The sequence below is a fragment of the Mustela putorius genome, unplaced genomic scaffold (assembly GCF_011764305.1).
Source record: "Mustela putorius furo isolate JIRA1106 unplaced genomic scaffold, ASM1176430v1.1 tig00000095_pilon_pilon_pilon, whole genome shotgun sequence".
Lineage (NCBI taxonomy): Eukaryota > Metazoa > Chordata > Mammalia > Carnivora > Mustelidae > Mustela > Mustela putorius.
Window position 1 is genome coordinate 20,419,721 of NW_025421280.1, and position 286,127 is coordinate 20,705,847.

Genomic DNA, 286,127 nt, shown 5'->3' on the forward strand with positions numbered 1-286,127 from the left:
CTGAAAATCTGAATAGACTGAATCGGTAATCAAAAACCTTTGGGACCAGGTGGCTTTACTGGTGAATTCTACCAGAGATTTAAAGAATTAACACCAATTTTTTTCAAACTCTTCCAGAAATTAGGAGAGAACACTTCCTAACTCGTTCTATGAGGCCAATATTACCCTCATACCAAAGCCAGGCAAGTACTGCAAGAACAGAAAACTGTGGATCAATATCCCTTATGAGTACAGATGCAAAAATCCTCAACAAGGGGCGCCTGGGTGGCTCAGTCAGTTGAGTGTCTGCCTTTGGCTCAGGTCATAATCCCAGGGTGCTGGGATGGAGCCCTGTGGCTGGCTCCCCGCTTCTCCCTCTCCCTCTGCTGCCCATGCTCTCTCGCTTCCTCATTCTCTCTCTCAAATGAATTAAAAAAAAAAATCCTCAACAAGATACTAATAAAGTAGATCCAAAAGCTCATTAAAAAAATTGTACATAATGACCAAGTGAGCCCCAGAATTTAAGGGCGGTTCATCATATAAAAACCATTTTTAAAAATTCAATGTAATACAACACATTAACAGAACAAAGGGGAAAAAAATCACATGATCACCTGCACTGATGCAGTGAAAGCTTTTGACTAAATCCAACATCCTTTCATGATAAAAATAATTCAGAAACAGGAATGGAAGATCTTCAGCATGTTACAGTTGATACACAATGTTACATAAGTTTCAAATAAAAAATCAACCAATGGCATTTTGACAAAATTTCTTTGCTCATTAATAGGGTAAGATAATTAAAAACAAAGCTACAGAGTAAAGATTCTCATTACATTTACCTGATAAAGAATTCATCCTGAATCCATAAAGCATTCCTACAAAACAACATTAAAAAATAAATCACCCAATAAACTCGGGCAAAAGATTTGAAGAAGTACTTCAAAAAAGAAAATACAGGACAGCCTAAAAGAACATGAGAAAATGCTCAGTATAATTACCAGAGAAACACAAATTAAAACCACAATAAGATGCCACTACATATCCACTACAGCTTAAAAGGACTGACAAGAGGCAAAGAGTATCTGGAATTCTCATACATTGCTGTTAAATGGCACAATCACTTAAGAAAACCATTTGGAGGGGCACCTGGGTGGCTCACTGGGTTAAGCCTCTGCCTTCAGCTCGGGTCATGAACTCAGGGTCCTGGGATGGAACCCTGCATTAGGCTCTCTGCTTGGCAGGGAGCCTGCTTCCCCCTCTCTCTCTGCCTGCCTGCCTGCCTGTCTGCCTACTTGTGATCTCTCTCTCTCTGTCAAATAAAAAAATAAAATCTTAAAAAAAAAAAAAAAAGAAAACCATTTGGAAATTTCCAATAGAGATTTTAAAGAACACTGACTCTATGACTCAGCCATTCCACTCTTTGGCATTTACTAGAAAAAAAATGGAAAACCTATGTCCACAGAAATGGTTGCTCAGAAGTGTTCAAAGTAGATGTATTTATAACAGCCTTAAAAATTGGAAAATTCCAATGTTTATCAACAGCAAAGCAGATAAGGGAATTACAGTGCATTGGTACAATGGAATACTATTGAGCGATTAAAAAAAAAAGTACGAAGATCTGACTCTCACAACAACATGGATGAATCATGTAAACAGACCAAGGGAAAATGTCAGACAGAAGAGTACATACAGTGTGATTCCACTGATCTGCTCTAGGAAGAGGCAAGACTGGACAATGCTGATCAGAATCAAACAACGGTTGTCTCCAGGAGGTGGGGGTGGAGGGGTGCAGGTACCTTCAGGAGTAAGGAGAAGGTTCTACTTCTAGATTTGCCTGACGCTTACCTGATCAACAGACTCGTACCCCTTAAATCCGTGCCTTTTATACCACGTAAATACCACTTCATATTCATTTTTAAAATCAGACGAGCATCAAACTTCCCTACAGCAACACTCAAGGCTAGAAGACAACGGAGAAACGGTCCACCGAGTTCTGAGGGAAAGAGTGTGGGTCAGGAGGAAGGTGGTGGAGGGCACAGGCTTCCAGCTGGAAGGTAAGTGCGTGCTAGGATATCACGCACCGCATCTGCTATGGGGCATAGAGGGAAGCTGTTAGGAGAACCGATCCCAGGAGATCTTGTCCCAAGGAAAAAAGGTTTTTACAAGGGGGCGGGAGTTGTTTTTTGTTTAAATAAGCTCAATGCCCAGCGCAGAAGCCAATGCAGGGCTTGAGCTCAGAACCCTGAAATCAAGATCTGAACTAAGATCAAGAATCCCACGCTTAACCCACTGTGCCACCCAGGCCCCCGCCTCTTCTTTTCACTGTTCTGTCCACCAGGTAATGGATGCTAACTAAATTCACTGCCCTAATCACTGCGCGGTATTCCTAGCACCACTCCACTCTACCCCTTAGGCTTACACAGTGATCTGGGTCCATTTTATCAGTAAAACTGGGGGAGGGAGGGTATACATATATATTTAAAAAATCACAAATTTTTAAAAAAGATTTTATTTATTTATTTGACAGTGATCACAAGTAGAGAGGCAGGCAGAGAGAGAGGGGGAAGCAGGCTCCCTGCCAAGCAGAGATCCCAGGATGCTGGGATCCTGACCTGAGCCGAAGGCAGAGGCTCAAACCACTGAGCCACCCATGTGCCCCGCCCAAATCACAAATTTAAAAAAATAAAATAAAATAAGAGCTTGTCGGGTGGAAAATTGGTGGCGGACAGGGAGGGCAAGGAGAGAGGGACGAAGAGCCAGGCCGCTCCAAAGTGGTAGGTGACAAGTTTAAGAAACAAGCACACTTACAGGCTCGTCCAGGCGTGTCCGGGATCTGAAGTCCTAGCCCTCGGTCTCAAACACCCCACCCCCCCGACCCCCACTCCCTGGTTCTGGAGATCTTAGGACCACGCGGCTGCTTGTTCCAGGGTTCCTCCTTGAAAATGGCTGGGAAGATGGGACAGTGGGCGGGGCCTGAACCTCTGAGGTCCCCCGCCACCCCCCAAACCCCCCTCCAGCTGCAGCCTCCGCGGTATCCTGGGTGGGATCCTGGAACAGAGGAAGGGTGTTAGCGGAAGACCAGGAAATCTGAATCAACTATGGATTTTTAGTTCATAAGAAGGTATCAACATTTGTCCAGTAATTGTAACAGATGTTACTATTTGTTACTAATTTACTCACGTCAAATCTGGGTGTTGGGCATGGAGGAACTATCTGTATTATCGTCACAATCTTCTTATAAATAAAAAACTTTAAAAATAAAAATAAATAATACATACATTAATAAATAAAATAAAAATAAAAGGATATCAAAATGAAATAATATAACATCAACTTTTTTTAAAAAGATTATTTATTTATTTATTTGACAGAGAGAGATCACAAGTAGGCAGAGAGGCAGGCAGAGAGAGAGAGGAGGAAGCAGGCTCCCTGCCAAGCAGAGAGCCTGAGGCGGGACTCGATCCCAGGACCCTGAGATCATAACCTCAGCTGAAGGCAGTGGCTTAACCCACTGAGCCACCCAGGTGCCCAACATCAACATTTTTTAAAAAGCACATGTATCCCATGCGCTGAATCCCGTTTTTATTCAAGTAAAAAAGTTAAGAAGAAAATACCCCCATCACTAATCTGGGTTAAAAGATGTGTCCACTTTGTGAAAAAAAGTCATTGGGATTTACCTCTATGAAATGAGTGCATTTGTCAAAAAAAACCCTTTTGTTTCACGACTGTGTAATAGGTGTATTAAGAGAGTGCACCTAACATTGGATTAAATGAAACAACATAAGTACAATATGTGCAATAACATATTTCTGTACAGTAAGTGTCCAGAACACAGTATATGCTCAATAAATGTTGTATATTATTTTAATTAAAAGGATAAGATTACACCCTGAATTTTACATTTAAAAATTCAAGAGGTGGTGGGAGGAAAAGAATGGACATCTATGTGAAAAATTATTGGTCAGAGATTAATAATTCTAAAAGGTAGCAACAGGGTTCATGGAAGCATTCTATGTTTTTTTTTAATGTAAATAAAATTTTCATAGCAAAGAGGGGAAGTAATCATTAGAGACGAGAGTATCTTGAATTACATTAATATTTGGTAAAATAAAAAAAATCGGTAAAATAAGCTAACAAGACAAAATCTTTGTAATAACATTCACGGAAAGTTGGGGGAAAGGGCCTTGTCAAATATAAAAGAACTCGGAATATGTGGGCCACGAACCTTCCATGAAAAAGAAAATCTACGTAATAAAATTCCAACAATTAAAAGTAAGTCAGAGGGTGCCTGGGTGGCTCAGTGGGTTAAAGCCTCTGCCTTCAGCTCAGGTCATGATCCCAGGGTCCTGGGATCGAGCCCCGTATCGGACTCTCTGCTCGGCAGGGAGCCTGCTTCCGCCTCTCTCTCTGCCTGCCTCTCTGCCTACTTATGATCTCTCTCTGTCAAATAAATAAATAAAGTCTTAAAAAAAAAAAAAGTAAGTCAGAGTTGGATCTCAGGAATGTGGAGGCTGAAATAAGAGGACAGGAAGCGACCTGTGGTACATGCATGGGACAAGGAGTGAGTGCGGCCTAAGTAACCTCCTTTTACCAAACAGAATTTGGACGTGGTCAAACTGGACAGTGTCAAACTACTCGCTAATGTTAATGTTCTCAGTTTCTCAACAAGGAGCCAGTCCATAGGGTCTACAGTGAAAATGTGGTTAATAAAAACATCATAATGCTGGAAGGCTGCCAGACTGGGTTTCAGATGTTGTGACCAGGAGGCTGGCCCAGCACCCAATTTATTTTGCCTGGAGAAAGGCTGCACCCCAGGGCCCTCAGATGCCCAGACACGGCCTCTCACGCCACCACACCCAAGGGATGGGAACCGATGTGAGTGCAGGCAGGTGAAGGCCAGGCCCTCATGGCTGAACTGTGTTAGCCACGGGGCCCCTGTGGGTGTCTGCCTCCGTGCGACTATGCATCATGGCTGTGTAGACGACAGTCCCCCTGGAGAGACGCCGTGTGCTTGGGGAAGGGCCCACCCTCCTTTCCTTCATGGGGCAAGGCCAACGACGAGGTCAAACTCTCCTCAGATTCCCTGAGACTACTGGCATGTTTATCTTTAAATGTCACTCTGTCTCTTCAACTCATGGGGATCCTTCAGGGGAAACATCTCTTATGTGATGAAGAAATGTCTGTGAAGTTCAAGAATTCCTTCAATTTTACTTCAGATTCATTTTCTTCAATTAGAATCAAGTAAAATTAAATTTTCACTAAAAAAAATAGACATATGGCATGATCCCATTTTTACGAAAGTATTTCTATCCCTCCTCCTAGCTGTAAAAATGCATGGAAATATGTCTGGGCTGCTATACCAGAAATGTTAATGATGGTTATATTTGAATAATGGAACTGGAGCTAATACTTTTTTTTTTTTTTTACTTTTCTGCAATGCTTAAACTGTTTATAGGGAGTGTATATTGTTTCAACAAAAAAATAAAGTGATTTTTCTTAAACAAACAAACAAACAAACCTGACTTCTTGGCGTGAGCCCTCGGGGTTCAAAGCTTCTGTTTTCCTTTCTTCTTCAGCTGCCACTGGCTCCCCCCACACCCCTTCCATTTCTTGCCCCTCCCTTTGCACCCACCCAGCTTTTCACCCCCCTTTGACACCCACCTTTCTCTCTCTCCCCCCACTGAGGACACCCCATCTTTAGTACTTAATGGCCTCCTGGCCCCTGCGGGGAGGGAGGCCAGACTCCTTTCCTTTTCTGCAAGAGGTTGGGGTGGGGACATTTTCGGAAGCTTTTTTTGAGACCCTCAGTGACCCCTTCTTTTCCCTCTACCTCTCATGAACCCCGACACCAGGGGAGGAGGCAAGAGCAGCCCAGGGGGTTTGGGAGGAATGGAGAGAGAACTCTGGTAGGAATGTAGCTCTGAGGTGAGTTTCCCCACAGGACCCTGGGGATGTGGAAGAGTTTGAACTTTTCCCCGGGCTCCACATCATCCTCTTAGCTCTGTTCTTTTGTTTCCAACACCTTTGCTCAATACATCACTTACTTCTTAGATTTCAATATCCCATCTCAAGGGTCTCCTCTGGAGAGGGCTCACTCTCCCTCTGTGCCATGATGGGGGGGGGAGCAGTAAAAGAGTGGCCTCACCCAGGCCTCACCCAGGCCACGGGGCCTCCCAGTTGAGAGACAGAGCCAGCCCCTCTCCCCCAGGCAGGACCAGCACAAGGGACATGTGAAGGGGCGGCAGAGGGGCAGAGAGGGGCTGTGAGCCAAGCCATGGGAGAGGCCACAATGCCCCACAGTAAACTCGACTGCCCAAGCGAAGCAGACTCCTGGTTACCTCAAGGACAATCAGTTCATCATGATGGGCGGCTCTGTCTGGGCGGAGAGAACCCCACGTGTTTGACATCCCTGCTGTTAGGCCCCAGAAAGGGCCAGGCTCTCCTTGGAGGACTCCCGAGCCTCACATTAGCAGGGCCAAACCAGAAGGGATCCCTGATCCCCCACCAGGTTCCCAGACAGGGAGTCAGGGCTTCGTGGGACATGGACGTGGTACTGAGGAGGAGAATAGACAGAAGCCCAGGCCAGTCAGGACAGGGAGGAGGATGGGGTGGGGGGAGGGGGAGCTGGAAGGGCCTGGTTGAGCAGCATGTGCTAAGGACTGAGAGTTGAGGAGTGAAGGTCTGGAGATTCTGGGCTGACAGGGCTATGGGCGTGAGCAGGGCAAGGCACAGGGCGGCCGGAAGGAAAGAGGTGTGGCAGACCAGCCTTCAGGACCAGCCTTCAGGAACTCTGGATCTATCTCCTGCCCGCAGGGGATGGGTGATTCTTCACTGAATATCCCATGTACCTCTTTAGCCGTGAACCATGTTAATCACTACCTTTTGAAAACTACTACTACTATTATTACCATTATTATTATTATTATTATTATTATCCCATTTTAAGGTAAATAGCTGAAGTCACAGAAAGGAGGGTTGCTTTCCAGGTGCAAAAGCGTCAGAGCCCACCTTGGCCTGTCCAGGGGCTGGGAAGATGAGGAAATGTTTCCCGGTCCCATTTGGCAGAAAGACTCAGAAAAGGCCACACTGGAAGCAGAGACCAGCACCACAGGTCCCATGGGACACTGACCGGGTGCTCAGCCACTGAGGGCTACCCCCAGGCCTGGGCCATGTAAGACAAGAAGTCTGGAAAAGATGCACTCTGAGAGGCTTGCCAAAATTAGCAAAGGGAAATACAGGATGCCCAGTTAAATGTGAATGTCAGATAAATCACAAAAATGTTTGGTATAAGTGTGTCCCAAATATAGCACAAGGCATACTTACACTAAAAAATCATTCGTTGTTTATATGCCACTCAAATTTAACTAGACATTCTGTATGTTCTGTGGCACCCTACACTTCAGGAATCTGTTGGAGAGGAAATGCTGTTCCTACAATTTTCTTTTTCAGTTTTCTGTTTACATTTTTTAAACTGTTAACCCAAATTTCCACAGCCTTGCTGGCCTGTAAATGCAAATGAGTTAACTTCAAAATAGCCTATGTCCCTGGCCTGCCCATCTCCCAACACAGGCCCTTGTCCCTGACACCGTGGTGTGGGGTTCCCCAGAGGCTGCCAGGATCTGCTCCAGTTGGCATCTGTGCCCACTGCCTCCTACGCCACAGGAGGGCAGTGGTTGCCTGGCTGAGCTTGGGGGGCCGAGGATGTGCCACTGTGCCCTCTGCTGGTGAGCCCCAGACTGCAACGCGGCGAGGGGGTTGGGTGCTGCTGGAAGGCTCTGGGCTCCACAGCCCTGCCGTTGGGTGAGAGCTCCTCCAAGACCGGAGAAAGCCTCCTTCTCCCACCTCTCACAGAGTCCGACAGTGGATGGCCTCTCCAGCTGCCCAGCCTCTGTTCTTCCTGCTTCATCTCCTCCCTCCTCGTGAGCTCTTTCCGGCTTTGTATGGGCTACCTGAGCAGGCCAGGTTCAGCTCTGTGTCTCCCCTTGGTTCCCTCCATACCAACACTCAGCCTGGTTCTGTGCTTACCGGTGGCTCCTCCAAGTCCAGGTAGGCCAGTGTGGAAAAGCCCACAGTTCGATCGGTCACTGTCCGCTGCCCCTCCTGCCCCACCGCCCTCACCATCCAGGTCTTCCCTTGGATGGTCGGATGAGCCTACGTCCACCAAAGGCCCCTGCCCTCAGTCCACTGGTTCCTGGGCCACTCTGCCGCGATTCCTTTCAGAGGGTGGCTTTTTCTTTTTTTTTTCTTTTTTAAAGATTTTATTTATTTATATGATAGAGAGAGATCACAAGTAGGCAGAGAGGCAGGCAGAGAGAGAGGAAGGGAAGCAGTCTCCCCACTGAGCAGAGAGCCCAATGTGGGACTCGATCCCAGGACCCTGAGATCATGACCTGAACTGAAGTCAGCGGCGCCCCAGAGGGTGGCTTTTTCATTTTCTATCTCCCCATCACCCATCATGCAAGGCTGCATTTGTCTTGCTCGCCCCCGGATCCGAGCATCTGGTACAGAGCAGAGTTAACAAATATTGTCGAAAGGAATGTTGGGAGGCTCTGGAGGGCACTGAGGGGTCTCCCTGGGCCAAAGGCAATGAATGATTTTTTTTTTTAAAATAAAGACACTTTATTTACAGATAGTACAAAATAAACCACAGGACAAACTATTATGCAGGGGGAGGGATGTTCCCCACAAGAACCCTCCTCCCCATCCCGGAATAACTTATGTAAAAAATTAAAAAGGCCCTAGGAGGAGGGAGGGACAGGGCTGGAAGCACCTTTGCTGATTGGGAATTGGGGCCAGCAGTCCTCAGCCTTCTTGTTCCAGGACCTAGTAGACCCTGGCTTGCTCCCTTCCGAGTCTGGGCCTAGCAAGGAGGGGACACGCTGCAAGGACAGTTGGTGGCTGTTGCAGAGGCTCCTGGGCCAAGGACCCTGACTTCTGACTCTGAAGGGCTGGAGTCAGTGGGAGAGTGGCTTGGGGGCGGGCACGGGACTGGCCTTATTGCAGTGCTCTAGCTGACTTCCTCCTGGGCCTGGATGCAGATCTGCACCAGGTCCCAGGGAGCAGCTGTGTCGGGACAGGAATGCGGGGTCCTCAAAGCGACGATGTTGTTGAATCTACCACCTCCCGGCCGTTGCAAACGGTGGGGACAAACTGGGAGCCAGACCCTAGGAAAGGAAGCCAGAGATTGGAGCCAATCCAAGGCCCTTTGTCCTTCCCGGAGAACGGGTAGCAGAGGAGGCAGGAGAGTGGAAGGAGGCTTCCTCCCCTGGGACCCCTCCCTCTCCTGGCCAGCCTCATCTCGGGAACCCTCCGCCTCCAGCCAAAGAATCCCAGCAACCCAAGGAGTGGGCCCCCCCCTCGCCCCCCCGGCAGAAGAGCTGAGGCAGACCAAGGACTGCTCGGGGTGAACGCTGACCTTGGGCAAGGCTGGAGCTGGCCCTGGTGGCGGCGCTGCTGAACCGGCTGGTGGGTGCGCGGTGGCTAACCACGTTCTTCTGCGGCTGGAAAAGGATGATGTGAAGCTTGGGTGCAAAGAGACAGCCGAGCACCACCGAGCCGCTGAGGCTGACTGACACGCACATGGTGGTGGTCTGTACCTGGGATGAGGGAAGTCAAGGATGAGTCTGGCCCCAGGACCCAGGCCCAAGCTGGGGGCGGGTGCCAGGAGGCGAGGGTGGGGGGAGGGTAAGCATCCAATGCTGGGCCTTGGTCCATTCACCAAGCCCCAAAGGATTTCTAGGAAGGTGGGCACAGTCCCAGCGTCAGCCTGTGGACCACCTTCCTGGGGAGACGAAAATTCCAGCTGAGGGGGTGAACATGCAGGGGAGCAGGGGCATGTATGTGCATTGGAGTGTGTGTGCTGGTGTGTGTGTGTGTGTCTCTCCATGCATATGTGTGCAGGTGTGTGTGTGTGTGTAGGAGTGTGCGCGTAGGAGCCTGTGTGCACGCGTGGGTACTGTGTGCGTGTCCAGGTTGGTCCTTAACCACCTAGGATTGGCATGCAAATGCAAATCATATGCAAATGCAGGCTGAGTCAGAGCAGATTCCCTCCCCAGCGCTGGCCTCCACCAACCAGGCAGGTGGCCCAGCAGGTGCAACAGCAGCCAAGCCCAGCAGCCCTGGCCCCCAGCACTGCCCACCATACCTCTGTCCTGGGGGAAAGGGCCTTTGCAGGGGCTCTTGTCTTGATTTTCCTGCTCCTTTAATTGTTAAGATTGTCAGTTCAGACCCTGCTCTACACTCCCAAGCTGAGTGACCTTAGGCAAGGGATTGAACCTCCCTGAGTCTCCGTTTCTTCGTCTGTAAAATGGGGAGAGCCATGGAGTTTACTCCAGCATCATGAGGACTCACCAAGATGCTCCTCCTATTGTTCAGAGCTCAGCTCACCTGTCACCTCCTCCAAGAGGCCCTCCTTGACTGCCCCATCTGAAGCAGCCATTGCCCCCTTGAAGCTGAGGAGACCTACTGAGACACTCAGTGCCAGCTGGAACTTTGCCTGCAAGCCACCAATTGGGGTAGAGTTTCCGCCTGCTTTCACCTTCCTCAGCCCTCCATCCCAGATCTGCTGCTGCTCTGGGCTTCACCCTCTCTGCCTTCCCTGCTCCAGGGGGCGCCAGGCCACAATGCACAGCTCTGAGGGGGTTCAGAGCATTGTGCCCTCTGGGGCTGCATGGTCTGATAGCCCAGCTATTCCCATTCCCTCTTTGCTTACCTTCACCTCCGCCCACTTTCCACCATTTGTGCCTCACCTCCTCAACGAGGGGGTCAATGTGTACCCTCTGCTCCAGTCAGCCTCTGTACTGGCTGCCCCCCACTATCTTCCCCATCCAACCTATTCAAACCTCCCTGTCTTGCAGAGACCAGTTCAAGGACTGGTCTGCGCACACACACACATGCACACCATATACACACCTTCCTCTTGCCTGCTCTTACTAGGACATTTGTCAACCTAAACAAGTCAGCAACATTTCCTGGCTTAGTTCTTTAGTTGATGCCCTGATTGCCCACCCACTGGACTGGTTCTCCCCTTCTGCAGCCAGCCCCTCAGGGGAGTAGGGAGGCTCATTTAGGCATATATGAGCACACACATCTCCTCGAGCTTAGAGGGTGACATCCAAGTCCCAAAATCTGAGCTTTAACTCCTCCACCTCCTTGGCCATTGCCTAAGGCCCCACTCAACCTTCCCACCTCCCCCTGGGGTCCAGTCCCAACTGGGTCACCGTAAGCTGTGTGCCCCTGGGTGAGCATTCAGCCTCTTTGGAGCCTCAGAATGATCAGAAGAGTAAACAAGAGACTGGGAAACAGAAGGTCCAGTGCTGCCCCACCCCCCACTGCCACTCGTTGCCAATAGCTTACCCGGTAATCACTGGAAGTGACATAGAAGATGGGCAGGAAGGCCAGCCAGATGATGCAAGTGGTGTACATGGTAAAGCCTATGAACTTGGCCTCGTTGAAGTTCTCGGGGCACTTGCGGGTCTTGAAGGCATAGAGCGTGCAGAGTGCTATGAGGAGCACGTTGTAGGCGAGTGAGCCCAGCATGCTGGCGTCCCGATGGTTGCAGCGCAATGTCACCACCTCCCGCCGCTCTGGGGCTGTCTCCTTGCCCGTGCCCGGTGCCTCCACCACCAGCCAGGCGGCCACAATGAGCAGCTGGCCCGAGATAAGCGCCAGGCAGATGGCCACCTGCGAGGCCGGGCTGATGAAGCGTGGCCGCTGGGCTCCCTCCCGAGCCCCGCCGAAGATGCGCGCAATGCGGTTGGTCTTGGTGAGCAGGGCTGAGTAGCAGACAGAGAAGGCGGTGCCCAAACCGAGGCGCCGTAAGGTGCACACTACTGTGGACGGCTTGGCAATGAAGACGAAGGTCATGCAGTAGCAGAGGAAGACACCGCCCAGCAGGATGTAGCAGAGCTCCCGGCCCGAGGCCTTGACCACCGGCGTGGCATTGTGCCGCACAAAGACCCCCAGCACAAAGAGGGTGGCCAGGGCTCCCAGGCAGGCGATGGTGACGGGTCCCACGGCCCAGGCATCGCCCCAGCGGATGTACTCCTGAGGCAGCTCGAAGCAGCCAGTTAGGCTGGCGTTGGGCCAGTAGCCCAGGCCACAGTCAGCGCATGTGAACTCGTCCAGCCGGTACTCGTATGGCTGGCACGGGATGCACAGCCAGCAGCAGACCTCTCCCGGCTGCACGCTCTTCACCTCATTCTGGAGACAGGGCTCACTGCAGCGAGAGGCCGGCAGGGGGCCGGCTGAGGGTGAGGCCCACGGGATAAGGCTGGTGTCCAGGGTCAGGCCTTCTGCCCAGTAGCCCACCTTCTGGTAGCGGTAGCGCCCACTGCCTGCCCGCAGATACGTGAAGATGTTGTAGCGTCCAATGCCATCACCAAAGCGGTCAAAGCGAACCTCACTCTGCGTGTCGGCCGGGCGGAAGGGGGCTGGAGTTGGGGAGGGAAGAGAAGGTGGAATTGGTGGGTAATCTTGATGTGACCTCAACCATCACCCTACATGGAACCCAAACCCCAGACCTGAGGCCACTCCTCGTTCTTCCAAGCCTCACCCCAACACTAAAGCTGGCTTTCCCCCCAACAGCCATTTTTCTAAATGAGAAACTACCACAAATCTCAACTCTAACCCCCAAATAGAATCCCAACCTCAAAGCCCAGGCATCTCCTCAAAACTAATGCCCATACCAATCCCCAACCATGACTCCCCAAAACCTAGCCTTATACATAGTCTCCAATACCTTCTAATCCAGACCCCAACCTTATCACAATACACACCACAGCCCTCTCCCCAGACTTAATATGGACTCCCTCACAGCTGAACTCAGCCTCAGGTCTAGTCCTGGCCCCACTTAATCTTCCCAATAATAAGCCAGCCCCTCTAGTCCTAATACTGACCCCACTGCTAGCTGAACCCCAACATCAGTGATCACCTCTAACCACTGATGTTCACCAGGATGTGCTCAGCGGGCAGCTCCCCTTGCCCAGGAACCTCACATCTCCCAGCCAAGCTCAGGAGGAAGCAGGACCCGTGTCATCCCACGTCCCAGTGAGAAGTTGGGGTTCACACTAGCAGATGATGTGCTTAAGGGCCCATGGTGAATGGTACAGCCTGGAGGCTGGCCTGCTCCTTCCAGCCAGCCTCAAAGTCCTCAGCATCCAACTTGAGCCCTCCCATATATCCCACCCAGCCCAGCAGGCTGAATGGAGCCTGGCTCTAACAGCAACCTGAGGCACTTGAACCAATCCCAACCTCTCCTCCAGTTTCCCACAACTCCAAATGTCAATCTCTTTGGAATTATTATTTGTCTTAACCCTGGGCCACTAGGTTTTGGGAGCCCCGGCCCTCCCCCACTGCACCCACAGTGATGCTTCCCACAGCATAGTGACAATTCTGAGGCATTTATCATTCATAAAGCTGGAAGGCTGATTAAAATAAGTTTTGGTATGTGGGGCTTCAGGGTGGCTCATCAGCTAAGTGTCTGACTGTTGATTTTGGCTCAGGTCATGATCTCAGGTTGTGAGAGCCAGCCCTGCTGCATCAGGCTCCGTGCTCAGTAGGGAGGCTGCTTTTCTCCCTCGCTCTCTGCCCCCACTCATGTGCACTTTCTCTCTCTAAAATAATAAATATATTTTTAAAAGTCTATAGGGGCACCTGGATGGCTAAGTTGGTTGAGCATCTGTCTTTGGCTCAGGTCGTGGTCCTGGGGTCCTGGGATCATGGCTCCCTGCTCAGTGGGGACCCTGCTTGGCCCTCTTCCCCTCCCCCCACTTGTGTACTCATTTGGTCTCAAATAAATAAATAAAATATTAATAAACAAATGTCTATAAAAACAAATTTTGGTATGAAGAGACTGTGGCCACCTTAAAAATATCAGGTCAAAGAATAGAATTTTCCCAGAAAATGGAGTGTCCCCTGTTGCTCACTCTCAACCCACCCTTATTCGGACTCTCGCTGTTTTCTTGCCGGAGAATCAGCTTGAGGGCCCCCAGTCCCTGCTCCCTGCATGATAGAGAGGCAGGAAGAGAAAGAACAAGACCCAGGAACTAGAGACCCTCAAAGTGTAGGATCAGGCCAGAAAGAGGAACCCCAGTCCCGGCTCCAGTGGGAGTGCCCCCTGTCTAGCCATCCTTGTCCTGGCTATGCCAAGCCCCCCCTGGGGGGCTCCTTGACTTGCTGTAGGTTACATTCTCTTAGCCAGGTAATGGAACCTGAGGGCCCATCCCTCTCACCCTCCAAAGGGCAAGAGCCTGGTGGCCATTGGCCAGCCCCATTACCATCAAACTTGACGTTCAGCACAAAGTCCTTGTAGAGGCGGCGCCCGTTGACAGGCCGCATTGCATCGCAGAGCTGGGTGGTGTTGGGGCAGAGGGCTTGGTGCATGTTGTGCAGCGCGTGGGCCATGGCATAAACCGCATTGACCACGAACATGATCTTGGACTCTTGCTCAAAAGGCACCGCCCGCAGCGAGTGGGCGGCGCAATCTCGCTGCCGGAAGCTGCAGTGGAACCTCTGCTCCCAGAACTCCCGGAACCAGGGGTTCCGGCTGTTGTTCCAGGGGTCCAGGCTTTGGAAGTAGGAGGCAAAGTCGCTGATGGGATAAGAGGCCAGCTCGATAGTGATGGCGCCCTCAGCAGCACCCTCGCTGCCGGCCACCACGCTCTCCAGCGCCCCCCAACCATCGCTGGCCACCCAGGTGAAGCTGGCATTGAGGCGCTGGGTGGCGGCGAGGAGCTCGCGAGCGTCCTCGGAACGGGTGAACAAAACAGCCACGCGGGCGCTGGGCTTCTGCAGCAGGGCTCGCACCACACCCTCAAAGGCTGCGCGGCTCATGGCACGGCCCACCTTCTCCGAGGTGGCCACGCAGATGTTGCGGGCCCGGGCCTCTAGCTCAAAGGCTTCAATGCCTGTCTCGCCATAGTCGCCCTCAGATGCCACAGTGGACACATAGGTCCAATTGAAGAAGCGGAGGATCTCAGCCATGGCCTTGGCTTGGAAGAAGTCGGGGGGCACTGTGCGGGCAAAGTAGTCATAGCGGGACTTGTCGCTCAGCTTGGCACTGGTGGAGGCATAGCTGATCTGTGGAATCTGAAACAGCCGCAGGAGGTTGGCCACCTGGGGGAGGGGCAGAGCCAGCCAGGATCAGAGATCAGATCAAACTCAGACAGATGTGCTCTTCACAGCTACTCGACCTTGGGATCAAGTGTCTATGTAGTCAGCCTTGCCATCTCCCTCACCCCAAAAACCTCTATCCTGTCTTGATATGTCTTTCCTTGGAGTCGGGGACAGGGAGTTTTCCACCCCTTCCCAAGGGCTGGGAGAGAGAGAGGACCTGGGGCTGAGACACCAGGCTACTGAGCCACATGAGGACCCCTCTACTGCCCCCTTCAGATGCCTAGCAGTAGCAAAAGTAGGGAGGCAAGAGAATCCTGAAACTGGGAAGAGGCAGGCACTTGACTGCACAGGGCAGGGGCGGGGGACACTAGCTGGCATGTGGGATGATCAAGGCTCTTAGGTTCTCTACCTATTTGGAAAAGCTATCCCTTCTCCAGAGTCCATCCTCATGGAATGATGGAGAAAGAAGGAAAAGGCTTCCCCAAGAAAGAAGGCCCAGATCTGAGGGCCCTATGGGCCTGAAAGGCCAGGAGTTGGTCTCCTTTGGACGGGTGAGCTCAAAATAAATAAGGCTTCCTGCTTACCACTGTCTGCCTGGGCCCTGCCCCCGAGAGTGGGGTCCAGACAAGGACCTGGTGTGTTGGGTAGGTGAGAGCAGGACAAAGCCCAGTTTCCACGGCAGGGAGTTAGGTCCTGTCTTTGCATCTGGGCACAGTGCCCTCTCCTCTTGTACTTTCTGCCTCTGTGGCCCTGGGAACTTTAGCAAACCTCCCTGAGCCTCAGTTTCTCATTCATGCCTGACAAGGTTGCTGAGCAGATAAAAACGAGAATGCCTCTGAGGCCACAGTGCCTGACATATGGAAGATGAGAAGGATCTGGGCAGGAGGCAGGAATGAGGAGGAATGATGAACAGGCAGGTGCAGCCTAAGGATGAAGGGCTGGGCCTTGTTTTGACTCAGACAAGGAAAAAGCAAGCCGATGTTGAAGTGTGGGCCCTGCTACGGGAGGCAGACAGCTTGGGGTGGGAGGAAGGTAACTGAGCTCCTGGAGATGATGCATGGAGCTCTGTAGAGAACTATGGAGAGGATGGGTGCTAGGAAAGCACCCCCAAGGCCCCTGAAGACATCAGGTGGCAGGTGGCAGATGTAGGAGCTGGCACAGCCACACCTGTCTAAGCTGCTACCGGCCACCTCCGGTTAGCTGGGACTAGCAGAACTGGTAATTGGCTGCCTGCAGTAGGGGGATGAGCAGGCATCCCTGATCCCAAGCCAGAAACTACCTCCATGGTTCAGACCCCTGCCTCATTTCTCCTGAATAAGCATTCCAGGTCAGGGGTCCTGGCCCTGCCTCTGATTGCAGTGCCCTCAGCCAGCCTCCTAAAAGAAGCTAAAGCTCCGGCCAAGGCCCTCCTTGAAAATCCTGACTCTGATCCCAGTTTTGGCCTCATCTGGCAGTCCACTCTGGGCACCAGGCAGGCAAGGGTCCACCTACGAAGTGGGACCTGGTCCAGGAGGGGAAGGATCCCACCTGGACTAAAGCAGCCAGGTATGCCCCGGGGTGTCAGCTAGGCCAGTACCCTCCGCTTACCTCTCATGAGAAAGCAGGAAGAGGGAGGGTTCCTCACCTTGCCATCCCTTCAAATCCTGGACACCCTGAAGACCCTAGGGGACCCTCCCCCTGCCACACACATTCGGCTTCTCTTCCTCTGGGGTCCCCACCCCTGTTTCTCTTCCCTGGGCTGCTCCTGGCTTCTATCTTCCACCCCTTTCTAGCCCATGGAGAGATGATATGACAGAGCTGGAGGTCCTTGGGCAAGAGCCCGAGGGGAATGTCTCCACTTTGCCATCACCTGCCTCTCTTCAAGCCTCAGTTTCCCCATTTATAAAGCAGGGTAATAATAACAGCAGCTAATATTGAGCATGCCTCTGATACATGCTTTGCATGTAAATTTCTACCACAACCCTAAGAGTGGCAAACATTTGGAGTCCTGTTAGTCTCTAAGGAGGAAATGGAGGCACAGAAAGGAGAAATAATGTCCAGTCACATAGTATATAGGGAAGCCAGGGTTCAAACCTGGAGTTCTGACTCAAGAGGCCTGGCTACTAAGCTTCCCAGGGCTGTTTAACCTCAGGTGTGTGTGTGTGTGTGTGTGTGTGTGTGTGTGATATAGACCGGGGGTGTTTTCCTTACACAATCTCTAAAAATCAAGCCCCATTATGCGACAGGGGCACTTTCTTAGTATTCCACAAAAAGCTACTCAAAGGAAAAGCTCCTAGCCCCTTTTCAATGCATGGCAGCCTGGTGCCCCTGCTCAAAGGGAACTCTGGGCCCCGCCTCCAGATTCCCTCCCTAGCCCCTAGGTGGGCAGCCCCACGTACCTGGATGGAGACATCACTATAGGAGCCGCCAATGACACCAGTGATGGCAGTGGGAGCATCACCGTGGGTGGCATAAGAGCCGTCGGGGCAGATGTGGCGTGAGCCGTCGGCACCACGGCTAAGCGAAGCACGCACGAAGTCGAGTGCCTGCTCCAGGGCATGTGTGTCCTTGGAGCAGCTGTCGAGTATGTGCGCACCTATACGCACACCCGGCAGCAGGCGTGGGTCACGGTTGATGCGGTCCAGTGCAAAAAGCATGGCCTCCAGGCGCTGGATCCCTCGATGCTCATTGACAGGCCCACATTCCTCTGCTGGGCCACCCTTCTGGTGTACCGGAAACAGCCCACCCAGGACCAGATCCCCCTCCAGGGTCAGCACCTTCTTGGTGGGGCCCTCAGCCACAGCGCCCCAAAGCAGCAGCAGTGCCAGAAGCCCAAGCAGTGATCCCATAGTCCCAAAGGGGATGGATGTGTCCAGCAGACCTGGGCCTCCAGGGGATGAGGGTGGAAGCAGCAAAGGCAAAGAAAGGAGGAAACAGGGACCAGGAAAGGACAGGCAGGAAGAGAATTAAGAAGGGGCCCAGCTCCTGCAGAGAAAGAGACAGACAGACAAACAGGGAGAAGTGGAACCCGAAGAGTAGCTACCCTTCTAACTCTGCCTTCCCCAAATCCCTTCCCTTGGAACTTTTTTCTAGGGAACCAGGGATACGTAGTATCACAAACTAGGCTGAGAAGCTCCCAGACACCCCTTGGCCTGTTTCTCAGCTTTGCCCTGAGCTGGGTCTATAGATAGGCTCTGTGTCCATTGCATACTCAGCATAGAGGGAGGGAGGCAGAGAATAGAGGACTAGACAGAAGTCAGGAGACCCCAACCAACACCAATCCTGTTACGAATGAAAGAGTTCCCAAGACGTTGCACAAACTTCCCAGGACCCCTAAGTCGAGGCCTTTGCAGCAGGGGCCAGGGTAGAGTATAAACTTAGGGGTCGAGTCCCTATCCTGAGCCTTGCATTTCCAGAGATGGGCCACTGTGGCTGAAACCCACCAGGGAAGAGGAAAGGAAAAGTCTCCAAAGGGTAGTTTCCAACTCCTAGAGGGACCCGAGTCCAGGTAAGCACCCAAGGGTCCTAGCCCCTAGTTCTTAAAAATCCATGGAGCCCCCTGTGGAAGTAATAGAGACTCTAGGCCGTGGGAATTTGACAGCGAGGTGGAGAGGTTGGCCTCAGGGAGGGACACTGAAGTGGCCATAGATCTTAGATCATAGATCAATAGGGAAAGCAGATCAGATGTGAGCATACGTGTGTCCAGGGTCAGGGGCAGTTCATATGGTCAGAATTTGAAAAACAGTGCTCAAGGTGAGACTTTTGGACAGCTTAGCTCTGCATAGAATGCTGTTTGAGACTTTATGCCCCTGTGTTTTCTTCAGCTCAGATCCAAGCAGAGAAAGTCACCATTTCTAATCTCCCTATCCTCATCCTCTCCCCATCCTGTCCACCCTGGCCCTAGCCCTCAGGGACTCCTCCTTTCCTCTTCCACTCTCCGCTTCGTTTGTATCTCAGCTATGCTCCCAGATACCAACCCACATAGGCTCTCACAATCATGTAGGCTTGGGAAGGCTAGGAGAAGGAAACTGAGGCTGAAGAAGGCCTCTTCTGAAGATGGCCATTAGTTCAAGGACCCCGTGTCCTGGCCACAGAGACTGGGATTCCTCACTTTGCCCCTCAGCAACTCAGGGTTAATCTTCCCCCTCATGCCATGGCAGGGAGACTGGGATCCTGCGGGTACCCAGAAAGAAGCAGCTCAACCAGGCAACCAGGAGAGAGAGGCAAGCGTGAAGACCAGGACAGATGGGGAAGGGACCCATGGGGGCTGAGGCCCAAACTGGTCAAGACCACAAGCCTCCCACAGGGGCAGCCAGGACCAAAATCTGGACAGGGACAATACCCTGAAAAGAAACGGAACCCCAGAGGGGCGCAGCCAGGGGGCCTGGGCAATGAAATCTGGGTAGGGAGTGATTGAACCCCAGAGGCTGACACAAAGACAGAGGCACAGAAAGACAGACCAAAGGATGAAAGGAGAGGAGGAACGAAAGAACGTGATGCAGGGTGTGCGTTCTCTGGGGAAGAAAGGCGGGATGCCTGGGGCAGTCTTCCCGCTTCCAGGAGCTCCCGGCAGCACTGTCTGGACGCCCCGGCCCGGGAGCCCCAGAACTCGAGGGCCCTGCGGGTCTCCGGGACATGGGGTCAGGATCGATAAGGTTGGCTACGGCCGCGGCACCACGGGCTTACCCTACCTGGCGTGCCCGACTCCGGCGCGGAGAGAAACGGAGAGGAGCCGGGGGCGCAGGGTTCCAGCTCTCGCTCGCTGGCTTGCTCCCTCGCTCGGCAGCTCTGCGCTCTCCGCCCGCCCGCTCGCCCGGCCGCTTTCAATCGCGGCCCGCCCCGCCCCTGGCCCCGGCCCGCCCCCAGCCCCTCCCCCGTTCCTCCCCACTCCGGATCTCCCGCTCCCAACCGGGCCTCCGCCTCCCTCCAGACTCCTGCACCGCTCCTTGCCCTGTGCCTCCGGCTCCTGGGTCTTCGCGGGGCTTCCGTCCCGGAGCTGTCCACCGCGTGGTGCTGAATCCTCCGGCACTCCCGCTCTGCGCAGGAGCAGGTGCCTATCAGCCCCCTCCACCCCTCGGTCAGAACGCATGCAGCCCACAGAGCAGCGGGCACGGGACACGGGGCTACGAAGGTCACTGAGCCCCAGGAGGTGCACGCAGTGTTATGGGCTCCCATCTTTGAGAGCAGAGGGGCTAGCCTTAGGGTTGCAAGGTGCCACTGGGAGCTGGGGAAGGGGGCATGTGGGAGATAGGTAGCTTAGCCTGCTGCGACAAGTCTGTCCCTGTCCTCACATCCATTCTCTCAATCCACAGACTGCAGCTCAGTCCACATGCCAGGCTTGGGGTGGGGGCATGTGTCTTTGGCCCCATGTGAGAGCGGGGCCTGAGTCACACTAGGAGGAAGAGATGGGGGGTGGGTGGTCAGAGGAGGATGGGGCCTCCTCTTCCTGCAGATGACCTTTAAAGCTGCTACCCAACCCCCCCAACACACACACACCCAGCCCTGACCTCCTCTCCCACCAACCTCACTAATCCCCACCCTCACATACAAAGGGCATTTATGGCAAAGATAGATCAACCTGGAGAGTATGGGGGATGCTGCAGGGCCAGGGGCTAGGGTCAACCCTAAGGGAACGTGGTGGGGCTGGCAGGGGGATCTGGGAGGGCAGGGGAATGGAGAAGAGGCTCCTGAAACTGGCTGATGCGTAGGAGGGAATGGGAGCTGGAGCCCAAGCAGAGGGAGGACAGCTCTGAGAAGATGCTCTTGACTCTTCTTCCCTCCTGCAGCAGAATGGAGGACACCCCTGGGTAGAAGGTGGTGGATACACCAGCATCCGCTTGTGCTGAAGGGTCTGGAGAGGGGCCTGTACCTGGGTTTAGCCCCAGAGCCTGCACACACACTAGGTGCCAAGGCGCACAACATCCCTGCCTATGCTCCCAGGCACTGCCCTTTCTTCCACAGGTGTCACTAGAGGCAAAGCTAGCGCAGACACATGCTAATGAGCACATCCAAGCCCAGGTCCCTCTGGCACATACATCTACATATGCGTGTCACAGTTAGGGGGGAAAGGTATCACCAAGGAAGGACCGGCTTTGTCCCTGGACACAGAAACCCAATGCCCCACTGTGCTGGGAAAAGCACAGCTGTGAAACAGACAAATACACCAAAACCAAACAAACCCAAACCCCACTGCTAATGCGAGGTGAGGTGACAGCAGGATGAGGGTTCAGGGTTGTCAGACAAGGCTGGTGACAGATACACTGTCTTCCAGCTCTGGCTAGTTCAAAGCAACTGCTGCCTGGTGTCGGTGAGTGAGGAGCTGGGCCCTTGGAACAGAGAGGCTGGTAGCAGCAGGGTGCTGAGGGAAGAGGAGCCGCACAGCAACCCCAGCCCTCTCACTGAGGTAGCCTCACAGAAGACCTCAGGGCTTTAGACCAGCACCAGTTCCAGAGGCGCACTCTGCAGACCACAGCAAGGGACTAAGCAGCCCTGTTGCAGCACCCGGACCTGCCCCCAGACATGTGGCCACCACTCCCAACTGTGTGCACAAAGACACCCAGCCTTACAGAGCTGTGCGTATGCACACGGCCACACACACAGAAGTACTTGCAACCTCACACATAGCTGTGCACACAGACGCAGCAGTAACACATAAATTTACATGCAGACACACAACTGTATTCATGGACACACAGTCCCGTACACAGAGCCATACATATGGACATGTCTACACACAGATAGCTAAACTCACACACACAGCTGAACTGACCTACAGCTTTACATGTGGACACACAGAAAAGCACACGGCCTTACACATGAACACAGAGTAGTACAACTGTACACAGACACATAGCTACACCCAGATAGCTGCGTATGGACACAGCCCCCAGAGCAACACTCCTGGCCAGCCAGTCTCTTGCAGCCCTGGTAGCAGGGGCCCACACAGTTAGCAGCATTCCGGGCACATCACCACTCAGCCGTCCACACGAACGCAGCCACACCCAGCCCCAAGCACATCCTAATGCCTGCTGGGGCACAGCTTGCCAGGGCCACTGCAAGCAGACGCAGCCATGGTTACACACACAGAACCAAAGGCCCGTGTGCATGTATACACACAGGTACATAGACATGGGCAGGCACAGTGGGGATGGCCTCACCTGCTGAGCAGACACCAGCATGAGTGCAGACACACTCGAAATACAGACAATAAGGCATCTCTTGGAAGCAAAGGCAGGCTCTGTGAGCTCCCTACTCCCAAGCCCTGAAGGGCACCCCCCATGCTTGGTTCTCACTTCCCCTGATCTGCTCTGCCTGTTTCCCAGCAGCCTGGGGGAGCCTCTGGGGCTGCTGCAATGAAGGAACAGCTGTTACCCAGGGCCACAAAGCCGGGAGTGGGGGGCCTTCAATACCCCTTTCCTCCTCTCAGCCCAGAGTCCCTTGCCACACTTCCTCCTCTCCTTGGGCTGGGGTGCTCCTGCCCACTCCCAGTCTATCTGCACAGGGCTCCTCGAGGTGAACATACACACACACACAAATGCACAGCCCAGGTCCAGGGGAAACGAGAAAACCATCTGCTTTATTCTGAGTCCTGGAAGCTCTAAAGTGAATCTGAAAAAACACGTCAGAGGGGCAGGAGCCCCGGGGTCTGGGTGCAGAACACAGTCCTTGGCTCCTTTAGCCCTGGGAGCCGAGAGGGCAGTAAGAAGGCTTAGCGAGAGCCTGGGGCAGTGGAAATCAGGTCCCACCTGGGACCCCTGGCCCCAGCCTGGGCCTGAGAGGTGAAGGAGGAAGAGGGCCGGAGAGTCTGCTCAGTTCCTTAGCAAATGCACCCCAGGAGGATGCAGGCCTAGGGTTACTCCTCACCCTTCTCAGGAGTACTAGGTTCCCGTGGCCACTTGGAAGTCCCCAGGGGCTCAGCCTCAGGGCTCAGCCTTGGCTCTCCCAGGGGTCCCTCGCCTTCCAGGTCCAGCTCCTCAAAGGATGAGCCACTGGCGCCTGACTCGCTATAGCTGTGCTCACTGCGGGTGTCACCGTCGTCCCAGCCACGGCTGCTCACCCCAGGGGACAGTGTGGCAGCTGAAGTCTCCCGGCTGCCAGGACCCACCTCCAGGCTCACAGAACTTGTGTCACTCGTCGTATCAGCTCCTGAGCCAAGAAGAGGGAGCACACGTGAGCTAGGACCCCCATCCCCTCCTCCGGGGAGAGGAACTTGCTCGGGAACCAGCATGCACAGTGTGCTCATGAGTAATAAAGTGGGCCCTACCTCAAGAGGCTCATTCCAGCTGCCCTCTGCCCTCTGCCCTGGCCAGAGCTGCACTGACAGGGCAAAGGGAGGGATGGAGGGAGAGAGGACAGCCTGCTGTGCACTCCTCTCCCTCCCCTTGAATTAGCCTCACAAGTCCCTGTGCTCCCACAAAGCCTGCTGCCCCCCCAATCCCCCAAGAGTCCATTAAGGACCACTCAGCCCTGAGGTGGAGAGCTAAGGGTAGAACAAAGAGATTCAAGTAATGTCCCCTCCTCCACATCCCATTTCAGGCTTGGAGAAAGGTTTGTCCAAGGCTAGCGTGCCCATAAGGCATGAGGATGGGAGAATGGACCAGAAGGCCTACTCTCTTGCCCCATCCCCCATGCAGGGCTCTCCAAGGACAGCCACATCCAGGAAGGCAGCTGGCCTCAGCCTCTGGCCCCACTGAGCCCTAGTTTGAGGAAGCAACGAGGGCAGAGAGAAGTGGGATAGAGAAGTCCAGAGAAACCAGTTGCAAGGAAGGGGGATACCAGGATAAAGCATTTTAAGGGCTTTCATCCCCTATGGATGGGCCACCCGAGAGGAGCCTTAATTATCCCCAACCATTACTGGTGGTTCCTGAGCCACAAAGCAGCAGAAGGTGACCATGAGAGCACTGTGCTGGCAGCTGGAGAGCCCTGAGACAGGGCTGAGGGTCCATATCCCTCCCAGTATGTTCCTCCCACCCCTAACACATCCTCCAGGCAAGAAGACACTTCATTTGCCCTGTTCAGGAGCAACGCCTCAACTCACGTCCACAGATCAGAGGTACTAACAACAGTTGGGGGAGGGGAGTAGGGAAAGGAAGGGACAAAGAGCTCAGGCCCCCGTGTAGGAATCCAGATTGAGAGAAGGCTGATATGCACCCCCTTCTGTGTGAGAGGGAGAGGGGCAGCTGTCAAACATCACAGAGGTGAGGGGTGGGCCAATTTCCCCAGATCCTGTCTCCATGGTGATGCAAGCCTGAGCCAGGAGCAGCTGGGAACTGCTTGGCTTTTGGACTTGACCTGGAACTTCCACTGTGCCTCAGATGGGGACTAAAATAAGGGTGGGGGGATTTGGGGGTCTGCTCCTTCAGTTCCCTTGGCCCTAAGAAGATATCCCTTGGGCCTACTGGCAGAGGTGAGGTAGGCTCTGGAAGTGCTAGCCTGCTGGCCCAGGGCCCTCTTCTTGCTGGGGCCCCAGTCATGGTTCCCAGAATAGAGGCAGCTAAGAGTGAGCTTGGGCTATATCCTGAGTTATGGGTGGTTCCTTCTAACTTTAGGGCATGACTCCAGCCCCTTATTCACTCCTTCAGTGGGGATAATCAGTGCTCCAGAGGCTGCAGGCCTGAAAGAAGCAAATGAAATGGGGCTCCCAGGCCCCATTAAACTGTCATGTTCCACCAGCCCACCTACCCAATGGCTCTCTTGGGACCTGCTTGCCAGGAGGCTGACTCCTCCCTGTCCCAGCTCCTGGGCTAGGAACGGTCAGAGGATGGAGTCCAGGGGTGGCCCTTTAGGTTGGGGCCCAGGATGCTCAGATGAGGCCAGCCCCTGGGGGGATATGTGGACACTTCTGGCAAATGAGTCCAAGGCAAGGAAGTGGCATCCCTCCAGCCCCACCATGGTCTGCACCAGAAGAACTTCCAGAGTCTTAGGCCCCTCTCCCAGGACAGAAAAGTCCAGGCAAGGAAGAGCAGAACCTATGTCTCTAGGGCTGCCGGGGCAGAGAATGAAGCTGCCACCTTCACCCCTGTCCCTCCCTCCCCCAACTGCCCACAGCCAGTGCAAGGAGATCAAATATTCATTGCCTCTCTGGAGCTAAATAATACATCAATGTAATAACAGGCATAAGGCAGCTAATCACCCCCTTTCACCTCCTAGCCCAAGCGGGGGCCCCAGTGGGGAGGCAGTCAGGGGCAGGCCAAGCCCTGGGCAGCCAGGCACCCCGCACACACTGCTGTGCAAATGGCATGCACCTGGCAGGCACATACTCAGAGTCCGCCCTGGGTGTCAGGGCAGATGCTGTCAGAGGTGGGCAGACTCCACGACCCCCCTGCCCAGCAGGGAGTGGGTGGGCAGGCTAGTGGGGAAGACAGGCCAAGGCACTGGGGGCGTGGGAGCTACGCTGCAGCCAGCTGTAGCGGGTGCCAAGCAGTTCTTCAATACCCCTGGCAGGCAGTGTTTGGGAGAAAGCTGGGGGGGTGGGTGGGCTGAGGACGGGAGTGTAGATAGCAGAGGGAGGTCGAAAGAAGGTCAAGACACTCCCCCTTCCTGCCCTAGAGACTGCCTGGGCCTGCTGACCTTGTGCCATGTCTTGTGCTCACAGTAGGCGCACTGAAGAATGTCTGCCGGGCATTACCAGGCGGGTGGGAACAGTGCCCCACGGAGGTAATTAAACAGCAGATGAAGTTAACTGTGTTGGACACGGCCTCTAGGGAGTGGTGACTGCCTCTCAGTACCCTTACCCCCCGCCACAACATATGCCTTTCTAGGATGACCTTGGTTATTGAAGATTGGCTGGACAGAGGAAGTCTCCCAAAGAAGGAGGGATAGCCGCTCTCCTCCCAGCTATCCACTGGGGGGGTGTGCCACTCCCACAGGTGATGGGCCTCCATCACCACGGACTAGGGCTGGGCCCCTTGGGATGTTACTAGCAGGCCCTCTTGCTCCTGGGGACAGCCTGGCAGGGAGGTGGGTTGAAAGCCAGCAAATTACCAGCTGGCCTGGACCTGGAGGACGAAGGCTAGCTCTGGTGGAAGGGGCAAGGGGCTGATCTCCTGGCACCCTTCGGCATGCTCTCTGGTTGTTCTTCAGCAGGGAGAAAGCAGCTGCCTCTGGGTAGGGCTCTGTACTGGGAACACCCTGTTCTCTCCTCTCTACCTTCCAGATCCAGGGCCAATCTTATTTTCTGATGAGCCCCACCCAAGTGATACCTTTCCTGAATAGCCCCATCCCCTGGGGTCCCAGGAGCATCTGTTTCCAAAGGTACTTCTCGTTGCATCCGCAGGGTCTTTGTATCTGTATTGCCAGGGCTAACATGTGTGAACCCAATCTGCATGGATCCACGTATCCAGAAATAGGCAATTCTCATGTGGGTTGTGGGGTGGCAGGTCTCCTTCCTCCACCTCTGCGCAGGGCCCCACCCCTCCATACCTGTGCCATCCATCTGGGTGTCACTGGCCTCTGCAGGCCCCCGGCTTTTCCGCTCTGTCTCCTTCACCTCAGGCACATAGAAGTCTCCCTGCCGTGCCAGTGGGCACATGAAATAGATCTGGTCTTGCTGGTAGATCTCCAGCCGAGGGTGGGCACACAGCTTCCGCTCCTTGTCAGAAATGGCAGAAGGTGAAATGAACCCTACAGGTCTTCTGACCCACCCACCCCTAAAAGGCCCTAGGAACTATCTATTGTTCACTCCCTCCCAGAGGGCTGGCTCTGCCTCTTGCCTCGATCTCCCCCAAGTACCAAACCCCTGCTGAGGGAGGCACAGACAGAGCAGCCTAAGGGCAGGGCCCCAAACTCCAGGAAGCAATGATCTAAGGACCCAGAAGTCCTTGGGACAACACCCTGGGACAAGTGCTACTTGAATCCAGGGGCCTGGCACTGCCCATGGCACCACTAAACCAACCTATCCATATGTCTGACCAAAAGGCTGTTCCAGAAAGCACTAGTCTCAAGTAGCCATGATGCTTAGCTTCCGACTAGCCCAGGGACAAGGACTCCAGGGATTATGGCCCCAGGCACCCAAGCCCAGCCAAGCCAAGTTCTGACCTGCTAAACTTCCCATCTCAGCATCCCCTGGCTGTGACCTCCTCCCCACCCTGGACAATGTTGACTGACCCCGATATCTCAGGAAAGGTCAGGGCCCCTGACCCTCAGGCCTCCGGCCCCTGCCCTCACAGACATATTACTGACGGACCATGGACAGGGGCTCCAGGCCAGCGAAACCCTTCTTTCACTCCCATTTTCTCCTAGTTCAAGTCTAAGCCAACCTCCAAGACTATCACATGTGCTTGGTTCCCTGCCCTCTGGCACCTGCCCAGACTTTCGGCCAAGGAGGAAGAGGCAGATCCTAGGCTAGAGGGGTAGGCAGGACAAGCAGAACTAGCACTGGACATTACCCATCTGGCTGAAGTACCAGTTTATAGGGCCCCGAGTCCTGAGACAGGCACTCCCCTCTGCCTGGCCACAGAGCCTGAGGTGTCCCTCTGCCAGTGTGTATGGAATGGCACACAGACACATGCCAGAGCTGCACCAAGGCAGGCAGGAACAATCAGGACAGGGGTCAAGAGCATGCTGCTCCCCGGCCTGCCCCCCTTTCCTGCAATGGAGCTCAATTATCCACTAGGATGACTGTGAGGCCCCTGCCCTGTCGCTGCTCAGCCGCCAACCTTCACAACACAACTATTTATAGCACCCGCCCAGCGCTCACCACAAGCTCGGAAATGAGCCTTCCACTTAGCAGTAATGAAAGACTTAGCACCTGGTAGGGAGAAGCCACTCTAGGACTCCACTTGTCCACCTGCCTGCCCAACATTAGAGCTGAGGACCCCTTCCAATTAAAGCAGAGAAGGGTATAAAATGAACCCCCCAGCAAAGACAAGAAGAAAGGTGAGCCTGAAGGTTTATGAGTCAGGGTGTTCAGCAGCCACTGGGGGACAGGGTATGTCTAGGAGCTCACAAGGGAGGTGGGTGGCCTGCCCAAAGTCTGGTTGCAGCTCAGCTAGCCTGACCACATGGGTAACCCAAGCAAGGCCCTTCACCCGAAGTCTCAATGTGCTCAAACACAGAGAGGGACACCCCAACCCTGACATCCCAGGATCAGTGAAGGAAAGTCATTATTTTTAATACTTTTTAAAAAAAGATTTTATGGGGCGCCTGGGTGGCTCAGTGGGTTAAGCCGCTGCCTTCGGCTCAGGTCATGATCTCAGGGTCCTGGGATCGAGTCCCGCATCGGGCTCTCTGTTCGGCAGGGAGCCTGCTTCCTCCTCTCTCTCTCTCTGCCTGCCTCTCTGCCTACTTGTGATCTCTCTCTGTCAAATAAATAAATAAAATCTTAAAAAAAAAAAAGATTTTAAAAAAGATTTTATTTACTTATTTGATAGAGAGATCACAAGTAGTCAGAGAGGCAGTGGGGGGGGGGGCAGGCTCTCCGCTGAGCAGAGAGCCTGATGCAGGGCTCGATCCCAGGACCCTGAGATCACGACCTGAACCGAAGGCAGAGGCCCAATCCATTGAGCCACCCAGGTGCCCCTATTTTTAATACTTTGAGGCCAGTTGTGTTTTTTTTGTTGTTTTTGTTTTTGTTTTTGCCAACCTGGGTGTTCTTCATCCCACCTCACAAATCCACATGCCCAGCTCCTCCCATCTCCGCACACACTGACAGCTGTCTCTGCTTCTCCAGCTGCCCACACACTCACCCGTCCCTGGTCCTTGGGAGGCTGAACAAGAACACAATGTCAGGAAGCAGGAGCTACCAGGCTCTGGAGCTTCCCTACTGCCAGCACCTGGGAGTGAGCAACTGCGAAATCTGAGCTCCACTCAGTGAACTGAGCCATGTCACCAAGCCCAGGGTCAGGGGGTTCCCGGGAGAAGGTACATGCCCTTCCCCAGTAGCTAGAGGGTAGAAAAATACCCCCAAACCTAATCAGGGCATGGCTTTCACCAACACGCGCATGCCCTCTCTGGGCATTTAACAGTCCAGAGGAAATTTGCTAAGTGGTCATCAACCTGGTAGCCTGTCTCTCAAGGGCCGTAGACATTTGGCTTTGGGGATGCTCCCAGGAAGCAGAACCTGTGACCACCAAGAAATTCCAGGGATAGTGGAACCCTACCCCAACCCTTATCAACAGTCAAGCCACCTCCCTAAAGCTTCCCTTCTGGAAGTAACAAGGATAATAGGAGGGAGTAGTCCTCTTTTCCCTCTCTCCTCTAGGCTGGGCATCAGGGTGGGCAGGACCAGGCAACCACCCTTACCACCTGCTCTGCCAGCCCCCTCATTGGCAGGCGGGAGGCAGCTCTGTCACTGCTCTGCACAGCTGCCCCCTCCGGAGAGCCCGGCTCTGAAGTTGCCTGGCTGTGGACAGCCCCGTTACCATGGAAACTGCATCCTCCATCCTTGCCGTCGCCTTCATCTCAAAGCCATTGGGGAGAACAGAGGAACAGGGGAGACAGAGGAGAGAGAGAAAACTGGCCTGGCTACACAGCCCTTCCTTCCCTGTCTAGCTCTCCCTCCTTGCAGCATCCCACACAGGGAGTGCCAGCTGCCCAAGCCTGCCCCCAGGCCCCTGCAGAAGCAGCCTCCCACCCAAACCCAGCCTACCACCCCTACCACCTGGGGGCCCAGGCCCTCCCCAGTGGAGGGAGGCATGGAGCTAATTAAAAATCTCATTGACAGCTTAGCCTCGAATCATTTTAACACATGCCGGGTCCTGTCAAAATTCAGACTCAGGGGCAAAGGAGAGGAGCAGGAAGAAGGCAGAAGTGCAAACCTCCAACTTAGGCCCACAGGCAAAAAAGGGGTTTATAGCTGTCTGTGCAGCCTCTCCTCAAGATCGCCCCCCAACCATCCCTGTTCTGCCCCAGAGCAATAGAGCCCAACTGGAACTGGGGCAGGGGCAGAGGGACAAGACTAGCCATAAGCCCTGTCCCTAAGTGACAAGGCATAGGACAAGACCTTTCCCTCCCAGCCAGGTACAGACTCTAAGCAAAGAGAGGGCAACCATGGGCCAGTTCTCAGGTCCTCGGTACACAGCAGGAGCTGTGGCCTGTGTCTCATGTCGATGAGCTGATAAATATTGGAAAATCATTGGAGGAAGGCAAGACCAGCTGCTTCTCCCTCAGCTAGCCCCAGGGAGCCCTTGGAGAACAGACTGCCAAGGGCCAAGGACACCAAGTCAATGCCACGCTGGACTGGTACTGCTGGGGAAAGGGGTGTGGATGGGCCTGGCATCCTTCCAGCCCCGGGGATACCCCCTCCCACAGCCCAGACAGCCAGACGCTCCAGGAAGCATAACCAGGACGGGGAGCCTGCTCTGGCCACTGAAGCTACTGGCCATCTAATGAAGCCACAACCCAGAGCAACTCACTCTTGCACAGAATCAAGGGGACCACAAGGTCTCTCTCCAAGGAAGGAGAGATGCAGACATCCACAATGCTCCCCACCTAACAGGAAGAAGTCACCGTGCTAGTGCCAGCAGCGACTGCTAGAAGTGGGATACAGGAGCTCTAATCCCTCAGACACATCTCCAAGTTTTGCTCTCCACAGCAGAAACAAGATGGGGACTTGGAACACCACCCACAATGCAGGGATTTCCAGGGGACCTCAGTCTGCAGCACCTCCCCCAATACCCCTGCTGCACTGACAGGGGCTTACCCCTCCACTGCCAGGGGTGCGGGCAGACAAGGGAATGAGCGGCACACAAAGGCCACCATGGTGCCGCTGCCTCAGCTATCTGGGGAACACACCACACATTCTGTTCGCACCTCAGGCTGGACTCATTCCTGGGTGGGGGGCACAGATTTGGCCCACCCAGCTCAGAGCTCCTGCAGAGGCTCAGATGGCTAAGGTTTCCCCACAACACCCACAGTGCTGCCCCGGGGAGTTCATACTACATCAGGGGAAGGGAGGAGGGTGGAGAGAGAAGACCTTAACTACGCCCTTCTGGGAACGAAGCAACCCATGCCCTGGCTTTGGCGAAGGGTGGGGAGGGGCTGTGGAGCAGAAAAGTTCAGGTCCAGGTGGAAAGTATTCCCAGGCTGCCCAGAGGCTGGGTCTGCACGGAGCCAGGTGGCCTCCAATCCCCAAAAGGATGAGGCAATGGGAGCAGGCCAAGGACTGGGTCTTACATCCCCCAACTCCACTTAAGCCCCAGAAAAAGAGGAGTTCTTCTCTGTCCTCTCTATGTAATCATGGCCCCTTAACCTCCTGCCTCCTGGCGTGGAAGGCCCTGGGCCTCCCTGCTCACCCTGGGCTGCCCGGTCCTAGCCATCCCTCCACTGCAGGCTGGACAGCTGGGCTGCCACACAGCCCGCAAACAGCTGTTGCATCCCACCCGAGGTGGTGGCGTGTCCTCACTGGGTGAAGCGAGGCGTGCTCATTTTTAATTACACACATACCAACGTGCACCCGCCCGCACACAGCGCTCCCTGCAAGTGGGGGCTCAGACCCTGGAGGCCCCTCAGGCAACTGGTCTGCATCGCACGTGCGAAGTGATGGGGGAGGCACAGCAGGCACCACTGCAGCTAGGATGTGGCACACTGTTATTATTCTGCCCAGGAACTTCCGTCAACTTCCCTCTCTCTGGCTGCCTCTCATCCCCACTGGGCCTCCAGACAGCCTCTGGCCTAGAACCTAAACCTGTCTGTGGGGTGGGAGGTGACAGCAGGAGACGGCTCTGGGGGCCTTGCCGTGCCAGCAGGGAGAGCCTGCAGAAGGGCTGGTGAGCACCCTCCTCCTGGGAGGAGGGCCCGGAGCTACGAAAATGATGGGCAAAGGAGACAAGGAGAGAGATGGGGCTGCCGCAGAGGGAAGTGAGGGAGCAGAAGTGGCAGAGAGAGCTCGGGCAGGAGTCCAGAGCCTCGCCGCTGACAAATAGGTAGCTTCTCCTTGGGTTTCAATATTCCCAACTGTAAAATAAAGAGATTGGAACAGATGATCCCAAAAGAAGTGAGAAACTGGAAAAGGTGAATAAAAACACCATCACTGAAAGATAAGATAATTATATACTTGAAAAACCCAAAAGGATTCAATTGGAGAAATTACCACAAGTGTTAAGATCGCAAAATTAACAAACAAGCACAGCCCAGTTTTCTGTGTACCAGTAAGCCAGTTAGAAAATGTAAGAGAAGCAACAGATGAGGGCCCTCTTGGGGTCAGGTCTATATGGAGGGCCCCCACTCCATGGCAGGGGAGGGGATGGCAGAGGAGCCAAGCCTGGGCAGGAGGCTGGGGAAGACGGCAAAAAGGGGTAGGTGTGAGGGAGAATGGGCTGGGGAAGCAGGGCGCTGTGCCTGTTGGCACCACTGCCTCAAGACTTTTCATTTTCACCTCAGAGCTGACAGCTTGCCATGCAATTTACACCTCTGCTCGTATTCCTGTGCACCCAGGCCCTGGTTTCCTGGGCAGCTCAAGAGTGGGCCTCAGCAGCCATCAGACCAGGGTGGGCTGGGGCACTGAGGAGCAGGGCGGGGGTGATTCCCTCTAAGCAGATGCAGGGGACTCAGGCCCTTAAGCACCCTAGTATCTATCTGGACCCGGAAGCCCCCGACCTCGCACCAAGCCCAGTCTTTCCCTTCGCTAGGGCCCAACCCCAGCTCAGTCCCACTCTGGATTTCTTGGACCCTTGTGGAGCAGGACCCAGGGACAGGGAGACTGAGGGTGAGTACCCTCTGGGAGACTTGGGGGGCTCAGGCCTGGGATCCCCCACTCTCCCTTCCAGATCTGGGAGGGGAGCCACAGACTCCCAGATGCTGCTGCTACCATGGCAGGCTCCACAGCCCACCCCTCTCCAAGACCCAGCCATTCTCTGCAGCATCTGTGCAGTCAAGGACCTTGAGCCCCGTCCCGTTCACAGGCCGCCGAGAATGCTACTGATTGATTATCCAACAGCAGGAACGCTGCTCAGTGCAGATGGAACCATGAAGCCTAGCACCTGGGAGCCAGAGGCATCAGGAAGTGCCAGAGGGGAAGGACAGGTGGGCAAAGAAGGATGGAGAGGAGAGGGTGAAGGAGAGGAGGTAGATGAGGAGAAGGCGGCCCTGAATTTCTCATCTCCAGCTGGTACCTCTGATTTCTGCCCTCTGCTTTAGCATCCCCCCACACCCTACCCCGGGGAAAGCCCAACTCCTGGAGCTTTAGGTGTCCTGTTGGTATAACCAGACAGCTAACCTCTCCTGATCTGACACCTCTGCTAAAGCGCAGAGTTTTTCTGCTCTGGAGGGAAAGACCCCTCCTCAAAATCTCTCCCCCTTCCCTTGTTCCTGGAATCCCAAGCTTCCCAGAGAAAAGCAACAAAATCCTTCCTCGGAATTCCCATCTGCCTGGGGAAGACGGCTCCCTCAGGATCCGTGACGGCCCCACCCCACAGTACCATCCAGGCAAGCCTCAGCCCCCAGGGTCCTGCAGGGCTGCCAAGCTACCACATCTGAGCTGGTATTTCAAGAGTGGTGGCTCCCACGCCCGCCCCAGCAAAGGCTGGCTTTGTGTTTTTAGTCCTGAGGTAGGGGAGTGGGGAGAGGTGAAGTCAAGAGAGACTGAGGAACAGGTTGCAGGGCCTAGGCTGGCAGTGAGAGACCTGGCCTCCTGTAGGTACTCCCCCACCTCAGCATCCAGGGGCAGCCCCCTAAGGGGAGTAAGGGAAGCCAAGCCCTGATAAGGTGGGGGGCTTCTCTTGGCTTGAGAGCATCTGGGAGTAGAGAGTCATTCTGAGCCTCAGCTCCATGGCCTCCAGCTCTCCCTCCCCATCTCCCTATGCTAAAGTCCTATTCCAAAGCCCAGCCTGGAAGCAGTCATTCAATTGCTCAGCCACCATCAGTGGATGTGGTACCACAAGGTACCTAAAAACCACACCCAAATCTGTGACTCTGCCTGACCTGCCTTTTCACCTGGAGAATGCTACCCTTCCTTCAAGGCTGAGCCCAAATGCCACCATCTTCCAAAGGTGGCTTTGCTTTCCGTGGTGAATCCATTCCCTCCAACCCCACTCTCCCTGGGCATGGCTAACTTCTGTGGCGGGGGGAAATGGGCGAGGAAAGAATTCTGGAGGCCCATCACTCAGCCCCAGGGCCTGGCACCGCTGAGAGTACTCTCCTCACTAAGCTGAGACAGGCCAATTAGCAGGGGGCAGCACTGGCAAGTGAGCTGGCCCTGGAGCTCCAGTAAGGCACCTGCAACAGCTGCTTCCTGTGCCCAGAGCAACCGCCAAGGTCTCCCTTAATGGGCGCCTGGTGGGCAAACGACAGACAGGCGCTTCCTGCCCTTCGCTTCTGGCTCCCTAATCTGACTCCGAGAACAGCAGCTTCAGCCCTGACTACGCCCACCAGGCCTATAGACAGAGGGTCACACTTAGATATTGGTCCACTGTACTACCATCCCAAGCCCACCCTGGGGACCATCGCAAGTATATCCCAAGTTCATGACAGGTCCTGGACCTCTTGGGCCCAACCCCACTCATGGACGGAGCAAAGTGTCAAAAAGCAAGTAGTGGCCTCAGCCCAGGCCACCCAGTCTGGACTCTGGACTCAGCCACTGCTTCATCCATTGACCTTGGGTAACCTCCCCTCCCCAGACCTCCATCTCCCCATTTGTTACAATGATTGGAATGTAGGCTTTGATTATGACCCTGTGATTGCCTTCTAGCTGCTTCCCCCATCCCCTGAACAATGCTGCATAAAAGAGGGCTCAGTAAGTAACTGTTGGGTCAGCAACTGAGCTGACATCCTGCCAGGGGGGTGCTTCCTTATGAAAAATAAAGTTCTGAACTCTCCCTCTTTGCTCAGCAAGGGTAATGGGCATGGAGAGAGAGATGACCCCAGATTTCACAACCCACTGGGGCATCCTCACCTGGATTCCCACTGCGAGGGTCATGTTGCTCCCCACTGGTGTTCTAGCCCCAGAGTGGGCTCAAATCCGCCCCCCACTGACTCCCTCAAAGTTACCAAGGCAGGTTAAGGGAAAGCACATACAGAAGATTCTAAGCCACTGGACAGGACCCCAGGCTCTGACCATGCTGCTGGGAGAAAGCAACAGAATCCCCAGCTCAAGAGGCTGACTCACTCCTGCAGGCGCCTTGCTGAGGCCCCTACTCCTTAGTTCCAAGCTGGCTACCCTGTGACAACACCATCCCGTCACCCACCACTCAAGAGTTCAGTCACCACCAGCCCAGGGAGAACTGCAGGGCTCCCCTCAGGTCCAACTCCCAGTCAGTCATGCTCCCCAGAAACAACGGCTTCTCCTGGGGGCCCTGGCCCTGCCTGCACACGGGATGAACCCTGCTGCCCCTGGCTCCGCTCACACTGCAGCTGCCACAGTGTTCTCAAGACCCGCAACAGAAGTGCAGCGGGCCAGGCGTGGAGGGGCATCTGTCCAGCTGTGTATCTCTGAGGACAGAGATTTCAAACCACTTAAATTCCAGATGTCCTCCTCCAAAAAGCTCACGACCTTGTGAGCCAGAGCTACTCCAGCTGAAGCAAGCATCAGTACAAGTGCAAGCCCTAGCACCTGGCAGCCAAGCCACGGAGACCCCTTAGCACAGCCCTAGGCTCCTGCCCCAGAGAGGTCTGAGAACTCTGAGCTAGGACTCTTGCCCATTTTAAACCCCCTAGTGAGACAACCTCACCATCCCAGCTGTCCCAGAACTTTACCATCAAGACTGCCCCAAACCAACCAGCTCACTATATCCACCCGGACCCTACTTCCCCCAGCTTCTCTACCATTCTGTGGAGGAAGAGCCAATGTCTTACCCCAACTGCCCGCCCTTCCCAGCTAACCAGCTTCCACATGGGCAATGTCCTGTGTCTCCCTAAACTCAGGAGAAGATATCCAACCACCACAAGGACCCTCCCCTGAGAACTCCTGGAAAGCAGAGACCCTGGGGAAGAGGATTTATGAAGATTAGGGATCCTATTGAGAGGAAGTCGGGTATGGGGTCTTGGTTGGGCAGGTTAACACTCTCAATGACCTCCCCTCCAACTGCTATAGAGAGCTGTGGGGTAGGAACTGAGCTCGGGGGCCTCTCACGCACAAGGGATCCCCGGACCTCTCACTCTCCTGGTCTGCTCCAGGTGCCCCAAGTCTTCCCTGGACACTCATTAAGATTGGTTCTACCCTGCAGTAAATTCTGGGGCCTTTGCCTATTGCTCTGGGCTGACACCAGCCTGGGTCCCATTTCCTACAATTTCAAGGAAGCTCAGTTCCCTCCTGCAGCTGCCAGCAGACCCTACTTCCTGGGGCTCAGGGGGTGATCTCCTCCTGCCCAAGGACACCACCTCTTTGGACTCTGGTGGAGCAGCCTGACAAAGCTGGGGCATCTCCCACATAAAATGATAGTCACATGGTACCCAGGCATCCCCTCACACAGACACTGTCCCAGATGGCTCTGCCTGGAGCCCCCCAGTGGTTTATGTGAAGAAAGGCAGTTTTAGCCCTTCCAGCTCAGCTGGCCAGGCTGCCAAGCTGGGGAGGGCTGGCCAGAGAGTCAGAGGCTGCAGTACAAATTACAAAGCTGGGATCTATATATCATTCTAGAATCCCCACAGAAACCTGACAAATGTTTCTCTTTGGGTTCCTTACAGTGACCCCCAGGACCTTTCTGTCTCATGAGGTCAATTCTGCCCCAGTCTCAGGCATGTCTGCAACTGCCAGGACAGCAGATGCTCTCCACCTCCCCCACCCAAAGCTCTGAGATCATTCACCCCTGCCCCCTGCCAAGCCTGCCAAGCCCTCTCCCATCCTTCTGGTATCGGGGCTACTGGCCTCCCCCTCCCCCTCACGCCTCCTGAGACAGAAAGCAGATGGCTGCCATCATTCCATTTGAAACACCTCCACAGCAGACCCAGCCTCAGATCCAGAGAGAAGACAGAGAGGTGGAGGAAAAAGAAAGGTACGCACACGCGCGCATGCGTGCACACTTAAAGGCGGCCAGCTGTCAGAGCTAGGAGAGTCAGAAGAGCCCACGGTCTCATTAGCAGCGTCTTTCCTCTGGTCCCAGGCTAGTGGGGAAGAGGGCAGGTGTGGGAGAGAGCTTTATGTTCTCTTCTCTCTGTTTCCCAGGCTGAGAGAGGCACAGGGCCACCCCCCAGCCACTGCAGGCTCAGCCCCTTTGTTTCACGTGGTAAGAACATAAGATCAGGCTAAGCACAGGGGCAGAGATGACCTCTGCCTCCAGAAACCATCAGAGCACCTTGGGCCATGCCTCTGCTGTGGGCAACCTGGCATCTCTCTCACTCTCCCAGCTGGTGGCCAAGCCCACAGCAGTGTGCCTGACGGACATCTCTGGTGAAGCCCCTTGCTCTCTTGTACCCTGGCTTCCTCATCAAAGGCAGGAAAGAGAATGGTAGCCCTCTGCTCCAGTCCCCACCCCAGGAGAATCAAGCCCAGAGCACAGCTGACAGGCTCCCACGGGAGGAGGAGGAGGAAGGAGGAAGGGCTTTCATCAAAGAGGTGACGTCAAAACCAGGCAACTTGTGAAGCTGTCAGGGGCCGGGAAATTTGGACAAAGGTGTCTAAAAATAAACCCCTGAAGCCAGGAAAAGGCTTTGGTGGCTGAGTTGCTCGCCACCACACTACATGCCACATGTCCTGTTCTGAGGTCTGGAACCCAGCAAGTCTCTTCCCAGGGGGGCTCCTCCAACCCTGAGGTTGAAGACAGCAGCGACAGGACTGGAGACACTGCCCAGTAACCTTTCTTGGGTGAAACGGTTGAGGCCCCTTAGGACGCACGCTGAATGGGCCTCAGGCGCCAATGTCTGCCTTCCTGCCCTTACCACCAGCCAGCGACCCCACCTCCTGCGTCACCTCGCCCTCAGCCTCCAGCCCAACTCACCCCCAGGCAAGCACCTCCTCCCCAACACCCTTCTGGCTGCCACCGTGCAGCTCACAAAGGAACTCCACCTCTATTCTCCCAGTGCCTCTGCCCTACCACAGCGACAGCTGTCCTGTTTCTTCTCTTCCTGTCCTTGACCACCAAGGCCACAGCTGGTGACCCATTTATTCATTCCCCAGCCCTGACACCAGATTTTTCGCCTCCTTAACCAAGATCTGTCTGAGCTCCCATTCCATCACCAAAGACCCTCCCCCAGGCTGCTCTAGAGAGCCCTCAGATTCCTTTGAATCCACCAAATTAAAACTCCTCCTTTCTTCTACTGTTTGTTTCTCAGGCAGCTCCGTACTACACAGACTCCAGAGCTGGTTACCCTCCCAGCCCCTCCACAGTCTGATCCATTCCAATCCATGCATCAGTCCACCAGTTCTACCTTCAAAATAGATGGTAAATTTCCACTTCTTCAGCATCTCTATAGCCACTGCCCCAGTTCAAGCCACCACCATTCACGTGGAAATCCTGACAGCCCCATAAGCACCTCCACTGGCCCCATGGATCTGGGATCCAGGCCCACCCTGGGCAGGATGAGAGCTCCTATCTTGTACATGTGTGGCTAAGAGGCTCAGATCACGTGTTACTTTCCAGGCTGGAACACTGCAGTGACTTCCCACCATCTTGCTCCCACTCTGCTCTTCCTGGAATCTTCTTACCCCCTCCTCCAAGGGCTCTTTCAGGGTTCCACCTGAGAGATTATATCCTCTGAGAGGCTGTCCCTGACCACTGTATCCAAGTTGGTGCCCTGCCCTTTCTTACCATTCTTTTCTAGCATGTATCTCATTTTTGTCTGACATTTTTAAAAAAGATTTTATTTTTATATATTTTTATTTTATTTTATTTTTATATTTTTATTTTTATATATTTTTAAAAGATTTTATTTTTAAGTTATTTCTACACCCAGTGTGGGGCTCGGACTCACATCAGATCAACAGTTGCATGTTCCACCAACTGAGGCAGCCAGGTGCCTCTTGTCTGACACTAATTACCTGTCTCTAACCACTTGCTGTAAATGTGTATTTCATACACCAACATTTCACACTGTGTCCATCACAGTACATGGCACATAGACATTCAATAAACTCAAGTTGAATGGATGAATAAACAATTGCTTTCAAGCCCAACTGGGTCATTCCCAAGTACCCAAGTTTACAAAATGTTCTGGAGGAGCAGGGATGTGCAACAGGGAAAAATTTTTAAAAAATCTCTGTGGACACAGAGACCACTGACCAGATCAGGAACCAGATCTGCCCTGTGCTCAGGGAGCAGGTGCACAAGCCTATCCAGCGGCCAGGCCCAGGACCACACATGAAGACCTGGGGCCTGCCACCCACAGGAAGCCTCAGGGCTCTTGCTCTGTGGGCCTCAAGCAGGAAAGGGTCAGGGTGGACCTGCCCATCCATCTGAGCCTGGAGCAGAGGCTGAGACCTAATGTCTCTGGTCCAAGCCAGAGCCGAACTGACCAGGCTACGTTTGTGAACAAGCTCCCTATGCTCCTAGTAGATGCTCTGGCACCCACAAGTCTCTGGCATTTGGGATAGATGCCAGCAGCATCTGCCTGTCTTCCTAGACCCACAGGCGCCTGCTCCATGGGGGCTCCGGGGTGCTGCCTTCCCGAAGGCAACTTTTCCTCCCAGACTTGAGCAGTCCTTCCCATCTCCCAGCTGAAGGACTGGCTATCCCCCATCACACACATACACTGGGCCTGTCTCTCACCTTGATGTAGGCATCCAGGGCAGGATGGACACGGCGGGTAGCCAGCCAGATGGACAGGCTGGAGGTGTAGGGGAAGGTGGCTGTCACCACATGGCTAGGTGATGGGAAGGAGAACACATTGAAGCCAAACTTCTGGTAGAGCTGGATGAGCTCAGGGGAGGGAGACTCCTCACCCTCACTCAGAATGCTGCCCACTGCACAGCGGCACTTCTCAGGGGGTACCTGGAAAGGAAGAACAGGGGTGTCAGCATTGGGCAAAGGAAGGAGGCTCTCAGAACTCTTGCTACCTGGGTTTTGTGCCAGCTCAGGCCTGGCAGAACCATGAGCTCCAACATGCCACAGCCCCAGATACCATGATGGAGAACAGTATTTTCCTTCTGGAACTTATCTGTGGCCCCAGCCTCTGGCATCCTGCTGCAGAATTCATCCGTCCCTTCATTTACGTCTCTACCAAATATGCCAGACCCTGTGCTATGGAGGGTCACTGGTCCGGAAGCGGAACCACACTGAACTCTGGGTTGCTGACAAAACTGAGCTCCTCTTCCCCAGTCCTTCAGATTGGGGCAGCCACCATCACCAGAGCCCCCAGACCTCCTCTCCAACCCATGCCCCATCCCAAGCCCTGCCACACTTGCCAAGTCTCTTCCTGGCTCAGCCAGAGACTGTTGGTTCCCCTTCAGGTTTCCCTGGGCTCCCAGTACCTGTACGTCACTGCACTCTGCTCCCCTCCCTAGTTGCCCTCCTTCTCCTCTCCCTCCCATAAACCCAAAGAGGGTGGGGTTCCATGTGAGTCTCTAACACTTCCTAGGCCTGGCCCCAGGCCTGCAAGGCCCAGCACTCACCTCTCCTCTGGCATCAAGGGGCCCCACTTTGTCTCATCTCCTGCCACCTGAGTCTACAACAGGCCCTGATACCTCCAGGGGTATCTAATACTGAATCTAAGACACTCATCAGAGACCGTGTGCTGTCAATCTTGGATTTCCCTCAACTTGAAGGTCCCTTTCTCCCACTATCTGGGGCCCACTGATGCTTAAATTCAAACTCCCTCTACCTCCAGGTGCTTCTTTTGGCCTACCTTCCAAGCACCATGAAGTCATTTTTATGTGTTCTTGCTTCTGCCCTCTCGCCAAGCCCTGTCAACAATACCCTAGGGGTTTCTCAGCCCAGCCCAGCCCAGCCCAGCTCTGTCCTTGGAGTCTCACTTTGCCTGGGACTTAAGCACCAACTCCAGGTTCTCACCTCCATGCAGTCCCTGGGGGTCACTGCTAGGTCTCTGCAGCTAGGGCCCCCTTGCTGCCCCCTTGAATCCTATGTCATTAAGTCTAGCCCAGGACTTTACGGGCAGGCAATACGGTGCAGTGGTCAGGACCACAGCTTCTTGAGACACACAGGACTGGGAGTGAGTAGTGGATCATGTAACTCTAGGTAAGTCCCCTGGTTTCTTGGAGCTCAAGCTCCTTGCAGAATTGACAAATTGAATGAGATACTTCATCTGAGGGCCCGGCCTGGTGCGGTGCTCGGCAAGTACTGGAAGTGCTGTTGTTTTATTAGCAGCTACAACAGAGGCCAAATAAGTGACCCCTGGCCCGCAGCCATGCCTTGGCCCATTCACCCAAACCTCCCAACACGTAGTTCCTCCCTGCCCATTCTCCAGGTTCAAGTGCTCTCCTGGGGAGTCTTTCAGGGTAGCTGGGTGCCCCCCACCAAAGACACATGTTTCGCTGTTAACTCTTGCCTCCATCAACTCTACCTGGTAACAGTCACATCCCTGGCCTGACAGTCCTCCCACCCTACCCTAGCAGAGGCGCTGGAGCCAAATGCAGTGCCATCTCTTGTCTATAGATGGTGCAACCGCTCCATTCACACCCAAGGCTTGAGGCAGAGATGCCTGGTGTCTGCTGCAATGCCAGTCACCGAGATCCTGACCCCGGCGACTTATCATGTACAAAAGAAACACTCAATATAACTTAGATGGAGAAATGGATGGAAAACCACCTGACTGATCATCTCTGGCCCTCCTGGGATTGAGTCCCTGGGTCTTTTCCAGGATCACTTCAACAGCCTTTATGGATGGACCTCCCGGGCTCAACATCCTCCTTGATCCTCAAGAAGCACAACACCTGTGACCACCCTGCTTATAACTTTTCAATGGCTCCCAATTCTGCTCTAGGATGAAACTTTCGAGCCCAGCATTCAACACTGTTTTAAGTGGTCCATACAATAGTGCCTGGATTTGTCCACACACTCGCCTAGCACTCTTTTTGTCATCCCCAGGCCCCAGTAGGGGCCAGAACCCAGGTGAGCAAGTGTCCACTGAGCATCTGAGTGGCAGAGGGAGGGACAAAGGCAGGCTCTGGCCCAGCCCGCCCTGCCGGCCTCCTATCCTACCACAACCCCGCACACACCCACACGGAACTATTTGCAGCTCCCCAAACATGCCACGTCCTCCCATGCTTCCTGCCTTGGCGCAAACTACTTCCTCTGCCTGGAATGATCTTCTTCACCCTACTCCAGAGTCCCTTCTGCCTGGGAAACTCCCGCCCATCCTTCAAGATTCAGCTCAACCCTCCTCCTCAAATCCTCCTTGCCAAGCAGCCCTTCCTCTCAGATCGCAAATGCCCACCCAAAGGAGCAGGTCTTGTGCTGCACAGTAACTGATGGTTCCTCTATCTCTCCCCCCTCACTTCAGGCTTCTAGGCAGAAAGGTACAGAATCCTGTGCACACAGTAAGTTTCTTGGGGTATCTCAGCAACACCACACGCACACCTGCACATGCACACACGGGCCCTGCACGTGAGCTAAGCTCTTCTTCCTCTACCTTGAAAGAGGAACTCCCATCACAGGGAAAGGAAGCTAATAAGGGACGGGACTCCTGAGATCCTGGAGGTGTGTCAGCCTCAGGTGCTCCCTTTCTGCATGAGGAACCCCTCAATTCCACAAGTGGGATACCTCCTGCCCCATTCTGCCCTGGCCAGTGGCTAAGGGGCAGCCTAGGAAGTTATTCAGGAAGCCCACCACCTGCAAAGCAGCCCTGTACCAGCTGGAGCTGCTGGAGTTCCGCACCTGAACGAGGCACTGGCAAGGAGATGGAACAGACCCTAAGACCAGCTGGGGAGGGGCAAGGCTGGTCCGGAGCAGGGGAAGGCTTCCCTGGGCTCCCTGGAGAGCCCACGCCCACCTCCAGGAGAAATGGCCCACTGAGGTCAGGGGCCTAGAAAATAAAGGGAGTGTCCTGATAGCTAGAAACCCCACCCACCTTGGTTGATGGCAATGCCTCTATTTGGGCCTGATCCTAGGAAGTCAGCCTGGGCCTCCCAGTTCCATCCGCTTGTTCACTCTCCTCCCTATATCAGTCATTTCTCTAGGTACCAGTGCCCAGAACAAGAGCTGTGAGGCCTCTTCAGTCCTGGCAAGTGAGAAGAGGGCAGTCTACTTGGAACCTAAAGCTTCGAGTGAAAAGAGAGTCCCTGCCTGGCTAAGACTTCAGTACGTCTAGAAACTGGACAAGACTAGTATCTTCCGGGATTCAGGAAGGAAAAATGGTGTCAGTCGGTCCAGACCAAACCCAGATGTTGGGTTCAGTCGAAATGGCCAGCCCTGGGGTGCTGGGTGGCTCAGTCAGCTATGCATCTGCCTTTGGCTCTGGTCATGATCCTGGGGTCCTGGGATTGAGCCCCGCTCGACTGGGCTCCCTCCTCTGCTCTCCCTCTCCCTGCCACTCCCCTTGCTTGTATGTCCCCTCTGCCCCGTGTCAAATAAATAAATAAAATCTTTAAAAGAAATGGCCAGCCCTTGATCCATAACCTGCAACATCTGATGAAGTCCAGCTGCGATGCCTACAGATCCAGGCCCGGCGAGCTGCTTCAACACCTCCCTGGCCAGCATACCCAGCCCAGAGCTACTCAAGGTAAGGGGACAAGTAGGGACAGTGACCTTCACTGGCCTTCACTGAGGGGGAACAGAGCAGCCACAGCTATTCGTTACTGGAGGATGGGTTCATTTAACCTTCAGGGTGATGCAGGTCAATACACCAAGCCCCACAGGTCCAAGTTCCCCAAGCAGGTGGTCTCCAAAGGCAAAAGCTGGTCCACACTAGTCAGGACATGGGTGATAAAGACAGCAGGGCCAGAGGACAGGACCTGTATTTCAGGCTGCAGGGGAGGGGAGTAAGCAGGATGCCAACCTCCAAAGGGGCTTTCTGGGAACTCTCACTTAGAAGTCTTTCAGGGCTTCTTTCTTTTCACCCCCAGGCATAATCCTAACAACAGCTGGCACCTGACAGTGTGCTCACTGACTGCCCTACTTGCTACCTTCCACCTATCAGTTCATTCAATCCAAACAGCGCTGTGCAATAGCTACCGTCATCCACTCTGTTTCTGAGACCCAGACAGCAAAGCTATTCAGAAAGAGCCACACGGCAAGGCAGTGTTGAAGTCTGGATTCGAACAAAGGCAGACTGGCTTCAGAGCTGCACCACAGGACCCAAAGCCATGTGGGAGCCAGAGAAGCAGGCCCTGGCTAGGCAAAGCCTGCATAATGATGTGTCCCTATGCTGCGCTCCTCTGACGGCCCAGGCGTCCTGCAAGAGGCTAGGCTAGAGGCAGGCAAGCAGGGTTCCCCAAAGTAAAGAGTCCTAGCGCATGAGGCCCAGGGGAGGGGGTGCCAAGAGTGCTAAGCATCTACTGGGGGCCAGGTTTGGGGCCTTATCCTTATTATTTAGTCCTCAGAAAAACAAAACCCCTGAGGTAGGGATTCTCAGAAAGACCAAGTGACTCCCTCAGAATCACACTCTTAACAAGGAGCAGAGCCTTGATTCAAACCCAGAAAGATTCAAAGCCCTCTCCTCCCATACCCCAGCCCTCCTCCCTACCAAAGCCAGCTCTGCTGGGAAGAAAGGGCTGTGCTTTTCCAGGGCTCCCCCACACAGTTGACCTGCTAAAGAGCAAAAGCCCAGACTCAATCTAGATGAAAATCATCATGGGTGATTGGGATAGGGAATGGCCTGGGCCCCTGGAAACACCAGACAGCCCTCATTCCCACTGCCCTTGTTGAGGGGTCAACCCTGGGCAATCCCAATCCTTCCCAGGCCCCATATGGTTTCAGTGCCTCTAGGGATCGCAGGGGAGACCCCCCCATCTACACACACACACACACACACACACACCTCTAGGGATCGCAGGGGAGACCCCCCCACCTACACACACACACACACACACACACACACACACACAAAAGGAAAGGAAGTGTGGCACAGGCCTAAATCAACACTCTTACCAGCCTAAGCCCATGCAGATGTGGTGGTCCCAGGCTGACTCTCAGTGGACTAGGAGAAAAAAGGAGCTTCAATACAGTCTAGTTTACTAAAGGCAGAACCCAGGAACCACCAATTCCCCCATCTGCCCCATACCTGGGGCAAACACCCCTTCCTAGGCCTCCATCAGGTAAACTGAACTTGCTGCCACACCCCACTTGCCTCAACCAGGCTCCCCACAAGGGCAGCAGACAGGTTGCTTAAGGCCCAAACAGCAGTGGAGGCGGAAGCAGCAGGGGTGGAGAAGAAGGTGGAGGGCCAGGATGGCACACAGGACAGCTCCATGGGCACAGTGAGGGCAGCTGACCCAGAAAGGGCTATCACAGGCCAGAGCTGGCCAGGATCAAGTTAGCCACTCGGGTCCTCCCAGCTCTTTCCCTCTCCTCCAACACCCCAGGCTCTCAGAGGGATGGGGCCACAGACCCCGCACCCCGCATCAGTAGCAGGGCTGAGGGCAGAACAATTTTGACTCTTTTCCAGTTTTACAAGAAAAGAACTGGATGTGTGTGTATGTGTATGCACACACGTGCACGCACGCGTGTATTCACATGTACACTGGGGTGCTCGCTTCAGCAGCACATATACACATGTACACTGGGGGGGTTGTGGTGCAGGCAGAGATCGGTGACTGACTCGAACTCACCCTCTTCCCTTGGTATTTAGAGGAAATGGCTGCACTCCAAGAACCCTGGGCCCAAGAGGAGAACACCTATAAGCCACTACCAGGGTCAGTCCACTTCCTGTCACATGTTCCCTCATTCCTCCTCCTCCCTCTCCAAAGGCCCTCAGGGATGGAGAATGGAATCCTTTCGCTTGCCCAACAAGAACCAGTTCCAGAAACTTCTTCCATAAGGAACTCCAGGATCTAAAGTTGACTGACACATATATGCTGACGTTCCAGGACACAGAGCTGATGAGGTATGTATGTCTGAACAGCACCTGACGTGAAAGAGCCCACAGTGATTGCCAGGGCCTTGCCTTGGTGGTGCCCACCCTTTCCTGTGTCACTCCTGGGTCCACAGCCAGACCATGTGAGGCCAGGCCTTTCTCAGAAACGAGCCTCTCCCTGTCCAGATGAGGCCGGGTGCTGAGGCCTGGACAGGGAGTGGCTAGAGAGCTGTCAGTCCACACTTCATGGGGGAGGGCAGCATTAATAGCTGGTCTCTCACCTGGTCACTCCCTGCTCCATTCACAGAGCCTGAAATAGCCTCACTGCTCCCTACACTCACACAGAAGCAGGTTCTGGCTCCCACTGTGCTCACTGGGGAGGGAGAAGGTATGGGGATGGGCCACACAACAGCTCAGCCTGCATCCTGTCTGTGAACCAAAATATGCAGGGCCCCATGCTGGACACTGCTTAGGGAAGCAGCCTAGGGAGAAGGCTTGGGTTCTTACACTTTCCTAGGACTGGATGGGGTCTCTCAGCCAGACCCCCCTGACCCCCCTACACTGAGAGGCCCCGAGGGCTGGGCCCTTTGGTCTTCACAGTACCCCAGTGCCCAGCAGTGCGGCACAGATTAGGTGCTCAAATGTTCGTTAAATAACAGCAAAAAGTGTGAGTGAACTATGTGAGATCAATACCTCAGCTCTTGCTGTCTGATCCTCAGTGTCCTCTTCTATCACATCAGCAGTGTGGACCCTGGGGCCCCAGGTCCTTATAGACCAGAGAGTCTGGGATAGCCATGAGCACCTGAAGTCTGGGGTCCATGGTTCCCTGAACCCTCTGTGAGGATCCCTGCTAGGCAGAGAATATACTGTCCACCTCCCACAGCAGGTGGAGTCTAAGCATCCTGAGCTATCCCAGGTGTTAGGGTATGACCTAGCTCTGAATGGGGACACAGCTATCTTCTGGAGTGACCCAGGACCGAGAGGGATAGGACCAGAGGGACCACTCTGAGCTGTACACTCATCCTCTGAGCCAGCCAGTGTCCACAACCAGGCCAAGGGTCTAGCCCTGGGTCATAATGCTCAGCCTAATGCCTCAGTGCACCAAATTAGCATGAACATCTTGTCCACCCTTTTTTTGTTTTTGTTGTTGAACAGCTACTGGAGGCCAGGTGGTAGGATGAATGCCTCACCTATATCACCTAATTTAATTCTTGCCAGACAACATATGAAGCAGATATCTTAACAGAGCTCTATAGATGAAGAAAGAGAAGCTCAGAGAGATTATGTGATATGCTCAAGATCACACAGCATGACAGTAACGAAACAGAATCAGAACCCAGAACTGCCAACCTTGAGGCTGTATTCTCAGGCTGTGCATCCCCCACGCCCAGACTGACACCCAAGTCAGGCTGCACCCAACCAACCCTGGACACCCAAGCCCACCGCCCCTCGCCCTCACCCTGCCAAAGACGGCTATATGGTGCGCTGCCCGGAAGCAGTGGCTGGGCCAGGAGGCCATGGGGAGAGCACACCATGCCAAGATTCTTCTATCTGACTGTTCCTGGGTCAGCCACCAGCGCTGATCCCAAGGTACACTGCTACCTTGGCTCTTTCCTACCTTGGAATTAGCATTTCCAACCCAAGAGCCAATGTGTTGCTTTAGGAACAGGACATGCTGTTGAGGAATGAGGCAACTGCAAGGGCTATTCTCCTTCCCACTGAGGCCTTACAGAGGGCTTGAACTGGGCCAGGTGTGGAAGGAGGGGCAGGGACTTACAGAATAGAGTTCTGCAGGAGGCAGTCTAACATCTGGTGGAGGAGCTTCCCAAAGCCCAGCTCCTGCTCCGTGTCACCTAGGCTCCAGCGCTCTTGACTCCCACTTAGCGCCGTCTCCCAACCGTGTGACCTCAAATCCTCACTGTCTACTCATCCCTCAACCAGGTCAATGTCACCTCTCACCTGGACCTAGCTCAATCTCCTCAATGGCCTCCCTGCCTCATCGCCTCCCCTCCTTCACCTGCCATCCAGTTAGATTCCTAAAACAGAGGGGGCAAACTGTGCTGCCTCTTGCCTCCCAGACTGCTCTTCCTCACAATGCCTGGCCCAGCAAACCTTTCTACCACTTTCTTTGCCTACCACATGTCTGCTGGCCACACTTCCCCTGTTATCCTATGTCTGCAAGCCTTTACTGTAGTACTTCCCTAAGTCAGGAGGCCCCTCCCGGCGGAGCAAAGTTCTACTCATGGGAGAAGGCCCAGCTACCGTCCACCTCCTCTGTGAACCTCTCAGGCAAACTTGGTGTATCTTTCCCAAACCCAAAGCTCAAAGCTCTGCAGGCATCAAGTACAGTGCCTATGACAGACCCATATGTATGGTGCTGACTTGCCAATCACATGAACTTCTTCAAGGGCAGGGCCAGGTGTGCTCATCTTTGGAGTGTAGTTGTCAAGCAGAACCCAGCACAGAGAGTCAACCCACCCTTGTTTCTAATGAGGCTTGGTAGCAGACAGTGGGTCGGCTGTAGGCCTTGCCTACTTGAGCTCTACAGGCAAGGAATCCAGAGCTGGGGATTCCAAGGCTCAGAGCTGAAGGCTGGACTCCTGGTAGAGCTGCCAGCCCATGCAGCTGCAGACAGTACCACCCCATGCATGGCAAGAGGCCACATTGGTGAGCCCTGACTCACTACAGTCTGTAAGTACAGCCAGACGCCCACAGGGTGCCAGTGATGCTGGGCTCATCTCTGACCCCAGCATCCTAGACATTCAGGGCAGCTCACGTGGCTCCACTTGCCCTCCCACCCCACTTAGGCTCCAGTGCTCTTGACTTCCACTTAAGCCTAAGGGGGAGGGGCCATCTCTCTCCAAACTAGGCAGCTTAACATCCAAAGAAATGCCATATCACTGAGGCAGGGGCCACCAGAATGACTGAAGAGGTAAGATTCTAAGCCCCATGCCCAGGGTCTGCTGTCTCAACCCTTGAGGAGTTGTAGCCACAGCAGGAAAGCTGAAAGAGGGAAGGCACAGAAACAGTAAGGTATGGCTCCAAAGAAAGGGTAGAATCTGAGCAGCCTGGCCTTACAGCACTGGTCTCAAATGGGGATAAAAGAGGGAGGCACAGCAAGAAGAGGCAGGGGACCAAAGCCCCGGCACAAACTAGAGACATGCAGTAGTATGGCCCCATGCAGTCAGAAGTCCATGGGTAGCCATGAGCTGAGAACCAGACCTGGACAAGGAAAAAGGATGTCTGGAGCAGGAGTCCAGGTTAAATCTGGAAGGAGCTTCAAGCTCAGAGAGGAGGTGGTGTGTAGGACCAGCTCACATATTTTCCCACCCCTTCCCTGGAAGCTACAACACCCCTGCCCCATGTCCATCCATGGGGCAGAACCCCAGCCAGGGCATGGGAGGCTCCTTACCATGTAGGGGTTGTCGTAGTAGACGGCGATGGAGCGGAGCTTGGGGGAGACACTGCAGCTCTCGGTGAAAAGCCGCCCAGTCTCGCTGTAGGGCCCCATGTGGAACTTGTAGGCCACAGTGACATTGCGGATGGGAGGTGAGCCGGCACTCACCGCCACCCTGGCCAGCAGCCCTGAGTACCCAGCAAAGGCCAGCAGTGTCAGCAGCAGCAGCAGAGTCAGGCCCCCAATCAGGCCCAGGAGGAGCAGGTCAGACATGGCTCTGTGCCCCCGACACTGTGCCCCAAGAGAGCTGCAAAGGAGACAGGAGGGAGAGAAGGCTGGTAGCCTGCTCTGACCAATGTGCCCACTTGCCCGCCAGCTACTTCTGGCCCAATCTCAGCTGTGTGTTGGGTGCTCTGACCCCGGGTGGGGGAGGGGCCAGGGTGTTTACACACAGAGTGACCTAGAAGAGAGCTACCAAGGATGACTGTAGCCACAAGCCTCTTTATTTCTTAATCACAATTGTTGAGGCTCTCAGAACAGCTCTGCCTGTCAGCTGGCAGCCTTGGTCACACCTGGGGAAACTGAGTCATAGAGAAGCACAGGAGTGAGTCAGCCAGGGACATACTCCCAGCCCTGACCAACCTCTCCCAAGATGGGTAAGACATCAGCCAGCCTGCCTTTTCCCTACTTTACCTCTTCCTTCCCACACACTGCCACACTGCCTTCTTGGCCTCCCCAAGCCTCATGGACCACTGCCATGGGCAAGTGCCAGGGTACGATCACTTATTAACGAATAGGGAATACATGAGGGAAAAAAAAAAAAAAACCCAGGGGGAAAATGTGCCACAGGAAGAAATTCTCACATGAAGCTTTCCTTTGCTAAGCACATCTGGCCCTCGGAATCTTGCTATCCAGCAACCTCACCCAACTAGAACCAAGGAAAGATCAGATCAAATCAGCCTGAGCAGCCAGAACAAAGTCCAGCACTGCGCTTCTCAGACTTGAACCATTGGTGCTAACAAGCTACATCCCACTTTACCAGCCCATAGGTTAGAAACGAGGAAGAAGAAAAGCTTGCTAGAAATGGAAACACATCAAGAAAAACAATTACTCCCTGGCCCAAGCAGTTCATCCCATGGGGAAGGGGGTGCTGGCCTGGTGGGGAGTCACAGCTGGGTCCACTTGCTGCACTGTTCCTTCTCTCCACCAGCATCTCCAGGTGTTCAGAATTATTCCTTGTGGTTTTGATCCTGCCACCCCCCCTCCTCTACTAGGTAGTTCACAGAAAGGCATCCTGGGGTGGCGTGAGGGGGTCTTTTTTTTTTCCTTTTTGTGTTCATGTCATTTATCTGACAATTGTCCCTCCTCCCCACTGGCCTTTCCTCATTCCTCCTTTCTGTATGGTATAAGCACTAAAGACACTCATTTCAAGGAAGAAAAAAAAAAAAAAAGGCAGAGAAGCTATCTAAGAGAGACCCAGAAACACAACAGAGCTGGTGTGTGAGCCACTCAAGGCAGACTGTTCAGCCCTCCATGAGGCATGGGGCCACAAGCCTAACCTTCTTATACAGAGGGCTTGACCTGAGCCACCGGGGGTTGGGGAGGGAGTGGGGGGAATCCACACAGAGAAGACTGTTTAAAGAGGAAGGGAAACATGTGACCCATTGGAGGGACAGTCTCACCCCAAGTATTTAAAATTAACATGTAGGGGCACCTGGGTGGCTCAGTGGTTAAAGCCTCTGCTTTTGGCTCAGGTCATGATCCCAGAATCCCGGGATGGAGCCCTGCATCTGACTCTCTGCTCAACAGGAAGCCTGCTCCCCCCCCCCCACCTACTTGTCATCTCTGTCAAATAAATAAATAATCTTAAAATTAACATGTAAAATTTAAAAGATTTGAAAACTGAAGGTCAACATTTCAGCCCTATGGAAAACTTAGCTCTATGGAATAATTTGTTCCCTATGGGTTTTGGGTATCAAAATTTTTACTGAAAAATTGTCTTTGGAGTCAATGTACACACAGTGTTAGCCTCACAAAGAGGGAACTAAACTCCTACATCTCTGATATCATAAAATTGAGATATATCACACTAGTCTTCTTACCCAACTGCCTCACAGCTGTGGGTTTTTTGTTTTGTTTTGTTTTGTTTTTTGATGCATTCGCTGTCCTACTCATCTTGCCTCCAATTAGTTTCATTCCTGTTTTCTTTGGTGACGATGATGATAAATCTTTTACCGAGTACTTACTATAGGCCAGGCACTATCTAAATGTTGAAACACAGCTACTTTATTAATTCTCAAGACAAGGTAGGTATGAATCAGGAGGTTAAGTGACTTGCTCAAGATGACACAGGTACTAAATAGAGCCCTAGACCAAAATGCAGGCAATAGGAACCCAAGTAGTCTGACTCCAGACCCTATTTCTATCTCTTCCTTCCTGGTGACAAGGTTTTTAGAGAAGTTCAAGCATCTAATCCATGCTGGGATATCTCTGAACCCACGGCTCTCAGCTGGAAGCTGTCACTCAGCTGATAGGTCTCCCCATTGCCTCAAGAGTGACCACCTCTCTCTGACCTACCCTCTCAGGTAGGTCACTCCCCATTCTCCTCAAGGCAACTTAGTTCCCACCTCCCTCTTCCTCTCACCTCCTACACTACCCAGAAGACAGGGAAAATGAACCCCAGAGCTTAGGTCTGCACAGGAGGGAGGCGGGGCAAAGTGAATTTCCCCATACTCAAGAGAAAGGGCAGAAGGGCTGGGGAAGCTCACCTGAAAAGACAGGCTCACTTTTAGCAACTCATGGCATCCAGCGCCGCAGGGACCAAGTGCTCCAAGCGCTCCTGTGCTGGGGGCAGAGAGAAAATCACCACTGAGCTGGGCACCCTGCCTTGACTGTTCCTTTTCAGGGAACTAGAGCCTCTACAATAACTGTCTTCACAAGGCTGCTCCTCTCCCTCGTCCTCACACCCCTTACGGAAATCAGAAGCCAAACCAGGCCTCATAACGTGAACTCTTACTGGGGCCAGGCCCCTGTTCTTGGAGAGCCCTCTTCCTGGAGGGTTCCAGCCACCGCGCCGGGCTCTGAAACAGCCCCTGCCGCTGACATCGGGGAGGCTGTTCCCTTCTGGCCTCTGTTTCTCCTCGGGTCAGGGGAGTGGTCGCCTCTGGCCGGGTTCCGGCGAGGGGTTGGGTCCTCTGTCCCGCGCCGACTTCCTGGAGCTGCTCACTTGCACCGCGGAAGCGGGCCGAGCCCTTAAACTTCGGTGCCAGAGGGGAGCGAAAGACCGGGGTTTCGAGGGGCCTGCGCGGGAACGAGGTGCGCCGCCTCCCACTCTGGGCTTCCAGCCCAGCTTACCCGCACCTCGGTTATTTACCCAGCCTCTTTCTTTTCAGTCACAACCTCACCGGGCCTTACACACCTCCGTAACTTATGAGACGCTAAAGTTTGTAGCCACCGCTGCGAGGGCGGCCTCCACGGGCAGGGGAGGAGTTAAAGTACGGTTCTTGCCTCAGTTCCCCACCCCCACCCCCCCGCTCGGGCTTCACTGCCTCGGGACGTGCCCTGCACCGGAGGCCGAAGCAGGGGCGACCCGGGATGGCAGACTTGTCCAAGGTCGCGTTCGGGCCCCTGGACCGGTCGGGGACCAGCTGCGGGCGAAACAAGATGCAAAGAGCGGCCTGGGCCGCGGGGGTCATGGAGGGGACGCCGGGGCCCCTGAGGTCGCGCCCAGGCGGACGGAGGTTCCAGGCCCTCACCGAGCGTGGGGCCGCCCCGTCGGGACGCCTCTCCTCCGGCCGGGCCCTCACCTCAGCGGCCGCCCGCCGCGGACGCTGATCCGCGAAGGCGGCTCCAGGCTAGGTCGCGGAGCCTGCGCGCGCCCGCCGCGCACGTTCGCTCCGCCCCCTCTCGCGGCGGGACGTGGCCGTGGCCGTGGGCGCGTGCGCGCGGGACCCGGAGGGCGGAGGACTGCCCCGCCCGGTCTCCATGGCAACGAGCGGCGCCCAAGTGACTCCCAGCCACACGCACACCCCCAGCCGTCAGGGGCGGAGCCCACTGAGCACCTTCCTGCCTCTCACAAACTTACCCGGTCCCAGCAGTGGGAGGCGGAGGCAAGTCAACTTGGTCGCCCACAGCGGAAAGCCAGGCTGGGTTCCAAGGAAGCCCTCGCCGGAGTGGAGCGTTTGAAGAGGCTTGGGAAGTTCAGCGCAGCAGTATCAGCCCCTGGCATGTATCTGTACCACCCTTCGTCTTGCCACTTTCTCTCACTGAAGCTTCTTCCCCAGAGACCTGGGAACTCAGCAAGGCAGGGCCACTTGTCCCCCTTTTACAACTGAGAAAACCGACGCCCAACTTGGACTCAGGGAAGAAGCGAATGGATGGATCCAACCTTTGGAACAGCGCAAATGCCGGTCACGTCTCCAACACTCCACCCCACCCCCAACCAGAGCACAGGAGGAGTGGTCATTCATCCACCCAACATTTACTAATCCCTGCAAGGATAGTTCTAGAGGCTGGGGATACTGAGTAAACAAAACCAAAGCCTCGTCCTCTTGGAGCTCACCAAGAATCGCCCCCCTCCAGGCTCATGGGTGAGACTGGACTGCCCATCTAGCTTAAGGTATATTAGGAAACTTTCCCGTCAAGTGTAAGCCCCTTGAACATAGGTTGAATCTTCAGCTCATATTTCTGAGGACCTACAAAGTACTCTTCCAGAGCCCTAAGGATCTAACTTTGCCCTCCTGAGAGGCCCCGGGGACAGCTGTGCTCCTGAGTTTGGCTGCAAGACCAGCTAGGCCAAGAGCTACCTTGGTGCTCCTGACAGAGAGGACATGTATTTAGAAGGGGAATCGTCTTAGCGTGGACTCCACTACTGCATTAGCAAAGTGCAGATGGGGCACACAGAGGCGCTCGTAATCCTGGCTTCCTTTCCCACTACTTCACACAGTTCCTTCCACAGGCAGGAAATGATGACCCTCATCCATTGGGCCAAGCCTGTCCTCAGCTCTCTGGGCAAACACTGGCAGAAACTCACAGGAACTCAGGGCTGGGTTGGCAGGGTCGTGGCAGTTCTTCTGCTTATGAATATCAAATACATGATCAGACCCTTCAGGTGCTCCAGGCAAGTGGGCTATATATATACTTGGAAACATTTCCTATGAGATAAGGGCCAGTTCGTGGTTCAGAGACCAGACAGCTTCTGCCCACAGTGTTTGGCTGGTCCTTTTTCCTGTTTCTCAGAATCTGAGGAGTTTCTCCCAGGAAACCACTTCCTTCAGGCTGGTTGGGAATTCCAGAGGCCTGCATCAGAATTCAGGGGGTGCCTTAGTAGCTTCACCACCTCTGCTGTGGAGAGTCTGCCTATGACTGAGGCGGCTGGCCATAAGCCACCCTTCCCAACCCTTGGCAGGGATCTCTGCAAGACCTCTGCTAGCCACCAGGAGGCAGCAGCCAAAACAAGGTGCCAAAAGAGGTGTTCCTCATCCCTCTTGAATTTAGTAAGACCTGTTCTGCCATCTGCCCAACACGCAGTGCACTCCCAGCCCCCAAGAGCATATATTCTCTTATGAGCCCAGACTTGGCCTTAGTCTCCTCCTTTTTTCTGTCCAAGAAACCCCCAGAGCCTCTTTAATTCTCGCTCAGTAAACTTCCAGAGACTGATTCCCTAGGGCTCCTTGCCTTACAGGGACCAAACTCGGAAAGACAAAGTGTAGACTACCCCCACCTTCCCTTCCTCCTCATATTCCAAAGCCTGGATAGTTCTCTGTGAGGCTGTGGTTAGACCCACTAACTCAGATGACAAAGGGTGGAGGACTATGCATTGTAAGATGGTCTGCAGATCCTGCTACCAGCCATCTCCCACCTGCTGAAAGGCACTGATGCTGCACCCAATCCCCAGTCTGGTTAGGGGTGCCCCAGCAGAACTTGCCATGATTATGGACCATCTAGCCTCAGGCCACTCTGAGTCTGTTTCACTGTTTCCTCTAGAGCCTGGAAATGCGGTCTTCTTCAGGTGAGCAAAGGCAGAAAAAGCCTAGCGAACACCACCGCAACAAAGCCTGTCAGCAGTTTACCCTCTATTCCTCCCTCCCTAACCCCACCCTACCCACCCTGTGTCATCTCAATGCCCACTATACTCTAAGTTATATCCTTTTCACCACCCAGCTGAACAGTTGTTCAGACAATTCCTTGATCAAAAAACACTGCCTTCTTGAGTTTAAATTTTATTTTACAAAAAGAGAAATAAAGAAAACTGATAGGCAGTTATACTGACTTACAATTGTTCTGTTTGCTTTTTTAAAAAAGTGACATGAAACACAAGTAAAAATAAATACGTCATAGAAACAGCCAGTTGCCCAGTCTCTGGGGCAGGAGCACCTGCCCTGTTGAGAGAGGAGGGAAGCCCATGATCACACCAGCAGCTGGAGCACCCAGCCACAGATGCTCCTCAAAGCCAGGCGCAGCAGGTCCCGGGCCTCAGGGGGCATCCTGAGGAAAGAAGACGGAAAACCAAAGCCAGGTGCCAGGTCCCTGGGGCCATTTCATATCCCCCCACTCCTCCCGGCAGCAGTGTGGCCTTTAGTGGTTATCCATTGCGACCCCCTCAACCCACCTGGACCCTCTTCCCCTGACCCTTCTGGAGAGGGTACAGGAAAAAAAATCAGTCTTGGGCAGGCTGAGGGGATTTTTTCCCGTGAGTCCCCAGCCCACCCTGAGTAACACAACCAGATAACAGTTTACACCCGTGTGCATGAGTGCACACTCTATCTTGCATGTGCAGACGCACACACACACATGCACACACACACACAAGTGCACACACACCTGGGCTGAGCTCTCTTCCAGAGGAGGGTCCTGGGTCAGGTCACAGTATGAGGTCCCCTCTTCTGAATATCATCCCAGTAGTGGTAACAGAGTACCCAAATCTCCTCCAGCCCTCTGCACTAGACTCTGCAGCCTACCTGGCTACCTCTTCCCAATGCAATAGATGACTATATCCAACCAACCTGTGAGAGGAAAGGGGCAGACTCAGGTCCCTGAAAAATGAAGAAGTTGGACACTGCCTGCTTGGGAAGTTCATCGTTAAGACTTGGGTATTCATAAAAGGCCTAGGGCCAAGCTAGTGGCACAAAAGAGACATGAAGGGGTCACATCGGAACACAAAGGGCAGAAGAGTCAATAGAAGGGGACAGAGTCTGCAGGTGACTGACAGCGCAGCATTCTCAGGTCTCGAGGTGCAGATTTCCTGGGTAGAAGTCAGAGGAGGGTCAGAAAGTCTGCTGGGGGGGGGGGGTCCGTTGAGGGGCAGAGCTCTTCTTTCAGAGGCGGCTTACTGTGGGGAAAATGACTTAGCTGGGTGCACAGGCCATGGCTCAGAAGGGAGACCAGTTTTCTGAGGAATCACAGGAAATTGGGAAGTGGGAGAAAGGGGGTCATGGCCAGGAACACTAGGAATAAGGAATGTAAACCCCCCTCCCCCCACCAGACATTCCCCATGGGATGAGGACTCAGATCCAAAGCAATGCCAGTATTGAACCGACTGAGACAGAGGGCCTTGCTCTGTTGACAGCTTTGGGAGCGACAGTCTCACCCAGACTGCTAAAGTATGGTTGAGTGTTTCAACCTATCAGCAAAACTTTTACCCCAGCAATTTGCTTAACACACTGGAGAAGGGAATTTCATATTTAGTTGTGAATCACAAGTATACAGAGAGATACCACACACTAATTCCTAGGGAAGAGAGTTCCAAGGACCAAAAAGAGATGCTCAAGAAGCACAACTTGAAGGGGGTGAGGATTTGGTAGATATCCAATGATCTGATCCAACATGGTTCACTTACTTTCTTACTGAAATGGCTACTTTGTCTCTGGCTCAATTTTTACCCACAACAATACTAAGAAAAAGAAACCGAGTATCATTACAAATGGTAATCCTGAATCATTATGCAGTACTATATTCCCTAGCATGAGGATTTAGGCTAAACCAGATGGGTGGGGCTTGAGAGCCCCTTGAAAACATCCTATGGAAGACAATGGTGAGGGAAAATGCTGAGAGGCCTAATCTGCTGATCCCTCCTCTTACCCCTCCCCCCCATATACCACCCTTCCCTCACTCAGGCCTGGATGGTAGGTGGAAGCCACCATCAAGTGTTTCTGCTCAAAGAGGCTGTAAAACATGGTTCTAAGGCTCTGAGACATTTCCTGCTTCCCTCACACACATATTTAGTGTGCATGCACACTTGCCTACCACCAAACATAGAGAGATAGCAGATTAAAAAACAAAAACCTACAGCATGAAACTAGTAGCATTTCAAGTTCCCATGATCCCACCCCATACCCCCTATACAATATAAGCTGCACATATTAAAGAAAGCCTTCTCTAGCCAACTCAGCCTCCCAAAACTATTGCCTCTTCTGACCTGAAGCAAGACCCAGCCCCTGGAATCAGTGAGTAGAGAACACGTATATACTGCCTCTCAGAATACCCATTCACTTCCTGGTACTTTCAAAGGCCCATCCTTCCAGTAACTGGTTTCAATCCCTTGCTGACAGTTTCCAGATTCTCAGCGCCTACTGCTAGGACTTCTTTAGAGGTGAACACAGACATACTCCTCCATCCCTACCACACACACACACACACACACACACACACACAGTCTCTGGGATCCTAGTATACCAGGGCCTTAGAGGCTATCATTTGTAGCCCAGGTTGTGAGTGTGCTCTGCAAATCAGAGATCCAGGCTAGCTCTCTCCTACTGCACCAGTCTCAAACCTGAGAGCTCACTCCAACTGAGTCCCTTCAGCATCCATTCTTGGGATGCATCGGGAAGAAAAAGCACTGGTTGGAACTGCTATTTTAAAATTATTAAAATAATTTGCATAGCTAAATTGTAGATCTAAGGCTTCTATGAGTAGGAGAGTTAAGTGTCTGATAGGGTACCTATGAAAACAGAGAGTGAAAGCTCCATAAGTTCCACTTTTGGTGCAAGCAGACAGCACACAAACGCGCGCGTGCGCACGCGCGTGCACACACACACACACACACAAACACACGCATGCAGCCCCATCAGCCATCTCTTTGTCTCTTCTCTGAGGACAATACCTCAGAATGTGCTAAAGCCCTCCAACAATGGACACGGGCTGGTCAGAAGGGTTGCAGAAGCAGCTACTATGAGGGACCTGGCTAAGTTGCCCCCGAGGTTGGTAAGAGGCAGGTGCAGCAGCTGCTCAGTGAGGAAGGACCCATGAATAGGTGGCAAAACTCTAAAGCCAGACAGGTTTGTTCATCATAAAGAACTGCCTAGCAAAGTCTTGGTGACAGGAGGGAAAAAAGAGTCAATAGGAAGACAGCCAGTGTTTATGCTTAAAGACTAGATGCCCCCTCCCCTGCCACTGGCAACAAGAAAGAGGAGACCCAGAACGACTGATGTATTTTTTCAGACAAAAGTCAGACTTAAGGCTCCTACAGAGGAAGGTCTGCCCCGTGTTCCTTCTAAGAGGACAGAGATAACAGACACCCATCCCATAATGATCATCTGATAGGCTGGGGAGGCCAAAACATTTCCCAGCAAGAAATCAATAGTCTATTCTTCCAACCCAGCAGTCACCTACGTATGCACAGCTTCACTATTCAGTACAGAGGGCCTGCCTCTAAGGTCATCCCAGGAGGACACAGCGCCAAATCTGGGGTCACTGACTTCCCAGTAGCAAACTCCATGATCCCAAGTTTCAATCTCTGTGGAATGAGTCTCACCCCCCACTAACTATCCAGTCACAAGATTCTCTCATCTTCCTGAGAGGCCGTTTCCCGAAAACATAGTCATTTAGTGTAAACTTTGGTCAAGCCTAACTCTCTTTCCTTGGTCAATTCACCATCTACCTGGGATTTACTTACCCCTATGGGGTCTGGGGGATCTTAACACTGCCCTTCCTAGCTCCTACCGTGCCCAAATCCACCCCCCCCCCAAAAACAAGACACATGGAAAGTCCAAATAATAAATAATTGCCCATAAAAAATAAATTAACATGGAGCTTTCTAGCAGGGAAGCAAAGGAAAGGCAAGGCCACAAGGACAGGCAGGTGGGGGCTCAGTTCCATCCTTGTGAAGGTCTATTCTGGTCACACTCCATGGCTTCTTGCTCACACACCGCAGTATGCCCATCCCAGCCTCTGCACACAAATCTCACACCCTGTGAAGGGAGATCTGCTCAGAGACAACCACTGGGGAAAGACACAGAGATTGGTAATGCCCATTTTCTCTCCTAATTTCCCCCAAATTCCAAAATAGATGTGGCTATAAAGACCAGGGACTTGGATTAGCTGGGCCTTCTCCTCACCCAACTAGAAGGAAACTTAAGCGTTCCATGGCTCTTCTCCTGGGCTCAACACGATGTTCATACTAATAGTTGCCATGAACCACCACACACCAATTTCCATTTAAAAAATGATAAATTCATTTTTTAGTTTCCCCCTTCGTCTCTCCCACCCTCCCCTCCCACCGCCACCCCTGCTCTGTTACATACACATATAGACATAAACACATACACACACGCGCACACAAACATACATACCTGGTTTGCTTCTTTCCTGTCCCTAAAAGGACTCCATTTCACATGAAATCTCAATCTGCTCTCCCTGCCCACCCTCCTTCACTTAATCCTTCTTCCCTCCCCTCCCCTCTCTAGGCCAAGCTAAGTCACCCAGTAAGGCAGCTCTCTTGGGAGAGAATGTTCCCAAAGACAGAAATGGGATGTGAGCTTCTACACTCAGATGGCAGGCAAGCAAGCAAGCACACAGCATAAGCAAGGCAGGTAGGAAGAGAGGCAGGCTGCCCTGCCCCTCCATTCCTGTTTTGGGTCCCTGATTTCCTGCTATTGCTGCTCTGTTGGCTTTTTTTTTTTCTTCTCCTCTTTTGTTAAATAGCAACAGAGCCCTGCCATTGTGGTCAACCACCTTTCTTTGTCCTCTTCCTTTTCCCTCCTGCCAAGTGCCCTATTCTCAGAAAGCCCAGATTGCTGCCTTTCAGCTTGGTGGGCAACCTGCCGGGGACCCCAAGTGAGGTGGAGAGGGGCTCCCCAGCTATTTCCCAGTGACCTCTATCACATCATCGTCCTTATCCTCATCATCATTGGAGCTGAACCCCACCTCAGCAACCTCGTGAGAGTCAAATGGAGGCACCTGGGACCGGAGGAGGCCGCCAGCTGGGTAGCCTGCATGTGGGGACATGTAGCCTGGGTAGACAGACATGCCCCGTGAAAGGTTGCTGGGTAAGACAGGGGAAGGAAAAGGCGCGAACATCCTCGGCTCGGACAGGAGTGGCTGTGAGAATGGGAGTGAGTAGCTGGGTAGTATCCCTGGAACAGAGGGGTTGAGCATGAAGGTGGGGTTGCTGGCAGTGACTGAGGTAGCCGTGGAAGAGGAACTGACAGGGCCTGCTGGCACCAGAGGGTCAGTAGTCACTGGAAACACCAGGCGGGCATCTGCCAGCAAGTTGGACAGCTGGTAGTAGGAGGGGGTACTGCCCATAAACAAGGAGTTCTCCCCAGCCTGGGAGGTGAAGGGAGCGGTGAGGTTATGATTTAAGGAGACGGGTGGCATGGCAAACCCGCCAGAAACTGGATACCCGTGTTCATACGGCTGCACGGGGGCTGGCAGGTGGCCCTTCCTGGACCGCCGGCGGGCTGACTCCTGGGCAGCAGGTGGTGTGGCCAACTTCCGCTTATGGCCCCGTAAGTCCAACACCGGGTTCCTGTCACCACAGGGCTGGCCGGTCACTAAGAGGGAACTATTGAGGCAATGACCCCCATGTCGAGGCTCAGTCCCGAGAGCTGTCCCAGGAACAGCACTGCTGTCCACAAGTTGGGCCGGGGGGCCAGGCAGGGCAGCGTTGGAGCTTGGGGAGCTCTGTTGGGATTCCCTCGCGGCAGCCACATCTGCATACTGCTGGAGCTCACTGATGATCTCTGGGCTGTCTGGAGAGACGGGCCTGGCCAGCCCCTCAGGGTCGGGGGCTTTGGGTGATGAGGCACTGTGTCTGCCATTGCTTGTGGATTCGAGAGAAGGCCCCTGGGAACCTGGGGAGTAAAATGTAGGTAACTGAGAATCAGAATGGCCAGGGAGATAAGGAGGGTATAGGAAAGATTCCATTAAAAAAAAAAAAATCAAAACAAACAAAAAATCTTGTCCTGTGATTCCCCAAATTCAAAGAATCTGATGTCCGAACAACATCCTCCAGTCAACTTTTCCCAGTCACAAAGAAAGAAATCCTTTGATCTAGGAAATAAGATGTGTAACTCTGCACCCCAGTTACCCAATCTGTGAAACTCAACCAAGGTGAATCCTAGGAGATAACGAATATCAAATGCTAATAGGTCATTCTTATAATGAGCTGGACTCCTTCTGAGAAGGGACAGAGACAACCAGTGACCAGGATGGGAGAAAAAAGGAAAATTAAGTTTAAACAGCAGTCCACCCTAGTTTAAAAACAAAACCAAATCCACAGCCCTGGAAGACGACTGGGACAAGCTGCGATATGGCCTGGATACTAGGTAGTACTTTTAGTGTGATAATGGTGTAAACTTTTGTTTTAGTGTGATAATGATATTTTGGCTAGGAAGAGAATGTCCTTACTCTTAGGAGATGTGTGCTGAAGTACTTAAAGGTAAAATGACATGACATCTTCAACTTTCAAATAGTTCCAGTAAGAGGAAGGGAGAGACAGAAGAAAGTTTATGAGAACAGTGACAATCACTGGATCTAGATGTGGGGTACATAGGTGCTGCTCTTTCAACTTGTCTGTAGGTGTGGAAATTGCTGTAATAAAAGTCAGAAACAAGAGCAGGGTAGTGCTCATATGACAGGATAGATGAGAGCCACTCCTGTAGAAGGGAACCTGGTTGGACCTCCTTACGTTGTTAATATGCCACACACACACTCTTTGACCTGCTCCCTCTCTCTTAAGTAAATAAATAAATCTAAAAAAATATATATAGAGAAAAGTTATGTATATATATTTAACACAGAGACTCAGATACACACAGGTGTGCACACACATTCCTCTATGTGTGTGATGTATCTCTGAAAAAAAGCAAATGAGAGCAGCACTGCCAGAAAGGAGCACTAGATGACTGGGGGTTTTGGAGGCAGAGAGATAACATGCCTTTCACTTTACTCCTCTTATGCCTTTTGAATTGTGAACCATGTACACATTATTCAAAAAATAAAGTAATTACAGGGGCACATGGGTGGCTCAGTGGATTAAAGCCTCTGCCTTCAGCTCTGGTCATGTTCTCAGGGTCCTGGAATCGAGCCCCACATTGGGCTCTCTGCTCATTGGGGAGCCTGCTTCCCCCACTCTCTCTGCCTGACTCTCTGCCCACTTGTGATCTCAGTCTGTCAAATACATAAATAAAATCTTAAAAAACATAAAAATAAAGTAATTACAAACAAAAATAAAGTAATTACAAACCAAACCAAACCAAACCAAACAAAAAGTGCTGTGCAGGTCAACAGAAAGTAGAAGCCACTGTACCTGAGGCAGCCATCCGACCATCTTCCGGGACCTTCGGTTTGCCTGTTGCCCGGACAGCAAAGATCCGCCCGTCACTGGTGCGGATGTACGTCCCTAGAAGAAATAGGAGGAAGACTGCTAGGAGCCAACATGCAATCAACCAACTCTGGGAAAGTCCAGAGCTAGGCACCATGGGCTGGGAAAAAGCTATAAAATTAGGTCTCACACCCTCTCTCAAGAACCCTGAAATGATAAGTGGAGTGGCTGAGCTGTGGCCCCAATATTATTCATTCATTCCACAAACACGGCACAACTACCATGTATGAGGCATTGTCCTAGACGCTGAAGAACACAAGACAGAAAAGGGCCCTGTCTCATGGAGCTCAGCCTCTGGAGGGAACAGACAGAAAATGATGCCAGAAAATACCATGAAAGGTTAATGACATGGAGGAAATAAAGGGGTAGCTAGCACAGACAGCAGTTGGCTGCCTTGGTTTTGGGCGAAGTACTCTCTTGATCTGAGGGGTCTTCCTCTTGATCTGAGGGGAAAGAGCCTCATTGCCTCAACACCCTCTTCTCCCTTGGTAGGAATAACTCAAGAAAAGCCTTCTATTCCCACAGGATACTAAACTACCTTCTCCATCTTTTGATCAATCTCCTGGAAGGTCAGGGCTGCCTCCAGGTCAGAAGTCAACAAACATTTTCTTAAAGGCCAATTAGTAAATATTTTTGCCTTGTGGGCCAAAGTGTTACAACCACTCAACTCTGTTACTATAATGAAAATGGGGGGGCAGCTGTGCTCGAAAGATCTTTATTTATGGACATTGAAATGTTAATTTCATATAATTTTCAGGTTCTACAAAATATTATTATTATTATTATTATTATTTTTAACCAATTAAAAATGTATAACCCATGCTTAGCTCACAGGTAGAGAAACAGGAAGCAGGCAGGATTTGGACCATGGGCCATAGTTTGCTGACCCATGCTCTAGGCTAGGAAGAGCCTAGTAAGGGGGCTGGGTATAATCTTCTCTGTGTGTCATGTGCTTCATGGCATCTTTTCCCAGAGCCTGAATGTACCTTTGACCCAAAAGAGGCTAGGGTGAAAGCTCCTTGCTGAATAAAGAACCTCAGGGAGCCTCATACAGTAAAGGATGATATGAATGATAGGCTCAGATTACATCCTGACAATTACAGATGACAATTACATCTGGACCAGATGGTCCATAATTCTCATTCCAGCAATCTCATCTCCCTCTGTAAGGAGGCCAGAGGCAGCAGGCTTTTTAAATTACTACACTCAAGGGCCACCTGGTTGGTACAGTTGGTTAAGCATCCAACTCTTGGTTTTGGCTCAGGTCGTGATCTCAGGGTCATGGGATTGAGCCCTGCACTGGGCTCCACAGTCAGCAGGCAGTCTGCTTAGGACTCTACCCATATCCCTCTGCTCCTCCCCTACCCCTCTCTAAAATAAATAAATAAATCTTAAACTACCACACTCAAAATATGTCTTGTAACACACATGTACTAATTCATCTTCCCAATGTACTTCCTAGTTGGGAGATCTCAACCCCACTCTGAGCAAGTGGGTAAGATGACACACTAACATACACATTAGTTTATAATCCATTCCACAGCTCCCTCCCTCCACTTCTGGTGTCCCTGTATGTAGTTCAAGTGCTAGAAATTAAGCTTTTGATGGTCAAGGTAATCTATCTCGAATAAACCAACCACCTGTATGACACAGCTACTAGCTGAACAACTAGATAAGGAACCAGGATGTCCCCATCCATGAAGTTCCCCTTTCAGAAATGCCAGAATAATCCAGAAAACTGAACCTCGAGTGACCCTGCTTTTCCCTTCCCATGCCCTAATTCCCACTCTTATGTTTTAAATTCACCAATAAAGAGTAAACCCACATACCTCTAACCACCCCAACTTCTGGACTCTAACATAGACCCAGGTCTTCTCACCCACAATCTCTCTTTACCCATGACCTCACTGTGTGGCCCTGGGGTGCTGTGTACCCTCTAGGATCTGTGATGAGTAATATTAACCCTGTTTTTTCAAAGTTCACTGATGGCTGCTATTGAGGTAACATCTTGCAATCATAGTAAGAACCACATGTGCCAGTCCAGCTATGACAGTGGCTCTGGCAAATGTCTGTGGAGGCTTGCCACAATTGCTAGGTGAGTGGTGAGGGACTTCTAGCTGATAGCACCACTATCAACAGGCTGAGAGTGACATAAAACATAGCATCTATCCAAACCCACCTCAAGATTCTCTATAAAGGGCGCCTGGGTGGCTCAGTGGGTTAAGCCGCTGCCTTTGGCTCAGGTCATGATCTCAGGGTCCTGGGATCGAGGCCCGCATCGGGCTCTCTGCTCAGCGGGGAGCCTGCTTCCCTCTCTCTCTCTCTCTGCCTGCCTCTCTGTCTACTTGTGATCTCTGTCAAATAAATAAAATCTTAAAAAAAAAAAAAAAGATTCTCTATAAAAACAATGGTAAAATATGGGAACACAGGGACCCCAACTCTCTCCTTTTAAGTCACTGACAAATATCTTTTGGGCCCACTACAACTCTGCTAAGCACCTAGAAATGTCTTCTTCTCATGCTTCTCCCACATGTGACACTTTTATAGGATAACTCCTATCCTTCCTCCAGCTCAAGCCATATGTGTATCTTCTGCTTCCCGGCCCCACACTGAACCAAAGGTAGAGGATGGGCATCTTAGTCAGGCTCTCACCTTTTGTCCCACGGATGATATGGATGCTCTCACCAGCATTAATTCTTGCCTGTACATCTGTGGAACTGTTGAGTCCAGGAATAACAATATCTAGTGAAGACAAAGACCTCAGATTTAGATGACCTGACTGAGAGGGAAAGAAGATGCAAAGTCCACATCCATGCCTGTTCCTCAGTGACTTCCCTAAAGCCTCTCAGGGGAGCGGAGATCTGAACCAAGGAGGACGAGGCAAGCAAGGCGTCTCTCACAGTTGTACGGCAAAGAATACTCGGAAAACAAGAAACTCTTTAGAAATCCAATTATCTTTCTGATCAATTTCCTCTGATTTAATTAAAAACTCACATAGTTTTAGTGTGGAGAAAGTTCTAGTTCACATGGTTATTTCTACGTTTGCTTATTTTCCTCCTCCCTAAGCTATCTGCATCCCTTTGCTCCACATCACTTTAGGCTCCCAAAGTAGCCTCATTCTCGTCGTTGCTGGCATTGCTTCACACCTAACTGAAGAGTAAAAAGTATGTTCAAGAATCAGCAGAGAAGTCGTCTCTCAAGAGGCTCTCTTTTTGTTTTTTTCCCATTTCACAATGATTTTACAATGGACACACATTATTTTCATATTCAAAAAACAAGATATTTTTATTAAAATTAATGTACTATGAATATTTCTAGATAATATGATGAAACAGCTCCAGAAAATGCTTTCCTTCCCAATTACCCTGAATCACAGAACCAATCGCAGAGATAGACAGGCTGCCAGTCTCCTACCACAGGCTCACCATGCTCAACCCATATCAAGCTCACCAACAAGGGAGCAAGTGACATTCAGGTCTCCTAGTTAAGTAGGGAGGTTGACAGTCATCCTTTATACACAGCTGACCCTATAGTCAGGCAGGACTCAACACACGCACACCTCTCTCAGACTAACCCTATGTCCCAGTGACATTTCCACAATCTCTGCCATGCTCAGAGTCTATCCCACACATCACATTTAAGAAAACCCAGTACTGTGTTATAATTCTTAAGATATTCCATTAGAATGCAAATTCCTCAAGATCAAGGACTATCTTCTCTGTTTTTACCCACAGTGCTAATGTAGTAAGGCCTAGAATACAAAAGGTGTTTATTAAACACTTCCTGAAAGAAAAAAGTAAAGGGACAGACAGCCCTGGAAGAGAACCTAGGAGTTCCCAACCTGTTGTGGTGACCACCTTCTGCACAAGGACCCCCGCACGCTGCAGGTAGTTGATCGGGAAGTTCATAGCTGGATTTGTACTGGAGGCAGAGCTTACACTGCCTCCCAGTGGGACATGCCGGGGCATCATGGGGATGGGGGTGGACTGCACAGGGCGAACACTGGCCACAGGCTTCTCATCACTCTTCAGTGTTGGCTGCCTGTGAGAAAAGAACACACATACCTAAGAGAATTTGGCAGAATGGCCCTTACTTACCTTTCTGCAAAGGCTGCAGAACTTCTCCAGATACCCCCATTCTGTAGCCTCACTCGCTCCTGAGAAGGATCAAAGAATCTGCAGAGTATGGCCAATTCAAAAGGAGACTAGGGGCAGGACCAAGACCAAATGGCAGCAAGGGATAAAGCCTCTCAGAATCTAATAAGAAAAAGATGTTGGTGGAATAATACCTTTTTAGAGATGTGAGGTGACATTTGCTCCTTTAGAATTTAGACTGTTTATGTACATTAGGAATTAGTCCTTGGAGGGAAGTTAGGAAGAGGTAAAGATGCAATAAGGGAGGAAAAGTTCTTCAAAGCACAGTGTATGCCAAGCTAAGACAAATGGATGGAATTTTCCCACTTTCCCAAGGGAAAGGGCCACGTGATGCCACACATTCAGGTGATCTTGAGGGAGCATCTGCCCAACTTCAACCATCTTTACTCTCTGGAACCTCAAGTTTCAATAAATAATGCAGACAGTTCTCTCTCTCTCTCTCCTTTCATGGGCTCCTGTGTCCAAAGTGCCCCTCTAAGTCATGACTACCACAAAAGCAGTGGCCACCAAAAAGCTGTTCACAGATCCAGGCATCTGAATAGTACACGGCCATGGCCAGCCTGAGCACTGGCTGTGCATGTCTTATGCCAGCGTGCCAAAATGCTACCCCATGGCCAGTGACGCACTCCTCACTCTCCACCTTCTTTTCAACTGGAAGTTGATACCTTGAGAAAGCTACTCCTGATTTAAGATTTTTTTGATATTAAGACCCGGTCTATAAGCTTTTTGAAGTTTTGTGCCTTTGGTCTTTAGTTTTGGGAGAGAACCTCCTTGAACTGGCATATTCTTCCTTACCTAACTCAAGAATGTTGCTCTGAAGTTGCTACAGGCACCTATGGCCCCTGTCTGAATTCCCACATTCCCAGACAGGCCACACAGCACAGCAAGTTTACCACATCTGGGTCCCAATTCCTCAATGTGCCCAGGGTGGCTTTGCAGGAGCTAGGGGCTCTGGTCCGATGTCAGTGGGACTCTTTCCAGGATCCAAAGTCAAATCAGGGTGAAAGTCAGGATAACAGGAACCTAGCCCAAGCCCCCTACTCTGGAGGAGCTGAAGCAAGGAAAATTGGGAAGGAAACCCTCCTCATATACACCCAGACAGGATGAGGAATCAGCAGGATCATAGTATGGCTCATCAAGCCCTGTGAGAGGCTAGTGCCTCCCACAGGGCCAGAGCTGGGCCAGAAAAGGAGCTGACATTGCCTCAAAAGACCAGCCCATTTGTCACATCTTCCCGCAACGTGGCGTTTCTCCCACTGGGTTCATGCTTTGTCCATTCCTGCTGTTACATGGGAAAGGCCAGAAAAGAGAATAAAAGGGGTGGAGTACAAGAAAGGAGAACATTCCCAGGCAACAGTATCCTAGAAAATGACACAGAAATAAAGTCGGAAGGTTTTCAAAGAGAGTAACATTTTCTGGAGAGCACCTTGTACATAAGCAGCAGCAAATTTACTCATCAAATATTGGAAGTCTTCCATAAAATTTACATGGTTTCAGTTCCTTTAGAATCTCATTTGTCGGGGCGCCTGGGTGGCTCAGTGGGTTAAGCCGCTGCCTTCGGCTCAGGTCATGATCTCAGGGTCCTGGGATCGAGTCCCACGTCGGGCTCTCTGCTCAGCAGGGAGCCTGCTTCCTTCTCTCACTCTCTATCTGCCTGCCTCTCTGCCTACTTGTGATCTCTGTCTGTCAAATAAATAAAATCTTAAAAAAAAAAAAAGAATCTCATTTGTCAAGTTTTTTTTTTTAAACATGGAATCTTCATAAGAATAAAAGTTTGAGGGCACCTGGGTGGCTCAGTCTGTTGAGCATCTGCCTTTGGCTCAGGTCATGATTCTAGGGTCCTGGGATCGAGCCCCACCATGGGGCTCCCTGCTTAGCCAGGAGCCTGATTCTTCCTCTCTCTCTGCCCCTCGCCCCCATTCATGCTCTTAACATACTCTGCTCACTCTCTAATAAATAAATAATCTTTTAAAAAAGAAAGAAAGAAAGAAAACAGTTTTAAATCTATTCCCCTCAAATAATATAATCATCTTTAATTCAAGATAATAAAAAAGTTTTTAAACAAACCGCTCAATCAAGTGGCTAATCTGGTAAGGCTTACGAGGTACTTTGTCTTGAAATGAAAAAAAAAAAAAAAATTAAACATAGATGGTGGTTTTTTAATTTCTTACAAAGAGCTTCTCTCTTCACTCAGCAACTGACTTCCAATGTGTTCATACTCTCAACAGTTCTAAAAGTTGTACTCAAGAAAAAGATTTTTTTCCTCAGGATCGAGGCACAACCACAAAATGAAATCCCATTAAGAGCAGGAGAATTTCTTGACTGCAATCCAAGACTCACAAAAGACCTGCCCTTCACCCTTGAACTTCACTGCTTAAGCAAGATCTATGACCAAAGCAGTATGGATATGAAGGCAGCTGTGTGGGAGGGTTGGGCCTCTGTGTCTTAGGAATCTGCACCTTCTCCAGGAGTCCAGAAAGACTCTTCTGAGTCACAAGGCCAGTGACTCACTCTTCCAGCCAGAGCCACTACTTAAAACACCAAGGCTGCCGAACTGCTTTGGCACCTCATCCAAGAGCAAAACCTGTCAGTTCACAACAGCCAATGAGCGAGTTGCAGGCTCTCCCTTTGTTTAAAAACAGAACCAGCCAAAAGGTTTGGGTCTGGCCCAGTAGCAGACCTTCCTCCCCTTTCAGGGACTCACCAGTTTCTCTGACTGAAAGCAGGGATGCTGGTCAGGCTCTGGTCACTGGCGGGGTAATACTGAGCATATGACGGGCGGGTGTAGGGGACGGATGTGCGCTTGTCTTCCTCATAGCTTTTCTTTGCTGCTTTTTTCTCAGCCTTGGTCAGCTTGTGATCCTTTCGGTTAAGGAGCAATGACTCATGCTCAAAAGGCTCCTAGGGACACAGGAGGATGTTGATTTAATTACCAGTCTTTGTGCCAACATGACTGATATATAATGAAGCTTCCTCTGACAACAACAAAGGGCTATCTCTAGCAATTGCCAACAGCCTGCTCACAGACACACAGGCAGGTTTACTGTCTCTTTGTCAAGAGTGTAATTCACAACTCTAACCCAGCCACACCTTTACAAAACCCAAGTCTGCCTTCTGTATCAAAAGGATGGGAGAGTTCAGAGAATTAACAGAATACATTTCTAGAATTTCACCCCTTCTTTCTGCTAGGAAAAACTCACACTGGCCAAATTACTCCACATGGCTGAGCTGAGCACTCCAAGGACAAGACTGGGGTGGGAATAGGTGGCTGGGGGACTACATGGGGTAAGGAGAAGAATCAGCTGAGTTCAAGTCCTCTGCATGAAAAAAAAAAAACCTCAGATGAAGGAAACAGGTCTGCCAGATAAGACTCCCTCCGGGTTCTTACCTTGGTGATGAGGTGAGGGTACTTCAGACAGGCAAGTTGCAGGACTGGTTCCTTGATCCCCTTTATGTTCAAGGATGCTTGGGGAGCTGGCTCCTTCTCAACAAAGTGCAGCAGGTTCTCCACCTCCTTCCGGGTAAAGTTCAGCATTGGATTAAGATCATCTACCACTCGATCTGGAAGGGAGAAGACACGGAGAAAGTTACTACATGGCGGAGAAGACCCTAAAAGCACAGCTACAAATACTGGGAGAGAAGAGAGGTTGTGGCTGGCTTAATTGTCACTAGTATCTAAACCATCTCAGGCCATCCCATATTTGAAAAGTCAAAGCCCAGGTCTTAGACCCTGGTCAAATGGAAATATCCGTAAGAAACCTACACACCTAGCTCAGTTCTTTTAATTACACCTGCCCTCAACAAGTTGAGGTCAGTCCACTCTTAAAGCAATTATTTAAACTGCAATGGGATGGGAGGAACCACTGACTTTCTGTGATTCAAAAACTACCTGTGTTCCCACAACCTGCCCCTCTCCTCCCACCACTGATACAATAGGATAGTATCAGAACTCCTGGGCGGCTCAGTTGGTTAAGTGTCTGTCTTCAACTCAGGTCATGATCCCAGGGTCCTGGGATCAAGTTCCACATTAGGTTCCTTGCTCAGTAGGGAGACTGCTTCTCCCTCTGCCTGCCACTCTCCCTGCTTATGCTCTCTCCTTCTCTCTCTCTGATAAATAAATAAAATCTTTTAAAAAATAATTTAAAAAATAAGGATAGTATTGAGCCTAAAAGATGCCCCACCTGACATGCCCTGCTTGGAAATCTGACGGTCATAGATCTTCTTTTCAAGGGTGAAATCAGCCACAAGGCGATAAATGTGACAGGGCTTTTTCTGGCCATAACGGTATACCCGACATACTGCCTGGGCATCATGGCAAGGGTTCCAGGAAGCATCAAATACCACCACTCGGTTGGCACCAATCAGATTCACACCTAAGCACCCGGCCCTTTAAAACACAAGCCAACAATCACAGAACTTTTAGTTTTAAAGACAGTTTTTAAATTGGTTTCACTCTGTGATTCCTGCCCCAATATTATCTCCTTTGTCCTAAGCACAACATAATGGAAGATTCTACTGTCCTGCTGATGAATAGTACATTCTTTAAGCACTGAACAATACGCCCTGAAAAATCCAACAAAGAAGTGTCTACCAGTTCAGAAAGAAAACCCACTCTCCACTACTCTGTAATGGTTGAGGCTTCTGCATCCTGGCCCCAGAATAATGTCACCTGAAGGGAGACGCCTACAAGCAGATGTTTCTGGTATGTTTAGTCTACCAGCCTTGAAAAGTGACAGTTCATACCCATCAAGGGCATTGTGATGGCAGAATACAGCACAACCTTCAAGCTGCTTGGCATGAGAAAAAGAACGCCATCAGTCTTTTACAGTTACATTACACTGCCTCCCCCCTTTTTTTCACACTTTCCACTTTTTAAAGCACTTTCACATTAATCACATCATCCAAGACTCAGAACACTCCTGAAAGAAAAGCTAATTATGACCATTGTTAGTGAAGGTCTCAAAGAACTTCATGACACTATCATAATTACCCTACTAACACAACTTCCTTTTGGGTCTCCTCCCTGACCTCAAAAACAAGTCACATACCTGAGCAGATCTCTTCTGACAGAACTTGGATGAACCTTTGGGTATCTGCCTATGTGGCCAACTACCCTGAACACAATCCTCTGATCTCCCCTCTTAGGATCCACTCACCTTGTAGACAGAAGGAACAACCAGGTGGTGAGGTTGCTGGGATCATTGAACTGATTAATGAGCCGCTCCCTCTCAAAGGCAGGGGTGCTACCATCTAGCCCTAGGAGAGAAGGAAAACCACAAAAAATGGACAGATGAGGGCAGGGGTACATAGCAAAATCATTGGGCAAATGTGTTTTAAAAACAAAAGAAAGAAATAGACTCAATACTCAGATTCCACTCCCTTGGACATTCTATGGGTCTACCATGAGACCCAGATTCTTAAAATTTAAAAATATGCCCATGTGCAACAGGATTATAAACTATGTTGTTCCCTTTAGTATCTTAGGTCAATTCTAAGGCCAAGGTTCATAGACTTCAGGGTGCATAAGAATCACCCTAAATAGGGAAGCTTGGTAAACACTGGCTCAGGGTGACCTCTCTGCCTCAGTCCTATAAATCCTGGTGAGTGCCGAAGGACCAAGAGTTCTGTTTTGATATGGATGCTATCCCTCCATCAGGAATTTGCATTGTTACAAGCTCTTAAGATTAAGAACTTGCTCTAAGGAGACATTAAAAGGAATAGATCTGGAGCAGTGGGATGGGGTATATGGTTGAAAAGACGGAAGCTCAAAGAAAGAAGAAAAAGTAACCTTCAGTTAAGAAGCAGCATGAATAAGAGAGGAGGAGGCTACACTTGTCAGGGAAAAGAGAGAAATGGGCGAAGCTAAGGAGATGGAACATGGAGAACTGGACTGCTACTGTTTAGGAAGTCTTAGTTTAATTGCTTGGTACTAGAAGCTCTTCAAATGGCACCTAACCTACCTTCCCAACCCGAGTTCCCAAAATTTCCGAGCACTGCTCAGCATATCAACTCACTAAGCAAGCCTACAGTCATCACAAGGTTGTGGGTTAGACCCTGTGCTGGGGGGGGTCTTCCTACCAACCCCTGCCCCTCTGTTCTCTAAATACTACCATTAGGCCAGTGCTTCCCAACAAGGGTGATTTCCTTGCCCTCCCACCCCACAGGGGAGATCTGGCAATGTGAAGAGAGGTCTTTGGTTGGTATCACTAGGTGTTATCACTAGAAGCAACTGCCACCTAATGAGTAGAGACCAGGGACGCTGCTAAACATCCTACAGTGAGTGCACAGGACAGCCCCCTGACAAAAAGGAATTATCTGGCCCAAATGTCAATATCTGGACAGTAAGTACCTGAGGTTAGTATTTCTCAACTTTTGTTTTTCATTATTGTCCCCTTAAAGAGCCTTTTTATACATTCTTTCCCCAATGAACGTGTCCCTTACGAAATTTTAAATACCACAGATACACTCTATATATTTACTGCATGCCTATTTGTGCTCTATACTTTGGAAAGTTAAAAAAAAAATTTTGTTCCCTCAGAACTAATTTTCATCTCTTTAGGGGCACCATCTCCACTATAGAGAATGTGTGATCTGAGCTAACTTATACTCACTCTGCTCCTTCTTCCTAGAATGACCTTTGGGCTACACTAACTCAGATTCTCCCCATCTCTGCAAGTCTACTGCAAGTTTCACCTCCTCCAGGAAGCCTTCTCCAACCATCTTCTCCACAATGATTCCCTTCTCCTTAGAACCTTTTAGCTCTCAACCAGTGCTACTTTGTATTTGTCCTGGAACTGTCAGATGAAGACAAGGTTTATGCCTTCTACTTCTCAGCTCTCCCCCTATCTTGCCCAAGCTCTGCAGCCCCTAGTACAGTGCCTCACACACAGCAGCTTGCTCTCAATATCTCCCTGCTCCTTGGCTACTTCAGCTACTCCTATGCATTTGATGGAGAAGAGAAGAGAAAATAAAAAGGTGGAGAATTAAAGAGAAACCTTAAGCAGACCCTGCCAAGATTCCAGCAACAAAGCAGCAATGAACTCACGGAAGTAGCTGACGTTTCGTACCCACTTCTGTACTCCTTGCCCATCAGCACCAGGTAGACAGGGCACTTCTCGTTTCCCTAGGAACTCTTCAATGAGAGCCAAGGTGGAAAGGCTCTGGCTGGAAGGGACAACATTTGGTTCAGAAGGCTCCCAGACCCAACGGAGTCTTGTTCCCCAATAGGCTTAAAATCATCTGCAGCCTTCAGACAGTGGGAGTTCCCAGAATCTGCACCCCATGAGAGGCAACCCCACAAAGAACCACCAAGGGTATTCTCCCTATCTCAGAATGGGAGCAGAGTCATCTACACACTTATTGTCACCAGCCCACTAAATCTGCTACCCTGTTACTTCCTCAGTTGGAAAATTCTGGGGTTTACCTCAGTGCATAGTAACAAATAACATCAACATTAAAAACTAACATAGCATGAATATACATTAGATCTAATTATAAGCCACAATCAATATTACCAGTCTTACTAAGGAAACAGAAATCACTTGGCTGCTTTCACATTATATAGAGAGGCAGTCTCCTCAGAAGTGATACTTGAAACCAGTGAAACACTAGACTCTCCCCCCACGTAGAATCACTGCTATCCTCTCAAAGTGTGTCACCCATGGAAACCCTCACTCTGCAAGGCTGCCAAGCCAGGCTGCTGCCATTCAGCTTTCATTGGAGTATAATCTAATCAGAACAACAACAAACAATCGACTTGATTTCTGTTTCCCTGAGGAGGCACGCCTTGACAGACATCAAAGTTCTGGCCAGACTGAGAATATGACTCTGGAACAGATCATTTTACTTATCTGACCTTATACACAAAGCATAAAAATACATATATACATACATAAACAAGTAAATAAGTAATTTTTTTTTTTTTTAAAGTAAGCTACATGCCAAATGTGGAGCTTAAACTCATGATCCTGAAAGTAAGAACTACATGCTCTACTGACTGAGTCAGCCAGGTGCCTCCACAAAAATTTTTAATTAAAAAAAATAAATCAAGGCTTGGGAAAGACCAAAGCAGATTAGACAAGAAATCAATGTTTTCTATAAAGGGCCAGAGAGTAAATATTTTTAGGCTTCTCAGACCACAGAGAGTCTGTCAAATCTTCTTCTTCTTCTTTTTAAAAACACTTTAAAAATGTAAAAACTAGGGGTGCTCAGTTGGTTTAATGTCTGACTCTTGATTTTGGCTCAGGTCATTATCTCAGGGTCATGAGATTGAGCCCCACATTGGGCTCCATGCTCAGTGGGGAGGCTGTCTGTCCCTCTCCCTCCCCCTCTGGCTGCCCCCACTCCCACCCAGCTTGCTTACACACACTATCTATCTAAAATAAATAAATAAAATCTTAAAAAATAAAAAAAAAAAAGTAAAAACTAGCTCTCAGGCAGGCCAAAGGCCAGATCTGACCTGGGACATAATTTGACCTCCAATGTCAGCCTAGTGTTTTAAATTGTTCTCTGCAGAGAAATCAAATTAGACAAAATAAACTCCAAGAAAGAGATGAAATTCAAGAAGGTCCTCATAAGCAGCACTGGGCTGTAGAAGCAGGAAGACAAAAAAGGTGAAGAGGAGCTGTGGTGATGGTCTCACTCTGTAGGGATTATATCACTCTACTATAGATATATGATGTCATAGAAGAATTTCTCTTCCTACCTGAACACAAGAATCTTGTCCCCAAGCTTCACACTTTCCTCAATCAGGTGGAAAAGCAGTACCATCTTGGGAGAGTTCTCTAAGACCCCAGTCTGGTAATTAGTCAAAAGGTCCTTGGCCTGCAAGAGAGAAATGAGGCAGCTTAGAGCACATCCATGCCAGAACATTAGAAATAAAATTCATTCCTCCCAAAGAAGAAGTGTGTGGACAACCTTTATAATTCCCTTCAGAGACCTTGGCAGAACAGTACATTGAGCAACCCCCACCCTTTCCCCACAGAGGATTCATACCATCCCTTCTCAGCAGTGGTTTATGAGCAGACGGATCTGCTTGACTCACCCATTCATACGTGACAATGTTGTTGCCTCGCTCCTGGAAAGGGTTGAAGCCAACCCCCTGTAGGAACTTGCTGTTCGTTGCCTCTCCCACTGAGGAGGCCAAGGTGCTATCCTCCCCCTTGCCTTTTGTTCCCTGTGATGAGCCGCGAGCACTAGTTCCCGCTGAGCCAAGCTCTTCCACATCTAGGTCCTGCTCATTGGCCAGACTCTCCTTCTGAAGGGCTTCATACAGCACATCCGGGTGATTCCAGATCTGAGGTTCAAGTTAAAGGAGAAGTGGCACAGGGCAGAGAACAATCTAAGGGTATTCCAAGAGTCTGGAAATGCACACTCGCTCAAATACACACCTCCCACAGCATACACTGTCACACCAAAAATCAAAGTATCTCCAACCCCCTCATAGCCAAAGAGCCTACACATTCATTTTAACTAACCAACCGTGATTGCCATTTAACACGAGTGCAAGAGTTCCTACCAATGGACATGCCCATATATTTGGTACACAATCAGAAAGGTTGTGTCAAAAGCCTTGCTTTCCTTTTTAAATAAGAATAATGTTCCTGTTTTGCACAGCTACAGCCAACTACTATACGAAACAAGACTAATCTCTCCCTATGGACAAAGGTATCTGACTTACAGATGACCAACCAGAAGTCATTTCAGGGACTATTCCTGGCAGGAGTTGAGAATTCCTGGGGTGCAGGGGGCCGGAGGGGTGGGGGTGGGGGTGGGTAATAGGAAGGGCATGTTGGCACTGTAGTATCCTCAAAGACCATGTCTGCTGTAGCTTCCTGGCCCTGGTCTAGGACTGTGGCTACAAAAAAAAAAAAAAACCATTTTGAAATCCCATCTGTCCCCTGACACACACCTTCAGCTGACTTATTAAAGCAGTGGTCAATCGGGAATAATACCCAACAGGTCGGCTGAGAGCTGTCAAAGAAACAGGTCCCTCATTAGGCAACAGGGAGCACATACTAAAGACAAGTCAGGGTTCATCCACCTGTTCATGGAGCTTTGTGCTAAAGATACCTGGGCCCTTCTATCCCCAAACCATCTCAAGCATTACTAGGATGAAAGAGATCTCAATCTCATTAAACACAGAATCAAACAGAGGGTACCCCCAAAAACTTGTCTAAGCTATATGTATCTTGAATCTTGATTACGTTAGCAGTCAAAATGCCCTATAATGTTCTTCCATTATCCCTTTTTTCCCAAGGGGAAAAAAATCAGTGAGAAAGGATTTCTCAAATTCAGTAAAACAATTTGTACAAATGAATTGCCCAACCGCAAGGAGCACCATTTACATCCTAGGCTATGGGTGCCCCCCGCCCCAGGAACCGAGCAGCACACACCACCAGTCTCTCTTTGGGCTCCCCCATGCTCCCATGCAGACAACCAAGGGTGGCCCCTCTCACTTTATTCTTCCTTTATCAAGGACTCCCAGCAGGAATAACTCCCTTGGGACCATGTGCATCCTTCATCTGTATGTCAGCATTCTCTAAGGTCTCAACATACCTTGCAGCACACACAAAAAGCCTTAAGGGGGTTCAGTCCCAGCCAGCCACTGCTACCACAGTCTCGGAAACGGTCCATGAACTGTGTGTACAAATCTCTCTGTATCTTTGAGAGCCGCACCAGGATCACGTTTTCTTCCTTGGCAGGGAGATGAATCTTCAGCACAGTGTGGCCTCTCCTACAAAGGCAGGGATCAGACCTGTCAAGCCTCTGTGGCCAGGATGGGTCAGTGCAGGGAAACAAGAGAACTGCGTTTCTGCCCCACCTCCTCTTGGGGATCTTCACATTCACAGCAGCCTTGCAATAATGAGGATTGGTTTAATGACCATCAGAGGAAACTCATTTTAAGGATAAGAATTAGAGCAAAGAGGACTGGGTGGCAAAGACAGGGAACTTCAGGTTCCTACCCGGATTCAGGGCTATTTCTCTCAGCTTTCTGCACAAATGCCATATTAATAAGGAAAAACAAGGAGACTGCTTTAGACTACCCTAACTATATCTACCAAGATGCTGAAACTGGTGAGGCCATGCTGCTGAGAAGCAGCACTTCTATGCTTCTGCCAAGTCAGCAGAAGGCTAGCTCTCTTTTGCTTCTCAGCAAGTGAGGCAGGTATCTCTAGAAATTTCAAAGATTAACTTCTGAGTGAGGCACTTCTAGGCCAAACTTTCAGAGGACTGAAACAGCAGATATCCATCATTTATGTGCTATTCAGGAAAAGCTATTCACTAAAAGGAAAGTTTTACTATCACCCACTAGAAAGGGACCCTCTTGCTGTAATAGTCCCCCTTTGGGACAGCTCTATGTTCCCATTACACATGATCTCTCGGAGGATTCAGAAGACAGAGCCCTAGGGACAGCTCACCTCTGCACGAACCCCTCCAGAAGGCTGTGCAAGACATGGCTCCGGTAGCGCATCAGGCGGACATCCTGAGGCGTGCTGTCAATACACTGTCCGTTTAGGATGGGGCGCTCAAACATGTTGCTGAACTCCTGCCGGGTGCCGAGGAAGTCTGGGCGCACAAAGTCCACCATGCACCAGTACTCAATGAGGTTGTTCTGCAGGGGGTACCCAGTCAGCACCACCCGACGGCGAGATCGAATGTTCTTCAGGGCCTGTGAGGTGCTGGCCTGGCAGTTTTTGATGCGGTGCCCCTCGTCACAAATCACCACATCAGGGCCAGGGCGGCATAAGGCCTTCTCAAACTCTAGGGAGGGAAGAGGATCCGGAGTCAGAGGGTGAGAGGGCCTGCTCTTAGTCAACAATATGAGAAGTAAGGGTGCACCCTGGAGGAGACAGAAGAAATGAAGGAAGCAGGAAAGCAAGAGTCAGCCCCCATTAGTGAAAGGGAGCCAACCATCCAGGCTCCTGCACATTTGGTGTGACTTGTTAACCTGGACTGATGACTCTTGCCGTAAATACTTCTTTTCCCTCTTTCCTTTTCTTATTTTTTTCTTTTTTTCTGTTAGGCTAAAGGTAAAACACCTTGCCTTCCTAGGGCTTATGCCAACTGAGTGGCAGAGAGCGTGACTTTACAGAGTACCAGACTAGGATTACAGATGGGTCTAGGTGAGACTGATGGGAATCATCCAGACACTGCGGTCAGCCCTCACCCTTGTCAGCGTCGTGAAACCATCTCCAGGCTGGCTGGTGGGGAGTTAGCTAAAGAAAAGAATCTTCCTGGAGTTACCTGCCAGTCACTGCTAAATGGCAAATTCATACCAGCTCTACCACAGAAGGAAACCTAGAACAAACATAATCTACAGATGAAGAGACCTGTAAAATGCAATAGCCTCTGAACCTAAAAAAAACCCTTTTTGTCTCAAATGGGCAAAAACCCCTTAGAAGAGAGAATAGAACTACAACTATGAGAATGGCTTTCACTAAAAAAATGGAGATAAATTCTTTTATAAATTCATAATATTATTAATACTCTGTATGCTAGTGATTTAAATACTGTATAAATATTTTCTTGATGCTATCTCAGAACACCTTTAGGATGAGGCGAGGGGGACCAGCACTCTCCCAACTACTCTGTCAGAGAAACAGAGCCAAATGGGCAGGAGAGTCTCCCTGAGCCAGTCTGTGCATGGCCCACCCAGAATTCCACAGCAGGCAAGGGAAGCAGCAGCTTCTGAGAGCCAGTGGAAGCCACCCCACCTATCTCAGGGACCAGGAATTCTGGCTCATAACAATACAATTCATCGATAATCTTCAAATGTGACTTGGTGCTATTACAAACACTATTTCTTCTTCCTGAAACGCTACCCACTAAGCACTAAGCGCACCCCAGGGACAGGTTCCCACCTCTCCGAAACTCCTGCTGTCGGTCTTCCTCATCCAGATCAATGATGACCGGGTGAGAACGTTTCTTGGTTTTCTTCGATCTACCTGTGGCAAAGGATTTCTTCAGGGTGAGGAGTCTGTACATTTCGTACCCCATCAGCAGCACCCCACCCTCTGACACCCAATCAGCCATCACTTTAGCACGAGCTGCCATTGTCCTGCAAGAGTGAACAGAGAAAAAAATTACTGCTTCCACTGTTCCCCAGAAGAACTGCTCATAATCAGAGCCATGTTGATGTACATGCAATGGCAGCATCGCAATGGTCAGCCAGTTGCCCAAGGACTTTTCTAGTATCCCAGAGATGTTCATGTCACTGAGGATAGACTGGGTCACCAATGACAGCAGAAAAACAGAAATGCAATGGCACAAGGCAAGCAAAAGCGACAACTCCTAGGATGCATGGGTGGCTCAGTCGATTAAGAGTCTGACTTGATTTTGGCTCAGGTCATGGTTTCAGGGTTGTGAGAGCAAACCCCGTGTTGGGCTCCGTGCTGGGCATGAAGCCTGCTTAAGATTCATTCTCTCCCTCTCCCTCCACACCCACCCACCCACCCCTTCCTGGTCTTGTTTAAAAAAAAGAAAAAAAAAGAAGAAGTGACAAATCCCTTGGATATACATGCATGGCTATAATTCTACATTTGAGAGAGAATTTCAAGTTATTCCCATAATAAATACAAGGTAGTAAAAGCAAGGACAATATTCTTCATTTTACCTGCCCGGGCCCTGGTGAGTAAAGAGCCAAGGACAAACCATAAAGGAGAAAGAGCAGCAGAGCCAACATTCAGCATTCAGTGAGTCCCTTCACTCCTAAACAACTAAACCCAGGCTATAATTCATTAACTGCATGTGGACTAACAGTCCTGAAATCCAAGAAACAAGAGCAGGTGATCAGCTACCCAGGGGGCCACTCAGTCTCCTTACTTAGATGTGTGTGAACAAAGATCACAAAAGACAGCCTCTGTAGAAAACAAAGTCTATCTTCTCAATTATCCATGCCAGCAGGGGTGGGGAGAAGAGAACATGGATAGTTGGGTTGAGCCAAGAAATAGCTTTAGAATCTGGGAAATCAAGTTGAATTTATGAAATGAAAAGATAAATAATTTTATTTTGATCTAAAACAAAAGTTTGTACTTTTCAAAGCTTGGAAGTTGTACCATTAAAGTTCAACTGTAGATCAGTGCTGAAAAGAGACTGCTGATTAGGCTTCTAAGAAAGAGAAATATAAAAGATGGACAGTTTCATTTTATCATGTTGAATTTTATTACTGTCCACATGGGAAAAATAGGATGATGTATGCATTTTTAAGGATATAAAGGCATCTTTAAGCAGAATGTAAGGAATTTCCCAGGCTATCTGACTTTACTAAAAAGTCAGTTAGAGAAAAAAATGAGTAACAAGGGGCAGGGGCACATAAAGAAACCAAAAAGAATCTGGGAAGACAGGGTTCATATGCAAATAGACTGCACTGATATCCAGACCCCAGAAAAAAGTCTAAAAGGCAAGGGCAGGGGCGCCTGAGTGGCTCAGTGGGTTAAGCCTCTGCCTTGGCTCAGGTCATGATCTCAGGGTCCTGGGATCAAGCCCCACATCGGGCTGTCTCCTCAGCAGGGCACCTGCTTCCCCCCGCCCTTGCCTCTCTGCCTACTTGTGATCTCTGTGTCAAATAAATACAAAAAATCTTTTAAAAAATTGAAAAAAAAAACCAACAACAATTTAAAAGGAAAAAAAACCCCACAACAATTTAAAACCAAAGAGCAGAAGGTAGGCCACCTACTTGTGCTCATCATTCAAGATGTGAACTTTGAAGAAGCGAGGCTGGACTTCTTCAGGCTTATTGTCAGCTGGAAGGGCTTCAGGAGCTGGAAGCCACATGTTGAACTCTGCCAGCCAATTCTGAAGAGTATTAACCTGGTAAAAAGCCAAGTCCAGGAAGAGAGTTTTAAGAAACAAGCTCAAAGCTGAGCTCACTGAGCTTTTCAGTACCTAGCAAGGCATTAACCCAGAGTTCCTCAGAGGGCTGACTATATAATGCCTTCCCCAATTCTTACCGGCACAATGGCAAGAACAGTTTTGGCTGGCGTGTGGCGGAAGAGGACATCGATGAAGGATATCACTTGCAAAGTTTTCCCCAGACCCATGCTGTGTGCCAGGATACAACCAAAGCCACTACTGGTCTTAAACCTCTCCAGGGATTCAACCAGGTTATCATACAGGAACCGGATCCCACCAATCTGACAAGGGACAAACACAGGCAATAGTTAAAGGAGCTGGCAAAGACCAGAGCTTTACAGATGCCTCAGTGGCTCAGTTGGTTAAGCAACTGCCTTTGACTCAGGTCATGATCCTGGAGTCTGGGACTGAGTACCACATCTGGCTCCCTGCTCAGCGGGGAGTCTGCTTCTCCCTCTGACCCTCTCCCCTCTCATGCTCTCTCTCTTTCATTCTCTCAAATAAATAAATAGAATCTTAAAAAAAAAAAAAAAAAAAGACCATGGTTTTAGTTTCATTCATCCTGGAGTTAGTGAGAATTAAATAAATGAGCAGACACCACACCAGACAGTTGTGGATGGCTACGAAGTTTCCCTGTACCCTGCCTAGTCTATTGGCTGGTGACAGTCTTCCTAGAGAAAACAGAAAATCATTCACCTTGTACAATGACAAGTAGTACCAAATTCTTGACAGGGTCTCTCACTCAGTCCCTGGTTGCTTACCTAGCCCATTCCATGAGGAGCAGTTCTTATTAAGAGTTCTTGTGTTGAGTCAACCTCTGTCTTCAAGGAACTTCCACTCACTGGTTTGGTTCAGGGCTCTGGGTCAACACAAACTACTCTGTTCCCTCCTATCAGAAAGTTGCTCAGACTTCTGACTCTTAAATCTCTTCTGGAACTACTTCCAGAATCAAATCAATTCCTAATTAAAGCACTTCCCTCCAGACAGCATCTCAATCAGTCTTGCAGCTCTCACAGAGGAAGCTCAAGATCATTAAACCAAGAGATGTAGCACCTTCTACACAACAGGGCAAACGTAAGGCTTGGCCTTCCCATTCATCAGAAACTGGGGTGCCTGGGTGATTCATTCGTTAAGTGTCTGCCTTTGGCTCAGGTCATGATCCCAGGGCCCTGGGACTGAACCCCGCATAGGGCTCTCTGCTCAGTGTGAAGCCCGCTTTTCCTTCTCCCACTCTCCCTGCTTATGTTCCCTTTCTCTCTGTCAAATAAACAAGTAAAATATTTTTTTAAAAGAAAGGAAGAAAAAAGAAAAAGAGAAATTTGAAACATCAAATTCTAGGAGGAAGGATCGGGCCTTTCCAATTTTCCAATCGAGGCTCTAGGTACCGTACAAGTACTTCACAGGCTGTGATGCTAAAAACCACCAGCAGGTGATGCTCTCAGCAAGGAAGCTGAAAGGAAACAAAGAGGAGCGTCAAGATTTGTGGTACCTGATGAGGTTTCACTGCCCGTGCCAACTGCGGGGCCAGGAAGACATTCTCCTCCTCTGGAGGGTGGTTCAGGTTGACGAGGACCCGCCCCAGAGCATCACGCTGGTTTAAGATGTCATTCACATGGGTGCCACCCTTCTCCTCTTCCTCATCCTCCTCACTGACAGACTCACTGCTGTCCACAATGTGCAGAGTGTCCTCCTCTCCAGAGCTCAGTTCAATAACTTCTGAGACAGCCAACAAAACAGAACAAAAACCCAGGGAGCGGAGATAATTTACTGCTCATCACTAAAGCATTACAGCATGGCAAAAAAGTTACAACTTGTCATCACTTGTAAAGTTTTGAGTTTTATTATTTCCCTCTTCCAGCTTCAAGTTAAGACAAGGGAAAACCCTGCATTTACAAGGAGACTCAGGGACATTTGTCACAGTCAGACCCCAAACCCAATGGGGAAGGACTGATTTCTATTCAGAGGTACAGCCAATTGCTCAGGGTGGGCACTAAGTCGGGAGGAAGTGGAGGCACCTCTGGCTCAACCTTACCATCTCGACTGCTTTTTTCATCCTCACTGCCACTGCTGCTGTCCAAACAAATGACTTCCTGGGCAAGGACCCGAGGAGGCAGTTGGGGACCATCGCTTGCTCTTAAGACAATTTCCTCTAGGGAAGAAAAGATGGAAGGGAATGTCAAAAACCACACTTAGCTCAGACCTAGCTTCCAAATGACTTAACAGCCTTCTTCCTTTGTTGCCCTCAAAAGAACTACCCCCTGAGGAGCAAAGTAGAGGGGTGTCTCAAATATTTCAGTCCCCTTTCAAACTTCCCTTATCTTTACTGGTTCTTTTCTCCTAGCACCCACCTGACCACTAAAAAAGATCCTAATCCCTTGGTATGTTAAGATTCAAAGTTATGAGAGTAAAGATTTAAATAATATCTGAGGAGTATATTAAAAACACACACATGCACTTTTTTTTTTTTTTAAAGTACAGTCCATGCTCAAAGTGGGGCCTGGACTCACAACCTTGAGATTAAGAGTCCCATGCTCTACCCACTAAGCCAGCCAGGACCCCTGAGGGGTACATTTTTACCCATCTTAACCTTTTAGATGTTTCTAATCATGTGCTCCTAAGAAACTAAATGACTAAAAAATATTCTAGACAGGCCACAGTCTCATTTCAGATCCACACTTCTGTGTGTGCCCAAGGCCTCTTCTCCCTACACTTACCGCCACTTTCACTGCTTACCCGGAAGGAACTCCAGGGGAACTGTAGGAATGGGGGCCGCGTAATCCTTCCTCTGTTGCTCCAAGCGTTTCCTTCTTTCCAACTCCTCCTGTTGTGCTGCTTTGGTAACTGGCTCCAACTGATCCTCTCGGAGCAGCTTTCTAAACATTACAAGAGTGAGCACTTGGATTGGCTTGAGATCTGGGCAACGTAATGTCAAGCTAAAGAGTTCACTGCTGACCTCACAGATCTGAGGCATGAGGAAAAGAAGCCCCATCAGTCCCACACATCCATGCAAAAGGTAAGGTAAAAAAAAAAAAAAAAAAAAGTGGGAGGGACTTCCAGGCTCAGGTGATTCTGGGCTAACATTTTTTCATATTATTTAACTTTCTACGACAAGTCCCTGAAAACTCATCTTTGCACACGACAGATCAAGAATAAAACAGAGTAATCTGTGATTTATCAAGCTGAAAAATAGTATTAAAAAATAGAGTTGTTATCTGGGAAAGTAGGATTATAGATGATTCTGCATCTTTATTTCCCAGAGTCTGAGTAAAATTTTTAAGCTATCATTACATTCAAAAACAAAAAAAGATGAGGGTAGGAGAAGAAAAAGATCTCATTGATCTCCTTTCAATGGGAAAAGAAGGGCTATGACAGAAGGAAGGGCTGCGGGGGATTTAGACAGTTAAGGAAGCTCACATCTTCCATTCACTTAGCTCAAGGAAAAAACCCTGCTTTGGACCAGAGAGTTTCCTGCCAACTGAAGTTGAGCTCTAGGAAAATGAGAATTCAACTTCTTTGATCTCCTCCTGTTTAGAAACATAAGGGAACGTAAGGGGAAAATAACGGAAAAAACAAGAGCACTCTCTCATACTTGGGCTGCCCCCAGGGTCTCCAAAGAGTAGGAAACTCCCCAGCATAGCCTGAGCGCCCGCCACATTTGCCCCACAATGTCTGACAGCCTGGGGTGGTCCTGAAATGCATCTCCACTATTAATTGGGGCACACAGCTTACACTTTTCTTCTTTGGAAAGGGGACCCTCCTGCTCAAACCAGTGCTGCTAGTGACAGCCTTCAAATGAAGATAATACCTCTCCTCCTTCCCTTCGCCTCTCACCCTGAGCACAACTCACCGTATGTTTCTCCTCATATGGGAGGGCTTCTGAGCTCTCTTCTTTTTGGGGTCCTCGGAGGCTAGGCTCTTGCCTTGGGGGCGCCTAAGCTGCTCTGAAGGCTCAGACTGAGATGAGGTAGTTGAAGTGCACCGCGGTGGCCGCTGCCCATCTTCCTCCAGCTGGGCACATTCAGTGCCACACATGTCTTCCAGGGATGGGTCTGAAAAGACAAGGAGACAGAGGTACAGGGACTAACCGTTACGGGGAGAAAATTGGGTTTTGACGCAGGCACACCTGGGTTCAAATCTCAATTGAACAACTTATTAACTGGTAAGCTAAAGCAAGTGACTTACGGCTCTTTGAATCTCAGTGGACTGATCTATAAAATGAGAACAGTGATGCCTACATTTCAGAGTTGCTATGAGGACTAAATCATGTCTTCATGTATGTGCATGTGCATGTGTGCATGTCTAGAACCAAGCCTGCTCCAGGGCAGGCTCACAACAAATAACAGCCATCACTCTTGCTAAATTTAGCACTCTGATCAGAGTGAGGAAGCTTCATGGCCTCAGAATGCTCTGAAAGAGACAAGAGGTTCCAAGTACAGCTCACACTCACTTGTGTCTCATCTGCCAACAAAGGGAATATTCCTCCTTTTGATGTCTTAAAGTGTTCACTCCTTCAATTCACTGGCCAGTCAATGAGGGCTTACAACATGGCAAACACTGTCCAAGATGCTTCAAGGAATGTTTATATGACTTCCTCCTTGCAAAGAGTTTGTTTTCTAGACATAATAAAGCAAGGTGTGCTAAACACCACAGGAAGGGCAGGTTAACTGATCTAAAGAAGTTAAAAATATAAGACATCATTTTTTGAGCCAGAGATAATTAGCTAAATGCAGAATAATTGCCTTAGGGTCACAGGAATATGAAAGACAATACTTTGTGGTGTCATCACACAAGGAATTACATGAGAAGTGAAATATGCGTGAAGCCTTGAAAAGTGAGAATGTCTAAAAGGTACTGCGCCTTGAGGGAGGGGAGAAAAGGAGGAAATTTCTGGCAGAGGAATGTCATTTGTGGCATGAAACATTGACAACGACTAGGGCTGGCGTAGGAGAGTCCATGTGCATACCTGTCTTCCTCAGTCTGCTGAGCAACATTCTGTTTACAAGATGGGCAACCTTTGTCAATCACATAGATCATAAGCTTGTCTCCAAATCCACCAGAGCTCCCAGATACAAGAAGTATACAACTAAAAAGTCTTTCCCAAAGGTAAGAGCAATTGAAAGCTAGAACATAAATGCTATAACTGAGATGCGCTGATCAATGCCACTTGGATCTCAGGCAGGAAGGACTCAGGAAGTCTGGGTTTTTGGTGGGATAATTTTTGTTTGTTTTTAACTAAACTTTAAAGATGTGCTTATTTATTTTAGAAAGAGAAAACATGAGTCAGGGCGCAGAGGCAGAGGGAGAGAGACTTTCAAGCAGACTCCACTCTGAGCACGGAGCCCGATGTGGGGCTTGATCCTATGACCCAAGATCACGACCTGAGCTGAAGTCAAGAGCTGGATGCTCCCCCAAGCACACCACCCAGGCACCCTATGCTGTTAACTCAACTTTAAACTTTATTTGGGTTTCACCAGTTTTCCACTAATGTCCTTTTTCTGCGACAGGATTCCATCCAGGATATCATAATTGTATCTAGCTCTCATGCCTCAGTCTCTCTGAACTGTGGCAGTTTCTCTTCTTGTCTTTCACAACCTTGACAGTTTTTTTGAAAAGTACTGGTCAGGTGTTTTGCAGACTGTCCCCTAATTTGAGCATCAGATGTATTCTCATAATGAGAATGGAGTTATGGTTTGTGGGGGAAGAATACTGTAGAAGTAAAGGAAAGGAAAGAAGAAGATGAGAAGGATACTTATCACATCTTATCAGGATACATGCTATCATGTATCATATTACTGGTGTTATTAACCTTAATCACTTGTTTGAAGTGGTGTCTGCCAGATTTTTCCACTATAAAATCACTATTTTCCCTTTTCCATATTTTAGAAGCAAATCACTAAGCCCAGGCACATTCAAGGGAAAGAGAATTAAGCACTATTTCCTGAGAGGGGGCATCAGAGTATTTCTGGACATACATCAAAATACATGCAAATATTTGGGGTGGTAGAGGGCTGTGAGGCTTTGAGAATGCAAATATCCAGTTTCTTAAAATTTACCCACTCGTTTTAAATCCATCAGTGGATCTTACCTTGAGAAATTATTACTGTGGTGTTCTAATAGTGGTTTTCTATTTCCCTCTACACGTCAACATTCATTATTTGGAATTCTTCTGTAAGGAAGATCTGTCCCTTCTCCCTCATTTATATATTCAACATTTATTTATAAATAAATCAATATTTATATCAATATATAAATATTTATTTATATCAGTATGGACTCAGGTGCCAATGGGGTAAGAAAAACTGAACACTGTAGGCTTTGGTAAAGGGAGACAGTGTTGCCATAGACTTCAGTGAGTGAACCAGTAAGCCAATGTCCCCAAACAAAAAGACAAGACATATCATGAGTCATCATTGTATGCACCTAATCACCAAAAATAACATATCATCAGCCAGTGGCGAAGTCACAAAATCATAAGTGCCCCCCCCCCAAAAAATCGCAAGTGTTCCAGATACTCCATCACTGCTTATCTTCTGTGGCTTGGCATATAGCCCCTATTGCCATTGTGGGTTCCTTATGGTCTCTTTTACGTGGATGTCAGGTTCTATAACAGCATGGAGTTGGGAACTAACATTTCCTAAGAGATAACTAAGCATAGAGTTCATTATGGACACAGAAATCAGTCTTCTGGGGTGTGAACACCTGCTGTCTCTTACCTGCTCCTCAATTATAAAAAGGGAGTAACAACTGTCATGCTATTCCTCAGCCTGATAGTTGAGAAGGTGGTTATGTGAGAGAGCCTAGACGATGTACTGGAACTATGTTCGGCACATAGTAAACACCATATAAAACAGCTGCTGCTTTTCCTAGGACTACTCCCATTCCGGCTACAAGGAATGGGTTTGGTTTCTTATCTGGTTTCTTATCTCCTTTCTTATGATAATGGCAAGGTGAATTTTGCTCCCCTCATTCTAAATTTGAGAAACCAAAGCCCTAAAAAGTTTAAAAAAAAGAAAGAAAGAAAGAAATAGCTTGCCTGTGGGTATATAGGAAACAAGCAGGAAAACAGAAGCAGAGAGTTAACAGAATAAGTTTCATGGTCAGGCAATGTCAGGCTAGTGTTGAATCCTGGCTCTGTCACTTACTAGCTCTTTGCTCATGGATTCAACTTTTCTGAGCCACAGTTCCCCACATCTGTAAAATGGGGATGTCAAAAGCTCTTTTAGGGAAAATGTTCTTCTTTAAACCCAGGTCCTGCCACACTCTGTGGAACTTCATACTCCTGACTACACTGAACAGTCCAGGAGCAAACAAAGCAACAGGGCTTAGTCAGCCATGCTGGGGAGCAGTATCTACTTCTGTGGAAAATTCAAGCCTTAACTGTATATCTTACTAAAAGATCAGAAATAAGAAAGCAAAAGGAGATGCAGAAATGATACAACCAGCATTGTTCTCACAAAATGAGTGTTTCTTACAAATACACATTTGCATGTGTGAACACATGTATATACACACACACACAATCCCAGCCACATGAGACTGTAGACCACATCTTCATTCTAAATCTCCACATAAGACTACCACAAACTAGCCACTGCTGCCTCTCCTGCCACTTGCCTTTTAGTTTAGCCCAACACACATAGGAGCATTTAATTACCAGGCCCTGAGGGACGCCTGGGTGGCTCAGTTGGTTGGACGACTGCCTTCGGCTCAGGTCATGATCCCAGAGTCCTGGGATCGAGTCCCGCATCAGGCTCCCAGCTCCATGGGAAGTCTGCTTCGCTCTCTGACCTTCTCCTAGCTTATGCTTTCTCTCACTGTTTCTCTCTCAAATAAATAAATAAAATCTTTAAAAAAAAAATAAAAAAAAATAATTACCAGGCCCTGTACCAAGGCACAATGGAATGGTCCAGATGGGGAAACATGTGAGGTAAGCACCTAACAGCAACAACACTTGGGGAAAGGATACCCAATCCAGTCTTGCCCAAGGGCTGGGTAAGGGGTGCAGGGTGCTTCCTTGCAATAGATGAAACCTGGGTTTAATCTAGTATAATAAGTAGGTACCAGGACGCCTGGGTGGCTCAGTTGGTTAAGCAGCTGCCTTCGGCTCAGGTCATGATTCCAAGGTCCTGGGATCGAGTCCCGCATTGGGCTCCTTGCTCGGCAGGGAGCCTGCCTCTCTCGCTGCCTCTGCCTGCCTCTCTGCCTGCTTGTGTGTACTCTCTCTCTCTATCTCTGGCAAATAAATAAAATCTTAAAAAAAAAAAATAAGTAGGTACCAACTAGTAAAGGGAAAGAAAGAACATTCTAGGCAGATATAGGAACATAAGCAAAAGGAATGGATACTTTAGACAAGGAGGAATAGTTGGGAAAATACAGGCAGTTCAATACTGGCTAAAATTAGGCAAATCAGCAGCAAGAAGGGCCTTCTGACCCAACAACCATTCCCTGTCTCTCCCCAGGAGCCCCTCAACCAAGGCAGACTGAGGTGTAGACTCAAGATCCTTCCTAGATGCTGGCACAGATGTCAACCCCTGTCCCAGGACTACTTCCAAGGCCCTTTCTTCCTAGCCTTCTACATTCTATTGACAACTGTTTGGGCAGGGAGAGGAAGCTAATGTGGCCAATGTAAAATGTGGGGCTGGAGGGGGATAGTGGGTATGGACATGTGTGCACAAATGCACACGCACTCACATCTGAGTACCAGGGGTGATTCACTCTCCTGCAGCAGCAGTGGAAGTAGCTCCCTTGGCCCTCACACTGAGAGACGACTGGAAGTTTTTAGGTATCTACCTAAAACCTAAATCTACCTGCTTTTCGAAGAGCAAAGGGGAACTAGCTAAGAGAGGCACCAAACAAGAAATGTTCGTAAGGGGACAAGGCAATACCACTAACAGAAGCAAGAGATTAAAACATCACAGCCCCTTCTCCGTCACCACAGGATCCACAGCAGGCCTTTTACAAAGGCCTCTCAAAGACACCAAGCATTTGGGGTGACAAGAAGCACTGGGAATGCAACATGAGCCTTGGCTTGTGGACATCTTCCACCCACTGAGAACGTAAGGTGCTTACTGCCTGTGTGTCCAGCCAGACATGAGAACTGAAAGAGAAGCTCCAAAAGAGCTGCAAGTCTGACTGGCTACCTTCCCCTCAAACGGTCCTCTCCTATTTCCACCTGAAGCACCGTAAAAGGAAAGGTCAGCAACTCTGTTTTCCTTAAGAACTACCACCACTGCTTCACGGCCCCCACGCCTCCAAAGAACTAAACTTCCATGGCATTGTCACATAATATTACTGGCACCTCTCTCCTAACTCACAGCCCTCAATTCTTCGCTCCTAAAGGGGAAGGCTATCACATTCTTCCTCCCAAAGGAAGATGTGGCTGGAGAGCAGAGTCCCTAAGAGGGGTCATCTCTTGCTAAATGGCTACTTCCACCAAAACTGCAGCTTGCCCTACACAATTACACTTGAGGCTGGGTTGGCACACTTCAGCTTGGTGTTTTGCTAGGTCCTCTGACCTGGTTCTGATAATGAAATTTGATGTTCTCCTGGCCTGAAGGCCTTTTGTTTCTATTTCACAAGCATATTTATTGAGTAACCACTTGGAGGAACTGTTGGAAGCAAGGTTAGCAAGTAGGCAGAGAGGACAGAGTCAGAGTATACAGGGGAAGATAAAGGGTCTGAACTTGATCTACTGGGTACTGGGAATTTGTTGCCAACTGCTCTACCTCCTTTTTCTGGTTTCTGCCTTGGAGAGTGTGATGTTTCTGGGAGGAGGAAGAAAAGAATCTGATAACCTTTTAGTATTACAGACAAATTCACAATCAAACATTCCAACTTATAAAGTCTAGCCTTGAATTCCTGTCTGACCCAGCGTTGAATGTGGCCCAGTACAGTAGCAATTTTTAAATGATTATAGTATATACAATTCTTACATACACTTAGTTCAGACACAGGTTTCCCCTTTACACAGAGGCTTTAGGTCTAAACCAGCTCCTTACCAACCAGTATTCTTTTAATTAATCTTCAGCTTCTGGATTCAACAACTACTGTTTACTTGTTAAAGGGCTTTAGTTTATAGATGTACTAATATTTCAAGTTTGTTGTCATGTAAGTTAATGTCTTACAAGTGCTTCATTGCTGCTTCATGATGCTTATTATGAACTTTCTGGTTTTTACATAACATTATAATATAGACCACATCTTAAACTATTCTTAAACTATTATTTCAAAATTTCTATAACTAATTCTTCCCCAATTCAAAATGTGACTTTCCATTGCATGCTCTTTTTTATCTTCTGAAAAATGAACCATATGAATTTACAACCTATTATCAAAATCATTAATTTAACTTTCAAAGACAGTCCTCCCCAAAATTCTAGAATATAATCCACCAAACGCCGCTTAAGAAAAAGAGAAAAGGATCAAAAAGGAGGTAGAGACATGTGGCTTAAAAGTAAATGATTATTACCACCCAAATTCAGGATCATAGAATCATATCTGGTCGCAAATACCTCTGAACTTTCCCCTTCACGTGAGCCAGTTGTGCACAGAGTTATATAAACACCAACAAAAACTTACATAAGCTTCTCAGGAATGAGTTATGAACATCATCACGACAAATATGACTAGGCAACGAGGAACAATGCCAAGAAAAATCTCTATGTTTCACTCATTGGGGGTATAAGGTACACTTTCAGGGGCCTCTCTTTTCTTCCCACCCAATCCCAACTATACAAACAAAGCTCAGTGAATTCCAAGTCTTACCACATGGTGCCTGATGTGATGCAAAAGGATGTATACACCACAACTATTATGTGCGTGTGCCAAAACATTACTTGAATCTCAACACACCTTGAGATCTCACTACTGGTTTGCAAAAATACAGGGAAGAAGGACCATGTAGACAGACTGGAGTGGCAAGTCTGGAGATGACGGACACTCTGTTCTGAGGAATGACCAGCAGTGTGATGGAGCAGGCCAGGGACTGCTTACACCTGTGATAGACTACAGGATGGCATGTACCAGAGGTGGAAGTCCAAGTCAAACACAGAAGGACAGCCCCCCTGGGAAGCCAAGAGTGTCAACTGAACCCAAAGCAATTTCAGCAGCAGCCAGTACCTATGGTGGATTTCCAGGCAAACTGAGGCCTTCTTAGCTGAGACACCAAGATGTGGTAAAAGCAGTATTAGAACATCCAGATGGCTGATTTCCAAGCAAAAAACCAGAGGATAATGTATTGATGTATCTGAATCAGCTAACAATGTAATAAAGATAATATCCATGATTTTTAGAAAACAAAAGAATTATGTTAAATTTGTTAAGCAAGACCACAAGGATGCAATCGGCAAAATCTAGAAATGTATGAAACCAGAGTAACAAGTGAATTCTTTTCTTCTGAAATAAATTGCAGGAAAAAAAAAACACCAAAAAGAGGTAGGAAAAACTCAGATTAAAGAGATTTGAAAGACAAATGAACTAAATGTGGGATTTATAGGGATTTTAATGAAATAACAGTAAAAATAATCTTTAAAAGATAATCAGGGATTATCCACACATATTTCATGATATAAGGAATTATTGATTCAAAATACTGAGGTGTGATAATGGTATTGTGTTTATTTTTGTTTTTGCTTTTAGGACTTTAATGCTAGAAGATAGAGTGAAAACACTCTGAAGTTTACAGATAAAAGGTTACAACTTTAAGGATCTAATTCCAAATAATCCAAGGCGGGGAGGAACAAATGAAACCAGACTAGCCTTGTATTTACAACTATTGAAGAGAATACTGGGAATACAGGGTTCATTTTACTACTCTTTTTCTATTCTTTTGAGATTTTCCAGAATAAAACTTCACGACTGTTTTAATTTTAGAAGTCTTAACAGAAGATAAAATATAATAAGCACGAATCTCTAAACTATTTAGATCCCAACTTTTCCACATTTCTTAATAAATATGCACATATATTGCACCAGTAACCAATGAATACACATCATTTTGTGTTCTGTTTTGGCCACATGTTACATACATATAAATATTTCTTTGACATAGTGACATAGTCCACATAACTCATCATTTTAATGAAAGGTATCAGTGTATCACAGAATGCTTTGTCAGACTATTTCTTAGTTTTTATTTTTATCTATAGTGGCATAAACATCTTTTACAAATTATTTTTCCCTTTAATTTAATTATTTGCGGTACAATCCACTACAGCTGGGAAAATGAGCAAAGAGTTTAAATATTCCAATATTGGTAAACTTTTTCTATAAAAACCCTGATAGTAAATACTTCAGGTTTTGTGGGTCACAGGTCTCTGTTAAAACTACTCAACTTTACCAGAGCAGCTCAAAAGCAGCCATACATAAACATATAAGTGAACAAGAACAGCTGTGTTCCAGCACAATTCTGTTTGCAGAAACAATTCTGAAAAAGAACAAGGGAGGACACACACTTCCTGATTTCAAAACTTACTATGAAGCTACTATAATCAAAACAATGTGGAACAGGCATAAAGACAGCCATATAGACAACTGAAATGGGACAGAGAGCACAGAAATAAACCCTCACATATATGGTCAAAGGATTTTCAACCAGAGTACCAATACCATTCACAGGAAAAGGACAGTCATCTCAGTAAGCAGTGCTGGGAAAGTCAAATACCCACATGCAAAGGAATGAAATTGGACCCTTACTCTATACCATATACAAAAATTAACTAAAAAATGGATCAAAGAGTTCAGAGTTTCAATATAGGATGATGAAAAAGTTTTGGTGATGGATAGTGGTGACAGTTGCAGAACAATGTAAATTTATTTAAGCCACTAAATTCTACACCTTAATATGGCTAAAATAGGGTGCCTAGGTGGCTTAGTCAGTTGTTCATCCTACTCTTGATCTCAGCTCTGGTCTTGATCTCCGGGTCATGAGTTCAAGCCCTGTGTTGGGCTCCACGCTAGGCATAAAGCCTACTTAAAAAATACAAAATTAAAATGGCTAAAATGGTAAATTTTTTAAAAATATTTTTATTTATTTATTTGACAGATCACAAGTAGGCAGAGAGGCAAGCGGGGCAGGGTGGTGGGAAGAGCAGGATCCCCGTTGAGCAGAGAGCCCAATGCAGGGCTCAATCCCAGGACCCTGAGATCATGACCTGAGCTGAAGGAAGCAGCTTAACCCACTAAGCCACCCAGGTGCCCCTAAAATGGTAAATTTTATGTTATACATATTTTAGCACAGTTGGCTTAGTCATTATGCTAAGTTAAAGAAGTCTGACACAAAAGGCCTCATATTGTAAAATAATGTATAAATTCCATTTATAGAAATGTCCAGAACAAGTAAATCTCTACAGACAGAAGTAGGCTAGTCATTGCCAGGGACTGAGAGAGAGGATAACAAGAGTGACTGCTTATGGATAAAGGGGTTTTGGGGTAATGAAAAATGTTCTGAAATTAAAGTGGTGATGATTCAACAACCTTGATATATTAAAAATCATTGAATTATACACTTCAAAATGGTGATTTATACCTCTATACAAATATATACTTTTTTTTTTTAATTTGACAGACAAAGATCACAAGTAGGCAGAGGGCAGAGAGGCAGGCAAAGAGAGAGGGGGAAGCAGGCTCCCTGCTGAGCAGAGAGCCCGATGTGGGGCTCGATCCCAGAATCCTGGGATCATGACCTGAGCCGAAAGCAGGGCTTTAACCCACTGAGCCACCCAGGCGCCCCTATATACATATTTTTAAATGTTGGCTTGGTGCTTCCCCTTCCAGCAAAGGTGGAATAGCTTGAGGCAAACCAATACTTGCACTATGAACAGCTAGAAATATGTTATCAAATTTAAAAATCACCACCACAACAAAGTCTTTTGAAGGCTGAAGAGATGCTGAAAGGACCAGAAGTAGAAGGGACAAGATTCCAAGAAAGGGAAATCAAGAAGAGATGAGCCAGCATTCTACTGCCATTCATTCCCCTCTTCCACCAAGTCTGGTTGCCAGAACAAGGTGAGAGTCACCTAAACAGAAGGCTGTTAATAAGAAGCAAAGAAACCAGAAGAACTTTTGGCAATTTCATTGGACTAAAATGACAAAACTTGAAGACATGAGGGACCATCAGCCTGGTAAAATGGGAAAGGCAGAACTGAGCCAAAAATTCAGTTTATTTCCATTCAAGTCATTTACTTCATTCTAAAGCTGAGTGAGATGGGAAGTTGAAAAGCTAAGAATAAAAGCACTGAAAAGTAGAACTGATGTTTCTGTAATCTTGAGGTGCAGAGAAGATAAGGATTAGAATTTAGGAACCATCAGAGCAGATGGGCCCAGTGAACATCCAGACTCTCAGTTGGAACTTACAGGATGGCCACACTCTAGAAACAGGGGTGTACAAGAAGTAAACAAAATCTCTTAAACTATGATCAGCATTTATTCAGCTTTATCCTGATGGATTAAGGAGAGGAAAAAGAAACCCTCTCTAAAGATACTATCTATAGTCTCTATAAGTTTTTATATATACTGTCCAGCATTCAATGAAAAATTACCAGCTATGCCAGGAGACAAAATCAAATGATCCAAAACTAAGAGGGACAGGCAACAGAACCAGAATCACTGGTGATCTAGATACTACAAAATAAGAAACTGATAAAACATGTTAAAAAAAAAAAAAAAGAAAGAAAGAAAGAAAGAAAAGAAAAGAAATGGAGAAAATAAATGAAAGGATAATGTCACCAGATAATCAGAATATATATTAATCAATTCTCACTGATATGTGAAATTTAAGGGAAAAAAACAGAGGATCATAGGGCAAGAGCAGAAAAAATAGAACAAGATGAAACCAGAGAGGGAGGCAAATCATAAGAGACTCTTAATCACAGGAAACAAACTGAGGGTTGCTGGAGGGGAGGTGGGTGGGAAGATGGGGTTACTGGGCGATAGGTATTAAGGAGGGCACATGATATACTGTGCACTGGGTATTATATAAAACTGATGAATCATGAATCACTGGCCTCTTCCTCTGAAACCAATAATATATGTTAATTAATTGAATTTAAATTTTAAAAATAAATTTTAAAAAAAGGAAAAAGAATCAAAGACATAGTCTAGAAACAATATATATAGTAAGTGGAATCAAGAAGCTCTGTGGATTATAGGTACGATAAACAGAAAAAAACAAAAACAATAAAAAAGAATTCCTCGGGAGATTATATAGTAAAAGTGTTGAAAACTAATAAAGAAAAAAACTGTATAAGCAGTCACGAGTGGGAGAGAACACAATACCTTCAAAGGAGCAACAATAACAATGGATTCTTGAGACCTGAAGATACTAGAAGATGATGGAAAGTTTCTAAGCTTTTTTAAAAAAAATAACTGGCAACCTAGAATTTTGTACCAACTAACATCACTCAAAAACAAGGGCAAAATAAAGCAACTTTCAGACAAACAACACACAGATTAAATTTGTTGCCAAGAAACATACCCAAAAACAAATACCAAAGACAGAAAGAAAATTATCTCAGACAAAAGAGGGAAGGAGGGAATGAAAAACAACAAAAAGGGAAGTGCTCCTAACCATTTCTAACTGGCACTGCTTGATTTGATGTTTGGTCAAATAAACTCCTAAAAATTAAAAAGAACAACGAAAGATCTATGTGTGGAAAATATAAGTACTGACTAGAGAAAAACATGTTGTGGCACTTAAAATATGTAGAATTAAAATAAGGATATATAACATAAAATGCAGGAAAGAGGTAAACATTTAAAATGTTCTAAGGATGGGCATCTGCATGGCACAGTTGGTCATTGTCTGACTCTTGGGTTTTGGCTCAGGTTGTGATCTCAGGGTGATGAGACGGAGCCCCAAAACAGGCTCCACAGAGTCTGCTTAAGATTCTGGTTAAGCACAGAGTCTGCTTAAGATTCTCTCTCCCTCTCCCTCCCTGGGTGGCTCAGTGGGTTAGGGCCTCTACCTTTGGCTCAGGTCATGGTCCCTGGGTCCTGGGATCAAGCCCCACATCGGGCTCTCTGCTCAGCAGGGAGCCTGCTTCCTCCTTTCTCTTTCTCTGCCTGACTGTCTGCCTGATTGTGATCTCTGTCAAGTAAATAATAAAATCTTTTTAAAAATAAATAAATACATACATACATACATACAAAGATGATAAATTTTAACACAACTATATCAATAATTACATTAAATACAAATCAACTAAAGGTTCCAATCAGAAGACTAAAACTGTTAGACTGGATTGAAAAAAGCAAAACCCAACTAAGCGGTGCTATCATGAAAAAAAAATAACAGGAAAAAAGTGGAAAGAGAATAGAAAAAAAAGTTGAAAAAAGATGTTAAGAAATGCTAACCAAAAGCTAACATATCTATACGAATATCAGGTGAAAGAGACATTAGGGTAAGAAGCATAATAGAAATAAAAAGGGATGTTTCATAATGACAAAAGGTCAACATACAAAAAAGACATAGCAGTATCAAATTTATATGTACACAATACCTTAGTCTCAAAATACATCAAAACTGAAAGATATACAGAAATCTATAATCATGAGAGACTAACATGCCTCTTTCAAGAATAAAATACAACAGACAAAAATACCAATAAGGCCATACAAGAACTGAATGAAACAATTAACAAACCTGAATTAACAAACATATTTAGAACACTTCACTAGACAATAACAAAACACACATTCTTTTCAACAGCTTATGTAGGCATCATTTATCAAAACTGCCCTTTACTGCACCATAAAGCAAACATCAACAAATTTCATGAAATGAAATTTCATGTGAAATCATTCAGAGTATGTATATGGCCACAGTGAGAGCAAAACAAAGATACTAGAAGTCTAGCAATGCTAGGGAAACAGCAATGTCAGGGAAACTGGAGAATGCTAGACTTGCCAGAGTTGAAAGTTCTCATTAACATCTTACATAACACCTCTACCATCCAGCTGAGACAAAAGAAAGGCGGTCCCTAGGAGTAAGAACCTCTCTAGAGTGAGACCTATATTACATCCTCCTTAACAAAGCCTAAAACCAAGCCCTGACATGGTCTGCAAGAATTTAGAGATTGAGTCCTACCAAATTAGATTGGTAAACACCTTGGGCTTTTCACAGACTGGTACTGAAATGGCACAAAACCAAGGCTTCACAAGTTCAAGGGAATCAATCAGTAACTGAAATGCCTGCTAAACTTAAAATGAACACTTTTTAGAGGAAGATAACAGAATGCAGAGCCTCTACAATATATTGTGTGCAAAGACCATTTTATTTAATCAAAAGTCACCAGATATGCAAAGAAAAGATATGCAAAGGAAAAATATCCATAGTCAAGAAAAATTCAATCAAAGGATCTGTTAAGATCCTTTGTTATGATCTCAGAAATATTTAAAGTAGTGTTTCATAGACCTGTTCAGACAAAAGGCCTCCTAAAGATTTTGCAGACATGCCTAGCAGATCTTCTTTGTTAAAAAACAAAACTTAGGGCACCTGGGTGGGTTGGTGGGTTAAGCTGCTGCCTTCGGCTCAGGTCATGATCTCAGGGTCCTGGGATCAAGTCCCGCATCAGGCTCTCTGCTCAGCAGGGAGCCTGCTTCCTCCTCTCTCTCTCTCTCTCTCTGCCTGCGTCTCTGCCTACTTGTGATCTCTCTCTCTGTCAAATAAATAAAAATAAATAAATAAATAAATAAATAAATAAAAATTAAAAAAAAAAAAAAAACTTAGGGGCGCCTGGGTGGCTCAGTGGGTTAGGCCTCTGCCTTCAGCTCAGGTCATGACCCCAGGGTCCTGGGATCAAGCCCCACATCAGGCTCTCTGCTCAGCGGGGAGCCCGCATCCCCCTCTTTCTCTGCTTGCCTCTCTGCCTACTTGTGATCTCTATCTGTCAAATAAATTAAAAAAATAAAATCTTAAAAAAAAAACCAACTCAGAACAATATTAGAGTATTACCTTATATCAGCCTCCTTGGAAGGCCAACCAGAAAAGAAATTATCTTGAAGAGATTTGTGAGTATAGCTTTTGTCTAATGAAGTGGGTTTTATACTGATACACAAGTTTATAAAGGAATGTATGAGCCTGAAATGGAGGAGATATAAGCAATACAAAATAAAAAAAGAGTTTGGACCCTCAAACTTCTAGAGGCAGTCAGCAAGCTGGGGTTCAATTATAATATGTTACTTTTTGTAAAATGAAAGGATTATTCAGAAGACAGAACAAAGATTCTAGAGGATAACACCAAAAGCCCTGGAGAAATACTGAGTTCTAATCAAAGAACTAGCAAAATGTGCTCACCTAGGAATTTTAGAACTACTATAGATCAGTGACTGCTGTGTGCCTCATTCCCTTCCCTCTCCCCTACTTTCTCTGCCCCATCTTTTGAATAAGAGTATCTACCTTATCCCCATAACATCTTACATTGGTGGAGACAGAAAACTGGTCTCTTTAGTTCATAAAAGTCTTCAGATAAGAGAAACTGTACTTAAGGAGTGAACTCAAGAAAACTACAACTGAAAGTCACATTCACACATAGATCTGAGTTAGAGGACCAGACCTTGGGCTATAAGCTGATGCTGGACTGGGATGAAATTTTGGAGGTCTTGAGGAAAGGGCGCAGTGTATTTTACATGTGGGATGATGTGAATTACTGTGGCCAGAGGGTAGAATGTGGCAGACAGTGTTTTCCAAATATGAATGTACCAGTATCTTTTATTCCAATGCTTTCCTATAGTCTGACCTTGATCCATCTCCTATTGAGAAGCAGATTCTAATTTTTTTCTTCTGAATCTGGGTGCACTTAGACTTAGTTATAACCAAAGAATAACACAGAAGTGACACTGTAACTTCCAAGGCTAGCATAAAAGGCAATGTAGCCTCCACCCTGTTTGTTATTTAACCCTGGCCACTATCTGCTGCAACTGAGATTGAGGAGTCTAAAAATTTTTTATGAAAATGCAAAGATCCTAGAGTAATCAAAATAACTTTTTAAGACAACAACGAGGGGCACCTGGGTGGCTCCATGAAGCTCAGAAGGGCTCTGCCTTCGGATTGGGTCATGATCCCAGGGGCCTGGGATCAAGCCCCTCGTTGGGCTGTCTGCTCGGCAGGGAGCCTGCTTCCTCCTCTGTCCCTCTGCCTGCCTATCTGCCTACTTGGGATTTCTGTCAAATAAATAAATAAAATCTTAAAAAAAAAAAAAAAAAAAGACAGGGGTGCCTGGGTGGCTGGCTCAGTGGGTTAAGCCGCTGCCTTCGGCTCAGGTCATGATCTCAGGGTCCTGGGATCGAGTCCCACATCGGGCTCTCTGCTCAGAAGGGAGCCTGCTTCCCTTCCTCTCTCTCTGCCTGCCTCTCTGCCTACTTGTGATCTCTCTCTGTCAAATAAATAAATAAAAATATATAAAAAAAAAAGGCAACAACGAAGTTGGAATTCTTGTACTACCTGATTCAAATGACAATAATGATAATTTTGAGTAAGAATACAGTTATTAATGTAATACAGTCCAGAATTAGACTGCACATTTATAGTCAACTGATTCTTTACAAAGGTACCAAAGTAATCCAATGGAGAAAATTTTTCCAGCACACCTTCTGCAATGGATACAATTCTTACCCTATTCCATGTCATACAGAAACAACAATTCAAAATGGATCAAGGCCTAAACATAAAAGCTTAAACTATAAAACTTCTAGTAGAAAATAGATGCAACTTTAGGTTATATAAAGATTTTTTTTTTTAAGAGTTTATTTCTTTACTTGACAGAGATCACAAGTAGGCAGAGAGGCAGGCAGATTGAGAGGGGGAAGCAGGCTCCCTGCCGAACAGAGAGCCTGATGCGGAGCTAGATCCCAGAACCCCGGGACCATGACCTGAGCTGAAGGCAGAGGCTTTAACCCACTAAGCCACCCAGGTGCTCCAAGTAAAGATTTCTTAAGCAGGACACAAAAAGCTTGAACCACGAGGGAAAAACCTGATAAAGTGTGCTTCATCCAAATTAAAAACTTCAAAACGTATCCTTAAAAGAAAAATGACAAGTCACAGTCTTATAGTCTCGTAGAAAACATTAACTCTGTGTGTGTGTATACCTGATAAAAGACTTGTATCTAGAATATATTCTCTCAGGGTGCCTGGGTTGCTCAGTTGTTAAGCAACTGCCTTCAGCTCAGGCCATGATTCCAGGGTCCTCGGATTAAGCCTCACATCAGAGTCCCTGCTCAGCAGAAACCCTGCTTCTCCTTCTCCCACTGCCCCTGCTTGTATTCCCTCTCTGTCTGTCAAGTTAAAAAAAAAAAAAATCTTTAGAGAGAGTACCTGTGTGTGTTGGGGCTGGAGGGGAAGGGTGCAGAGGGAGAGGGAGAGAGAGCATCTCAAGCAGACTGCACTGAGCAGAGGCCAATACAGTGCTTGATCTTACGACCCTGAGTCATGACCCAAGCTGAAATCAAGAGTCATATACTTAATCAACTAAGCCACCCAGACACCCTAGAAAATATTCCTTAAAAACTCTACAACTCAGTAAGATGACAAACAACCCAGTAAGAAAAGCAAAAGAGAACAGATATTCCACAAAAGAGGTGAAATGCACATTTAAATTACAATCAGATGCCACTTGATAATCACTAGAATGGCTAAAAGTAATAATACTGGCTGATATGCTTACTTTGGCAGCACATATAATAATAATGACTGAAAGGGGACTTCAACTACTTCCATTTTGACCTCAAAATTTCTAACTGATTAAGTTCTTCTTTCCAGCTTATCTCTTACCTAAGGCAAAAGACCCTGCAGGTAAATGCACTCCATGATGGGAACCAAAACCACCACACTTCAAGCAATAAAGATTATACTGAGCCAGCAAGAGCTCTGGCAGTGATTGACCCCAAGACAATGACTGACTTGACCTTCACTGCCCACCTGCACATACTCACTAACCTTTGTCCCATATTTTCCTTATATAAACCTGGAAGTATTTTCAGCACTTTGGAGACCGCTTTGGGATGCTAGTCTACTATCTACCCCATGTTGGCATGACTAAAATAAATTCCTTTCTTGTTTCACCACAGTTAGTCTCTCTGCCTTTAGATTTTGTCAGCAGCAAGTGGCAAACCTGCTCTGTTTGGGACCCCGGAGCCAGGTGCTCTTGCACCCCTACCCTTGGTTACATGACCATACAACATGCTTGCAAGGATATGAAGCACCTGGAATTCTCACATACTACTGGCAGGAGTGTGAAGTGGTGCAATCACTTTGGAAAAACATTCTGGCATTTTCTAATAAAGTTATACATGCCACAGCAATTCATATCTTAGTATTTTATCCAAGGGAAACTGAAAACTTACCTCTAATTATTAGAAACCAAGTCAGCTTCACAGAATTGTTCAGAACAGGTTTACTCATTAGATTAAACGTCTATCAACAGGTGAATGGATAAACAAGTTGTATTCAACTTTTTGCAGTTGGAATACTACTCAACAATAAAAACGAACAAACTAGGCACATGTGCAACAAGAGATGAATCTCACAGACACCATGCTGAGCAAGAGGCTAAGCAAAAAGAATATGTACTGAATAATCCATGTATATGAAATTCTATAACAGGCAAAGCCAATCTATAATGACAGAAATGAGTTCAAAGTGGTTGCCCAGAAAACTGACTACAAAAGGGCATGAGAACTTTCTGGAAAAATGGGTATTTTCTGTATCTTGATCAGGGCAATCATATTTGTCAACAGTCATCAATCTATACAAAGAAGATATGAATTTTACTATATATAAACTGTATAGTAAAACTGATTTTTTAACAATATTTTATCTATTTATTGGAGAGAAAGCGTGCGCACATGCGCACACGAGCTAGCATGAGTGGGGCAGGGGCAGCAGGAGATGGAGAACCAAACTCCGTGCTCAGTAGAGAGCCTTATGTGCAGCTGGATCTCAGGGTCCTGGGATCAACCTGAGGTGAAGGCAGACACTTAACTGAGCCACCCGGGCACACTTAACACTGATTTTTTAAAAATTTGTGATTGGGACGCCTGGGTGGCTAAGTGGGTTAAGCCTCTGCCTTCCGCTCAGGTCATGATCTCAGGGTCCTGGGATAGGGTCCCACATCGGGCTCTCTGCTCAGCAGGGAGCCTGCTTCCCTCTCACTCTCTCTCTCTGCCTGCCTCTCTGCCAACTTGTGATCTCTGTCTGTCAAATAAATAAATAAAAATCTTTTAAAAAAAAATTGTGAGGGTGCCTGGGTGGCTCAGTGGGTTAAGGCCTCTGTCTTTGGCTCAAGTCATGATCCCAGGGTCCTGGGATGGAGCCCCACATGGGGCTCTCTTCTCAGCAGGGAGCCTGCTTCCTCCTCTCTCTCTGCCTGTCTCTCTGCCTACTTGTATCTCTGTCAAATAAATAAATAAAATCTTTTTAAAAAATTGCAATATTGCTAAAGTTATACTTAAAGGTAAATCCACAGCCTAAAATCAGTGTCAAAAAATAATAGTGAAAACCAATGTTGTGGGCGCCTGGGTGGCTCAGTTGGGTTAAGCCACTGCCTTCGGCTCTGGTCATGATCTCAGGGTCCTGGGATCGAGGCCCGCATCGGGCTCTCTGCTCAGCAGAGAGCTTGCTTCCCTCTCTCTCTGCCTGCCTCTCCATCTACTTGTGATTTCTCTCTGTCAAATAAATAAATAAAATCTTTAAAAAAAAAAAAAAAACCAATGTTGTAAATTTTCTTCTCAAAAATTAGAAAAAGAAGAGGAAATTAAACCTAAAGAAAGTAGTAGGAAGAAAACAATAAATATAAGATCAGATGGGGTGCCTGGGCGGCTCAGTCAATTAAGCATCCAACCCTTGATCTCAGCACAGGTCTTGATCTCAGGGTTCTGAGTTCAAGCCCGACACTGGGCTCCACAATGGGCATGAAGCTGACTTTAAAAACAAAACAAAACAAAACAAAAACAACAACAAAAAACGGTAAGAGCAAATGGATGAAATAGAGAAAAACTACTTTAAGAGAAAAACAAAACCAAAAGTTCATTCTTTGAAAAGAAAAGCATAATGCTACACCCTCAGAGAGCCCCACCCCCACTCCACCACCCAGGCTAAAGTAGACCCTTCCTCCCTATCCCTGGGGCTCTTTCCCTCCCTTGGTCTACATGGTTCTTATCAAAATCTGAAGTTATTTTAATAATTTGATTCAACTCTTAATATCTGTCTCTCCTCCTGGACTGTAGACCCTTTAGGGCAAGGATTCTGTCCATCTCATTCACCACTGTATCTCTAAAGCCAAACTTAAAATGCCTGCTACATAAGAGAGGCTCAAAAAATTGTCTTGAATTTTTTTTTTAATGAGCTTGTTTTTTATAAAAGTTGCTATTAGAGGGGCACCTGGGTGGCTCAGGCAACCCAGTCTTGATTTGGGCTCTGGTCATTACCTCAGGGTCGAGGGATCAAGTCCCATGGCAGGCTCCACACAGTGGGGAGAGGTCGGCTTCCACCTTTTCCCTCTCCCTCTGTCCCTCCCTCCATTCACATGCATGCACACAATCTCTCTCTTTAAAATAAATTTAAAAATGAATCTTTAAAAAATTACTAGAGAAAAATATGTATGAATTAAAAAATCTACCAGCAATAAAAAAGAGTATACCAGATCTTATTAAATATGTTTACTTATCATATGTAGGCACACATTGATAGTTCTCTGGGATCAAGAGTTCTCTGACTGTACTGTACAAATGTCATGGTAAGCCAATATATTTGCCAACAGGCCTAAAAAAGTTTAAAACTCATGCAAGCCAAAATGCGATTCACATTCAAAATAGTCATGGAAGTCAGAATGAGTGAAAAAAAATTATCATCATACTTGTTCCTTGGAAGAATAAATCTTCACAGTATTAATACTAAGGAGCATTAGCAGATCCTAAATTAAACACATTTTTAACAAGGGAACCAATACCATTCTGACTAACTCATGAAACAACCTAATACTTATGAAGAAAAGAAATGGCCAGACTTCCCACTGGGCTCTCACAGGGGAGGAGAACGAATGCAAAACATTTTCAGACACCAGGGTTGCACAAGCTTTCTCAACCTCAGCACTGTCGACATTTTAGACTGGATAATGCTTTGTTGTAGAAGACTGCCCTGTGCATTGTGGGGACCTTCAGCAGCATCCCCAGCCAGGTTCATTGTCACATCTTCCCAGCTGTGACCACCAAGAATATCTCCAGACATTGCCAAATGTCCCCTTGGGAACAAAACCAATCCCTGATGAGAACCACTGCTTTTAGCACAATCAAGACAAAAACTATAAAGAAACATTCACTTGTAAACACAACTACACAGATTTTCAACCAATCTGAAATTCTAGCCCTGTGTTGCAGACCAATTTAATTTTGATTCTACTCAGCATCATGATGATTTCTGGCCACCTCTGCAACCAAAGGTAAGAATTACAGGGCTCTCAGCAAAACAGGAAAGCAGGAACCTCTGAGCAAAAGGTGGAAAAGAAGACAGACTAAGGCTGTTACCTTGAAAGAGTCTAGCCTAATTTGTGAATAATATTTAAGGAGTTATGAGAAAATGTAAAGCAAATGCCTAGCTCTACTAAAAAGTCTTATAGACAAGGTAATATCTAAAATAATTTCATGAAATAAAAATTTAAAAATCCAAATAAAACAAAAGAGGATGATGAAAACCACATTTCAATCTTTAAAATATGCCTCTCCTATGTCCTCTTTCTTTTTCACCCATGAAAGAAATGACTCTCAAACAATGGAGGGGCACCTGGGTGGCTCAGTCGTTAAGCATCTGCCTTCAGCTCAAGTCATGATCCCAGGGTCCTGGGATAGAGCCCCACATCTGGCTCCCTGCTCTGCGGGAGGCCTGCTTCTCCCCCCTCCACTCCCTCTGCTTATGTTCTCTCTCTCGCTGTGTCTCTGTCAAATAAATAAATAAAATCTTTTAAAAAAAAATGGAAAAGCTTAAACTACAATAAAATTACAGATTTTTTTTTTACAACAAAGAACACTATGGGGCGCCTGAGTGGCTCAGTGGGTTAAGCCGCTGCCTTCCGCTCAGGTCATGATCTTAGGGTCCTGGGATCGATGCCCGCATCGGGCTCTCTGCTCAGCAGGGAGCCTGCTTCCTCATCTCTCTCTGCCTGCCTCTCTGCCTGCTTGTGATCTCTCTCTGTCAAATAAATAAAATCTTTAAAAAAAAAAAAAAGAACACTATGAATGATGTTGAGATAAACCATAGGCTAGATGCTATTTACAATATAAATAACAAAGGTTTAGTATATATCCAGAATATAACAAAGAACAGTTTAATTCTGAAAAATTTCATTACCTCTAGTAGTCAAAACTGAAATCATTACTTCAGAAATTTACGCTGGTTCTTGAAGTATTTCCCCACTTTCTCCAACTTTATTATTCCATCAGCCATGAGAAAACATCCACTAATTCTGTCTCTCCTTAAGTCTTCAAGCTAAACACAAATGCTCAATCACACACTCAGCCTGATTTATACCATCCTGCCATCCCCCAGAATTCTGGAACCAACCCCACACCTAGCCATCAGAACACATTAAGGAAAAGAAACCCCAGTGCCCAGGGTGTGAAGGTGTAGAAAGAGCTGAAGCCTATCTAAAACCAGCTGTAGCCCATCTAAGAGCAAAAGCTGAGCCAAGGCACCTGGTGACTGAAGCACCTAGCCACCTAAGACCAGCTGCCTGGGGTGGGAGATTGGGGGAGAGGGGTTCTTCCTTCCAGACTCTGCTAAAGGCCTCAAGTGATAATAGACTGGCTACTCTTTCCTCAAAATTTTACTTCCAAAGGTCTCTTCATCTCTCCAGTAAAAAGGAACAGGCTAGGGATCTTAACGGGAAGACAAGCAATGGAATGTTTCCTTGCTTGTTTCCCAAAGTATGAGTGATTCAAACAAGGGAGAAATAAAAATAGAATTAAATACTCAAGCTTAAATTATTCCTGGTAACTTCGGAATCACTAAAGGGTCAGTGCTTCCTCCACCTGCCATTCAGCACTACAAAGAATAAGGTGGTTCCGGAAGCTGCAGCTGCTTGATGTTATATAACCAGAAAGAGGTGTCAGAACTGGAGCTGGTTCAAGGGCCATGTCAGTCCATGCTGGGCTTCCTCCTCTTCATCGAGACTCCCAACTGGCAAGACTTTCTCAAGGAGGCTAGAAAGCAATCTCCTGGCATTCCCATTGAGCCTGAGAGCTGAGATTTAGAGGGGCAAACAGGATCTCTGCTTTCCCAAAGTAGGGATTTTAAAAGAAGAATGAAGAGAACAAGCCTAGTTCCTCCCTCTGGAACTCAGCTGGTAAAGCCCCACACCCATTCCCCCACCTGGAAATCCACTTTTAAATGGTGCCAGAAGCACAGAAGAACATATTAATCTTTCCGTAACATGCAAACTCCGCCAAACCCCCTTAAGGGTGTCCACAACAAGCAAGAGGAAACTAGGATGGCATAAGTGCTGCCTCTTTTTTTTTTAATATTTTTATTTATTTATATGAGAGAGAGAATGAGAGAGAGAGCATGAGAAGGGGGAGGCTCAGAGGGGAAGCAGACTCCCTGCTGAGCAGGGAGCCTGATTCTGGACTCAATCCCGGGACTCCAGGATCATGACCTGAGCCGAAGGCAGTCGCTTAACCAACTGAGCCACCCAGTAGCCCCAAGTGCTGCCTCTTTCAAGAGGGAATGAGCAAAGAGAAATAAATATCAACAGCTCATTTCGTTTCTTTTGAGAGGGCTTGGGTACACCCACTAAGGTGATAATCCTCCAAAATCTGTTCTTACACCTGTTAACCAAAAATGAAGAAGACAGTAAAACTGGTCCAATGGACAAACAAAAGCATGCTAGTAACCTGTATGGGGAGGCGGGGTAATCAACAGAACTCTTTTTACTATTCCATTCTACTGATGAACACGCTGAAGCACTGAAGCTACAAACCACAAAAAAAACAAAACCACAAAACTCCCAGAAGGATTCATTAGTTGAGAAGAGGCTGTGAACAAAGACTGGAGCTTCACAAACACAGAGTCCATCAGACTTCACAACAGACATCATGGTGAGAAAGCACAGGAGGAAAAAGAAGATACCTTCATAAAATGGGAACCCAGCTACAGCACATGATTTTCTTACAAAACGCATTCACGTGTAACTGAAACATTTAAATGATCCCTTCAAACTCTTAATGATCAGAATTTCTGATCTGAGAGCTGAGAACAGGGTAGGTTGAGGAGCAGATGCTGTGGAGGGCAGGGCCAATCACCAGTCCCCGCTGCCCAGTCTCAAGAGAGCATCACTGAAAGTCACACCTTGGCAAAACAGTAAACTAGTGCACACCACAGACCTTCGGAACAGTCTTGTTGGTTGCAACCTTAAATGTTAACTCCATGAATGCAAAAGGCTAGAGAGTAACTCTGGTCAGAGAAAGACAGGTAAGACCCTTTCTGACCAATCATTTTAAAAAATAAAACAACAGGAGCGCCTGGGTGGCTCAGTAGGTTGAAGCCTCTGCCTTCGGCTCAGGTCATGATCCCAGGATCCTGGGATCGAGCCCCGCATCGGGCTATCTGCTCAGTGGGAAGCCTGCTTTTCTTCCTCTCTCTCTCTGCCTGCCTCTCTGCCTATTTGTGATCTCTGTCAAATAAATTTTTTTTAAAAAGTTAAAAAAAAAAAAAAAAGTTTTCTGTGGGGCTGTAGAAAATGCAAAGAAAATGTGTACTTAGCCAGAAGCACACTGCAGTCTTGCTTCCTGATGGGTGAAGGGGACAATTAAAAATAAAAAGAAAGGCTAAGAACGGAAGTACAAAGTCTCTATAGTGAAAGAACATTCCACAGTGGCTCTCCCAGCACCTTGCACCCCACAGAGTAGCAACTCTTTAGAGCTCCACCATACCCAGTCACTCTCAAGGGAAAAAAGGCTCATCCTTCCTTCTCTCCTCTTCTCTCCTCAAATGTAGTCATGAGTTCTGTGCCTGAAGAAGGACCTAACTATCCTTCTCCTCTTCTCTCCACACCACTGTACTACCTGGTTGGGTTCCTGCTCTAGCCTCCAGAGTCTCCCTGCCTCCTGACTGCTCCCTGCCAACCTCAACCCACACTGCAGAAAAGAGTGAGTTTTCTGAATCTGCTCCAGTCAGTCTCTAACCACCAGGATCTTCTAAAAACACTTTAAAATTGTTCCCTGTGCCCTTCAGATAAAATCTGAAATCCATCAGGCCTTTCCTGATTGCTGCCTTCTCTCTGACCACCAAGTACCTCCCTCCACCCACAACCCTCCGTTCCATGCTCTTTAGTCTCCAAAGCAGGATGCTGTGTCCCTCCTTTCCCCATCTCCTTATCTAACAAGTACATGTTAGATTCTAACTTACTTCTAACCGATACTCTCTTTCAGGTGTCTGCCTAAAGGTTAGCCTCTTGAAAGCGTTCCTAGATTTCTTCCTTTTTATTTTTACTTCAGTGTGTGCCCAGCACTGCTAGGCTTCAGTGCCTGTCAATACTACCTGTGGAGAAAAGGTTAATAACTGCTGCTTTCTCTCTTGGTACGCTGTTTGGGGAATTTTATGTGAAACTAGCACATCCTGCTTCTATACTCTGAACAGGACCGAAGACTACTTTAAGACTTCAGAAGACAATTCAGGAAATACTTAAAGAACTTCCCTTCAGGAAGGTTGCTGGGAAGTCTGAAGTCAGGACAGACAAAGCAGTTGGTGAATGGCTGTGGGCCCAGCACCAGGTCTGTGGTGAGCCCTGTGAGATATAGACCCAACACACTGTACCCAGTCATGCCCGAGGGCATACAATAACTGCTCCAAGTCACCAGCCCTGCTCTCAGAGCACTGGGGCTCACTCGACCAGTAAGGCTTGTTATCAGTTAGATTTATTCATGTCACAAATACAAGAAACATGGCAGTGACTGGGTGGCTCAGTCAGTTAAGTGTCAGACTCTTAGTCTCGGCTGAGATCTTGATCTCAGTTGAGTCTGGGCCTGGCATGGACTCCGTGCCAGGCATGGAGTCTCCATACATACATACACATGTACATACCACTAACTTACTCAGTCCTCAAAACAGCCCTTTTAAGTAGATAATGCTACAATTATTCCCATTTTACAGAAAGAAAACTTGCTCAAAAAGGTCTAAGTAGTAAAGAGAGGGTTTGAACTGAAGTGGCTGATCTGTCTCCAGAGCTCTCATTCTTGGCCACCACTCTTGCATAATTTCTCCTCTACTCCCATTTCCCTTCATGGAAATTATGTGGAAGGAAAACAGAGTTTAGAGACAGAGCTACATATGTACTGTGCCTCAGTTTACAATGAAAGGTACAAGAAAATGCAATGCAGCATGCCGGGTCAATTAGATAATCATATTTGGGGAAGAGAGGGATGAACCTTGACCCCAACCACATACCATACAAAAATCAGTTCATGATGGATCACTGACCTAAATGTGAAGGTAAAACATTTAAAGCTTCTCGAAAATAGGAGAATATCTTTATGACCTTGGGGTAGCCCTAAAGCACTAAACATAAAGGGAAAAATAAATTCAATTTCATTATAATTAAAATATCTACTCATCAAAAATACAATTTTAAAAAGGAGCATAAAAACTGCCCGAAAAAGAAAACACAAGAGGGTAAAAAATCAAGCAATACAGAAGGGAAAGATGGGTATTTATGTGTACCCAATAAGGTTCATATCCAGATACGAAGAATTTCTATAAATCAATAAGAAATAGATGAAAGGGAAGAAAAGTGCTCCAAAAAATGTGTTCAGACACTTTACAAAAGTGAAAACGGTCATAAGCATATGGAAAAAGGCCAAGAACTTAAGTAATCAGAGAAATGCAAATTAAACCTATAATCAGAAGCTCCCACTCCCTGGATTACTGGGAAGGAGGGCTAAAGGTCCTTCAAAGTCACTCTGAACAACTGCGTCAGTATCTGACATGCTTTCCTGATGCAGATTACAAAACAATCTTCTGCCCCCAGCACACCCAAACTCTGCCCCTTTGTGTCTTTAAGCCTAGCATGCAGAAAAGGAGGACAGGAAATTGAATCAAAATTGACACTACTTCATTTCTAAGAAGAAATCACCCTATCGTTCTCTGACTGACTTATTTCACTCAGCGTAATACACTCTAGCTCCATCCACATCACTCTAAGTGGTAAGTTTCATTCTTTTTGATGGCTAATATTCCATTGTGTGTGCATGTGCGCATATGAACACACACACACACACACACACACACACACCCCTTCTTTATTATCAACTGATGGACATTTGGGCTCTCTCCATAGTTTGGCTATTGTTAACAATGCTGCTATAAACATCAAGGTGCATGTACCCCTTCAAATGTGTATTTCTGTATCCTCTGGGTAAATATATAGTAGTGCAATTGCTGGATCGTAGGGTAGTTCTACTTTTAACTTATTGAGGGATCTCCATACTCTTCTCTAGAGTGGATGTACCAGTTTGCATTCTTAAGGAGGACACATGTTGTGATGAGCACTGGGTGCTATATGTAAGTGATGATTCACTGAATTCTACTCCAAAAACCAATACAGCACTGTGTATTAGCTATGTAAAATTTAAATTAAAAAAAAAAAAAGTCAACCTAAAGTCTTTGATTTAGGTTATTCTGAAAAATCAGTCTAACAATATTCAAGTTGTCTCGGGAAAAGGTGATACAACTTTCTGGGGTTGGAGAGGAGGAGGAGAGAACAAATACAGAATAAAAAAATCTGTCCTGGGGCACCTGGGTAGCTCAGCCAGTTAGGCATATGACTTTTGATCTCAGCTCAGTTCTCGATCTCAGCTCAGTTCTCGATCTCAGGGTTGTGAGTTCAAGCCCTACACTGGCTTCTACGCTGGGCATGAAGCCTACTCAAACAAAAAGTTTTTTTTAATCTTATATCTGTAATTTTTTAAAAAGATTTTATTTATTTACTTGACAGAGATCAGAAGTAAGCAGAGAGGCATGGAGAGACAGTGGGGGGGGGAAGCAGGCTCCCTGCTGAGCAGAGAGCCTGATGTGGGACTCAATTCCAGGACCCTGAGATCATGATCTGACCTAAAGGCAGAGACTTAACCCACTGAACCACCCAGGCTCCCCTTAAATCTGTAATTTTTATAAAATATTTTATCTATTTATTTGAGAGAGAGAGCGCACACAAGTGAGTGAGCAGGGGGAGGAGCAGAGGGAAAGGGACAAGCAGGCTCCACACTGAGTCCTGAGGCTGATGCAGGACTAGATCTCAGCACCCTGGTATCATGACCTGAACCAAAACCAAGAGTAGGATGCTTAACTGACTGAGCCACCCAAGCACCAATGTCTTAAATCCGTAATTTAAGGAATGGTGCTGGTCATCTAAGTTGAGAAAAACATGCTGAAATGCTATCTGTATTACATTCAGTCACATGGCTAAACTGGCCTTCCATGCTGATTCGCAGCCCTTTTCTCTGCTTTGGTGATTCTTCTTTGTTCCTAAAAACATGCACATCCTTCTCTGTCTTCATCCAGAATAAGAAAACAGATCTAGATTCAAGTGGCAGAATTTCATCTTGTGGAAGTGAACCTAAAGACTGAGCAAGGTCTTGCCCAAGATCATAAAAATTTAGATGCAGATGATTACCTTGCCCTGAGGGGCATTCCTCTCTATCAAACACTATGACTGAAGCAAAGGCTTTTTCTCAGGTGTGGCTTGAGCCAGTAGGTACTGTCCCCCAACTCTCCTGCATCATCCATTTCTCCCTCCCTACCTAATAAGCCCCACTGGCAAAAAGTCAACAAAGGATAAGATCTTTTAACTTTTAAAAAAGCCTTTCCTTGATCTCAGATACCCCTTCATTTACAGCTTTTTTCATTTCCTTTTATACCAAAACTCCTCAAAATATTGTTTATACTTGGGGTCTCCAATTTCTCTCCACCTGTTCTTGTTTAAGCCCCTGTCATGGGCACTAAAACTGCTCATCAAAGACACCAAGGACTCCCATGCTGCTAAATCCAACAGCTAATTATTCTTTTTTAATTTTAATTCTAGTGTAGTTAACAGTGTTACATTAATTTCAGGTGTACATTACAGTGATTCAATAGTTTCATATGTTACTCAGTGCTCATCAATAAAAGTCTAGTCTTGGAGCACCTGGGTGGCATTTTCAGTTACGCAGCTGCCTTCAGCTCAGGTCATGATCTCAGGGTCCTGGGATCAAGCCCCACATCAGGCTTCATGCTCAGTGGGGAATCCTCTTGTCCCTCTCCCTTTGCCCCTCCCCTTGCTCATGCACGCTCTCTCTCAAATAAACAAAATCTTAAAAAAAAAAAATAGATAAGTCTATTCTTGGGGCACCTGGATGGCTCAGCGGATTAAGCGTCTGCCTTCAGCTCAGGTCATGATGATACCGGGGTCCTGGGATCAAACCCTGTGTCAGGCTCCCTGCTCATGGGGAGCCTGCTTCTCCCTCTCCCTCTGCTGCTCCACCTTCTTGTGCTCTCTCACTCTATCAAATAAATAAATAAATAAAATCTTTTAAAAAATTAGGTAAGTCTATTCTTAATCCCCTTCACCTATTTTACCCATACCTCCACCTACCTTCCCTTTGGTAAGGATCAGTTTGTTCTCTATAGTTAAGAGTCTGGGTTTTTGGTTTGTGACTTTTTTTTTCCTTTGTTCATTTTTTAAATTTCACATATGAGTGAAATCATATGGTATTTGTCTTTCTCTGACTGGCTTATTTCACTTAGCACTATATTCTCTAGATCCATGCATGTTGTTGCAAATGGCAAGATTTCATTCTTTTTTTGTGGCTGAATAATATTCCTGTGTGTGTGTGTGTGTGTGTGTGTGTTCACACATCTTCTTTATCCATTTATCTACTGATGAATACTTGGGCTGCTGCCATAATTTGACTATCATAAATAATGCCTCAATAAACATAGTGGTGCATGTATCTCTTTGAATTCATGTTTCTGTAATTTTGGGGTAAATACCCAGTACTGCAATTCCTGGACTCTAGGGTAGTTCTAATTTTTTGAGGAATCTCCATACTGTCTTCCACTGTGGCTACACCAGTTTGCACTCCCACCAACAGTACACGAGGGTTCCTTTTTCTCCACATCCTCGCCAAAACTTGTTTTTCACTTTAGCATTTCTAACAGGTATAGGTGATATCTCATTATTATTTTGATTTGCATTTCCCTGATGTTGAATGATGTGGAACATCTTTTCATGTGTCTGTTGGCCATCTGGATATGTTCTTTGGAGAAAAGTCTGTTCATCTCTTCTGCCCATTTTTAAATTGGATTATTTGGGGTTTTTTTTCAGTTTTGAGTTGTAGGAATTCTTTTTATACTTCGGATACTAACCCTTTATCAAATATGTCATTTGCAAATATCTTCTCCCCTTTGTAGGCTATCTTTCAATTTTGTTGGTTGTTTCCTTTGTTGTGCAACTTTTTTATTTTGAGGAAGTCTCAGAAGTCTATTTTTGTTTTTGTTTCCGTTGCCTTCAAGAAGACCTATCCAGAAAGATATTGCTATAACCAATGTCAGAGAAATTACTGCCTGTGCTCTCTTCTAAGATTTTTATGGTTGCAGGCTTCATATTTAGGTCCTTAGAGTTTATTTTTGTGTATGGTGTAAGAAAGTGGTCCACTTTCATTCTTCTGCATGTAGCTGTCCAGTTTTCCTAACACCATTTGTTGAAGAGACCTTTTACCATTGCATATTCTTTCCTCCTTTGTCAAAGATTAATTGACTATATAATTGTGGGTTTATTTCTGGGCTTTCTATTCTGTTCCATTGATCTGTGTGTCTATTTTTTGTGCCAGTACCATACTGGTTTGATTATTACACCTCTGTAATATAACCTGAAGTCTGGAATTGTAATACCTTCAAAAAAAATTTTTTTTCCCAAGATTGCTTTGGTTATTTGGGGTCTTTCTTGGTTCCATACAAATTTTAGGATTATTTTTTCTGGTCCAATAAAAATGCTATTAGTAGTTTGATGGGGACTGCGTTAAATCTGTAGATAACTTTGGGTAGTATAGACATTTTAATAATATCTGTTCTTTTTTTAATCCATGAGTATAAGAATGTCTTTCCATTTCTTTGTGTCGTCTTCAATTTCTTTCATCAATATCTTACAGTTTTCAGAATACACTTCTTTCATTTGTTTAAGTTTATTTCCAGGTATTTTACTATTTTTGGTGCAATTGTATATGGGACTCTTTTCTTAATTTTTCCCTCCGCTGCTTCTTTATTAGCGTATGGAAATGCAACAGATTTCTGTATGTTGATTTTGTATCCTGTGATCTTACTTAACTCATTTACTAGTTCTTGTAGTTTTCTGGAGGAGTCTGTAGGGTTTTCTATATATAGTAACATGTCATCTGCAGACAGTGGAAATTTTACTCTTTCCTTACTGAAGTGGATGTCTTTTACTTCTTTTTGTTGTCTGACTGCTGTGGCTAGGACTTCCAGTACTATGCTGAACAAAAATGGTGAGAGTGCACATCCTTGTCTTACTCCTGACCTTAAGGGAAAAGCTCCCAGTTGTTCCCCACTGATGATGATATTAGCTGTGGGTTTTTTATATAGAGCTTTTATTATGTTGAGGTATGTTCCCTCTAAACCTACTTTATTGAGTGTTTTTATCATGAATGAATGTACTCTGTCAAATGCTTTTTCTGCATCTATTGAAATGATGACATAGTTTTTATCCTTTCTCTTATTTGATGTGATGTATCACATTGATTGATTTGCAAATATTGCATCCACAGTCAATTCTTACTCCTCACACTATCCTAGCTATTGTTTATCTTTAAGTAACATGGTTGATCACAGCTGCTGTGAAATACAATGGAGGGTGAGGGCTACCATAGCATTTTTCTCTTTCCTACTGCCTCAGTGGCCATTTCTTCTCAGTCTTCTTTCCTAGACCATCTTCATCCCCCTCCCCACCTTTGAGTGTCCAGCTCTTAGTCACTCAGGCCACTTCTCTTATTTCTGGGATGATCTCATCCTGTCCCATGACATACATTTACATACTGATATAGCCCACGTTTTATCATCAATGTAGAGTTCTCCTCTGAACTTCAACTCCATAATCTAACTGCCTTCTAGACATCTCAACTTGGAGACATAAACCATGTCAAATTTAACATGTTTCCAAAACTAAAGTTTTATCTGTCTCTAATCTATGCCTCTCCCAATCTTCCCAAGCTCAGAAAATGGCACATTCAAGTTGTTCAATCCAAAAGCTTTGGAACCCATCCTTATCTTCTCTCTTTCACACAATCTACATCCACTTCATCAACAAATCCTATTGCTCTATCTTCAAAACATATCCAGAATTCAACTACTAACCACCAAGCCACCATCACCTCTTGCCTGGATTTTGCAGTATCTTCCTAATTAGTCTTTTGACCTTATCTCCCTTAGCCTGCTCCTGACATATCAGTCACAGTGATCTTTTATTTATTTTTATTTTTTTTTAAAGATTTTATTTATTTATTTGTCAGAGAGAGAGCGAGTGAGAGCAAGCACAGGCAGGCAGAGTGGCAGGCAGAGGCAGAGGGAGAAGCAGGCTCCCTGCCGAGCAAGGAGCCCGATGTGGGACTTGATCCCATGACGCTGGGATCATGACCTGAGCTGAAGGCAGCTGCTTAACCAACTGAGCCACCCAGGCGTCCCCACAGTGATCTTTTAAAACCTAGACCAGATCTCATTCCTCTGCTCAAACGGTCTAGCAGCTCCCACATCACATAATAAGGACCATGCAGTCTGATCCCACGGTCTCTCTTCGATCACCCTCATCCCAGCATACACTGCTTCAGCTACCATGGCTTCCTGTTGTTTCTTCCACACATTAAGAAAGCTCCTGCCTTTAGATCTTTGCTTCTGCTATCCTACCTGTCTTGAATGCTCTTTCCCTAGACAACCACCAGTCTAGCCCCCTAATTTCCTTCATGGCTCACTCAAAAGTCCCCTGATCAAGTAAGGTCTCTCTTGACCATGCTACATAAAATAGAATCACACCACATTTATATTTTACCTAGTCCCCCTGACACCCTGTTTATGTATTTATCATCTGTCTCTACCTAATAAATAGAAATCCCCTGCATAGAGGCAATTTTATTCCCTGCTCTATATCCAACACCCATGACATTGCCTAGCAAAAAGTGCTCAATAAATATTACTGAATGACTAAATGAATGCATTCCTTTCCTCTGCCACTCACACACTGTACTGCTCTCCTGATGTCCTCTGTTCTCTTTTTGGGACCCACCACTCTTTTAGGCACTGAGACTCACTGGACTACACAGCTTTTTACACAATTTGGCTCCTAAAAGACTCTATTAGGTACCTTTCTCATAAAAACTTCATTCTGGGTGCCTGGGTGGCTCAATCAATTAAGTGTCTGCCTTCAGCTCGGGTCATGATCCCAGGGTCCTAGGACTGAGCCCCATGTCTGGCTCCTTGTTCATCAAACAGCCTGGGTTTCCCTCTGCCCCTCTCCTTCTCTCTCTCTCAAATAAATAAAATCTTAAAAAAAAAAAACCACCAACAACAACCTCACTTCAACTAATGCATTTAACAGTCTACTCTGAGAGTCTTGTAAATAGATGTTGGTCTGTGGGCTACAAAACAGTCACCTGCAGCTACAGGCAGATAAATAATCTTATTCACTGAACATTAATGGTTAATCTAAAGGGAAGTCTCTAGCAAAATGTCATTATGTTCTATTCTCACTCAGTTCTATCCAATTCCCCGTGACCTGGATAGCTAATAAAGATGACAAAATCCATTATCCAAGTAAAATGAAAGCACATATCCATACAAAGGCTTATATATAAATGTTCAATAGTGGCTTCCTTTATAGTAACACAGAAAGAAAGAAAGGAGGAGGAAGGGAAGAAGAGAGGAAGAAAGAACCCACATAGAATGGATAAACAAATTGGGGTATATCTATACTATCCAATACTACTCAGAAATGAAAAGAAATGAACAAATGATATATACAACATGGATGAATCTTAATTATGCTGAGTGCAAGAAGCCAGATGCCCCCAAAGAGAATACCCTATGTGGTTTCATTTATACCAAAATATAATCAATAAAGACAGAAAGCAGATCAGCGGTTCACTAGGCACAGGGCAGGAAAAGGAGGGAAGGACTTCAAAAGGGAATAAGGAAACTTTCAGGAGTAAGGCATATGCTCATTATCTTGATTTTGATGATAGTTTTAGGGATATATACATAGCACAATTAAACTTTAATAAGGCTGGGAAAAAAACCAAAAATCCAACTATACAATACTCTAACTAAATAGCTTAGTGGGATATATTAAAAGAAAAAAACTGCAAAAAAACTGGGGTGCCTCAGTGGCTCAGTGGGTTGGAGCCTCTGCCTTCCGCTCAGGTCATGATCCCAGGGTGCTGGGATCGAGCCCCACATCGAGCTCTCTGCTCAGCAGGGAGCCTGCTTCCTCCTCTCTCTCTGCTTGCCTTCCTGCCTACTTGTGATCTCTGTCAGCAAATAAATAAAATCTTTAAAAAAAACTCTTGAACTTTAGATTTATTGTTTGTAGCGAAAACATCTGAAATTATTTGAACCTACTGTAAAACTAAGCAAATTAATAAATACACTGATGCTGAAAACCAAGTTATCACTGTGGGAGGAAGATACAAATAGGAAATAGAAGTTTTAAAGTTTAGAGCACTATTTATGAACACAATTTTTTAAATAAATGTATTTCCTGGCTCTACAGACCAAAAGAGCCTATAATCAATAATATTCCAGTAGTAATGAGCATATGTATAGCCCAGATCTTAGCTTCTAAGTACCATTTCCCTCTAAAAGAAACCAACAATCTTTGGAGAAAAAGCCAGTTCCCAGGTTGGAACAGAGAAAATACAAGCAAGGTCTGGAACACTGCTGTGCCAGAAAGAAAAGGAAGTGCACACAAACTATAGGGAATGCGTCCAAAGGAACAGTGAAATTAGCTGTAAGGTGCTCCCACTAGCCAACTCTGGGACAATTTGAGCATCAAAATGAACAAGAGGAATGGATTCTATCACACTGAATTTTTCAAGATTTTATTTATTTGAAAGAGGAAGCACGAGCAGGGGGACAGTCAGAGGGAGAGGGAGACCCCCCACTGAGCATGGAGTCCCATGCAGGGCTCAATTCCAGGACCCCTGAGATCATGAACTGAGTGGAAGTCAGATGGTTAACCATGGGTGACTCAGCCACCCAGGTGCCTCTATCACACAGAATTTTTCAAAAGAGGATCTGAGACCATATTGATATTTTTAAAAAATAAATAATAATAATAATGAGGAGGAGGATGAAGAAAAATAAAAGTGGGGAGGGAGAGCTCATCTTTACCAAAAAATACAAATAAATGTAAAAGGAATATAGAATCACAAAAATCACCATTTTGCAGCTACCATATTAGTAAGTGATACAAGCAGGAATCATCAATGGAAACTGAAAACACTGGATAAAAGACTGGAGGCACAGGATATTCCCATAGTTTTAGGTTCACAGAAAAACTGAGAGGAAGGTACAGAGATTTATCAAATACACCCGCCCCAATACATGCATAGCCTCCCCCATTATCAATATCACCCAGCAAAGTGGTCCATCTGTAACACAGAGTGGATGAGCCTACATTGCCACATTATTATTACCCAAAACCTATAGTTTACATTAGGGTTCACTCTTGGTGTTATACGCTTCCCTATTTTTTATTTTTTATTTTTTTTATTTATATATTTTTTTATTCATTTGACAGCGAGAGATCACAAGTAGGCAGAGAGGCAGGCAGAGAGTGAGAGAGGGAAGCAGGCTCCCCGCTGAGCAAGACAGCCCGATGCGGGACTCCTTCCCAGGACCCTGAGATCATGACCTGAGCCGAAGGCAGCGGCTTAACCCACTGAGCCACCCAGGCTACCCCTATTTTTTATTTTTTAAAAATAAAAACTTAGGGGGCGCCTGGGTGGCTCAGTGGGTTAAGCCTCTGCCTAAAAAATAAATAAATAAAAGCTTAGAAGAGTAAAAATAAGTGAAATGCCATGGAATTACAAAGTCACTATAATTATGAAGACTTTTAAATGGCACATGCAAAAAGGGATACACAACAGGATTCTAGTTTTGTAAAAATACACATCTGCATAGCAAAAGGCTGGGAGAACTACAACAAAGTACCTTGCTATCACTGGCTGATGGAATTACATGTGATTTTTGTGTCCTTTATAATACTATGTATTTCCAATATTTATTTAATAAGCATATGTTACTCACAATCACAAAGTTATTAAACAGTAAAGTCAACAAGCCATTTGGCATTATAGATTTTGAAATATTATTCAAATTCCAAACACACTCTCCAATGAAGGATCTAGATCTAGGACATTACGCAATCACAGGTTTCATAAAGTTTCTTTAAAACTATTATTAGAAAATAAATCTAGGCTCAAAGTAAGGATGTCTTATGTGACAGAGATGCCATAATAAATGGTGAAAACTATAACTCCATAACTTATGCTGCCTTGTGAAGGCCCTCTTCCATATGAGGAAGAGAACATTGGGTAGGATTCCCATTAGACTCCTGAACTCACTACTCCCAGGTACAATTCTTTATGAAACAAAACCACCCATTCTGACTTAGTACAAATTTCTAGAAGCTCCCCACACTTCTTTGACTTGCAGCCGCTCAGACAGCATAACTTTTCCTGCAGACTGCTACTATTTACTGATTATGTCGAGAACTCACAGTGAGAATCTGAAAGTGCAACAGTCAGAACTCAAATAAACCCAGGATTCCAGGTATATTTCAAACTGCCACCACTGCCCCTATATACTCGGGCCCCTTCCTATCTCACCCCAGACCACTCTGGCCTTTCCTCTCTATGCTCCAGCCACCATGGCCTCTACATTCCTGATTCTTAAACAAGCAAATCTGTTCCCACACCAGGGCTTTGCCCTGGCCCTCTGCCTAGAACACTTTACCCGATTCTTTGCATTGTAAGCAAAGAAGACAAATAGAATGGGGTCAGAGAAAAAGCAAAAAGCAAACTCCCTGCAGAAGAGTCTGAGATCTAGGCGTTAAGAAGATGATCGGCTTTCCCTACCCAGTGATCCAAAATGAAGGAGGTCAGCCTAAGGCCAAAGTTGACATCCAGGGAGGCTGGCTTTCTGTCAACAAGATAGCATGAAGCAGGTTCCAGAAGGCACATATCTAGTTTCAATTCCAGTATCTCAGTATCCTGATTTGTCAAGTAAAACAGACAAAAATAAAATAAACAAAAAAGCAGCCTTCACCTTCTAAAAGGATGTACCCATCAAGGCAGTCTGTGCCCAGATCTTGACTAACTTAAACCAGGACTTCTCAAACTTTTCTACTGAAGAGTCCTAAATACCCACAGAAAATGTGCTTATCCCTTTGGGACTCCCAGGGTACCATTCAAAATGCACTCAAACTGGGGTACCTGTGTGGCTCAGTTGGTTAAGCATCTGCCTTCAGCTCAGGTCATGATCCCAGGGTCCTATGATTGAGCCCCAAATTGGGTTCCCTGCTCCACAGGGGCCTATTTCTCCCTCTCCCTCTGCCAGCTGCTCCCCCTGCCTGTGCTCTTGCTCTCTCTCTGTGTCAAATAAATTAATAAAATGTTTAAAAAACAAAAACAAAAGCACTCATACTCTAAAATTTATTTGAAAAAAAAATCCCATTTTACCTTAAAAATGCATATGAATTGTGGTTTCTATGCTTAATTTTCATTACAAAAATATTTTTAATTCCTTACCAGTTAAAGTACAAAAGTCTCAACCCCCAACACCACTCCCCCGATCTCCTGATAAAACTGGCACTCTAACAAGTTTGTCATGTTCATCCTGAAGCTCCATAAACTCCCAATATGTCTACTGCAACCTGGGGAAGCAAGTTTGGAAATAAAACCCTCTGGCAAGCAATCATTCTTAGAATAACCAGTAAGTTCTTTTTTTTTTTTTTTTAAAGAATTTATTTATTTATTTGACAGAGATCACAAGTAGGCAGAGAGGCAGGCAGAGAGAAAGAGAGGAGGAAGCAGGCTCACCGCTGAGCAGAGAGCCCGATGCGGGACTCAATCCCAGAACCCCGGGATCATGACCTGAGCCGAAGGCAGTGAGCCCAACCCACTGAGCCACCCAGGCGCCCCAACCAGTAAGTTCTTTAAGGGGTTGGTCTTTTCTCCAGTAAAATTCCTTTAGAAAAACCCTACTCTTGTCTTAGCTTAACAAGGCTATTCATAACATGGGCCAAACAGCTTGGGTGAGTAGAATGCTCTCAGAAGAAAAGAGTAGTGGTGGCCCCACAACCCTGATGGAGAACCAGGCTAAGACCAAAAAAACCCGCACAAGTAATGAAGTAAAAATACCGTATCGTAGGAAAGAATGGGGAATCTGGATTTTCCTTGCAAATATTTCACAAGAATAAAAGTAGCCTACAACAAATGCAAGTGGTAGTGGAAGGGGAATCATACTACTAACTAAGATTCATCATACACCTGCAGAATGAGCGAAATCAGGAATTGGATCCATTAATCCAGATGTTAATAAGAAACACATGACGTTCTTGTTTAAAAATTTTTTTTTAATTTTAAGCATGTCCTCTGCCAGTGCAACCTATAAGGGCATATTTAGGCCCAGGTTTCTTGCTACTTTTCTCTTCTGTCTCCCTGCTGCAGGGGTATAAGAAGCTACCTTGGGGAAACAGATGTTAAGATTTTTGCCATGTATATAGACAGGAAAACCCTTGGAAATATCTCTTGATCTAAACTTTATCACTTATGGTTGCTAAAGCCATGAAATGAAGAATCCACTGTAGGATTAGAGCGCAGTAATAATGAGAAAAACAAAAGTGCCAACAAAACACCAAGGCAAAGGAAAATCTCTTTACAAAGCCAAGTACACACAGGACTCTGACATGAACCAGCCATGCCACACTTTCACATTCACTGAAACACATTAAATGGCAACTGAAAACAAACTTTTTTTTGTAAAAGCTAGATTATTGTAGGAGTTCTCTTCATCTAAATATTTCAAAATACCTTATCTAGGGCAAGATATTGGACCTGAAGCTGAGCTAGAAGAAAATACTGGGCCAGAAAAACTACTTTTGCATAAGGAAAGCCAATTCCAGGGGTACCAGGTTTTTTGTTTTATTTTTAAAGATTTTATTTATTTATTCGAGAGAGAGAGAGCACAAGCACAGGGGACATGGGGCAGAGGGAGAGGTATAAGCAGACTCCCCGCTGAGCAGGAACCACCCCCCCCCAATCAGGGGTTCAACGCCAGGACTCCGGGATCATGACTCTAAAAGGCAGATGCTTAACCGACTGAGCCACCCTGGCACCACAGGCACCAGGTTTTGAACTTCTGCCTCTGATAATGATAGGTCCCAAAGGTGCTAACACCTAACTTCTCCCACCATTCCAAGAGAATAGAGAAAATATAACACATGCATTAGGAGAGAAGAAAAACAGGGAAATGAAAAAGCAATCCAGGGGCGCCTGGGTGGCTCAGATGGTTAAGCGTCTGCCTTCGGCTCAGGTCATGATCCCAGAGTCCGGAGATCAAGCCCCTCATAGGGCTCCCTGCTCAGCGGAGAGCCTGCTTTGCCCTCTCCCTCTGCTGCTCCCTCTGCTCGTGATCTCTCGCTTTGTTCTGTCAAATAAATAAAATCTTAAAAAAAAAACCCAAAATGTCTTATAACACACCAAGAGCCCCCCAGTATGCTAGAAATTGGAAAGCACTGTCTTCTCCCCACCTTTTTAAAAACCAAATCATGGTGCTCCCCAAGAGCCAAAGCCTCCATGCTGTCAGACTACTATCCCACAAGTCAACATTCAAAGGTCAATATCAAGGGGGAGACAATGCCCCATATAATGCAGCAAAGCTAAAAATACCTCTAACTCCCCCATCTACTTCCTATCTACCCCATTCTTCCGCCTTTGTAAAGATTTCATCATCCCGGGCGCCTGGGTGGCTCAGTGGGTTAAGCCGCTGCCTTGGGCTCAGGTCATGATCTCAGGGTCCTGGGATCGAGTCCCGTATCGGGCTCTCTGCTCAGCGGGGAGCCTGCTTCCCTCTCTCTCTCTCTGCCTGCCTCTCCGTCTACTTGTGATTTCTCTCTGTCAAGTAAATAAATAAAATTAAAAAAAAAAAAAAAAGATTTCATCATCCCCCCAGACTTTACCTATTCTGTCTTCAACCTGCCCCACATATGCAACAAGTCACCAAGTCCTATAAATTTTACTGTAACAAATCTGACCATTTACTCCTCCTATGCAGGTCAACTGATCCCAACAGTTCAAAAATCTCATTAATCCCTCCCATAAAGTTTTACCACAGACCTATTTGGTCTTCACTATCTACAGGCCATCTCTTCTGTATACTGCTAAATAACATTCTTAAAAATCAAAGGTTTAATGAATGCTTCTTGGTAAAAACTTCCATCAATTCCCATGCTGCCTTGAAAACAAATTCTAAACTCCCCCCTAAACTGATTCCAAGCTATCATTCCAGTCTCACTCTGGTCATTCCCCTAATGTGTCCAGTTCTATAGCAAGTAGGTTATCATTCTCTAGCATATGTCATACCTGCCTTTCTACTATGCCTTTACTCATGCTATTACTTCTCATCTCTGTCAATAGTATTAATCAATTTCTTCCTTCACAGCACAAACTAAGAGAGAAAGCAACCCATTACAGGCAAGGGAATGATATGAACCTATGGTCTCACAAACAGCATGGGTTTGAAAAAGGAGTACCACGTTGGAAACCAAAGGCCCAGCTTTGCCACTTTCTTGCAAAGTCATACTGAGTGGGTCACTTGCCTTTCTAAGCCTCAATTTCCTTATCTCTAAAGTGTATCTGCCCTACCTAACACCTAGGATTATTAAGATAAACTGTGTCAAAATGCTTGTGAGGGGATGAACTAAAGCAGTATTTAGAGGGCAATTAATAGTTTTAACTGTTTTTATTAGGGGAACAAATATAAGCACATTCTTTTTTTAAAAGATTTATTTATTTATCTGAGACAGAGAGAAAGAGAGGGAGAGCACGAGTGAGAGGAACAGAGGGAAAGGCAGAGAAAATCTCAATCCCTGCTGAACACAAAGCCTGATGTGGAATTTGATATTATGACCCTAAGATCATGACGTGAGCCAAAACCAAGAGTTAGTTGTCTGTTAGCGCCACCCAGGCGCCCTGGTAAGCACATTCTTTTTTTTTTTTTTCTTTTTAATATTTTATTTATTTATTTGACAGACAGAGATCACAAGTAGGTGGAAAGGCGGGGCGGGGGGAGCAGGCTCCCTGCCTAGCAGAGAGCCCTACTCGGGACTCTATCCCAGAAACCCAAGCCAAAGGCAGAGGTTTTAACCTACTGAGCCACCCAGGCACCCCCTGGTAAGCACATTCTTAAGACGTTTGGAAGTAATGGGCAACTGGGTGCCTCAGTGGGTTAAGCCTTTGCCTTCGGCTCAGGTCATGATCTCAGGGTCCTGCAATGAAGCCCCACATCGGGCTCTCTGCTCAGCAGGGAGCCTGCTTCCCCCTCTCTCTCTGCCTGCCTCTCTGCCTACTTGTGATCACTGTCAAATAAATAAATAAAATCTTTTTTTTTTTAAGATTTTATTTTATTTATTTGACAGAGAACACAAGTAGGCAGAGAGGCAGGCAGAGAGAGAAGAGGAAGCAGGCTCCCCACAGAGCAGAGAGCCCGATGTGGGGCTCGATCCCAGGACCCTGGGATCATGACCTGAGCCGAAGGCAGAGGCTTTAACCCACTGAGCCACCCAGGGGCCCCAATAAATAAAATCTTTTAAAAAAAAGAAAAGAAAAAGAAATTTGGTAGTACTGCTAAACAAACCCAAAAGAAGTAGGAGGAAGAATATTATAAAGCAGAAATTATAAAGAAAACAAACACAAATAGAGGGAATCACCAAAGAAAATTCTTTGAAAAGGCGAGTATGATAGTTCAGATGTTTGTGTAAATGATGAGGAAGCACTACAAAAGTGAGTTATTGTCATCTAGTAGAGATGAAACTTCAAGTAACAGTTTCCTTTCTGAAAGGGTTTCTCAACCTCTGCACTACTGATACTTGGGGACAATAACTGTGTGTAGGACAGAGCTGTCCTATGCAATGCAGGATATTTAGCAGCATCCCGGGTCTCTGCCCACAAGATGCCAGCAGCATTCCTCCCTCACCTTATGGAAGTCATGACAGTGTTTTCAGACACTGTCAATTGTCCCCTGGGAGGCAAAATCATCCTACATTGAGAACCACTGCTCTAAGACAATAAAAGGCCACATCACACCATACCAGCTAAAACTATTCATAGCTATTCCTAATTTTAGAATAGCTGGCTGCTCTACCCATTAAGACTGTGGGATGACCAGCAAGCCAAGGCAGGAAGGGTAAGACTGAAGAAATGGACAGGTCTCAGATGGTTCAGCAAAATTGCAGAGTGTGCAAAATAAGAGAACCAGGAAAACTTTAAGCTCTAAAACAGCGGCAGAGTTGCCACAAGTAACAGAAGCATCACTTCCATTTGGGAGTGCTTGGGTGAGTAGAGCTCTAACACTACTGTGAAACATCAAAAGGATCCTTGATCAAAATCCAAGAACATACCCTAGCAGAGCAAGAGAAGAAGAGAGCACCTACAGAGCATTTTTTTCTAACACTCTGAACTTCGTAAGTAATAAAAATAACTCATTTCAAATTTTTAAAAATTATTTCATCTGAGAATGGTATAAATAATCTTTTTTAAAAACTCCGTTACAGGGGCATCTGGGTGGTTAAGTGTCTGCCTTTGGCTCAGGACATGATCCCAGGGTCCTGGGATCAAGCCCCACACTGGCCTCCCTGCTCAGTGGGGAGCCTGCTTGTCCCTCTCCCCACCACCCTACTCATGCTTTCTCTTGCTATCTCTCTCTCTCAAATAAATAAACAAAATCTAAACAAACAAACAAACAAAAAAACCACTCCAGTTGCATAGCTACACTATTCTGAGACAAATTACAATTTTCACCACTTTTAAATAAATAATAGTAAAGTTCAGAGAAGCATCTGCTTTTCTTTTAATAATTAAGAACCTAACAAGGAAGGCAGAATTCCAAAAAGCTAAGAGGGAAGACAATGTGTATATATCCACCATACCTACCAGTAGCATCCTAAATCCGATCTAAACCTGATAAGAGTTCTAGAGGGTATCTTAAAATATAATTCTGAGAACCCAAATGATAAAAAGCAAAAACTGATGCAGTACCTGGGGACTCTTAATGCCATCTTAAGAACCATGAGAGCCAAGCAAGGCAGTCTGGTGGTATACCCTTCCAGCACTATCTTCTATTACTTCTACTTATTCTACTTTATAGAAAGGAACTGCAGAACCAACTGGGGAGACTCCAACTGAATAAACAAGCAGTGGACAGCAAACAATATCAAGAAAAAATAAAATAAAATAAAATGGTAATTTCCTTGCCAGAGGTGGGGGAAGTAGAAATGGGGCAGAGACTCCTAGATAGTTTAAATGAGGGAAAACTGATCCCCGAACCATATAACATATAACCATGAATGAGAACTGAAGATAGTACTTCAGCAAAGAAAGAGGATCCATGTTCATCCTTCTTGAATCTGGAGAAAAGCAGTAGCACATCTTCCTAGGATCCTTCAGATGCAAGCAAAGATAACCTAATATAATGCTGCGTCCTACCAAGGTGGTTTGTTATAAAGAGAGAAAACTTTATTCCTCAGTCAATAGGAATCTTACAAACAACTAAATCCTATGCTATGAAAGCCTGGAATTAACTGAGAAGCCCTGTGGCTGCCCGGATGACCTGACATTAGACTGAAGATGAAAAGAAAAAGTCAATGCCACTGCAATTAAGCTGTGAGCAAAGGAAGGGGTGAGCCAAACAGGAATCCAGAGGGGTGCCTACCAGCTATAGAGGTGCAGTTCTCTCTCATCAGGAATAATTTACAGTCACTGGAAGTGGCTAGGAGGCAGAGCAGCACTACAGGAGATGCAATAAGCATTCTGGAGTTGTGAGCCTATCATCTGAAAATCTCTCCCCACATAATTCTCTCATGTCCATACAAGCAGAACTGTAAATATAATTTCAGGAAACTCACAGCTACCCTCATGCCTACCTGTGGTCACCTCATGAATTCATGACCCCAGACCACAAAGTCTCTCCACAAGGACTCTGCCATTGACTCATCCATGAAGTGAGCAAGAATTCTCTACTCTCAAATCTGCAAATCTGAATCTGCACATCTGTCAAAGACGAGTTAAATGCTAAAGGTCCATCCAGGACTGGAGTGAGGTCTACGCAGAGGGACAACAAGCCATTTCTTGAGAAATAGCATATGAGTTCACTGTTACTGTGTTCCCAGTCTCTACCTTCTCACAACAGATGACCTAAGAAATGCAATTGGAGACACCATGCTCTCCCAGCAAAAAACCCAAGAGAAGAAAAAATAAGGCAACCTATGTCACTCGCTAGAGCTACTCACCATCCAGTAGGTCTTCCGCGTCATCCCTGCCGTGCTCCTCCACTGCCACTTCCTCCTCCTCCTCCTCCTCTTCCGCATCCTCCAGCTCCACGTCCGGGTCCAGGTCTGGATCGCTCCCTGAGGCGGATTCGTCTGACATGGCTCCCAGAGGTCCTCAGTGGGCATTACCAACTCATGATCCACTGCAGGGGTCCTGGAAGGAGGACAAGAGGCATCAGGATCACCAAGCACTTCAATTAGGAACACGAGTCTTTCAAAGAGAAAATGCCAAGGATGAATGCCCTGAGGGGCAAACTAACCATACCCAAATTTCAACCTTCCTCACAAGTGCACTGACCCTGATACACGTTTTGGTGACTCTCTGCCCAGCTCAAGCTTCTCTTCACTGCTTAGACAAGAAAATGTCTTAAAGTGACCAAACAAACACACTCTATGCATCAGAACTCCCACTTGTTCATTCCTTCAATTTTTTTTGTATCTCTATATATGCATACATATACACATTAAGGTTATACAGTCACAGACACTACCACTAGGCTTTGGGAACAGATCAGGAAACACAACAAATCACGCTGGGGAGTTGGCACAGCCAGGAGGAGACTGGGGGAGTTCTCACTGAGCAGAGGCCAGAGGGCAGAGGGAGCCACACATACATTCGGAGGGGAAGTGTTCCAGGCATAATGAGCAGCATGGACAGAGCCCTGGAATGAGAGTAACTAGGAGAGCCAAGGGAAGAGGGAGTGGGTCCTGCCTGGAGCTGCCTCCGAGCACCATCTGGAAGACCGTATATTTTCCAATCACCTGAAAGCAAGGCTTCCAGCAGGCACCACACTAGCACTCCTCCCCAGTATGTGGGGAGCCTCACACTCCCCATGACTCAGAATGTTCCTGTGTCCTTCTCTGTTCTCAGGCCCTGCCTTACCTCTTAGCCCAATTTCAGCTCCATTTCTTCCAAGAAGTCTCAGTCAACTGCCCCAGTGTTCTGGGGTCATACTTCCTCTTCTGAACTCCAGTAGCAGCCATGCTTGACCATGCTGACCTTCAGTGAAGCCTTCATATGAGCTACCTGGCAAAGTGCTTTGCCTTCTGTGGATTCTCACTTCCAGTCCAGACAGTAAATCCCCAAGGGCAGGGAATTAGGTGGGAATTGTATATATCCTGGACCTGGAAGCATGTCCTATTCAGATCATTCACTCATTCACGTTCACTCCCTCATTTGTCAACTTGCTCTATTATGTCTAATATACGCCAGGTACTGCGCTTGTCTGTCTGTCTGTCTCTTTCTCTCTTGACTGTTCTACTTTACTATTAGCTATAAAGGTCATTTCTTCTTGACGGGGAAAAAAGACAAAGAGAAAGCTAGACAGACTGCTTTGTGATAAAAGCACTAGCAAAATGTTAACATAAAGATTCACTAACCAATTCTTTCAATTTTTCTATATATTTCAAATTTTTCATAATAAAATGTGGGGAAGGAGCACAAAATAAATAATCTTTTCTAAGACAAACTGCTACACACAACCACATCCACAATCAGGTTATCCTAAAATTCCTCCCATCTCCCAAAATAAAAACCAAAACACAAGTCTCTAATTATTCAACACAAAAACTATTCCAGAACTGAAATCTCTTATTAAGGTCCAGACACAATTTGAAGTAGAACTTCTATGTTCTCCTAAAAAGAAACAGAAACAAAATGAAGTAAGTGAATCCTTTAGAATTTAAGACTGTCTATTTAACAACCATAGGAATTATGAGTGTGTATCCCTATGGGTCATGTACTTAGCTGCTCAAGGCAATGAAAGCAAAAAAACAGCTGTAAAATGATTTAGTAATAAAATTTAAATTTTTGCATTAGTAATGCACTTCCAAAACACCTACAAAGGGTGTTAAGGCACAAGGAAGAAAGGTGTTCCACAAATAGAAATTAATATAACTAATGCTGAACTATCATTCACTGAGTGACAAAGCAGATTCCAAATTTCTAAGGGAGTAACAATCCTATGTCTTTAGGTTCATTAGGTTTTAGAAAGGAAGCAATAAATCAATTAGATGTCATCAGCTTTGGAAGTGAAATTTATTCTGAATATGAGTATGATGATAATTCAACAGCAGCTACTCTAAGTGGAAGTCAGTATCTGTAATCAGCATAACCCCTCTGGTTCATCCTAGACTGCTTGAGGTAAGTGTTTTGCTTACAGTGTGTTTGGCTGATTATGGAGCAGCTTTTAGAGGACAATTTTTAATTAGCAAGTATCTCTAGGTAATCTGAATGCCTGTCATTTTAGAGAAGAAATTGTGTGGTAGTGGAAGAATGACAATCACTTAAGAGGTAAACAGTAACAAGGAGAAGCCTCCTGTAAACCCTCAGTTAATGAACATCTTCAAAACAGCCCCAAGCTCCTGATAGATAGAAGCAAACATCAATTAAACATCAACAACCACACATATTATTAGAATATGAGACATTGATCGAGGCCCCCACTCAAAAAACACTTTAAAAAGAACTTTAAAATAGTACCCAGGTATCAGATACCCCAAACAGAGAATAAACCGAAAAGTGACAGATTTAAGTCCCACCAATTTAGCTCTACCCTTCATGAGCCACTAAATTTCATTACAGGGATGACACAATGAATTATTTTCTCTACTCTTCAGAATCACACCACCTAGGTAAAGGGCAGGTTTTGCTGTTACTGATCTCCTTCAAAAAAGCAACAAAAGGAAACTGGCAGGGGAAAAGCTGATTTTAGCAGGCAGCAGTGCAGTCAATTACATTTTGTCTGTATGGGGCTCCACCCACACAAACACTTCCAAGTGGGCACAGCCTTTCAAACCAGGGAAGGTAGCCCTGACTTGAGAAATTAGCGCTCAGAACTGTAAGGCAGACAAGAGGAAAAAAGTTGTTAAGGAAAAAATGCATCTCCCTCATTTGCTCCCCAACCCATGTGAAACTGTCTCAATCTCCAGGGAAGAGGAGCTGTAGGAGAGATTATGGGTGTGCTGTGCCTTAATGAGGATGGGTATTCCTACAAAGCAAATTCTGGGAATCAAATTCTATTTTAATGAAACTGGAGAACTAGCTATTTAAAGAAGCTCTAAAAAGAACCACTCTGAAAAGTAAATACTCAATCCCTAAGTAATATGTTAATGTCTACAGTTTAATACACTGGGTTTCCTAATGGAGGCTATAATTATGAAGAAACCCACAGCCAATCCCACTCCAGTCCTTTACAGCAATCTTGAGAGTGAAGGAAAAGTTTCCTCTGTCCTGCTAAGTTCAAAAACATCGACACCTGTCTATAGAGCAGTGCCTGGCCAAGAATCAGTGAAATTAATCATGCGGGCACAGCCCTAAGACATACCCCTGGGGAGCAGAATACACAGAATAGAAAAACACAAAGACACACAGGTACTAGCAAAGCCTTTGTTCACAAAGCAGACAATGCTTGGAGAGTCCACACGGAAATCATAAAACTGTGGCACACACTTCCTCACCACAGCATAGCAGCCCATGCAATTTCAGAGATGTCGTTCTGGTCCTGGGCAGCATCCTGATGCTATGTTTGATATTAAAAAAATAATTCCAAACTGACATGTCCTCATTAATTTTGGTGACCTTGAGTTGTATTAAATTTCCCCAAATTATCTCAAAGCAATTCCACAGTGAGTGCCATGCACACTTCCTTTTCCATTAAGAGTATAAACAAAATGGGACGCCTGGATGGCTCAGTGGGTTATTAAGCCTCTGCCTTCGGCTCAGGTCATGATCTGAGAGTCCTGGGATCAAGTCCCACATTGGGCTCTTTGCTCAGCCGGGAGCCTGCTTTCCCCACCCTCGCCTCCCCCCCATCGCTGTCTCTGCCTGCATCTCTGCCTATTTGTGATCTCTGCCTGTCAAGTAAATAAAATCTTAAGAAAAAAGAAAGAGTATAAACAAAACCATGCACTTATGCTAATTTACAGGGGGAGGAGCTTTAAGAGCACAAAAAACGTTCAGTCTAAAAACTTTAGGCAACACTTCTTCAAAGAACAGCACTAGTCAAGCAATTTATATAATTCAAAGACTAAAGAACAAAATAAGAGTTCAGTCCACTTCTAGCACTCAAAGGGTACTTTGGATTTTTCCAGCCTGCTGAGAGATCCACTATGGATCTCTGAAGTTATTTCAAAACACCTTTCCTTAAAAAAAAAAAAAAAAAACCTTTCCTAGGCAAGACAAAAACCTGATGCATACACGTAGCCCAAACGCCTTTTGATTATCCTTTGGTTACTTAAAAACACATTTAACATACACAAAGCAGCCATAGAGCTAGAAAATGACACAGCTCAAGATATTTTATTCAGAAATCTAAGGAGACTTTTGGCAATATGGAGCTTAATTAAGACAAAATAAGGAAGAGAAGGTGAACAAAACATTCAGGACTCCAAGGAGCAGGGCCACAAGAGACAACTCTCTCTAAAAGGCAATGCAGTGGAGCTCGGTTCAGGGACTCAGCACCAAGCACAACAGAGGCACTGGAGCCATGTTTACAGAATCCATCAAGAAACCTAAATTCTGGGGCACCTGAGTGGCTCAGTGGGTTAAAGCCTCTGCCTTAGACTCGGGTCATGATCCCAGGGTCCTGGGATTGAGCCCCATATTGGGCTCTCTGCTCAGTGGGAAGCCTGCTTCCTCCTCTCTCTCTGCCTGCCTTTCTGCCTCCTTGTGATTTCTGTCTGTCAAATAAATAAATAAATGTTAAAAAAAAAAAAAAAGAAGAATCAGAATTTTTTTTGAATTACTTTAAAAAAAAAAAAAGAAAGAAAGAAACCTAAATTCTAGCCACAGCTCTATGGGAAACTGGCTGCATGACCTTGGTCAAATCAGTTCTCCCTCAGCTTCCTTACCCCTCTTAGATGAGGGCAAGAGAGAGACAGACCAGAATACCAGAATTCATCTTGAAGATCCCTTCCAGATTCTATGACAGCAGTTCCCAAAGAGTGGTCCAGCGACCCCTGAGATCCTCAAGAAGGGTCAAAGGAGCCACAAAGTCAAAATCATGCATGAGTTAAAGAGCCATTCAAAGTGCAAGATAGACTAATGGATTTTAATATAACAGAATACAAAAAGTTCCTTGATATAGTTTCAAATTCCATATTACAATTAACCTTGAAGAAACTACCACTTGTCAGAGTTTCGGTTACAGTATCAAAGAATACCCACATAATTATCTGAAAAGGCTGCTAAAACACTCCTCCCTTTTCCAATTACATTCTTCATCTACTTTAACAGCACAGTAAGTCAACAAAACAATAAGTCACAACATGCAGAAGCAGATTTGAGACTCTGTCTCTATTCAATCAGACATTTTCAAATTTTCAAATGTGTAAAACAATTCTACTCTTCTAATTTTTTCATTTTGGTGACTATAGTCATTTTTCACTAAAAATTATGTTAATACATTATGAGTCTATTATACTTTAAAGAAATTGGTACTTTTACTTTACTAATACAGTGACTATTGATCATTATAAGCCATATAAACAAAAGCTTTTGGGGATCTTCAATAATTTTTAAAGTATAAAAGGATTTAAGACAAAAAGCTGGAGACCTATTGTCTTAGAGTACCTATTTTTAGGTATCATAAAGAAAAACTAGTATTTAGAAAGAATGTAACAAATAGGACCACATTATATAAACATAAAATATTTAATTTAATACTGTATTCAAATAAAAAGTACAAGCTTAATCTACTAATGATATACACAGGTTATTTTACAAATGTAATTAACCATCAAGGCCAAACTTTCTCAGTGACTGAAATTAATATCACATTTGCAAAGTCAAATTTTTACTTTTATTACTGAATCTCTGCTATTCACATGCCCTGTAAAATGGCCAAGGGTTGAAGTTCCCTGTGTTTGCCCCCAAAGCTCCCCGACTTGGGTCTATCACCCAAGAGGTCACTGAGCAGCATATCCCTGCAGGGTCAGTCCCAGGCATTTTGATAAGTAGGAATAAACTCCAGAGGGCCACTGCTGAGGGAAGTAAATTAAAGACTCACTTCATTCCCCATGGAGTCAGCTGGAAAAAAGGGGGGAGGGAGGGTGACAGACAACTGCGTGAGGAAGACAGGAGCTAAAGCAGGGGTGTGCTTTGGCTGTGAGAAGGCTAGGTGACAAAGCCACTACTGCCCAGAGGAACCTGGGCTCTGAAAAATTCTCTTCCTCTCTCTCAATTGACACACATGTGTGCGTGAGCCACATGAACATTTTAAACCATCAGTATAATGTGAGGGTGATTAAAAAAAAGAAGAAGAAAGTAAGGTCCCAGGATCTCTGAATACTGAGGATTAAGCAAGAGCAAAAGCAATTTTGGCTAAATGTGTTACCATTTAACTTGTGAGCCCTGTATCTCTTTCTACCCAGCTCTCAATTCTTCAAGTAGAGGTAAGAGAGAGGTAAGGGTCTACAAGGCAGGAACATGTCTGGCCTACTGAGGCCCAAGCCAGCCCTAAGTCCAGATCAGCCTAAGAACACATTGGGTTTATCTACTAGATGGTTAAGAAGAGGCTCAGAGAGAAGCCAAACCGTGGCTGGTGTCCCGTCCCTCCAATTTCCACTACAACTACCCCACACCCCTCTCATCAGTCTCTTCCCAAAGCCCAAGCCCTCTGATGCCGCTCCCTTCTCCTAGGAGTTCTATCACTGAGCCATGGAGCTCATGCTGGATGCCTACAAATCCAGACAAACAGAAGCTGAGCAGAGAGGGGATGGTTTGTTCTTCACAGCCCTGCAAACATTCACACAACCTTTAGTGAAGACTTCTCTGTATCTAGTCAACCTATCCACTAGACACAAATCCTGAAAAGTTCTGTGCCAGTAGCATTTTGACAAATCAAAGCTTTTTTTTTTTTAAAGATTTTATTTATTTTTGAGAAAGATGGAGAGTGAAAGGGAGCAGCAGACTCCCCACTGAGCAGGAGCCTGATGTGAGGCTCAATCCCAGGGCTCTGAGATCATGACCTGAGCCAAAGGCAGCTGCTTAACCAACCAAGCAACCCTGGCATCCTAGCTTTTAAAAATAAGACTATAACAGAAACTCTACATAAATCCTTCTACAATACAAATAATAACCACAATTTTCTGAGTTGATATTGATCATTTTAGATTCTCAACTGCCATTCATTTTAAAACAGCTGTAACTATACAGTATACAGATTGCATGCTATCGTTTTTCCTAGACTGGCATCAACTACAAATAAAAGTCTTAATGGATGACTACTATTTTGTGACATATACTCATATTTTCAAAACAGTCTACAGGAAAAATTTAATATACTAACATCATTGTATTTACATGGTTATTCAAGTTTTTCTCTTCGGCTTTGCCAAGTGACTTGGGCACGCTGTATGGTCAGCTCCTTAAAAACACAGGTTAAAAAAAAAATAGGTAAACTCTTCTTACTATCTTTTTTTTTTTAAGTAGGCTTCACACTCAACACAGACCTCAAACTCACAACCTTGAGATCAAGAGTTGCATGCTCTACCAACTAAGCCAGCCAACTAGTCCAGGTGCCTGGACACAGGTAAACTCTTCTGGCTCTAAAATAAATGGTAATGCTAGTCAGGTACACACACCCCTATGGTAACTGTGATACAAAACAAAAATGTATTTAGTCTTTTCCCCTGGTTCCTGGCAGAGCTCCCCAAATCCTTGGAATTTTCTGAGTGAAGGAATATCTTTTGTTGTTTACACTGAGCCCCCTTTTGATCACACTTAAATTTGTGGCAATGAAGCCACTTAGGGTGGGGTCCCCAGATAGCCTCAGGACATCCTGGGTGGCTCAGTCCGTTAAATCTCTTGATTCCCGCTCAGGTCATGAGCTCAGGGTCCTGAGACCAAGCCCAGTGTCAAGGCTCCCCGTGCAGAGGGGAGCCTGCTTCCCCTCTCTCCCTCTGCCCCTCACCCTACTCTGTGCATGTATGTGCTTGCTCTCTCTCTAAATAAATCTTTAAAAAATAATGTCTTTAGGAAATACACAATGAAGTATTTAGTGGTAAAAACATATAAAAAACCTCCTAAAAGACATTTTAACAAGAGAATAAAAACATCTATTCCTAGTTTTCCGAAGATTTAAACATTTAACAAGTACGAAATATTTCCAAGTACAGATTCGAAAGATTACCTAGCTGCATATTCTCTATAATTAATTAGTAACAAATTAGTATGAAACTTCCTTTAAGACACAAAAATGTAGGGTTAAAAGGGCTAATTAAGCCTCCCAGCATCCCTATGTGAAAACAGGATGTCCTCTAAGTAGGTGATAGGCCTCTCTCCCTCTTCCCCTGAGCCCAGCAGGAACTGGAACCATCTCTGAGGCAAGTCTCACCTGGGTTCCCTCTAGAAGGCTCTAGCTCTAGTCAATGTCATAAAAAAAATAGCACCCCACAGGCAGGTAGAAATTGGACTCACCATCTCACCCTCCCTTTTTGTATAGACGTGGCCCAGTTCTGAAGTCTTCTAAGGAGACTTACATAATCTATCTAGATTACATGCTTCACTGTTACTTATGGCCAAGGTTATTCAACCAGTGTCCAGTGCTTAATCTCCTACACACACACACACACACACACACGCACGTGCATGTGCACACATAAGCATGTGCACATGCACTTCATCGTTACAGAAAGAAGTAGCTTAAGATTCACACCACTGAACCACTCAGTTAAGTACACTTGCGCTACATCTCTCTCTGGTCTAACGTTGGACATGAATATTGACGAAAACAATGACATCTGAAAATCAGCAAAAGTAAGTGGGGAAAAAGAGTGTGACTTAACCTAAAGCAATATACTGAAGCAGAAAAAAAGTTGCTTCTTTCAAACTCATACTTGTATATCTTCTTTGGGGAAAAGGATATGAAGTCTGGACAAAACTCAGGCTATAGATTTTGCTAGTAAGAAGAAAACCTACAGGAAAACCTCATCTCTGTAAACAGAAAATAATGGATGTTGACCCTTAGGAAGAAGAGCTCTCTCTCAAAGACTGAAACATGGCTTGTGTGGATGCACACACCAAACCAGTTATCTCTCATCACTCTTCAGATAAAATGCTTATTCCGTGGAGGCAAGGCCATAAATCCATTACACCATACAGGCGGTACAGAGACCAAAATAATATACACAAGAATCTTAGGGCCACAATACTCTCTTGGTAGAAGGGAAAAAGGGCACAGACTGAGATGAACAAAAAGTCTGAGGAAATAATTTAAAGAAAAAAGTAGCTGATAGCTATTCTGTACAAAGAATGGTCAAAGGAAAAGACAGAAAGGTTAGAAATTAATTAGTTCAAATTATTATGGTCCAATATTATGATATAATAAAGACACTATGCCAGGCACTGTGGGAGTGATACAAATACATGCCTCAAAGAATGATACAGAGCAAGAAGCCATAAGACTACCTGACTCCCCAAAAGAGAAAGAGTCAATAATAATGTCATTTTGGGACACCAAAGAAGTCTATAGCATTTGAATAAATAACAAATACCAAGTCAAATCTAATCATAATTTAAAATGAATACAAAACAATAAAAAAATGAAAAATGACGGGACGCCTGGGTGGCTCAGTTGGTTGGGCAGCTGCCTTCGGCTCAGGTCATGAACCCGGCGTCCTGGGATCGAGTCCCACATCGGGCTCCTTGCTTCGCAGGGAACCTGCTTCTCCCTCTGACTCCGCCTTCCACTCTGTCTGCCTGTGCTCGCTCTCTCTGACAAATAAATAAATAAAATCTTTAAAAAAAAAAAATTTAAAATGACATTTTTGTGGGCGCCTGGGTGGCTCAGTGGGTTAAGCCGCTGCCTTCGGCTCAGGTCATGATCTCAGGGTCCTGGGATCGAGTCCCGCATCGGGCTCTCTGCTCGGCAGGGAGCCTGCTTCCCTCTCTCTCTCTCTCTGCCTGCCTCTCCATCTACTTGTGATTTCTCTCTGTCAAATAAATAAATAAAATCTTAAAAAAAAAAAAAAGAAATGTGCTACTAAAAAAAAAAAAGACATTTTTGTCCCACCAAGAAATTTACAATGCATTATAGTGTTGTGGTTATCTTGATCAAGAACTATGAAATACATACCATTCAAATTTCAAGATTAGCAAAAACCAAGATTTAGTGTGCTATTTTATAGCATCCCTACTGATTACACTTTTGCCCCAAAACCTATAAAATAATCTGCAAAAGAAATTATTAACTGAGAGTGAGTACTTGAATACTGGGTATACAAAAGTCATGAAGGTAGGCAGGACCAGAAGATGATGCCAGGTTAACAGTTCTAGAGCTTTCCAGTAGAAACCAACAAGGCAGCACCACAATGACCAAGGTCCATCTAACAATTTGGACAAGGGCTCCCGGCTTGGCACCCTGGCAGACAGGAGATCCTGCAAATTCTCCCACTGCAAAACATCTAGAAATATGAATAAAATTATATATAACACTTATCTTATTTTAAATGCACAGCTGTTTTCACAAAACAATAACAACAACAAAAACAATAGAATAGACCAAAGGATAAGAATGAAAGGCAAACTGAAAATATAAATATTCTTGCAAGCTGACACTATGTCAATCCTAGAAGAAGAGGGTGCCAATCCTATGGGTGGGTGGAGGTCAGATTAAGAAACAATGGCTTGGGGCGCCTGGGTGGCTCAGAGGGTTAAGCCTCTGCCTTCGGCTCAGGTCATGATCTCAGGGTCCTGAGATCGAGTCCCACATCGGGCTCTCTGCTCAGCAGGGAGCCTGCTTCCTCCTCTCTCTCTCTCTCTGCCTGCCTCTCTGCCTACTTGTGATCTCTGTCTGTCAAATAAATAAATAAATAAAATCTTTAAAAAAAAAAAAAAAGAAACAATGGCTTGAAAAAAAAAAGAAAAAGAAACAATGCCTTGTGGTTCAAAGAAGCTAAAAAGTAAAGTCTACAACCTCTACATAAAGACTGGAACTTAGGGCGCCTGGGTGGCTCAGTGGGCTAAAGCCTCTGCCTTTGGCTCAGGTCAGGATCTCAGGGTCCTGGGATCAAGCCCTATATCGGGCTCTCTGCTCAGCAGGGAGCCTGCTTCCCCCCCTCTCTCTGCCTGCCTCTCTGCTTATGATCTCTGTCTGTAAATAAATAAATAAAATCTTTAAAAAAAAAAAAAAAGAGGGGGCGCCTGGGTGGCTCAGTGGGTTAGGCCTCTGCCTTGGGCTCAGGTCATGATCCTGGGGACCTGGGATGGAGCCCTGCATCGGGCTCTCTGCTCAGCAGGAAGCCTGCTTCCTCCTCTCTCTCTCTCTGCCTGCCTCTCTGCCTACTTGTGATCTCTCTCTCTGTCAAATAAATAAATAAAATCTTTAAAAAAAAAAAAAAGACAGGAAATTAAAGAGTTATACTCTCAGTAAAGAATGGTGTGGAAAAATGCCCACAAGACAACATAAAAGGTTATGTCAACCTGGTTTGGAGGAGGGGAAAAGTATCCAATCTACATGGTCCAAGAAATTAATCAAAACTAAAGTGGTCCAGGGGTGCCTGGGTGGCTCAGTCAGTTACGCATTAAACTCTTGATCTCATCTCAGGTCTTGACACCAGGGGCAGGAGTTCAAGCCCCTCACTGGGCTCCACACTGTGCACAGAGCCTACTCTAAAAAAGTGGGGGATGGGAGAGGCACCTGGGTGGCACAGTCAGTTAAGCATCCAACTCTTGGTTTCAGCTCAGGTGGTGATCTCAGGATTGTAAGATCAAGCCCTGCTCTGCTGAGTGCAGACACTGCTTGGGATTCTCTCTCCTCCTTCAACCCCTCCCCCTCTCAAATAAATAAATAAATGAATCTTAAAAAAAATAAAATAAAATAAAGTGGTCCCAGGCAAGTGATATACACCAGTCACCTAGAAGTAAATGTAGAACATCTCTAGGACATACCTCTACCTGGACCACATAAGACTCACAGGTAAAGCCTTATTGAAGATGAACTCACAATCCTAAAGGACAAACACATGAGAAACTAACCAAACAAAAGCAAGAGTCAACAGGATAAGACTAAAACTAGTTTACTAATAAAAACTTCTGATAATAAAACTACCAGATTGAAGGAGATAAACTATATACTATCTGGAAAGAGGCAGAAAAAACTTTCATAAAATTTAAAACCAATTCATGATGACAAAAGCAAACAAACTCTTCACAAACCAGATGAAACTTCTTTCAATGGATAAAAGGAATCTACCAAAAGCCACAACACATTTAGTATGGCTAGGAGCCATACACTACAAACTCAGGTACAAGATATGGATGCATGCTATCAGTATTTTTATCAATATCAAGTTGTCAGAATTTTTTTTTTTTTAAGATTTATTTATTTACTTTAGAGAGAGAATGAATGAGCTCAAGCAGGGGAAGGGGCAGAGGGAGAGAATATCCAAGCAGACTCACACTGAGTGCAGAGCCTGACACAGGGCTCAATCCCTTCACCCATGAGATCAGGACACTCAACCAACTGAGCCACCTAAAAGCCCCCATGTTGTTAGAGTTTCTAACAAACAGACAAGACACACGCATACACAAAGCATAAAGATAAGTTCAAAGAAAGAAAATTGTCAACAATAAAGGATCCTACTTATTCTACATTAAAAAATCTATAGTTAAACTACTATTAGAAATGCAGGAGAGCTTAGTAAGGCAGTTAGATGAAAGAACAATATAGGAAAATCTACCTTCTTTTTTAAGATTTTACTTTTATTTATTTGAGAGAGGGGGCATGCATGAGCAGGGGAAGGGGGAAAGGGAGAGGGACAAGCAGACTCCATACTAAGGAGGGAGCCCAACAAAGGGCTCTATTCCAGGGCTCCAGGATCATGACCTGAGACAAAGGTATGCACTTAAGTGACTGAGCCACCCAGGCACCCCAAATCTATCCTATTTCTATATGCATTCAACACCCACTTAGACAGAAAGTATAATTTTTAAAATACTACTTGTAATAGCAATAATAACCATGTTATCTGGCAATAAATCTAGGGAAACATATCTAAAACTTTTGCGGTAAAAAGTGTAACAATCTCACTTAAAGAAATCTAAATAATCAGAAAGATGTGATATGTTCCAAGATGAAGACTCATATGTCAATTTTCCCTATGAACTCAATGCATTTCTAATCAAAATCCCAAGGCACAAAATGCATAAACTATAAAGGGAAAGATCAATACATTTTACTACATCAAAAATGAAAACATCTGCACAAGAAAATATCATAAACAAAGCAAAGATAATCCATAGTCTAAGGGATATGTGCAGGCACAGAACTAGTGGAAGGATCAGTATCCACAATACATGAGGAACTCTTAAAAACCAGCAAGAAGATAAAGAATAGGACTAGGTAACTCTTAGAAGAGAAAACTCAAATGATCAAAAGACATTTCACACATATTAGATAAAGTTTTTGCCACAGTCTGACAGTACAAAGTGCTGGAGAGGCTACTAAGTAAGGGCCTACAGACAACTGGTGGAAGTAAAATTGATACTTTAAATAACTGGAAATATCTAGCAAGATTAAAAATACCCAGCCCTATGATTCATAATTTTGCTCCTAGGAAAATTCTAGAACAGGTATACAAATAAATTTTGAAACTATGCTGTATCATTTTAAGGATGGGTGGGGGAAAAAAAAGCAATCTAAATACTCATTAATAAGAAAATGCACAAATCAGGGCACCTGGGTGGCTCAATCAGTTAGGCATCTGCCTTCAGCCCAGGTCATGATCCCCGGGTTCTGGCATTGAGCCCCGCATCAGGCTTCCTGTTCAGTGGGGTGCCTGCTTCTACCTCTCCTGCTCCCCCTGCTTGTGCTCATCCTCTCTCTGTCAAATAATGTCTTTCAAAAAAAAGAAAATGCAAAAATATATTATAGCCCTCTCACCCAATTGAATATTATACAACTTGAAATAAATGAACTAGAACATAACATAAATCCCTATGGATAAACTTCAATGACATAATATTAAGTGAAAAAGTTATGGAAAGATAAATACAAGATAATAACCACTTATATAAAGTGTTAAAATATACAAAACAACACTCAATGCTGTAAGGAAACATATTCAGTAAAAGAAAGAAAACATGCATGAGAATAACATGTAATTCACAAGAGTGTTACTGCTAGGGTAAGAAAGTAAATGGGACTGGGGCGCCTGGGTGGCTCAGTGGGTTAAGCCGCTGCCTTCGGCTCGGGTCATGATCTCGGAGTCCTGGGATCAAGTCCCACATCGGGCTCTCTGGCAGGGAGCCTGCTTCCCTCTCTCTCTGCCTGCCTCTCTGTCTACTGTGATCTCTCTCTGTCAAATAAATAAATAAAATCTTTAAAAAAAAAAAAAAAAGAAAGAAAAGAAAGTAAATGGGACTAAGAAGTTAAATATCTTCACTTTGGTTTGTTTTTTTAAGTATGAATATCTGAAGCAGGATTATGATATATTGAGATATGTTAAAGCTGGAGGGTCATAAGCATTTTTGTTATACTATTCTGAATACTCTCCTGTATGTTTGAAATAAATAAACAAAATAAACAATAACCAACAACCACCCAAAATAATAAATAAAAGTTCTGACAAGCAGCAACCACTAAAAGTCATTTTTCTGGCATTAAAAATTAGTTTAAAAAAAAAAATCATTTCCAGGGACGCCTGACTGGCTCAGTCAGTTGAGCATCTGACTCTTGGTTTTGGCTCAAGTCATGATCTCAGAGCCATGGGATCAAGCTCCATGCTCAGCATGGAGTCTGCTTCTAACTCTCCCTCTGTTCCTCCCCCTCCCCTGTTCTTTCTCTCTAAAATAAACAATAAAGATAAAATCTTAAAAAAAAAAAATCAGTTCCAGCTCTTATAAAGGGAGGTTCATCACATCATTCCAGCTGGTGACCCAACCCTAAATCACCTTTATCAATTACTAAGGACACACGCTTGTGGCAATGATCTGCTGAGCTTCCACAGGCAGGCTATGCTGCGGAAACTGTATCACTTATTAAAATTCTCACATTGGGGCGCCTGGGTGGCTCAGTGGGTTAAGCCGCTGCCTTCGGCTCAGGTCATGATCTCAGGGTCCTGGGATCGAGTCCCGCATCAGGCTCTCTGCTCAGCGGGGAGCCTGCTTCCCTCTCTCTCTGCCTGCCTCTCCATCTACTTGTGATTTCTCTCTGTCAAATAAATACATAAAAAATCTTTAAAAAATAAAAAATAAAATAAAATAAAATTCTCACATTAAATCTAACTGGATTAATATGTAATGATTTTTTTAAGTAATAAAATTAATATTTGATGGACATAAACACACTGAAGGAAGAACATACTTGCCAATTAAACAGAACAGCAGGCCCGGGGCATCTGGGTGGCTCAGTGGGTTAAAACAGCACAGCAGGGGACACCTGGGTGGCTCAGTGGGTCATGACTCAGGTCATGATCCCAGGGTCCTAGGATCAAGCCCCACATCAGGCTCTCTGCTCCGCAGGGAGCCTGCTTCCTCCCCTCCCTCTCTGCCTGTCTCTCTGCCTACTTGTGATCTGTCAAATAAATAAATAAAAACTTAAAAAAAAAAAAACAGCACAGCAGGCCCTGCTCTGCCTGTGCTAGATGGTGTCAGATTTGGCGAGGGGGGGTGGACACACACTACTCTTGGGGAAGGACAGTCACCTGCCAAGATACTACCTCAAAACCTCCTCTCCTTAAAAAGAAGACAACTGGTGCGCAGGGGGTACTGGTGTTAAGCAACTCTACAGACAAAAGGCCTTAATCTCAATTAGTAAAGAATCAGAAGGACGGAGGAATTCAGTACTTATACATGTTCCTGAAGCTCAATCCTGGCAATTTATGTTGTATTCCCAGAGCATCTGAGACTGACAATTAGACCAAGTAGCATACAAGGAGTGAAAAGGCCGCCCTGTTCTCACCTCTACACACTGCCTCAGGGGTTCCGTACCTTACACTATCATCAATAAAATGGGAAGAAATAAAGCTTCTCTCATTTGGATTTGTACAAAGGCATCAAACACATGATCCTCAAATGAAAAATGGTTTCTTAACAGCATCCTATTATAAATATATAAATAACAGGCACTACAGGCTTCTGCAAAGCTGTAACTGCCCCATTTTAACTCTCTTTCCCCTATTATAGTATCACATCTGGACTAATTTCTCCAACAGGCTGTCTCTGGTTTAGACAAGAAGCCAATATCCATGCTGTATTAAGCATAGATATTAATTACCCACTTTAGAGGGTTAAAGGAAAGGAAGACACTGTGTTTATTTGTAAGAGTTTATTTATTTGAGAGGGAGAGAGACAGAGCCCACGCATGTGTGCACACAAGGGGATGGTGGGGAGAATTTCTGCTGAGCAGGGGGCCAGATGCAGGACTCCATCCCAGGACACAGGAATCATAACCCTAAACTGAACAGACGCTTAACCAACTGAGCCACCCAAGTGCCCCTTTTTATTTATTTTTATTTTAAGTAGGCTCCATGCCCAATGTGAGGCCTGAACTCAAGACCCTGAGATCTAAAAACAAAATGCTCATGCTCTACCCACTGAGCCAGCCAGGGAACCAGGAAAGGAAAACTCCAAGAGCACCTCTTATACCGCATAGAGGCCATTTCTAACTCCTTGCTCTGTTTACATTTGGTTAGGCATCCTAGATAATAAATCTCTTATCTTCAGTAACATCTATGGAGGACTCCAAGTCTACTGTAATCTGCTAACTGTGGCCCACAGTAGGCATTTGTTTTCCTGCACAAGGCAGAGACAAATTCCTTCAATGCTTTGGAAAAGATACTCCTGGCCTGTAGATTTTCTGAGTCCTTACCAAGGCCTGGCAGCAGCTTCAGACACTTCAAAAGACCTATCTATACAATACATTAACACCAGGATAAAGACTCTAGAGCCAGCTGACTCGAAATCCTGAAAAACACATCAATAGATGAATCAATTATTTAATTTTGCTTTCCAAAAGATGTCTCCTCTAGGCTGCCTCTAAACTTGACAGGAAGTACAGTGATCCTCCCCTTATCTGCACATGGTCTTCCTTCTGACATATCATCAGGTCAGTAGTAGCCTAACAATACGTCACAATGCCTACATCATTCACCACACTGCATCTCATCACATGGGCATTTTATCATCTCACATCATCACACAATACAATAAAACATTTTGAGAGAAAGAGACCACATTCACATAATTTTTATTACAGTATACTGTTATAATTGTTCTATCATTTTTATTGTTAATCTCTTACTGTGCCTAATTTATAAATTTAAACTTCATCGTACATATGTATGTGTAAGAAAAACACAGTACATATAGGGTTTGGTACTATCTGCAGCTTCAGACATCCACTGGGGCTCTTGGAACATACACCCCACAGGTAAAGAGGGGCTACTGTAATCAATTTTTAAGGAAGATTTGAAAATAAGCACAGCATATTTAGGGAACTGAGAGGAACAGGAGAGAAAGGAAAGGGATTATGATCTGTAGAGGACAAGCCGATACTCTACCACCTAGTAACTAAACCTTCCACACCTGAGCCTTTTCCAGTGCCAAGGAAAGTCAATACTTTCATTATCTGCAGACTTAATCAGTTAAAACTCACCAAATGTACTACCACATGCTTATACACAGAAAAGAGTTAAAAAGGAATAACCCCTTCTCAGCAAAATGATAAAGTGAATACGACGCTACTACTACATTCTAACTGCTGACCCTTGTGGTTTTTGATAAACACACGAGCCAGGGCGGGGTGGTGCGGTGAAGACCGTGACTTTATAAGCCAAGAGGTTTTTGGGGTTTTTTTGTTGTTGCTTTTTCACAAAAATGCACATGCACATTCTCTGGGGGTGCCTGGTGGTTTAGTAGGTTAAACATCTGACCCCTGATTTTGGTTCAGGTCATGATCTTGGGGTCACGAGGTCAAGACCCTCCCCACAGGCTCTGCACTCGTCCCTCCCTCACCCTCTGCTCCTCCCACATATGCATGTGCATGCACGCACACATGTACCCTCTCTCTCAAATAAATAAAATATTTTTAAAAATAAGAATAGAATAAAATAGGGGCGCCTGGGTGGCTCAGTGGGTTAAGGCCTATGCCTTCGGCTCGGTTCATGATCCCAGGGTCCTGGGATCGAGCCCCACATTGGGCTCTCTGCTCTGCGGGGAGCCTGCTTCCTCCTCTCTCTCTGCCTGCCTCTCTGCCTACTTGTGGTCTCTGTCTGTCAAATAAATAAAATCTTAAAATAAAAAAAAAGAATAGAATAAAATAAAATGCACATTTTTTGGACCCTGACATAAAGAAGCTCTGAGATCTTGGATGAGGCTGTTCTATAAACCTTCAGAGAATGAACAGAAGTCATGACTGAGAACCAGTACTTGGAAAGCTCAAACACCCTAAGAAACCAAAGCCATTACTTAAGGATACAGCCTCCTGGGGTACTAGTAACAAAGAACACTGTGTAGCAGTAGAGGTCCACTAAGCTCAGTTCAAAACATGGCCTGCAAAGAAAATGTGCTGGAAGAAATGTGAAGATGGAGTAAAAGACAGGAAACAGAACCAGTTAAAAAAGAAAGGCCAGACTTGAGAACCATTCAGGAGGTAAAATGAACCGCTAATGAAGTACTGTTCTTCAAGTCTCAAAGAAAGAGTAAAAGACACAGGAGGCTTCTCTTCTAGGTTTCCCTAACCAGTGCCTAGGGTGCTACTGTCACCTCCTCCTTAGACACCAGCCCAGGCTAGAGACCAGATGTCATGTATATCCCAGCTTTTATTATCAGCAATGTTGAAGAGGCAGTAGGTATATCACAGGGCAGTGTCGAGAGACCCAGGTTAAAGGTACCAGTTAAACAAATTATTTACCTTCTCCTCATCTGGGGTAATGACATCTACACATCAGGTGCAATAAGGGTTCATACAGCATATGACCCAGCAACACAGTAACTACCTAATAACCTAGCACAATGCAAACAAATCCTACATAGATGTGAAACTTATTTTACAGTGTCTCTCATAAAAACACAAGTCTTACTGCAGCTCCAGCCCATCTGAAAACCCCAGGAGGTGAGGCTGTCCAATATACAGCAGTATGTTGGTTCTCATATAGACAACCATGTTCCACTTAGGGAGAGCCTGTTTTTCTTTCTGTTAAGTGTATAACATCTTCCACCACAGTATGTGCTATCTGGTTTCTAAACAAATAAAACTGCAGTTGGAGAGCTCATCTCTTCAGACAGCAGCTGGGATACTGCACAGTTTTACCCAAAATTTAAGTAAAAAATTGGCCCCAAACCCAGAAAATAGGCATTTCATCCAGATAAAACTGGATAAACCAAGTCTACAAACAATGACTGAATAAAACAGTAGGGGAAAGAAGAACACACAGACAGTGAGAATAACCCACACCAAATGTCCCACTCATAGAAGAAGGCAACCAAATGGGCTCTGGAATATATCAGTTCAGATCTGCAGCCATCAGGTGAGGCAAAAGTTGCCAAGTGTAAGACAGTGAAGTTACTAAATGAAAAATATCCAGGACAGAGATATTCTCCTTTTAAGCTAGAAATAAGATTTATGTAAGCGGTTAAGAACCAAATGTTCTACCTACATGAAGATTCAAGATTCCTCATGAGAAGATAAATAGCTTGAGAGCCCTAACCTGGTAAAGGAAGAATATCAGTGGATACAAAATTTTAAAATATTAAATGTGAAAGAGTAACAGTTTCCACTTCAATTGGCTGTTTTATTGGTGCTACTACTGTTTCACAGATTTGATTTCTCATAAGTAATGCACTGATTTTATACCTCACAAAGGCACTCTTTGCCACTTTCACTTATGGAATAACAGTATGGGAAGTGAGTCTTCAAGGGAGAAAAATGAGCCCAAATGCCCTTGATGTGGAATTGTTCTTTAAGATGCTGTCTTAGCACATGATTCTGATTTAATTTTAATTTAAGAAAAAAATCAAGTCTTCCTCTAAGCATCTAAAATGTTTCAAAAAACATTTAATCTGAAATATCCACTCTGGTGTCAATAGATGAAAAACAAGCCTAGCAGGGGCCATCTGACAGATGAGACCAGGTCACAGGTCTCTCTAATGGAGGAATTTGGGCTAAGAACACTGGTTGGGTCAATCAGGTAAATTTCAACTTGCCCTAACCAGAGCTCAAAGACAGACCTGGTAAGGTTCATGAGCAAATAAATCTACCAATGTATGAAACAGATGGTTCTGTCAAAGAGGCTTCTAACCTTTAGAGGAAGAGTCTCTCTGAGAACATACAGAGCAAATTTCAGGGAAAGAATTTCAAGACCATTTTTACAATAAATTTTGTCTAAAAACAAACAAACAAAACCTTATTAATATTTAAACCCCCATTTAAAAAAATAACAATCATGCAAGTATTTATATAACACGGGAAACACACAGATATACACATGAAGGAAATGCACCAAAAGGTTAACCATTTTCATCTCTGGGTGGTAGTTTTCCCAAAAAATTTTTCTTTTTTATTCTTTTGTTTTATAATAGATATGACTTTATAACTGTAAAATCAGCATTTCATCTTTATATGTGTTTTCTTTCTCTGTAAAGCCAAGCAATCAGCAAACAGACCCTCCCTGGCCTCATCTCCATCCTTTGTAGCACCATATTCTTCAGGCTGTTGATTGCCCCTATTCATATCCACATCCAGTGACCGACCACGCTCTCATATTGCCTCCAAAAATTCTCTGGGTACCTACTGAAGTGCCTTATCTTAGCTAGGGCTCCCATGAAAGCCTAAAGCGAAAGATCATCAATAAAGTCACCCTTGAAAAGGCTTTTCAACTGCCCACGTAAATACACTATAGTTTCATGTATATATTACTGTAGACATATACACTGAAACAAATTCCAAAAGGTTGTGGTATTCAGAAATTAAACCCTCATGTGTTTTGCTGCTTGGACCAGTCCAGTAATTTTATGAAGATTCCAGCTTGCAGGCCTTCCCTATTCATCCTCTTGCTTATCATTTCCAACACATCTTTTTACATCAACAATTCTCTATGGCTCCCCATTACTATTATTCTCCTTCTTCTCCTTTTCTTTCCTTCTCCTTCTCTTCCTTCTCCTTCTCTTTTGGTAGAATACTTAACTCATCACCACACCACCTAAAAAATTTCTCTTCTGCCAATGGTCAAAAATTCTTGAAATGTACAGATTTTGTCATATTAACTGTAATGACACTACCTGCATACACTGCCTGTGGGTACTCATTCCCTGAGTAAAATGGTGAGAAGAAATTACCTCACTATTTAAGTCATTATTTCTTGCTCTTTTTTTTTTCCTTTTGCAAAGAATAGTTCGATTTAAGGTAAAATGTTAGTTGTAATTCCATTACATAATTAGAGTACTTTTTTACTTGGAGTGCAAAAAAGGATTCAGTGTTGGTGGGCCTACTGTCAATCTAGTTAAGGACAGTGTTGAGATTATATTTATTAAGAGCTAATGAATAATAGAGACCCCAAATGCACCAGAGTTCAGAAAAGGAAGCAACAACATCTGAGGTTTAAATGCTGTTGGAAGGCTTTCTGGAGGAGGCAGACCTTGAAACAACCCTGAAGCACAGCAGAATTAGACAAGTGAGGAGGGAAGGAAAGGACATTCTCTGCACAGGAATCACAGTTGGATCTAAGTAATGGTGAAACGGCAGAAAGTGTCAGGTTTTCTGGAAAGGAAGATAAAACAAATCATCACTGAATACTGATTAAACATGTACTACTGACCAGTACTGGTAGGCACTGAAGACACACAGAGGGAATCCTCGTCACAGAGTGATGACTAGAACCCTCCAGGATCATCCCATCAACTGACATAGATATGTAAGCATACACTGTGAGCAATCTGGCAAGTACAACATACAACTAAGGTTCCACTGATGAACAGATTAACATATCCATAGAATGAAATATTTTTCAGCAATAAAAGAGAATAAAGTAGTGACACACGCTACGACATGGATTAACCTTGAAAACATCACGCTAAGTTAAACATGCCAGTCACATACGGCCACATACTGTCTGATTCATTTATCGGATATTCCCAGAAGAGGCAAATCCATAGGAACAAAAAGTAGATTAGTGGTTACCAGGAGATAGGGGAAAGGGAGAACAGAAAATGATAACTTAATATATATGGGTTTCTGGTGCCTGGGTGGCTCAGTCATTAAGCAGCTGCCTTCAGTTCGGGTCATAATCTCAGGGTCCTGGGATCAAACCCTGAATCGGGCTCCTACTCAGCGAGGAGCCTGCTTCTCCCTCTCCCACACCCTCTTGTTTGTGTTCCCTATCTCGCTGTGTCTCCCTGTGTCAAATAAATAAATATTTAAACAAACAAAGAAATAAATAAGTAAGGGTTTCTGGGGTGCCTGTGGCTCAGTGGGTTAAAGCCTCTGCCTTTGGCTCAGGTCATGATCACAGGGTCCTGGGATCAAGCCTCGCATCGGGCTCTCTGCCCAGCAGGGAGCCTGCTTCCCCCCTCTCTGCCTGCCTCTCTGCCTACTTGTGATCTCTGTCTGTCAAATAAATAAATAAAATCTTTAATTAATAAATTAATAAATAAGGGTTCCTTTTCATAGCAATGAAATGCCCTGGAATTAGATAGTGCTAATGGTTGTATAACCTTGTAAATGTACTAAAAGCCTCAGAATTAAAGACTTAAAAATGGTGAAATTGCGGCGCCTGGGTGGGTTAAAGCCTCTGCCTTCGGCTCAAGTCATGATCTCATGGTCCTGGGATCGAGCCCCATATTGCACTCTCTGCTCAATGGGGAGCCTGCTTCCTCCTCTCTCTCTGCCTGCCTCTCTGCCTACTTGTGATCTCTGTCAAATAAATAAATCTTTTTAAAAAAATGGTAGGGGAGCCTGGGTGGCTCAGTGGGTTAAAGCCTCTGCCTTCAGCTCAGGTCATGATCTCAGGGTCCTGGGATCAAGACCCGAGTTGGGCTCTCTGCTCAGTGGGGAGCCTGCTTCCCTTCCTCTCTCTCTGCCAACTTGTGATCTCCATCAAATAAATAAATAAATAAAATCTTTTTTTTTAATGGTTAAATTTATGATAGGTGAATTAAAAACGAAGTGGGGGGGGTACGGCTGGATGGGTCAGTCAGTTAAACATCTGCCCCTTGGTTTCTTTCAGCTCAGGTCGTGACCTCAGGGTCATGAGATCGAGCACCTCATCAGGCTTTGCACTGGATATGGAGCCTGCTTAAGATTCTCTCTCTTCCTCTTTCCCTGTGCTCTTTCCCCCCACACTGTGCACACATATTCTATCCCTCTTTCTCAAAAAAAAAAAGGGAAGGAGAAGGAAGGAAGGACAGACTGACAAACTAAGCCTCTATAGGACACAGAAGGAAATAATTTTACCTGGAAAGACTGGGCAAGGCTTTCCAGAGCAGGCAACAGATCTGAATGTTAAAGGACAGTGTCTGGGCAGCCCAGGCAGTTAAGTGCCTGCCTTTGGCTTGGGTCATGATCCCAGGGCCCTGGGATTAACTCCCTCATCAGTGTCCTTGCTCAGTGGGGTCTGCTTCTCCCTCTGCCTCCACTCCCCCTGCTTGTGCACAGGTTGGGAGTAAAGAAAGAGACTGAAAGAGATGAGAAGTAGACGGGCCAGATCCTGACCCAACAGTGTCCTGAAGACCTTGCAAAGGAGTCTGAACTTTGTCCTATACAAGGACTGGCAAATATGTGGCACTTGGCAACACTTTCCTGTCTCTATTTCTGGCAGACATAACCATTATACTGTTGAGTGCTTCTCTGCTGAGCTCAGAAGTGGACTCAATAGCTAACTCCATGCAGTCCTCCCCATAGTCTATATGCCCCTATAGAGAGCCACTGAAGGATAAGTGGCATCAACTAAATTCCCAAAAAGAGCACTGTGGGGGCGCCTGGACAGACGGTTCATTCAGTTAGGTGTCCAACTCTTGATTTCATATCAGGTCATGATGTCAGGGTTATGTGATCAAGCCCCAAGTCAGGCTACCCGTAGAGCCTACTTAAGATTCATTCTCTCTCTCTCTCTCTTTGCCACTAGCCTCCCTCCCCATGCTTGCACACACCTGTTCTGTCTCCCTAAAAAAAATAAATAAGTAAAAATACAAATAAAGGGGCGCCTGGGTGGCTCAGTGGGTTAAAGCCTCTGCCTTCGGCTCAGGTCATGATCCAGGGTCCTGGGATCGAGCCCCATATCGGGCTCTCTGCTCAGTGGGGAGCCTGCTTCCCTCCTCTCTCTCTGCCTGCCTCTCTGCCTACTTGCGATCTCTGTCTATAAATAAATAAATAAAATCTTTAAAAAAAACAAAACAAATAAAAAGAACACTCTGGTGGCTGCGTGGAGGCAAGGAGATTAGGCAGAAAGCTGCTATAACGCTGGGCAAAAGGTGGGGAGACTCTGAACCACAGAAGGGACAGTGAGAAAGGAGAAAAGTAGAAACATTAGAGACTGAGAAGACAAAACTGGTAAGGCTTCAGTAGCCAACAGGAGCCCCAAAAAGAGAGCCTTGGTCATCCTATCTCCCCAGCAGCCAACACAGTCCTTGGTACATAGGAAGGGCTCCATAAATATTAACGAAATTGTTAAATGTTTTATTGACATTCTCTCATTATATCGTAACAATAATACCATGTGTTAAGTAATGTTATCCCCATTCCACAAAGAGGAAATCTAAGGTTTAGAGACATTAAGTGACCCATCCCAATTATACCCAGCTAGAAGAGTAGTAGAATTTGATTTCAACTTAGACTTCTAACTCCAAACTCTTACCCGTGGCCCGGGTTTCCAGCTTAAACAATGGTGTAGGTAAGTGTTGTTAAATAGTAAAATGCCAGAAACAGCTGGAAAATGAATTGGGATTATAGATACAGACTTAGGTGTTCCTGCCAAACTTAGGTAGCTGAAGCCTCAAATATGCAAGAGCCTCAGGGAATATGTGTAGAGGGGAAAGGGTAGCCAAGAAAAAGCCAAACCACAAGGGAGTAAAGAATAGTAGACGGCAGGGACGCCTGGGTGGCTCAGTTGGTTGGACAACTGCCTTCGGCTCAGGTCATGATCCCGGAGTCCTGGGATCGAGTCCCGCATCAGGCTCCCAGCTCCACGGGGAGTCTGCTTCTCCCTCTGACCTTCTCCTCACTCATGCTGTCTCTTACTGTCTCTCTCTCAAATAAATAAATAAAATCTTTAAAAAAAAAAATCTTAAAAAAAAAAAAATAGTGGACAGCAGAGAAGAACAAGCCAGGGGAGCATGTTATTCAGGAAAGACATTAGCAAGACGGGCTTAATCAAGAGTCAAATGCTACAGAAATTTCACTTATGGAGGGGTCACAGGAACCAAAAAGACATTTAGGGAAGGAATTCTAAAAGGAGTTGAAGGCTGCCTGGTGTTTCCATTTTAAACCTGGTGTTTCTCAGGGCATCAGAATCTGAAGAACTTATTAAAAATACACAGTTTCCCAGTTCCCACCAATAGTGATCTTATCTAAGTGACTCAGTCTGGTTAAGTCTCCATTTTGTCATTTCTAAACTGCAAGTAATAGCACTGATCTCATAGTTTTACTCTGAAGACTTTACACACTTTGAAGAAGTCCCACAGCTGATTATGACACTACTTGAAAACTGGCTTTTAGATATCCCAGCTTCAGGAACCACAGAAGGATTCTTAAGTGGAGAAAGATGGGCAAAAGGGAGTCCTTCCAGAACTGCAAAGATGAGAGAATGGAGGAAGGAAAAGCAGCTGTCACAATCCAGGACTAGACCTGAAGGGCTTGGGTTAAGGGAAAAGCAAAGAAACCAGAAGAATGGAGCAGAGGTAAGGCATCCCTTTACCAAAATCAGGAAGAACAGGAGAACTGGTTTAGAAAGGAAAAAATAAAGGAATTCATGCAAGGTATTTGATAAGGGAAGTGAAAAATAAACATCAAAGAGCTAACTGGCAATAAATGTGTTTTGAAGAGGAAAGCAGTAAATCAATTAAGAATATGGGCTCTTAAAAAAAAAAAAAAGAATATGGGCTCTTGAAAAAATAAAATACAAAATATAGACTCTGAGATGAGATGGCCTAGGTCACAGTCCCAGCATTGCTATTTTGTATCTAAAATGACACTGAAGAAGTTACTTAATTTCTCTAAACCTAGGTTTCATTTATAAAATGAGAATTAAAAAGTGCATATTTCATATAAGATTTTTTAAATTAAGTGAAAAAAAAATTAGTGCATTCCTTTGTATCTAATAAGTTAACTTTCAATAATTGCTGATTACCTTTAGCTACTCCATAATGACAACAATGTTACTGGAGATGTTTTGAAGAAACTAAGTCATATTATCCAAGAGAACAATCCTCGCAACTCTGAGAGAGGACAGGAAAGCGGAGGATTCTTCGAATTGGAATCAAGGAATTAGTACCTAAATTAATACCATTGGTACCATTTCACAGGCTGGGCCTTCTTCACTAATTACCACATCCTTTGAACACCCAGGTTTAAAAACATTTCTGGGGGCACCTGGGTGACTCAGTGGGTTAAGCCTCTGCCTTTGGCTAAGGTCATGATCTCAGGGTCCTGGGATCGAGCCCCACATCAGGCTCTCTGCTCAGCAGGGACTCTGCTTCCCCCTCTCTCTCTTCCTACTTGTGATCTCTCTGTCAAATAAATAAATAAAACCTTTTAAAAAAAATTCTGTAAATGTTCTTACCTTGAAGCAAAGTCCACTTTAATTCACTTATTCAATCAGTATTTATTGCAAAACTATCAGCACAATGAATTGTGCTAGATAGCAAATGATGCAAAATTACACACAATGTAAATATGGTACCTGTACTAAAGGGGATTACAAACTAGAAGGTGAAAAATAATAATAAACTAAAACTTGTGCAAATATATGAAACCAGGCATATGGTGAAATGTCACTGATATACTGCCAGTCATAAGAGTCAGAAGAGGGAGAACTCACTTCCAATGGGGATGAATCTGTCATCTGAACTAAGCTCACAAAGATGGTCATAATTTCAATGGCCATAACACAGGTTCAGGGGAAACATGAATATAACCAAAGGACACAATGTGAATACAGATGTAAAGCTGAAAGCAGCCACCAGTGTGTTCCAGGAAAAGCCAGGAATCAAAATCACCTAAAGATCTAGCCATGAGGTAACCAGTCCTATGTTAAGGACAAATAAAAAGGAAAAGCCACAGGGTAAAGCCTGGATTTCCCTGGAAGTGGGCAGGTGGGGGGAGCCCGAAACTTGTTTGGGGAGCAGAATGGTGGCTAGGGTTCCACCTATGCTGAGGACATTTCTAAAATCACCTTTTTCTAGCTGATAGACCTTTAAAGGTGGCTAGAACTTCGTTTCGGACTCTTAATTCAGCCCTTCCATCCTTTTACCAAGAGAGAGAAGTGACTCTGACTGCCCAAGCCATGAAGTTAGTGGCTGAGATGGAGTTGCAGCCCTGGTTTGCAGACTCAATTCAGTGCACTTTATACTCATCCCCTTGGTCAGACAGAGATGTCCAAAAGTCAGGAGGAAATGTGGGTTTGCTGCTTTGTAAAGAAACCACAGGTATAGAACTGAGTCACTTGGACACCCAGAAGCAATAGAAGTGAAAGAGCTAGGTCCCTGAGGGCCAGGCAAAGAGGAAAACAACAAACCTGGGTTACATCCATATCTAGAGGGACAAAAGGAAGGGTTTTTACAAAAGCACATCTGAGAACTAGGCAGAGCATCAAGACAATGTAGAATCCTAGAAGCCAAGGTCAGAGTTTCCTCTTCAGCTAAAACATACATGCTCAAAAAATAATCTGCTGAATCAATGAATGGATAAATAAAGACAGGGTGAGACGAAAAACGTTTGTGCCCCACACAGCTAAGCACTTAATGTGGAAGTATGAGATAATCTCAATCTCACAACAATCCTATGAGATGGAATTATCATAATTATTCTCACTACCATTCAAGAGAAGAAAACAAGCTCACAAACCACCCAACTTAAACAGCAGGTATCATAGAGCCAGGATTAAAAATCAAATCCTGGGAAGAAAAAAAGGAAGGACTGAGAGGAGGAAGGAAGGGAGGAAGGAAGGAAGGAAAAAAAATCAAGTCCTGTGGCGCCTTGGTGGCTCAGTGGATTAAAGCCTCTGCCTTCGGCAAAGGTCATGATCCCAGGGTCCTGGGATGGAGCCCCGCATTGGGCTCTCTGCTCAGTGGGTAGCCTGCTTCCTCCTTTCTCTGCCTGCTTGTGATCTCTGTCTGTCAAATAATAAAATCTTTAAAGTTTTGGTTTTTTTGTTTTTTATTTTAAGATTTTATTTGACAGAGAGAGATCACAAGTAGGCAGAGAGGCAGGCAGAGAGAGAGGAGGAAACAGGCCCCCCACTGAGCAGACAGCCCGATTCGGGGCTCGATCCCAGGACACTGGGATCATGACCTGAGCAGAAGGCAGAGGCTTAAACCCACTGAGCCACCCAGGTGCCCCAAATAAATAAAATCTTAAAAAAAAAAAAAAATCAAGTCCTGGGGCAGCTGGGTGGCTCAGATGGTTAAATGTCTGAGTTAGTCTCAGGAGCCCTGGGACTGAGGCCGCTTTGGGCTCAGCAGAGAGTCTGTTTCTCCCTCTCTCTGCCCCACCCCCCCCCGTGCTTTCTCTCTCTAATAAATAAAATCTTTTAAAAAAATAAAATAAAATAGGGGCACCTGGGTGGCTCAGTAGGTTAAGCCTCTGCCTTCAGCTCAGGTCATCATCTCAGGGTCCTGGGATCGAGCCCCGCATCAGGCACTCTGCTCAGCAGAGAGCCTCCTACCCACCTCTCTCTCTGCCTGCCTCTCTGCCTACTTGTGATCTCTCTCTCTCTGTGTCAAATAAATAAATAAATAAATCTTTAAAAAAAAATGTGTTCAAAATTAGCTTCAAACTGGTAAACATTAAAAATATTTGAGGGGCGCCTGGGTGGCTCAGTTGGTTAAGCAACTGCCTTCGGCTCAGGTCACGGTCCCAGAGTCCCGGGATCAAGTCCCTCATCAGGCTCCCAGCTCCATGGGGAGTCTGCTTCTCCCTCTGACCTTCTCACTTCTCATGCTCTCTCTCAGTCTCTCTCTCAAATAAATAAATAAAATCTTTAAAATATATATATATATATATATATATATATATATATATATATTTGATAATTGGGGCACCTGGGTGGCTCAGTGGGTTAAAGCCTCTGCCTTTGCCTCAGGTCATGGTCCCAGGGTCCTGGGAGCCCCACATCTGGCTCTCTGCTCAGCAGGGAGCCTGCTTCCCCCCCCCCCTTCTCTGCCTGCCTCTCAGCCTACTTGTGATCTCTGTCAAGTAAATAAATAAAATCTTTTAGGGGCACCTGGGTGGCTCCGTGGGTTGAGCCTCTGCCTTCGGCTTGCGTCACAGTCTCGGGGTCCTGGGATTGAGCCCCACACCGGGCTCTCTGCTTGGTGGGGAGCCTGTTTCCCCATCTTCCTCTGCCTGCCTCTCTGTCTACTTGTGATCTCTCTGTCAAATAAATAAATAAAATCTTTAAAAAAAAATAGAAAAATAAAATCTTTTAAAAAGAATTTGATAATGTTCAGTGTTAAAGGAGAACTATAAATACAATATTTTCAGTTATTTGGTATTACCTAGAAAAATTTTAAACATGCATATCCTCTGACACAGAAAATCCACTTGTAGGATTTTATCATAAGTATACAAAGTACAGAAAGATGTATACAATGTATACAAAGAAGTATACAAAGATACACACATACAAGGATGCTTGTAGCTGCAAAGACAGAAACAATGTCTATCACCAGGGGACTAGAAAAATTGATACAAATATACAATGTAACACTATGTAACTATTACAATATATGATAGATCTGAGTATTAAACATGAAAAAATGCCCAAGATAAAAGCATTAAATGAAAAAGTTATAGAAGAGTAGATATACTGCAATCCCATTTATGCAAAAAGGAATTACTTTGGGGCACCTGGGTGGCTCAGTGGGTTGAAGCCTCTGGCTTCAGCTCAGGTCATGATCCCAGGGTCCTGGGATCAAGCCCCCCATCGGGCTCTCTGCTCATCAGGGAGCCTGCATCCCCCTCTCTCTCTGCCTGCCTCTCTGCCTACTTGTGATCTCTGTCAAATAAATAAATAAAATCTTTAAAAAAAAAAAAAGAATTACTTTACCTATCTCTTTCTCTCACATACACATGCATTCATACACATTAGCAAACCCAGTAGAAGAAAATGTGAATACAGACCAAATTCTTTTTTTTTTTTTAAGATTTATTTATTTGAAAGAAAGAGAGTACACTTGCACACCCACTCAGGGGACAGACAGAGGGAGTGGAAGAGGGAGTCTCAAACAGATTCTGTCCTACACAGGGGTCTATCTTACCACCCAAGATCACAACCCCAGCAGAAACAGACTGAATTCTCAGTGGTAATTAACACAGAGACATGGATTATGGGTTTCTTTCCTTATTTAATTTTTTTTTTTTTTTAAAGATTTTATTTATTAATTTGACAGAGAGAAATCACAAGTAGACAGAGAGGCAGCCAGAGAGAGAGAGAGAGGGAAGCAGGCTCTCTGCCGAGCAGAGAGCCCGATGCGGGACTCGATCCCAGGACTCTGAGATCATGACCTGAGCCGAAGGCAGCGGCTTAACCCACTGAGCCACCCAGGCGCCCCTCTTTCCTTATTTAAAAATGTCTGAATTTTACTGTGCTAATATATTACTGGTATTACTGATATAATCATGGGGGAAAAAGTTAAAAAGTCAAGGACTTTCTACAAGCAAGAGATTCTGACCTATGAAACTGTCATGAGAGAGGGGTGCCTAGGTGGCACAGTCAGTTACACCTCTGATTCTTGGTTTCATTCAGCTCAGGTCATGATCTCAGGGTTGTGGGATCAAGTCCTGTGTCAGGCTCCACACTCAACACAGAGTCTGCCTGGGATTCCCTCTCCCTCCGCTCTTCCTCCTCATGCTCTCTCTCTCTAAAATAAATAAACAAATCTTTAAAAGTAGAGAGAGAAAAAGAAAAAGAAAAAAGGAAATGTCATGACAGAAAGGTAAGGGGAAAAAACAGGGAGCAGGAGCCTTAAATTAAAGTGAACTCATGGTCAAGAATGAGGGAGATAGGGACGCCTGGGTGGCTCAGTTGGTTAAGCAGCTGCCTTCGGCTCGGGTCATGATCCCAGCGTCCTGGGATCGAGTCCCATATCGGGCTCCTTGCTCCGTAGGGAGCCTGCTTCTCCGTCTGACTCTGCCTGCCACTCTGTCTGCCTGTGCTCGCTCTCGCTCGCTCTGACAAATAAATAAAATCTTAAAAAAAAAAAAAAAGAATGAGGGAGATAGGGGCACCTGGGTGGCTCAGGTGCCTGCTGCTCTGCCTACTTGTGATCTCTCTGTCAAATAAACAAATAAAATCTTTAAAAAAGAAAAAAAGAATGAGGGAGATAGGGGTACCTGAGTGGCTCAGTGGGTTGAGCCTCTGCCGTCGGCTCAGGTCATGATCTCAGGGTCCTGGGATCAAGCCCCTCACTGGGTTCTCTGCTCAGCAGGGAGCCTGCTTCTCCCTCTCTCTCTGCTTACCTTTCTGCCTACTTGTGTTCTCTGTCAAATAAATAAATAAAATCTTTAAAAAAAGGAATGCAGGAGACAGAAGGCAGATCTAGGGCCTATGGAAAAACTAAGCCTTGGGGTGCCTGGCCGGCTCAGCTGGTAGAACTAAGACTCTTGATCCCAGGATTGTGGGTTCGAGCCCCACGCTGGGTACAGAGATTACTTAAAAAATTTTAAAAATTTAAAAAGAAGAAAAAAAATTTTTTTTAATTAGCCTTGGGAAACATGCAAGCAGTTGCTGAAGGAAATGGGACCCTGAGAAGGCAGCACAGGAGGACCATGAGTAGCACTCAGAGCTCAACTCAAGTGGGGCAGCAGGAACTGCTGTCAACAAGACATCCGATTTTCCTGATTCCCAGAAACACTGAGCAGCCTAGGGTTAGCAAAAGAACCCAGAGGACAAAGTTTAGGGATGGCAAGAGTACAAGTAAAGGGTTCTCAGACCCAGGAAAGGCAGCACTGAAACTATGGGCCGTGCTAAACTGGCATCCAAGCTCAGTGCAGATGGGTAAAATAGTGAAACCTGGTGTGGAGGAGACAGTGGACTAGAAAGCACAATGAAGGGGCGCCTGGGTGGCTCAGTGGGTTAAAGCCTCTGCCTTCATCTCAGGTCATGATCTCAGGGTCCTGGGATCGAGCCCCATGTCGGGCTCTCTGCTCAGCAGGGAGCCTGCTTCCTCCTCTCTCTCTCTCTGCCTGCCTCTCTGTCTACTTGTGGTCTCTGTCTGTCAAATAAATAAATAAAAATCTTTAAAAAAATTAAAAAAAAAAAGAAAGCACAATGAAGGCAAAGAGCCTGAGCTCAAGTTAGAATCACACCTAAAATAATTCTTCCCAAACTTTTTTTTTTTAGATTTTATTTATTTATTTGACAGAGAGAGAGAGATCACAAGTAGGCAGAGAGGCAGACAGAGAGAGAGAAGGATGCAGGCCCCCTGCTGAGCAGAAAGCCTGATGCAGGACTCGATCCCAGTACCCTTGGATCATGACCTGAGCTGAAGGTAGGGGCTTAACCCACTGAGCCACCCAGGCGCCCTTAATCCAATTTCTATACATCATCACATTAGGAGAAAGATGACTGCTAGTGTCAAGTATTGCAAAAACATCACCTGGTTCTGGGTTTTTGTCTTGAGCACTAAGTGATCTATTGCAGAGGGGGGCGGGCTCCCTTTAGGCTCCTCCCTATCCAGCCCTTTAGAGTTTCTGGGTTACTGTTAAGAGAGCACTACCTTCTTCGGGTGTACCTTTTACTGGCCAGAAGCCTGGAATTAGGAGTAACCATCCGCCCAAACTGAAGACCTAATAGCATCCTATGAGGACATAAAAGGGGTCCTAAACAGGATCAGAAAACCTGCAATCGGGGCGCCTGGGTGGCTCAGTGGGTTAAGCCGCTGCCTTTGGCTCAGGTCATGATCTCAGGGTCCTGGGATCGAGTCCCGCATCGGGCTCTCTGCTCAGCAGGGAGGCTGCTTCCCTCTCTCTCTCTCTCTCTCTCTCTGCCTGCCTCTCCATCTACTTGTGATTTCTCTCTGTCAAATAAATAAATAAAATTAAAAAAAAAAAAAGAAAACCTGGAATCAAGTCCCAACTTATTCTTACTGGCTTTGTGCACTTGAAAGCAAGCCACTTCACCTCTTTGTGTTTTCTTCCTCATCTGTAAAATGGAGCTACCTGCATCACAGGGTTGTTGGGAGGGTAAAGTAAAGGAAATGTACACGAAAGTGTTTTATGAACTATAGTATAATACGTGTGCAAGGTATACTTATCATAAAGCAAACGTTTTCATTTCTGCCTATATACAACTTTCATTAATGGTGTTACAAGACCGTAAGTGGGCACTAGTACTGCCAATATATCTATGTTGGCTGAAATGATCCTTGTTTTTACTGCTTCTAACCTGCATTATGATCAAAATCTCAACATTGCTCACAAACTATCTTCAATTTCACAGTTGCTTGCCATATTTAATGTCTTATACTTTGTCTCAATTTTCCTTATCTCATATCAGGTTTTTTTGTTTTGTTTTTTTATATTTTGTTTGTTTATTTGACAGATCACAAGTAGGCAGAGAGGCAGGCAGAAAGAGAGGAGGAAGCAGGCTCCCTGCTAAGCAGAGAGCCTGATGCTGGGCTCGAACCCAAGACCCTGGGATAGATCCCTGGACCCTGGGATCATGACCTCAGCTGAAGGCAGAGGCTTTAATCCACTGAGCCACCCAGGCACTCCTCTCATATCAGTTTTTATCTTTAATCTAACTACAGTTACTTCTCACGCTTTTCTTTTCTGCAGTCTGCTATGTTTGTCAGCTGCAGGAAAGAAGAACAGCATTATGCAGGTTTTAGTAAGGTTCCTCACACCTGGTCTTCAGTGGGATTCCTATGTGATCGGATCAATCATGAGAATTAAATCAAATAATTTAGATAGTACACTCTCAAGTTATTTTACCATGAAGAACCAAAAGGGTGACTTAATGAATCAGCACGATTCCTAAATTACTGGTTTAGTAACTCAGAACACATAGCTTCCTAACAAAGAATTAATTCATCAGTTTCAGTGTTAGTACAGTATTAGGCTGAGCAAAGAACAAGTACAGATAATTTCATAGTCACTGAGTTCAAATTCCTGAATAAAGTTTGGGCAAATAATCTTGGATCCTGAAAATGGTGATATTAAGCTCAACTCCCAAAAGTCCATCAGCCAGTAAGTCACACACCTGGTGTTAAATCCATTACCCACTCCCACTAGTTGTCTGGAGACCTTGTGACCCAAACTGACTAGCCATTCTTCTTCACACATGAAGACAAAGTGCTCACAGTAGTAAATGGCCAAAGGAAGAGCTAGATAATACCAATGAAAAACTTTTATTTCTTCCAAAGCAAACTTTTGCAAGACCTACAGAAAGCAAGTAATAGCCCCCCAGCCTGAAACCATGAACGTATGGAATTAAGCAACACATTTTCAAACAGAATACTGCTTTTAGCAACCTGGAAGTACAAAGGCAGAAACGCTGTTTCAGCCAGGACCAGATGCAGCCATAAAATCAGAACTCTCATCACCACCAACTCCACAAGGAATGATTTCCTGTCATTTCATATCAGAGGTCATTCATTTATTCATTCAACAAACATTCACTGAGTAGCCACTCTGTGCTAGAGATGGTTAGGTATTAGAATATAAGGATAAACAAGACAAGGGTCTGCTCTCAAGTAGGTCACAACCTAGCATGGAATACACACAAATATACCAAAAGTTAGGAGTACAGTGTAATTATGAAAGATACTTGGACAAATTTCAATGGCCACACAAAAGACAGGCATTCAGCTTAATCTAGAAAGAATTGAAGAGTCTCTTAAGAGATGGTAGTGCCTTGATTTCTGATAAATGCAAGCCTAGGAGTCAGAAAAATCACTAGAATGGAGAGGAAAATTAGCAGGAAGTATATCCTGAGCATGCTGGGGACCCTCAAGGAGTTCACTATAACTAGAGCCTCAAGTGCTGAAGGAATTGTTGCAGAGGAGGGACTAGAAAGGCAGATACAGAAGAGGCTGGGTCATAAAGGTCCTTGTGAGATGCTGAAATAGAGATATACCAGAATCTAGATGTTCACTGTATTTTAAGGTAAAAGAATATTATTTACTTTTAACTGGAGTTAGAGACCTGCCGGAATGGACAGGAGATCTGACTAGAGCTGGAAGAGATTTAGGGCCAGTTATTTCTAATCACTTCTATCTGGCTCATACTTATTTTTCTCTTGACTTTTTTTCCTCTCATAGGGAAAAAATAAAACTGAACAATTCTGTAACAAAGGCTGTGAACCTTCTGTTCATCAAAAACATTTCTGAACAGAGTGCTATATTCTATCAAAATAGCCCAAATTAGAGAAAGATGACAAATTTCTCCAGCATCTGGAGTCTTCCTAGCAAAAAGACAAAATCAGGTCTCTGATAAGACGAAAGCTAGGGAAACATCCTGACCATGGCCTACAAGAACATCATGCTGCCTGGCATACCCTAGCACTCTGTCAATGGGAATACTTACCGTTCTCAAAACAAGGACATGCCGAACAGTTACCTCCTGGCTTCTCCACAGAAACTGCCAGGAAAAAACCTACCAGTGCCAGAAATGACCTTGGACTTTATAGTGTGGACTCCTGCCCACCATTACCAGATAAAGACTATCTCGACAATTCTCACCTGTCCAGAGTGCAAGCAGGTGGAGATAGCAGGCTACTTTCTTCACCAAAGAAACTGAGCCCTTCATCTATTCAGAGCACCCAGCTATATTCCTACTACTAATACTACTGAGAGTAGTGTCCCCATTACTAATTCTAACTACACTAACAGCTACTAACATCAATACACTACTACTAACAGCAAGCACTAACCACCCGCCCCCCACAAAGCACTGTGCCTCTTCTCCAGTCCTCAATACAATCTGCAGAGATTATATTAACCCCATTTTACAGATGAAAAAAATAAATAAAATAAAAAACAAGGCTCAGAAAGGTTAACAGCTTGCCCAGGTCAAAAAGCAAGCAAGAGGTAGAAGTGGGATGACTCTAAAGACATGCCCTTCCTATTGTAATAGGCACTTCAGAATTTTCCTAAAGAGAGCAAAAACTCTAAGCCTTCTTTCCAAGAGTTTCTGAACTCTATCCATTTGTCTAACAGGTAGTCAAAAATATTTTTCAACAATCACTTTGTTTTCAAAACAACATATGTAAACTGTTTTTATTTTCCTTGATCAAGTGCATATTTTAGATAGAAAATGAAAGGTATTTCAAAGAATTTATTATGTGAGTGCCTTGATTTTAAATTTCATTTATTTTTAGCCAAAAACATAAATACCGATAGATAAGAGAGGAAAGGACAGAATTTCATTCTACTAGATCAGAATGGAGATTAACAATTAAAAAAAATTCAAATACAATTTACATGATATTTTATGCAGTGATTATCAAGAGGCAAGCAATTTCAAATAGACTGAGCCTTACCTCAATCTTATTCCTCCTGTTCTAGGGGACAGCACTCCAAGTGATCAGCAGACACTCTCAGCCTACATACAGTGAACCAGACAAAGGGGGTAAGCAACGCCTTCATGCTCCCAAACCACAGTGGAAAGGAAAGTGTGACGGCTTCCTGGGGAACCCAAGCACATATACAGTATTTATAAATCACTGTTCATCCAGACACACACAGAAACAAAATGTTACCTGTGGTTTGTCTACAGAAATACTTAAAGTTAACAGGTATATTTAAATAAAATGATGCTAAAACAATCCCACACTAATGTGACCACATTATAGCTAAACTTTTTCATGGAAATATATTAAGATAATCAATTATCACCAAAATTAATACTGTATAAAAACTTCATTCAACAGCTTTACTGATTAAAAGCTTGATATACCTGAATCACTTCTTTCTTCACAGACCTACAGCCACTTCTGAACTAAGAACTACTATCAAAATGTCAAAAATATCACCACTGTGGAAATGCCCAACATAGTATCTGGAATAATTCAACAGATACAAACAGATAACAAATCTGTTTGATAACTTATCAAACAGATAAGTTTGTCTAGCATTACAAACAATAGCCACAGTGCTGAAAAGAAAGTATGAGCCATAACCAGCTTATGGAAGAATTAAGGTTTTAAAATAGAAAAATTTAAAAGAAAGAGAAAGAACTGAAGGGAAATACATGATTTTTTTTTATAAGGCTAAGGGGCGGGGGGGGGGGGACCAATCCCCATAACTATTAGCACAACTACAGACAGAATTACCTCACATTTCACATGAAAATTTATAGTAGACTCCAGTGCCTCTTAACACTCTAAATAAACTCAAAAGGTGCAACGATTCTGATACTTTGTTCTTTCCATCTAGAATTTAATACCTCATTCAACTTTTGTCTGAACGCTACATACAGACCTCTGGTGAACAGTTGCAGGCCTCAGAGTTGGAGTTTGCATCCTGCCTTTAAATAATACAGATGAGGGGCGCCTGGGTTGCCCAGTGGGTTAAGCCTCTGCCTTCGGCTCAGGTCATGATCTCAGGGGATTGAGCCCCACATCGGGCTCTCTGCTCAGCGGGGAGCCTGCTTTCCCCTCTTTCTCTGCCTGCCTCTCTGCCTACTTGTGATCTCTATCAAATAAATAAATAAAATCTTTAAAAAATAATAATAATACAGATGAGACACAGTGTACAGACCAAACTCACTGAAGGTAGATAACACTTCCAGTGAAGAGAATGTCCTGTGAGGGCTCAAATGGCAGTCACTAAGATTTAAAAGATTCAACATAATGACTTCATGGCAGTAGGAGAAAATGGATGTTTCTTGGATTTGGGGATATGAAGAGTATTTAACAACATCAACTGTTAGGGTCTTCACATCCCCCTCTAGAGTTGCACACATTTAACAATAACACACAAATTAGTGAAAACAGGCTCTTAAATTAATTTAGATTTGTAAGAATTGTAAGAATTGGCGCCGCCAACCCAGGCGCCCCTCATCTAGAATTTACATATATTACAGTATCTAAGTTTGTCTAGCATTACAAACAATAGCCACAGTGCTGAAAAGAAAGTATGAGTCACAACTCAAAAACAGGAGGAAAAAAAAAAAATGAACAGAAGAAAAGCTTTGGATCCAAATACCACAAACAAAATTCTTTGCCTAAAATATTGTCAATGACAGCTACCATTCTGACTCGGAGTGAGAAGGAATGATTTCACACTATCTTCTACTCAGGAACGAACTCCTTCAGTCCCCCAAAGCCCTTTCCAGCCCCATTTACCTTGGTGCCCAGGCACTAATATAGTCAGTCACATCCACTAGCAAGCACAGGAATTCTAACAGATCTGAGTCACCCACTCCCCCGCAGGAAGAGGTCATTCTCTATCGGGAAGCCCACTCTGCGAAGTTCTCTTGTTCATCTCCCAGGCTGCCACCACCATGGCCCACATACAGCAGCCTACCAAACTCGGCAGCCTACCAACACTCCTCTACACTCCCCAAATCACAACTCCGGCCTCACCCTACCGCCAAGGTAGCCAACATTACTCACCGTGGCACTCTTGTGACACTCAGTTCCCTGCCCAAGAACCCCTCAACGCCAGGATGCATCTGGGCCCTGGAGAATCCAGCTCTTTGCTCAACTCCTCTGTGCCCAGCTGAGCTTCTGCCTTTCCAGGAACTAATCACTGGTTTCCCCCAAGAAGCCAAACTCCTCGTGCCTCTTCTCCCCAGCTAGACCCCAGTCCGCCAAGTTCACAGACCTCGGAAGACTGGGGGTAGGGAGAAGACACATCCCGATGCGCCTGAGGGACCAGGCACACTGAGGCCCCTAGAATTCCAAACGCACCCCCCCCACATTCACCCCACTGTGGTCTGCCTCCAGGGCGACCGCATCAAGCGTCAAGAGCGCACGCCAAAGGAGTTAAGACTCCGTGCCCCTATGATTCCCTTTCCTGGATACCAAGATACAAAATATCAGCCACCGAGGCCCAGGGTCGAAGCCAAGACCCTCTCCAAGGCTCCGGCCACTGGAGTTCCCCAATGGGGATCCAGCGCCCCAAGGCCCGGGCCGCTGGGACAGGCTGGCTGCCCCAGGCCGCTGAGCGCCATGGGCCCGGGCCGCGTCCCCATTCGGCCCCCATTGTTGCGGGTCCCGGCGGCCCGAGTCGGGAGCCGGGGGCCGGCACCGGCACTCACCTCCGGCGCCGCGGCTCAGGGCCGCGCGGGGCCGGGCAGGGCCAAGCGGCTGAGCGTCCCGCGGCTCCTGCCTCGGCGGCGTCTGCGGCGGCGGGGGCGGGGGTGGCGGCTGAGGCGGGAAGCGGCCGGCCAGGCCCGGGCGCCGCGGGCTGGCTCCGGGCAAGCGTCGGTCTTCTCCGGCGGCGGCGCTCGCAGGCTCCGCTCGCGGTCCGCGCCAGAATGCGTCCCCCGCCCGGCCCGCGCGCCCGGCCGCCCGGACGGGAACACGCGCCGCCGACAGTAAAGTTCCGCTGAGAGCCACCCGGAGGCCGTCCTTCCCCAGTGCCGGGTGTACCATGCATAGAGAGCCTGCTATGTATGCTACGGATGACCGTCTCAGAAGTGAAGGCGGCACCAAAATCCCAGGCCTGGATCCACCTGGGAACGGTTCCGGGGTGGGTTCGACAGAATGGGTTTGGACCCCGCCACCAGAGACGCATGCTGGCCCCTAAGTGCTTCAACTGAACCTGGGTCCCTCCTCATTCCTCACTTAGGGGAGGCTTGTTAGGATTGAATGAGATGATGCAAGTGCCTGGCACGGAGATATCGGGTTCAATATTGGGGGCCGATCATCGATGATTGCTGCTATTACTACCGTCTCATACAGAGATGGTGTGCACAGCCCTCAAGGACCCTTGAAATCGATGCGCACCGCGTAACTCTCGGGCTTCCCCTCTCCACCCCCACCTCCTGTCCCGTTTCCTGTTGACTGAATCTTCAGAATTCCCTGAAAGAAAAGCAGGGACGAGAAAGGGCTTTCTTAATCACTGACACGGGGGGTGGGGCCTTAAGGAGGCAGATTCTTCTCCCCCGAGTTGGGAATTGCTACCACGTGGGCTCTAGTTGATGAGAAGAGTGTTTTGTGTCAGCTCTCTGTACTACAGACAGGTTTTCCTCCTCCCCCTCCCTTCTCCCCTTGCCCCCTCCCCCCCTTCTCCCCTTCCATCTCCTCCTCCTCCTCTTCCTCCACCACCTCCACCTCTCAAGCCACAGGTTCTCCTCCCCTTCTCCCCCGCCCCCCCACCTCCGCTCCTCCCCTCTCCCCTTCCTCCTCCTCCTTCTCCTCCTCCTGGACCACCACTTCCACCTCCCCAGCCACAGGTTCTCCTCCACCTCCTCTTCCTCCTCCAAGGAAGTGAACATTGGCAAAATGATGAAAAAAATTCTAAAAACGGATTTTTTTTTGGAAGGTTTGTTTTCTTCATAAAATCAAGAGGATAAAAAAATCTTTTCCCCACTTCCCTTTTCTTCTGGGCCTTCACACCTCTAGATATCAGACATAGTTATTTACGGAACAAATTAGGTTATAAAAATGCAAGTGTGTGTGTTCCAACTTATTGATGGCAATTTAGATCTGCAGAGGTGCTCCAAAAAGTATTATGGCTTTCAAATCTTCTCAAATGCCCCATCCTGTGGCTACTAAAACTGAAGAAACTTTGCCTCTATGCCCCTCTCTCTTGTCTGAAGGGACTTTTCAGGATGGCTCTGATATAAGTCTCTTGCACCTGAGTGAAATTTTGTCATTGTGTCATTGTGTCACACACATATACATATATATTTCCTTTTAGATTATCCTCTGGGAATAAGGAAAAGGGCTCTGCCTGTCTAAAAGGCATTCTGATAACCATCTGGAAACAGCAGGTCTGTGGGTGAGAAAGCAGCTCACTCAAAGCCTCTGCTCTCTCAAGTGAGAGGACTCCATCCTATATTCGTATAGAACAAAGGATCCCTCAAAAGTTCATTCACTTCTCTCAGCATCCTGAGGTCAATTCAACACTCTGCTGTCACCTTGCTCTGGGTCTTAAGTTTTCCCAATTGGCTTCTTAGTTTGGACTCCCTCTGTGACATATAAAGCATATTTGGCCTCAAGGTGGGGCATACTAGGTGGCTCAATTGGTTAAGCATCTGCCTTGGGCTCAGGTCATGATACCAGTGTCCTGGGATCAAGCCCCATACCCAGCTTCCTGCTCAGCAGGAAGTCTGTCTTTCCCTCTATAGCTGCCTCTTTCTCTGCTCAGGCTCTCTCTCTCTAGCTACCTCTCTCTCAAGTAAATAAATAAAATCTTAATAATAAAAAAAGAAGATTTGGTCTCAAGGATGGAAACAGGTTTAGATAAGAACCCTAAAGATGACCAGAGAAAGAAGAAAGAGACCAGTGAAGTTGGGCAGAGGCTTGAAAAAGAAATTTCATTGTTTATCTCCCCTTAAAGGACCAAAAACACAACCATCAAAAACACCCATGCTGGGGCGCCTGGGTGGCTCAGTGGGTTAAAGCCTCTGCCTTCAGTTCAGGTCATGATCCCAGGGTCCTGGGATCAAGCCCTGCATTGGGCTCTCTGCTCAGCCCATTTCCTCCTTTCTCTCTTTGCCTGCCTATTTGCCTACTTGTGATCTATCAAATAAATAAATAAAATCTTAAAAAAAAAAAAGATTCTTTCAGTTAAAAAATAAAAAAAGACACCCATGCTTACCTTCCTCCTTTGTTAATGATGTTGGAGCAACAAGGGCCAGGTCTTGCCTCCCTTGGTGATGGAAGCCCCTTCTATTCCCTCCTCCCAAGATGCCATTGCCCTTCTATGACATCACTGTTTCCTTGCCTTCCAGGAGCTTCCCTGACTAGCTATGCCCTCACAACCACCTTTGTAGAATTATCCTCAATTCACCTGTAGGAAAATGGGTTCTGTTACATGGAGTCCCTAGAGTGAGTTACATGCATACCTGCCTATTGATGGCCCTACGTTCAAGTGAGGTTTAAAAATCTGAAACCTTGGGGTGCCTGAGTGGCTCAGTGGGTTAAAGCCTCTGCCTTCGGCTCAGGTCATGATCTCAGGGTCCTGGGATCGAGCCCCACATCAGGCTCTCTGCTCAGCGGGGAGCCTGCTTCCTCCTCTCTCTCTCTGCCTGCCTCTCTGCCTACTTGTGATCTCTGTCTGTCAAATAAATAAATAAAATCTTTTTTAAAAAAATCTGGAATCTTCCTAGAATTAGACAAAATTCACCAGCAACTTGCTAATTAATCAGAAGATAGAACTAAGCCTTCTCCATCGCTTGGACTCACACCTGGGAAAAACACCCTCTTACTTTCCACTGTTTCACCACCTCCACATTCCATAGAAGCCAACTTAATCCTTCCTCCACCAACCAAACTTCCATCCCATCCTCACTTCTGGATGCCAAAGATCCCAGAAGCCATGATCACTCTTAACCAGGTTCCAAAGTGGCAGATAATTGTATTTCTTTCTTCAGTAGCCATCTTATTCTTGGGATTTTTTTTAAACTTTCTACTCACACACCACTTCCTTCATACTAGATTATAATCTCTTCCTTCATACTAGATTATAATTTTTTCTATTTTGTAAAAGATTTTATTTATTTGAGATAGAGAACCAGCAAGAGAACAGGAGCAGAGGAGCAGAGGGAGAGGAAGAAGCAGGGGCTCATTCCTAGGCCTCCATGATCATGACCTGAGCTGGAAGCAGACACTTAACTGACTGAGCCACGCAGGTGCCCCATCTAAAGAAATCCACCCCAGTGGCTACTGAAAGCCAGGCAAAATTGCTATACTATAAAATTCCATGTTTGGCAGTTCTTTATTGAGTACAAGGCACTGTGCTGGGTGCTGAGGAATAGTAATAAGATATGCCAAGCAGAACGGTAAGCATTTTACAGGTATTAACTCATTTAATCCTTATATTGACATTGTGAGATATATAGAATTAGCATCCCTTCAAAGTTGGAAAAACTGAAACTGAGAAGTAAGAAGAAGGCGTGGCTTTGAGTACAGAACATCCAGGTCCAGAGTCCCCTCTTAGAACCACACACTAAAATGAATGAAGAACTATGCTTAAAATTGAACTTGGAGGGTTCTCATTAGTCAAGTGTTAACTAATAAAATACTGTTCCATGTGGATGTTCATTCAGCAGATATTTATTGTCCCCAAACTGTATTTCAGAGGCTGATCTAGGCCCTGGGGAGCACAGTACTGAACAAGAGAAATCACGTCTCTACCTTGAAGTAGCTTACCTTCTAAACAGGAGAGACAAGCAGTACAAGAGGATTTCAAATTCTAAGAGTGCTGAAAAGAACATAAAAGAGACACCTGTATCAAAAAGGCAGTCAGGAATGGGGAGGAATTGGATAAGAACCTAATGAGGTAAGCTGACACCTGAATGCCAACAGGCTTGTGAAGGTTCAGGGAAGGAGAATTCTAGGCAGAAGGACCAGAACTCAGGGTCAGCATGCTGTGTAGTGAGAACTCCAGATTCTGGAGGGGAGGTTGGTTGGTTGGTTGGAGAGTAGAAGAGTGGCCTGTAACTCTGCTCCCAGATTGCATGGTGTTGAGGGATCACTTTAAGGGCTGGCCCTGGAAAGGGCGTGAAAGATGCTGTTGATCAACTGTCCTAGGGAAGCTGCCCAGATTACTGAACCTGACAAATGACCATGTACATTTGCTGTCATGAACAGTTGCTTTTAAAAAAGAATAATCCTGGAGCACCTGGGTGGTTCAGTGGGTTAAGCCTCTGCCTTTGGCTCAGGTCATGATCCCAGGGTCCTGGGATCGCGCCCCACATCGGGCTCTCTGCTCAGCAGGAAGTCGGCCCCCCACAACTCTCCCTGCCTCTCTGCCTACTTGTGATCTCTGTCTGTCAAATAAATAAATAAAATCTTAAAAAAAAAGAAGAATCCCATTCAGTTCCATCGTCTTCATCAGCTTCCTCAGAGAAGCCCTCCACGACTACATACCCAGTCTAAGTAGTTGCCCTGTCACCATTACACCACCCTATTTTCTCAATCTGCAGAGAATTTACTTATTTATTTATTTATCTATTTAAAAGATTTTATTTATCCATTTGACAGAGAGAGAGATCACAAGTGGGCAGAGAGGCAGACAGAGAGAGAGGGGGAAGCAGGCTCCCCGCCGAGCAGAGAGCCTGATGCGGGGCTTGATCCCAGGACCACGAGATCATGACCTGAGCCAAAGGCAGAGGCTCAACCCACCGAGCCGCCCAGGCACCCCTCAATCTGCAGAGAATTTAGTGCAGATATTTTTCTTCATTGGTTTATCATCTCTCTCCCCTAATTAGACTGTGAGGTCCATGAAATGAGGAACTTCGTCAATCTTACCAAGATCCCCAAGACCTAAAAGAGGTACAGGAAAGCTCAATAAATATGCTTACCAAATACAAGTATGTGTTGGACCCATCCTTGAAGCAGGTCTGTGAGGCCCTGGAGATGAAAGGGGAGGGATGGAGGGTCCCTTGGAACTTCTGGGTAGAGCTTACCTGAATTATGATACTCTACAGAATAAGGTCATTTCTCCATATTATGGGCCATAGGAAAATAAAGGGGAAGGAAAGACCTCCCTTGCACCAGGTGGGGGTGTAATGCAATGGAAGACTTGCCAAAGAAGAACTTTAAGGGTAAGGCCTTGGATAGCAGAATAGCGTGGGGAAAATCAGAGCTATAGAAAGATAAGAAAGAAGTCATCCTACCTTGTTAACTCTAGAGAACGAACTGATGGGTACCAGAGGGGAGGTTGGTTGGTGGACGGGTGAAAGCAGTGGTAGAGATTAAGGAGTGTACTCATCAGGATTAGCACCAGGTGATTAAAACAGAAACTTTAGGGGTGCCTGGGTGGCTCAGTAGGTTAAGCCTCTGCCTTCGGCTCAGGTCATGATCTCAGAGTTCTGGAATCGAGCCCCGCATCGGGCTCTCTGCTCAGCAGGGAGCCTGCTTCCTTCTCTTTCTCTCTGCCTGCCTCTCTGCCTACTTGTGATCTCTTTCTGTCAAATAAATAAATAAAATCTTTTAAAAAATAGAAACTTTAAAAAGTAAAACTAAGAAGGGCGCCTGTGTGGGTCAGTCAGTTGAGTATCCGACTCTTGATTTGGGCTCAGGTCATGATCTCGGGGCCATGGGGTTGAACCCTGCATCAGGCTAAAGGGTCACCAGAGAATCTGCTTGAGGTTTTCTCTCTCGCCCTCCCTCTGCCCCTCCCCCTTGTGCTCTCCCCCTCTCTCTAAAATAAATAAATAATGATTTTAAGAAAATAAAAATAAAAGAAGTCATTCTAGCTGGACTTCAGAGTTTGCTCTATAGGTTGCAATGGGTCTTTCCTGGCCTCTCAGTATAACTCCCAATAGTTCTGTCAGTGGCCACTCCCAGATCACTTTAGAGCCAAAGCCTTGGTGGCTGAGGTTCCATGTAAACTGTCCTGGGTCAGGACTGAGTGGAAAATGTGAGGGACTCTGGACTTCAGTAACTTCACTATCTCTGGATACTCCCAGAGGCAGGGTTCCTTTTCACAATAAAAACACTCAGAAAACTAGGAAAGAAAGGAACTTCCTTAACATGAGAAAGGGCACTTACAAGAAAACCACAGCTAGGGGCACCTGGGTGGTGCATTCCTTAAGCATCTGCCTTCTGCTCTGGTCTCCTTGGCAGGCTCCTGGGATGGAGACCCAAGCTCCACCCTCCCCCACCATTCATTGGGAAGCCTGCTTCTCCCACTCCCACTCCCCCTGTTGTGTTCCCTCTCTAAGTAAAATCTTAAAAAAAAAAAAAAACAAAAAAAAAAAAAAAAAAAAAAAAACTACAGCTAATGTCATACTCAAAGGTGAAGTACTGAAAACTCTGAATGCTTTCTCCTCCAGACCAGGAACAAGATCAGGATGTCTCTTTCACCACTGCTATTGTACAGGAAGTTCTAACCAGAGCAATTAGGAGAGAAAAAGATGAAAAGCATCCAAATTGGCCCTTTCATGATTTAAAAAAAAACAAAACAAAAAAAACAACCACACACACACACCGAAAAACCAAAACCTCAACATAGTAAAGGCCTTATTTGGAAAGCCCACAGCTAACATCATATAGTCAATGTTGGAAAAACTAAAACCTTTCCTTCTAAGATCAGGAACAAGACAAGGCTGTCCACTCTCACCACTTCTTTTCAACACAGTACTGGCGGCCCTAACCAGGCCCTAAGTGGGCAAGAAATGGAAATAAAAGGCATCCAAATTAGAAAAGAAGAAGTAAAATTCTCTATTCACACATGCTATGATCTTTTTTTTTTTTTTTTTTTTTTTTTTTTTTTTTTTTAAAGATTTTATTTATTTATTTGACAGAGAGAGATCACAAGTAGGCAGAGAGGCAGGCAGAGAGAGAGAGAGGGAAGCAGGCTCCCCGCTGAGCAGAGAGCCCCATGCGGGACTCGATCCCAGGGACCTGAGATCATGACCTGAGCCAAAGGCAGCAGCTTAACCCACTGAGCCACCCAGGCGCCCCACATGCTATGATCTTATACGTAGAAAATGCTAAAGATTCTGCACCCCCAGAAAAGGACTTAATAAATATTCAGCAAAGTTGCAGGATACAGAACCAGCATATGAAAATCAGTAACATTTCTGTACATGAACACTGAACAACCTGGAAAGGAAACTAAGAACACAATTCCATTTACATTAGCATCAAAAAGAATAAAATACTAAGTAATAAACTGAAGACAAAACATTTGCACTCTGAAAACTATAAAACATTGGTATATGAAATTAAAGAAAAGGGGTGCCTGGGTGGCTCAGTTGGTTAAGTGACTGCCTTAGGCTCGGGTCATGATCCTGGAGTCCTGGGATGGAATCCCAAATCGGGCTCCCTATTCTGCAGGGAGTCTGCTTCTCTCTCTGAACTTCTTCCCTCTCATGCTGTCTCTCACTCTCTCTCTCTCTCAATTAAATAAATAAATAAAATCTTAAAAAAAAAATTAAAGAAGATACAAATAAATGGAGAGAGGCGCCTGAGTGTCTCAGTGGGTTAAAGCCTCTGCCTTCAGTTCCCAGGGTCCTGGGATCAAGCCCCGCCTCAGGCTCCCTGCTGAGCAGGGAGCCTGCTTCCCTTCCTCTCTGCCTAATTGTGATCTCTGCCTGTCAAATAAATTAAAAATCTTAAAAAAAAAAAAGAAAAGAAAAGAAATGGAGAGACATTCCGTGTTTGTGAACTGAAGACCTAAGAATGTTAAAATGTGAATGCCACCTAAAGCAATCTACACATTTCATGCAATCCCTATCAAATTGCAATGGTTTTGTTTCTGTTTTTGTTTTTCGCAGAAATAGAAAAATCCATCCTAAAATTCATGTGGAGTCTCACAGGACCCCAAAGGGCCAAAACAATCTTGAAAAAGAGCAAAGCTGAAGATCATCCTGAAGACTTACTGCAAAGCTACAGGAACCAAAACAGTATGGTACTGGCATAAAGACAGGCATGTAGACCAATGGAATAGCATAGAATCCAGAAATAAACCCTTACATTACATGGTCAAATGATTTTCTAAAAGGATGCCAAAACCATTTAGTGGGGGAAAGGAGAGTCTTTTCAACAAACGGTGCTGGGAAAACTGGATATCTACATGCAAGAGGGAAATTGGACCCTTACCTTACACCATACGAAAAAGTTAACTCAAAATGATCAAATACCTAAATGTAAAACCTAAAGCTATAAAAACTCTTTAAAAAAAAAGATTTTATTTATTTATGTGACAGAGAGAGAGAGACAGTGAGAGCAGGAACATAACCTTGAAAAGTCATCTATTCTTTTCCCATTTCACAGATGAGGACAATATGCTGCTGCAGAGAGCAGGGGAGCAGGCTTCCCACCAAGCAGGGCTTCCGACATGGGCTCAATCCCAGGACCCTGGGATCATGACCTGAGCCGAAGGCAGACGCTTAACGACTGAGCCATCCAGATGCCCCTATAAAAACTCTTAAAAAGCTATAACATTATTTTAAAACATAGGACAATAGCTTTATGACATTAAATTTGGCAACTATTTCTTGGATATGACAACAAAGGCATAAGCAACAAAAGAAAAATAGACAAATTTGGCTTCTTGAAAGTCAAATACCAGTATGTATCAAAAGACACCATCAATAGAGTGAAAAACACAAACCATGGGGTGGAAAAACATTTCAAATCATATATCTGATAAAGGATTGATATCCAGAATATAAAAAGAACTCCTACAATTCAACAACAACAAAAGACAAGTAACCAGATTCAAAAATGGCAAAGGATTTGAACAGACATTTCTCTAAAAAAGATATAAAATTGCTAGTAAGGATATGAAAAGATGCTTAAAATCACTAATCATTAGGGAAATGCAAATAAAAACCACAAAGAGATAACACTTCATACCCATATTATAAAATAATGTAAAAAGAAAACAGAAAATAACAAGTGTTAGTGAGGATGTAGAGAAATTGGAACACTTGTATGTTGGTGATAGCAATGTCAAATGGTGTAATCACTGTGGAAAACTCTTTGGCAGTTCCTTAGAAAGCTAAGCATAGAATTATGATATAACCCAACAATTTCATCACTTGGTACATATCCCAAAGAACTGAGAACAGGGACTTAAACATATACTTGTATGCCACTGTTCCTTGCAATATTATTCACAGTATCCAAAAGGTAGAAACAACCCAACTGTTTATCTGCAGATGAATGGGTAAACAAAAGTAGTATGTCCATACAATGGAATATAATTTAGCCACAAGAGGAAAGAGGTTCTGCTACATGCTACAACATATAATATCATATTGAAAATATGCTAAGTAAACTAATCTAGATACCAAAGTTCACATATTGTAAATTTTATTTATATGAAATATCCAGAATAGGTAAATTTGTAGAGACAGAAAACACACTGATAGTTGCTAGGACTTGGGGGTGGGGTGGGGTTGAAGTGGGGGGCAGTGAGTAGAATGGAGAGTAACTGCTTAATGGGTACAGGGTTTTATTTTGGGGTGATGAAAATATTTCGAAAGTAAATAGAAGTGGTGATTGTATAACGCTGTGAATGTTCTAAATGATATCGAACTGTTCACTTAAAGTGTTTAATTTTATGTTAGGTGAATTTTACCTCCACTTTTAAAAAAGAAAGAAACTGAAGCTCAGAGAGTTTGAATTGTATGAGATCTCACAGCCAGTAACTGGTGGAGTCAGAAATTGAACCCGGTTCCAAGAACTCAAATATAAATAAATAAATATTTTTAAAAACGAGAAAGTAAGAGAATTTATTCGCTTCGGGGTTGGGGGGTAAGTGACTTAGCACTGGTCTTTTTCTGAGAGTAGATTCTTTATTTATAAGGGAGAAGGCATGATGCTTTCAGTACCATGGGTATTCAATAGCTCTTTTTCTGAGAGGGGGAGGAAGCTTAAAGGTCTGGAGAGAACTTGACATTCTCTGGAAGAAACTGTAACTCCCTCCAAGCTGCAGGAGGTGGAGGGTGGGGCTCTTCCTCAAGGATGGGGCAGGGAGGAACCAATTGTTCCCACAGGGTGTGTGAATTTGGGCAAATCACTTAACCTCTCTGAAATGAGTTCTTCATCTGTAAAATGGGAGTAACATGCTTGCAATGGTGAGAAAGAAACAAGAAAATGGCTAAACAGGGGCGTCTGGGTGGCTCAGTGGGTTAAGCCACTGCCTTCAGCTCAGGTCATGATCTCAGGGTCCTGGAATCGAGCCCCACATCGGGCTCTCTGCTCGGCAGGGAGCCTGCTTCCTCCTCTCTCTCTGTCTGCCTCTCTGCCTCCTTGTGATCTCTGTCTGTCAAATAAATAATAAAATCTAAAAAAAAAGAAAAGAAAATGGCTATAAACATTCTTTCAAAGTGCTAAATGAATGTGCAGGTTTATTTACTTCAAAAAAAAATTAGGCTAACCTCTTCATTATAAAGTCAATCCCACTATCTTTTTCTAGAGAAGATTAGAGGCTCTTACTTACCTCAACAAGAGATTGGCTGGGATTCCCAGACTCAGCTGTATTTTTACAATTATTCTGTAATTCCTATTTCGTTCTTATTGGAAATTATATCTGACACCTCCAGATGGGACCAGGTTGGTCCATCCCAGTAGTCCCAAAGCCTAGTACAGTATCAGGTTCCATAAACATGTATTGGACAGAATATTAGGGGTCTCCATTTGCCGTAAGGGTATTCAGTTACATTGAAATAACCCTGGAGATTTGTTATACAGAGATGAAAAACACACAGTTCCTGAGGCTCCTGGGGGAAACAGACACACAAACATAATTGTAATACAGCCAATTCCTGTGACAGCAAACTTTCAGTGGGGGTTCAGAGGAGGAAGTACTTGGTACAGACACTCTAGGAATCTAATCTCCCCTCTGGCTACTCCTTGCCCCTTTCCAGGCCTTACCCTGCTCCCATAGCAGTCACCCAAAGTGCTGTTAATCATTCAGTGCTCAGTAATGTGTGGCTGGACCAATTCAGGCCACAGGGCCACCATGCCTCTTGCGAAACCTCTACTCCCAGTTAGTAAACTCACTCTGCTTGAATGCCTGATCCACATCTCATCTCATCTCATCCTTTCTCTGGGCTTTCTTGTCACCCACAAATATTTATTGGTACTGTTCTGTTTCAACCCTGAGGACAGTTCTACAACTTGGCCTCTGTCCTAAGGGCTTCTGTCCACTGGAGGAGGGAGACCAGTAGCAGGCAGTTAGACCACTCCGAGAGGGAAGCACATGTTAAATACCATTGGCATTGCAGGAGACACTTTGGGGACTACTTAGCCAATACTCCCTTTTCCCAAACTCCCCACCCCCTCAGGAGTGAGGTCTAAAGATTATGTTTATGTTATGTGTCTCAGTTCTCCAGGAGTAGCTGATTGGCCCAGGGAGAAAACCCAATTACAGATGGGCCAATGGAGCTCTATACTCAGAGTCTGCAGTCAAGTTTTGGTGATACAAACAGCTACGAAGCAGCCAGTCAAAGGGAACTGGGCTGAGGGCCTCAGAAGAGGGGGAGGAAAGGAAGCACTGAGCTCCTGCCTGAGGAGTCCAAAAAATACCCCCTTCTCTTCTTACAATCAGTACCTTTTTTGGCTTGAAGGAGTTTCAGCGTTTTTAAATATCATCACAATGGCCCAAATGGGGTGAGAATGACCAGGCAGACTCCCAACCTAGACTGGGGTAAAAGAAGGGGAGGGGACACAGGGCAGGCCAGGTCAGGAGAAGGAGAAGGAGTGAGAGTTGAGTGAAAGACAGGGAAGAATTCCCAGCAGGGGAAACAGAAGAGGCAAAGGCTAAGGAGGTGGGAACAGCGTGAGTAAGATAGAAACAAGACAGGAGTTGTGAACAAGGCTAGGGTCACAAAAGCCCTTGTAAGCCACAACTGAAAGTCCAAGACAACTTTCAATTTAAATTGCACTTAGAGTGGAGGTTAGGGGATCATACCAGGGGGAGTGAGAACTCTATGGTGGCCTGAGCAGGAGATGTCTCTGGCCTAAACTGGAGGGGAGGGCACAAATGGACAAATGGAGTCAGAGCTGTTTAGGAAACAACATGGCTAGGTCTTGCTAACTGAAAGTGGGGGTCATGGAAAGGGAGGAGTCAGGGTGACACCTGCCTACCCAGAGATGTCTTTCGTGGAGAGGGGAGCTCACCTGAGAGGCAGAGAAGCAGAGCTAGAAAAGGTATGGTTGTTTTGAGTCTCGTTGCTCAAAGCAGGAACCAGAACAAACAGCTCTGGCCTTCCTTGAGAGCTTGTTAGAAATGCAGTTGCTAGGACCCAACCCAAACCACCATAATAAAGTTCAAGGCTCTCACTGATTCAGCACTGGAGAGTCATCAGTGTCAGCCCCAGTCCTTTGCCCTTGGCTTGCTCTCTACCCAGTTTAATCTGTCAGGAATCACCGAGAATGTCAAACTCTTTGGCATCAAAATTTGTAAGTGGTGAGCCCTGGATTTCAGGGATCTGTGAAGACCCTGACTATGTATGTAGATTTCGAGGTATATGGCAGTTTTCTGGGGGAGAGATTCCATAGCAAGATAAGGACCTATAAGACAAGTAAAATAAAGAACAAAAAACTGGAGAAAATTCATGAAACCAAAAGTTGTTCCTTTGAAAAGATCAATGAAGTCAACAAACCTTTAGCTAGACTAGCCAAGAATAAAAGGTTACAAAATCTGATTCAAATTGTTAAAATTAAAAAATGGAAGTGGGGACATTACTAATGATCCTCAGAAAAGAAAAAGATTATGAGATTACTGTGAACAATTGTATGCCAACAAGTTAGATAAGTTACATGAAATGGGCAAATTCCTAGAAACACAAAACCTACAGGGACTAAGTCATGAAGAAATAGAAATTTTGAGTAGACCCATAGCTGGTAAAGAGATTGAATTAGTAATCTAAAATCTCCCAACAAATAAAAGCCCTGAACTTAATAGCATCACTGGTGAATTCTACCCAACATTTGAAGTACAAATACCAATCCTTCTCAAACTTTTCCAAATAAATGGAAAGGAAGGAACCCTTGCTAACTTATGAGGTGAACATTACCCTGATACCAAAGCCAGATAAAGACAATACTAGGAAATTTTGGACCAATAATCCTTATGAACACTGATGCAAAAATCCTCAACAAAATATTAGCAAACCCAATTCAGCAGCATATTAAAGGAATATACACTACATCCAATTGTGATTTATTCCTGGAATACAAGAATAGTTCATCGTACTGCAATCAATCAGGGTAATACAGTAATATACTACATTAACAAACTGAAGGGAAGGAAATCCACATAATCTCAACTGATCCAGGAAAAAAATTGACAAAATTCAACACCTTTTCATGTTAAAGTCACTAAAAAACTAGTAATAGAAGGAAACTACTTCAAAATGTAAGAGACATATATAAAAAGCCCACAGCAAAAAGCAAACAAATAAGCAAACAAACAAACAAAAAAAAAACTGCAGCAGAAATCACAATGAAAATCCAAAAGCTTTTCCTCTAACATCAGGAACAAGGTAACAATGCCCCCTTTTGCCATTTTTTTTTTATAAACATATATTTTTATCCCCAGGGGTACAGGTCTGTGAATCACCAGGATTACATACTTCACAGCACTCACCAAAGCACATACCCTCCCCAATGTCCATAATCCCACCCTCCACTTTTTTTTTTAAAGATTATTTATTTATTTATTTATTTGATAGACAGATCACAAGTAGGCAGAGAGGCAGGCAGAGAGAGAGAGAGGAAGAGGAGGCAGACTCCCTGCTGAGCAGAGAGCCCTATGCGGGGCTCTATCCCAAGACCCTGAAATCATGACCTGAGCCGAAAGCAGAGGCTTTAACCACTGAGCCACCCAGGTGCCCCCCTTTTGCCACTTCTATTCAACAGAGTACTGGAATTTCTAGATGGAGCAATTAGGCAAGAAAAAGAAATTAGAAGCATCCCTATCAGAAAGGAAGAAGCAAAATAATCCCTGTTGGAAGATAATAGGATTTTACATGCAGAAACCTCTAAAAATTTCACACACAAAAACAGAATAAATGAATTCAGCAAAGTAGAAGGATACAAGGTATACAAAATCAGTTGCATTTCTATACATCAGCAATGAAATAAACAGAAATAACAAGTATTGGCAAGGGCATGGAGAAATTGGAACCCTTCTGAACTTTCTGCACTGTTGGTGGGAATGTAAAATGTTACAGCCACTGTGGAAACTGTACGATGGTTCTTCAAAAGATTAAAAATAGAATTACCATATAATCTAGCAATTCCACTCCTAAGTATGGACCCCCCAAAATTAAAAGCAGAGTCTCAAAAAGAGATTTATTTATTTATTTATTAAATATTTTTATTTATTTATTCGACAGAGAGATACAGAAAGAGCACAAGTAGACAGAGCAGCAGGCTGAGGGAGAGGGAGAAGCAGGGTCCCCATGGAGCAGGGATCCTGATGTGGGGCTCTATCCCAGGACTCTGGGATCATGACCTGAGCTGAAGGCAGCCACTTAACCGACTGAGCCACCCAGGTGCCCCAAGTTTATTTTTAAAGATTTACTAAAGAGAGGGAAAGAGTATGAGCTGGAGGGGGAAAAGGAAAGGGAGAGAGAATCTCAAGCAGACCCCACACTGAGCGCAGAATCTATTGTAGGGCTCGACCTCACAATCCTGAGATCATGACCTGAGCAGAAACCAAGAGTCAGATGCTTAATGGACTGAGCTACCCAGGAGCCCCTCTAAGATATATTTGTATACCCATATTCCTAGCAGCATTATTTGCAACAGCTAAAATGTGGAAGGAACCTACCTGTCCAGTAATGGATAAATGGATAAATGAAATGTGATATATATACACAATGGAATATTATTCAGCCTCTAAAAGGAAGGAAATCCTGTCACATGCTACAACAGGGAGGTCATTTGGAAGAACAGTCATTTGGAGGACTAATATTTTATGATTCCAGTTTTATGAAGTATCTAAAGCAGTCAAATTCATAGAACAGAAAGTAGTATGGTAGTTGCCAGGGGCTGGGGAGAACAGAGAATGGGAAGTGAATGTTAATGGGTGTAGAATTTCAGTTTAAAAAAAAATAAGAGTTCTGGAGACTGTGGATGGTGCTTATGGTTGCACATTATCAATACATTTAATGCCACTGAACTGTACACTAAAAAAGATTAAGAAGCGGGGTGCCTGGGTGGCTCAGTGGGTTAAGCCTCTGCCTTCAGCTCAGGTCAAGATCTCAGGGTCCTGGGATTGAGCCTCACGTTGGGCTCTCTGCTCAGCTGGGAGCCTACTGCCCCCCTCTCTCTGCCTGTCTCTCTGCCTACTTGCGATCTCTCTGTCAAATAAATAAAACCTTTAAAAAAAAGGTTAAGAAGATAAACTAAATGTTGTGTGTACTTTAGTACAATAAGAATAATTTTAAAAACCAGAGAAGAGTTGAGAACTGTTGAGATCCAGAGTAATGTATCCACAGTTGGATGCAGGGTTACAAACACAATGGAATACTCAATATTGTTTGAGAGCAAGGTCAACTTTTGCTTCTACAAAAGCATTTATTTTCTCCGTAAGCATATCAGAGGTTGAGGAGACGCTGATTCCATCCTTAAAGAGCTGTATATCAACTGTCCTGAACGCTCTGACTCTCTTAAGCAGCCTTTGGGGATCCCAAAACATGCTCACTGCAACCTTTGTCACATCATATGGATGTTTGTGTGGCTCTCAACACGAGGAGCTGTGAACGTGAGGCAGGACCCTGTTTCCTGCCCGCCACATGGTACTCCAAGAATGAATGAAAGAATGAGCAAATGAATGACCATCAGGAGGGAGATGTTCCTACAGTTCTAAGCAGGAGGAGGGAAATTGCAGTTTGGACTCTTCCCATGGTTCTCTCCACTTGCTTCTTTCCACTCTTTGCAGCCTGCCCCTGCCACTTGCCACTTGCCACTTGCAGGAAGCCTTCCCAGACTATGCCCAGCTACCATGTTGAAGGATAGCTCATCTTTACCATCTCCCCATACCTGGAGAGGAGGTAGGCAAAGGGATCACACAAGGAGCCACGAACTGCTTTTTTAGGTAATAAGGTAGGCCTCGGGAGGGAGGATGCGGAACCAGGCTCCCTGCTCCAGACCCCAAAGGAAAGGTGCTGAGATGTTTGCTCATCCTTCCCCAGGGCAGGGGTCCCAATAAACCTGGTAGAGGCCAGGGGGCTACCCAAGCCCCTCAGGGAAGAAGATGATGTCCTCCAAGGTGGCATCTTCAATAGGCTGCTGGATGAGGGGGTATGTACCACAGGCCAAGCAGTCTTGGGTGCTGGCTGAATGCTCACCTCCTGCTCCTCCTTTCCTGATAGAGGAGAGAGCAGGAGCTCTAGACTTCATCCTTATAGCTGAACAGGCTTGGGCAAGTTAGTTAACTTCTCTGAGCCACAGCTTACTCATCTGTTAAAATGAAGCAATGTTGGGGCACCTGGGTATCTCAGTGGGTTAAAGCCTCTGCCTTTGACTCAGGTCATGATCCCAGGGTCCCAGGGCATTGGGCTCTCTGCTCAGCAGGGAGCCTGCTTCCCTTCTCTCTCTCTGCCTGCCTCTCTGCCTACTTGTGATCTCTATCAAATAAATAAATAATTTTATTCATCACAAGTAGGCAGAGAGGCAGGCAGAGAAAGAAGAAGGGAAGCAGGCTCCCCGTTGAGCAGAGAGCCTGATACGGGGCTCGATCCCAGGACCCTGGGATCATGACCTGAGCCGAAGGCAGAGGCCCAACCCAATGAGCCACCCAGATGCCCCCAAATAAATAAAATATTTTTAAAAAATGAAGCAGTGTTGCCTACCTTGTAGGACAGTTTTTTGGTTTTTTTCCCCCCAAGATTTTATTTATTTGACACAGAGAGAGCGTAAGTAGGCAGAGCAGTAACCAGAGGGACCAGAAGAAGCAGGCTCCCCACTGAGCAGACAGCCTGCTTCTGGTCTCCATCCCAGGACCCTGGGATCATGACCTGAGCTGAAGTCAGATGCTTTAATCCACTAAGCCACCCAAGCACCCCTACCTTATAGGACTGTTGAAAGAACACTTTGAGGGTCTGAGCCTAGAACCTTACTCAAAGGAGGTGCTCAGTGCCTGCCTGGACTTAGCACAGAACTCAAGCTGCACAGAGGTCAGTAACTGCCACCAGAGGCCTGGCTGTAGCATCACCGGTTGAACCCTGTGACTGAGCTAGTGACAAAGCCTCTGGTGCCTCAGCATCCTGAGATAAAGGGTGGGACAGATCTGTTCCTGCCATCTCCCTCCCATGAGTGGCAGCTGAGAGGAAACCACGGGACAGAGACAGCTTTAGAAAAAAACACAGGGCGCCTGGCTGGCTCAGTGGGTTAAGCCGCTGCCTTCAGCTCAGGTCATGATCTCAGGGTCCTGGGATCGAGTCCCACATCGGGCTCTCTGCTCGGCAGGGAGCCTGCTTCCTCCTCTCTCTCTGCCTGCCTCTCTTCCTGCCTCTCTGCCTACTTGTGATCTCTCTCTGTCAAATCAATAAATAAATCTTTAAAAAAAAAAAAAAAAAAAAAAAAAAAAGAAAAAAACACAAAAGCCAACTCATATTGAGCAATTACCTGGGTCAGGCTAAGTCCTTTATGTCCACTAGCTCATATAATCCTCACAGACACCGTAGGAAGGGTACTATTCTCTACATCTATCAGTTTTATTTCTGTCCATTTTTAGAGAAGTTTTAGGTTCACAGCAAACCTGAGCAGAAAGTATACAGATCCCCCAACCCCCCTGGCCCCCTCAGCCTCCCCAACTATCAACATCCTCCTCCTAAGTGGTACATTTGTCACAGTCAGTGAACTATAGTGAAGTATCATCACCTCCCAAAGCCTGTATAGTTTATATTAGGGTTCACTCTTCGTGTTTGTACATCCTATGAGTTTGGAAAATGTATGGTGACAAGTATAGTTTTAGTTTTTAATTTATTTTTACTTAAGCAGTGCATGCTTAGTGGTTTCAAAGCTAAGAGTACAAAAAAGGCTTCTATGAAAAACCAACCCTGTCCTGCCCACTCTCCTTTCTAACCTGGGCCCAGGCCAAAATGGGACCAAATGGCCAGATTGGCTGAAAACACCCTCCACCCCAAGGTCAGTCAGGGGTCTCCAATAAGACTCTAAAATCCCAGCTGACTTTTTTTTTTTTTTTTAAGATTTTATCTATCAGTGAGAGAGATAGAGAGCAGCAGGCAGAGGGAGAAGCAGGTTCCCCACTGAGCAGGGAGCCTAATACGAGACTCAATTCCTGGGATCCTGACCTGAGCCGAAGGCAGACACTTAACCGACTAAGCCATCCAGGCACCCCCAGCTGACTTCTTTAGAAGCCCCAGAAAGCATGTATGGACTTCTTCTGGATGAGGAGAGCTAAAGTCCGGCAAAGGAAGACTGCTTTGATGTGAAGCTGCTGGGCTGGAGGAAGACTGGTTTCTAGCTGGTTGTGTATCCTGGGAAAATTTCTCCCCTCTGGACTTTGAGGTCTTCAAGTGAAAAAGCATAGGACTGGACGGCCAATCAATGGGATCTCACCTGTGTTGACAGAGGGAGTCTGGGCTTTGGCTGCTTAGCAGCCCAGTCTCTGGTGCTTTTCCTGTGACTTGGGGACTTCCTTGTAATAACCTTCAAAGCAGGTACTATTACCCCATTTCACAGATGAGGAATTGACACCCAGAAGGGTTGTCAGGGCCACATGGCTAAAGAGGTACAGGGGCAGGATTCTAAACCAGGGTGCATGCTCTTCTTCCCCGAGGCTGGATCACTGACCCTTCTGGCTTTCACTGGAATAGGTGCTCTGGCGTGTGTGTGTGGCAGGTGAGTGGGTGTGCAGGTAGGTGGAAGACAGGTTCCCATGGCTTCCAATAGCAGCAGAGGTCCGCTTACTCCACCCCCAGGATTTCAGGTCTCTGGGCCCCAGCGCAGGGTGAAGAATATCACATCCACATCCTGTTTGATGCAGGCCTCTCCTCCCAGACCAGTAGTAGTTTGAAGCCTGGGCTGTAGATGAATCACCTGTGGAACTTTGGGAAACAATGATGCCTATGGCCCATCTTTAGAGATACTGATTTAATTTAGATGCAATTGGGTCTTGGCACTGGGAGGTCATAAAAACCTCACAGATGATTCCAATGTGCAGCCAGGCTTGACAGCCTTGGACTAGCCTGCTGGCTCCCTGAAGAGCCTTGTTTGTTGCTTCAGCATGCCTGGCCCTAGGGAAAGTCTGCTCTTCTTTGCCCTGCCTCCCTAACCAGAAGGGCACAACAGCCTTTGTTCTCAGGTACAATGTAACTAAATTTCCCTGTAACAAGGTCCACAGTACCATCCCGAGACTTTGCTGTCCTCTGTAGTATAGCCAAGGCCATGATGGTTTTTTATGAATTCTTACAAACAAAAGCCCCTGGAATCTAGTCTTAGCCTGGTCTGGGGGCGAGGAGCTCATCCTGCTTGAGTCCCCTCTGCTTTGCATCTCTGGGGAAAAGAAATGGGGAGGGCAGGGTTTGCTCTCCATCTGCGCTGTCCTGGGTATCTTCAGGCTCCCAGCTAAGGCTTGCAGCCCCTATGGAATCAAATAGGTCCTGCTGTCAAAAAAGTATGAGGACAATTCTGGAGGTTATGAGGATCTCAGAAGAGAGTCAGGCAAATTTGGATGCTACCCAGGGATTGAGAGTCTCTAACCTCCTGCCTACTGAACTCAGGTACAGAAAGGGGCCTGAGGTACTCCTGACCTAGGACGCCTAGGTGGGCTCTGTGATGCTGACTTCAAAATCCGTAAGAGAGAGTCAAAGTTGGGGGCAGATGGCCAGGGGAGAGGTGAGTTGGGGATGTATCGGCGAGTTGTAACGAAGCTGAACCAGAACTAGGAACTAGAAGTAGTGGTGGGGGAAGATGCTCAGGGCAGGTCTCTGAGGTGGTCCCTACAAGTGGTATCCCTCAGCTTGTTCTCTTTTTCATAAAACCCTGGGCTTTGAAGTCACAGATTCACGGCAGGTCAAGCCTGGAAGGGTCTGGAAACCACATGAAGGATAGTTTTCAAAGTGAGTTCCTGAGAACCCTAGGGAATTCCTCAGAACTGTTAGGAGCTCTGCCACACTGTGTCCTGCAACTCCCAACATGGCTCCTTTTATCTAATTAATGAACCACTGTACAAGATTTCACAGGGAAAACAAAACAAAACAAAATGATTCTACAGTAAACTAATACTAACAAAATTTGAAAACCACAGATCCACTAAGTTTCTAAGGAGAAACTTTCCCTGGGTCACCCTCTAGTCTTTTACTTAGGCCAGGCCTGTCCCCACAGCTCACTCACTGGCTCCACAGAGTAGACAGCAGATGGCCCTCTATGGAGGCATGGCTTCCACGCTAGGACAAAAATGGCTGACAGAGGAGCCAAGTGAGGGATGGCCACTCTCCATAGAATGAGCAACCCAAGAACTAGACCTGCAGTTCCTGAGAGGAGGGTGAAGCTGCTTTGGCTCTAATGTCAAAAGCCCTCAAGATTCCAGTCTGTTCTCACCCTGAAGGAAATGTAGGGACCTGGCCTCAGAGGTAGGGCTCTGCGGTTCCTGGCTGCTCTATCACCTCCTGGGACATGAGCATTCTCTTTAAGGGAGACAGTTCGATCCCTAGACTGTGGGCCTTTGAGGCCAGGGACATGTCACCTCTACCTTGTGCTGCATCCTCCTCAGCCCAAGAGATACAGGATATGAGGCTAGGCCTAGAGCTAGAACTCAGGAATGCTGAACTTCACTGAAAATATCTTTTTGTTGATTCGTTCTTCAAACAAAGCTTCAGTGAACTGTCTTTCCCCATCCCCCACATACAACTGCAACCCTTTCACAACAGTGGTGACTTTTCTCCTTAGATGTAGTGAAGCTTTCTTCTCCCTTCTGTCTTCTTTTCTGGGTTGGCTTCTCTGGTGGTGAGTCTCTAGACTCTGGATACAGTAGGATCTGGGGACTCCCATTTCTTACCCTAACCTTCTTCTTCCTCAGAGCAGTCCAATGCGTGAGGACATCCGGAGGCTATCAGGGCTGCTTATGGATGCAGCAGAATTTGAGAGCATATGCTTGCCCAGGAAACAGGTGAATATTCAGCCTCAAGTCAATGACCATGACTGTATTGCACTGAGGAGAAGATCAGGTGCCCAGCTTGGAGGTCTTAAGCTTTCTTTGCCACGGAACATCCAGAACATCAGTGATCAGGACTTTTATACATACCGAGTTTGTGTGGGACCCTCTGTTCCCCCTCTTCCCCGGCATCTCAACAGACAGGATGATGGCCAAAGACCACAGACCTAGGCTCCTATTGTTCTTACCTGTTGGCCATGACTAAGATCTGAGAAACGGTCCTCATTCTCAGGTCTTTGCCTGACCCCCCTCGTGCTTTTCAGGCTGAACTGCCCCAGACCCCACACCTCCCTCTGGAGTCCAAAGGTCACTTCTGAAGCCCTCTGTACCCCAGGTCATGCCCGCTAATCCCTGCTTGTCCTGGTCCCTGATCCTGGGGGGAGGCAGACAGTTTTGTGACTTCACAAAAAGCTATCCTGTGACAAGTTTGGACCGGATGAAGCAGGAGCTGGGCTGAGGGGCTCCCCCCAGAAACATCATGTGACTTTTCATGGAGAGACATCCCCACCTCTGAGGGAATGAAGAGGAGCTGGCTCATGGTGAGAGCCCAAGACATCTTCTACCTTTAGAAACTCCTTCCCTTGATGACTTCGGCTCCCAGGCCTAACTGGATATTCCCGGCTACACTGGCAATATTTTTCAGAGGTCCAGGCCCACTGCAGCAAGTTTTAGGGAGGGCCAGAAGCTGGTGGCTACTTCAGGTGGTAGTGGTGGGCCTCTGGCCTCTGAATTGGAAGTCAGGCCAGCCTCCTCTCATTAGACAAAGCCATTCTTCTCCAAGCTTCTCAAAGTGAAAGAACTGATGGAAGCTTTATGTGACCTGTAGCCTTCATCAGGGTCTACCCCAGCAGTCTCCAGTGTACCTTCAAACGAGTCAGGACTGAGAGCCCTGAATTCCACAGAAAGGTCTCGTAGCCACAAGCAGGTATTGCCAAAAATCCAAGGTCTTTTCTCTCCAGTGCTGACTCCACCATTCTTTCTCCTGGAAGAATTTATGATTCCAGGAGCCTGAGGCAAAAGAGGTTGGGGGTGTTTTCTTTTTACCTTCCTTGCACCTGTTCCCCAACCTCTACCCTGGAGCATAGCCTCTGGAAAGGGCAGGCCCCAGGAGTCAGCAGGGATGTTGACTGGCAACTGGGCTGAGGCATCCAACAAATCCTGGGGGGAAACCGGTGGGCAGAAGTTGACCCTCTTCGTGCTATAGCCCTTGTTTGTGCTAGGTGGGTTCCTTGTGAAGGTAGCCCAGGGTTTATCATCTCTGGTCACCCCTTCTGCCCTCTACCTTGATTGTGACATCACCATCCTGCAAGAGGATGCAGGGTAAAGAAACAAGAGTGTTCTGGCCAAGGGTTCCAGATTCAGGCTTTGTCTCAACAGGGAGGCAGTGTGGACAGGCTGGTTTGGGGAGGGTGACATGTCTGGCTTCACATCCAAGGGGCTCCTTGGTCCACTATCTTCACTCACCCTTTATCAGTGGTAGCCCTTGGAGGCATGAAGAGGCCTAGGAGGAGATCTTTTTTTTTTTTTTTTTAATATTTTATTTATTTATTTGACAGGGAGAGATCTCAAGTAGGCAGAGAGGCAGGCAGAGGGGGAAGCAGACTTCCCGCTGAGCGGAGAGCCTGATGCGGGGCTTGATCCCAGGACCTTGAGATCATGACCTGAGCTGAAGGCAGAGGCTTAACCCACTGAACCACCCAGGTGCCCCTAGGAGGAGATCTTCTTCTTCTTCTTCTTCTTTTTTTTTAAAGATTTTATTTATTTATTTGTCAGAGAGAGAGAGGAGCGAGAGTGAGCACAAGCAGACAGAGTGGCAGGCAGAGGCAGAGGGAGAAGCAGGCTCCCGGCTGAGCAAGGAGCCCAATGCGGGACTCGATCCCAGGACGCTGGGATCATGACCCGAGCCGAAGGCAGCTGCTTAACCAGCCGAGCCACCCAGGCGTCCCTAGGAGGAGATCTTCTTAAGCCACCCTCTGATCCATGCAATTTTCTGTTCTGGGCTGGGACAGAGAGTGGACAGGTAATCTCCCAGGTTGGTTGCTCTTCTACTTCCCAGAGCTTCCGAAAATATTCCTTAGAATTTTTCTGGTGGGGAGCTCATTTTTCATTTACATGAGGAAAACCTAAGCTCTTTCAGCAGGCAGTCCTAGGGGGCAGAGAGAAACCAGTCAAAGAATTGCCAATGGGGACAGCATTAGACCAAGAATAATCGAGATAGGAGTAGTCATCCCTTCCCTAGCATTTACTGTGTGCCGGGCCTCAAGCTAAGCATTTTACATTTACAAGAGGTGAAGGTTTAGGCCAGGGTCCCACAGTTGGTAAAGGGGAGCACCAGTATTAGGATTCAGGTCTGTTTTCTTCCAAAGCTGGACCCAACTGCTGACCCATCTCCTTCTGCAAATTCTTTCCAGTAAAGAGGAAAAACTATGTTCTCATTCCTGACCATAGGTGATAGGGTTAAAGAGAGAAGGGTGGAAGGGAAGAATTTGAGCCTGATATCACTCACATCATCAGCTTGTGGCTAAAGGAGCCTTGACTGCTTGGACTGTCTAATCTTTAATGAGACTTACTGGGAGACAGCTGTTCTGATGTCCTATTTTGCAGTTGATTTAAGAGAGGCTCTAGGGGCCACTGGTGGGGAGTCCTTGGGGTTCGTGGCTGAGCAGTGATTCTGCAGGGGGGTTGCCAGATAAAATATAAGATGATCAGTTCTCTTTCAGATAAATTTCAGATAAACTGTATTTAAAAAAAATTCAAGTATGTTCTAAAGATTGCATGAGGCTTTTCTGGAGGTTCCGCAGTCTTGCTGGAACCCTGGTGGAGAGGAGGTGGGGTGGGTCTCTGGGAAGGATTCCTGCTTCACTTTGCATCTGAGCCTCAGGGCCCTCTATGAAGTTGTACTTGTGGGAACAGGAGGCAGGGACTGGGTTCTAGAGATGGCTGCTGCTGTGGCCACTGGACAAGGTGGGTTTGAACTTGTCTTTGTAGAGCCCCAGTTTCTCCCTCTGCAAGGTGAGGGTGGTGGATGTGGATGCTGTCACACAGTGGCTTTTGTGCACACCGCATGGGCAGTGGGGCAGTGTTCCACTTTTTTAGGTGGCTGCCAGGGTTCCCAGGCAAGGGGAGGGCACCAAGTGAATGACTTGGAATTCCCTCTTTGTCCAGCTGGGGGAGGGTCCCCAGAGCGTCGTTATAGCCCTAAGCCTCTCCATGCTGGCTCCTGGGACCCTTGGACACTTGCAGGAGCAGTCTTGCTCAGCCAACAGTAAAGCAGGGGTGGATGTGGGATTGCTGGCTTTGTTTTCTGGCTCCAAGAAGTTGTAGGAGGAGGCACAGGAACTGTGTGTTACCAAGGTGGGGGTGGGCTGGTGGGAACACCTGGGTTCAGTGGGCCTGGATGTAGGTGACTGCAGAGAAGGGGTGGTAGACCAGGGTGGAGCATCCCGAGGCCCAGAAGACTTGATGCTATTGATTTTCGTACTCCAGTGCATGGGAATGCTTAGCTGCCCAGGGATGGGCAGCTCTCTCTCTTTTTCTGCCACCAGGCAGCCCTGTAAGCGTGACTTAGTGCCCTTCAGGATGGTGGCTGCTGCTTTCTGAGGCACACCACAGGGAGGGGCTGGACACAGGCAGAGCAGGGGGAGACAATCCAGAGATATCCCAAAGAGGCCAAGGAATCTCTTTCCAGTGATTCAGGAGCGATGTGTCAGAGCGAGTCAGGTGTGTGGGTTTGTGCTTGTAGGTACTAAGATGTGAAAGTGTTGTCTGTGAGGACTGGTGCCAATGCATAGGTGTGCATGTCTCTGTATCGGGCACATGTTCTTGTCCTGTGGAATGTGTCAGTGCGCATGCTTGGAATGTGAATGGTGCCTGGAAACCAGGGTGCTGTCCCTTACATTTCTCAGAGTGGTAGACTGGGTGTACTAACAGTTGTGTGGCTGTGTGTGTGTGTGTGTTGGCAGGGGTTAGGAGGCTGCAGGCATTATGGAGCAAAGATTCTGGAGAGAACAGCTCTAGAGGCCCTGTATAGCTCCTGTTCTGCTTCCCCAGCCTCCCTCTTCTCCAAAGTTCCTCTGTGTTGCTCTTCAATCCCATCACTGACCCAGGGCTGCAGCCTGGGTTTCTGAAGGGGAGCAGTGCCATCTGGTGGCAGAGTGAGGCTGCGCCAGGAGCTGGTGAGCAGGACCCTGGGTTCACTCAAGGGCTGTTTCAGGATCCCAGTCTATAGGAAAATCACTGCTGTGCTAGCTAGACCATGGAAGGAGGGAGGGTATCTGAGGCTTAAATGTTCCAAATTCATGCATTTTGGGTTCATGGCTCAGGAAGGCATTTCAGGAAAGTCAGCTGAAAGAGTGCTGGAGGATAGGTGTAGGACAGTTGTGAGTGCAGTCTCTGGGTCCACAAACCTGGGCCCTGTTCCTTGGGCCGCCTCTCTGAGCTCAGATTTCTCATGTGTAGAGGTGGCTACCCATATCTACCCTGTGGTGGTTGTGAAGGTTGTATGAAAAAGTTTGGGTTAAACTCTTGGCTTAGAGCCGAGCCTGCTGTAAATTCAAAGGAAATGGTAGTACCCATTACTAATACAGGCAAAGTTCCAGAAGCACAGAGAAGTGAGCTGTGTGTCATGGCAGGTGAAGGGGTTGCAGAGAGGTGACAGGTCTGTGGCACTGTCACCTCACATTCTAGAGTTTTGTGCCTGAGCAGCTACTCCAAGTTACACACTCAAATGAGGAGGGAGGTCTCTTTTCTGGAAAGAGAGGAATTGAATCAGGAGACCCACATCAGGCTCTAATAGCTTCTTACCAGTTGCGGAACCTGAGCACAGCAACAGGCTTGCTGTGTCCTGTGTTCCCACCCCTGTGAAAATGTTGTTTGTAAGGACTCCATAGCAATGCATAGAAACTTGCTCAGTACTCCCAGAGAAAGAAAGGCTGGGTAGGATCTTGTCAGGTAGAGATTCTGTCGGCTGCAGAGTCACATTTATTTTTCATGTCTGTAAAAAGGGATCCCTGCCCTGAGTCAGAGTCAGGAGTCGTTCTGGTTCCACTGCTACTTGGTTGTGGGATGTTAGGCAAGTCATTGGTTTTCCTTTTCCCAGTTGCAAAACAAAGGACTTAATTTAGATGACCTCTGAGCCTTGCCTTAATCTATGGTCTTTTAGTTTTTTCCCTTTTCTCTGCCCCACATGAGACCTAGGATAAATATTTATTGATCCTTCAGGTTAGCCCTTGAACATAAAGACAAAGGAAAAGCAGTGTCTTTTTAATGAATGTTGTGATTTCTAATATGCTTGTGGGAGATATTTTCCGAAATACTGTTATACTCTAGGTATAATGGGGCAAATGACAGAATAGAACAGAGGCTCACCCCTGTCACAGAGAGCTGAATAAGGTACTGAGAATGTGTGAAGTGGCTGTAGCGCTGACTTGGATGGATCGGGTCCACCCCTATTCGCTTCCGCCTGCCGAAGGTGCCAATGAGTACACAGCAGTTCCAGTCTATACGGAAAAACTATAAAGCCCAGAAGTCAATGCGCGGAGAGCTAGTACACAAGCACCAATGTAGACTGGTAGGCCCCTCCCCTACAAGCTGAACTTCATTTCCCAGGAGGCTCCGGGGCTTTTCGATTTCTCCTTCCGCCCACTGCCCCGAACCTCGCGCCAAGTCGGGATGCGCGCGCGCTCGCGCGCGGGGCACGTAGCACGCGAGTGACGCATAATATGTGGGCCGCTCTGCATCTGTGGTCGCGCTGTGTGAGTGAGGGAGAGTGAGTGCGGGACCTGAGGCGGTGTGTGTGAACTGTGGCCGCTGGCGGGGTCAGGGGGGAGCGGCGGAGCCGCCCGGGAAGGTGAGTGGGGGAAGGAGACAGACGGCTCTCTCGGAAGGCCAAGAGAGGACAGGGCGTGTGGCCGGGCGGGAGAGAGAGTGGGCGCCGGACTGGGGGAGGGGCGGCACCTGCCTGGGCCGCCGGCGGGGAGGGGGCGGGCCGGGCCGGTGGGGAGGCTGGGTACGGGGCCTGACAGGACTTTTCCTTCTCCAGATTCTTGGTTCGGGGGCGGGGCCTCCACGGTCTCCCAGTCCGCAAAAGAAGCTTCCCGAGAGTAACTCTTCCGCCGGGATTGGGGGGCACGGGTGTGCTTGCCCCTGCCTGGAGGAGAGATGCTTCTCATTCCCCTCGTCAACCTTTCTCCTTCCACTCTTTCCATTTTCCGTTCCGTACGGGCTGGGGGGCTCCATCTTCTCTGCCGTACGGCGGCCCCCTTCCCGGGCTGTGTCTCCGCCTCCAGCTCCAGTCACCTGGGCGGGCTCTCCCCTCCCTCGGCCTCGTGCCACCTCCCTTTGCACCCGTCCGGCTTTCTGACCGGGCGAGGGGGGCGGAGCTTTCCGGGCACTCCTCCCCCCCCCCCCCCCCCCCCCGGTGGAGGGGAGGGGTGGAGAGAGAGGTGTGTGGGTCTTGCAGCGTGGAACCAAACCTCAGAGTGCCCGCCAAGCTTCCCGGGAGCCTATTTCCGGGGATTATAGTCGTTTTCATCTGGGGTGACAAGCATTTGCTTAACTCTTCTCTTCCTAGACGGTTTCCGTCTCACTTCCTCTTACACAAGTGTTAGCGCTTGGGTTTCGCATTTGTTGATGAATAATTTTGGAGTGTGTAATGGTTGTTTTTGAGTCCAAAATGAATTGTCTTTGCATACGTCATATTGTCCTCAGTTTTTCTTTACTCTGCCTTTTCTGCGAAGCCTTTTAATTACTATACACGTTTAATTATTAGCATCATCTTCCTGTTATACACGCTTTGTTAATGTACAGAGTGAGGGGTTCATTGGCAGTGTCTTCCTGTAATTTTCTTTTTCCTGTGTACTGGAGTTTACCTTTAAGGTTTATATAAGCTTGTATATGTAGACGCTTTAGGAATTGATTTGGTATATTTTCGCGTGATGCTGTCAAGATTTTGGTATCTAACAGTATTATCTATTTTCGAGTCGTAATGTATTTTGGTTGTTAATAGATACAGAAACTGGAGACTATAAAGGAAGTCCTCGAAATCTCTTGAGTAGTTGAGCACAGTGTTTTACTGTTCTACTTGTTGTACAGTTATTAAACTTAATAGGGGAGGAATCTGGTAGAATGAACCACAACATGGTTTGAAGTGAATGAAATTGGGTTTGTATCAGTTTTATTATTTTATTATTATTATTTTGTTATTGTCACGGACACTAATAGAAAATTGTTTTATGTGATTTTATATGTCATATTAATTATTGGGTAAGTTTTACTTGAAGTTCCAAACTTGGATTTCTCACCCCCTCCCCCGCCTTTTTTTTTTTTTTTTTTTTAAATAAAGAAGAATGCTTTCAGACATCTGTTTCATGATTTTAACCTTATGAGGTCTGTCCTTAACGTGGACTTGATTTTAGGCTTTGGCGTAGTTTATGCTGAATAGGCCATTAGGTATTATGTATTTGGGGAGTACAGACTTTATGATTTAAAGTTACAAAAGTTTACCAAAAAATAGCAGAAAAATGATAGTGCTGGGTTAATAACCTGTCCTGGAAAATCTTTATCCTACCATTACCCCTCAGAAAGCTGTTACCTTTGCAAAAGTAATAGGTATTATGTTTCCTGTGTGTTCTTCCAGAGTTATTTTATTCTAGGGACAGGTGCATACATGTGCCAACACACACGTTTGGCTTTTCTCATTTGACATATATTTAAGAGCTGGTTCAAATTAGCAAGGAAATGCATCTTAATTTTTTCAACTTCTTAATTATGGAAGTTTTCAAACAGTTGAAAGAATAGTGAAATGAACACTTGTTCATCCATCCAGATTTGATGATTATTGATACTTTGTTATATTTTCTCTATAGGTGTGGTGTGTATTTCTTACTTTGTGGAATCATTGGAAATCACTTGCATACACATCACCCTAACATATTGGCAGGAAACCTTTAGGATAAAGACATTCCACATATTTTTTGTAGGGCTTTATATTATTTCATTGCATTTAACCCTCGCAACCTTCACAATAGCCATTTCCTTTTTACAGATAAGGCAGTTGAGATTTGGAGAAGTTAAATAACTTGACCCCGATCTCACAGTATTACCATTTGCAGAGTTGGCATATGAATGCTTGAAACCCTTTTCTAAAGTACCAGTTGATTGGTCTTTGGGACTTCTCTCAGCCCATTCTGTCATGTGCAAAAAAGGGTATGGTGGTTGTGAAAATTCAGAGTAGCATAAGAAATTAGCCAAAATCTTTCCCATATTAATATTCAGTAATTGGTAACTATTGTGTCATTACTGGATAGGCCATAAATTCTGTGTACCACTTAAAGAGCTCACTTTAAAACATGGTGAATTGAGTAGTGTACTTTCACTGTTCAATGAGCAGGGATGACTGAACCTTTAACATTTTATATAAATTGTCTTTCATTGATAATGAAATGAATTATCATCGATATTATTTTAGTCTGAGTTTATATTTTTCCTGGGCAAGTGATCATTCCCAAAGTTATAATTATTAAGTGTAATTCATTGCAGGTTTTGATTTTTTGTTTTAATTTTTTTTTAAGATTTTATTTATTTATTTGAGAGAGAGAGCATGAGAGGGGAGAAGGTCAGAGGGAGAAGCACACTCCCCGTGGAGCTGGGAGCCTGATGCGGGACTCGATCCTGGGGCTCCAGGATCATGACCTGAGCTGAAGGCAGTTGCCTAACCAACTGAGCCACCCAAGTGCCCTCGTTGCAGGTTTTGAAAATGATGCCAAAAGAATGTTTCTAAATTGAACTCTAAAATTCTATTATTTAAATGCTCTTGAGTTGACCTTTATTAAACCTAATATTTTCCTTTAACTTCAGTGTTATGTGCCCTACTATGTTGATCACTTAAGTTGTCCAAGAGGCATTTCCTCCTGATATTCCTTTTTTTTTTTTTTTTAAAGATTATTTATTTACTTATGAGAGAGAGAGAGAAAGCGCATGCATGCGCGTTCAAGCTGGGAGAGACAGAGAAGCAGGCTCCCTGACGAGCAAGGAGCCTGATGTGGGACTCGATCCCAGGGCCCTGGGATCATGACCTGAGCATAAGGCAGCGGCTTAACTGACTGAGCCACCCAGGTGTCCCATCCTCCTCTTTTTTACACTTTATATTTTTATTTTTTAAAAGATTTTATTTTTTTATTCGACAGAGAAAGAGCAAGCACAAGCAGGGGGAGCAGTAGAGGGAGAAGTAGATTCCCCACTGAGAAGGGAGCCTGATGTGGGGCTCAATCCCAGGACCCTGGAATGGTGACCTGAGCAGAAGGCAGATACCCAACTGAGCCACCCAGGCACCCCTTTATTTTATTATTTTTTTTATTTTTAGCTTTTTAAAGTAGGCTCTGTGCTGCACATGGACCCCAGTGTGGGGCTTGAACTCACAACCCTGAGATTAAGACCTGAGCTGAGATCAAGAGTTGGATGCTTAGCTGACTGAGCCACCTCCGTGCCCTTGTTTTTCTCCACTTAAAAAAAAAAAAAAATTGTGGTGGGGTGCCTGGGTGGCTCAGTGGTTGGGCGTCTGCCTTCAGCTCAGGTCATGATCCCAGGGTCCTGGGATGGAGCCCCACATTGGGCTCCCTGCTTGGTGGCAGCCTGCTTCTCCCTCTCCTGCTCCTCCTCCTGCTCCTCTCTCACTGTCTCTCACTCTATGTCAAATAAATAAATAAAATCTTTAAAAAAATTTGTGGTAAAATTCGTATACCATAAATTGACCACTAACCATTTTAAAATGTTCAATTCAGTGGCATTTAGTAGACTAATGATATTGTGCAACTGTTACCTCTTTCAGTTTCAAGACATTTTCATCACCCCATTTCCATCACTCCATATCTTCCCCTTTCCCAAGCCCCGGGCAACCAGGAGCCAGCTTTCTGATGGATTTACTTATTCTGGATGTTTCACATAAGTAGAATCCTACAACATATTACCTTTTGTGCCTGCCTGCTTTCACTTAGCATATTTTAAGTTTTCATTAGTGTTAACATGTATCAGTACTTCATTTCTTACTATGGCTGAATAATAGGGCATTGTATGAATGTAACTGTTTTGTTTATGCATTCATCTTTTGATGAATATCTTTTGGTCCTTGTTTCCATCTTTTGGCTATTGCAAATATGCTACTTTGAACATTTGTGTGTAAATATTTCTTTGAATGTCTGTTTTCTTTTTTTTTTTTTTAAAGATTTTATTTATTTGACAGAGAGAGATCACAAGTAGGCAGAGAGGCAGGCAGAGAGAGAGAGAGGGGAGGAAGCAGGCTCCCTGCTGAGCAGAGAGCCCGATGTGGGACTCGATCCCAGGACTCTGAGATCATGACCTGAGCCGAAGGAAGCGGCTTAACCCACTGAGCCACCCAGGCGCCCTGAATGTCTGTTTTCAATTCTTTTGGATATATATATCTTGGTATGGAATTGCTGGGTTATGTGGTAATTCTGTATTTAATTTTTTCTTTTCTTTTTTTTTTTTTTTTTAAAGATTTTATTTATTTATTTGACAGAGAGAAATCACAAGTAGATGGAGAGGCAGGCAGAGAGAGAGGGAAGCAGGCTCCCTGCTGAGCAGAGAGTCCGATGCGGGACTCGATCCCAGGACTCCGAGATCATGACCTGAGCCGAAGGCAGCGGCTTAACCCACTGAGCCACCCAGGCGCCCCTGTATTTAATTTTTTCTTAAAACTTTTTGAGAAGAGGCCAGACTGTTTCCATAGTTGTGCCATTTTGTTTCCATCAGTAGTGTGCATTCCAGTTTCTCCTGCCTGTGCTTGTTATTTTCTGTTTTTTTGGTTATAGTCATTCTAGTAGGTGTCAGTGGTATCTCATTGTGGTTTTGATTTTCATTTCTCTGGTGGCTTATGATGTTGAGCATATTTTCATGTACTTGTTAGCCATTCGTGTATCTTTGGGGAAGTGCCCATTCAGGATTTCTGCCCATTTTAGTTAATTGATTGATTGATTGATTAATTATTGCAAGAGAGAGTGCGCACACATGAGTGAGCACTAGCTATAGGGAGGGGCAGAGGGAGAAGCTGATTCTTCTCTGAGTAGGGAACCTGATCCGGGATGCGATCCCTGGGATCATGACCTGAGCCGAAGGCAGAGGCTTAACCCGCTGAGCCACCCAGGTGCCCGTCTTCCTATTCTAAAATGAGGTTTGTTGTTGTTGTCATTGTTGTTATGGAATTGTAGGAGTTCTTTATATATCCTATCCAGAATCCTTATCAGATATATGATTTGCGAATACTTTCTTCCATTTCATGGTTTATCTTTTCATTTTCTTGATAATGTCATTTGATACACAAAAGTTTTAAAGGTTGAAGTCCAATTTATCTTGTTTGTTGATTTGTTGCTTATTCTTTTGGTGTCACAAGTAAAAATCCTTTGCCAGTTTCAGGGTCATGAAGATTTACCCCTATGTTTACCTCTAAGAATTTTATAGTTTAAGCGTCTGCATTTAGGTCTTTGATTCATTTTGAACTAATTTCTTTTATGTGGTATGAGTCAAGGATTCAACTTTATTCTTTTGCATGTGTATATCCAGTTTTCTCAGCACAATTTGTTGAAATACCATTAGACTTTCTACTAAGAGTCTACTGGTCTTTCAGTAAATTCTTTCCCTATTGAATGTTCTGGCACACTTACTGAAAATTAGTTGGCCGTAAATGTGAGTTTTTTATTTCTTCACTCAAAGAGTTCTTTTGCCGTGGTGTATGTGTCTTCTCTCCTAACACCCATACCATAGTGTTTTACTCACTGTAGCCTTGTACTAAGTTTTGAAATCAGAAGTGTGAATTCTTCAACTTTGTTCTTTTTAAAGAAGATAGTTTTGGTTTTCACTGTTTTCATTTTTGCAAAAAAATGTCATTAAGATTTTGATAGGGATTGGATTGACTATTGACAACTTTAGAGAGTATTGACATTTTAACAATATTAAGTCTTCTAATCCAGGAACATAGGATGTCTTTCCATATATTTATTTAGTTTTTCTCTATTTTTTCCCAGCAGTGTATTGTAGTTTTCAGTGTATGTAAGTCTTGTGCTTTTGGGGTTAAATTTATTCCTTAATATTTTATTATTTTTGGTGCTATTATAAATGATATTGTTTTCTTTTTAGAATTTATTTTATTATTATTATTATTATTATTTTTTAGTAATCTCTACATTCAGTGTGGGGTTCAAATTCACAACCCTGAGATCAAGAGTTGCATGCTCTTCTGAGTGAGCCAGCTGCCCCAATAAAATTGTTTCCTTAATTTCACATTTGGAGTGTTCATTGCTGGTATATAGTAATATACCTGATTTCTGTGTGTTGATCTGTAGTCTATAATTTTGCTAAAATTTCTTAATTAGCAGTAATCGGGTTTTTTTTTTTTTTTTTTTTTTTTGCAATTTCTCTCTGTATAGAATCATGCACGTGTGAATAAGGTTAATTTTACTTCTTCTTTTCCAACTTGGATGCCTTTTCTTCCTTTTTCTTGCCTGATTCCTATGGCTAGAACTCTAGTACAATGTTTAATACAAGTGTGAAAGCAGGTATCCTTGTCTTTTTTGTGATTTTGGGGGAGAAAGCTTTCAGTCTCACCATTGAGTATAATGTTAGCTGTGGGTTTTTTTTTTTTTTTTAATGCCCTCTACCACGTTGAGGAAGTTCTCTTCTATTCCCAGTTTGAGTGTTCCCCCCCCAAAGGGGTAATGGATTTTATCAAATGCTTTATCTATATCAGTCAGATGAACATGTATTTTTTTCCTTCATTCTATTATATTACATTAGTTGATTTTTTAAAAAGATTGTATTTATTTATTTATTTGACAGACAGAGAGAGAAAGAGATCACAGGTAGGCAGAGCAGCAGGCAGAGAGAGAGGGGAAAGCAGGCTCCCAGCTGAGCAGAAAGCCTGATGGTGCCTGATCCCAGGACCCTGAGATCATGACCTGAGCTGAAGGCAGACACTTAACCCACTGAGCCACCCAGGCGCACTCATTAGTTGATTCTTTTTTTTTTTTTTTTAAAGATTTTATTTATTTATTTGAAATAGAGAGAGAGAGATCACAAGTAGGCAGAGAGGCAGGCAGAGAGAGGGAGAAGCGGACTCCCTGCTGAGCAGAGAGCCCCGAGAGCCCGATGCGGGCCTCGATCCCAGGACCCTGAGATCATGACCTGAGCCGAAGGCAGAGGCTTAACCCACTGAGCCACCCAGGTGCCCTCATTAGTTGATTCTTGTATGTCAAACCACCTTTGCATTTCTAGGATAAATCCCACTTGGTCATGATACATATTTCTGTTAATGTGCTGCTGTATTCAGCTTGCTAGCATTTTGTTGAGATTTTTGCATCTGTATTGATAAAGAATATTTGTAGTTTTCTTGTGATGGCTTTATTTGGCTTAGGCATCAGGGTAATGCTGGCTTCGTGGAATAGATTAGGAAGTGTCCTTCTTCTATTTTGTGGGAGAATTTGAGATTGATGTTAATTTTCTTTAAACTAAATTAGAGTTCACCAGTAAAGCCATCTCTCTCTTACACTTTTAGGATGTGTCTTTGGAGCTTAATTTTGCTGTTAACTGCTTTGCACGGTTTCTAGATCTTTATCATAAAATGCCCCCCCCCATTCCTCAAGGTTGTGAAGGTCATGAAAAACAAGGAATAACTAAAAAACTCATAGACCCGAGTACGTGAGGGAGACATGACACCTAAGTGCAGTGTAGTATCCTCGAGATCTTGGAACAGGAAAAGGACGTGAATGGAAAAACTGCTGAAATCTAAATCAAGTTGAGTTTAGTTAATTACTATATCAATGTTGGGATTCTTTTTTTTTTTTTTTTAAAGATTTTATTTATTTGTCAGAGCAAGCGAGAGCGAGCACAGGCAGACAGAGTGGAAGGCAGAGTCAGACGGAGAAGCAGGCTCCCTGCGGAGCAAGGAGCCCGATATGGGACTCGATCCCAGGACGCTGGGATCATGACCTGAGCCGAAGGCAGCTGCTTAACCAACTGAGCCACCCAGGCGCCCCAATGTTGGGATTCTTAATTTTGACATTATTCCACTTTAAAATAATATGGTGGCATTAGGGGAAACTGAACTGGGTGAGGGGTATATGTGAATTCTTTCCAATATCTTTGCAGCTTTTTTTGTAAATCTAAAATTATTCCAAATAAGGTTATTTTAAAAAATGCATAGTCAGTTACAGTAAAAAATACAGCCTGAGTTTTTAAGTTAAAGTCAGAGGTCTGTATTAGTCACACCTGCAACATTTCCTTTCTGTGACTCTGGCTATAAAGACTGAAAATGTGGATTCTTCTCAGTAGAAAAGAAGGCTTTAGGGGCGCCTGGGCGGCTCAGTGGGTTAAAACCTCTGGGTTTGGCTCAGGTCATGATCCCAGGGTCCTGGGATCGAGCCCCGCATTGGGCTCTCTGCTCCACAGGGAGCCTGCTTCCCCCTCCTCCCCCTCTCGCTCTCTGCCTGCCTCTCTGCTTACTTGTGATCTCTGTCTGTCAAATAAATAAATAAATAAATAAATCTTTAGGGAAAAAAAGGCTTTAAATTAAAAATTTTTTTTGAAAAATTTGTTCTCCTTTAGTGACATGGATCACTATTCAGTATTAGTATTGCCTCTACTTTATTGAAACACAAATGTTTACATTTTAGAGAGTTGATGGTATCTTTCACAAGTATTTCCTTTGGTCTTACGGTAGGTATCTTTAGAAGAATCAATAATAATCCTCGATCAGTCAGTAATCTCTTTTTAGTGTTAGACTGTTTTTATAGAATTGTTGCTATTTCTGTGAAAATACAAATTTTGGGTGGAATGTCTGACATTTGATCCTAAGACTACTTTGGCAAAGAAGTTGATCTGTAAACCATCTAAACATTTGGGTCTCGTTTACCCCTTTTGGAGCCCCTTATAAATAAGCCTCTTTTCTTCATACAGCTTTCTCATGTAGCTCCTGCAAAGCTTGTCTCAGCTCCCTGTTCTGTATCCCTGGTCTGACCACTCAACCCAGCAACTTCTCTGTCTCCAGCCTCTCATGCTCCTAGGAAGTCAGCAATTAGAGATCTTAGGGAGCCTGAGGGACAGATGGACTTATTATAATGCTCCTTCCAAACTTTCATGTTGGTAGTGATATCCACTTTAGTTCTTGGGTTTTTGTTAACAATTGACAGGGACTGGAGCACCTGGGTGGCTCAGTCGGTTAAATGTCTGCTTTTGGCTCAGATCAGGATCCCAGGATCCTAGGATGGAGCCCTGCATTAGACTCTCTGCTCAGTGGGGATCCTGCTTCTCCCTCTCCCTCTACCGCTCCCCCTGCTTATGCCCTCTTGTGCTTGCTGTCTCTCTCTCTCTCTTTTAAATAAATAATTAAAATTTTTTTTATTTACTTACTTGACAGAGACAGAGTGAGAGAGTGAACACTGAGTGAACACAGAGCCGAAAGCAGACACTTAATGACTGAGCCACCCAGGTTCTTCTCAAATAAATAAATAAATTCTTTTTTTTTTTTTTTTAAAGATTTTATTTATTTATTTGACAGACAGAGATCACAAGTAGGCAGAGAGGCAGGCAGAGAGGGGAGGAAGCAGGCTCCCCGCTGAGGAGAGAGCCCGATGCGGGGCTCGATCCCAGGACCCTGAGATCATGACCTGAGCCGAAGGCAGAGGCTTTAACCCACTGAGCCACCCAGGCACCCCAATAAATAAATTCTTAAAAAAAAAGGGGGGGTGCCTGGGTGGCTCAGTGGGTTAAAGCCTCTGCCTTTTGCTCAGGTCATGATCTCAGGGTCCTGGGATCGAGTCCTGCATCGGGCTCTCTGCTCAACGGGAAGCCTGCTTCCTCCCCTCTCTGCCTGCCTCTCTGCCCACTTGTGATCTCTGTCCAATAAATTAAAAAAAAAAAAAAAGAATTGTCAGGGACACATTATTTATCTTTCATATAATTTTCCCCTAAAAACTTAGAAGAGAAAAATATTTTGGGAGTGATTTTTGCCACCTTTCCTGTTAAAAAACATAGCTTCAAAGTTTTAGACCTCAGAGAGCTAGAGTAGGGATTGGTGTGTGTGTGATATGTAGGTGTATACATTTCTTTAAAAAAGATTTATTTATTTTTAGAGGGAGGGGGAGGGGCAGAGGGGGAAGGAAAGGGAAAGGGAGAGAGACTCTGAAGCCAACTCCTCAGTGAGCCCAATGTGGGGCTTGATCCCATGACCCTGAGACTATGACCTGAGTTGAAACCAAGAGTCAGATGCTTAACCCACTGAGCCACCCAGATGCCTCAGTTGTATGCGTTTTTGAGGAGATAAAGGGACCCTAGCTTTTTGACTGTTTCTTAGCGGGGTTCCTGGTCCTAGAAGTGGTGAGAATCACAATTTTGATCCAGTTGCTTGTCTCATTTGACAGTTGAACAAAGCGAGGTTGGGAGAGGGTGAAAGGACTTGAAGAGTATCCTGGTCCCAATGCTAGGTTTCCCATTGTACCACAAATAAAATTATCTGAATGAAGGGTCTGGGAGTTAAGTTTTTGTTGCTTGCTCATCCCTTTTCTCTCCCCTTTTCAATTTTTGTAGGAAGTATGTTAGGTTTATTTGCCTGTGTTCATGTGCTATTTCTGTATATTTTTGATTCCTTAGGCCAAGCCATGACTACAGTAGCGGTGCATGTGGACTCCAAAGCTGAGCTCACTACCCTGCTGGAGCAGTGGGAAAAGGAGCATGGCAGTGGGCAGGACATGGTACCTATTCTTACCAGGTAGGAACAATTATGTTTTTTTATAAATTCGTTTGAAAAAAGGGACAAATTGGAGGCAAGTATGGGAACATTTTCATCTTGACTACGAATTCTGAATCCATTTTTTCTTTCAGAACTAGTCTTTTTCTCACTACTTCTTGACACTCTACGTTTCTTCTCAGGCTGTTGGTCCTTATTCTCCTTTGTAGGTTCTTCTCTTGTCTGTGTTTCACCCTTAGGGTTTTGTTGATGGTTCTTTTTTCTCTTCACCCTAGATAGTCCACCTAGATAGTTTCATTTCTATCCATGATTTAAAACATTATTCTTAGGTTAACTTTCAGATCACTATTTCTATTTCAGATCCCTCTTTTTAAAAATTTCAGACCCTTTTCTTAGCTGCTTGATGTATACATCTTTACCTGGCGGTTTGCAGACACCTATACATACTCTGTCTACAGTAGAGCTTACCATCTTCATCCTGCCTCCTTTCTCATTCACAGTTTGTGCTTTTGTGCTCTCCACTTTGGTGTACAGTGTCTTCCGAAAGTTTAGTCCCCATGCCCTGAGGATTTCTGCTTTCTCTTTTTTCCCCACTCCCCCTTCCCACTTCCTTCATTAGATATTGATCATGTTTTGACTAGCCTCTTAGGCAGTGTAAATTTTCTCTCCATCTCTAGTTTACCCTCCTCTAATACATCCGCCTCTTTGCTGAAAGAGTCTTCTTCCTGACACACAAATCTGATTGTTATACCTTTGATCATACTTCTTCTCTGGCTCTATTTTCCCTACAGAATAAAATGTAAACTTTTTAGAGTGGCTTATGAAGCCATTTATGATTTGGCTTCTACCTCCTTTTTCTGCCTCATAGTATTAGTCTCCTTCAGTAAGGAAAAGTACCATATTTTCTAATGTTTATGTGTCTTTACACTTGGCTATTCTTTTGGCCTGAAATGCCTTTCCTTGGTGTGTCTGTCTGCCTGGCAAACTCCCATCCTTTCAAGAAGCAGTTTGAGGATCATGTCTATAAAATTCTCTGACTTTGACATCCGCAGGTAGGTTGGGGCACTCCTTTTATTTCTTTTTTAATACTCCAGTCATTCTCCTGTGTGTGTGTGTGTGTGTGTGTGTGTGTGTATACACATGCAAATGTTTATATCAAATGTGGTATAATTTTAATTCCCCCCATTTTAACTCTTAACCACATTGTGCTATAATTTTTTTTTTTTTTTGCATATGTTACTTCACTAAATTGTAAGGCTTTTTTTTCTTTGTTTTGTTTTTTAAATTAAAAGCTTTTAAAAGACATGTACTACACCTTTTTATTGTTGTCTCCTCAGACGGTGATTTGTGCATGCCTGGTACATAGTAACTGTATTCAGTAATTTTACTGAATGATGTGTGAAACCGGAGAGTGAAAAATAAAGGCTGAAGAGGGATGCCCATGGTTTTTTTAAGGAGGAGGTCACTGGAACATGAGGATCTTTAACATTTAATCTTTGATATAGCAAAGAAAAAAGCCTTTTGTTTGTGCAATGATGTATTCCACAGAAATAAAGAGAACTATGACCTTATGAAAGTTTAAGTGGGGATAAATGCTTTGTTGCTCTCAATATATTGGGAGCATGTGAAAATCACAGTTTTTTTTAGGAACAGTATTATTGCTGACTGGTGGAAAGTGGATTTTAATTTGTAGAGTCATTGGAGATTAAGAACTACTAATCACAAGATACTTGAATGCAGCCACAATGAATTTAAAGAATCTAAGTATTGTGCAGTTAAAATGTGGATTATTGGTATAACTGTGAGAGGAGAGAGTTATAAATGGGGATGATAACATTAATGATGGATTCACTTAATTGGAAAAAATATTTATTGAGTACATACACCAAAGAGAGTGTTTTATTTTCAAGATTATTTCACATCCATAATCATATTTGACCCTCAGCTTTGTCCCTGTGCTTTGGTTAGTAATGTAAAGCCTAAACTAGAGGGGTTCTGTCTTCAAGGAGATAACCATCTGGGAGGCAACTAACAGATATGAAACAATGCAGAATAGTATAAATTAGTATATAATGAGGTGCTAAATTGGGCAGTATGATTCTGAAATATTGCATGAGTTATGAGAATGAAAAGAACTTGAATGAGTCAGTTTCTTTTATTCACTCAGCAAATATATGAGGACCTTTTGTTTGTGGGAACTGTTATATACTTCCCTGAAACTAATTTCCTCATTTGTCACTACAAGTATCACTGAGAGCTACATTGTTAAATGATAGCTATCCTTGGAGCTATTTGCAAAAAACAACATAGCTAGATAGTGGAAAGCTAAGCTTAGAATATAGGATGTGGTAAAGGTTTTTGGAATAGGGACTTGAAAGATGGTAGAATGTAGCTTTGGTGAAAAACAGAGGGTCAGGGTTTTCTAGGAAAAGTGAAAAATGTGACCGAAAAAAAGCAATGACTGGAGAAGGAACTGGGACATGTTTTTGTGGCAGTGAAGAAATGGACCTCACCAGAGTGGAGGGTGAATATAAGGTAGGAATGGAAAATAAAGTTACATGGAGCAAGATCTTTAAAAGATATTCAAGGTTAGACAGGAAGTGTTAAGACACAGTAAAATGAATTAAAAGTATAGTTTATTTTAGAAAGGGGCATTTCCTATCATCCACATTGTGGGTGTGTTAGTTCACTGAGTATTTCCTAAAATTCTCTCACATGTCTATAGTCTCTCCCTTACCCACTCCTGCGCTGGCTGCAGGTATAAGTGTATATCCTTTGCAAAGCAGTGAATTTCAGGCTTGCCTCTTCTTTTATTGGCTGCAACTTTCATGATTTTTTGGCAGTTTTCCTAAGAAAAATATGTGTGACTTCTTATAAATTTGACTTTTTATTTATTATTCATATTGTAATTTATTATAATCAAGACTTCGACTTGATTCTGTGAAAAGGAACTGGCTTTGGGTCATGCTATTTGAGCATTACCCAGGTTCTGTGGTTTGTTTTTTTATATTATTGAGATGTATATTGTATAATACTCTGCTTGTTGGATTCTTTACTTGCAAAACTATCAACTACATCAAGTTAAAGAACTTTTGAGTTCTGCCTCCAGAAGGCTTCTTCCTATCCTGTCCCAGTCAAATCTACCTTAAATTGTTTTTCTATTTGGTTTTTTTTTTTTAAAGATTTTATTTATTTATTTTGTCAGAGAGAGAGAGAGAGTGAGAGTGAGCACAGGCAGACAGAGTGGCAGGCAGAGTCAGAGGGAGAAGCAGGCTCCCCGCGGAGCAAGGAGCCCGATGTGGGACTCGATCCCAGGACGCCGGGATCATGACCTGAGCCAAAGGCAGCTGCTTAACCAACTGAGCCACCCAGGCGTCCCTCTATTTGTTTTTGATTCTCAGTTTTCATTGTAGCAATACTTATCCAGCTCTTACATGCCAGGTTTTGTTTTAAGCAGAGAACATGTATTACCTTAAACCTCAAGGGAGCTCTATAAGATAGGGACTATTACCCTTATTTTACAGATGAGGCATAGAAAGGTTAAGTAACTTGACCAGAGTTACACATAGTGGAAGAAGTATGATTTGAACCCTGGCCAGCTGGCTCCAGAATCCATTAACTTCCACTGTGGAACATTACTTAGTTTCAACAGAAGATATTGGTAGATCTTATCATGTGTAATTTTAAACATATTTTATGTGGTAGCTCTTTGCGGCAAAGTGAATTTTCAGAGTTTAAAGGGAAGGATAGACCAGTAGAAATAAAAAAAAAATATTTTTTATTTATTAATAAATTATTTATTTATTTGATAGAGAAATCAGCAGGCAGAGCAGTAGGCAGAGAGAGGGGGAAGCAGGCTCCCCACTGAGCAGAGAGCCCGATGCGGGGCTCCATTCCAGGACTCTGGGATCATGACCTAAGCCGAAAGCAGAGGCTTAGCCCACTGAGCCACCCAGGTGCGCCAAGCAGAAATATTTTTGAGGCTTAATGGGGAAAAATATGCCAGAGTAGGCAAGAGTTTTTGCAGGGAGCTTAGCTTTTAAAACTAGGACGTATCATTTTTTTTTTTTTTTTTAAAGATTTTATTTATTTATTTGCCAGAGAGAGAGAGAGAGCGAGCACAGGCAGGCTGAGTGGCAGCAGAGGCAGAGGGAAGAGCAGGTTCCGCGCTTAGCAAGGAGCCCAATGTGGGACTCGATCCCAGGACGCTGGGATCATGACCTGAGCCGAAGGCAGCTGCTTAACCAACTGAGCCACCCAGGCGTCCCTGTTTTTTGTTTTTTAAAGATTTTATTTATTTATTTGAGAGAGGGAGAGCCCAGGGGGAGTATGAGAGGGAGAAGAAGACTCCCTGCTGAGCAGAGAGCCCAATGCGGGGCTCAATCCCAAGACCCTGAGATCATCATCTGAGCTGAAGGCAGATGCTTAACCCACTGAGCCACCATGGGAAGTATGATTTTGTGGACAAAAAACATATAGGAGAGTTTGAGTCAGGACAGAGCATGGTAGATGTTGGAGAGTATAATAGCCTTGCATTTGATTGTCATATAATAGGTTAAGGTGTCATTCTTGCTTAGGGTATTCAAAATGTGATTTTTCTTCTTTCAAAAACGTGAATAAAAAAAGACTTGGTACATGCAACAAACAACATGGATCACTCAAAATATGCTGAACTAAAGAAGCCAGTTATGAAAAGAGCATATATGATTCCATTTGTATGACATTTTAGAATAGGCAAAACTAATCTTTGGTGAGAGAAAGCAGATAATTGGTTGCTTGGGGTAGGGGTAGGAAGTTAGGTGGGGGGAAGACTATTATAGGCTGAAATAATAGTACTTAGGCCCTGAAACAGTTATGAACTTGGACTCTTCGAAGAGCAGAGAAGGCCATATGCCTGAAGCTTTATGAAGGGAGAATGGAGAGAAGTCAGAGATGTAGACAGAAGCTGGGTTAGTGTAAGCCATGGTAGTACTTGGGTATAATTGAAGTTAGTGTGATAAATTTTTGGAAGTTGGATAATGAATTTTGTGTCAAACATTGAAGCAGGAAGTTGGAGAAAAGGCTACTCTGGGTAGTTCAGGCAGTTGATGGTGTTCTGGGCAAGGATAAGAATAGTTAAGATTGAAAGAAATGATTGAAGTCAGGAAATACTTTGTAGGTAGAGCTAACAGGAATTATTGTTGTGGGGGGTGAGGAGAATAGGTTTTAATGAGGACTCTGAGGTTCCTGAGGGGAGGGTAGTGCTATCTTTTGGGACAGGAAAGTAGAGAGAAGAATGTATTTGGGAGTGGACACTCTTTAATGAGATGGTTGTTTAGATCTGTGTGTTCATTGGGAAAATAACTTTTCTAACTTTCTGCTTTTATTTTACACCTTGATTGTTGAATTGACTTTTGTAGGTGGTGGTACATATTTTTGTATGCTTGTCTAGAGTTGACCCTGTCTTCCCTTTGTGCTAGGATGTCTGAATTGATTGAAAAAGAAACTGAAGAATATCGTAAGGGAGATCCAGACCCATTTGATGACCGACATCCTGGTGAGACCTGTGTTCTCTTAAGCCTGGCTCTAATATTCTTACAAAAGAAAGTAGCTTATAGGAAAATTTACAATTAAAATAGCATCTTCCCTGCTAAGTTGTAAGATCATCTTACTGTTAAAATATTGCTCAAGGTGGAGGTAGTGAGAAAAAATCCTGGAAAAATGGAAATATTTGTAATATTTACATATCAGAGAGAAGTAACTAACTTCAAGGAGCTAAATTATATAGGTATATCTTACACCATTGGTATGTTACCTAAAAAGGGAAAATGTTCTGCCTTTCTGACTTTTTTTTAAAGATTTTATTTATTTATTTGACAGAGATCACAAGTAGGCAGAGAGGCAGGCAGAGAGAGAGAGGAGGAAGCAGGCTCCCTGCTGAGCAAAGAGCCGGATGCGAGGCTTGATCCCAGGACCCTGGAATCATGACCTGAGCTGAAGGCAGAGGCTTTACTCCCCTGAGCCACCCAGGCACCCCTGCCTTTCTGACTTTTAACCCCAAAGAGATTATCCTTTGTGCCTTCATCTTTCAAACAACAGTTTGAAACCATTACGAACTTGGATTCTTTAAAGGAGAAAAAGGGATAGTTATCCTTTTACTAATGAGGAAATGTAGTTGAAAATGCATTCAGTGCCTTGTTTTTAGTTATGAAATTGATGCTTGGAACCTTGAATAACAAACAGGTTTCTTGATGTCTACTTTAGTATTTCAGCAGCTAAAGTATGCTATCTCATAATAATTTGGCTTTGTTTTAGGCTAATTAGAGCCATGACAATGCAGTCTGCTTTGGCATGGAATTTGGTATGATACAGAGTTATATGAGACTTGAGACTTTGCCATTTTATGTTGTCTCTAAGGTGGAGTACCAGTGGGCAAAGCTTAAATCACATGTGGGCCCATTGCTGCATATAAACTTCCTCCGTGTAAGGTCAGAAGTGGTCCTTTGTGGAAAAAAGAGATACTGTATGTAGAGCGATATGAGAATGAGTGGGACTTACAAAAAAAAGAACATTGTATACCCACCTGAATGGTACAGGATTAATTTCTGTCTTAGACTTTTGTTTTCAAGTGTAGATAAGCTAGGCATTTCAGATTGAGTGTGCAATTATTTATGGGATACCTGTTGCTCTTGCTCTAGACATCACTACTTGTGACGTTAGAGTATTATTCACCTATTTAATTCTTCAGTAAAGCAATCAGAGCATGAAGAAGTACGAATGTGAATGTGAAATAAGAAATTGGGTTAATGTATGGGGTTATGAAAAGAATTAGAAGAGAGATGATCATGTTTAATGACCTTGGAAAAGCCTTGGAAGGGATGCAGTGGTAATGAGGAAAAAGGGAGAAACAGAATGATACACTTTTTTTCAGCAGGAAATTTAAGGACTGTTTTTTCCTCCCTACCTCTTATGTTAAGTGAGGTTTGCCATTAGGCATAATTTCTTTAAATAAAAATGAGGGTGTCAGGTTCATCATTTATAAACAGAGAAAGTTAGGTTATCTGTGGTCCTCATCTAGTTTTTATGATAGCATTCTGCAACTTCTCTTTTTGTGATTTACTTTGGAATATTAATTACAGCTTAGTAGAAACTTCGAATCAGTAGCTCACATCTTTCCTTCATCCTAAATTGTATCCTTGACTAAATTTGCCACTCTAATGAACTTACAGGAAGATTAAAGTAGATGGTATCTGTTTTAAAAACCAATAATTGTCCCAGTCATTAAGTAATTCCTTTACCTGTAGGCTGTGTGTTGAGTAGATTCTAGGTTTCTGGCCTTTCTTTCCCCAGGAACTTGGAAAGTTAAGATGTCCAAGGGTACTGTATCTTTAGAGTTGGTGATTGATTTTAGTGGAATTCCTCTCCTGAGCCCTGCCCCTACAACCTCAGTTATCATTCCAGGTTTGAGGATGCATCTCTGGTATTGTTGGCTTTATAGTTGAAAGGAAGGTTGGACTTGGAGTCTTACCTCCTCTAGACGACCCATCAAAAGATGTTTTGCTTCCTACCTTATTCTGGCTTGGAAATCAGAGTTGTTCTTTCTCTTAAGTCTCCTTTATGATTCTTTTTTAGATCTTGTGTACTCTTAGTGATGCTGGGGTGGGTGGGTCTAGTGCACATTTATTTAATTTAGCATTGCTGTGTAGGCATTGTGCTGGGTGATGGGGAAGTTAGAGAGCAGTGTCTCGAGTTTTTATATTGTCACTTTTAATTTTAGAGTATGTTTCTTATGAAATCTAATTCATCAAAAGAATCTTTTCTTTGTTTCTATTTATTTTTGTAGCATTTTAATAGTACTTGTAACAACCCAGGTGCCTTTCCAGAGGTTTAACTTGCTTAACTGGGATGATTTACTTATTCCTTGTTTGTTCCTCCCCTCTTCTTTTTGGTAGGTCGAGCTGATCCAGAGTGTATGCTGGGCCACTTGCTGAGAATACTCTTCAAGAATGATGATTTCATGAATGCAGTAGGTTTGCTTCTTACTTTTCTCCAGAGATTATCATTAGCAGATGCTATACCTTTATTGTATGTAAATAGTTTACTTTCTCCTAAGGTCTTGACAGGATTGGGAATAGATTGCGTAGATTTTTTTTGGTTTGGTATTAGTTCAGTGAGATATGCATCCTGGATTTCTTTCTTACCAAAATCCTAGTTTTAGCCAAGGTGTTTTCTTTTTGGTGCCTATTTTGTTCAGTTGAATATTGACTAGGACTCACAAGGCATCTGTGCTCATCCCTGGGCAGGAATAATTTTAAGTTTGGGAATATAGACATTTTCTTGGGTTTCTGAATAGAAAACTAAGAGTGATAAATGAGGCATGATTCTGCATCAACACTGTGGTGTGTGCATTAGGTATGTGAAGGTAGAGAAAGATACCTTCCCTAACTCTGGGCTGTTGAGAAGTAAATGAGCGGGGAAAATACACCCAGTGTACACAGTTCCTTTAATACAATAATTATTCAGTAAGTTGTAGCTGTTAGCTTTGTTTTTGGAGGCTGGAGTGCATGATGCTTAAGAGTGTAGGTTTTGGGGTCCATGTTTTGGGTTTAAATGCAGCTCCATTGATCTTGAGGCAACTTAAGCCTCTAACAACCTTCATTTTCTACAAGCTTTATTTTCTTTATCTATAAAATAGGGATGATAGTTCTTATCTGTAAAATGTTTTTATAATCTTTGAAATTAATTGTGAAAAGTGCTTAACACAGAAAGAACCTGGTAGATGAGGGCTCAGTAAGTATTAGCTATTGTCTATATTATATTAACTCCTGGATTTATTTCTCAGTTACTGTTGTCTCTTTTGTATCTCAGATCATTTACAACTGCCTTCTAGGTATTTCCACCTGGATATCCTCCACAGTCACCTTGAACTGTCTAATTGTTTGCTCTATTATTTGTTTCTCTTATTCTCTAGCTCAGTAGTGATGTCCTTGTCTTCCTAGCTAGAAGTTATCCTTTATTTTTCCAAGCTCTCTTATTCAGTGAACTTACAGGTCTTATTCCCATTCCATTAACCTTTACAAATCCCTCCACTTCTTTCCGCCATTTTTGCCAGACCTTAGTTTAGCCACTGCCATCTCTCTCTTGGCTATTATAGTCGCCTCTTAACTGATTTATCATCTTGTCTTGTCTTGTTCTCCTCCAACCTATTCACTCTATAGTCCAGAAAAAAATGCAAAAAATGATGGCACCCTTTTGGTTACAGTCCATTAGTGGTTTCCCATTGCTCTCAAGATAAATTTTAAATTCCTAGGTTTGAAGTATAAACCCAATCTCTCTCTGGCCTTTGTCTTCTCAATTTTAAGTGCTTGCCCTTTGGCTCTCCTCTTGTCCCTACTATACCTCAGCTACTCCTACTTGTCATTTATATTCTGGCTTAGAATCCCTTCCCTTCTAAAGTCTTCTCTGATTCTTCTGCAGGAGTTTTGTGGCCTCCTACAGGCTTCTATAGCATCCTTTACTCATTGATATTTGTTTTTCCAGCTGTCACCTCTGTTGGATTATGAACCCTTTGATGGTGAGGGACGCCTGGGTGGCTCAGTTGGTTAAGCAGCTGCCTTCGGCTCAGGTCATGATCCCAGCGTCCTGGGATCGAGTCCCACATCGGGCTCCTTGCTCGGCAGGGAGCCTGCTTCTCCCTCTGCCTCTGCCTGCCATTCCGTCTGCCTGTGCTCACTCTCTCTCCCTCTCCCTCTCTGATGAATAAATAAAAAAATCTTAAAAAAAAAAAAAAAAAAAAAAAGATGGTGGGACTGCGTCTTATTCACTGATGTATACCCAACACAGAACACAGTGCCACTTAGTAGTTGAGACTGAGTAGTATTTGAATGCTAAAATGAAAGTTTATTAATATGTTTACTTACAATTTATGTGTAATATTAAATGTATTTATAGTGTAAGTATGAAATTCAAGTTTACATTAACCATTGCCAAGAATCCTGCCTTATCCTTCTGAAAAAGTGTATGTAAGAATAAAGGGTAAAAAAAAAAATAGGGAGTGATTTCTTCTTGATACTCTTTAAGCTTTAATTCTGTTGTTGCTGATATGTTGTTTTGGGGGGATTTGATTTTAAAGATACAGAAGAAATCATATATGATCCCATCATGGCTCAGAAGGATTGTAACCGTTTATAATAAAGGTTTAGTTAGTAATCATTGGTTCTTAATACCCCTGAGGTGAGTGATGGGAATTTATTAAGGGTTTATTAGACTTCATTAATTTGACTGGGTTGAATTTCAGATGAATAGAAGTATTCCTCCGTTTTTTTATAGCTGGTGAACGCATATGTGATGACAAGCCGAGAGCCCCCTTTAAACACTGCAGCTTGTAGACTCCTACTTGACATCATGCCAGGACTGGAAACTGCTGTTGTCTTTCAAGAAAAGGTATTTAATAAAAAGAAAAGTCATCATTTTATTTTTAAATTGAAGGTTGATCTGTTTGATTTGTCTTTGTTAAGGTAATTATAGATTTTTATAATAGTCATATGTTGTAGAAATGTAAGAAATAAAGATAAGCAATAAGAAAAATTTAAGAATAACTTTGTGCTGCTTAGGTGCTATAGTATATCTTAAATCTTAAGATCATATGTTTTTAGAATGGCTTTATGATCTTACTCAAACTCGTATTCTTGATGAGTTGTCTTCCTTAGTGAGGAAGGAATTTCTGCTCTGAGGAAGCCCATCGTCTTGATGGTATTTATTTTTTATTTTCTTTTCTTCTGGTTGGTATTTTATATTTAGTTAATATTTGAAGACGTGTTTTGTGCTGTGTTTTATGCTAGGTGTTGGTAATATTTTGTTAGCAAGATGGGAGCTTTTGTTAGCAAGATGGGAGCTTACATTCACATATTTGGGAAGGCAGACACAAATAAACTGATAGTTTCAAATAAGGGTAACTACTATGAAGACCAGAAAGTGATAATTTGATAGTGACTGTGTGTGTATATGTACTTTAAACGTCAAAGATTAGTTAATCTATTTTTAGAAGTAATATGGGTGTTTTGTTTTCAGCATTAAGAATTTGTACGTGGCTTTCTTTTTTTTTCCAAAGTTAATTTTCTGAAACAGTCTGGAAGTCTTAATATAGTTAAATATATAAGCCAAATGAAAGATCTAGAAATAGATTTTCATTTAACTTTTAAAGTTTTATTACAGAATTGTATCACAAGAAGTCTTTTAGAAAATAACATTATGTAATTAATGCTATAATTTTCAGTATTGTATACAGTATATATAATTTGTAGTATTGTATACAGACTAAATTAAAAAATCTCCAGTTAGTTTATCATTGTGGGAGACCAAAAATATCTATATGCTTGTGAGAAATGTTTTAATATGAATTCTTTTGAAAACCGGGATGAAAGTGAAGCATTTGTAGCAGTGTATTTGTTTATACAAGATTTGTAGAAGATTACAGATGATTTTACTCTTCTTTGTGAAAGTTTCCTGGTTGTCATTGTAGGAAAATCAACTCTGGTTCTTTATAGTTTCATCATTATGTATTTAGAATTAAGTGAATACCCTTTGGATGTCAGAAACACTAATGGATGTTTTGAATAAAGCTTTCTGCAGTTTAAGAACAGCTTTGTTTCTTTCTTTTCTTTTTTTTTCTTAGAGACGGGGAGGAAGAGGAAAGGGGAGGATGGAGAGAAAGAATCTCAGGCAGGCTCCATGCTAGGCATGGAGCCTGATGCAGGGCTTGATCTCACAACCCTGAGATCATTACCTGAGCTGAAATAAAGAGCCCAACCGAATGAGCCACCCAGGCACCCCAACAGTTTTATTAATAACTAATTTCTTTTGGGAGAAGTGAATTATTACGGAAAATTAGATAGGAAATAACATAACCTTGAATCCAGTGTCCTAGAACACAGATTACAATCTTTTTTGACATTTTGAGACTTTCCTGTTGGATTACATGATGATCTTTATCCTTCATAAGTATTCTATGCAAATTTTTGGTGTGAATCAATATTTTACTTCTTTTTTTTTTTTTCAATATTTTACTTCTTTAAAAAACATCTCATTATATAGTGTTTCTCAAACTTTGTGAAACATAATGTTTTTACATGCAACCCATTACATATATGTATGAAAAAGAAGTTTCTCGAGCATTGCTTACTCTTTATGCAGTACATTCTGATATTTTCTATTTCATTTCCTTTTTATTTTAGAGGTGGTTGCAAGTTATTAAATTGATTTTATTACTTCTAGCCACTTACTTTATTTTATTTTATTTATTTTTTAAAAGATTTTATTTATTTATTTGAGAGAGAGAGAATGAGAGGAAGAGCATGAGAAGGGGAGGATCAGAGGGAGAAGGAGACTCCCTGCTGAGCAGTGAGCCTGATGCGGGACTCGATCCCAGGACTCCAGGATCATGACCTGAGCCAAAGGCAGTCGCTTAACCAACTGAGCCACCCAGGCACCCCAGCCACTATTTAAAAAAGTTGATTTTTTAACTTTTTAAAGCAATAGAAATAATCAAATAGCTTTAAATTTTATTTTTGTTTACAATTATTTTTATAGTTTTCTTCAGAACTGGGTACTTTAATATTGTTTGTGTACTAGGTTTTTCATATTGTTAAGTTTGTCAGTGTATGCTACTAATCCAGTCAGATCAGGACCTTTGGGGTTATTTTTTGAGTATTGCTTTAACATTTTCCTCTTTGAGGTTGTCTTAAAATATTGGTGGTGGGAGGGATAAAATCAGAACGAGGTCTCAAAGTATCATCTCTAAGTGAGTGTTTCCCAGATTTTAACTCTGCAACATTGATTCCTCTAAAAATTTTTTTAAAGATTTTTTACTTATGTATTTGACAAAGAGAGACACAGAGAGAGAGAGGGAACACAAGCAGGGGGAGTGGGAGAGGAAGAAATAGGCTTCCCACTGAGCAAGGAGCCCCATTTGGGCTTCCATCCTCGGTCCCTGGGATTGTGACCTGAGCTGAAGGCAGACGCTTAACGACTGAGCCACCCAGGCACTCTTCTCTAAAATGTTAATAGGTACTTTATGAAAAAAGTCATTTAGGCGAATGCCTACCGTTTATTGAGTGTGTGCTCTGTGCTTAAGCATTTGTTTTGTATCGTATACTAATCCTCAAAGAATTCCATGAGAGGTGGGAAGAAAACCGTGAATATAGGTTTTTCAGAGGCAGAGAGAAAAAACTGGTTTCAAGAGAGATGGGAGGAGGAGACCCAGATTTATCTTACTGACCAGCCAGGACAACCGGTCAGCTTTCCTGTGGCATGCACATATGAATTCTGGGTAAATTGAATAAACTTTTAGAAATCCCTGTGTGCCAGAAATGAAGAGGTAATTGTAAAAACAAAGTGATAATTGAGGATAGGATACAAAACCTTGGTTGAAGAGTTGGAACTGGGATCCTTGATCCCTGCATAAGACTGGTATCCCAAAGGACCCTCACTGAAACAGTGCAAAAGAGAAATACCCCCTTACCGCCTTGGGGAGATGACAGGTTTCTCAATTTCTGACCCCACACTAAGGGGTAGGGGTGGATAAATCTCTGAGAAACTGTGGGCATGACTTTTTTTGGGTACATGTTTGAGATTTCTACCGTATGATTAGGAACCCCAAAGCCAAAAAATCAACAGCAAAATACTTTGTGATATTCCTTGAGTGGCAAAAGTAAATGTAAAATCACTCTGGGGGGAAGCTCTCATAATCCAGGTTACCAGGGATTCTCCTAGAAAAAGCAATTTCCAGGTGAAATGAGTTCTCGAAAACATTACAAAACACACCAGCAGTTAGTTCTCCATGATTAGGAGTTAACAATACAGTAAAGAAGAGAATTAAATAGAATAGCTATCTGAAAGATATTAGAAAGCAACTATTTTTAAAATGATTGGATGTATTTCCTTTTTGGCTTTTTCATCACTAGTGTGTAGGAATGAAACTGATTTTGTATGCTGTAACTTTTTGCTGAATTCATTTATTAGCTCTAATATTGTGGAATCTTAAAGAGTTTTCTATGTATAAGATCATGTTGGCTGTTAACAGATAATTTTATTTCTTCTTTTCCAACATTAATGCCTTTAATTTCTTTTTCTTGGCCTCTTCTGACTAGAACTTACAGTAGTGTGTTGAATAGAAGTGGTGAAAGCAGACATCTTTGTCTTTTTCTTGGTCTTAGGGGAAAAAGCCTGTCAGTGTTTGACTGTTGAGTATGATGATGGGTGTGGGTGGGTTTTTCTTACCTTTCATGATGCTTAGAAAGTTTCCTTCTGTTCCTAATTTATTAAGTACTTTTTAATGAAAGTGTGTTGATTTTTAGTAGATTCTTTTTGTTGTTGTTGTTATCATTTGATATGGTCAGATGGTTTTCTATTCACAGTGATTTCACACTAATTTTATTAGTGTACTATGTTGATTTTTTTATGTTGAACCATATTTCATTCCTGGATAAATCCATTGGTCATGGTGTATAATCCTTTGACTATGCTGCTGAATTCAGTTTGCTGGTATTTTATGGAGGTTTTGTGCATCACTATTCATAGGGGATATTGATCTGTAGTTACCTTGTAGGGTTTTGGTATCAGGACAATATTTTGGCTTTATAGAATGAATTTGAAGTGTTCCCTTACTAATTTTTTGGAAGAGTTTGAGAAAAAATATTAATTCATTTGATACACAAAAATATTTTTTGTGTAGAATTCACCAGTGATTCTATCTGGTCCTGAGTTTTTCTGTCTAGGGAAGTTTTTGATGACTGATTCAATCTCCTTACTACTCATAGGTCTATTCAATTTTTCTATTTCTTTATCAATCAGTTCTGGTTGGTTGTGTTTCTAGGAATTTGTTCATTTTATTATTTTATCTATATTACTAATTTTGTTGGTGTATAGTAGTTAATAGTATTTTATAATCTTTTTAATTTATGCTAAATTGGTAATAATGTCTTCTGTCTTTTTTTTTTTTTTTTTTTTTTGGTCTAGTTAAAGGTTTGTTAGTTACATTTGGTTTCATTTTCTTTCTTTTCTTTTTTTTTTCCTATTTGCTGTTCTACTTGTCTGCACTCTAATCTTTATTATTGCCTTACTTCTACTAGCTTTGAGTTTCATTTGCTCTTTTTCTTGTTCCTTAAAAACACCACTTTTGCTACATGACATAAATTTTGGTATGTTGTATTTTTCTTTTCATTTATTGCAAGGAATTTTCTAATTTCTGTGTGATTTCTTCTTTGACCCCTTGGTTGTTTAAAAGTTTGTTAATTTCCACATATGACTTGTCCATTTTCCCTTGGGTTGTTGATTTCTTATTTCATTCCATTATGATTGGAGAAAAAAAATTTTTTTTAAGATTTTATTTATTTATTTGACAGAGAGAGATCACAAGTAGGCTGAGAGGCAGGCAGAGAGAGAGAGAGGAAAGCAGGCTCCCTGCTGAGCAGAGAGCCCGATGCGGGACTCGATCCCAGACCCCGAGATCATGCCATGAGCCGAAGGCAGCGGCTTAACCCACTGAGCCACTCAGGCGCCCCTGGAGAAAAAAATTTTTAAAGATTTTTTACTTCATTTATTTGAGAGAAAGAGAGCATGAGTGGGGTGAGGGGCAGAGAGAGAAGCAGGCTCTCTGTTGGCTGGGAGCCCAGTGTGGGGTTTGATCCGGGACTCTTGAGAGCATGACCTGAGCCAAAGGTAGACGCCCAACCAACTGAGCTACCCAGGTGCCCTGAGAAAATACTTTATAAGAGTTTATTCTTTTTTAATTTATTAACCATGGTATTGCCTGACATGGTCTATCCTGGAAAATGTTCCATGTTTACTTAAGAATGTGTATTTGGTCTTGCTGGATTGAGGATTCTCAATATTTCTATTTGGTCTAATTGGTTTATAGTGTTTAACTCTTCTGTTTCTGTACTGATCTTTTGTTTGGTTGTTCTGTCCATTATTGAAAGTAGGGGTACAGAGTTTCTGTTTGGGATAATAAGTTGTGGAAATATGTAGTGGTGATGGTTATGTAACATTGTGAATGTAATTAATCCCAATGAATTGTACACTTAAGAATGGTTTGATAAGGTTTAAAATTATTGGATGTAGAATAATCAGAACTTTTTAAAAGAAGATTTTATTTATTTATTTGAGAGAGAGAGAGCAAGCACAAGTTGGGGGCAAGGGGAGAGGGAGAAGCAGGCTCCCTGCTGAACAGGCTTGATCCCAGGACTTTGGTATCATGACCTTATCTGAAGGTAGATACTTAACAGACTGAGCCACCCAAATGCCCCAAGTATCAGAACTCTTAAAGTCCAAGATTATGGGGAAGAATGGCCATTTGGGAAAGGAACCAGAGAAGAACTGGATATAAAAATTAGAGTTCTTGAATTTAAAAACTTAGTAGATGAGTTAGAGTTAAGTTTAGACACAGCTAAAGAGAGAATTAGTGAACTGGGAGATTTGATAGGATAGCCAATAATAAAGCCCCTAGAAATAAGAGCTGAAGAATAGGAAAGAAGTTGAAATATAGAGATTAGAATTAGAAAGTTCAAAGTGTATCTAAAAGGAGTTTTAGGAGGAGAGAATAGAAAAGAAAAGGGAAAGGCAGTATTCAGGGAGTTGAGGCTAGACTTTTACAAATTAATGAAACACATGTCCACTCAAGATTCAGGAAGGCCAAAAGAAATACCAAAGATGGAGGAGATCTTGAAAGCAACCAGTGTAAAAAAGATTCCTACAAATAATCAAACAGAGCAAATTCTGATACAACAGTAATAGAAGCCGGGTAATAGAAGAAACTGTCTTCAGAGTACCTTTGTAAACATAGAAGTATTGACCAAATAAACAAAAGCGAGGACAAAAATTCTGGGCAACATATAGATAGGAGCTCATTGAAGTTCGTATTTTAAGGTTCTCAGACTGTTTGGGAAGAGGGGAAATAAAAGGCTATTAAATATATTTTAATAGATATATAATATATAAGAATATAGAATATAATGTATAATAATAATATGTTAAATATATTTTCATGTCAAATATTTTATTAGAGAGATCTCAAGTAGGCAGAGAAGCAGGCAGAGAGAAGGGGAAGCAGGCTCCCTGCCGAGCAGAGAGCCTGATGTGGGGCTCGATCCCAGGACCCTGAGATCATGACCCGAGCTGAAGGCAGAGGCTTAACCCACTGAGCCACCCAGGTGCCCTTCATGTCAAATATTTCAAAACAAATTTCTCAAAATGTACTTTTCAGTGTTAATTTTTTTGAAAAGAGATTAAATGTTTAGAAATGTATGGGATAATGACTCCATGACCCTAGAGAAAAGTAAGATACAAAATGCACAAAGTTTAAAAAAAAATATTGTTAAGTCTGATTACATAAAAATTAAGAATTTGTGTTTATCATAAAACACTGGTAAAAGATGTGTATTTCATAGCAGTGGAAGCCTGAATGGTCAGCAGGCATAAAAAATATGCGTGACCTTATTAATTAATGAGGAAATTCAAATAAATGCAGTGCTCCCCCCCCCTTTTTTTTAAGAGAGTACATGAGTGGGGATGGGAGTCGATAGGGGGAGGGAGTGAGGGAGAGAGAGAATCTGAAGCAGGCTCCACACCTAGTATGGAGCCCAACATGAGGCTTCATCTCATGACCCCGAGACTGTGGCTTGAGCTGAAATCAAGAGTCAGACACTTTACCAACTGAGCTACCCAAGTACCCCTGCAGTGTTATTTTTATACCCATTAGATTATGGAAAATAAAAATTGTGACCGTGGCCAAGTTTTGGTAAAGATGTAGAAAAAAAGAACAATTCACTGTTGGTGGAATTGTGAATTGTTGCAGTTACTTTGGAAAATAGCCTAGCACCCTCTGGTAAAGTTGAGTATGCACATATCTGGTGATTTAGCAGTTCTGATCCTACATGTCCACCCTAGGGACATGCTTGTACAAAAATAGTTGTAGTTGCTTAAACTAACAAAATAGCAGTAAGAACATCTGGAGGTACACTGCCAGCAATCAGACCCCAGCTCTGCAACTCATGTTACCTAACCTTACTGTGATTTGGTTTTCTCTTCTGCAAATAGTTACACAATCATGTCAGATTGTTATGAGAAATTCTAAGTTATGTGTAAAGGCTATTTTATGTTGAGTGCTATTTGTGACAGTTACATGTAACTATAGGTGAGTGTAAAAAGCATAATGTTGAGTAATAAGTTGCAAAAAAATACTTATGGTACCATGTGGTTTATACAGTTCAGAGTATGTAACATGTAACAGAAGTTTAACAGGAAAATTGTTAAAATTAAGTAACTGTAGGTACCTTTTGGAGAGGGAGGATACAGGTGGTACAAGGAGGAACGCATGGAAGGTCTCTGTCAAGTTCAGTGGTAGATCTTGGGTGCTTTTCATTTTCTTTGGACTGTACATGTTTGTATGTATTATTTCTCAACTAATTAAAAATAATTTTGGGGGCGCCTGGGTGGCTCAGTGGGTTAGGCCGCTGCCTTCGTCTCAGGTCGTGATCTCGGGGTCCTGGGATCAAGTCCCGCATCGGGCTCTCTGCTCAGCAGGGAGCCTGCTTCCCTCTCTCTCTCTCTCTCTCTGCCTGCCTCTCCATCTACTTGTGATTTCTCTCTGTCAAATAAAAAACAAAACAAAACAAAAAAAAACTTAAAAAAATAATTTTGGGATATGTGGTGTTAAGTACTTTTTGGTGGATGACTTCTCATTAATAATGTTAATTGTGCATTATGAACTTCAAAGAAGGACATAGAATTTTTAGTGCTCCCTACTTGATTATTGAACATTTTGGGTCTTAAACATCTAAAGTGGGACTATATTATGTGATTATTGATGGCTAACTAGGAATCTTTTTCACGAATGCACAGCTGTTTTAACTAAACCACTTGGACACTTAGCTTACTTGCATTTTTTAATCTTATGAGCAACACTGAAATATTTTATTAAATTTTTTCATAAGACTGGAATCTTTGCTTTATCTTTAAATATGAAAATGGTCTTTGTTGAATTGTACTATTTCATTTCCTTTACTATAGGAGGGAATTGTTGAGAATCTTTTCAAATGGGCCCGAGAGGCTGATCAGCCATTGAGGACATATTCTACTGGACTGCTAGGAGGTGCTATGGAGAATCAAGATATTGCTGCCAACTATAGGGATGAGAATTCACAGCTGGTAAGGACTATGTTAGGATTAGTTTCTGTATAAGATGGGAGAGTATTTGCAATTTCTTTCTTTATACCTGAACTCAAATAGGTAGATCTTATTCATTACCTTGTATTGGAGTGTAGCTATAATTTCGACATTTCAAGATTACTTTTTACAAGTTTTGATTTTACTTTTTTTAACTTGAAAATAACCATTTTTCATCTTGTCGAGGATCACGATAGTTTATACTCGGTAAAGAGTAAGTACCATTCCCTTTCTTTTCCCAACATTTGGATTATGAAAATTTTCAAACATACAGCAAAACAGAATTTTACAGAGAACAGCTATATACGTACCACTTAAATTATTTGTGGACATTTTACTATACTTACTGTATACCCACCCTTCCATCCATCCATCCACTTTTCCTCTTATTCATCCACCATTCCGGTTTTTTTTTTTAATGTAGTTCAAAGTAAATTACAGGTAACTTTCTCTCTCTCTCTTTTTTTTTTTTAAACTAAGCATAATACTACATATTAAGTACTACATAAGTACTTAAAAAACGAAAAAGTGGTGAATTTGAAAAATAGATTATGTAACTACATAGGTGGCAGTGTCTAACAATACAGTTTACAACAGGTACAAGTTTGAGAAACGTTCATTGTTTTTTTTTATTTTTATTTTTTTAGTCACGTTTATTGGGGTATAATTTAAATAAAGTAAAATAAACTCTTTTTTTCCCCCTTCCATAATGCCCCATCACTCAGTTACCCCATGCCCCCATCTCTCTCCCCTCCAGGAACTCTCAGTTTGTTTCCTATGATTAAGGGTCACTTATGGTCTGTTCCCTCTCTGATTTCATCTTGTTTTATTTTTTCCTCTCTTCCCCTATGATTATCTGTTTTGTTTCTTAAATCCCACATACTTCATGTTTTATTTTCAAAGACACTTCAGAGTCACTTTAAAAAAATCATGGATATGTCTGGTGTCTGCCTCTTCAGGTGTTGATGGTCCAGCGTAGCTTGATCCAGATAGATCAGTTGTGAATGATGTGTAATGTGCAAATGTGGTTTGGGTTTTTGGGATATTTTATGAGGAATGAGACTTTTAGCTATTCCTTATTTTACAAAGTTATAGAAATCAGATAAAAATATTGATCAGATCTTTACCATTTCCAGATATTGGGGTAACTGCATGAGGATTTAGTTGTCCTTAAAATGGAAGTAAGATTTATTTATTAAGAATCATTTAAATTAAGATGCAGAAGAAATAAAGCCTTTTATTCCAATATCTGTTGATAGGTGGCAATAGTACTTCGCAGACTGAGGGAGCTACAGCTTCAGGAAGTGGCTTTGCGGCAAGAAAGCAAGCGTCCCAGCCCACGAAAACTCTCTTCTGAACCTCTTTTGCCTCTGGATGAAGAAGCTGTGGATATGGACTATGGTGACATGGCTGTAGATGTAGTGGATGGTGAACAAGAGGAGGCCTCTGGAGACATGGAGATCTCCTTTCATCTTGATTCAGGCCACAAGACCAGTAGTAGAGTGAACTCAGCAGCCAAACCCGAAGAAGGAGGATTGAGGAAAAATAAGGCAGCAAAACAGGGTGACAGAGAGAATTTTAGGAAAGCCAAGCAGAAGTTAGGTTTCTCAACATCTGATCCAGATCGCATGTTTGTTGAGCTGTCTAATAGCAGCTGGTCAGAAATGTCACCTTGGGTGATTGGCACCAATTATACCCTTTATCCCATGACTCCTGCTATTGAGCAGCGGCTTATTCTCCAGTATCTGACCCCCCTAGGAGAATATCAGGAGGTGAGCTTATTGGAAAGAGTACTGTTCACACTTTGGGACTGTTGTGCTTACTTCTGAGATATTTTATGGTAGCATTTTATATTTTGATGTGCTTTAACTGTAACATGGAAGAGTCTTTGCCCCAAACTGGTGAAGTCTTATGCCATTGATAAAGTCTTAGGTCACTTCTGATGCAGGTCTTTTTTGATAAAAGTGTGTATGTTTTCTAAAGGAGGGAGAGATACCTCATTTTTAAAAATCTTTTGTCCTCATAATGGAATAGGAAATATGCAAAAATAAAGCCAGTGTTAAGATTTATTTTTGTCTTCATTTCAGTTACTTCCCATATTCATGCAACTTGGATCACGGGAATTGATGATGTTCTATATTGACCTGAAACAGACAAATGATGTCCTGCTTACATTTGAGGCGCTTAAGGTAAAATTCTTTTTTTTTTTTTTTTTTTTAAGATTTTATTTTTACATAATTTCCGCAACTCAGTGTGAGGCTTAAACCCATAGCCCTGAGGTCAGGAGTTGCGTGCTTCACTGACTGAGTCAACCAAGTGGGGTAAAATTCTTAAAAATATTGTGTACTGACTTTTATTGACATGGACTCACCCATGTGTTTCCATATGTAACATCTCTGGGTTTTATTACTCAGGACATTTCTGTTGCCAGATTTGTCAAAATAGTAACAAATGAAAATTTCTTATTTAGGTTAAAAAAAAATGAGGCTTACCAGATTCTTTCACAGAAATTCAGGGGTCAGTCCTAGGGGATTGAATATTAATTGAATATTTAATTAATTGAATAATTGAAATTAATGTAGAACCTGGATCTAAATGTGGGAATCGCTTACTTTATATCCAACTACTTTGTAAATATTACCCCTCTGAGCCAACATCACCTTTTCTGAATTCTTATTTATATATATATGTACATATGCATATATATATATACATATGTATGTGTGTGTGTATATAGATATACACCCTGTGTGATGTTAGCGTGAACAAAATACAAATCAGAAAATGAGTAAAGAAATAGAAGCAGGGCGCCTGGGTGGCTCGGTGGGTTAAGCCTCTGCTTTCAGCTCAGGGCATGATCCCAAGGTCCTGGGATTGAGCCCCACATGGGTGGGGGCGGGGGGTTCTCTGCTCAGCAGGGAGCCTGCTTCCTCCTCTCTCTCTGCCTGCTTCTCTGCCTACTTGTGATCTTTGTCCATCAAATAAATAAATAAGGGGCGCCTGGGTGGCTCAGTGGGTTAAAGCCTCTGCCTTCGGCTCAGGTCATGATCCCAGGCTCCTGGGATCGAGCCCCGCATCGGGCTCTCTGCTTGGCAGGGAGCCTGCTTCTTCCCCTCTCTCTCTGCCTGCCTCTCTGCCTACTTGTGATCTGTCAAATAAATAAATACAAAAAATCTTAATAAATAAATAAATAAAATCTTAAAAAAGAAAAAAAAAGAAATAGAGGCAGACCCCCAGTTCAGTAGAGGTAAGTGATTTCCTCGATTGTAGAGGCACTGAATGTGGGAGGGCAGTTTAGTGTAGCCCACTATGATAATCAAAGGGAATCTGACTGGAGAGATAGAAGTTGAATGAATAACATTGTGACTGTCATACAGTTCTACCAAGCAGGTAACTTCATGAACAGAGTACCTTTCTGTGCTGTTTACAATATTAAGATAAATTAATCAAGTCTCTATCGTTTGGTTAAGAGAGACCGTCTATGATTTCTTTTAGATATTATAGATGTTGTGGAAAAATGTGCAGGGTACAAAGGAAGGGGTGGTTTCTTCTTCCTGAGAAATGTTTCCAGAAAACACCTCTGAAAAAGAAGTGATGCTCCTTCTGGCTCTTTAAAAAGTTACAACTTTAAGGGGGGAAAAAAAGCTACAGCTTTATTCTTGATATTCCAGAGCTGTGCTGTCCAGTAGAAGTTTTAGTAATAGTGGCGCCTGGGTGGCTCAGTGGGTTAAGGCCTCTGCCTTTGGCTCAGGTCGTGATCCCAGGGTCCTGTGATTGAGCCCCACATCGGGCTCTCTGCTCAGCAGGGAGCTTGCTTCCTTTCCTCTTTCTCTGCCAGCCTTTCTACCTACCTGTGATCTCTGTCTGTCAAATAAATAAATAAAATCTTAAAAAAAAAAGTTTTGGTAGTAATGGAAATTGTCTCTGTCTTTGCTGTTTAATACAGTGGCAACTGGTTGTATGAGCACTTACAATGTAGCTAGTGCTACTGAGATATTGAATTTTTATCTTAATTTTAATTTAATTAGCCACAATGTGGCCAGTGGCTGTTGCACTGGACAGACAGCACAGTTCCAGAGTATTTTGAAATGAAATAGAAATGAGAAAAATTGCCTTTCAGATCCTAGAAATTGTAAATTTGGAGGAGGTCTAGTATATAGTGGAGTAACATGTGTTTCTTTGTGTGGATGTAGTGTGTGTGTGTGTGTGAGAGAGAGAGAGAGAGAGAGAGAGAGAGTATAAATTCATCTTATATATATATATTTTTTTAAAAGATTTTATTTATTTATTTGACAGAGATCATGAGCAGGCAGAGAGGCAGGCAGAGAGAGAGGGTGAAGCAGGCTCCCGGCTGAGCAGAGAGCCCGACTCGGGGATCAATCCCAGGACCCTGGGATCATGACCCGAGCCTAAAGCAGAGGCCTTAACCCACTGAGCCACCCAGGTGCCCCATAAATTCATTATATTTTGAACAATGAAATGAAGCTGAAGGTCAGAATTCTCTCCAGTCCAAAGGTTTTGCTTTCCAGTGCAGCATCCTGTTCTAAATAGGATAGTGGAAGAAAGGATTTGGACAGTTGCTATATGTATAGGTTATGTGTGAGGAATTATAATGGATGTCATTCATTATTGAGCTGTTTCCATGCAGAGTCTTAATAAGGGATTAAAGAAAATGAAATAAGGGTGAACAGGGAAAAATGACAAAAGAGATCTTTCTTATGGGGAAATAATAATGTAGATGGGGCATCTGGGTGGCTGATGACTCTATTTCAGCTCAGGTCGTGATCTCAGGGTTGTGAGATCCAGCCTTATGTTGGTTCTACGCTCAGTGTAGCATCTGTTGGAGATTCTCTCCCCCTGCTCCCACTCCTCTCCCTGCTTGGACTCTCTTTCTTTTTCTCAAATAAGTAAATAAATAAAATCTTAAAAAAAAATGTAAAAAGATGTGTACTCTTTTATTCAAAAGGAAGACTCAGTTGTATACAAAGAGGGACAGGTGCTGAAGTTAGTAGAAATAAAATGGATTAAAATAGTAATTTGAAGAACCCACTTTTTTTTTTTTTTTTAATAAAGATTTTATTTATATATTTGACAGACAGAGATCACAAGCAGAGAGGCAGGCAGAGTGAGAGAGGGGGAAGCAGGCTCTCTGCTGAGCAAGGAGCCCGATGCAGGGCTCGATCCCAGGACTTAGAACATGACCTGAGCTGAAGGCAGAGGCTTAATCCACTGAGCCACCCAGGCGCCCCAAAGAACCCGCTCTTAAATGGAGATACAACATAAGGAAAGAAAATAGAATCTTTGCTTACACTAGTGAAGTGATCTAGGTCATAGGCTTTGTATTGGTAAAGGTTGAACCTGCTTACTCTGTTTTCCCACCTGCCTATCCTGGCAGTGGAACTGTCACTTAATGGTAGTGACGTGTGAAAAACTACACGCAGTGGCCTAAGGGTTGGAGGGAAACCATATGTGGTTTAGCTACTTCTTGGAGGATTGACTTGTGTAACAGACAAGAGTAAAGAGGGAAGGGATTTAAAATTACATATAAGGATTAGTCTGAGTCTGGGTATTGAGAAAACTTCTGAAGAAGGTACATGCCTTTTGTTTTTGCCATTGACCTTGGCAAGGTTTGTATCAAATTCCGTACATGTCTAGTTGTACTTTTCTACAACTTTTGTACTTTTGTACAACTAGACAACTCTGTGTTGTCTATACTTTGTGCTTTTGTCACCACCCAGAAGACACCTTGGTAAGAGAAACAGGAGGGGGAGCTCTAGTTCTTCTTAGGCTCTGTCCACATTAGACTGGTTTCAGAGTCATCAAATGTAGCCTCCTGCTCACATTTGTACTTCCTGCCTTTCAAATTGCCCAGAAGATCAGGGCCATCCAGAAGATCAGGTCCACCTGGGGAGGTTAGTGGGACTTAAACAGGAAGTTAATGAAGCTTTAAAGATAACAAACTTTTTTTTTTTAAGATTTGTTTATTTGAGAGAGAGAAACAACAAGAGTGCAGGAGAGGGCAAGCCGGGGGAGGGGCAGAGAGAGGGCTGAGCAGGGAGCAAGACATGGGGGCTCCTTCACATGAGAGCCTGAGATCATGACCTGAGCCAAAATCAAGAGTCGACCCTTAACCTACTGAGCCATCCAGACATCCTTAAAGACAACAAACTTTTAAAGGTCGATTTAAGGTGTCTTTGATAAAGTTCAAAAATTTACTAGTTTTGGTAATTTGCTGAAGATGGAGTCATACATATTTAGGGGTCAGTATAAAAGAAGGCAAAGTTTGTCATTATATTAGATGATGAGTCAGTGACTTAGCCAAAACTAGAACATAGAGCTGATTATGTTAAAAAGAATTGAAATAGAAAGGTTAAAAATTCTTTAGGGAAGCTATGTACTAATAAAGTGGTAATGGAATTATGTTATTATTTATAGCAGTATTTTTCATTTTTTATTTTTCACCTTTACAAAAACTTTTTTGGTATTAGAAGGGAATGTTAAGAAATCTTAAGAGTTCTTTGGGTTTTTTGTTTCCCTTAAGCAGTACTAGTTTTACTTCTGTTTTGAGGGAGTGATTGTCTACTTCAGAGGATTCCTTTTATTTAGCAGCTTGATTTAATGTTTTGTGAAGAGATTTTGTGATTATTCTAGATCGTTTCACAATGACATGTGTCCTTTTTGCTTAGCACCTTGCATCTCTCCTGCTCCACAACAAGTTTGCCACAGAATTTGTTGCACATGGTGGAGTACAGAAATTACTGGAAATTCCTCGTCCTTCTATGGCTGCAACTGGTGTATCCATGTGCTTGTATTACCTGTCCTACAACCAAGATGCCATGGAAAGAGTAAGTTCAGTGCATTTAGAGTATGGGAATGGAATTGGGTGGGGAGACACTCTAGCTCATTCACAGAATGACTTTTGGATAAGAAGGAAATGAGTAGTTGGAGTAAATTTTATTTTGTTTTTATTTTTTTAAAGAGTTATCCATTTATATTAGAGAGTATATGTGAGGGGGAGGAGGGACAGAGGTAAAGAGAGAGAGAATCTTCAAGCAGACTTCCTGGTGAGCTTGGAGCCTGCTGCGGGGCTCAGTCCCAGGACCCTGAGATCATGACCTAAGCTGAAATCAAGAGTTGGATGCTTAACTGACTGAGCCACCCAGGTGTTCCTCTTTCTCATCTTTTAAGGGGGAGAACTTAATACCTATGGAACCAAGCACTGAGAGCATTAAAGATATAAATATTTGCAGAATTTGGCACTCAGTAAATATAGCTCAGATTTGAGTATGTATCTAAGTTTAGGTTTTCAGGTTTGGAATAGATTGTTACAGAATTTCATTTGTTAAAATTTAAGCTTTAAACTCAGAATGACCCAATCAGTAATGATCATTGCATTCTGCAAAGATACCTAGTTATACTGGTGAATATTTTATGCCCTTTGAAGGTTTCTTTGCCTGAAATTTTTAAAAATTATGATTTATTTATTTTTTGCAGGTTTGTATGCATCCCCACAATGTTCTGTCTGATGTGGTGAACTATACCCTATGGTTAATGGAATGTTCTCATGCCTCAGGGTGCTGCCACGCTACCATGTTTTTCTCAATTTGCTTCTCCTTCCGGGCTGTGTTGGAGCTCTTTGACCGCTATGATGGTCTTCGTCGTCTGGTGAATTTGGTGAGGTTCTCAGTGGCTTCTGCTTGTGAGGAATAGGGGTCCTGCTTCTCTTTGCTGCCTTTCAGTAGTGTCATGGGGAGGAAGCTTTTTTTCCTTTTCTTTTTTTTTTAAAGATTTCATTTGTAAGTAATCTCTGTACACATTGTGGGACTTGATCTATGCTCCACCAACTGAGCCAGCCAGGTACCCTGAGAGGAAGCTTCTGATTGGAGGAATTTTGCTGTCATTGTTTGTTTGTTTGTTTTTAAAGGTTTTATTTATTTGTCAGAGAGAGAGAGAGCAAGAGCGCAGAAGCAAAGGGAGCAGCAGGCAGAGGGAGAAGCAGGCTTCGTTGCTGAGCAAGGAGCCTGATATGGGACTCGATCCCAGGACCCTGAGATTATGACCTGGGCCGAAGGCAGATGCTTAACCATCTGAGCCACCCAGGCATCCCTGTCATCCTTTGTGAATGAAGTTTTTTTTCCTCCCTGTTTTTACAAGTTTCTCTTCCTCTTAAGTGGCTAGAGAACTCTGTGCCTTTATAGACTTGTTTTGAATATAATAATCTCATAGGGGAGTTGTGTTGATTACCTGATCTTCCTAAAATCAACGGTTTTGTGACTGAATGTCTTTCAGCATGTTTAAAAACTATGTAATCTTTCTTTCTCACGCTCTCTTTCTTTCTTTCAAGATTTATTTATTTATTTATTTTAGAGAGAGAGTGTGTGTGTGCAGTAGCAGGAGGGACAGAGGGAGAGAGAGAGAATCCCGACAGGACTCTGCTGAGCACAGAGCCCAACATGGGGCTCAGTCTCCCGATTCAAGAGATTATGACCTGAGCTGAAACTAAGAGTTAATGCTTAACCATCTGAGCGGCCCATGCGTCCCAAGCTGTGTAATATTTCAGTAACTGTTTATTTCCAGTAACTGGTTTGCTTTTATATGGCTACTCTTAGCATGTTGTATAGACAGAGTAGCTTCGATATTGGTCAGTGTTGTTGAGCATAAACGTTTACTGTAATCCTTTTCTTCCTTTTACTTTTCTCTTTTTGTTTTCGCTTGCTTCCCTTTTGCCCTATTTTATCTCTTTCTTAATAGATCAGTACTTTGGAGATTCTAAATTTGGAAGACCAGGGTGCACTTCTGAGCGATGATGAAATATTTGCCAGCCGCCAAACTGGGAAACATACCTGCATGGCCTTGCGCAAGTACTTTGAGGCCCACTTGGCCATTAAATTGGAACAAGTGAAGCAGTCACTTCAGAGGACTGAGGGTGGCATTCTCGTCCATCCTCAACCCCCATACAAGGTGAGAGGACCTTGTCTTAAAAGGGAAAGTTGTTAGCTTTCCATAGCTAAGTTTCTTAGGCCTGAAACTTGTTCGATCAGTGGTATGTCCAGTGTCCAATGTGGATGTCCGATGTTTGATTATACTTGCCCTGTGTGGAGTCAGAATACCTGAAAATGGGTGTACCAGGGCCTTGTTTTGCTTCCTGTTTTAAGTTGCTACTTCTCTGGGGTATTAGAACTAAAAGATGAAGAGGAGTGTGTATAAAAGGGTTTTCTTTTATGAAAAGTACTAGATATTTTATTCTCCTTTGTGGAATTTATTTTTCTGAAAGGATACTCCACTTTTTGAACTTACTTCCTGTGTTTTGGAGTATGGATGAATATCTATACTCCATTGTGATTTTAAAAATCACAAATTGAAAAGAAATCAGTTTTATGTGGTGCTTCTTTCTTTAGCTGTGAGACATGTACACCAACAAATCAAATATTCTGTTACCTATTTTGGGCAAAATGTATTATAAGTATGATTATAAATAAAAGGTTACATGTATGTTCATTATTTCACATGTGGGTTGTTGACTTAATAAAGCTATTATTACTCAGCTTTATTAAAACCTGTTGGCCATTGAGCTGTGATGGAGAAGAAGCAGGCAGGTGATAGAGTGCTTTAATAATATTTATCTCTCCTTATAGGCGTGTTCATATACTCATGAACAGATTGTGGAAATGATGGAATTTTTGATAGAGTATGGCCCAGCGCAACTGTATTGGGAACCAGCTGAAGTCTTCCTCAAGCTTTCTTGTGTTCAACTCTTGTTGCAGCTTATTTCTATTGCCTGTAATTGGAAGACCTATTATGCAAGGTGGGATCAGAGAATGTTTTTTTTTTTTTAAAGATTTTATTTATTTATTTGACAGACAGAGATTACAAGTAGGCAGAGAGGCAGGCAGAGAGAGAGGGGGAAGCAGGCTCCCCATTGAGCAGAGATCCCAACATGGGGCTCGATCCCAGGACCCTGGGATCATGACCTGAGCCGAAAGCAGAGGCTTTAGCCCACTGAGCCACCCAGGTGCCCCTAAAGAGCGGTTTTAAATGAAATTAGATTTTGCTTTTTTGGTAAAGTCGATGTTGGTTTGTATATAGCATATGCTTAGCAAACATTTGTTGAACTGAATTGAAAGTTTGGGCATGAATCTGAGAAACTAGATTAAGAAGGATTTTTTTTTTTTTTTTTTAAGATTTCATTTATTTGAGAGAGAGAGAGAGCGGCAAACACAAGTGGGGGATGGGGAGAGGGAGTAGCAGGCTCGATCTGGGAGAGCCCAGGATCCTGGGATCATGACCTGAGCAGAAGGCAGACGCTTAACTGACTAAGCCACCCAGGTGCCCCAGGAGCATAATATTTTTAATTTATAGAGTACTTGTTTATGGTTGATGATGAATACTACATAATAGGCAGGGATCAACACCTGTACTCTCAGAAGTTGTATGATTTACATAGCTGCAGAGGTGGGGTTGAAGTCCTGTCTTGAGACTGTAGTCCAGTATTTTTTGGTATTTAGACTTTAAATATCTCTCGACTGCTTAACAGCCACATGTGATGTTTATCTTCCTCTCACATAAAACTATATTTTGTTCTGTGAATATCCTAAAGACCATCACATCGTACATTTTAAATAGGGAAATTGTGTAGTATGTGAATTATAGCTCAATAAAGCTGTTTTTTTTTAAATAGGAAAAAAACCCTATTTTATGCTTTTGTTATGATTTTCATGATTCAGTTAAGAGCTGTTAAGGCAGAGTAGGATGAGGCTCAGAAAAGGACAGTTGATAGAATCAGGAGGTTGGGTGGGTTCTATTTGAGGATGATGTATAAGAATGAAAATTGTATTTTGAAAATGATGGAATCTGGAGACAGCATAGCAACAAAGTTTACAAAGAGTGGTTCTTTACTTTTTTTTCTCTATCTATCCATTGCCATTAAAGCCAAGACAGACTTATTTAGGGTGCATATGACTTGTTTGAGAAATGTCAGGATATTAAATCTAGGGAGATATTTTAGAGCAGCCATTTTCAAACTTTTTGGTCTCAGGACACCTTTACTGTATTAAAAATTATTGAGAACCTCAAAGAACTTTTTTGTGTTAAATCTATTGATAGTTAACAGAAAATAAAACTGAGAAAATACAAAATTATTTATGAATTTACTTAATAATTTGAACTCATTGCATATTTAGCATTTTTTTATGAATAATTTCCAGAATAAAACCAGATAATTTTGGCAGGGTTTTTAAATGTCTGCTCAATATCTCATATCTGCTTCTGTATTCATTCTTTTGTGACTTCACACATGACCCAGCCTCTAGAAAGCTCCAGTATCTACTCGTGAGAGAATGGAAGTGAGAAAGGAAAATAACATTTTAGTGTTAATATGAAAATAGTTTTTACATCACAGGACCTTCTGAAAGGGCCTCAGAGATACCTGGGGTCCCCTAAGCACACTTTTTGAACCACTGTTTTTTTAATTTTTTTTTTTGTGAACCACTGTTTTATTAGAGTATTAAAGTAGGTTATTATATTTACTTGAACTTTGCTGAAAATGATAAAAGCTCTAAATAGAGAACTAGGAAAATTATAAATACATTTTTTTGAGTGGTAAATCAAATCTGGATTACTAAGAAAATATAAATATGTTTGGAATATATCCTTCAAAAGTTTTTTTTTTTTTTTTTAAGATTTTATTTATTTATATGCCAGAGAGAGAGAGAGGGAGGGAGAGAAAAAAACACAACTGGGGGAGCAGGAGGCAAAGGGAGAAGCAGTCTCCCTGCTAAGCAAGAAACCTGATGCAGGACTTGATCCCAGGACCCTGGGATCATGACCTGAGCCGAAGGCAGATGCTTAATTGACTGAGCCACCCAGGCATTACTAAGTTTGTTTTATAATAAATACTTGTTTCTGTTTAGAATATACAGAACCTTAGAAAAGAAAATTATTCTTAGCCACTGTTAATTTCCCCAGTATTTTTTTCGATAATGTATGTATATACATAATTGAGATCATAGCATTTAACCAAATTCATCTTTTTTATGAAATAATTCAAAATACAAAAAGGTACAGAGACTACTCAGTACTCAGGGTTGGCACGTGGTGGCATTTCTTCTTTCTCAGTTCCTTTTCCTGCCTCCCCACAGTGACCAAAGTGCATTCTCTTCATGTTTTTATATTACACATATGTGTATATGTAAACAATAATGTACTTCTTTATGTTTTTAACTTATATAAATATTATCCTATATGCATCTTTTGCAACTTGCTTTTTTTCACCCTTATGTTTCTGAGATTTATATGTGATATTTATTTGAACTCTTGTATTTCTGTACTAGTTTATTATCCTATTGATAGGCGTTTAGTGCTTGTTAATTCTTTTTTTTTTGCTATCAAGTGAATGGCACCACAGACCTCTTTTTCAAGTCTCTTTGAGGATATGATGTATATAATCTGGATTGTAGGGCACCTGCATTTCATATTTAGTAGATGTTGCATATCATTTTCAGAAGGGTATGGGAGTTTTCATTCTCTACCTTTTTCCCAATAATTGGTATTGTCCAACATAAAATTATATCTTATGTTTTGTATTTCATTAATGTTGTATTCTGAGCCTTTCCCTTTGTCCTTTAGAGTTCTTTGAAAACACCTGTCTGTAGCTGCAGAGTAGTTCATCATATGAGTGTACCATAATTTTAACAAATACGTATTCCTATTGTCTTTGTAGATTTTCTAATTCTTTTGTTATTTTAAATGATGCAGTAATGGACATCATAGCACATAAATGCTTATTTGTACTTTTATTTATTTATTTTTTAAAGATTTTATTTATTTATTTGACAGAGATCACAAGTAGGCAGAGAGGCAGGCAGAGAGAGAGAGAGGAAGCAGGCTCCCTGCTGAGCAGAGAGCCCGATGCGGGGCTCAATCCCAGGATCCTGACGTCATGACCTGACCTGAAGGCAGAGGCTTAACCCACTGAGCCACCCAGGCGCCCCTTGTTTGTACTTTTAATTAGGACAGATTCCTTCAGGTGGTGAAATTCCTGGGCTAAAGCTTATGCGTATTTAAAGAATCTTGTTTCTTATTTTTAGATTATTTTCTCAAAAGAGGGTCCTATTTCTGTTCCCACCAAATGTTTGAGAGCGTTTTTTTTTCTTTTTTTTAAAAGATTTTATTTATTTATTTGACAGATCACAAGTAGGCAGAGAGGCAGGCAGAGAGAGAGAGGAGGAAGCAGGCTTCCTGTTGAGCAGAGAGCCCAATGTGGGGCTCGATCCCAGGGCTCTGGGATCATGACCTGAACTGAAGGCAGGTGCTTTAACCTACTGAGCCACCCAGGTGTCCCGAGAGCGTTTGTTTTTATACGTCCTTACCAGCATTGAGGATTATCCTTTGTTTTTAATCTTAGTAGTTTGTGTGGTGAAAATCCCATCCCAATTGTTTTGGAAGTAATATCATGGTAACTTACAAATCCTTTCTTGATGTCATGGCGAGGGACAGAGCTACACAGGTAGTTCTGATCCCTTATGTCTCTCTCTTTTAACTGTTGTTTTTTATTGGCTGTATCCTAGTTTCCATTTGAGTAATTATTTCTCCTGTCCAGGAATGACACTGTGCGCTTTGCCTTGGATGTCCTGGCTATTCTCACTGTTGTGCCAAAAATCCAGCTCCAGTTGGCAGAATCAGTGGATGTGCTGGATGAAGCTGGCTCCACTGTCTCCACTGTAGGTAGGTTGTACCTTTTCGTTTTTGTGATTGCTTTGTCTGGATTTGTTTTTATTTGCTATTCTGGCCATGTCTCTTTACTTAATTTGTAATATTAGTACAGAAAGTAGGGATGGAGTGTGCCTTGTCCCATCTAAGTTGTGTGCTGCACACTTTTTTATAAGGGAATTGTGTTAGTGAACTCAGATTTTCTGAAAGGTACATGTGCTATGATGGGACATAGTCATTCTTGAAAACCTTGTACTCTGCAGGGTCTTGTGTTAAAATAAAGTTTATGGGAAAAATGGGTTGGGGCAGACAATAAAAAACTTAAAGTAGATTTGTAATCTAAGCCCTAACAAAATCAGTAATTGGCAAGCCACTCAGAATGGACAAAAGCTATCATACACAAGAACAAAAGGAAAGTATGGTTTGTTTGAAAATATCCTTTATTAAGAACAGGACTGGTAATGGCTCCTGCTAAGGTGAGCATGCACAGTGGTGTGACTGGCTGTGGGTTTTGGGGTGCACCACCACTTTGGGGGAGAAAGCCCGAGGTGTGCAGCCACTTTTTTTAAACTTTCTTCATATAGCAGAAAGGGTTCCTGATGCCATTGTGGCAATGAGGCTGAGGGCTTTTACCTTTTCTGCTAAAGGTTTTAACTTATTCCTGCTATTTTTGCTCCCCTTACCAGGAAAAATTGCACATGACCCTTGTGACTTCCACATAATACTGACATCATTCCCCTATTTAACAACTGCATATGAGGTATTACATCATGAAGATATAGTGTAGTAGAATTGATTATATTTTATTCAAATAATTCCTTGTTCTCTAATAAATAAAAAGGTATAGTAGTTTTAAGTAGAACAAAATGAATAGAAGTCTGCATTTTGACTCTGGAACAATCATTGAAGTTGGCTGTTAGTTTTATGAGGATAATATAAAATGTTTTGAATTTCTCCCCCGTAGGTATCAGCATTATTTTGGGAGTGGCTGAGGGTGAGTTCTTTATCCATGATGCTGAAATTCAGAAGTCAGCACTTCAGATTATCATCAATTGTGTGTGTGGCCCAGATAACAGAATATCCAGTATTGGCAAATTTATCTCTGGAACTCCTCGGAGAAAGCTGCCTCAGACTCCCAAAAGCAGCGAGCACACCCTGGCCAAGATGTGGAATGTGGTCCAGTCCAACAATGGCATCAAGGTGCTCCTGTCCTTACTGTCCATCAAGATGCCCATCACCGATGCAGACCAGATAAGGGCTCTGGCCTGCAAGGCCCTAGTGGGCCTGTCACGCAGTAGCACTGTCCGGCAGATCATCAGCAAACTGCCTCTTTTCAGCAGCTGCCAGATCCAGCAGCTGATGAAGGAGCCTGTCCTGCAGGACAAGCGCAGTGACCATGTCAAGTTCTGCAAGTATGCCGCTGAGCTCATTGAACGAGTGTCAGGAAAGCCACTTCTCATTGGCACTGATGTGTCTCTGGCACGACTGCAAAAAGCAGATGTTGTTGCCCAATCAAGGATTTCCTTCCCTGAGAAAGAGCTGCTTCTGTTGATACGAAACCATCTCATTTCTAAAGGGCTTGGGGAGACAGCAACTGTGCTGACGAAAGAGGCTGACTTGCCCATGACTGCTGCCTCTCATTCATCTGCCTTCACCCCAGTCACTGCTGCTGCTTCTCCTGTCTCTCTTCCCCGAACCCCTCGCATCGCCAATGGCATTGCAACTCGACTGGGCAGCCATGCCACTGTGGGTGCCTCCGCCCCTCCTGCCCCTGCCCATCCTCAGCCACGGCCCCCCCAGGGTTCACTAGCTTTGCCTGGCCCATCTTATGCAGGCAATTCCCCCTTGATTGGTAGGATCAGTTTTATTAGAGAGAGACCATCACCCTGCAATGGCAGGAAAATCAGAGTGTTGCGGCAGAAGTCGGACCATGGCGCCTACAGCCAAAGCCCAGCCATAAAAAAGCAGTTGGACAGACATCTTCCTTCCCCACCTACGCTGGACAGTATCATCACAGAGTATCTTAGAGAGCAGCATGCTCGCTGCAAGAACCCAGTTGCCACCTGCCCACCTTTCTCTCTCTTTACTCCTCATCAGTGTCCTGAGCCAAAACAGAGGCGGCAAGCGCCAATAAACTTTACCTCAAGGCTAAACCGCAGGGCCTCATTTCCAAAGTATGGAGGGGTAGATGGCGGATGCTTTGATAGGCACCTTATCTTTAGCAGGTAAGGAGAGGCCACCTCCCTGGGAACTGCAATGATTCTTCTATTTAAATCAAAGTGTGTGGGTGATACCAGTATAGAGTGATGAATCCAGAAAGCCACACTGTTGGCCTGAAATACCAATGATTGTCACATTGTGTGAACACGAGTAATGTGGCTGTACCCCCTTTTGCCAACCATGGGGTCCTTGTGTGATTGTTGTATATTGTTAAGACACTCTGTGTTCTTGTTACAACTAGTATTTTTTTTAGAATCCATGCACCATGCTGTGCCTAACTAGACTCCCAAACTTGTTTTTTTGCTGGTCCAAGTTGTCTCCTATTCTGATTCTTCACAAATCTCATATAAAGATGATGGAAAGCAGGTGTTAAACATGGGGATTTTTGTTACTGTTTAAATTTGGGAGTAGAGGTCCTTTTCTCTTGCTTAAAACGGAAATGAACCACTGAAGGTCATTCTGATACTTTGGAAGAACCCATTTGAAATATAAATGCTTTGGGTTTTTTTCTTTCATCCTTCTAGCAAAGTTTTCTTTTTTTCAGAGTCCTTGTGCATTCTTTGTCTCTGATTCTCTTTTGCTTAGGTTCCGTCCTATTTCAGTGTTCAGGGAAGCCAATGAGGATGAGAGTGGCTTCACTTGTTGTGCATTCTCAGCACGGGAGCGGTTCCTGATGCTTGGCACCTGCACTGGGCAGTTAAAGCTCTATAATGTGTTTAGTGGACAGGAGGAGGCCAGCTATAACTGTCACAACTCGGCTATCACACATCTTGAACCTTCCAGGGTAAGGGTCCCCAGGTTGTTTTCACTTATTCTTCTTAGATGGGTTGGTGAACTATCAGCTTGTGGGTTGGCTGTTTATTTGTATATAAACTTCTACTGGAACATAGCCATGTTCATCCGCATGGTCTGTGGCTGCTTCTGTGCTATAGTGGCAGAGCTGAGTAGTTGTGACACAGACCATATGGCTTATAAAGCCTAATGTATTTACCGTTTGGACCTTCAAGTAAAAGTTTACCAATTCTTTTCTAAGAAGGGGAGGTGTGTGTGGGTGTAATTTTTTTTTTTTTTTAATTTGCCTCAGATGGAAACAGAGTCTATCAACTATGATCACATAAGTTTTCCTTTTGTGTCAGGAATAGATTTCAAAGTACTGTGAGTTTTTAGGAAAAAAGCATTATAGGATTCTAGTGGGTCATGGTTTATTAGTATTATTCTGTGGATGGAATTGATACCTTATTGTTATTTCTAAAAGTCAGGACTATTAAGATGACAAGGATAATTTTCCTGATTTTCAAGTAAAGAAGACTCAGGGTTTTTTTTGTTTGTTTGTTTTGTTTTTTAAAGATTATTTATTTATTTATTTGACAGGCAGAGATTACAAGTAGGCAGAGAGGCAGGCAGAGAGAGAGAGGAAGAAGCAGGCTCTCCGCTGAGCAGAGAGCCCGATGCGGGGCTCGATCCCAGGAGCCTGGGATCATGACCTGAGCCAAAGGCAGAGGCTTTAACCCACTGAGCCACCCAGGCGCCCCTGTTTTTTTGTTTTTTAATTTTAAGAATTTTAAGCTAAGAAAGTCTAGCAAATGTTTTCAGTTGACTGATATTTCAGGTGAGGGGAGACTGAGGAATATGGCCAAATATTAAGAAAGGAGGAACAACCTTTGATATCTTTCCAAGTTTTTTCTTCCCCTACCCTTGGAACTATTGAATTTTTTGTTACTAGGTCAGGAGAATTTAGTATTTTCTTAAATTCAGGTATTTTTAGGACATTGCCTGTGCACATACTTAAATTCTAGCAGCTTCAACCATTTCTTGGTTCTTTGGAGCTTTTCTATTTTCTATATGATATGACAATATTTTTTAAGCTTGTATTTTAAAATACTAAGGGCAAATAGCCTTTATATAAATATGTGATTACCCACTGTGGGCCTCCTCCTTCTTTTAGGATGGGTCCTTACTCCTGACATCTGCTACTTGGAGCCAGCCTCTGTCTGCACTTTGGGGAATGAAATCAGTATTTGATATGAAGTATGTAACTACTTTTATAACTTCAGTCTTTCTGTTCTGTAATTTACCTAATTTATATTCCCTTCATCCAATTCTTCAACTTGAAGCCTTTTGGAAAAAGATGAATGCTGTGAGTTATTTCTAATTTCTCTCTTCCTCATGTGTGCCTTATGTTTAATAAGACTGTATCCTTTTTAGTTCCAGGATATTCCTAACAAGTATTCTTAACTACTCCCATCACACAACTGCCCCTTCACTAATCCAAAGTGGGACATCTGTGTATTTTCTCATGTTCACATATGATAGTGGCACTTTTTGCTGGGACATGTTTCAAAGACATGTGTGGCCTATTAGCCATTTTTTTTAAACCAAGTAACTCCTGTTAATTACTTATAATTAATTATTTTGGAGCTTCTTGGTCAAACATGGGGGAAATTTTTTTTTTAATCCTAAGTGTACAGTTTTTCCTCTTTGGTTGTTGGGAATCCTCAGATGGGTATGGTCAGACAGCAGGGTGAGAATCATGTTTATTTTCAGTCAGTTGAGTGAGTATGTTCTAAGGGTACTTCTCTTGTTTGTCCATAGGCATTCCTTCACAGAAGATCACTATGTTGAGTTCAGTAAGCATTCTCAGGATCGGGTCATAGGTACAAAAGGAGATATTGCCCACGTAAGTACTTAAGAATCCACTGCTTTCAAGCTAATTATGCCCATTTGTTTATACTCAAAGCTTCTGGACTGAAGGAAAGTCTTAAGGGCAACAACAAATTGTCTAATGATACTCTTTTTAAATAGAATCTAGCAGTGTAATAAAGTAGTTCTAAGCTACATGGGACCAAACATGAACTAATCTGGCAACTCGGGAGAGATGTCATTAGCATAGCAGTTATTTTCAAATACTTAGTTTTAGGTGAAATGTAAGTCCGTGCCTCTATGAAGCCTCACCGGGGAGACAGTTAATAGAGAAGCAAATATATGGTATGTTAGATGTCGGTGCTGCCAAGCAAAAGAAGCAGGGTAAGAGGTAGGAAGTGGCGGTGGTGGTGTGGAGGACTTGTGTGTTTTATCTAGGATAATCAGTATCACTGATTGGGTGATTTGAAGGAAGTGCGGGTGTCATGTAGCAGTCTGGGAGGAAAGTGTTTTAAGATACAGGGAATGTCAAGGGAAAAACCCTTACTTGGGAAGTGGGAGAACAGGTCAGTGTCAGGAAAGGGGGTGACACATATCATAGTAGCATCTTACAGAGTGTTGTTGGCTGTTTATTTGTATATAAACTTCTACTGGAAGTAGACTTTTCCTCTGAGATGCAGATACTGGAGGGTAAGCAGAGGACACATGATTAGATGTAAAGTTCCTGAAGTGTGATTCTGGCTTCTGTGAGAGAAGCAAGAGCAGGCCTTCCAGTTAGAATGTCGTGTCAGCATAAATGTGAGGGCTGCAGCGGGCCTGGGCCCAGGTGGTCATGGTGATGAGAAGTGATAGAGCTGGGCCCTGGGATTCTGGACACATGCAGTTTGTTATTCTATTAGACATTCAAGTAGGGAATGTCTACAAAATGGGAGTTCAGGAGAGAGGTCTGGGATAGGAGATACAAATACAGGAGTTATCTACATGTCGGTAGTCTAGAGCCATGAACCTGGATGAGATCATTAAGGAGGCTAGGGAAGAGAACTGTGGGGACAGTCCTGGCATGTGCCAATATTTCAGATTTGCCACATGAGGAGGGTCTTGGGAAGGAGACCAGGGGGAATGGCCAGTAAGGGAGAAGACCTTAGGAAAAAGATGTGCCACAGAAGGTGAGGGAAGATTCTTTTGAGGAATACTTGATCAGCTGAGTCAGAAACTATTGATGGGTATGTAAGATGAGAATTGAGAGGTACTGTTGATTGAATAATATGGAGCTTACTGTTAACTACATGAGGAGCTAGTTCTGTGCACCAGGGTGACAGTCTGATTAGAGTAGGTTCATGTGAGAACAGGGAAGTGGAGACAGTAGAGACAAATTTTTTAAGTGTGTTTGTTGAAAAGCAGAATTGGGGTATAGTAGCTTGGAAAGGGGGGTGTGGGGAATATGGGAGTGTGAAGGCAGGGTTTCTCTCAAACTTTTCATTTGAAAATATTGAGATAAATAAAGTTGAAAGAGTGAAAATATTGAAATAAATAAAGTTGAAAGGGAATATGGGAGAGTGAAAGGAGGGTTTCTCTCAAACTTGTCATTTGAAAATATTGAAATAAATAAAGTTGAAAGAGTTGAAAAATATTGAAATAAATAAAGTTGAAAGAGTATATATTGTGCATATACCTACCACCTAGATTCAGCAGTGTAATGTTTTGCCATTTTCTGTCTAAATACGTATGTTTGTGTTTCTGAATCATTTGGAAGTTGCAGATATCATGACATTTTATCTTTTGAGTCTTACAGAATGCATATTCTAGCAATAAGGACATTTTACTGCATAATCACACTCTATTACCAAATATAAGAAAATTATACTAATTCCCAAATATCATCTGATATCCATTTCATACTCAGTTTTTCCCATTGTTCCTGATATGTTCGGTTTCAAATGCTTTTTGTTTTTTTTGAACCAGGATCCAGCCAAGACTCACATATTGCATTTGGTTGTTATGTCTCACTAATGTTTTAAAGCCAAGAACCATTTCTCCAGTTTTCATGACACTGACTTTTGAAGAGACCAGGCTAGTTGTCTTGTCCCATGATCTCGATTTGTTTGTTTTCTTGTGGTGTCTCCTTATTTGTTCCTACATTAAAGGAGGATTTTATTTTAAAAGATTGGGAATATTATAGCATATGTGTAAACTGATGGGAAAGATCTGGTCTCTGCATGGGTTGCACATTGTAGACTTTGGAACTTCTGGTTTTGCAGGGCTAAAAATATTGGGAGATTTTTAAGGAGAAAGGTATTTCATTGATGCCTTTTTCCAAAAAGTGGCCCTTTTAATAGTATCCCATGAGTAATTATTGGTCAGTCCCTATGAATTTCTCCATTTCAATCGTAGAAACATTTTCTGTTTATTGAAAGAGGGGTAGGGGTAGAAGAGGGTTTTCGTATCTATTGCATTCTTCTCTTTTCATTTTCTTGTGGGAAAGAGACTTTTCAAACCTTGAATGGGAACCAAAGCACTTAAACTTTGCTTGGATTGGTATAGTCTTCCTGCTTTTCAGATATTTTACAATATTAGGGCTTTCGTGATTTTGGTGGAATTTGGAAAGCATGGAGAGATATTTTTACACAACTTCTCGTGAATTGTCAATGGATGGATTGGTCTGATTTTTCTCTTCCCACCCCTTCTTCTCTAAAGATTTATGATATTCAGACTGGCAACAAGCTGTTGACTCTGTTTAACCCAGATCTTGCCAACAACTACAAGAGGAACTGTGCCACCTTTAATCCTACAGATGATCTTGTCTTAAATGATGGCGTCCTCTGGGATGTCCGCTCTGCACAGGCCATCCACAAGTTTGACAAGTTCAACATGAATATCAGTGGCGTTTTCCATCCGAATGGACTGGAGGTCATCATTAATACTGAGATTGTATCCTTTATACCTGTGTCTTACTTTCAATTTGTTAGCTGCTTTTTGATGCAGAAATTATCTTTCTACCAACATCCCGTCAAAGTATCCACACAGGTAATAATTTGGTGCCTCTCCTTTGACGTGTTAGTTAATCTATTAACTAAATAATCAATTGCTAGATATAAGAGCAAGATGAAGTGTTGCTATTGAGAGGATGGGAATTTGTGTTGCTTTCATGTATAAGAGGATACCATAGGAGATTTTCAGGGACATTATTCTGTAATATACATTCTACATGCTTTTGTTTTACTTGGAAAGCATTTTTATTTTAATTCTTTTAAAAAAAAACTTACCTTCAAAACATTCATATCTCACACTGAGGGGAAAAAAATAATATTTCAGAATTTCCCGTGAGGTTCCTTAAGAAATTTTGTATAAAATAATTTTCCTTGACTGCTCTCCTCCTAGTGGGATCTTCGTACTTTCCATCTTTTACACACAGTTCCTGCTCTGGATCAGTGTCGTGTGGTGTTTAACCACACGGGGACAGTGATGTATGGAGGTAATAAACTTTTTACTTTTCTACATTCTTTTTCTTCCTTTTTTTCCCCCTCATTAATTTGATACTTTTGGTTTGGAAATGTCTCTGAAATGTGAATTGGAAAACATTTGAAGGTTGTAACATAAAAGACAAAATGAGAGCACAAATGGTGACAAAGTTTGTTAATGAAAATAATGTTGATTTAGGGTAAAAGGCCTCCTACTTTGAAGATAGCAAGTAAATCTTGTATAGAAAGAAATTTCTTGCATTAATTTCCCATCTCTGTCATCAGCCTCCCAATATCATTATGAACTTGAAGAATCTTTGCTTTTGTGGTCTTGTGATGTTATAAGTCTGTAGCTGTAACACTTATTGAGAGCTAGAGGAGAGGTTGAGGATACTGTTTGGGGTATGCAAGGAGGATGCACTGAGAGGAACGAACTAGACAGAGTGGATTTACTGCAAAGAAACTGAAGTCTTGATTGTCCATTAATATTTCTGCACTTGTGAATAGGGGATGTTTCTGATTTCTAATAGTGTTTTGCTCCTTGGCTACCTTTCCCCTTTCCTCCCCATTAGCTATGCTGCAGGCAGATGATGAAGATGACTTAATGGAAGAGAGGATGAAAAGCCCTTTTGGATCATCCTTTCGAACATTTAATGCAACTGACTACAAACCTATAGGTATGCATGAAGGAGCAGACATTGTTCATTTTGTCCTGTTTTGGTTTTCCTTATTTAAGATCCTCCCTTTTCTGTAATTTTTCACTGAAAGGCTGAGAAGTTATGGAAATATATGTGAACAGTCACCTTGAAATTCCTTTAGAGGAAAAGCTGGTTTTAAGGTCATAGCAAGAGTCCAGTCCTGAATCTTGTCACATTCTGTTTTCCAGCAACTATTGATGTGAAACGGAACATCTTTGACCTGTGTACAGACACCAAAGACTGCTATCTTGCTGTCATTGAGGTAAAGGGAGCCGGCAGAAACCCTGCTGTTCTGATCTTTAGGATCATTTTCAAGTTATACAACAGGCATTTTGTCTGATCTAAGTTACGTTCTAAAGTTGATGCATTTCTGAAGGTAGTTATTGATAGCCTACTCATTTGATGGGGAGATATGTATTGTAAGAGAAGTAATAAAATCCCAATATAAAACAATGTGGACAGTCTGTCCCATTTTCTAATTATCTCGGGTTCACTGTTATCCCTTTCTTAGAGGAGTCTGAATCTTGCCAGAGCAAGATCATTCATTCCAAGGATGGTGGTCTCTCTTTTGCTTGTATCCCTTGCTCTGGGATCAGCCTTCTCATCTTGCTTTCTTTCCCTTTCTGTGTCCCAGGCATAACATTTTCAGAGTTAGTTCAAGAATTTTGGGTATCAGAAGAGTCAAGGTGCATGGGTGCCAGTCCTAACTGAGATGTAGATGTGGGCCTTCTGAAAACTAACTGCTCTTCATGCATTGAGTATTCTCTTTCAGAACCAAGGCAGCATGGATGCTCTGAATATGGACACAGTGTGCAGGCTGTATGAAGTGGGCAGGCAACGTTTGGCAGAGGATGAAGATGAAGAGGAGGATCAGGTCAGTAGTCTTGGAGATATCTTGTTGCTGAACAATGCTTTATAGAACAATATCTTATGCTTTTCTTTTTTTGCTATAAAGATTTTTTAATATCAGCCTTTGTTCCCTGTTGGCATATTGTGCAGGTGTATCATCCATAAAATTACTAAAATAACTAAAACTCAGGAGAAGGCAGATATTTGTTGCTATAAACCTTTAACCCTAGTACCTGATGGTCCTGTGAGTTCCATTTGTGGATTAATTAGCAATCACAGAAATTGTTTTGGAGGTTTCCTTGAACTCACTTTTGGGACCAGTGCCCTGTGTGGTTTCAGGATGAGGAGCCCCCATATTCTCAGGGTCAGTACAAAACAGAAAAGTCAGCCTGCTGAGATGGGTCCTAGAAATGGCTTAAGCTTTATAAAGGTCTGGTTTGCATTTTCTCAGTTTTATGGTGTAGTCTCTTTTCATAGTAATGGATTTGTAAGTAAAGGTTTTGACACTTTTGGAAATTAAACATTTATTAAATGTGGGTAGATAGTATGTCTCACAGAATCTTAGTCTTTTTTTCATAGAGGATTTTAAGTTACGGTCATATTCTAGGTGCTTGCCTATGTGGTGTGTCAGTATCCGTTCTGAGGAGTTTCTTAAACTTCTGACTTTCAGCAGATCTTTCCTGTCAACTGGGGTCACACCACATTCTCTATGCATAAAGCTCTTATAAACATCCATGTATAGGCTTTTCTGTGGACATAAATTTTAACTCCTTTGGGTAAATACTAAGGAGTGCTGTTGTTAGGTTGTATGGGATGAGTTATATTTAATTTCTTAAGAAAATGACAAGCTTTCTGCCAAAGAGGCTATATAACGTTTTGCATTTTTACCATCAGTAAATAAGAATTCTTGTTGTTTCACATCCTTACCAGCATTTGGTGTTGTCAGTGTTTTGGATTTTGGACATTCTAATAGGTATGTAGTAGTATATATCACTATTTAATTAAATTAAAAAATTAATAGACATTCCTTTAGTTGAACAGTCTCTACACATAACCAAAATGTGTCATTTGATTTTTTTGGAGTAGGCAAGAACTAAGGTCTTTCAGTTTTATGAGCCTGATACAAATGTTTTCTGAAAATGATTTAACTGAACCAGTTGACACCCTTCCTGATGGCTGATACAATACCAAAAGGAAGGAGACTTTCTCCACAGTCCTTCTGGGCTCCTCCCCCATTTCAGGAAGCTTCTTTCTAAGTGGAAGGCAATATTGTTATTTTAATTTGCATCTCCCCACTGGCGTATCTTGTGGAGCATTTTTCCACATGCTTATTTGCCATTTATAGGTCTTCTTTGGTGAGGTGTCAAAGCCATTGGCTTATTTTTAAATTAGGTTGCTTGTGTTTTTGTTGAGCTTTAAGAGTTCTTTGAATACTTCGGCTAATAGTATTTTATATGATAATGTTATTTTCAAATATTTCCTCTTAGTTTGTGGCTTATCTTCTCATTCTCTTGACTGTGTCTTTCACAGAGCAGTTTTTGTCTTCATGAAGTCCAGCTAATCAGTTATTTCTTCCATGATTGTACCTTTGAGGTTACATCTATAAAGTCTTCAAACTCAGGGTCATCTAGATTTTCTCTTGTTATTTAGGAGTTTTGTACTTTCGCATTTCACACTTAGGTCTGTGATTCTTATTGAGTTAATTTTTCTGAAGGGTGTAAGTTCTGTGTCTAGATTTATTTATTCTTTTTTTTTTTTCTTATAAATGGCCAGTTTAGGGGCGCCTGGGTGGCTCAGTGGGTTAAAGCCTCTGCCTTTGGCTCAGGTCATGATCCCAGAGTTCTGGGATCGAGCCCCGCATTGGGCTCTCTGCTCCCCCGCATTGGGAGCCTGCCTCCCCCTGTCTCTCTGCCTGCCTCTCTGCCTACTTGTGATCTCTTTCTGTCAAATAAATAAATAAAATCTTAAAAAAAAACCTGTCCAGTTTAAGTAGCATTTGTTGAAGACTTTTTTCCCATTGTATTGCCCCTGCTTTTTTGTTGAGGATCATTTGACTATTTGGGGTGGTGGAGGAGGGCAGGAGGAGAGGGAGAGAATCTTAAGCAGGCTCCATGCCCCATGTAGAGCCCAACAGAGGGCTCTGTCCCACAACCCTGAGATGACTTGAGCTGAAATCAAGAGTTGGAGGCTTGACTGACTGAGCCACCCAGGTACCCTCAAATGACTATTTTTATGTGGATTTATTTCTAGGCTCTCTACTCTTCTGTTGATCTGTCTATATTCTAAAATACCTCACTGTTTTGGTTACTGTCCCTTTATAGCAAGTTTTGAAGTTGTGTAATGCCAGTCCTCCAACTTTGTTCTCCTTCAGTATTGTGTTGACTGTTCTGGGTTGTTCTCTTCTGTTTTCTTTATATTTAAAATAAAAATAAACTTTTTTTTTTTTAATAAAGATTATTTGTTTATTTATTTGGTAGAAGAGACACAGTGAGAAAGGGAACACAAGCAGGTGGAACGGGAGAGGGAGAAGCAGGCTTCCCACTGAGCAGAGAGCCCGATGCGGGGCTCGATCCCAGGACCCTGGGATCATGACCTGAGCTGAAGGCAGACATCTAAAGACTGAGCCACCCAGGCGCCCCTCCATATAAACTTTTGAATCAGTTTGTTGATATCTGCAACATAGCTGCTGGGATTTTGAATGGGAGTGCCTTATATTTATTTATAGATCAGTTTAGGAAGATCTGACATCTTGACAGTATTGAGTCTTCCTGTCCATGAACATGGACTCTCTTCATTTATTTAGTTCTCTGATTTCTTTCATCAGAGTAATACAGTTTTCCTCCTACAGATCTTTTACATATTTTGTTACATTTATGCCTAAGTATTAAATTTTGAGAGGTGGTGCTAATGTAAGTGACACTGTTTTTAATTTTAGTTTCCACTTGTTCATTGCTCGGGTGCAGGAAAGCTATTATACAGGAAAGATTGTGAATTACTTTTGTGTACTGCAGCACTGCTGTAATTGTTTAATTCAGTTTACAGTATCAGTTCTTTGGGATTTTCTGCATAGTCATATCATCTGCAAACATTGACAGTTTTATTTCTTCTTTCCTAGTCTGTACCCCTTTCCCCCTTCTTCTTACCTATTGTATTAGCTAGGACTTCCAGTATGATGTTGAAAAGTAGTGATCTTGATTCTGACCTTAGCAGGGAAGTTCTCAGTTTCTCACCATTAAGTATGGTGTTAGCTGTGATTTCTTAACAGTCCTTCATCTGGTTGAAGAAAGCTCCCCTCCATTCCTGTTTTATTCAGAGTTTTCAGTTATGGGTGTTGGGTTTTGTTAGTCTTTTTCTGAATCTGTTGATGCGATCTTTTTTCTATAACCTGTTGAAGTAATGAATTAAATTAATTGATTTTAAAATGTGAACCATCCTTGCATAGTTATAATACATCCTATTTGGTTGTGGTGTATAATTCTTTCTATACAGTGTGCAATATGATTTGCTAATATTTCATTGAGGATTTCTACATCTGTGTTCATGAAAGAGGTTGGACTGTATTTTTCATTTCTTATGCAGTAGTCCCCCCTCCCTCCCTTCCAGCCCCCCATTTATAGTTTCACCTTCTGTGGTTTCACTTTCCATTGTTGCAGTTAACTCCAGTTTGGAAACAGGTGATCCTCTTTCTGATGTATGGTCAGAAGGTCAGTAATAGCCTGCATCACAGTGCCTCATTCACCTCACTGCATCTTACCATGTAGGCATTTTATCATCTTACATCGTCAGAAGAATACAATCAGATTTTGAAAGAGAAACCATATTCACATGTTACTAATTTCTTACTGTGCCTAATTTATAAACTAAACTTTATCATAGGCATTCATGTTTAGCAAAAAAAAACCCTATATGTAGGATTTGGTACTATCCTTATTTTCAGGTATCCACTGGGGGTGGGTGTCTTGGAACATATCCCTGTTGAATAAGGAGCGGGGTACTACTTTAATGTCTTTGGGGTTGGTATTAGGATAATGCTGGACTCATATGATGAATCAGAAAGTATTTTATCTGCTTTTGTCTTCTAGAAGAGATTTTAGACAATTGATACACTTTTTTATGTTTAGTAGAATTCATCAGTAAACCCATGTGATCCTGGTGCTTTCTGTTTTGGAAGGTTATTAATTATTGATTAAATTTCTTTAATAGCTAAACACCTATTCAGATCATCTGTGCATTTTGGAAAATGGTGTCTGTCTTTCAAGGAGTTGGTCTGTTTCATCTAGGTTATCAAATTTGTGGGCATACAGTTCATAGAATTCTTTTTGTTTGTTTGTTTGTTTTAAGATTTTATTTATTTATTTGACAGAGTTCACAAGTAGGCAGAGAGGCAGGCAGAGAGAGAGGAAGGGAAGCAGACTCCCCGCTAAGCAGAGAGCCCAATGTGGGGCTCAATCCCAGGACCCTGGGACCATGACCCGAGCTGAAGGCAGAGGCTTTAACCCACGAGCCGCCGAGGCACCCCTCATAGAATTCTTTTATCATTTTTTAATTTAAAGATTTAATTAATTAGTTTTTTTTTTTTTTTGAGAGAGAGGGAGAGTGCTCATGTGCAAGCAGGGAGAAGAAGCATTGGAATGTGGAGCCCAATGTGGAGCTTGGTTCCATGACCCTGAGATCATGACCTGAGCTGAGCTCAACTGACTGAGCCACCAGGTGCCCCAGAATTCTTTTACCTTTTTATTGTCCATGGGGTGTATACTGATGTGTCCTCTCTTTCATTTCTGATGTTAGTAATTTGTGTCCTCGTTTTTTCTTAGCCTGGTTAGAGGCTTACCAATTTTATCGTCTTTTTTTTTTTTTTAAACATTTTATTTATTTATTTGAGAGAGAGCAACAGAGAGCTTGAGCAGGGGAGGGGCAGAGGGAGAGGGAGAAGCAGGATCTGCACTGAGCAGGGAGCCTGACACGGGGCTCCATCCCAGGACCTTGGGATCATGACCTGAGCCCCCCAGTTGCCCCTAATTTTATCAATCTTTTTAAAGAACCAGCTTTGACTGCATTGATTTCTCTATTAATTTCCTGTTTTCAATTTCATTGATATCTACTCTTGATTTCTCTTCTTCTCTTCTGCTTGCTTTGGATTTGATTTGCTCTTCTATTTCTAGTTTTCTAAGGTGGAAGCTTAGCTTAGACAAGCTATTCTTGTCTAATAATATGCATTCAGTACTGTAATTTTCCCTCTATGCACTAGTTACCTTGCACCCCACAGATTTTGTAAGTGTGTGTTCATTTTCATTTAGTTCAAAGCATTTTTTGAGATTTCTTTGACTCATGCTATTCAGAAGTGTGTTTTTTAATCTCCAAGTATTTGGGGTTTGCTAACTATACTTCTGTTACTAATTTTTAGTTTAATGCCATTGTAGTCTGAGAGCAAATATTATATGATTTCTATTTTAAATTTGTTAAGGTGTGCTTCATGGCCCAGAATGTGTCTATCTTGGTGAATATTTCATGTGAGTTTGAGAAGAATGTGTATTGAGTTGTTGGACAAAGTAGTCAATGTATGTCCATTATATTCAGTTGATAGGTGGTTTGATCACTTCAGCCATGTCCTTACTGATTTTATTCCTGCTGTATCTTTCCATCTCTCTCTCTCTCTTTTTTTAAGATTTTATTTATTTATTTGAGTGAGAGAAAGAGAGCTCAAGTGCCCAAGCTTGGGGGGAGGAGCAGAGGGAGAATGACAAGCAGACACTGTGCTAAGCTTGGAGCCTGATGTGGGGCTCAGTCCTAGGACCCCCAAGATCATGACTTGAGCTGAAGTCAAGAGTCGGATGCTTAAGCCACTGAGCCACTTAGGCAGTCCCTGTATCTTTTCTTTCCTGATAGAGGGGTATTAAAGTCTCCAGTTACAGTAAATGGATTCATCTGTTCTGTCAGTTTTTGCCTCCTGTTTTTTTTTTTTTTCCTCCTGTATTTTGATGCTCTGTATTAGGCATGTATATGTTAAGGATTGTTATGTTTCCTTGGAAAATTGACTCCTTTATCATCATATAATGCCCTTCTTTATTCCTGATAACTTTCCTTGGTCTGAAGTGTGCTTTGTCTGAAAATAATATAGTTATCTTGACTTTTTAAATTCATGTTAGCATGGTATCTCTTTCTCCATGCATTTATTTTTGAAATGTATGTGTGTTTTTATTTAAAGTGGGTTTCTAGTGCACAACATGTAGTTGGTTGGGTCTTGTTTCTTGTTTCTTTTCTTTTTTTTTTTTTTAAACAATTTATTTATTTATTTGACAGAGATCACTAGTAGGTTGAGAGGCAGGCAGAGAGAGAGGAGGAAGCAGGCTCCTTGCTGAGCAGAGAGCCCGATGTGGGGCTCGATCCCAAGGACCCTGAGATCATGACCTGAGCCGAAGGCAGAGGCTTTAACCCACTGAGCCACCCAAGCGCCTCTGCGTCTTGCTTCTTGATCCACATGGATAATGTCTTTTAATTGATGTGTTTGGAGTATTGACATTCCCAGTGATTATTGGTATAGTTGGCTTCATTTGTGTACTTGCTACTGATTTCTCTTTGTTGCCCTTGTTTTTTGTTCCTGTTTTTGTCTGCTACTCTTTATAAGTGTTTTGTGGTTTTAATTGAGCATTTTTCTAGGTTTCAGCTCTCTTCTTTGTTAGCATATTAGTTATACTTTTTTTTAGTAGTTCTCCTAGAGGTTGCTATATATATATACCTTTACATGTAATCCAAGTCCACTTTCAGATGACACTACCTCTTTTGGTAGTACAAGTACCTTAAGATAGAAATATCCTAATTTTTCTCTCCTTTCCTTTGTTTTATTGCTGCCCTTCATTATATTTATGTATAAGCATACATAAGCATATGTGTGTGCACACACACACACACACACACACATAATCTTATATAATCACACGTTATTGGTGTTATTTTGGATAAACTGTTATTATCTTGTACAAAGATCCATTAAGAAAAATAGGGGCGCCTGGGGGGTCAGTTGGTTAAGCATCTGCTGTTGGCTCAGGTCCTGATCTTAGGGTCCTGGGATTAAGCCTGAGTCCGGCTCCCTGCTCAGCAGAGTCTATTGCTCCCTTTCCCTTTTGCCCCTCCCTTCTGCTTACACCCACACTTGCTCTTTCCTCTCTAAATAAATAAACAAATTCTTAAAAAAGAAGAAAAATAAAACGTTTATTCGACCTTTACTTTTTCCTTCTCCACTGCTCTTCTTTTATGTAGATTGGAGTTTCTGACCTTGATCATTATCCTTCCCTCTGAAGAATTTCTTTTAACATTTCTTGCAAGATAGGTCCATTGGCAACAAATGCCCTCAATTTTTGTTTGTCTGAAGAAGAGTTGATTTCTCCACTTTTGAAGGATACTTTCATAGGATAAGATTATGAAATTCTAGGTTGGTGGTTTTTGTCTCTCAACATTTTAAGTATTTCACTTCCCTCTCTCCTTGCTTGCATTGTTTCTGAGGAAATGTGTGGTACCTCTGTAGGTAAGGTCTTTTCCCCCTCTGGCTGCATAAGGATTTTTTTTTTTAATCTTTGATTTTCTGTAGTTTGAAAATGATGTACCTATGTGTAGGTTATTTTGGGGGGCATTTAACTTACTCAGTGTTCTTAGAGCTTCCTGGATCTGTGGTGTGGTGTGACTTTAATTTTGACAAAATTTTCAGTCATCATTGATTCAAATATTTCTTCTTCTTCTCATCCTCCTTCTTTTTCTTTCTCTTCTTCTTCTTCTTTTGGGGGGGGAAGAGAGAGGGAGAGCGAATCTTTTTTTTTTTTTAAAGATTTATTTATTTATTTGACAGAGAGGTCACAAGTAGGCAGAGAGGCAGGCAGAGAGGGGTGGGGGAAGCAGGCTCCCTGCTGAGCAGAGAGCCCGATGTGGGGCTCGATCCCAGGACCCCGAGATCATGACCTGATCATGACTGAGGCTTAACCCACTGAGCCAACCAGGTGCCCCAGACAGAGAGAATCTTAACCGGGCTCCATGGCCCAGTGTGGAGCTCAACGTGAGGCTTGATCCAACAACCCTGAGATCATGACCTAGCTAGTATCAGGACTCTGAGGCTTAATTGACTGAGCCACCAAGTTGCCCCCAAATATGTCTTCCGTTCTTTTTTTCTCTTCCTTCTAGAATTCCTGTTATGAGTGTGTTACACCTTTTGTACTCATCCCACAGTTCTTGGATATTTGTTCTGTTTTTCAGTCTTTGTTCTCTCTGCTTTTCAGTTCTGGTGGTGTCTTTTGAGATATCCTCACACTCTGAGATTCTTTTCTTAGCTATGTACAATCTACTAATAAAGCCCATCAAAGCCATTCTTCATTTCTGTCACAGTGGTTTTTTTTTTTTTTTTAAGATTTTATTTATTTATTTGACAGAGATTACAGAGAGGCAGGCAGGGGCAGCAGGTGAGGGGTGGGTGGGAAGCAGGCTCCCTGCTGAGCAGAGAGCCCGATGTGGGGCTCAATCCCAGGACCCTGGGATCATGACCTGAGCTGAAGGCAGGGGCTTTAACCCACTGAGCCACCCAGGCACCCCTGTCGCAGTGTTTTTAATTGATTGTATTTCTTTTTGGTTCTTTCTTCAGATTTCCATGTCTCTGTTCCTGTTGCCTTTCTCTTCTTGCATGCTATCCAGTTTTTTCATTAGAGACCTCCCTTAATGTCTTGATCATGGTTGTCTTAAATTCCTGGTCTAACAACTCTTGCCATATCTAGGGCTGGGTCCATTGCTTGCTCTGTCTCTTCAGACTGTGTGTTTTTCCCTTTTGTAGGTCTTGTAATTTTTTTTTCCCTAAGATTTTATTTTTAAGCAATCTCTACACCCAGTGTGTGTATGATGACTGGGGTTCAAACTCACAACCCAGAGATCAAGAGTCATGTGCTCCTATGACTAAGCCAGACAGGCGCCTGTAATTTTTTTCTTGATAGCTGGATATGATTTGCTGGATAAAAAGAACTGTCAGTTGGCCTTTAGTAATGTGGTGGCAAGGTGTGGGAGAAGGGAAGTGTTTTAGTGAGTCTGTACCTCTGTACTATGAACTTCACACATGGTTTTGAGTTTTTTCCATCCCCTTTTAGAGGGACAGGGTGGCTAGAGTGGACTGGAGTTGTGTGTTTTCCTTCCTGATGACTGGGTCCCCGAGGAGTTTTTCTCTCTCAAGATTTATCCTCAGAATTGTGTCTAGCAATTTGTGAGTTTATAGTTTAGGTTTCCCAACCTTGGCACTGGTACCTATGGAGGTTTATCCTTTTGGGTTTATGCTCTGACTAGTTACCGTTTTTTGCATTTTCTTGTTGGTGTCTCCAGTTTTGGGGGCACTGGTGTCCCAGTGACCCCACTCTGTCAAATCTAAAAAGAGTTGTTGACTTTTCAGTTTGTTCAGTGTTTTAAGGGTGGTGACTTTCAGCTCACATGCCACACTGGAAACCAGAAGCAGTACCATGGGTTTTTGAATGCTATATTTATTCAAAAGGACAGTTAGGCTCTAGAGTTCAAAACCACTTCACCTGGGGTACCTGGGTGGCTCAGTCAGTTAAGTGTCTGCCTTTGGCTCAGGTTATGATTGCAGCGTCCTGGGATTGAGCCCCACATTAGGCTCCCCACTCCATGGGGACTGTGCTTCTCCCTCTCCCTCTGCCTGCTGCTCCACCTGCTTGTATTCTCTCTGTCAAATAAATAAATAAAATCTTAACACCCCTAACCCCCCCAAAAAAACCCCCAACAAAACACTTCACCCCGTGATTCTAGGCGTTCCCTAGTGTGGAAGGGGGTTGTTGTTAATGCTTTCCAGTGCATGGCTTAGAGGGTCCTCCGTGATCTCTTTGGTTCATGGGTGAGAGGAGCTTGTATTGTTTAAAGCTCATGTGAGTTCTGAGATATGGGTAAAAGGGAGAGTTCTGCAGAAGGATACTTGAGAATTTTTGTTTTAACTAGGCTCCACACCTAGCGTGGAGCCCAGTGTGGGGCTTGAACTCAAAACTCTGAGTTCAAGTCCTGAGCTGAGATCAAGAGTTGGACACAACCAACTGAGCCACCCAGGTTCTCTTTGAGATCTTTGGTTTATTCGTGACATGGATCTTCATATTTTCTTGAGTGCTGTACTGTTTAACTTGTACATGTTGGTAGTGTTTCTTGGTAGCAGAGCTTGTAAATGGTATTAGATCCTCCAAATGTCACGTGGTTGCCCTGGTTTGGTTTCTTAATAGTGTCTGTTCTTTTATTCTTGTGGCCTTTCGTTACCTTAGTCACTCCACTCCCTTAATGCACACTCTTTTCCACTATAGCTGTCATGAAACATGATGTACTTTATCCTTGAACAGATATAGGAGATGATGTTGTTGAACTGTTTGTCAGTATATTACAGTGGTACAGACCATCTTGTCCTCTGGCTTCATTCATCGCTACCCTTGTCACTTGTAGATCATTACCACCTATCAGTTGTCTCAGGCTTCTTGGATGTTACATGTTGTACTGTAAATCTGAAACAAGAATTGGGTTTAAGTTAATTATCAGCACCATTATTCCTACCCTCCTATATCCTTGCAGTTTATAAGGGAGTGGAAATAATAGTCTTGAGACTGTGACCTGTGGTCCAGTCCATGTCGTACCCATTGTCTTTGAGGAGGAGATCAGAAAAAGAGAATCTGGCATTGCCCTAGACACCTTGGGATCTGGAGGGCTGCTGTTCTTGGGGTCAGCCTCATTCTTCTTGCAGACATGAAGTGATGAGAGGTGAATTTTCTCATGACTGGCTATGGAAACAGGAGACAACCATAGAGGAACAACTTAAGAGAAAGGACTTCTTGATTCTTCTCTTGTGCTTCTGTTTACCTTGCCTTTTGGAGAGGTTAAACAGAGATTAGAAAGGGGCATGGGTACAGTATTTGTTAGGACTTCTATATTTGTGGTGCAGGAAGGAAAAACAGTGACTTTCTTGTCATGGACAGCCGAAGTCTAGAGGGGCGGGCTCAAGAGAGCCCTAACGAGTGGTCCTAGGACCCAGTCCATGGAAGAACCTAAAAGCTTCTAGCTGGGAGGGAACTAGGTGTCTTTGTAGGCAATGTAGGTAAGTTAGCATTGCTTCTGGATTTTAAGGCTTTTTTCATTACATACTGACACCACTGTACTTAGGGATTATCTGGTGCATTTCATATTTAAAGGATCTCCTTAGAGAACTGGTTTTACTCTTAAGCCCTTGGCATTTTGATTTTGATTTAGAGGTGTATTAGTGGGATATACCATATCTGTCTAAGCACATTTCCTTTGTATTCTGATTTCTGTTGATTCACACATCCTCCTGGAACCTTGCAGTAGTGTTTGCAATATTTACTATCTCCATTAGATTTCTCTCTTCCCTGTGCCAGCTTGATTTTATTTTTAACTTACTTTCCTTTGTGTGCTTCACCTAATTTTAAAATTAGAGATTTAATTTTCTTACAAGTCATTTGCCATTCAAATTTTGTCCTAGTCTAGATATCTGCTCTCAGGTCTTCTCAGATATCCCAGGTATGACTTATATGGCTCAGGGATGCTACCACCTGTGACTGACACCTTTGAATTTGCCTTTTCACCTTAGCAAAATAAAATTAGAAGTATGAATGGTCAGCTGCCACCTGATGAAATGGTCCAGTATAAAGTGCCTATATAAATATATATTTATTTAGAAAGCTTTATTGAGATATAATTTACATACCCCAGAAATGGTTGTCTTTTACCCTTATGTTTTAGTAAGTTTGGAGATTAATAAGAAGGGATGAATGGAATCAACATATTGTTGAATGAAGACCTATATGATGTATTTGACATCCGTAAATATTTGGTTCCTAAGTTTGCTAGTTTTCCAGCCTTCAGGTGTTTGATGAAAGCAGAGATAAGCCAGTCACTTATCAAAGCTCATATTATCCATTGGAATTTTGGTATTTGTAGGAAAATTATAAAACCAAAGATCAGTTAATTTGATCATTGTTCATAGATTTTGAAAAGGCAGTACATTTCAGTACATTTCAGCTAATTATAGTTAACCTTAAATTAAAAAAGCAAAAACAGAATAATGCTCTCTTTTCTCCACTCCATTTTGGAATTTGGGACACACTGTCTGCTGTGCTTCCTGTGTGTTCTCCACTTCCTAGAAGTGGATGGTAAGAATCTTTACTGATTACACACCTCCTGTAAGCCTGGACATTGATTCCTGAAAGGTCGTTTTCTCCCCTCTAAATTTTTTTTTTAACTTTTTTAAAAAAAGATTTTATTTATTTATTTGACAGAGGAGAGAGAGAGAGATCACAAGTAGGCAGAGAGGCAGGCAGAGAGAGAGGAAAAACAGGCTCCCCGCTGAGCAGAGAGCCTGACGTAGGGCTTGATCCCAGGACCCTGAGATCATAAGGCAGAGGCTTAACCCACAGAGCTATCCAGGCGCCCTCCCCTTCCCCCGCTAAATTTTTAAAGTATCTCTGAGTTAGATTCTGTCTGTGAGGAGAAAAATATAAGTGTTTATGACTCTGAAATGAGCTTTTACTGATTGTTAACACCAGGAACAAGTGTCAGAAGGAGAAGCAGGAGTTCACCTTTTATATAATATGACATGTTGAATGAATTGTCAAGAGAGTATGCTTGGTTTTTATTATTTATTTAAAATATTTATTTACTTGAGAGAGAGAGCACAAATGGGGGGGGGGCAGCAGGCAGAGGAAGAGGGAGAAGCAGGCCCTCCACCAAGCAGGGAGCCCTGTGTGGGGCTTGAACTCAGGACCTTGGGATCATGACCTGAGCTGAGGGCAGACGCTCAACTGACTGAGCCATCCAGGTGCCCTTAGACTCAGGTTTTAATTACATTTTTATAAAGCTATCATAGTTTTTAGATTAACAGTTCTTAAAGCATGACCAGAGGTTTGTTTTTCTAAGAGGTTGGTTGTATTTTTGAAGGTAATATAAGCTAGAAACTATTTCTCTTGAAAATGAGACATGTATTCAAGAAGAATTTTGAATGGTCTAGAAACAAATGCACTAATTAAAAAAATCAAATTATTTAAGTCCTAGAGAACAAGACAGTTGGATGTAGCAGAGAAGGTCAGTGGATTACCTGGAATCAGCTTTTTGGTTCTGTCACTGGGAGTCTGTGGCTAGGGTATATTACAGAAAAGGAGAACTTTAGAACCAGAAGGTACTCAGAGGACATCTTCATTAGGGTTGCCTTCACAGTTCCTGGGCAAACTTTCTGAAATTCACCTGGGTGAGCTTCACTTAGAAAGGCTGGTTCTGTCAGCCTGGACCCTGGGTGAGGTTTAGGAATATTTTGGAAAACTTTTTCCCAGGTGCTTCTGATGATCACATCTGAGAAGGAGCCACTGATTGAATTAAATCACCTCTTTAACAAGAAATTGAGTTTCACGGAAGTTGGCATTAGATCAGTAAATAGTGCTTCTGCTGTATTTCTGGAATAAGGGCCATGTTGATGGAGCTCCTGGGGTTTTGGATCTGGAAATGGATAAGACCATAGAGAGCTGGAGAGACTGGAGACGAGGAAGAGAAAGGGAGAAAGTGCGTGAGGAGGGAGCATTCGTGAGGGTAACGGGAGTAGACAGGAGGGAGTCCTGGGGACCTTACATTTCTGGGAAACAGTAGTGAACTGGCTGTGAAGCCACTGGAGTAGGAGATGTGAAAGATATGTGAGATTTTCACCTGGTAACTGGGAGAAGTATAGAAGTTGCTGGCTTTAATGGTGCTTTGAGTTCAGTTTTAGAATTAAGAGATTTTAAGTTTCTGTGGTACAAATGGGTGGAGCCGTCTGAGAGTTCAAAGATTCAGGAATTAGTGGAAATTATGAAGGCAGAAATTAAAGTTGTAGGAACCTCTGTGCAAAGGAGATCCGCAAGAGACCAGGTACAGATGAGCCGCTGTGGAGGCCAGGATTGTTATCACCAGAGAGAAGCCCCCTGGTTGGCCTCCAGGCCTGCCTGTTCCTTTAGGAAGGTTGCAGTCCTTGTAACAGGAGCAGCAAACTTTTGTTGAACACTTCGTGTATGCTAGCTAGTTTCCAAAGAGATTATTTACATACATGCATGCACATTTTCCCCCCTTTAAATGCTAACAACAACCCTATGAGGCGAAGGAAATCATCCCTAAGTCAGTTATTGTATCAGTAGAGTTCAGTGGCAGCATCCTGGCTCTGGAGCAAACACTGTTAATTGCTGCCCTGTGGAGTGCTGTGGGCAAAAGCCGGACTGTCCAGTGTTGGGAGAAGAGAGAGTGAGGGATTGAGTGAGCAAGTGGTGGTGGGTCCCTGGAGGTGGGGAATAGGGTTTGGGTGGAAGCAGTGTGGAGCCTGTGTGGATGGGAAGTGCTTAGGTTATGGCAGCCTGGCCCTCCTCAGAGAAGAGGAGAAGCCAGTGGGGAGAAGGGTGAAGGTGGGTGTGTGGGAGGTGTGGTGGGTGGCTGAGGTAATAACATCTGGAGAGGACTGTGGCGCAGAGCATGAGTGGAAGGTTGGCTTCCTACTCAGACCTGGGTTAAGTAAGGTTTAGATGTGGAGATGGGACCAGAGGGCAGCTGTGGGAGCTCGTGCCAGTTGACTTCTTTGTATAGGAGGGGATTGGGTTGGTTAATCTGCAGGGCTTTGGGGCTTTGGACAACCATGAAATTGGCTTAGCAGTGGAATTGGGAAGAGTTTTGGTATTCTTCCTATAGGAGAATTCATTAGAAGTTCAAAACATCCTGGCCCTGCGTTCCTCTAATTCTGTTTCCAAGGCCTTAAATTCTTAGAGAATTTTTTAAAACCCCATTATATTCCTAGATCTAAAACCTTATTTAAATGTTGTTTGAGAGGGGCGCCTGGGTGGCTCAGTGGGTTAAGCCGCTGCCTTCGGCTCAGGTCATGATCTCAGGGTCCTGGGATCAAGGCCCGCATCGGGCTCTCTGCTCAGCGGGGAGCCTGCTTCCTCCTCTCTCTCTCTGCCTGCCTCTCTGTCTGCTTGTGATCTCTCTCTGTCAAATAAATAAATAAAATCTTAAAAAAAAATGTTGTTTGAGAGGATTCTGGATTTTAGCAAGATTTTTTTTTTCATTAGGTAATCATTTCTAGTTTGTTTTTTTTTTAAACCACTGTTTGACCACTTTTTAAATCTTTAGATATGAAAGAAAGGGGTTCATGTTGCCAATCAGGTACTTAAACCAGCAAAGAATCCTCCTAAAATTACTTCCTAGACTCTCTTCTGAGTTCAGCTACAGAATTAGACCCTACAATATTTTGTTTTCCCTCCCTCCCTCTTTCTCCTTTTTTCTTTCTTTCAAGTTTTTTTTTTTTTTTCTTTAAATCTGAGAGAGAGAGCACTACAGGAGGGAGGGACAGAGAGAGAGAGAGAAGCAGAATCCCCACTGAGCAGGGAGCCCAACGGGGAGCTTAATCCCAGGACCCTGAGATCATGACCTGAGCTGAAGGCAGATGCCCAACTGACTGAGCCACCCAGGTGCCCCAGATTGTACAGTATTTTGGACAGATCTTGTGAGTGCGTTTCATGATTCAGGTTTCAGATTTAAAATTTAGAAAGTAAGTTTATGGCCATATCCATGTGTAACAAAATACATGTTAAACCAGTATTGATCATTAACCATAGAGTTTAAATGATGGAGTGATTTATTTTACTTGAGATTCAGGTAGAGCCTCCCCTTCTAGTCATTTCCCTTACCTTGTCATGGTCACATAAATTCTCATGGTCTTCTAGGATGAATATATATAAACTATTTCTTCTACTACAAAATTAAGTAAAGGTTTTGAATTCGTAGTCTTCTGGAAGAATTTGGAACGTTTTCTGTAGTTCAGAGCTCAGACCCTGATTGACGTATTTTTCTAGGATTTCTTTTGAGTTAGGACCTTCTTTGCATTTCTCTTGGATCAGGTAGGCTTTGGTGTTTTTAGAAATGAAAAAGAATGGTTTTCCTAAATCTGTTGGCTAAGAGATGTCTGTTTGGACCACGTAACCTGTTACATACCTACACAACTGTGGACCTTTAAAAGTTATGGGACATTGAAAATTTATGTTAATTGCCCAGGTTCTCATGCCATGTAATTGGCAGAGCTAGGATTCTAACCCAGGTGTGTTTGATCCCAAAGCCTGGGCATTTTCTCCTGTCCCACTCTTTAAATAATGCCATATGTGTAATCAGTAACTATGTATTTTAGGATCAAAACTAAAAATAAAAAAGTTATCTTAAATTCGAAATGAATAATTATATTGTCCCATAGAGGCTTAAGAAACACAGGGCTTTGGATACTTTTTTCTTTAATGTACTCGTTTTTAACTGTGGTACTTTATTAATGGATTAGAACTAATTTTGGTCAAGGCCATGAAAATATGCCTGGAAAAAAGAGGCAAAAATTGTAATCTGGTAAGCACTTTGGATTTTTCCCTGAATCTTGACCCTTCTCCCTTTTTCCAATATTTGTGTGAGCTGATAAGCTTGTAGGGGTTAAGGAGCTTGTCTGTGTCTCAGTTTGTCATCACTGCCTCTAAGCACTGGTAACGCCTTTCCAGTAAGTGAATACTTAGTAGCCATCTGTATGGAGGAGATAATGTGGCCTAGGCTGTAGAACATATGTATTTTCATATTCAAGCATCATATGTATTTTCATATTCAAGCATGTGCAAGCTGTGGTCTAGACCCCAGACACTTCTGTACAAGTCTTAGGTTTACTGAGTAAAGGGGTTAGTCTTTCCCATGTAGCTGCTGGAAATTGTTAAAAGTCTTAAACAGCATATCAAAAAGTCTCTAAGGGGTGGTTCCAAAATTATCAAAAGTCCATAAAGGCATGGCTACTCTAATAAATATGAGTGTACTTTATATTATAGCTGATGAACACTAGTGGTCAAATAAGGACAAAATTTTAGGTTTTATTTGATTGGCATGCAGCAACACTTAAAAATGTATTTTACGCTATATATATATATTTTTTCTGTATACGTTGGGCTTGTTCTTTCTTAACTTTCATTAGGCTGATGTTTTAAATGAATTTTATATTTTATTATTGCAGGAATTAGAATACTTTTGCTACTCGCAAGGTTGGCACTTGGTGTTCAAGCAGAAGGAAAAGTGAATGATGGTCACATTTACTTGGGAACACCTGTTATCCTTATCAAAACAGGGGTCTTTATTTCCTTTCAACAGGAAAGAACATAATTTGGATTCTAGTGCAAAGTTGAAATTTGTGGCAGAGGCTAGAATGTACCCTTTCAAAGCCCAGGGTACCCAGAGCCAGAAATATATTTCATTAGGTTTTTTTGGTAGTTTTCCTGATTTTGGAAAGATCTCTTAAGAATGGAGGGAAGGACGGTTTCTCTAGCATACTTTGTGTGTGTTTTCGTGTGTGTGGCTTGTAATAGAAATTGTAGATACCTGTTAGGTTCTGTATTACACAGTCAGTTTTGTTGGACATTTAGATCATTGGATACTTACGATAGGGCTGTTAGAGATTTACTCACTTCCTTGGTTATAAGATGAAGGGCAAGACCTTGAAGGGCTTTGGAGCTAACTCAGCAGCTGTGTGCTTCCTCTGTCTTGTTAAAGCATTGCTTTTATGTTCCAGTGGCTCAACTGATTTCACTTGGCTTGGTTGATACAGGAGAAGCGAGAAGAGCTCCCTTGGTTTTATTAGTTATTTAGGAATCTAAAATATTGATGGCTGAGACATCTGTGAATGAATTTTGTGTTTTCTTGGATAAGGACTGTGTGACCAGTAATGCCTTTGTGGAGTGACCAGTAATCCTTGTCTAAGATGTGCTTTGAGTATCTTGAGGAACCTGTGTCTGTCTCGATCTTCATTAGTAATGATCACCTAGATTATCACTCTTTACTGACAGTTTCTCCCCAGTCCTTTGGGAAGAAGGAAAAGACTTCCCATGTGGCCCACATGGGTTAGGTCTCTGTGTTTTTTCCTAATGGACCTCATGCTCTCTTACCAGGAAGAGGAAGAACAGGAGGAAGAAGATGATGATGAAGATGATGACGACACTGATGACCTAGATGAGCTTGACACTGACCAGTTGCTGGAGGCGGAGTTGGAGGAGGATGACAACAACGAGAACGCAGGGGAGGATGGGGACAATGACTTTTCTCCCTCTGATGAGGAGCTAGCAAACCTTCTAGAGGAGGGAGAGGATGGGGAGGATGAAGACTCTGATGCAGACGAGGAAGTGGAACTGATCCTGGGGGACAGTAAGTCTAGGGCCGACCCTGAGGCTGAGTCTTGGCACCCAGGGGAAGGTCCCTTCCCTATACTCTCCCAGCAGGCAAGCCCCACCAGGGTTCTGTGCCCATCTGTAGGTTCACCACTCTGGCCCCTTGAGAAAAAGCAGTTTCACATCTCTGATCCTCCGCTCTCTCACCAGACTGTGTTGCTAAAAGGCTGTTATCTCATCTTTAAAATAGAGGTTTGCAAACTTTTTCTGTAAAGGTTGGACAGTTAAATATTTTACGCTTTGTGGGCCATATGTGTCTCTTGTAAGCCTTTAAGCCTCAGCTCTGCTGTTACGATGTCAAAGCAGCCAGAGACCAGGTGTAAGTTAGTGATCATGGCTGTGTCTTAGAAGTAAAACTTTACTTACAAGAATGAGTGGTAGGCTTGGTTTGGCCCATGGGCCGCAGTTTGTTGACTCCTGTTTTAGAGGATTAGCCTTAGAATGGAAGGCCAAAGGTAGTTTTTCCTGAGGGGCAGAGCTGGAATGGGCAGCTGCTTACAGGGTGCTGTGCCTGCTCCTTTCTAAAGTTACAAAGTAAAAGCCCTCTTGTGGAGGAGTCTTTTCCTGTGTTTTTGCCTGAGGCCTCTTAAAGGCCAGGTGACAAACGTTTCTCTTTGGCTTGTTTTGTCATCTTTGCTTCCTCTAAATTATGAAGTACAAGCTCTAATTTTTCTGATAATTTCCCTTTAGGACAGGTTTCTGAGGTCAGGTTTTCTCCTGACTGCTAACGAATCCTGAATAAACCAGCTACTAGTTCTAAGAGTCTTCTAGCTCTGCAGTTACATTCTGCCCACTTCAAGAGGATCTGTCTGGCAGCATCACAGATGTATGTCACTGTTGACAGACGTGTGCTTGCTGTGGTCCTGGTTCTTGTGCTGCCCTCACTGGGGAGTAATCCCTGTGATACCCAGCCATTTTCATATAGCTAACCAGGCCAGTGTGCTCGCACCTGGGGCAGGTATGATGCCTAACATGGTAGCCAGTAACTGCATGTGGCCATTATTATTTACATTAAAAATTCATGTCCTTATTTCATGACCACATTTGACATATTGGGTAGCCGTGTGTGGTTACCATATTGAATAGCATATTTGATATAGAACATTGATATAGAACATTTACAGGATTTCTTTGTGCTGGCCTAGGCCCACCTTATGCCAAGCCTCTTCATTGTAGAGCTTGGTTTTATAATCACTGGTGTTTGGTGGTAGGAGGAGGAGTATGTGCACACATGTGTGTGGTATCAGAGGGTGGGCGACAGTACTTCTTTAAGCCTTTGTGTAAAACATTCTGTTCCATAGTGACCCAAATGCATTTTCTTCGGGATAAATCGTGTATGTGCTTGTAGCCCTCAAATTGAAGGCAGGAGGTCTTAGGGGAGACTTTTCTTAAATAAGTCCTCTTGCCAAAGTTGTGTACTGAGGAAGCTCTGTGCAGGCTCTGCCTTCTGTCTGTTCATCCGCTGCTTACCAGCTTCCACACTTGGGGGTTGAGGTGATTCAGTGGGGAGGACTTGCCTTGTCCTAGCCGTGGTCAGAGAGCCAGGGCAGGGGGATTAAGGGCAAGGCCACATATGACAGTATCAAGAGTAAAGGGGCAGTTTTTACTGACCCTTTTTTTCATCTGTGAGTAGGGCCACGTGGGGTACAAGTTCTGTTTCCTTCCAAGTAGCAAGGTAGGCCGGGAGAGCTACTGGTGCTGGTTTGCCTGGTATGAGAGTAGCACCAGCTTTTTTATTCTTAATTTGAATATCAAGCCACTAAATTTGTATTTGGCCTGTAAAATTACTGCCTCCTTTAACTGTTCAGGAAATTCCTTCTTTAAGGCCTAAGAGGTACTGGAGAAACCATAATTCATTAGCAATGAGGATATGCCTTTATTGTGGTAGGAATATTTATGATGTGAAAATGCCCTAATAGTTGACAACTTGAGGACTTTTCAGCTTGGGCTCTAGAACTGAGGTGGTGATGCAGAGGTGGCACGAATAGCATGTCCTGCACTGGTGTTTGAGAGCAGCCTCCAGGGGCTTACATCAGAGTAGGCAGAGGGAAATTCTCTGTACCCTTGGTTTGCTGATATTTTGCTTCATCAATTATCTAGGCCATTAGCTCTTAACCTTTCTGAGCTTATGGAGCCTTTTAGGATGTGAGACTGAGACTATAGAAAACCACATCTCTGTGCCACCCCGTAACTGTGCAAGGCCCCGGATCCCAGAGAGACCCAGTGATTGGTTGCAGATGCAGAATCGCAGCTCTAGGAAGAGAAAACACCTTGACCCTGAGGTCTTTTGTGTGTTCTCTGTTCCAGTCAGATCTACCGTTCCCAAAGCCTGGATGTTACAGAGCAGCAGGTTAAACATTGTAGGGATTGGTTGTTGCCTTTGCCTCAAAGGGCCTTTCAGGAGAGGTCCTGACCAGGGTCTGGGATCTGGTCTCTTCAACACTTGAGGATGCAGAAAGGCTGAGGAAGGTAGAGAGAGAGGAGCCCTGTGACCACCAAGTGGGAGTCTGTGCCCAGGCCCTGAAAGTTTTCTCAAACACTGCACCTGATAGTTGCTTATGTAAAGATTGTGTCCCTGTCCTCTTCCAGTGGCATTGATACTCCGTACCTGTGATGCAGAGTTAAGACTCTTAGCAGCTGCACAGCTGGTGGCCAGGTCTCAGGCCAGTGGTGTGCATTGTGAATCTCAGATTGCGGGAGCACTGGGGGAGTCTCTGGAGGTTTGCCATGGCCCAGGACACCGCACTGGGCTCAGCTTTGGGGGGGGCAGACCCTTCCTTTCCCTGTTGGCAGTTCCTTCTGGAGGTCTTGCAGCAAGGATGTTGACGACGCTGTTCAGCTCAGCTTGTCAGGTGTTCCTTCTCCCCACTTCTCGCCAGTAGTCAGGCTGTGCTTGCGCCCTTTTACACCCAGAAGCACTTTGTCCAGACCTCTCTTTTTTGTTTACATTCAAGACTTTCTTGTATCCCAGCCATGTGGTCGTTGATTTTCCTTTATCCACTTCAGTTTTCTTCGTGAAGGGGATATGGGGAGTGCTGTGGAACCACTGGTGTCCCTCTCCGATGGGAGACCCACACACAGCCTGGGGGCTCAGTCTGTCTGCCCACTTCCTTGGAGACCTTATGGTTTCGCAGCTTCCTGAGCTGTCCTCAAAAGGGGGCACCAAGACCTTTCCCTTATCTTCGCTTGGCAAATACCAACATCCTTAGGAGCTAGGTAACCATGTTTCTCTCCAGTTTTGATTAGCCAGACATAGTGTACCTCATTTTGAAGTTTCCTTTGCCTAGTTTCACTCCTCAATGGATCCTTCCAGAGGTGTTACTTAATGTGGTCTATTCACTGCCTGAGAAGGCAGATGGTCCAGCAGAGGGCTTCTCCTGTGCAGGAGACATGGTGCCACCTTCTAGGATGTCCTGGCTGCTCCCTGCTGGCCTCCAGCCTCAAGTTTCCGGGGACTTGTCCTCTGTTATTGCCACACGCTGGCCTCTTCCTTTTTGGGAACTTGTTCCCCACTAATTATATTCAAAGGCATAAATCCTGGGTTGACAGTCTCTGCCTTTATGAGGTCTTCTGATAAGAGTGTTGTTGAGGAATTTAAAAGAAATCTCATTCTTACTTGGGCTCAGCCTGCCTTTTTAGTGGCTGTGTGTGTGTGTGTGTGTGTGTGTGCGCGCGCGTGCGCGCTTGCGCGCATGCATGCATGCAGGGGGCCAGGCAGGCCTGTGCGCCCGCCCCGGAAGGATGTGAAGGGCGTGAGGCCGAAGGGCTGCGGAGGTTCACTCGTTTCTCCCTCAGCCCTGCCCCTTCAGCGCCCCCCAATTAGGAAGAACCTCTAGAAGGAATAGAGCATTGCATCCAGGCCCTGTGAAAGGTGCAGGAGCAACAGGTCCCAGGCATGGCCACTGTTGCCAACAAGTATATTCTCCAGAGCCAGCTCCAAGGAGTTAATTGGTGTGTTTTCTTTTTCCTGGAAACGGGTGATTAACTTTGCTCAGGTCTAAATGTATGTGTATGTAGGGGCTTCCTTCCGGAAAGCTTCCTCTAAGCCTGGTGCATAATCTAGTCTCTCCCTCTTACCTTTCAGCGGACAGCTCTGACAACTCTGATTTGGAAGATGACATCATCTTATCTCTGAATGAGTGAGGAGCCATTCACCATGTGGAAGACATTCTTGACAGGCGAGAAACTGAGTCAGATGAATTGAGAACACCTTCCTTTCCCTTTATCTCCCAGGGCTGGCTTTTAAGGAACTGCATGCCCTGCATTCAGAGGATTATGGCTTAGAGAGCCTCACAGGAACCTGAGGGTCCTTCTAAAACAATAACAACCACAAAAAAGACAACAGGGGTTAGGCCCTATTCTGCTTCCCCCTTCTCCTAGGACGGACAGCTCTTTCCTCAAGGGGAAAAAAAAACATGTCTCTGGGGTTATTTCACAATATATTTTCTTTGTATAAGGTTCTTTACTTAAAGAACAAGAAATAGTTTTTTATAAAATTTGAAAAGAAAAAAAAAAAAAACAACAACAAAAACAACACCAGGCATTTATAACTGAGGGTGTGAACTTATATCCACCAGGTCTCTTGTCCCTGCACTTCATTTTCTGTGGAAGAAAATGATGTCTAAAGAACAATATAGAGGCATTTTTACATACGTATTTAAATGAAAAGGAAAATCGTGGTTTCTTAAATTGATAAGGATTAAGAATATTTTATTATAAATATAATATATGATTTTTTTAACCTGTTCTGTTGCCTCACATGCTGTCAGGTTAAGTGATTTTCCTTCGTGCCAGAGGTGGGGAGGAAGGCAGTGCTTATTTGCTGAGTAAATGCCTAGATTCACCCACCTTCATGGTTTGGGGGCAGCAAGGTCGTTGTGGATATTGGTTTTGTGGAGTTGAGGATATAAGTTCACTCCCTCTCTTTTTCTTTGTGATTCAGTTTTTCAAAAATTTTTTTCTTCCCTTTCTCCCCAATGTGGAAATTACAAATCAAAGGCCTTTTTCTTTAATGTAAAGTGTATTTATTTAAAAAAAATACAAAATAAACTACAAGTCTGTCTTTGTTTGTTTATGGCCTTTCCCTGTTCTCTTTTACCAAGGAGTGGTGGTCCCTTTCCCTGCAGCTCTAGCCAGCTGGTGGAGAAGAGGCCTTCTGAGAGAGGAGTCCAGGATGGTGGGAACTCATTCTGCCCAAATAAAGCACTCGGGGGAGAAAAGTAGCTTAGTCACAGTGTCTAACCCTGGTCTGCTGCCCTCCCCCGAGGGAGTATCGGTCAGTGCCTGAGCAGCACGCTGGGGTAGTGGAGGAGGTGTTTGGGCTTGGTCCCCTGTGGACACATCTGTCTGTCCTGGGTTCTGACTTAAGAAGGCAGCTCTGCAGTACAGATTTGGCGGAGCTGGGGAGTTGTGGAGGAACATGCTGGCAAAGCTGAGGAGTGGTCACCGCTATAGTTGGTTGGGTGACCGTCATTACTGTTTCCTCAAGGGAGAGTTAACAGTGCACGAGAGCTGTCCTTCCCGCCGGGCAGTTTGGGGCAGCGGGGGCTCAGGCAGGCTATGTGTAGAGACTGGGCTCTGGCCTCCAAAATCAGCCTGTGGTCGTGGAACTGGGGTACTGCTGGGGGAGTGCCACGTGCTCTGACCTTTTCACTTAACCCACCTCGCCCTGCTTTCCTCCCACAATGAAGAGGAGACGACAGTCTTCTCCTTTGAGTTGCCCAAATAACAGCTTCTTGGTTTCTGTTGTGTAGTTATCAAATAGCTAGAGACTTTTCTCCCTTTGGCGAGAGAAGAGGGGACAGATCTGGTTGTGAAGTAAACAAGGAAGACAAGGCAGCTGAAACTCACCAGGGGCTGGCAAAGCCCTGCTGGGCTCGGAGCACCCTACAGTTGGTCACACACTGAGGCGGGCTCGTGTCACACAGGTAGCTCTCGGTCCTTTAGCGAGCAGAGGGCTCAGCCCTTAATGCTGCTTCGTGCCTCTGCTTAAATAGGCTGCTGACACCCAGCGTGGAGTAGCCTGGGCTGCTGGTGCTAGATGCATCAAAAGGAAGCCGGTTAAAAGTCATGAAGTGAGAACACTATTCTAGTCGTGAACTCAGCTGAGCCGCTGGCGGACTCCCTCGACTCTACCAGCAGCTCTTGGGAGTGCGGCAGGTCTCTGGGGTGGAGATGGGGCCTCTGACGGGGAAGCGGAGTTCTGGTTGGCTTGACAACACGCCCTGAGAGGCTCAGGAGACATCAGCCCTCTTTCTTACTATACCGGGGCTTAATTAAGAGTGGAGTGACTTAGGAGAAACATGTACAATACCAGCAAACAATGAGGCAAAATTTGCTGTAGATTGTTTTTTTGCCTTTAAGTGACACGTCAGACAGGACCGAACCCCCAGTTGGAAGCTCTGGACGCCTGCAGTGCAACTGCTCGCTCCCTGGGGCAGGCAGAAATCAATCAGAGCCTTGACCACCCACCCTGTTAGTCTGTCAGAGTTCACAGAACCTGCTGTGTCTTAAGAGCCAGAGGAAGGAAGTGGTGGAGAAGAGGGTCCAAGGAAGAGGAGCAGGAGGAAGGACACACAGCGGGCTGTGGTTCTTTACCACAACTAATTCTTCTGGGGGCCAGAGAACACCTATCCCTGAGGAGTAGACAAGGCAAGGTTTGAAGTGTCTTCTCCAACCAGATTTCCCAGCAGGTTTACATCTGGGGATGCTGCCGGGCGGTGTAGGATTCTGGGTTCTGAGCACCCACTCTGACTAGTCCAGAGAAGTCATGGACTGCACAGGCAAGGCGACTCTGGCCTGTGTGGGACCCAGGCATTTCTCGAAGAACACAGGGAGCCCTGCAACGTGCCTTCAAGCCAGCCCTGCCTCGTTCCCTTTGAGCGAGGCCTGCCCCAGCCTCTGGCAGTATGGGCTTCCCTGGGATGGCGGAGCTGTGCTTGGCCGAGTCCCCCATGGACTTGCTCACACCCCTAGCAGTTGTGGCCACAGCGCAAGCACAAACTCAAATAAACGCGCTTAAGGCATCCTTCGTTCATGGTTTCTCTTGTGAACGTGCCTGTTCTCTCATGAGCACCAGCTGTGGCCCAGTGAGCAGTACTTCCCCAGGCACCTTCCCCTGTTGATTTTAAATCTCCAAGGTCTCAAAAAGCGACCCCTTTCCCTGTGGAGGCAGGTATCCTCCAGGCAGTCCACACAGCTTCAACCTCTACCTCAGGACAGCTTCTCTCAAAGCATCCCAGCTGTCACCCGTGTTCCTTTGCATAGGCTGGGCTGGGCTGGCCACCAGGCTGAGTGGTGTGCCCAGCAGAACCTAGAGTTCCTGGCCAGTTGCCTCATTTCTCTTACTGAGGCAGCTGTTGGCCCCCAGCTCTGACAGCAATCCTCACGAACACTCTGAACAGTGTATCTGGACTCTGTTCTATGTGACAACTGCTTCTGACTGACTGGGTTCCCTCCCTGGTCCCCAGTGGTGCTGGCTTCATTTGCCCTCTGACCTCATTAGGGACCAGGGATGACTGTATTTTACTCTTTCCAGCCATCTTTCCCTCCCAGCTGGAGGATGCCTCCATATTCCTCCCCAGCTTGGCTTGATTGGCGCTGACTAGCACTGCCCCCAACACCTTGGCACCTGTGACTTCATTTCCCCACAGAAACACCTCCCAGTGGTCCCTCCTCGGCAGCAGGGCAAGAGGCCAAGGCCCACCTTATGCCTGGGAAACAGGTACGTCAGGTAAGAGCATCTTCCTAACCTACTGTGCTCCCTTACAGTGTTGCAAAAATTCTTCAGTGCAGGGGGTCAGTGTCCCCTAAAAAGCCTAGCCCCCAAACAAGAAAGGAAGAACCAGAATTCACAAACACTGGGTAAATTTAAAAAATTAGCCAAAAGCAGCTTCTTCCCACCCTCTGTTCTGGCATCTGGCCTCCAGTGTGCCTGGGAGTCCGAGGCAGCTCTGCCTCCAGCTGGGTATTCCTGCGCTGCACAACAGCCATGTTAAGGCTGAACAAGAGGGGGAGCCTGCGTCTGATCTGTGTCCCTGTGGCATCAGTACTGTAGTGGTCTTCCCCCTGGCTACAAGACCACACGACTGCTCAACACTACCTGTTTGCAGAAGGCTTCAAGACTGGGCATGGTGGGACAGTCACAGCTCAAAACGAATGAACAGACAGCGCAGGAAACAAAAACTCTGAAACTACCAAAGGCTATAGTGCTTAGGCTCCCGGGCTCTGCTCAGGCTGAGTGAACCTGCTCTTAGCCAAGGGTAAAAACAAATGTGAACGTAGTCCTGACTGGGCCCAAAGAGCTGAGGGACTGAGCCACCAACACAGCAGGACTCGGGGCTATACCTGGGCTGCAAAGCTGACGTAGGGCATTTGTGTGCATGCAGTGGGGAAAACTCTTCCATTCACGGAGGAAAAACTTGATTAAACCAGGACTCTGAACAGGATTAAAAATCCATCCTCTGACAAAGGCTTTACTGACAACTTTCCATACAGTTAGTCAAAAAATAAAAAAAATACAGAACACAGCAGACAGTATCTTGTACACTAGAAATCAACGTGACAGGAGTCCCTTTCTCATTGCTGTAAAAAAACAAAACAAAAAAACAACAAACAAACAAACCCCCCCCCCCGAAAACTAAGAACTTACTTTTGGTGGGGGTCAGGACTCTGGTCCCCCATCCAATGAACCAAAATAACCCAGCAGAGAATTCAAACCAAGGGGATAGGATGTGGGGAGGGAGTGGTGATCAGATTTTTAAAATAACTGCTTTTTGTGACACAAATGCGGAGCTGCAAATAGGTCTGGGCTAGGCAGTGTCTCTTACTATAACTATCACCATGTGTTCTTCTTCTAGCTTGCCCAATGTCCTCAGTGCTGACTGGAGGTACTGCTGTGAAAAGTCGCAGGGTGGGAAGGCATAGAGCATGCCCGTGCTGTCTCTGCCCTTGGACCCCCCCACCGGCAGGCTGATCACCCCTGCCGCCTGCTTCTGTTTCAAGTAGGAGACCAGGTTCCTGAGAAGCCGCCTCTGTAGGCCTGGCTCCACCGCGGGCATCCCCTCCGTGCCAGGCCCGCTGGGGGTCGCCTGGGTGGCGAGGAGCACCGCATAGCCGTTGGGGCTCCCCTGCTTGATCCGACGCGTGACCTCATCGAGCTTGGGCTGGTCCAGTCGCAGACGCTGCGCGATCTTCAGCTGGGTCAGCTTGCTCCCGGAAGTGTGGTCTTTGAGGAGGCCAGTGATAACCCCCTGGTCCCCCTCTAGGATGTGCATAGATGTCGGGAAGCAGCTGTTTTTCAACACCAGGAGCCCATTCCAACCCAGCTGCAGGGTCTGGGCATACTCGGAAAGATTCTTGAGCTTTTTGGTCTCATGTTTTGGCTCTTCCAGAGGCTTGGCCTCAGCCTCAGCGGTCCGATGATTGCGCTCGCTCTCTCGTGTCTTCTTCCCATGAGAAGAGTCTGGAGCCTCATGGTGGTGGTGGTGGCTCCGCTCCTCAGCCCCATGTCTGCTGTTGCTGAGGGAGTTGCTGCTGCACTCCTTGGTCCCGTCACTGGAGTGGTTCTCCTTACGGCCGCGCTCAGGAGTGCGGTCAGAGCCCCGGTCCACCTGTGGCCCACCACCCTTGGTCCTGCTCCGTTCCTCGTAAGGGGAGTGGGTTGTCCTCCCTCGGTCACTGGAAAGGCTCCTCCGCTTCCGCCTCTCCTCCCAGGGCTTGGGCAGGCCCCGGTCCCCATCTCCCCAGCGCTCCCCACTCCGGCTGCGCACCGACCGGCTGTAGCCCTCCAAGCTGTTCCGGCGGTCAGAGCTTTTACTAGGGCTGGTCCAGTCCCCTTCCAAAAAGGTCCGGTCTCGGTCTGAGTACAGGAGGTGTGGGGGGGTCCTATCCCGCACCCGTAGGTCTGCATCCAGATTTCGGTGCCGGGTATATCCGTCTGGCAGCAGCTCATAATGCACAGGGAGGGGTGAGGGCTGGTACTGCTGGGGATACCGAGTCTCCTCTGCTTTGGCAAAATCCACACGCAGCCTCCGGTCTGGACCACCCAAGGGAAAGCCCCTCATTTTTGCACAGGCGGCCTGAGCTGCATCCAAGCTTTCGTACTGGATGTAAGCAAAGCTATCTCCCTTGACGTGATCAATGGTCCGAATGCTCCCAAAGCGGTCAAACTCCCGGGCCAGAGCGGCCAGTGAGGTGTTAGGTCCCAGGCCGCCCACCCAGAGGCGAGTGGTGGGGTTGGCCTTGCCATAGCCTATCTTAATGGGGTTTCGGCCAATCACCCGGCCCGACATAGCCACCTTAGCCCTGTGGGCCATGTCTAGGTTCTGGAACTTGAGGAAGGCATACGCACCACCTTGGCCACGGGCAGGTCTCTTAATGACCACTTCCTCAATGATGCCGTACTTCTCAAAGGCCCGCCGCAACTCCACCTCAGACACGCTGTGGTCCAGGTTCCCGATGAAGAGGTTGCGCGTGGCCCGCTGGTCATCTTCAGGCATCAGGTCCTCCTCGCACACAGCAGGGTAGCCGTAGGGGCGCCCGCGGTCGTCATACAGCCCGTAGTAGTCCAGGGCTCGCTCCCGGGATAGTCCCACTGCGGCGGCAGCGGCAGCATCCAGGGCAAAGGCTGCTGCAGCGTGGCGGGCGCGGGGCTCTCGCAGAGGCGGGGCAGCTACTGGGGACAGCGAGCGCTGCTTGTACTGGTAGCCGCCGTGCAGGGGTAGGTAGCCGAGCGGGTCGGCGGGCGTGGGCGGCCCCGGGGGCGGCGTGGAGGCGGCAGCGCTGCTGCTGCTGCTTCGCCGGCTGCTCCCACCGCCGCCGCCACGCAGGTACACGGGCTCCACCTTGAGCGGCCGGTCGTAGAGCAGCAGCTGGCGGGCCAGGGCGTGCTGGCGGGCCTCGCGTGCGTCCTGCGGGTGCCGGAAGTTCACGTAGGCCACGCGGCCCAGCTCCGGTGTGTGCGACAGGCGCAGGCTGATCTCGCCAAAGCGCTTGAACTGGTGGAAGAGCCGGTCCTCGAGGTGCTCGGCGGGCAGCGCGGGGCTGAGGCTGCTGATGAGCAGCGTCTTGTACTCGGGCGCGGCTGCCGACGAGCCGGGACCCGCGGGCTCGGCCCCGGGAGGTGGCGGAGGTGGTGGCAGTGGAGACGCGCGGGGTGAAGCACCTGAAGCGCCAGGGTCCCCGGAGGCCTTGCCGCCGCGTCCCCCGCCGCCGGCGCCCGAGCCCGAGGAGCGGCCGCTGCTCGCACGGTGATTTGCGTCCCCGGCGCCGCGGCCGTCACGATGCCCACCCCCGCCGCCCCCGCTACCGCGGGGTTTGTCTCGGGCCCTCGTTGGAACGGGATGCTTGGCGCCGCCCGAGGCCTTGTGCGCCGCCCGCCGCCCGCCCGCCTCCGCCTCCCGTTCGCGCTCCCGCGGCCGCTTGGCCGACGATGACGAGCCGCGCCCGCTCGGGCTCGAGTCTCGCTCGCTCTGCCTCTTCATGGCGCCGGCGCGGCGGGCGGGCGGGCGGCCCGCAGGCCCCTCACAGCGGCGGCGGCGGCGGCCGAGGAGGTAGCGCCCCCGGCGCCGCCATCTTGGACAAAAGGACTCGGCGCGGCGGTGGCGGCGGGGCGGGACGGGAGCGGCGCCCAGGGGCTGGGCGTCGCGTTATCAGGCTGCGCCGGACTGTCACGTGACCTCGCAGCGGGCGGAGCGGAGCTGCGCCGGTCCGGCGTCATCTGAATGCGCCGCCCCCGTGTCACGTGACCCCAGGGGCGTGCAAGCGAGAGCTGCCCGACAGCGAGCTCTGGCGCCACCGCGTGGCTAAGGGCCCGGGCTACGCGGAGATCCGGGACCTCGCGAGAACCCGGCTGGTTCGCCCTGTCTCCGACCCCAGCGGGCTGCAGGCCCTAGGCCTCCCACTTCCGGCTCGGGGGTCCACGCTGCGTGGAATGGGAGTGGCAGCGTCTTTGGGCGCCCGGCTCCCTCATCTTGACCCAGAGAGGTCTCTCTACGTGGCATCTCCCCAACCCGGCATCTCCACAGCATCTCCCGACTGTGGTTGGGGATAGACAGGCGAGAGGACCTAAGCACGCCGCTTCCTAGGCCCCGTCCAGGACCCACATCCCACAAAGCAGACATCCTCCGCGTTTACATATCACGCAGCAGCCCCCGGAAAGGCCGCAACGACCATGGGCTAGGAGTGCAAAAGGCGAGGCCCGTCTGGGTTCAGACAGAGAAACCCGAGCCAACAAACTTGCCGTTTACCGAATGGGAATGGTCTCCTTGGTGCCACAACGCTCCACCCTCTAATGCGGCCTCCCGAGCAGATAGTGGGCTGTAATACAGGGCAGCGGCAACGGAGCTAAGGGCGAGGAGGCCAAATCCAATAGTTAACCACAGCTTGCACGCTTACCTCTCACTGGCTCGTGCCTCTATCCACTTCCAGGGCCAGGACCTCTTCAGAGGTGAGGTGTAGCGGCGGGGAGAAGCCTGCCCAGTTGCCCAAGCCCCGTTGGGAACGTGTCATCTCCAGAGAGCTGCTGGGCGCATCGCAGAACCTGACCCAACTTCTGCAAGGAAACCTTAGGGGTGGGGAAGAGAGTTTTCTCTCCTCCCACGGTCATAAATAAAGCTGCTCCTGGAGCAGCTGAGGCAGATGCAAGGGGAAAGCTCTTACAAGAAACACCTGTTAACAGTTGCCTGATCTGAACACTTCCAGAATGAGTTAACCCTTTGTAGATCGCCTTGGGGGTCAGTCCTAGAGCAGTACTGGTTGGGTGGTTTTCCCTGTGCCTGTGTTCAGTGTAGCCTGTAGGCCACGGCTGTCCGCCTCCTAAGACTTCTGTCTTGAAGTGTGGATTTTCCCAGTACCTGGTGGGGCCTCAGGGCACTGCACTTGTCAGATCTTAATAGCCCACCTAATTGCCTTGGCCTGAGAAGTAGTTCAACCTTCTTGCCTCCCTCCTAGAAACCTGGTGTTGAAGATATGAAATGTGGGACTGCTGCTGGCTCTCCTTAGTGGACGCCACAGCAGGTGGTAAGAAAGCCTATGGAGGCAGACTGAATTTAGCAGCATAAATGATGTGATCTGAGATCTTCTTGGGAAGGCACTGCTTTAGTCCTTCCCTTCAGGTGGTCTTGGCAGACCCAAGAAGCCGAGGGGTCTCCACCAAGTCAGAGCTCATGCTGGTAACTGAGTTTCCCAAAGTCAGCCCTGGAGAGGAACTGAAAAACCAGACTCTGGGGACAAGACTTCATTGGTTGGACTTTTCTTGATCAACAAGGGAAAAGGCACCCTCTCACTGACTTTGTATAAACCAACCCCTGTTAAGTCTTGCAAAACCCCAATTAGGCATGAGAAGCTTGGGACACCAGACCACAAACCAAGTAGACAGCCGGATCTGGGTAGTGGTGGGCAGAGGTAGCCAGGCCAAGAGCATGTCTAGAAACGTGAGGGTATTGGAACACTGGCAGTTACTGAGGTCATTCTCTGAGAAGGCCCCACGAAAGCCCCTCCCTCATACACCAGATTCAATCCCCTGTGCTCTGCACGAAGCCCCACAGCTTCTGACTCCTCTCCTGGAACTCTCACTTGAAGTCACCTTGGGATGGCGCATCAGGCACAGCCTCCCCCCCCCCCCCCGCCCCTGACACCTCAGCCCCCGTCCTGCCCTGGCGTCTGCAGCCCTGGTTGCTGAGGGATGAATGTGACAATATCGGACAATTCTTTGTGAACTGGAAAGCATAAACTGGTGGGATCTTCGATAGGGTTGAAATCCCATTTCAGATTCACTTTAATTCTCCAAGGACAGCTAGAAATTTTCTTCCTTTAATAAAAAATTCCCAGACACACTTTGAAGTCCTAGAGTAAACCAGCAACAGAACAAAGTGAATCCTCCCAGGGGGGCGCTGGAGAGCCAGCTTCGTCAGGAAAGCTCCAGGCTTCACGCCTGACATTGTCAGGAGCCCGCCTAAAAAATAAATTACAAAAAGGCTGTGGGGAAGATGCAGGTGAGCTGCTTTCCCCTCAGGTGCAGCAGGGACCAGGCCAACTACAAATCAGTCCGTGAACTGGCTGCCTTGGGGGCATATTTAGGCATCAGTTCGTTAATCTTCCGGATGTAGTCAGACTTCTCTGCGCAGCCTTTGCACGTCTCCCCCCAGTCGTCCAGGATCTTCTTCAGCTCTTTGACCCGGAGCTTCTTCAGGTCCACCGTGCTCAGGTCGATCTGCTTGTCTGGAGGAGAAAGCAGGGAGAGCTGGTGGGAGTGGCCACAGATACCCCCACCCCACCCCCAGCCCCAGGAAGGGTCACCCCTGCACAGCCCCCAAGCCCTCAAAGCAAGCAGCCCTACTGGTTGGAGGGGGACAGACATTTCAGACACCTGCAGTTGTGTGTCCGTGCTCACTGCCCCAACCTGGGGGAACTGGCCTGAGGCCCTTTCACCAGAAGGCCGGTCTCACCCTGGCAGCGTCCACCCGGACATGCAGTGCTGCCCAGGACTAGGACAGAGGCCACGTGGTCCTTATAGGACGAACCTTACAGAAGAAATGTGTTGTTGCTCCGCACCCCCCGCCACGCCCAAGTGCCTTGACAACTAGTCACAGTAGAGATGAAGTCACTGCAGAGTGACAGCTCCAGGGTGACAGAGCAGACAGATCCCCTAGTTCCAATTTCCCCACACAGGCCCTGGTTAGGAGCTTACTCCCCATAACTTGTGAGCACAGAGAGACTGTGAGCCAACTGCTCCTGCCCCAGGTCCCTCTCAGGAGACTAGGCATCCTTGACACAAGTAGGCAAACACAGGCCCTTGGATACTTAAGTCACAATAAAATATGATGGTTTTATAGAAAAGGATAACTATTCCTGGTCCTGACTCTGAGGACCTGGCCTGCTTTTTTTCACCAGAGATCCGTTTGACAAGAGGGGTGCCGCAGCGCCCGGAATTCTTGGGCCTGCCTGTCTGCACACAGCATTTCTCTTCAAAATAATAAAAATCACTGGGCCTTCAGCAGAATGAGCCAATTAAACCCAGGTCAGGCCACATCCCTTCTCCTCTCAAAAACCCGTGTTGCCAGGGCCTGGGTGGCTCAGCTGGTTGAGTGTCCGACTCTCGATTTCAGCTCAGGTCATGGTATCGGGGGTTGTGGGACCAAGCCCCGCACAGGGCTGTATACTCAGTGGGGAGCCAGCTTGAGATTCTCCCCCTGCTCCCCCCTTCTCTAAAATAAATCAGTCTTGGGGGGGGAAAAAACCTCTCTGTGCCCCTGCAAACCAAAACCAAACAAAACCACATTCCCAACTTCACTCAGATTAAAGACCTAAAGCCGAATGTTCACCAGCCTGCGAGGCCCTGTGCCCTGCCCACCCGTCCTACACTATGTCCTCTGCCTGCAACACTCTTCCTCTGGGCTGATCCGCCGCCTTTGAAGTCTGCTGAGTGTCATCTCCTCCATGAGGCCTCTCCTGCCAGATTCGCACCCCCGACCCCTCACTTGGCACCACCGGTCTACAACACAGTTCACTGGCCGCGCTCTTGTCTCTCACCCGCCTCTCCCAGCTAGAAAGCCAGCTCCATGAAGCCTGAGCGTGAAGGCTCTGTGCTTAAGGACTGGCCACACTCACCATATTTGAGCTCACAGATCTGGCTGTCCTTCTTCTTAAGCTTCTCACAGACCTTCTCCACAGGGATGTGGTGAGCCAGGGGCTTGGACACCTCATTGATGATCTTAGTGGCAGCGTCATCTGTGGCCCCGATGTAGTAGCACTGCAGCAAGAGAGGACAGTGGCCTTCAGGCGGTTCCACCGGAGGGCCTTCTCCTCCACAACACACTGACCGCTCAAAACCTCTCTTTCTGGCAGGGCCTCATGCTCCCATGCCCTGCCTGTACTGGCAGTCAGGTTCGGTCAGTGTAAACCCTGGGCTCTTAATACATGCCCAGTTCCAGAGCTGACAGCCTCCAAATAAGTTTATGAGTCACCAGGATTCAGACCTTTAAACAGAGAGACAAACCAGCAACTTCCAGAGAAATTAAAGCTACAAAAGTCCTTGGTTCATCAGTAAGGCTTCTGTCCTCAAATCAGCACTAGCCACACCCCACCCCCTGCCCAGTTTGTTATCTTCTTGTGTCCTTGCACACGGCCTCTCCTGCTCACAATGGCTCTCCCTCTGCCAGAGATGCTCTTCCTCAGAGTCTTGACTATTTTACCTGCATCTACATCTGCCCTCTCTGCCACAGCACCCTGGTCATTTTCTCCAGTACACTCATCCCATGGCATCATTTGCCGAACTGTCATTTCTCCCCACTGATCCCCCCAGTGCCCGGCACACAGTAGGTACTTAGTCAATACTAACGTGATAAAAAAAAATAGCCCAACTCCAGAATGCATGAAAGCACTCAAGTCCCACACCAGCACACTGACACAACTGGCACACCTCCTGAGCACAAGGGGGCAGGGCCAGCCAGGGAGGGGAACCAGCTACTCACCAACCGATTCTCTTTGCCTCTTGCTTCCCGGCAGAATTTTATAAGTTCTTTTTCAATAGAGGACGGTGAGAATGTGACATCTCTGTCTTTGAGGTCCTGATAAAATCTTCCCAGATAGGAGATACAGACTGGAAAAGAGGGGGAAGGGAGATGCTCAGCAATCACCACGTTGCACCCCAATCCACCAGGAGGGAACACTGTCAGCAATTTTAATAGGAGACACGGAGGTGAGTTTTTCCATCACCGGGGTTTCTCAAGTGCCCATAGGCCGACAGAACCCGGCTCCGGGTTGCTGGGGTCCCCTGGTACACCCAGGGCACGCGGGGAACGAGCATCACCAAATGACCCACACACGGCTCCTCCCTGCTCCTTCTACAAAGTTTATGCCGAGACTGAACACGTGTCCTTGAGATGGGCTCACTGTGACCTCATAAGAGGCCAAACCGGAGAGCGAAGACAAAAACGATCCAAATGCTTCTCATTTCCAAACACAACACCGAACCCCGAGGTGCGGCTCCGCAAGCCCACCGGACCCGGCGCGGTGCTCAAGGCTGGCCCTAGGAGCTCCGGACCTGAGCCAGGGAGAGCCTCTGCCCCAGTGATGGGGAAGGACACAAACTCCGGCGTTATCGCAATGCCAAGCCAAGTTTTCTGCACGATCTGGTCCCAACTTTTTCTTGTCGGACTAGCTTCCTAGGCCCGGGAGCTGTTTCCTAGGCGGCGTCTGCTCCTTCTCGGGCGGACCCCGCTGGGACCGGCCGCCGCCCCCTCCCGTTCCAGCCCCGGCCTCTCGGCCGTTCGGTGGTGTTCAGCGCCGCCAAGACAGCCTTGGCGCGCGGACCCCAAACCCGCCGCACCTTCGCAGTCGCCCGGCCGCAACGTCCGGCCGCCCGGCAACACGCTCAGAGCAAGCGCCACCGCCAGCCCGTGCGTGGCCCACATCCTCCACCTCCACCTCCTCCTCCGCCGCCGCCGCCGCCCGACTGAACCGCGCCCGCCGTGAGGCGCTACCTCCAGGTCCCGGCCGCGCGCCGTAGTTCCCCATTGGCGGGCGGCCCCCGCGCCCTCCCACACGCCGCGCTCCTATTGGTTCACGCGCCTGGGAGCCCAGACCGGCGGCTCCACGCTGCCCTTTCCTATTGGCTGGTAGCGTCACCCGCCCTAGCCCTAGACAGTTGTCGGCCGCTGATTGAACCAGGGCGTCCGGCCGGAAGTGGCCGCGGGGGCGGCGGAAGCGGCCCGGGCCGCCATCTTGAGTAGGGGCAGCGGCGGTCCCTGAAGCCGGAAGGCTCGGGCTGGAGTGGGGTTCGGCGGTAGGTCCGCGCCTCCAGAATTGTTCCCAGTGCCCTCTGCTCTGGGCCCTATGCTGGCCCGAGAAGCCCCTAGGACTTCCCCTTCCGGGGTCCCGACTCGTGGCGCAGGCCATCATCTCTTGCGTCAATTGCTGCCCAAAGGGCAGGCTTCGGGTGACTGTCCTTGCCATTTTTTAAAACGATCCCGAGTGGGGGACCTAGGCTTCGGGGAG

General features: G+C 45.0%; 6 protein-coding genes, 1 long non-coding RNA gene and 1 pseudogene across 16 annotated transcripts; 2 read left to right on the forward strand and 6 right to left on the reverse strand.

The window, feature by feature from the left end:
- Window positions 1-8,395: 8,395 nt before the first annotated feature.
- On the reverse strand, window positions 8,396-17,924 carry GRM2 (glutamate metabotropic receptor 2). 2 transcript variants are annotated; one of them, XM_004780107.3, is made up of 5 exons: window positions 17,475-17,924; window positions 14,259-15,096; window positions 11,338-12,413; window positions 9,398-9,578; window positions 8,396-9,146 (listed from the first exon to the last, which is right to left on the reverse strand). In XM_004780107.3, exons 1-5 carry the CDS (start codon window positions 17,922-17,924, stop codon window positions 9,073-9,075), a joined length of 2,619 nt encoding a protein of 872 aa, XP_004780164.1. In that variant the 3' UTR covers window positions 8,396-9,072. The 2 variants fall into 2 exon arrangements, 1 of the variants encoding a protein (XP_004780164.1); XR_201343.3 differs by lacking the exon at window positions 8,396-9,146 and adding an exon at window positions 10,127-10,281 and having other exon boundaries at window positions 9,444-9,578.
- A 1,792-nt stretch (window positions 17,925-19,716) lies between these two features.
- TEX264 (testis expressed 264, ER-phagy receptor) lies at window positions 19,717-53,192 on the reverse strand. 2 transcript variants are annotated; one of them, XM_045079381.1, is made up of 6 exons: window positions 53,053-53,192; window positions 52,015-52,090; window positions 49,262-49,553; window positions 39,651-39,872; window positions 26,497-26,665; window positions 19,717-20,111 (listed from the first exon to the last, which is right to left on the reverse strand). In XM_045079381.1, the coding sequence occupies exons 3-6, from the start codon at window positions 49,517-49,519 to the stop codon at window positions 19,717-19,719; spliced, it is 1,044 nt and encodes a 347-aa protein (XP_044935316.1). In that variant the 5' UTR covers window positions 49,520-49,553; window positions 52,015-52,090; window positions 53,053-53,192. The 2 variants fall into 2 exon arrangements, with proteins under 2 accessions (XP_044935316.1, XP_012905205.1); XM_013049751.2 differs by lacking the exon at window positions 19,717-20,111 and adding an exon at window positions 22,633-23,220 and having other exon boundaries at window positions 53,053-53,190.
- Window positions 53,193-55,454: 2,262 nt separating this feature from the next.
- On the reverse strand, window positions 55,455-171,412 carry RAD54L2 (RAD54 like 2). Of its 7 annotated transcripts, XM_045079343.1 has the most exons (24): window positions 168,834-169,056; window positions 166,111-166,255; window positions 130,361-131,113; window positions 129,439-129,631; window positions 85,704-85,905; window positions 84,590-84,729; window positions 83,889-84,005; window positions 83,346-83,572; window positions 81,955-82,137; window positions 81,681-81,814; window positions 79,867-80,063; window positions 78,424-78,766; window positions 77,561-77,738; window positions 76,047-76,298; window positions 75,708-75,826; window positions 74,049-74,167; window positions 72,160-72,259; window positions 71,185-71,390; window positions 70,392-70,564; window positions 69,708-69,904; window positions 66,691-66,890; window positions 65,502-65,591; window positions 62,775-62,867; window positions 55,455-61,317 (listed from the first exon to the last, which is right to left on the reverse strand). In XM_045079343.1, the coding sequence occupies exons 4-24, from the start codon at window positions 129,575-129,577 to the stop codon at window positions 60,323-60,325; spliced, it is 4,404 nt and encodes a 1,467-aa protein (XP_044935278.1). In that variant the 5' UTR covers window positions 129,578-129,631; window positions 130,361-131,113; window positions 166,111-166,255; window positions 168,834-169,056; the 3' UTR covers window positions 55,455-60,322. The 7 variants fall into 7 exon arrangements, with proteins under 7 accessions (XP_044935278.1, XP_004780169.1, XP_044935300.1 ...); XM_004780112.3 differs by lacking the exons at window positions 130,361-131,113; window positions 168,834-169,056 and adding an exon at window positions 171,344-171,412; XM_045079365.1 differs by lacking the exon at window positions 130,361-131,113 and having other exon boundaries at window positions 83,346-83,569; window positions 168,834-169,057.
- Window positions 92,824-93,501, forward strand: LOC123391265 (annotated as a pseudogene).
- Window positions 171,413-179,541: 8,129 nt separating the features above from the next.
- LOC123394416 lies at window positions 179,542-181,383 on the reverse strand. Its single transcript, XR_006609160.1, has 3 exons — window positions 181,330-181,383; window positions 180,761-180,851; window positions 179,542-179,927 (listed from the first exon to the last, which is right to left on the reverse strand). It is a non-coding gene; the product is annotated as an uncharacterized LOC123394416 (long non-coding RNA).
- Window positions 181,384-190,797: 9,414 nt separating this feature from the next.
- On the forward strand, window positions 190,798-273,202 carry DCAF1 (DDB1 and CUL4 associated factor 1). 2 transcript variants are annotated; one of them, XM_004780117.3, is made up of 24 exons: window positions 190,798-190,881; window positions 206,996-207,113; window positions 212,552-212,628; window positions 215,024-215,097; window positions 217,401-217,514; window positions 226,137-226,274; window positions 227,552-228,064; window positions 228,380-228,481; window positions 232,979-233,137; window positions 233,787-233,966; window positions 235,044-235,253; window positions 235,928-236,097; window positions 239,890-240,014; window positions 240,964-242,224; window positions 242,805-243,003; window positions 244,165-244,247; window positions 244,812-244,896; window positions 247,554-247,787; window positions 248,238-248,331; window positions 248,890-248,994; window positions 249,204-249,277; window positions 249,788-249,889; window positions 267,855-268,107; window positions 272,215-273,202. In XM_004780117.3, exons 2-24 carry the CDS (start codon window positions 207,004-207,006, stop codon window positions 272,271-272,273), a joined length of 4,521 nt encoding a protein of 1,506 aa, XP_004780174.1. In that variant the 5' UTR covers window positions 190,798-190,881; window positions 206,996-207,003; the 3' UTR covers window positions 272,274-273,202. The 2 variants fall into 2 exon arrangements, with proteins under 2 accessions (XP_004780174.1, XP_004780172.1); XM_004780115.3 differs by lacking the exon at window positions 190,798-190,881 and adding an exon at window positions 196,002-196,190.
- A 3,375-nt stretch (window positions 273,203-276,577) lies between these two features.
- RBM15B (RNA binding motif protein 15B) lies at window positions 276,578-279,782 on the reverse strand. The gene has a single exon (XM_004780125.3). It carries the CDS (start codon window positions 279,611-279,613, stop codon window positions 276,941-276,943), a length of 2,673 nt encoding a protein of 890 aa, XP_004780182.3. The 5' UTR covers window positions 279,614-279,782; the 3' UTR covers window positions 276,578-276,940.
- Window positions 279,783-281,920: 2,138 nt separating this feature from the next.
- On the reverse strand, window positions 281,921-286,085 carry MANF (mesencephalic astrocyte derived neurotrophic factor). Its single transcript, XM_004780122.3, has 5 exons — window positions 285,759-286,085; window positions 285,460-285,685; window positions 284,603-284,730; window positions 283,740-283,881; window positions 281,921-282,350 (listed from the first exon to the last, which is right to left on the reverse strand). The coding sequence occupies exons 1-5, from the start codon at window positions 286,083-286,085 to the stop codon at window positions 282,166-282,168; spliced, it is 1,008 nt and encodes a 335-aa protein (XP_004780179.3). The 3' UTR covers window positions 281,921-282,165.
- Between the last annotated feature and the right edge of the window lie 42 nt (window positions 286,086-286,127).

Bases quoted from the DNA above. Each gene is read 5' to 3' on its own strand.
- RBM15B (XM_004780125.3), bottom strand. From the start codon at position 279,613: ATGAAGAGGCAGAGCGAGCGAGACTCGAGCCCGAGCGGGCGCGGCTCG.
- DCAF1 (XM_004780117.3), top strand. From the start codon at position 207,004: ATGACTACAGTAGCGGTGCATGTGGACTCCAAAGCTGAGCTCACTACC. The intron at 215,098-217,400 runs GTAGGTTTGCTT...GTTTTTTTATAG, and splicing joins ATGATGATTTCATGAATGCA to CTGGTGAACGCATATGTGAT. The intron at 236,098-239,889 runs GTGGGATCAGAG...TCTCCTGTCCAG, and splicing joins TGGAAGACCTATTATGCAAG to GAATGACACTGTGCGCTTTG.
- RAD54L2 (XM_004780112.3), bottom strand. From the start codon at position 129,577: ATGTCAGACGAATCCGCCTCAGGGAGCGATCCAGACCTGGACCCGGAC. The intron at 84,730-85,703 runs GTGAGTTGTGCT...TGTAATGTTTAG, and splicing joins CATATGAGGAGAAACATACG to AAAGCTGCTCCGAGAGGATC. The intron at 84,006-84,589 runs GTAAGCAGTGAA...TTTCTTCCCTAG, and splicing joins TCCCCTGGAGTTCCTTCCGG to AGGAAATTGTCTTAAGAGCA.
- MANF (XM_004780122.3), bottom strand. From the start codon at position 286,085: ATGGCAAGGACAGTCACCCGAAGCCTGCCCTTTGGGCAGCAATTGACG. The intron at 285,686-285,758 runs GTGACGCTACCA...GTGAACCAATAG, and splicing joins ACTGTCTAGGGCTAGGGCGG to GAGCGCGGCGTGTGGGAGGG. The intron at 284,731-285,459 runs GTGCGGCGGGTT...CCTCTTTTCCAG, and splicing joins GCGGCCGGGCGACTGCGAAG to TCTGTATCTCCTATCTGGGA.
- GRM2 (XM_004780107.3), bottom strand. From the start codon at position 17,924: ATGGGATCACTGCTTGGGCTTCTGGCACTGCTGCTGCTTTGGGGCGCT. The intron at 15,097-17,474 runs GTACGTGGGGCT...CCCCTCCCCCAG, and splicing joins ATAGTGATGTCTCCATCCAG to GTGGCCAACCTCCTGCGGCT. The intron at 9,579-11,337 runs GTAAGCTATTGG...CCCTCATCCCAG, and splicing joins TCACTTCCAGTGATTACCGG to GTACAGACCACCACCATGTG.
- TEX264 (XM_045079381.1), bottom strand. From the start codon at position 49,519: ATGTCTGACCTGCTCCTCCTGGGCCTGATTGGGGGCCTGACTCTGCTG. The intron at 39,873-49,261 runs GTAAGGAGCCTC...CTTCCTTTCCAG, and splicing joins ACTACGACAACCCCTACATG to GTACCCCCTGAGAAGTGCCG. The intron at 20,112-26,496 runs GTATGGAGGGGT...GCTCCTGCGCAG, and splicing joins CACCCAGATGGATGGCACAG to AGCGGGAGTGCCGGAGGATT.